At 36.6% G+C, this 288,358-nt stretch overlaps 1 protein-coding gene across 1 annotated transcript; it reads left to right on the forward strand.

Moving 5' to 3' along the window:
* The first annotated feature begins 4,900 nt into the window (after positions 1-4,900).
* On the forward strand, positions 4,901-195,292 carry LOC149529426 (actin-related protein 2/3 complex subunit 1A-like). The gene is made up of 16 exons (XM_089811309.1): positions 4,901-5,027; positions 5,173-5,244; positions 11,793-11,887; positions 12,045-12,121; positions 12,324-12,418; positions 38,303-38,372; positions 45,525-45,594; positions 63,986-64,059; positions 64,255-64,297; positions 130,487-130,568; positions 193,371-193,459; positions 193,698-193,783; positions 193,910-193,973; positions 194,462-194,568; positions 194,695-194,753; positions 194,880-195,292. Exons 2-16 carry the CDS (start codon positions 5,175-5,177, stop codon positions 194,948-194,950), a joined length of 1,152 nt encoding a protein of 383 aa, XP_089667435.1. The 5' UTR covers positions 4,901-5,027; positions 5,173-5,174; the 3' UTR covers positions 194,951-195,292.
* The last annotated feature ends 93,066 nt before the right edge of the window (positions 195,293-288,358 follow it).

Here is a 288,358-nt window from a genome sequence, read left to right on the forward strand (position 1 = left end):
GTAATCAATCATTATTAAATGCTTAAGTAATTAGAATGGATTGTTCATGTTGGATTATTTGGTTGTTTGTTGCGGACATTTACCTTGTTATATTTTGATCAAAGAGATATCTATTCTTATGTGATGTTTTATATCTGAGAGGACCTGAGGGTCAAATGTTACACCTTGATTCCAATATCATAGATTTTAGACTACTATGCTGTTCAGTTAATCATATTGCATGACGATGCCATTTTGAGATGACAGTGTGTTTTATGATGATATCTGGTTATTTGATTTTTGGACATACCTCTGATTATGTTATGTGATGGATTTAATGCTATGGTTATTTACTTCATTCTTGCGTTGCTATGCTTTATGCGAACGTCAGTGATGTAAATAGATTATTTTAATATAATTAAATAAATGGTTAAATTAGGTGATTTAATGCATTTAGTGCTTCGACTATGTTATTATATGCAATTGCACTTGATCGTGTTGTTTAGTGTGCAAGATTTATATCCCTAGCAGTGGCACATGCAGTTAGTGATCCAGCTATTCATATTTTACCAATGTTGTCCTTATATGGTCGACATATCCTTAATTAAATGTTTAATTAAACTTTTTGGTGATTATTAAATCCGAACTCATTTGCATTATGTGATTAGACCAGTAAGCGTGTCTGTGCATTTAGAGGTTCGCATTGTCGCGAAAGTTATTAAGGAGATTTATTTGTTTTTGGGTTTTCGGGCTTTTTAATTGATTTATTTTAATTTCTGGCAGCTTTGCCATAGATGAATTCCTATTTATAGGAATAGCCTATTTTCATTTGGGTCGATTTGAAGTTTAACTAGGTTGGCTGGTTAAATGCCCTAATCGATTATTCACCCGAAAAGTGAATAAGTATCCAAAAAGGAATTTAATTCCTCACTTCTCACTTTCAAATTGGAAAGTTGGAGAGTAAAACCCAAAATCTTTTACTATTTTGTTCGTTGAGGGAGCTACAGGCGTGGGATCGTCGCGAGGTTGAGCTCGTTGGATCCAATTCGAGGAAACCTTGGATTGCCGCAATTTTCAGCCATTTCTGTGGGCGTTTTATTTTCTGGTTCAATTTTCCGTTTTGCCCTTTTGGCTGTGAGGTAGGCTTTCCCATTTGATTTTTTCGGCTCCATTTCTGCTTCTACTTTTGGTAGCCGTTTGTTTGGACGCTGAGAACTAGTGTTCCTCTCAGTTTCTATATGTTAGTTCTACCCAATTGGGCGGGTATGAACATTTTCATGTTTTTTGGGATGAGGGTTTGGAGTTTTGCACCGTTATGCTAGCCGTTTTTGCATACGGTGTTCGATTCCTTTTATTTTTGGATTTTTGGGGGTTTTTGAACCCAAAGGCCAAATGGGTTTTAATTTTGAAGTTTTTCAAAAAATGGGATTTTTACCTCGTTTTGCATGCCAGCCCACTTTCTCGGGTTTTCTTGGCACAATGTGGATCATGGACTTGGATGATCTGTTTGGATATCAGTCAGACCACTATTGCACTTTTTGTTGCATTGGGATGCGTGTCACACCCGTACTTCTGACTTTGTGTTCGGTTGAGTGATTTGTTACCTGTTGTTATGGTTTCTGTTGGACCTTTGCTTTGTTTCATGGACGCTAGGATTTGTGTAGAATCCATCCTCTCGGATTGAGGCCGGTTGAGTGAGTTCATGATGTTTGGTCTTGTTACATCATTAGGATTCGTGTAGAATCCATACTCGCGGATTGAGTTCGGTTGAGTGATTTCATGATGTATGATTTTATTGGCTTTGAGATTCGTATAGAATCCATCCTTCCTGTGTTGCTTTCAGTTGGGTGTTTTATTTGCATTGTGTTCTCATTCTTGTCCTTGTGTTTTGATCTTCGTGATGGTGGTGCGCCACACATGAGTATGTGCGTGTACATTTGTCGGGTGACTTGTGAGGCCCGATCTTCAGTGGTACTTTGAAAAGTGATGATCATTGGGGTTGGGATGGGAGTATGCATGCCCACGGGCACTTGTCGTAGGATGAGCATGGGTAGGGTAAGGTAGCATATGGAGGGGCTTCTATCCTGCAACTTGGTGACTATTCCATGGTTGTCAGAAGAAGTTTTATATAAGTGATCATTAAATTAAAACTTTGGGTGGTAATCAATACAAGATAATAAAATGTGTGGGTTGTGCGCCTTCTGTTGAGAAGAGTAGCTATTAGGATAAACCATGGACAGAAATAAAAACTACATGCAAATATAACCAATAACAGAAAATAATAGAACACACAGAAATGAACACAAGGCACCAAGATTTAACGTGGTTCACCCAATCCCTGGGCTACGTCCACCAAACAACAAGTCCGATCTTATTACAATCCAGTGATTACAACCTGATTACAATCCGTAATCCCTTACAGCTCAATACCGCTGCAAGAACCAATTTCGTATCACCACACATGAAAAATACCCAACCCTAAGCCCTTTTTATACAAGTATTAAACCGCTTTAGGGTTATAACATGTCGGCCATAATATGTCGGCTACCATGTCGGCTACTTCCCAAAAAAAAAATTTATGAAGTATGTACAATACTTTCCTGATCAGTCACCACAATCTAACAATCTCCCACTTGGGACTGATCAGGCTCCACACTAAACAACAGTAGCTGCCCTGGGTTGTGCGCCTTCCGTCGTGAAGAGTTGCTGCCCTAGGTTGTGCACCTTCTATCGAGAAGAGTAACTGCCTATACTAGCTTGGGCTTTTGGATGCCAAGCGACTCTCCATGATGTCAACCCCTACTTAGTAGCCTATTGAGTGTCTGACCAAGACCTTTACTCCTTGCATTGTCTTAGGTTCTTGGTTGCAGCCATCATACTATCTAGCGTGAGTGTTAGCCATGGATGTTGTTTTGTGTGTTTGTGGTTGGATCTTTATCTCCATCAGCACGATGGGTGTGGACCTACGGGTTCCACGTGGTTGGGAGGCGTAGCTACCTTCACCACTGCTAGGGATCGGTTACAGAGACGATCTTGTCCTAGTGCGACTGTTGCTGGATGTTTTCACTTGGTACTTCGGGTTTCGGAGTATGCTTCCTTGTGATTTATGCTTTCATTGGAATGCTTGGATATCATGTTTAGATGATGTTAGTTTATTTGATGCATTCCCTTATCATGATGTTTAGCATATGGTTAGATGATGTGATTTGCTTTAGTAGTATATTTGTTGCTTACTGTTGTTTAGCACGTGATAGGTGATGTTATCTACTGTAGGATTATCTTATGCGTTATCACTAGCATGTTAGATTTTCTTATGCTGATATTGTGCATGTTTTAGTAGTGACGTCCCTATTACGACAGTACCGACGATCTGGTCAGTGGCTTGGGATGTTACGTGCGGAGGATGGCTAGGACCCACGATGGTCTTATGATGCTATCGACAAATGGGAGGATCCACGTACTTAGTTTGGTTGTTTTGTTCCTAAGATGTATTTTTGTACTTTGCGATGTTGCTCTTGTTCTCTTCGATGTTTATTTCAGTATGTTCTTTGCTGTTATGGTTTAGATGGATAGATGTTCCTCTTTCCTTGCTGTTAGTGCTTTCGAGTGTTCATTCCTCAATTTAAGTGGATCCGATACTCCCTGGTGTGGAGGTTCTTTGCTCTATTTTTGGTCTTTTGTGTTTCTGGGAGTGTTTTCGTGTTCTTTAGGCGACATTTGTTTAGCATGGTGTGACATTAAAAATGTATCGCACGCCCATGCAAACTGTGTCGTACGATACTGTAAAGTGTCACATGCCTTCTTGAGAAATATCGTAGGACATTGTAAAGTGTCGCATGCCTTCTTGAGAAGTGTTGTACGACACTGGAAGAGTGTCACACACCTTCTTGAGAAGTGTTGTACGACATTGGAAGAGTGTCGCACACCTTAAGGAGAAGTGTCGCCCTCCCTTAGTAAAAAGTGTCGCACAGTTTTTGTAAAAAACTTGTGCGTGCCGTCAGCGGGCTCTTTTCTTCATGATCCGAACTTCTTGAGAGTTGTTTTGGATACCGTTTTGGGTGTTCTTCAACGCTATGTTGTTACATTTTGAATTCTGTCAGTTTTTCTTGTTTTCCAGTTTTTGTGTTTCTGTTTTAGTCTCTTGGGGTTTAAAATCTTCAACCCTATGTTGTTGCATTTTGAATTCTGTCAGTTTTTTTTGTTTTTCAGTTTTCGTGTTTCTGTTTTAGTCTCTTGGGGTTTAAAATATATTTTTTAAGTATAAATTTCTTATACTTAAGATATATTTTAATATATGCGACGAATCTTTTGAGATAGGTTTCAGACCTCTCGAAGATAGTTATTTTCAGGGCTTCAGGATTTCAGGCTTAGCCAAATTTTAGGATTCCGCATTTTACCCCAGCTTGGTGTTTTGTTGATGAGTGGTCGTTTCTTGAGCCCTCATCTTGTTTGTGGTGGTTGTTGGCTTTTATTCGTGTGTGTCAGTTGGTTGTGGCGTTCGGAGATCTGTTAGTTGCCGAGATTGTGGTGAAGTCTTTCGTTGCGATCGTTGTGATCCCTGTATGATGTTGTCATGTGCATTCATACTTGTAAAAATAAAATTCTTGGCTTAATTTGAATCCTTGTTTCCAAGAATCTCCGAGCAGAGCATTACATAAGTACTAGTAATAAAGATAAGAATGGAATTTCACCTTAAATAGAAAACACTAGGATAAACGTTATTAAACTACCTAAGGTAGACGTTTTTCTTAATTTGAACTCCACCTTGAGTAAAAAATTGATTTCTACCAAGCTCATTACTACTTAAATCGCACTCCATAGATATATAGGGGTGGGTAAAGAAATGATTAGCCCGGACAAAAACGCACAAAAGGGACAATGTTTTTTGTTTTTATCCTTACGATCTGAATTTTTTATTTTCATCCTTAAATTCGGAGAGCCATTTAAATCTCTGAATTTGCTTGTTCCAGAGGAGGAGGGGAAGGAAAACATTTTGCTCTGGTGTTTTTCTTTTAATTTCCACGGTTAAGGGTGGATCGTATAGTCAGGTGTGTTAAAAGTTGAGTTCAATAACATTCCTTTATTGCCGAAATCAAGTATAAGGCAATATGGTACTGAAATTGAATCCGGGTTCATCTTTTTTTTCCCTTGGCAATTTATTGAAATTGTAACGGAGTTTGAATGTGCGTGCAGAAATGGCAGCCGTGGCAGCTCACCAGCTGAGTCAGTGCATCACTTGCCATGCCTGGAATGCGGAACTTTCCAGTAAGCAGCTGTCACAGATTGCTCACTTTTTGTTGTAGTTTTTCTTTTTCTATTTTTCGTTTCATTAAAAGAAAGCGTAGTATTATATTTGTCGAAGTAAAGGTACTGAAGCTCAAGGGTCCAGATCCTTCCCCCTAATTCGAATCGAGCAAAACAATGTCCACCTTCCTTAGCTAACTATGAAATAGACGTTGACTTTACGATCCAAATTGGCAGACTTCAGAGTCCAGACTTTACAAAGCACCTAAAATTGTAAATCTAAGGTCTCCACTGTCCCTAATAAATATAGTATAGATTGTGGTCAGTGATACAATTTGATTACATTCACGTTTTGAGTCAAGCTACCTGATATTATCATCATTATGAGATGCGTGTGGATAAGAGATTAGAGCTTCTTATATTGATTGCTAATGCTATACAAGATGCTATGCAGTTAGAAGTTGAACCGTTTCATTCTTCCAGCTGTCCTTATTGTTGATTCATGTCGGTTGCATAATATGGTCATGTATTATTATCATGCAGATTAGTTATATATTCTTAACTTTTGCTAAGTCAAGCACGCAAAGTCTGAGTTTTCACAGAGATATTTCATATTTCACACAATCTTTTGTTAACTTATTGAAAATACATTTAAAAGTTCTTTGTTCTGTCTGATACATTGTTTGCTCAGTTCTGTTTCATTTTGGTTTCAGCACTTGATCTATCTCAATAAACCTTTGGTATATTTCATTTTTTTCTCTATAACATATTAATTCCAAAATTTGTACATTTTCTTCTTAGATGTCTTGTGAACCAGATTAGTGTTTTTAAATTATTTTGGATGATTACAAGATTATAGGTCGAGAAACATTGAGTTCCTATGAAAACCCTCTGTTTGCCATCGTACCTGTTCGCACAATCTAAAATTGTTTCACCAAAATGGAAAAATGAGATACGTTTGTCCTTTTTCTTGAGATGATTGAAGATGCACTGCAAGGACAGAAAGAAGACATCTACGGTCATTTTAGAGAGTTTTTCAAATTAAGTTGCTGCTTTCTAGATTCAACTCAGGCAAGCTTCTGTTTAGTGGTCTGAGGCCTTTTAAACATCCATGCTAACATTGTCATTCTCTAGTTTGAAGGAATATAGATGGCCCTAAATTGTGATTCGGGTAGGGGTCCAGGTATAAGTACAAGAACCCGGTACAGCGGTACAACATTTTTTTTTCATTGGGAATAGGTATGGCTATATATTTACATACACACATATATTATATATGTATGTATAGATACACATATGTATACACACATAAACACAAGAAATTTGCGATACCAAGACCAACAACTTAGCCCTTCTACTGATGTGACTTGATTAGAGCCCAGCAGACTCTGGAGGAAAGAGCTACACCGGCTAGAGCTACTGATGTGATGATTTATTTCTTACTAGCGATGATGATTTGATTGTTAAGTGCAAGAAGGAGCTTACTTCAGAATATGAAATGAAAGATCTTGGACTATTGCTTTATTTCCTTGGGCTGAGGTATGGCAAAGTTCAAGTGGTACTAATTTAAGTCAAGGTAGATATGCTATACATTTATTGAAAAGATTTGGTATGCTGGATTGTAAATCCATGACCACTCCTATGGAAACAAATCTGAAAAAAATTACATGAGGATGCAACTATTTCAGATTTGATTGACCCTACCATGTATAGACAACTAATTGGCTCCTTAACGTCTTACACAAGACTTGATATTTGTTATGCAGTAAATACATTGAGTCAATTTATGTGTAATCCAAGACAGATTCATCTGTTGCAGCCAAACATATTCTAAGATATATTTGTGTCACAGCTGGATATGGATTAAGATTTTCATCTGATGTTGAGCTAACTTTAAAAGGATTTTCTGGTTCGGATTGGGCATGTTGTGTGCCTGAAGGAGTACTTCAGGTTGTTGTTTCCGGATGGGTTCAACTATGATTTCTTGGTATACCAGGAAACAAACTTGTGTGGCCCAAAGCATTGCTGAAGCAAAGTATGTTGCAGCATGTATGGCTGCAAAAGAAGTTGTGCGGCTTCATAAATTAGTGGCTGGGTTATTTGGTCAACTGACTGAACCTATTATGATTATGTATGATAATCAACGTTGCATAAAGCTTTCAGCTAATCCAGTTTTTCACGACATGTCTAAGTATGTGGAAATATAATATCACTATCTCAGGGATATGGTTCACAGGAAGGCTATTGAGCTTAAATATATCTCTACTGAAGAACAAATTGCAAACATTCTTACCAAGCCTCTTCCTAGAGTGAAGCTTTGCAACTTCTGGGATAAGCTTGGCATTATGGAGAATGATGCTCTAGATGAAAGAAAATCTCAACTCTTGCGATTCATTTCATGATGAGTTCTTCTCTACGAGAGAAGTTCAAGGTGAGTTCTATTGTTTCATCCTCTGCAAGTAGGCATGATGGAAGAGCATTCTTCTCTAGGAGAAGTTTGAGGTTTAAGCCCTCATTTGATCTATTGTGAGTAGGCATAGTGGAATTGCAATCTTTTGTGGGAAAAGATTGAGGTGCAAGCCCACATTTTTTCGCTCTTTGTGTGTAGGGATGGTGAATCCACCCTCTATGAGAAGGCATGGTGGAGGTTATGTGTGACACATCTTTTATCTTTTTCTTCACCCTCTAGGAGTAGCTATGGTGAATACTTCTAGAATATAGATGAGATGACTACTTGCTTATTGATATGTCGAGATAACAATTTGATTGCTGTTATGATGAGATGCCTATTTGCTTATTGTTATGTTGAGATAACAATTTGATTGTTGTCACGATGAGATAACTACTTACTTATTGTTATGATGATATAACAATTTGATTGCTGTTATGGTGAGATATCAATTTTATGAAATCTATGATAACATTTGTTCCGACTTTATCATTGGTTGCAGTCATATGCACTTGTATTGAGAAGGAACTCTGAAGATCTCTCTCTTGCTAAGAGGGAGCGTTGAGAATATAGCTGTGAAAGAGATTTTATACTTGCTGTGGTTTCAAATCTCTGCGCTCTTAAGATACTTTTCTATTCCAAACAGTCTTTGGTGGTTCCTTCTATGATGGTTTTGCAGCTCAGTTTCAGTTGAACCTGCGCTCTATTTTTTGGTGACGAAAATTCTATGTTCGTGATTTATGGTTGCTCATTTTGCCGGCTTTGATAATCTCCTTTTGGCGCATATTTTATTTTCTCATCTCTGTCGGCATATTGTGCCCTCTCAGCATATGACATGGGTGTCTTGCTGGCAATTCTCTTCTTGTCTTCAGCTTTTATATTCTATCATGTTGGGTGTATTGTTCTCTTACGACACTTATTCTAAGTGTTGATTATTATGTGTTTGGTTGTTAGTTTAGTCGACTTGTCTTGTAATGTGCAAGGAATGTTTTGTCTTCCTTGTTTCTGGGTGGAGGTAGAATGTTATCCATTGGTGTGTTACAATAACAAAGGATGACTAAAAAGCATATGTGTATGATAACAGTAAGTAACCTGATATACAAACCAATCTCTGAAGCAGGCACATGTGTTATCGTTTCTTCTGTCACTATGCTTTCACAACATCTGTAGTTGATATTGTGTTCTCCTACATTATTTGCATTTTATATGTATGCTTTGTGGCATCTGCATTGGATATTACATCCTTAACAAAATCTGCATTTCAATTTTGGTATTTTCCATGAAAGCTGTTATACAATAATTTGTATGTAATAGCAGTTAATAGCTATTTGATTCATTGTAATAGTGCATTGGAAGCATAAGAGATTTAAAACTCAAAGATTTTGATTTCGCCGTGACATTGTACCTGATTCTTTTGAGAACATCAATAAAGGTATTAACATTTTGGTGGGTTGGGTTGTTTCCCTCATTGTGGAGGGCTTTTCCTAGGATATCTGTTTGTGTTGTTTGACTCTTCTTGTATTGATGTGTTCTATCTTACTTTTGTTTAAAAAGTTAACAACCGGTACGACTATTTTTCAAAATAGGGGACGGGGATACTTGGGTCCCATCAGTTTTTTTAATATAATGTAATATTTATAGAAAATTTGAAAATATGAGTCATAACAATGGTTTTCACTTAGTTACCGATTCGGCCTCCTGGAGGCTGGATATGGAAGCGGATGCGGCCAGGTGTTGGATGCAGATGGGTGCACTGTGGTTGCTACCAGATGCCACTCATAGGCACTCGGATGCGGACAAATGCCTGTGTTAGGCATCCAGACGCATCCAGGTGCCTGTGAGTGGCATCTAGATGACACCCACAGGGCACTCGGGAGTATCCACAAGCTTCCTCGCCCAGAAAAGAAAGACACATTTTAAAATATTTTTTTAACATGTGGTGTGGTTCTATTATGCTTAAATCACGAGTAAAATAATTAAACAATTGTAATGAAAGATGAGAGCGATACGATAGATTTTAACATCGATGAGATATTGATGCCTCAAAGAAACTCTTTGTGGGTGAAAACTTCAACCAAATAATACTATATGTTAAGTGCCCAAAAATGGCTTACAAAACTGATACCACAGCTCCTTTTGAATTGCCATAGGTTTCTTTGCAAGGGTTTCTTTTGGGCTGCTGTCTAGTTGAGCTTATATGGAAATGCATTTTGCAAATCTTTTCAAGTTTGAGAGCATTTTAAGTTGCCATTTTTGTGACAAATAGTGAGAGGAAATTCTCTCTTCAAATTATAGGGCAGGATTTAAAAAATAAATTAATCTATGCCTAAAATCTGAAACAAGTAAACAGATTGCAGATTATGTACCTTCTACAAATAACTTTCTAGGGGTTTTGCATCTAAACAAAATGCTTGAGAGAAACAATGTAGATCATCTTTTGATCATGAAGGTAAGAATACAAGACTGAAATTACTTATCTGATTTCTTTGCATACACGTAGTATGTATATATATCACATACTTTTATACACACACACATACACACACACACGCATCCGCATCCTCACCCCCGCCCAAAAAAAAAAAAAAAATTCCCGCATTCCGTATCAGCTTCCCGCATCCGCATCTGAATCAGTAACTTAGGTATTCAAAATCAAAAACAGTGATAAAGTTTGCAGATGTTATGTATTGTTTTTAGTTTCAGATTTGCAATATGTTTGTAATAATAATATATGCTAAATATCTAGATGCAAAACAGAGAAGACAAACTTTAAACATGAACAAGAAAATCATAAATTATATAACATTGACATATTGCAAATGATAAACTTCTGACTTTATTAGTGATAAAGTTTACTTTTAGTTAGTATTGTATTAAAGTTTCAAACTGATTACATATTGAATTAAGCTTGATAAACATAAAGCTGATAGGCAACCAAAAAACTGAAACAAAAATAAAAAATTGTAATCAAGATCCCTAGCTATGATGCTCTCCACTGAGTACCCTGTTCTTGGATACATTTATATGGTACTTGGGTATGTTGATATGTGTCCTAGGGGTGTGGGTGTGCGTACCCATGCAACCTAGGATATTTGTCTTTTAATAAGTGTAAACAAACAAAAAATATATAAAATGACTTAAATGAACTAAAAGAAGTTAACTTTTGAAAATGTGAACTTTAAAATATATCTGCTAAAAATATAAATGTGAGCTCATACAAAGTATTGAACCCTTGATAACTTTTCTACAATGGAAAGGTAGCAAGTGCAAAGGTGAATGAGTCAATTTCAGTGTGAAATGAATTCAATTAATAGTGCAATTCTTAGCTGGCATCTGAAGAAAGTTGAAACGTTTGATCATCACCAATTAGATGAGAGAATGCGTTTACTTTCTACTCCATTTTAATGGCTATGTTTTATTCAGTGTTCCTGGTCAGCATCTCCCTGCTGTTTACATTCTTGCTTTTGTAAAGTAAAATGGGCACCTAGGAGTTGATGTTTATCTATTTGTTTATGAACGCATTTTGGTTCAACTGTATTTTTGTAAAGAATCACATAGTTTTCTAGCTTCATGGAGCAAATCTTCCTTTTTCCTGTGTGAATACACAGAGATAACCTGGTAAATTTCAATAGGTGACTGCAATTAATCTAACTTTGCTAAATTTGGAAGGTTCCCTAGATTCTTTGATCTCCTTTGTACTTTTAATGAGAAAGGATTGAACTCCATCACAACAAGCTCTTGGGAATCATTCCACTTTTCTTTAGTTGGAATTCTTTTAATTGTTGTTCAAAAGTTGCAGGCATTAGGAGATGCCATGATGACACAAGGACACCAAAAACATCCCTAGTTTTAGCAATAAAATTTGGGGACAACCCTCCTTTATTGTAAATGTCCCAGTTTGTAAGAAAAAAAGGGGGAGAAGGGGTTTCTTTGATCCATTTCCCTGTCCAAAAGTTCAGGATTGGAATCTAGGTCATTAGAAAAATGAAAGGTTTTGATGGTATTAAAAGTTAACATCTGTTGTAATTCCTGTTGACCAAGGTTTCTCATCTTCTTCTTATTCCTTACTTGTCTGTTGTTCCTTGGTACAAGTGAGTTGATGAACTTTTTGGATTTGCAGTGGTTGCTGTTTGCCCTAACAACAGTGAAGTGCATATTTACAAAGCATCACCAGATGGCAGTTCTATATGGAATAGAATACACATTCTTCAGAAGGTACATCTTGCATTTTTTTTCTTTTGCCTTTATTACATTGTTGCCATTTCTAGTACTCAATTTGTATTAAATTTAGTTTGTAGCTTTGAATGAGGTTCTATATGTATGTGGGTGTATGAGGCAAATATAGACTGACATATGCTTATGTTATTTGCAGCACGATCAACTTGTATCAGGGATAGACTGGGGTACGAGATTAAATAAGATTGTTACTGTGTCACATGATAGAAATTCGTAAGATATTATCCACTAATCATTGGTTTTCCTTGTTTTAATTGTTTTCTTCATAAGGCATGCTTGTAGATGCATCTCATTTACTTAATAGTTGTTGAATTTAAAAGTGAAGTTACAACTACCTTGGAATATGTAGCATAGCTTTGAATTTGATGTTTTTTAGATGGTACTCTCCTACCAATTTGTGGCTTTCAAACTGTAGGTATGTTTGGAGTTTAGAGGGTGTTGAGTGGTTGCCAACACTAGTGATTCTCAGACTCAATCGTGCTGCTATTTGTGTTAAGTGGAGTCCAAGAGGTAACATTCACATACCTAGTTGTTGTTAAATATATTTGATGTTGTTCAATGTTATTAGAAATTTGTGATTGTATTGTTAGTTTGTAACAACTAGTTTATTTAGTAACTGGTTTGTAGTTTGTACCTATTATCATATACACTTGGACTAGTTGAAGATAAGATGACTAAAAAAATGATGCATTTGCAGAATAAGGAGTCTCTTCCTGAATAATTCGTGTTTTTATATTAATCAGATACAATAATTTCTTGTAGATCAATATTCAGGGTTCTACTATGTGGCTCCAGCCCAAAATTCATAACATAGACAAATACTCAACCACCTACACAAGTAAATCCTTAAAGGAATGGATTAGGCAAAAAACAGGAAGGAAAGCTAAGCACTACACCATATAACATAAGTTAACGCAAAACACCAGCGACCGACCAAACTTTTGGTAGGTGGGAGATCCCCCAACATGCCACCCTAGAACCTCTAGGTGTTCTCTGTAATAGCAATTGTATATTCAATAATGAAATTGGAGTTTACAAAACATAGGCAATTACATTACAATGTTTCTGGAAGAAACAAATGTAAACAGACGTAAACAAAAGTCAGAAATAGAAGCTACCTTTGCTAACTGAGATGACCATTGAAAAAACATTACATTATTTAAGCACTCTCCATTAATGGCCATCATTCTAAATACCCTACAGAAGACAATCTGCAAGTCTTTTGGTCACAAATGCATATAAAGCTGCCCCCTTTTGGTCACAGATGCATAGAACACTCTAGCAAATGAGCCTGCTGCTGACACCCTTCCTGAATCTATAGAACCTCCAGAACTCCCAACATGATGCTGGGTAATGAAACTGACCTTGTAACCAGAAGTATTGAGAACAACTTCTCAAACTGAAACTAAGAATTTTATGGAAAAAAACCGCCATATCCTTAATGTGATGCTGATATCACCCACAAAAAAGTACCTGATTTTTTAGGAGAAAAATTAGAAACCCCAACAATAATATTTTGAGGAAAAAATTATTAAACCTAACAGTAATTTTTTGAGTTAAAATTAAAAAACTCAGGAACCATTTTTAAGGAAAATTTTAAAAAACCTAGAAACAATTTTTAAGGAAAAAAGAAAAAAGAAAACACAACTTTTGAGAAAAAAGAATCAATCAAAACCTAGGAACAATTTTTAAGGAGAAAATAAAATACCCAGAAATTGAAACATCTGTCATGAGTTACCCTCTTGTAGAGAAAGATCCTACGATCTAAATGAGAAAATCAGGAAAAACTGAGAGATAATTTTTGAGGAAAAAATTATAAGAACCCACACAACATTAAACATTTTTTAATGTGGAAAAAATCCTAGAAACCTCGAGTAGAGAAATGATGCACAATTTTTGTTGGAAAAAATCAAGCAAAAAATGAGAATCCACAATTGTGAAAAGCTGGATGCAACCCACCATGATTTTTTTGTGGAAAAATTAAAGAAAACCCTCAATGTGTTTATGCTCAGAATACACAACTTTGTTTTGGAGGAAAAACAATAAAACACAAAATAAAACTAGCTTGTATCGTGCTAAGTAATTGGGGAAAAATGATTTTATTAAAATGATTAAAGAGATCATTTTAAAGAATTTTACAGATGTACAAAATAGAAAGCTTCTAATAAGAAACTAAAGAATATCGTAGAAACGATCTTATCTACCTAAATTACATTATATATAGAAGATGACGATTAAAGTAATATAATAATAATATTCTTTGCATGGCTCCCTCTCTGAGTGTTTGGTCATCTAGTGTGCCCTTTGTCCGCCTTGTCACTGTCTGCAGCGTGTTTCTTTTGGCCCTCATCGTGTTTGCACTCCATCCTGATTATTTCCTCCTCACGAACTTCGACATTTCCCGTGTTTAGACTCATTTCTTCCGAGAGCTTGACACTGTTTCCACCCAGTCTCTTGTGTGCCTCTCATCAATGCTTGAACTGCAGGGAGTTGTCAGGCTTCTCAGTGGGTTTTCTCTCTCCCATTCCGATTCATTTCGGGCGTCGTTGTGATTTTTTTGTCCCCCATTGCCTCACATCGGATTTGCTTTACTGTTTATGTTCACTGGTTTGATCTGGTATAATACCTAGCTTGGATTTTGCTGATTTTATTGGTGACTCTTTCTACGCCCAACTTAGGGTTTTTATGGCTCCAAACTTTGGTTTTTACTGGTGGTTACAATGACTACAGGAGATAACTCTTCCCAAAATCAAACCCTCACATATCAGCGGTTATGGGATAGAGTTTTAAGATGGAGACTGATAACACCTTGCTGAGAGAACGGGTTGCTGAATTGACAGCGGAATTTGCAAACCTTAAAAAGTCCACAGAATTGAACACCTTGAATATCCAACGTTTTTTGGATACTTTCATCTCTGAAACAGCAGGGTTAAAATCCAACTTAGAGGCTATTATTGAACAACTGGATGGGCTGGAGAAAATCAAAGAACAACAGATCAAAATGGCAACAATACGCTCTTCTTTGATTGTGGAAACTGAATAGAAGGTGAAATCATGGGCTTCTCTTTGTACTAATACAGATACTACTACCCCTGAGCTGAGTATAGACAAGATTATCTAAGGTAAGATTGACAATGAATGGGTGTAGTGTGCATATGAGCTCAACTTGCGTATTCGTGTTCTTACACCCACTTCCAACCCTGCTGCTACTGGACATTCCTCTCTTTGATCAACTTGGTATCTCCGATATTACTTTGGAGAGATGTTGGTTTGGTACGGGAGACACCCTTTTCATCAGTTTTTCTCTTGTTCAAATAGGCTTCATGCCCTTAGAGCGAAGAGAAAGCTGTTTTCTCTCCCTTCTAAAATTTATCTTGATCAAGATCTTACTAAGGCACAGGTTACAGAGCTGAAACATGCTAGGGGAATTGTGGCAGATGCTAGACGAGCTGGAAAATGGGCAGTCATTAGGAATCTTAGAGCTATGGTTCGTGACTCTCCTACTAGATGTGTTGAGAGGTCAACCTCCAAACCCACAAGACAGTTTCGATAGCAGTCTGACAAGAGGAAGTCCTTTTCTCTTCTTGTCAACTATTGGAACGGCAATGGCTCTTTATGGTCATTACCTGGTCTCTTTCATGATGTGGTGGGGTCCGTAGATATTTTGGTTGTCATGGAGACTCACGAGAGTCCCATGCACCCTCTTCCAGGTTATCTTGGTTACCAGTGGGTGTCAGTTTGCAAAGATGAGGTTTTTACTTTTGGTGGGGTCTGTGGGTCCGGGGGTGTTGTTTGCTTGATTAGAGATGATATTTTCAGGTTCACATCAGTTGTACACTCTGATGCCTTGGCTAGATTCCTGTGGGTCCGTATTGGTCGTCGGAATCACTGACAAAGGGACATCTTTCTTGTGGTTTGTTATTTTCCACTGACCTCTTCCCCTTATGCCATTCATGATGTTGAGGATGGGAATCCTTTTTATGACCTTCAAGAGACCACCTCACAGTTTGCTGCTTTGGGTGATATCATTATTCTTGGAGACTTCAATGCACGGACCAGGAACCTTCAGACTCCTCTACATGATCATGGTTCTGATTCGATCTACACTTTTGAGATAGATCCGATTAGTATGGGGCCTTCAACGCACTTTGGGTGATGTTTTTGGACCGCTCTCCTCTTATGGCCGCCACCTCCTCTAGCTTTGTGAGTCTTCTAGTTTGTTGATTCTGAATGGCTTATCCTTCTTCCTAGGTTTTGATCTCTTTACTTGCTGGCCTCACTATGGGGGTGCGAGTGTTGTGGACTATGTCATCACCTTTTCTTCCTTCATTCCCTCTATTCGCAGCTTCACCATTTCTCGTCTCCCCTTTGCCAACCATGCTCTTCTTAGCTTTACCACCTACGCTTAACCCTGCTTGTCACCTTCTCTCCTGTCATCCCACTTTCCGACTGCCACAGCCTGTACCCCTATTTGTTTCCACTACCCTGAGGGTGATGGTGAGCTTTTTTCTTACCATCTTAGGAGATGTTTGACACCAGCTAGTTTCAGTGAGTCGCATGCGACCTCTGATATGTTTAATTTACTTGCCTCTGCCATTGGACGTTTGCTCTTCTTTCTATCCCTCACCATTCCCCTCTCTCATTTAGAGCTAAATGTCAGAATACTTGTCCTATGAATAAATGGTTTGATGATGATTGTAAAGCTTTTCATCGCTTTATTTGTTTTGCTTTTGAGACTCCCTCTCCTACTTTCGCCCACCTGTGCCTTTCTTCCCTTCATTTTCTTTGCCACAAGAAACACTCTTTTGCCTCTTCTCAGTGTAGATCCCTTTGCTCCACCCTTATTCAGAATCCCTAGATCTTCTGGTGTACCCTTTTCCCTTGGTGTTTGCCTTGTCCTCCATCCTTGACTTCCACTCTTTGACCTCCCACACCATTTCGCTTTATGATATTCTTGGGCAGCCACCTCTTCATTCCACTCCACCTCCCCACTGCCATTTGTTCACCTACTCCAGTATTATTGAGGCCATTAGATCTATGGGGTGCAGTAGAGCAGCAGATGAAGATGGTTTCTAGGCTGAACTTTTCAAGCTTGGGGCTCCAGTTCTTGGATCTTACCTTCCTACACTCTTTAATAGAGTGGTTTTTACTGGATTTCCTGAGTCTTGGTCGCGACATGTGATTTACCCTATTCATAAGTCTGGGTCTACTTCTGACTCGGGCAACTATAGGTTTATCATGATTGGGCATACATTTGCTAAACTTTATGCCACTGCTCTGAATACCATGTTCTCCAGTGAGCTTGACAGGAGTGGCTGTAGAGCCAAAGGGCAGGCAAGTTTTCGGGCAAACTATTAGACTATGGATCATATCTTCTCTGTGCGGGCTATTATTGAGGAGGCTAGGAATCACTCTTAGAAGGTTTATTGTTGTTTTGTGGATTTTCGTAAGGCTTTCGATTCTATTCCCAAGATGGCCTTATTTTAGACACTTCGTGAGATTGGGATCTCAGACATGTTGCAAACTGCTATTATGAGACTTTATGAGAAGGTAACTGGTAGACTTAGGACTCTAGAGGGTTTTTCTCTTCCGATTTAGAGTACCATTGGGGTGAAGCAAGGTTGCCCTCTGTCTCCTACACTGTTTGGTTTGTACATTGATGAGCTTGAGGATTTTCTTATGAACTCCTCGCAACTTGGTGACGGGTGCTATTTACATTAGGTTTTGATTCCATTCTCCTTTTTGCTAATGATGTGGTTCTCTTGGCCTCTTCTCCAGACAGTTCATTGAGACTACTTGATGGTATGGCTTCTTTTTGTGATCAATGATAGCTCATTGTCAATCTGTCTAAGACTCGGTTATGATTTTTAACTGTCTTAAGACCTCTCATCTTCATTTCTTCTTTCAGGGCTAGGAGATTGAGCTGACTTCATCCTACATGTATCTCAGTGTGAAGTTTTCGGGACCCCGCTTTAGCTTGAGGCCAACTATTTAGTCCAGAGTCAGTAAGGGTATGGGTTCCTTGGCCTTGTTGGAGAGACAGTGCTTCAGACATCATTTTTATGATATTTTGTCCAAGCTGTCCTACTTGGACTCCTTGGTTTGACCGACTGTTCTCTATGGCTCAGTTGTTTGGGGACCTTTTGTACTTGCTTTAGATTGGGCCTCTATTGAACGTGTTCAGACGTTGCCTTTACAATGTATCAATAGATGCCAACTCACCCCTCACAACATTATCTTGGCTGAGTTTGGAGCTCATCCTTTCAAACTTGCAGCCATTTTTGACTTGATGGTTCCTTCATCGGCTTTGAGGTTCTATGGAGTTGGAGACCAATTGCCATAGATGCTCTTATCTGGTATACTGCTCTTCTCTCAAGATTATGAGATCTGACACTTGTACTAGATCTCATTGTTGGTATGCCCAAGCCACCTCTTTGTTGGGTTCGATTGGGATTGACATTGACCATCTTCCTCCATACCAGTTTTCGCTTGATGCTCTAGCTCATCTCCTCCCCTTAGGTTAGGAGTTGAATGAGTCTGTTAGACAGGATATCTATAGATAGTACATTATTACTACTTGGCGTAATCCCCTGGGGGGGTTGCTTCCTAGGATGGCCTTCTATGCAGAGCATTTTCTCAAGGTTCAGAATGGTATTGTCATTCATCTTGCTTATCTTTATTGGTGCTAGAGTCATGCTCTACAATTCTCTTTGGGCTCTTTCAGAGTTGGCTCTCACTGGCTTCAGGTTCGAACCAATCACCATATGGATAGGGATGATTGGATTTGTTGATTGTGTACTTTGGTAGAAGTTGAGACTGAGACCCACTTTCTATTTCGATGCCCTATCTACTACGAGATCAGAGGGAGATTTTATTGCCTTTTCAGAGATTGTTTTTCTCTTTCAGAGTTCTTCAGCTGTATTGACCAGCGGTGTCTTGCACTTTATCTTCAGGAGGCCACCCAGCTTCGGGTGAATACCCTGCAGTCATTCATACCTCAAGATCATATTTTAAAGCAGCACATCACCACCTTTTTTTCTTCCTTGCCTCCTCCTCGGGGATTGAAAAGGCCACCCAATACTTCTCATTCTAGGACGGTCAGACACTATACTAGTCTTTCTAGGCAACGACATTTAGATCGTGGTTCTCGGCGGCGTTCTGAGGCTCTTGATCGTTCACGGCCTTATCTCTCTATTACTGATTTCTTTGTGGCAAAAAAGGATCCTTAGTCCTTACCTTGTTTTTCTCTGTGCCTGTGTTTTGTTTATTTCTTCTCTGTCACCATTTTGGTGCTGCTGATTGGGCTGGCTCCTTTGTTTGTATGCTCAGTCCCATAAACCCTCATGGTTTTTCATTGGACATTAATATTATCATCTTATCTTATCTAACAACCTCCCTCAATGGTCAATCTATCAACAAGACCGAGCTGTCCCCTAAACTTAGGAAACCTTTTTTGGACCAAGAGGTCTGGTGAGAATATCTAGAGTACGATCCGCCTTTAAAACATACTACAACTGAACTATCTTGTCTTCAGCCAACTACTGAATGTAATGACAATAAGCATTGGCATGTTTGGTTCTTTCATGGAAGACCAAATCCTTGGCAGTTTGGAACTCCCTGATTATCAAAAGCAAGGAACTCGTGCCTACTTGAGATAAATGCATAATCACAACCAAAGTGTCACAAGTTGCCTTAATAGCTCTGCGATACTCTGCTTCTGTGGAGGACAGTGAGATTGGAGGTTGCTCTAACTAGTCTAGGTGACTGCACTAGATCCCAAACTCAACTTGCGTCCAAAAGTTGATGTCTTGTCATCAACCGATCCTACCTAATCTGAATCAATAAACCTATTGAATCTGTAATCATGACGCTTAGTGTAAAGAAGTCCATAATTAGAGGCACCCTTCACATAACGTAGCACATGCTTCACTGCTACCCAATGATCAACCTTGAGGGCTGTCATGAAGCGTGAAATACAATACACTGCAAAACTAAGATCAGGTCTAGTGGTAGTGAGATAGATGAGATTGCCCATTAGTTGCCTGTAAGTGGTTTCATCAACAAGAGGAGAATAAAACTTGGCTAACAACTTTAGTCCTTTTTACATAGGTTTGGAAGTAGGTTTACAACTCTTCACTCGAAACCTATCAAGCAAGTTCTTGACATACTTAGACTGAGAAATAAAGATGCTACCATCAGTTTGCCAAACCTCAACACCTAAACAATAATAGAGAAGCCCCAAATTTGTCATATTGAGATCCTTGTAGAGGGTCTTATTTGATTTTTGCAATCAAATGTGCTGAATTGCTAGTAATGATCAAGTCATCCACTTAGACAACAAGAAAGTGAACATTGTCACTAGAGTGTTTGATATACAAATTACTATCAAAAGAGCAACAATGAAAACCATGAGCAACCAAGTACCAATCAATCTTGATGTGCAATGCTCGAGGGGCCTATTTGAGTTCATAGAGTGCTTTCTTGAGTCGGTATAACTGTTGGTCTTTGCCAACAACTTTGAAACCAAGGGGTTGTATCATGTGGATTTCTTCCTACAACTCATTGTTGAGGAACATACTCTTAACATCCATATGGTGGACTTTCCATCTAAACTGAGCTGCAATGGTGAGAAGAAGACGAATTGTACTCAGCTTCATAGTAGCAGCAAAAGTCTCCTCATAATTAGTGCCCTTCTGTTGTGTGAATCCTCAAGCAACTAATCTGGCCTTGTATTTATCTAAGGTACCTTTTGCATGATATTGACTTCATATACCCATTTGGAGCTAATTGGATTCTTCCCTAGAGGAAGCCCAGAGAGAACCCAAGAGTTGTTCTTCATAAGACTCTAATATTCTACATCCATAGCTTATTCCCAATTTAGGATCGCTTTTGCCTCTTTAAATTTTTGAGGCTCATAAATTCTATGAAGGATGACCATGAGAGAAAAATTAACAGTATCTTGTTGCTTGCCCTTATTTGTAGAAGATCTACCCTCAGTGAGCTCATTAGGACAAATATTACTAACAGTCTTGGTGGTAGCATGAATGCTCATGATATTCCTATGGGGGAGTATGCTAGTAGTGTTGGAGACATGATTCAATGGTTGGGTTTGGTATTCATGACAGAGTTTGTCATTGATGTTAACATACTAGTTATTCTGTGTAGACTGTTAGAGCAATGGACAAATATTGGCTTCACATGGTTCGAGGATTGAAGATTAGCTTATGCGCTCTTGGGATTATGTTCGAGACTGTGTCTAGATGCTATAGTTAAGAACATATACATAAATATGAAGATTGGATAGAGTTATGAAGAATTTGGTGAAGACAACTTTCAAACAAAGTTTTTGGAAAGCGGGTATTGGTGTTTGGATTTTATCTCCTAACAGAGATGGAACCTAGTTGAGTGAGTTGAGATAGAGGTTGAAGACAAGAGGAAGATGCTTTGGTTAAACACGCATAATCAAATGATCAACGAGTGTAAAGTTGTGGAGATTGTGAGCCGACATATTGCTTGTAATTGTGAAAAGATGTAATATTGTAATGTAATATCTTAAGTTGGTCCTATATTATTATTGTTAATTGGGAAAGCCTCAAGGCCAACTCAATAATTTGTTTTAGGACTTGGTATAAAGGAAAGGTCATTTCGTTGCTGTAAGTGTGGAAATAAAAAGCGTGATATGCGATCATATCTTTGATGTATTGTGGGAGCTTACATGCGAACATCCTTTGGATCAGAGTAGAGATTGGTGTAATTGAGGCACAGTGAGCTTACAAGGAATTGTATCTGGCAAGAGAAGTTGTTGTTAGACAATTTTTGATGTACCCTTCTATTATTCAGTGAGGATAGTACAAAATCTATTTGGACAATGGGTCCATTTGTCTTCCTTTCAACTCCTAACAGGGTTAGGACAACTGCTAACATGGTTGGAATCTCCTAACAGGGATTCAAAGTCTCCCAACAGGGACTCATATGTACCGATTGTATTTCATTGACTCCTAATAGGGTTCATCCTTTCACAAGGAACATTTATATTAGTTCATCATCTTGTGGGCATCATTCTCACCAAGGTTTTCCTTTTGATTAAGGGTTTCTCTTGTTAACAAATCTGGTGTTATTGTGTATGATTATCTTTCTATAGTTGTTGCATCTACTATTTACATGTGACAAAATTAAAGAAGATATTGAGAGTTGTTTTAATTGAGATAACTGATTCACCACCCCTTCTTTGTTATCTTGGTGGACTTTACTTTCTAACACTTAGACTGCTATTTAGGCCAGAGAGTAGATGTGCTAACATTAGGAGAAGTGATCATTGGAGCTCGAGGTGGAAGAGGATCAACAATAGGTGGAAGATCAACACCATCAAGGAAATTCAGGTAGTGCGTCATCAAATGTAGAATTTGCATTATCCATACTATCAGGTGAACCCAATGGAAGATGAACACCCAAATCAAAAGCGTTCAAAGGCTGATCCTCTGAATTCTACTCAGACAAGAAAAGTTAATATGCTCCTCGTTCTTCATCAAAGACAACATTACAACTGTAGATAAGATGATCAGTGACTACATCAATTGGTCGATAAGCTTTATGGTTGTCACTATATCTTGTGAACATAAGGCTTTGACTCTTGGAATCCAATTTGGAGCGCTGAGCATCTGAACTACATACATATGTTAAAGAGCCAAAAACTTTTAGATGGTTGATCCTAGATTTGCAACCAATCCAAGCTTCCTCAGGTTTCTTCCCCTTAATTGCATGTGTGGGAATCCGATTAAGGAGATGGATTACAATAAGCACTTCTTCTGCCTAATATTTCTTAGGAACATTTCTATGTTCCATCATAGACCTATCCATTTCTATAATGGTGCAATTGCAATGCTCTACAACATCATTTTGTTTAGGGGTATATGGTGTGGTCATTTGATTTTTATGCCATGCGTATCACAGAAAGTGGAGAAGGCAGTAGAATAAAGCTCTCTTCCATTATTAGACCTAAGAGATATAATAAAACATCCAAACTCTTTTTCTACTAAAGCCTTAAATTTCTGAATATAGTTAACATATCCAATTTTTGTCTAAGAAAATATATCTACACTTTTGTCTTGAAATCATTCACAAAGAGTAAGAAACACATGCACCTAGGAACAAAAGTAGTATTCATTGGACCACATACATTTGCTCAGACTAATTGTAGTACCTTAGAGATGCAGATATATTGTTGTAGCAACTGAGTACCTTACTAAGTGGATAGAAGCACGAGCCCTACCAGACAACTTTGCACCGAGCACGACAAGATTCATCTACGAGCAGATCATTATGAAGTACAGAATCTTGATACAGTTGACAAGCGACCGTGGGGGAGATTTGGTCAACCATGTCATCTGACTACTCACCACGGAATTCAAAACCTACCATTCCCTGTTGAGCCCATACTACCTGAGAGCAAACAGACAGGTAGAGTCTATAAATAAAATCTTGGTTGCAGTGATTTACAAGTCTTGTGCAGTCAAAGGGGAAGATTGGGAGGAAAAGTTGCCATTCGCATTATGGGTATACCGTACCTCTTACAAAGTTACCATGGCACACACATTGTTCCAGTTAATGTACGGTCAGGAGGCTGTGGTACTGATAGAGTTCATGGTATCGAGTTTACGAATAGCGATTGAAAATAAATTAGGAGACATGGAAAGTCTCAGGGAAAGGCTTTATAACCTAAATAACCTTGACGAATGACGATTACAAGCACAATGGGCCATCGAAGTTTCACAATGCAGATGCAAGGTGTGGTACGACAAGCACTTGAAACTGAACAGGTTCCAACTAGGCCAATTAGTATTAAAATATAACAGGCGTAATGAAATCAAGTTCGAAAAATTTAAGGTGAAGTGGGTTGGACCATACAGGATTCGTGAAGTGGGCGATAACGGAGCAATAAAACTATGGACGCTGGACGAGAAGTGACCGATCCCATAAATGATTCGAAGTTGAAAATCTAGCATGAGAGGAATGAAGGCCAGGGAAATGATGATACCTAAATGAATGATCAAATCTGAATAGTTAATAATAATAGCGAGTAAATAATAATAATATATATTTATGTAATAAATAGAGAGTATAGGTATAAGAAAAAGATAGGTTGACTAGTAAAGACACCCAGCTATATATTAGACAATATATTAGGCAAAAGTAGAGTAGCGGGACTCAAACATTGCGTACTGCCAGCTATAAAAGAATGCTGCAAACACCAAAAGCACCTGATAGACACAAATAGAGAGGGAAGTAACACCGTACGGATTGGACAAAAGGAGAGGAGACACCATACGACACCGTATGACCAAAGCAGAGGACCATCAAGGAACACCCTACGGCCATAATAGAGACAACAAAGGAAATCATACGGCCAGTGCAACAGACTGCTAGGAGACACTGTACGACACCGTACGACTAGAAGGAAACACCACAAAGGCACCGTGTGGCCTAAAAATAGAGATATAATAACATCACTGTACAGGCCAGCAAGGAACATCACTTTACATTTGCCAGCAAGAAACATCGCTACCATACGGATGACATCGAGTAGAAAGGAAGGATTGTGCATCGTACTACCATACGACCACAACGAGAACATGTGGCAAGACAAGTTTTACCATATGACCAACCAAAACCATACAGGGAGTTAAAAAGAGAAGCACTGTACGGCTAGGAGTTAAGACTGTATGACCACGAGTAAGGAAGGGTAGAGCAGGAGTCAAGACCGTATGACCATGAGGAAGGAAGTATAGAGCCTCTTTTAAAAATGTCGTACGACTTACGCAAAAGCTCTACAAACGAAGGATGATTAGTAAGCACAACTGTGCTAGCGTGGAAAACTTCAACCTTGTACTGGTGAATCGCTGGAGATTGGACACAGGGTGACAGGAGCACAAAGATTACCATACGTAGAAGGAGACCAGAGCAGCACACTGTATAGTATGTTTGGTGTGATACTAGGAGAAGAGTGTTGTACGACCTTGGACAGGGATTGTAGCTACGCAAGTTAGGGAGTTGCACCATGAGCTAACAAGGGCTTTCCAAATAGGTGTATAGAGAAGTTGTGACAAGTGAAAAGAAAACCTAACCATTTCTTGCACACGAAAAGACAAAAGGCAGGATTGTTATGCAGTTAGTCGGAAGAGAGCTTGGAAGAAGAAGTTAGACGAAGATTCAGATACCAGCATGAAGATGAATCAAAATGTGAAGACCTTGCCCTCAGGTGTTCATGTTGCAGGAGGCACAAGTACAGGCACAGACAAAAAGAAGGGCAAACAGACAGCACAGCCTACGGCTACACCAACTCATCTCACACCACAGAATATTTCTTTCGAAGGCCTGAATAGAACCGAATGCAGGAAGTGGTGGTAGGATACACCCGAGGACCATTTAGTGAAGAATAACATATTAAAGGTGCAGGTAGAATGAGCGATACAAATGCCAGTATTTTGCATGTGGGATTACGGAGGCTTTTTGCGGATGATGATCGAGACCTACGATCGGTTCTTGAGAGCCAGTTCATTTGCCTATCTTAGGCATGACTTGGTAATCTTATTCAGGGCACTGGATTTCGTGTAGGTATTTGGAATACTTGGCCATGCACAGGGGGGGAAGAAAATTGATAAAAAACCAAAGAAGTTAAAGCGAGAGGTGAAGGCGCAATTGATACAACTTGTATGTGTTGACCTGTCGCAAGTAGAAAAAGAAGCTGTGTTGGACACTTCGAAGGGTAGAGGACTAAAGAAGTCCAACATTCAGGAAGGGCATTGGTGTTGCCTCATAGACTTGGTGAAGAGTCGGCTTATAGGATCAAGCTGTGTGTCTGATATCTCATTTTTATAGGTAGCGATGATGAACAGGATCTTGAACGAGAGAGTGTACAATTGGGCCGCACCACTATCAGAAAGAATGTATGAGTTCATGACGCTTCAGCACAAGACATTCTACATGCCTTACTATGCGATTGGGTTATTCCTGGATGCGACAGCGTGGATGATACCGATTGATAGGCTAGAGGTCAAGCCTGGCTCGCTCATGCCAGGTGAACCTCCTATTATGTAGTGGGGACACTTAGACACACTTGGCAGCCAGAAGGCCATAGTCATGCAGATAGGATGCAGGAGATACGAATAGTGGTCGACAGGAGACATCGTCTGATGATAGTGGGATTGATGGAGAGGAGGAAGAGGATGACAAAGAGGTGGAAGTTATTACGGCAACACCATTGCTATTCTTGCGACCTACACTTTTGATGACAACACATTTGATTCCTATGGGTACGCACAGTGCACACATTCCAGGATTTGGACAACTCAGACAGCTAGTAATGATGACCTCTATCACAGTAGCGACTCAACTAGTTGCAACGACCTCAACCATTTTGGAGGCCATGACTATAGTTGAGATAGAGTCCTACTCACCATCGACGACAACCTTGATAGAGGAGGTGATGGAGTTATCAACATAGGAGGTTCCTGAGAGTTCGGGGAACCACAGGTCAGACTAGAGGTAGTGGGATTTGATTCGGTGGTCATGATAGATCATGCATTATTGGCCACTAGTGAGGGTACTGTAGCACAAAACTTGAGTGTGCAAAACTTAAGTGAGTTGGACTTGAGTAGGAGATTCAACATTAGACCGTTAACAACGACATCTACCGCTATCTCACCTATGAGAGAAGTACCTTAGGCAATGGATTCCCCAACCCCACCAGAGGAGTCATCCTACCGTCGTAGTTGAGCCACCACCTCCCCCACCTTTGAGAGGGAGTACTGTGGAGAGGATGTTAGAAGTAGTAGAGTCAGTGATGGCCATGGATCACCACACATCACCAAACCCCTCGACAGCTATAGGGGAGGATGTTGAGACGTACTTAGCAGACGTGGTGACTCGAGGTTGCCAAGTAGTAGTTTCAACACAATGATGTGCTCTGGAGGTAGTGGTGCGGGAGTTAGAGCAAGTTTTCTCATTCATGCAGGTTGGTTGTCCAACGGCCTTCTCAGTATGTTTTGAGGTGAGAGGATGGCTGAACATAGAGACCTAAGAGATGCAGCAGGAGTGGACTATGAAGGAGCTTGTAGTGGAGAGCAAAGTTGAGCACCTGACGCGAGAGATAGTACAAGTGTATTGGGAGGCATACTATACTCTACGCAAGAGTGAGGCGGATCTAGTAGCAGTAGCGAGGGCTCGGGAGGAGACAACTACCAGATTAGCCACAGTAGAAGCCAGTTTGGTTGCATAGCAGGCAGCTTGGGAGGAGTGGGCAACACTCATTGTTGAGAGGGAATTCGAGAAGGCAACATTTGTATCTCAGTTGGGGGACACGAAGAGGGAGTTAGAGGAAAAAGAGGTAGAGCTCCAGAACATTGCTGAGATGATGAAGAGAGCACTAGAGCTTCAGATGCAGGCCGAGGTGGATTTGGACGCTCGGACGCAATAGGTACACGAGTTGCGGGCACAGTTGAATGAGTTACGGGTACAGAGGACATCTACTACACTAACCCTACTAGGGGCACACCCCTCTTCTTCTTAGTTTTGTTCTGAGTCTAGATGTACTTAGTAGTTTAGTTGTCTCTATTTGTCGTCCGGAGACGACTTTTCTTTTGGGGGGATGAGGTTGTCTATAAAAACTATATTGTAGCCGATGGGATTAGTTAGTGTCCGAAAGGGTGTGTGATGGTTGAGTCACCCCTTCAGGAGATATATGTACATTGTCTGAATAGATTTATGAAGCATCATTGTACTCTTGATTGCATATCTGCTTATATGAATAAAGTATCTTGTTTTGTGTTACATTCTAGTCTCTTAATGCAATAAATATCCGTTTACCTTGTACAGTAAACAAGCACGAGTCAACATTCTTGAATGACATCTTGTGCTGCTTTCCAGCCTGACAAGCTCCACAACTCGAAGATTTTGAGTTTGAACTTCAGGTAGGCCAAATACTAAATCATCCCGAATAGGCAGAGCAAGATAGTGAATGTTCAGGTGACCATATTGCTGATGCTAGAGATTTTTGATAGAAGATAATTTTGCTGCGAAAGAATACTCAAGAGAATCACCTAGTATCCACAAGTCTAAAGAGACCATGATGCTCAATGTGAACAACTAGAGTAGTACATGTTGCATGATCAATAATCGAGCACTTGTGTACTGAATACCACATCAAGCTAAGGATAATACCTGATGATTTGACTAACTGAGACTAGGTTAAAGTTCCATTCTAGGAACGTAGTATACATTGAGTAAAATGAGATTAGTCCACCATACTATATCTGAATGTTGCCCTTGCCGACACCTATATACTCTTTATCTCGTTCAATAATGATTGAATCAGTGAAGGGAGAAAAATTTGTAAACCAATCACACCCGAGTGAAATGACAAGAAGCACCAGAATTGATATACTGGGCAGAAGATTTCACATGGTTTGCAAGTCTTTTAGCCATGAAGGAATAAACAGAAAACTCTTTTTGCTTTGTATGTTCAACAACATTGGCTTCAAGCTTAGTTAGACCCTCCCTGCTTTCGTTGTTCAGAAGCCAATAAATTGCAATAATCCTTGAGAAAATGGTCATATTTGTGACAGTAGTTACACTGCACCTTCTTCTTTGATCCATTTTGAGATTGCTCGGAGCCCTTTTGTTGAGATGATTGAGAGTGCTGAGATTTTCCTTTATCCTTGTGAAAGCATTTGGCTAAAAGGCTTGCTTTGAGGAGGGTGAGGTGGCACTCCTACCAAACTGTTGTCCAACTTGCTGCTGAAGTTTGGTGTACAATTCTAGAAATTTTAGATCAACATTAGTAGAAGTAATGTTGAGAGTCTCTATAAAGTGATCATAAGATTTAGGTAGACTCTTCAAGGAGATGACTACCATATCTTCTTCCTCCATTTTTCGACCAATAGCTTTGAGTTGATCTCAAATGTCCTCAATCTTCATGTATGCTTTTGTAAGAACATGCATTCATCCATCATGATGGAGAACGACTCTTTCTTGAGAAAGAACGCTTGACTCTTATCAGATGTATCATGCAACTCCTTTTGATGCCTCTAGATCTTTGAAGCTGATTTGCCAAAAGGAATCTGAGGCAACTGATCATCTATAACAGCGAGCTTGAGAAGCATAATAACTTCTCCATTCTAGTCATCAAACTTGTCTTGGTCTACTTGGACTGTGGTAGGATGAGATTTTGTGCCCAAAACAAGCTCATCTAGCCACTGATATTTGAAGATCCTCAACATGTGCTGTATTCAGGTGTTATAATTTTTTCCGTTGAATCTTTGATTGCTCTCTAACATTACATTGGTCAATGATGCCATCTTGCACATTTCCCAATGCACAAAAATGAGAAATAAAGAAGAGATGATAGTACAAACTCTGAAATACAAATCCCGATGTAGAAAAAAGAGGCAAATGCATGTATAAACTTCAAAAAAAAAATGAAATATGACTGATATTGATTTTGAGAAATTTCCCAATTGACCTAGAAAGATCTGACATTACCTAGAAGAGATCTCAAAATACACATAAAGAATATGAAATCAAAAAAAACAAATTGATTGGTACAAAATTCGAGGCACCCAAAAAATCTTGAAACCTATCTAGATGAGATCTCAAAAAACCCACCAAGAATTGACAATTAGTTTTTCAAACTGGCGAAAAGTCTGAGAGTTCTGAAAGAAAACCCTAGTTGTCTGAAAAAACTCCAAAAAATTGCACATTGATGTTAACAATGGTGGATGATCAATCCAGGGGAGATTTTGAAAAACCCACAAAGAATGTGGAATTCGTTTTTGAAGCTGGCAATAAATCTGAGCTTTTTGAAGCGAACCCTAGCTGTTTGAAAAAATCCAAAAAATTGCAGATCGATGTTAAACAATGGTGGATGATGAAAGTGGGTTGTATAAAATGACCATAAAGAAGATTGAAATGCATAAAAGCCCATAAAAAGTAACACCTAATACCAGCAAATGGTGTCATTTTTTGACTTGGCTTTGAAGAAATAAGTTCAAAAATGGGCGCTGGAGTTGTAAAACTAAAACACTAGGAACATCGGTCACAATAAAAAGATGGACGTTGACGCTGGAAATAGGCCAGTAAAGGTCGTCGTTTGCAAAAGAACCCTCTACAAATGATGACAGGATTTGCAAACACGTTTTGCAAAACGATGCCCAACAAAAGAATAAGCAAACAAAGATTTCTTGCAAAAAAATGGCTTGATAACCCAACTCGTGTTGGAAGAAAAGAGCAAGATCTTCACAAAATATTTCGAAATTATTTTAATGCCGACATGTATCAAGATGTACCCAGAAGGTTCTATTATTGTAGTTGACATGTTGTATGTGGCCGACAGATACCTTCGAGAAGGATCCTCGGATAGTATTTATATCTTCCTTCGGGATCATTGTAATCATCATATCAGAACCTAATGTAATATCTTGGCATATGCGAATAATAAGAAGAGTTCTGCTGTTTGAGTTCGTGTTCATTATCTGTGTGCAATTCTTAATTAACCTATGTGGTAAACATTTGGCGCCGTTGCCCGATGGACCTGGAAAGGCAGGAGAATGAAGAGTAATGCCGAATTAGCTGAACAAGAATAAGAACAAACTAAAGGACAAGGACAAAATACGCATAGCACATGGCGATTTGATTTTGGCGTAGTAAGCCGAATGCAGAAAGAGATTCCAGAAGATTTTTGCCGATGGATGCAAAAGCGCGGAAGCATTGTTGGAGGAGACGCGACAGCGGGTGGAATTGGTGGAAGAGGCAAGGGAGGAGTTTTTGAATTGGTGTTCGTCGAGGGAAGATAATCCAGACGGAAGAGAATCGACTCGCACGGCTCGGAGTGCCAAAGGAGCAAGAGCGTGGAGTGAACTCTTCGTCCAGGATCCACTTCCAGAAGGAACAGATTCACTTAACGGAGACCCTTCTTCACCAAACACAGCTGTCGGGATACCGAGTGTGAGCGTCGGGATACCAAGTGTGAGCATTGTGATACCAAGCGTGAGCGTCGGGATGGCGGGACCAAAGGAGAAGTTACCTAAATTTGATGGTGATGGAGTAGCTGATCCCATCAGACATTGTAAAACCCGTGAAACGATTTGGAGAGCTAATGGCATAATGGATACAAATGAATGGATGAGGCAATTTCCGGCAACCCTACGGGGTGTTGCAATTGATTGGTTTACTGATACCAATCCACAAAAGTTAAACAGTTGCGATAATACTAAAAAGGAGTTCATCGCCGAATTTCAACTCCTGCGCGATGATAATGAAATTGTAGCGGAGATATTCAATACTAAGCAGGGGAAGAATGAAACAGTCCGAGTCTTCGCAAGGAAATTGAAGGACTTGATCAATAAAATGGAGAATAAGCCAGCTGACGGGTTATAGAAATGATGGTTCATTGAGGGCCTTCACCCAAAGTTGCGAAAGAAGATAAAGATCGTGCCACCATCGACATACATTGAAGCGTATAACCGAGCAATGAACTTGGAAAGTGAGCAGAAGACCAAGAAGAAGAAGAAGAATAGTTCATCCAATTCAGATGACGACGCCTCTTCAGGAGAAGATAGCAGTGATGATGAGGGTAGCAGCAAGAAGGTTCGTGCTCTTCAGAAAGACATGATTCAGATGATGAAGGAATTCAAGAACATGAACAAAGAGACTAAAGGCAATGAACTATGGTGCACGGAGTGCAAGAAGGAAGGCCATACAAAGGGATCTTGCCCGAAAGAGCAATTTTGTGAGATCTGCCAGATTATGGGACACTCAGTAAAAGAATGTCCTTTCAATCTGAAAACAAGAACACTGCAGCAAGTGTTCCTAACACAGGAAGCGTCTGTAGGAAGCGGGAACAACAGTACAGAGGGTGCCACATCGGGCGGATACAGAAACAACCGGCATGGTCAAAACAACAACAATAGCAGCAACAACAATAATGGCGGAAGGAGTCAAATTCAATATGATGCGAATGGTCGTCCGATAGTTCAATGCTGCGCATGCAATCTGTGGGGTCACTTCGCCCGAGAGTGTACAACGGCCAACACACCAAAGTTGTTATGCAGATGGTGTGGACTTGGTGATCATGAAGATGCTAGGTGTCCGAAGTCGGAAGTAAACTTGATCATCGTCGGGACGGACAAAGAAGAGATTCTGACCATCACGCGGTAGCAAGCGAAAGTATACCCCAACTTGGCGAAAGAAAAGAAGAGATTGGAGGAAGCACGGGCAGAGATCCAGAGAGTAGCGCAGGTAGGAACGACACACCTGAAGGACACGCCGAGTACCTTCGTACGGAACTGCGAAGAATAGAACATTGTATGGCAAATATTGCAAGCCAAGATACCCGTCAGGATAAATGATTTGTTGCTCACTATGCCTCAGCTCCAATCGGCACTCGCAAACATCGTTCTTGCTACTAAACTCCCAGGAGAACATGGAAGGGAGCAGGAAAGTGGAGCAAGTACAGCAAACAAAAAGGAGAAGGAAAGTGGTGCAAGTGTAGAAGATCCGATGCTTTCAGCCCTCTCATCCGGACGCCATCCGGCAGTTGTTGAAATGGGAATTCTCGGGACTGTATTGACAGAAACGATTGTGGACGGAGGGTCCGGTGTCAATGTGTTGCCTGAAGACACCTGGAAAAGATTGGGACAACTGACATTATGGCCGCCTACATTCCAACTGTTAACAGCCGATCAACATGGAATCAAGCCATTGGGAGGCCTGACAGCACAACCAGTGACGATTGGAACACAGCCATTCTTGTCGGATTTCGTCGCGATCCCACTGAAGCGAAGAGGATATGATGCCATTCTGGGCTGGGGGTGGCTGATACAAGCCAAGGCAAAACACGATTGGAAGAAAAATACTTTATCACTTGAAAGCAAAGGCCGGAAGTATGTCATCGATCTACACACTTAGATGGTTGGAGAAGAAGCTCTATCGTTGGATTCCGAAGGAGAAGAGGATGAGAGGAGGTAGAGTATGGAACCCGATCAGGAGGGAGTCCTACGATTGGAAGGAGATGACGATCTGGATTCAGTAAATGGTCTTTACCACTGGCAGATAGAGGATTACGAGCTCTTTCCAAGTTGTAATATGCTAAGGATCGATGAAGGTAAGAAAGAAGAAGGAAATGAATGTCCGAAGGAACACAGAGAAGCCGAAGGAGGAAATGAAAGTCTGAAGGAACAGAGAAGCCGACGGAGGAAAGGAATGTTCGAAGGAACATGGAGAAGCCGAAGGAGGAAATGAATGTTCGAAACAACACAGAGAAGCCGAAGAAGGAAACGCGGGTATGACTGAAGCTGAAGGAAAGAACATACAATACGAACCTGAAAGGAGGAAAGATTCCACTGTACGACCGCGCAAGAAGACAGTATTACGTCAAACCACAGATATAGTAGAATGATGCCAGCAGCAAGGAAGACACATCATACTGTCCGCACAGGAAACAAAGCGGAAGGGTTTAATAAAAGTTGCAGCAGTACGGAGTGGATGTGTTATTGATAGACAGAAGGAGCAGTTGACGGAGTCCATGGTAGTGAGCTTCGAGAATAAACTGGGTGATATGGAGATGACACAGTATAGGCGTAGCAAGTATCAACTCGGACAGTGGGTGTTGAAGTACGACGATTGGAATGAGATCAAACTAGGCAAGTTCAAAATTAAATGGGTCGGGCCGTACTGGATTCGGGAAGTGGGTGATAACGGAGCAATAAAACCATGGATACTAGATGGAAAGGAGGTGGCCAACGCAGTGAATAGATGGAAGTTGAATGTTTACCATGAAAGAAGTAACGCACTTCCGTGGATGAACAACTGAGACAAGAATGACTGTAAGTACTGTATATATGTAAATATTGTACAGAGTTATCTGCTAAAAAAAAAAAAAAAAAGAAAAGAAAAAAGAGAAAAGAGCACCGTATGGTCAAGTGACCATACGGCATTGTGAAGAACAGTAGACATCGTACGGTGGAAAGGTTGCATCACCATATTATATCATCTTATATCACCATTCGGCTTGGAATGAGAACATAAATGTAGGTTGGAAGCATTCATCACCGTATAGACTGAGTAAGAGTCCAAATGGCCACCGTACGGCGTTTCTAGTCACTCATCGTACAATTTCTAAATTCATATCACCGTACGGCCTGGAATTGAAAAATAATCCCGTACGGTTTCCAGTCTAACCAACAAGTCATTTCTTCCTGAAGCACTGAAGGCATTCGTCACCGTACGGACACAGCTGGAGTACAAGTTGAACACCGTACAGCTTCGAGAGGTGTCCACATTGAGCCGTACAGCTTCTTTCTGGACAACAGCATTCAGCATTGAAAGTGGTAATCCCGTACGGCGTATTCAAGTTGTATCATTGTACAGTAGCACATGTTGGAAAATTGAAGAAAGAATCGAGGCACATCAGCCATACGGCGATGCAAAAGGACCGAAGCACAGTAGCTGTATATTGGCAGTGCAGAAGAATGATGACAAGAGGTTTTCAAAAAAAAAAAAAAAAGACGACAGATTCAAGTTGTTTGGAATGAGTAGCAGATGATGCCAAAGAGAAGGGGACGCATCAGTGGTTGCTAGAAAGAGTGTAGAATCGGCAAAAAATGACAGAAATGGTGTGTTTCGTGCAGTTTAGTGTGGGTTTCGGAGTGCTAATTTGCTCTTGGCGGCGAGGGGCGCTGCCCCAGGACCCCGGAGGGGCGCTGCCCCCTGGACCCCCAATCGTTGCGGATATCAGTCGTGAAGTGTGACCAGTTGAGAAGACTTGAAGCTGCTGCAGGCATGGATTGTCTGTGTACTAGAGGCACTAGGAGTAGGTGTTGGCCGAAAGGTTGTCTTGGTGGATGCGTAGAGAGCTCGGGAGGAGTCGATCATCCAGTTGAAGGCACTTCAGCGACACTTGGCTCAGTGGACCCAGAGTTGGAAGCAGACTAAGCAACACGGGTGGTTATCAAGGTCAGCTAAGGAGACAGTTTTTGTTGTCTAGTCGTCGGGAGACGACTTTTCTTTTTGGGGGGGATGATGTTGTTAGGAAACAGTGTATCGGGAGGTTCTCGACGGTGTATCAGGAGCTTCCTGACGGGGTATCGGGAGGTTCTCGACGGTGTATCAGGATGTTCCTGACAGGGTATCGGGAGGTTCCCAATGGTGTATCGGGAGGTTCTCGACAGTGTATCAGGATGTTCCCGACGGGGTATCGGGAGGTTACCGACGGTGTATCAGGATGTTCCTGACGGAGTATCGGGAGGTTCTCGACAATGTATCAGGATGTTCCCGACGGAGTATCGAGAGGTTCCTGATGGTGTATCGGGAGATTTCTGTCAATGTATCGGGATGTATGCCGTCAGGCCAACATGTATCCAGAAGGTTCTATTATTGTAGTTGACATGTTGTATGTGGCCGACGGATACCTTCAAGAAGGTTCCTCGGATAGTATTTATATCTCCCTTCGGGATCATTGTAATCATCATATCAGAACCTAATGTAATATCTTGGCATATGCGAATAATAAGAAGAGTTCTGCTGTTTGAGTTCGTGTTCATTATCTGTGTGCAATTCTTAATTAATTATGCGGTAAACAATTGTAGGATTGCTCTTATCTATCTAAATTACATTCGATACAAAAGATGATCATTAAAGTAATATGATAATAATATTTTGGTAGCTTGGCCTTTAGAAAACCACTACCCATTCAACTTCTTTTGCAAGAAAAAGATGACACAACAATGAAGTTGAGGAAAATTCAGGAAAAACCTTCATTGATTTTTATTGAAAAAAATCATATAGAACCCTTTCATGATTTTTTGTGGAGAAAAATTAAGAAGACCGAGATGTTTAGGACAAAGCCATGCAAAACTGTCTTATTGTCAAATATAGGTCGCAGCTGTGACAAACAAATTGACCAATCGCAAAAACCTTTATGCGGCAAAACAATTAACTTCACATGGTAAAATGCCCTAGGAATCGACCAAACTTCATCATAGGGTAAAACAAGAAAGCAAGCAACATGCAACTCACAAAAAGCATGTGCAAACAACATGCCAGAACATGCAAGTACATGCAACCCACGTAACTCTGGGCCTCTTGGGAGGGAGTTAGACCCAAGTAATGATAATTGTATCCAATAATGAACATTGAAAACAAAGTTTACAAAATATAAGCTATTACATTACAATGTTTCTAAAAGAAATGGATGTAAACAAATCTTAGGAATTAAAACTACTTGAACTAACTAAGGTGACCATTAAAGAAACGTTACATTATTTTAACATTTCTCTCGAATAGTCCTAGGTCCTTTTCAAAACTCATTGGCCTAAACCACCATTGGATTAGTCGTAGTTCTCTCTTTCCCAGCCCTTCAAGTTCAACACCTCTATAATCTCAACTCAGTTTGTAGAGTGCATTAAATCTCCAACCACAAGGCATGGCAGCATGTTGTCACTTGTGAATTAACGAAGACCCTTATGACGATAGACTATTAAATGTTTCATTGCCAATTGTAAATCTTGATAAATGGTTTGGAGATTACTAACATCCATTATGACATCCTTAGGATTTGCTTGCATACACAACAAATCCTGCCCATTAACATTCTCCTCAATATCTAGTGTCACATCTTAGAGGGAAGGTAGTCACCAACAAATCCACGTTCTATGCACCAGGAGACTTTCTAGGCAAAACATTACTTCCAATGATTGCGCTATCTATGAGAGCTTACCCTCCAATTTACCCAAGATCATTGCAAAAGAGTGCTGCTTGCCATTTTCCGCCAATCTTTCACAACCTATAACATGTTTGACTGAATTGGACAAAGCACTGTTGCTGCAATTGAATATTTTTTGCCATCTATGATTGGCGACATGTCCTCTGTAGCATGGTTTCTTGGGGAGCTGACACTCTTGCCTGTCATAATAAATCTGCCCATAACAAATCAAAATACACCTAGGAAGGCAGAAGAAACCCATAAAATGTGGAGGACCAAATCCTACAAAATTAGTGTGCCAACTGACAAAGGACACAACTTACACATTTGCCATGCGACATAGACAGCTACACATGCATGAGGAGAATATAAATCAATCACCAAAAAAGCCTACCAGGATACCTTACAAGCAAACAAAATAAACATCATGATAAGAGGAGCCGCCAACCATGTTTCCTAAGTTTAACCCAATTAGCTATGTTATAACTTTCTAGAGTGGAGAAAGGGAAAAAGGTTCACAACCCCTTTAGCCAAGAGATCAGCTACTTATGTTTTACTCCTTGGAACAGTGAGAGATGTTAAAGTATCAAAGTGCCCACAAATTTCTGAAGCCTCCTCCAAAAGGGAACTAAGCTTCCAGTTTAGGAAGCTCACTTTCCTCAAAGCATTAATCACATTCGTTCAATTGTTCTAATGAAAATTTTCAACATCCTTGCAATGAAGTTAGCGTCAGCCCTGTGATTACTTCTTTCCAGTCTGCCTCTTTGTTCATTTCCTTTCCTACCTAAATTTGATCTCCCTTTGATGAGAGCTTTTGAAGAATCATGAAATTATACCTAGCCCTAGCAAGCCCAAGATATCAGTATGACTCACCATCAATGTTTAATTTCTAAAACCCCTCCATTGGAGGCTTCTATTTCTTATTTCTATTGTCTTTCCTTTTGACTGATAGCCCATTAGAGATATAAAGAATATTGTACCTTTAACAGTTATTCTTCCAAAGCAGTTATCAGAACTTAGAGTGGGAAATGTCAAAGCGTAAATACCACTTAGAGCTTTGTTTATGTTATCTGGATTGACCTTGTATGGGTGTTGCAAATTCATACAATGATCTGATGAATTGATCCTCATTTTATTTTGCTTCAGTAAGTGTTAACTGTTGTCTATTTTCAATGAGATGCAAATGTTCTGACATTTATAATACACATATCTTTTAAAAGTAAGGGAAATCTTGAATTTCTTTGTGAACAGTATTGTGAATTATTAATAGAATCATTGTCAATCTATAGTCTAACTCTAAATATTAAATCCCTGATCTGGGACTTAATTATATCCGCATCATTGGACCCTAAAGCAAATACTAGACCTCTAATTTTTTGAAGGCTCTCTTTCTTTTTGAGGAGCTCCATAAAAGAAAAAGATAAAAACATGTGCATATGTTTACTGCAAACTGGGTTTCTATAATTGCTCATATGAAATAACTGATCTGTCATATTGAATGCAAACTGGGTTTCTATAATTGTATAGGAATAGTAAACTTTGTAGACTTGCTGAAGATTTATAATGTAAGAATGGTAAAGGTTGGTTTTACTTGTACTGTTAAACTTTCATGTGGTTGACCATCTTTTTACTTCTTGTCTCAGAAAACAAGTTTGCTGTTGGAAGTGGAGCAAAAAGTGTTTGTATTTGCTATTATGAGCAAGATAATAACTGGTAGTTGATTTCTCTCTGCCCTTTACTGTAACATGCATGTGACAATTTGATATTGGAATTTCGATGAATATTATAGTTAATGCTGATAACCGCACATATAATAATGGTAGTAGAACAATGTAGACTTCAGATCCTGTACAACATGAGGTTTTTGTGGGTCAAAATGTCTTAATATCCAATATATCCAGAAATTGAATAATCTCTTGAGGTAAGGAACACCATACAGCACTCCATAATGAAGATTACTCTGCTACATCTGCTAGAAATCCTAAATACAATACCATACCCTTCACATGTCCTTACCATGCATTTCACTTTTTTATATAGACTCTCTCTTAATAACATAATGGAGGCGCAAACCATTAAACCGAATGCAGGTCTAGGCATTGTTCAATATAATTGATTAGAAAAACCTACTCAAACCAATACAACTAAAGGGATTTGTACCATATGTTGGCATCTATATCTGCCTATATACATTATTATAATAGTCCTAGGCTCCTAGCTACATAACATACCCTCCCTCCTTGACATGTTGAAGCTGCCAAGTAGTAAGACTGCGACATTACAAATATGTTTGATAGTACCTGCATCCCATCCTCTATCAACATTTTGTTTCAACCATTTGATTCCATTCCTCATCATTGCACATCTTTTCCTACCATGAATAGTCATTACTTCTTGGATGATATTGACTGTTGTAAGTGCTCCTTTGATTCCAGGTATATCCATTGTGATTTGCCTGCTGATTCCATACAGTTTCATGCCTCCATGGTGATTGCCTCTCACAGTAATTTGGGTGCCTATACATTGCACTCTCTACCATCTTTGGAACCTTTAATTCTTCACCATTTGTTGCCACTTGTTTTCTTGGCTCATGAGAAAGTCCTTTCCTCTTTTTTCTCTACACTTTGTTCATGATGTTTTCCTTCTAATTCTTGGGTGCGATCTTTAGTAGATTCTTAAACTTTTTCACCCTGACTTTCCTTTAGTGTTATTGCGTGTAATATTCTGCAATTAATTTCTTCCTTTCAAGACCAAAGATTCATGAACTTCCTTTGCACATTAATATTTATCTTCTCAATTTTTTTTAACTAAGGATAGCCAAGAACTGTATCCAATCCTTAATATCCAAAGCATAAGGGTTTGAATGTTGAGAGCTTAAAATATTCAAAAAGTTGGATATGCTTGCCCTCTACTCAACGATCATTAGTTGCTTTGCTTATACCTATACTTTTGCAGCTAGTTCCATGTTGATGATGTCATGCTTGCTACTAGGTTCCATTAAAAGTAGTTTGCCTTTTGAATAATTCAAGAAATTGAAGAAATGAAGTTTTCTTCTTGGAGCTAAAATGCATGATATTTAATTCTTTTCTTCATCATTCCATTTTCCTACTTCTCTTCTACCTCGTCCTCTTTCTCCTCCTATTATTTCATTTGGTGCCTAAGTATCTAAGAAAGATTTTTAGAATTCATCCAAACAAGAAATATCTTCATACAAGGATGTCGACCTTTGGTCAAGTTTAACTTTCAATGTAAACAAATAATGGTTTTTTATAGTTATGTTTTAACTAATAGCCATTTTATATTGAAACCGTCTTTTCAATTCATTAACACTTCCATCAAACTTAGACAATCGCATTGAACCAGGGTTTTTAAAAAGATGCAAAAAGTCTTTCAATAGATCTCTTTTATAAACATATCACCAACTCAATTTAGGTCCCACTATTTCATAATGTTTTCGGCTCCAAGAAGCAGATGACTAACCCCTAATCAATTTTGGCAAGCTTTCTAGAAAAGCTAGGACTCAGTTTAAAACATAATGTAGTCAATTAAGATAGGACCCGCATGATAATAAAATAGGGAGCACTAGCATGAGAATTAAATTAAAATGAAATATCCCAGAACTTATAAAAGCAACTAATAGGCAAGCAGTTCCAGTATCCAAATCTGATTGCTAATGCAATATGAATTTGAGTACAATGCCAGGAGTTCAAGATATTTTGCACCTTATTCTTCTAGCGATGATTCCACATTATGAGTCGCAGGATAAATTACTCCATGCAATTTGGACTGAAGGAGTCTCCAAATGAATATCACTGTTTTCTAGCAGCACTGATAGGATGTACAACTCAAATGTATGCCAACGAAATGCATATGTTGATTCTTGATCACGTGGCAGCCCAAGATGGATCAGCAATAATTTCACTGCTATGATTGCATTGACACCTCACAATATGTGTTGCAGATTACAAAGCCACAGCAAGATGAATTCTGCCATGGTGAAAGCTGTATGAGACTGCTGCTACAGCAATATACGACTATGGTGATTGCAATAATAATGAGATTGCTGCAACAGAGATATATCCTTTGCCAATGATCACAGCAAGTCCACATAGATATCTGATTGCCAACGGATGCATACTTCACAGCCCACACTCAAATGCAGATCTGATAATAATTTGGATATATCGCAGGAAGGTAGATAAGCCGCCACACATAAAATACAATGATTACTGGAAACTCAGATTGTAGCCCCAGATGCTATGAAATGCTGATGAGCTATGCAGATTTCATCGCTCATTGAAGCCGGTCTCTTTGGACCTCGCTCCTTCAGTCCCCCAAAGCCTTCTAGCCTACTAGTGCACCCTCCTTTTGCCTCTTTTTGATCCCAAGAACTACAAGACCATCATGGTTTGGCACACTTTTTCTGAACTGTAAGCAATGGTTTTGCATGTTATTCTCTCCCCGAGAATTGGATTGGAGACACATTCAGGCTAGAGGGCAGGCTGTTTCCAGCTAGATTTTCAGACCACGGACCATCTCTTGATTCTCAGGGCTATTATTGAGGAGGCATGACATCACTCCTTGAATGTGTACTATTGCATTGTGGATTTCCCCAAGGTGATTGATTTTGTTCCCAAGACAACCCTCTTCCAAAGATTGCACGATATTAGTATCTCAGAGACTCCCTTGATTGCCATCATGAGGTTCTATGAGACCATGACTTGTTGTATCTGGACCTCTTAGGGGGTTTTAGACTTTTAGACTTTGTTTGCTCTTTATGTTGACAAGCTTGAGGCGTTTCTTCAAGCGCACTCCCTCCCAAGAGATGGTCGCTCCTTACATTGGGCCCTAATTTCTATCTGCTCTTTGCAAATGATGTGGTCCTACTGGCCTCTCCTCCGAATGGTTTGCAGAGACTACTTGACAATCTCGTTTCTTTCAGTGTCTTATGACAATTGACGCTAAACCTAGGAAGACCAAGGTGATGATTTTCAATTGTCTCAAGACCTCTCACCTTCATTTCATTTTCTAGGGCGTAGAGGTGGAGATATGTTCTTTATACACTTATCTGGAGTTCATGTTCTTTGGGCTTCCCTTCAACATGAAACTCACACTTCAAAATCGTATCAACAAAGGGCATGGTTCTTTGGCCCTTGTTGAGAGGTAGTGTATTAGGCATCACGTCTAGGACACTACATCCAAGATGACTCTTCTGGACACTTTGATTAGATCAACAGTGCTGTATTGGTCAGTTGTTTGGGGGCCATCTTTATTGGAGTCGGATTAGGCTTTCTTGTAGACTTTGTTTCTCTAACATATCAAGTGTAGATAGTCTACTTTGCATAGTATTGTCCTTGCTGAGTTTAGGGTGCATCCTTTTACACTTGCCACTATCTTTGACTTGCAATGGTTCTTACATCATCTATGGTGCTTCCTAGATTCCTTTGAGGAGCGTTACAAATACTCCTACTTGGTCTATTGCTTCTCGAAGGCTATTGCATGCTCGTGTCCCACTCGGGGGGCTCAGTATTGGTTTTCTTAGGTGTCACCTCTCATGGGTTCTGTCGAGATCAGTATTGACTATCTTCCTCCTTTGCAATAAAACTTTTGGGTCCTCCCTTTATCTTTTGCCACTCCAACAAGAGTTGAATTTACACACTAGGTTGAACATTTACAAACAATATATTCTCACTACTTGACTTTACTTGAGGATGGCATTTTATTGATATACATGATGGGATCATTGTTCGCCCCTCGTACTTGTCTCACAGTTGGTCGCATGTGCTATGTAATGCTCTTTGTTCCTTCAAAGTGGGATCTCATATGCTTCGTATCTAGGCTAACCATAAGTTGGCTAGGGAGGACACGATCTTCCATCTTTGCAACATGGGGGTGGTAGAACTAGAGACAGAGGTTTATTTCATCTTCCACTACCCTATCTACTATGAGATTAGAGGGAGATTTTATTGGTTGCTAGAGAGACATCGTCTCTCTCCTCATTTTTCAGGTATACAGATTAGTGGTGTCTGGCACTTTATCTTCAGGAGACCCAGAGGCTCTGAGACCATACTTTTCAATAGTTGTTTCCTATGAGACCATAGTTAGATCAGCTCTTGACCCTATTCTTTATGGTGACCTCTCCCATGGCGGGTACCAAGCAGCAACTTGACCCCCCTTTTGAGCCTCTTAAGGACATGAGACTTACCAAATCCTCCACTCAACGACGGTTTTCTTCTTCTACTGATTCTTCAGGGGCCCATAGTAGCATCTTGGGGCTCCTTCTTGCCATATGGTCTTTCCTTCTGTTCTGGACTTGTTCTTGGCTGCTTGGAGGAACAAGATTGGTGGTTGGTTTGGTGGTTTCTTCCTGCTCTTGTTGTATTTTCTTTCCTGAGGCACCGTTTGGTGTCCTGCTGTGGGCTATCCCCTATGTATGTTTCGACAGTCCCATGGGCTGTTGTTGGTTTTTTGTAGAACATTAATAAATTTATCTTATCTTATTGATCCAATTTAGTCTCTAACAAGAGACATCACCACATTGGGATTGATAGCAGACTAGGGAGGATATTTCACCTCCGAAACGGCAACTCCAAATGGAATACCAAACTTGAAATTACAATTAACAAACAAGATGAATGCTGATTGATGATGATAAAGTTCTCCAAATGGCTGATATAAGTATGAGTTAGATTCTACCAAGACTTGAATTAAAATATCTGCCCGCTTTGAGAGTGGCACCAAATGACATGCAGCAAAAAGGCCCCCTTGTGAAATACCTCTAATAGCTTACATGGACAAGGATGAGCTATGAGGTGGAAATAAGGATAGGTCTGGATTAGAGAGGAGGAGGCATGACATAAAGTTATAAAGCGGCAGCATTTGAATGGGAAGGGTTGTGACACCTTTAAATATGAAAAGTTTTTACTCCTCCAATAATAAGATATACAAAGGAGATCATTTGCTTGAGAAGATGATATTATTTGATCAATCAATTTTGGAATAAATATTATTACTGTTTTCCAGTGAACCACAGCCAAAGAGGATGGTAACCCTCCAATGTATAGTTTTAAGAAGAAACTCCTTAATCACTTAGCATGTTAAGGTCGAAATCCCCTTATTTAGTCAGTTTGGAAAGAACTTTCAAAATTGATATACAAGAGCATCACAGTTTGAAGGAAAATTATAACAGAAAAGATGATTTACATTCAGAGTTATGTCATAGGGATGAAATGATCTGAATTAGGGACAAAGACCCATCCCCTAAATTAGTTATATTGGCTCACGTGGATGGCTTGCGTAATTAATTAAATTAAGTAATGAGTAGGCTCCTATTGGTTGTAGTGGCTCTCCCTTCCATTATGTCATTGGGAAGAGGTTTATGTAAAGAAAGGCCATATCATTGTAAGGAAACATGAAGACTCTAATATTTTTCTTTTGAGGACCTCCATACCTTGTTTTCCTCCTCTGTTTTTGTTTGCCTTTGTGGGTTGGTTAAGGTTTAAAATAATTTTTTACATTGTGATGATGACTATCAAATATCAACATCATTAATCTATGCTTTCATTCAGATCTATTCAATACTTTCAAATGCTAACTATTTTAATAAGTTTTTATATGTGCATATGTGTTGTATGATTATTTGTTCTATATTTGAATTATATGTGATTATATTTTATTTTGCTGTCGCCAATGTTTGTTCTAAAATATTGTAGTGCTACCTAACCCCATCTCCCATACTTGTGAAAATTAATTTGCACAAAATGTACAAAATTAAATTACAGTTTGGGAATACATCTGATAACTGATATTTAAAAGTCAATTCATAAACGTTAATGATAGCATTACTGGTAAATCAATCAGACATATAAATGTAGTTCAATTAAATTGGACTTAATCTCGGCAAAAATTTAGGGAAAATTATAAAACATATGTTGCTTTCCATCTGGTATAGCACAAAATGAACTTCATGTTTTTTTAAGTTAAATCCAGACAAGGGTTTTGGGGGCATGCCATTTTCTCTTCTTGCTTGTGAAAATAAATTGCAACAATGGAAATAACAAATGATGAAAACATCAAATGGTTGGGTTTTTGTTTAAGTGCTTTTTTGGTCTGATTTTGACAGGGACAGGGGACTTCTTGACATCTCTGGGATGTCACAGGGGCATCATGGATGATAGGTTGTTGAAGAGGGAGAATTTGGGAAATATTCCTCATATTAGAGAGAGATGTCAGGATTTCTCCCCCCTTTTCTTTTTGAAAAATCAGGGATGTGAAGGGGATATTCCATTCTTATCGACCTCTCCTTAAACATATTTAGACAGGGGAAAGGGAGTGAATATAATTAATTTTTACTCATGTAAACAAATTTTGATGGCACCCCTTTCCCATACTTTGAACTGAATTGCCACATCTTAGGGTATCATGGAAATGAATAACTGAGAGAAATTACCTTGTGGGGTTTCAATTGGAAATTGGCTCTGGGTTAGCTGTGCCCTAAACAGAAATTTTTACCACTACCTTTTTTAATTGATGGTTGGAAACATAATTCTCTTATGGCTTATAATTTATGATTTCAGGATTATTGCTCAAATAATGTATTATAGAAAGGAAAGAATGTTATGAAACAAGTTGACAAACCACTAAGATTGCGGATCCAGATTAGGAATCTGCAAGAATACAGAGAAACAGTCTCTTATCAAACTGTAACTTGAGTGGATCTGCGAAAAACTTTGCCTTATGCTAAAAAGAATTAGTCACAATTCCAATTCTCTTTTGTTTTTCTTTAATGTATTTCAAGGATATTATTTTCTGATACCATAGATGGATGAAGACTTATTTTGGCTGATAGTAGATTCTTCTACACAGGTGGGTCAGCAAGCTTATCAGGAAAAAACACAATTCATCTGTGACGAGTGTTGCATGGCACCCTAATAATGTAAGCAGATTCCAAGATTATTCAGTTCTTTTCATTTTAGAGTAAAAATATTCTTTCCCTCTTCTATTTAAAATTATAAATTTTAGTTGAGACATCTAATAAAAGTGCAGATCAACTGCACTAAAGAAAGTGTATGAGTCTATTTTGATATGTATTGGACAAGAAATAAAAGTAGGTTTTCCTTTTGGATTCACTTAGTGAAAAAGATTAAAGTTCGACATTTTCAACTCGAGGCAATTGATTTTTGTGCTGTTTCACTAAAAATAAATCCTACGACTACATAATTGTGTTTTGTAGTTAAAAGTAGAGGTCACTGTTAAATAATGTAGGTGCACATGAAAGATTGGATAAGTTAAACACATGCACTAAACACTATGATTTAAACACAATAGAAAGCTACAAGAGATCGACCTAACACCTATTGCAATACATAACCTTAGTAATTGTTAAGTTTTGTTGCTTAAAAGCACATTAACACATGGTGGAACACTATTCAATATTTATTTAGAAGCAAAGTAGGTGTACTAAATTCTGTTGAATGAACAATTAGTTTTGGAATAACAAGCGTGAATATTTGGTGAATGGAAATTTAAAAATGTATATGTAATTATGAGCATTAGAAATATAAGCACAGATAACATTTATTTTAATACTATTTTCTGAGTGTTGCATTGAAATAAATGAAGAAAATTAAGTTAAGTTCTACTCTAGGAATAGCTTGATTGCATCAATGCAAGCATTTTAACAAATTTTACTATACACTAATAATGAAACTAAAGTATGCAGCTACTAGTTAGACTGACAATATAAATTATTACAACCCATCATTTTATGTTCATATCTCTTTCATATGATGGTTAGAAAAGATAAATCCCAAGATATGTTTTTGTCTCTGAAAATTGTGACAACGAAAAAGAACAGAAACTATTTTTGGTGCATGCTAGAAATAGAAGTAATGTTATGTATATTTTTGGAATGAACAAAAAATTATCATCCATTAGTTAATTAATGGACGATTCCTGTCATTGTTTTTGACTTCAAATAGGAAAGGGCGGTTTACTATAATGTCCCCTCTTTGCACTTAATTAGCTGGTTAATCCATTAGGCTATTTCTGAGTCTTGGTAGGCGATTTTGTCTGGGTTAAGGGGCTCTATGTCTTGGTTGAGTTTGTGCAAGAGTTTCCCAAGCACACCTGAAGGACACTACCGGTACCTCAGCAAGGAACTGTGCGGAATAGAACATCGTACAATAAATATTACAAATTGAAGTACTAGTCAAAATAAATGATCTGTTGCTCACGATGCCTCAACTTCGATTAGCACTCACAAACATTGCTCCAACTGCCAAACTACCAGAAGAACACAGAAGGGAGCAGGAAAGTGGAGCAAGTACAGCGGACAAAAGGGAGAAGGAAAGTGGCGCAAGTGCAGAAGATCCAATGGTGCTAGCCTTCTCATCCAGAGGGCCTACGGTAGTCGTCGAGATGGGAATTCTGGGAACTATTTCGACAGACACAATTGTGGACGGAGGGTTCGGTGTGAATGTGTTATCGGAGGATACCTGAAAGAGGTTGGGATAGCCGATGTTGTGGCCACCTACATTCCAATTATTAACGACGGACTAGCACAGGATCAAACCATTGGGAGTCCTGATGGCACAACTGGTGACTATCGGAACATAGTCGTTCCTGCTCGACTTCGTCGTCATCCTACTGAAGAGGAGAGGATATGACGCCATTTTGGGCTGAGGATGGCTCATACAAGCAAAGGTTAAGTATGACTGGAAGAAGAATACCTTATCAATGGAGCGCGGAGGCAGAAAATTCATAATTGACCTGCACACACAAATGGTAGGTGAGGAGGCAGCGTCGTCGAATTTCGAAGGCGAAGGTGAAGAAGATGATGAGGGGAAGAAGAGAATGGAAGTTGATGAAGGAGTATTGAGACTGGAAGGAGGGTCGAGTGACGACGACCTAGACTCGGTGAATGGCCTTTTCCATTGGTAGATAGAAGACTATGAACTCTTTTCAAGTTGTAATATGTTAAAGGTCGACAAAGGTGAGAAAGAAGAGAGAAATGAATGTCCGAAGGAATACAGAGAAGCGGAAGAAGGAAAGGCAGTTGGGATTGAAGCTGAAGGGAAGAACATATAGTACAAACCTAGAAAAAGGAAAGATTTCACTGTATGATCGTGTAGAAAGAAAATGTTATGTCGAACCTGGGATATAGTAGAAAGGTGCCGGTAGCAAGGAAAACACATCATACGGTCTGCACAGGAAACAAAGAGGAAGGGTTTAATAAAAGCTATAGTAGTACGGAGTGAAGGTTCTAAAATCAAGAATTTAGTTGACGGAAAGGAGTGCTAGCCGATGGGATTCATGGTACCGAGGGTCGAGAACAAACTGGGCAATATGGAAAACATGAGGGAGAGATCGTGCAACTTAAATAAACTTCGACGATTGCAGGCACAAAAGGCCATGGAGGTAATGCAGACAAGGTGCAAAGCATGGCATGATACGCACCTCAAACTGAACAAGTTTCAACCAGAACAGTGGGTGTTAAAGTATGATGGATGGAACGAGATCAAACCTGACAAGTTTAAAATCAGATGGGTCGGGGCATACCAAATTCGGGAAGTAGGTGACAACAAAGCGATAAAATTGTGGACTTTGGATGGACAAGAAGTACCTCAGGTAGTGAACGGGTCGAAGCTGAAAATGTACCCTGCTAGGAAGACTCCTTCGTCGGCATAGAAGGAAGTCCGAACGACTCCCTCGTGTTCGTAGAACGGCGAAGTCCCGAAGGTAAATTGAATTTGTTGTATGTGAAAAAAATAAAATTTGAAAAATAAATTAAAAATTAAAAAAAAAGGAAAGTTGCCGTACGGTCAGTTAAGGTGTCCTGAAAGACATTGTATGGTGGACCCATGAAGCCGTACGGTCTTACTAGCCTCAAACCCGTACGGATTTAGAAGTTTGAGTTCCAATTTGCCGTACGGATTTGAAGAATAAGCTACTTGATCACCACTGTACGGATTAAAAATTAAGTTCTCTGAAGTGTATGGATTTTGGTAACTGACTTATATGTTTGGGGGGCCATATGGTTTTTTGAGATCTACTTCCTTGTTTGGTTTTCTACCGTACGAATTCGAAGGTTATGTTTTCTGTCTATTGCTGTATGCATTTATAGGTTAAGTGTACCATCGTACGGAATTTCAAGCAAGGTTAAGATATTTAAATTATCATCATTGTTGCATCCGTACGGCGTCTTACTTAAGGAATGTACGACTTCTTCTGGTAGCATAATATCTGTATGGGCAATTACAATTTATCTCCAAGGGCAGACATAGGAAGGAGGCAAGATAGAAATCCGTACAAAAAAATAGCCATTCGCAAAGTATTCAGGGAGAGGCCGTATGGCTTGCCAGATGAAATAGCTGAACAAAATTGGAGTATGAAATCTATTCGCTTGTGCAAGGGAGGGAGTGTTAGCTTTCATTCAAAGAGAGGCCGATTTTGGCTGGAGGTTTTGCAGAAGTCTCCGTAGGCAGAAGAAAGCGGTCAGAAGTGAAGGAGTAAAAAAAAAAAAAAAAAAAAAAAAGCGTTGACAAATAAAAAATGTTCCGAATACATAACGGACGATGCCAAAGGGAAGGGAAAACATTAGCGGTTGCCAGAAAGAGTGTGGGATCAAAAGAAGATCACAAAAATGGTGTGTTCCATGCAGTTTTGTGTGGGTTTTGGAGTGCTAATTTGGTCTTGGTGGCAGGGGGTGCTGCCCCTCGACCCCGTGAGGGGTGATGCCCCCTAGACCCCCAGTCGATGTGGTTATCAGTCGTGGGAAGTCTGACTAGTTGATGAGACCTGGAGCTGCTGCAAGCATGGAGTGTTTATGTACTAGAGGCATGGGAGTAGGTGTTGGACATGAGGCTGCCTTGGCGGATGCATAGAGAGCTCGGGAGGAGCTGATCACCAGTTGAAGGCAGTACAATGACACTTGGCTCAGGTTACCAGGAGGTGGAAGCAGAGAAAGAAGCACAGGTGGCTATCAAGGACAGCTTGATTAAGGAAACAGTATAATGTTAGTAGAGGCTACAAACGCAATGTGGTTTGGAGACGAGTTTGGTACAGGCATGGGACGAATGTGAAAGTGATGTGGCAGAAGCAGATTTATCTTATTGTAGTTAGTCAATTAATGTATTTTGTTTATTAATTTGTTTCGGATATTTTGTAATTGTCGTTCGGAGATGACTTTTTCTTTTGGGGGGGATGATGTTGTCGGTAAAATATTGTGTAGCCGACGGGTCCCTTCGGGAAGATTATTATTATGTAACCGACATGTCATATGTAGCCGACGAACACTTTCGGGAAGGTTCTTCGGAAAGTATTTATACACCCTTTTGGGTCATTGTAAATCATCTGTATGTAACGTCTTTGGCATATGCAAATAATAGAAGAAGTTCTGCTGTTCTTATCTATTATCTGTATGCATTGATTCTTTTACCCCAATACGGTAAACACCAATCTATCTTCTACTTTGATCCCATTCACCATCTTAGTCTTAATTGACTCTGAATATGATAAGAGAAAATCTTATTTCAATTTATTTCCAATGATTTTCCTCTAGTTTAGCTCTGATACCATGTTAAAGGAAATTTGGATCTTTATAGAGAAAATCAACTCTCTTATATATCAGATTTAGATAACTGTTATATTTATGTATATTACAGTTATATTGTAATGTTCAATAATATGTTTGATGTATTTAATATATATTAGAAGTGACTGAATTTATTCAGTAGTTAAATCAGAATGTTATGCAATGCTGATAACTTGTATTGGGTGACTGCTTGTTAATTGCTATGCCCTTGATATTGATATTGATTATCTCAGCAGTCACTGATATCATCAAGCATTTATATAATATGGAGAATTAATGTCCACGGAGAGACATGACTCTCTTGTGGCATATGCCACGGAGAGTCATAGCCCTCTGTGGGCTTGACTTTGGTCATTAACATAATTACCGATTGACAACTATCGCTTAGACCTTAATCAGTCTAAGTTAAATATCGACGCTTTCAATAAAGATTCAATTCCATTAGCATTTTATCAATATTTAATATATTTAATTTAATCCATATATATATATATATAGATAAAGATAAATAAATAGTTTTCATAGTAATAGTCTGAAAGCTTTAATCCGAATGAAGCTATAATCTTAACAACAAGAAGATCATAAATCATATAACAATGACATATTGCAAATGATAAACTTCTGACTTGAACAGTGATAATGGTACTATTAGTCAGTATTGTCTCAAAGTTCCAAACTGATTACATATTGAATCAAGCTTGATAAACAAGTTGATACACAAAGAAAAATCAGAAATCATAATCAAGTTCCTTAGCTATGATTATCTCCACTGAGTACCTGGTACTTTGGGTACGTGTATGGGATACTTGGGTACGTCAAAACATGTCCTAGGGGTGTGGGTACGAGTACCCATGCAACCTATTTATATATCAAGTTCCTTAGCTATGGTTTTCTCCACTGAGTACCCGGTACTTTGGGTACATGTACCTGATACTTGGGTATGTCAAAACATGTCCCAGGGGTGTGGGTACGAGTACCCATGCAACCTATATATAAACCAATAATTAAGACTTATTAATATATTATATATTTAATGAATACACATGTCCCATGAAGGGACATGTCTTTTCTCGGATTATTCTCAATATATAAATATAAGGGGTTGCTGCTGTTGGAGAACACATACCGAATAGGCAGTGTTGATACATTAGCAGCAATCTGAAAAATCAACATGGTACCGGAGTAGGTTGTTTGCTGGGATAGAGGTTAAGGGATGTTTGGAAAACACTCATGTCCATCCTTCATGCAATCGAACGTTTTTGTTGATATACAAAATGAGATCCTTATTCAACAAAAGCCGCAGGTTCTAATTGAAAGGGTAATACGGTATTGTAAAATGGTATCGCCAGCAAGTGGAGGCCCTAAACTGTGAGACGCTTGTTCATGACAATTAATGTTTGACTATTTCGGTCCATTGAACTCCTAACAATATTTCTGTACTAATTTGATTAGAAAGACACTGATTGTAATCGTTGGGCAAGTATGAGAAGGATATATCACACAAATACTATTTCGATTAAAGAATCTCATATGACACTGATATTAAAGGACTTGGCGATTATTGTAAGACCGAAAGTATAAATTAGTAGTCACTTTTATATTGGAAGAAAACAAATATCTACAATTACAGTGTTACAGGTGACACAAACTCCAATAAAATTTTGCGACAAACCTCTAGATGCAATTGTTTCGTAATTAAAGTGTTAATTTCAGTGTTGGAAAATTCTATTCCTAACTACTCGCAGAAACATCTTCCTGGATTCGTTGATCAGTGGTGCAGGGCACCTCCCTAAACATGAGTTTTTGGCGTGATTAGGGGTTGTTAGGTGTGAGTATGTGTTCAATAACTTCTACATCTCCTAGGAAGACAACTACTCCAATGGTAAGAGCTCAAACGCTCACTAGGCCTTAATTGCTAAAATAATTCTCATTGAGCCAAAATTGCTTAGTAGGGCAAATATGGGAAGGGATGAGTAAGTAGGGTCTTTGATTTGCCAAATAGGTCCATGGTATTCTATCTAAGGTCCTAGGATGACCCTAGGTGGACCCATTTGGCCACAAAGTCTTGTGAGCAAAGATTGCTCCAAAATTTTTCGCAAGAAAATGCATTTATCAGTTTTGGTGGTTCTAACTACCCATGCTTGGGTATATGAACAGGGTAGATGATAGTTTGAGGGGTTGGAATAATCACTATTAAGTTTTGACACGTGAGACAATTCTATACGGACTTCTCTGCAGGTTTCTTTGTGTTCTCAAGTAGTTGTATGACCTTGTACGGATTGGCACAGAAAATCCATTGAATGTTCTTGATAGCTTAAATTTTTCTGGTTTTGTTTCATATTCATTTAGGTTTTGGATTGTTAAGGTTTGAAAGCGTCAAGTTTTTGTTTGTTGACTAGTTTAGGCACCAGTTTACAGTGTTGTTTGCACAAAATGCCCCTAACCTGATCACCCCATTGTGGAAAATGCATGAAACCAATGAGGGTGAGAGGTTAGAAGATGCACATTTTGTTTCCTTTTTGTTTTGCATTTGTTTGAATGAATTCCAAGCCTAATGGTAAAGCCCTAGGCTGACTATTGGGAATCAGTTAGCCTGGACAGTTTGACAAATGACAATGTAGGGCAACACCGATGATTGTGCTAAGGCAAACCAGTGCCTTCGTAGAAGCCCTTGGATGTCAGAATGAATATGCAAGAGGAATGGAGGCTTGTTGATGAGTTTAAGTATTGGGGAGATTTTAGTTTATTGACTGGACCAGAGGCCTAATGTTAAGTCTGAAGACTAGGGCTTGATACTAATTAGGGTTGTATGTGTCATAAAACCTTGCAAGTTTGGATTCTTGGTGTGCTAGGAGATAGCTACCAGATTCCTAAGTTGGTTTTGGGGAGTGTTTGGAGAAAATAGAAGAATAGAGGCAAAATAGGGTCACTAGACCTAAAAGACAATAGGCCTATCTAGCCTAAGTGGAGTGTTACGACATTCTCAGTGTTTTGTTGGGACCATAAGTGACAAGTGAAATCAGGAAGGCTAAGGGGAGTATCTACATGGTCAGTAGACTCCAAGGAAGGTTAAGATCCTAAGCAGGGGTTAGGGTTGTATGAGTAGAACTAGTTGGACTAGTGCCTAAGGAGGGAGTTGAGTCCTCATCAAATCAACTATACCTAGGAGGCAAGTTGATGGAGAAGCCTTGGAGGCTTGTATTGATGAAAGGACAAGTATAAGAATCTTGGAGGATTCAAGATTGAACCTTAATCGAGGTTTGTTTGATTGGAACCGTAAGCCTTTCTGCATCAGAGTGGTATAAGAGCCAACTTTCAAGTTGGTACATGTCTAATGTGGAAGGAAGTCAAGGAAGTCAAGAAGCTGACAGTATGCCACCCAAGGCAATGAGCAAGGGTGCCATAATGGACTTGGTCAAGGACCTACTGGCCAAGGCCAATTAGGCAGAATCCAAAAGCAAGAAAAAGGTCATAGAATGGGGAGATGAAAGTGATGAGGAAGATGAAAGCTTTACAGGAAAGACAACAAACAATAAAGAGGAGGTGGATCAGGACAAGGTGTTTTTGGAAGCCTTCAATTTCTCTTAACAAGGACAGTATGGAGCATATTCCTTACTACAGTGGTAGTTTGAATGGGGATGAATTGCTAGATTGGTTAGAAGCCATTGATAACCAATTTAACTACAAAGAGGTACAAGAGGAGAAGAGGGTCAGCTATGCCAAAGCTAGACTCAAGGGATCAACATTGGTTTGGTGGAACATGATGCAAGATGATAGGATAGCAACAGGGAAGAAGAAGATAGTGTCATGGGAGAGAATGAAGATCAAAATCAAAGCTCAATTCTTGCCCACTGACTTTGAGATCCAAATGTATCAAAAGTTGCAGAATCTGAGACAGAGGGATATGACAGTAATTGCTTACATTGAAGAGTTTCATAGGTTGAGCCTTAGGGCTAGAAGACAAGAGGAAAAGGTGGAAAGGGTAGCAAGATATCTTAATAGCTTGAGGCAAGGGATCCAAGATGAGATCACCATGATGGCTCTAGATAGTATGCATAAATGTTTCCAAATGGCCTTGAGAGCAAAGGAAAAGGCTAAAAGGAGGAGTGAATCATACCAAAGAGGAAGAGGCAATAACAAAGGGTTCAGAGGTAGAGGTAACTTTGGGAGAGGACAAAGTCCTAATAGGATTGATGAAACACCATTTATTGACAATAGTGGGAACAACCAATAAGAGGGTCATCTCAAAGGGGTGGATTCAGAGGAAGGGGACCACCAAGAGGCAGATTTCAGTCACATGGCTCACCCACACTGCTTTTACTAGCAGATGTTACAATTGTAATCAAGTGGGACATACAATGGGCAGGTGTCCAAAGAATGCCTCTTCTTCATCCATGGGAGAAAGGAGGAATTAGTTAGTGCAAGAAGAGCACACTCAAAGTGTCACATCACCTATCTCTAAGGCAGAGCCAGTGGTAGATGGTGAAAATCTGATGTTGAGGAGGACCTTGCTGAAGGTACCTAGTGTGATTGAGCCACCACAAAGGAAAAGCTTGTTTAGGACAATTTGTAGCTCACATGGCAAGATTTGCAAGGTAATAGTAGATTTAGGCTCCACTGAAACATAGTATCTACTGAAATGGTAGACAAGTTGAAACTTAGAAGAGTGTCATGGTGGATGAGCAGGCCTTAGTGGAGTTTGAGATTGCGAAATATAAGGACAAGGTCCTATGTGACATTATGCCTATGGATGCATGCCATCTCTTGTTGGGGCGTCCATGGCAGTATGATGTAAAGGCCATCCATGATGGTGAGAGGAATAATTATGTTATAACCAAACAGGGTAGGAAGTATCAAATGGAACCTTTGGTAGAACCTAGTGAAGAGAAGCAGGTTGGGAGTAGTGTTATGTTATTGAGTGGCAAAGAGTTTTTAAAGGTCATGAAGAAGGAGAAAGGGGTGTTGTGCAGTGATTGTGAAGCCAAAGGAAGAGACCAATGCAAAGGTTAGTATGTCTCAAGAAGTGTAATTTTGTTGGAGAGATATCATGAGATAGTGGATAGTGGGATGCCTAGTGCACTGCCTCGAATGAGGGAAGTGAGTCACCAAATAGACCTGATACCAGGGGCCAACCTACCTAACAAGGCTGCCTACAAAATGACACCAAGCCAAAATGCAGAAATAGCAAAACAAAATCAGGATTTGTTGGAGAAAGGGCTCATAAGGAAAAGTTTGAGTTCTTGTGCAGTCCCTACAGTCCTTGCACCTAAGAAAGATGGCAATTGGAGGATGTGTACAGACTCTAGAGCAATAAATAAAATCACTATCAAATATAGGATTCCTATGCCTAGGGTTGAGGACCTATTGGACAATCTAGGAGGCTCATGCTACTTCTCCAAGGTGGATTTAAAGTCAGGATATCATCAAATCAGAATGAGACCTGGTGATGAGTGGAAGACAGCCTCCAAGACAAATGAAGGGCTGTATGAGTGGCTAGTAATGCCATTTGGCCTATCCAATGCTCCAAGTACTTTCATGAGACTCATGAATGAGGTGTTAGCTGAATTTATTGGTAAGTTTGTAATTGTATATTTAGATGACATTCTAATCTTTAGCAGGTCCAAGGAGGAGCATATGAAGCACTTGGAGATGGTACTGAGGAGGCTACACCAAGAGAAGTCGCTTATCAATCAAGACAATTGTGAGGTCCTAAAGACTGAACTAGTGTACCTTGGTTTTGTTGTTGTTAATGGATGTATCAAGATGGATCCTAACAAGGTCAACTCCATCCTAGAATGGCCAACTCCCAAGTGTATAGGGGATGTTAGAAGTTTCCATGGGTTAGCATCCTACTATAGGAAGTGTGTCAGAGGTTTTAGCCATATATGTGCACCTATACTGAACACCATTAAGGGGGGCATGAAGTGCCAATTCAAATGGATAGAGGCAGTAGATAAGGGGTTTGAAATGTCGAAGAAGAGGATAGTAGAATTTCCTACTCTAAGGTTTCTTGATTTCAATCAGTTGTTTGTGATGGAATGTGATGCTAGTAAGTTAGCAATTGGGGCAGTTCTAAGCCAAGAAGAGCATCCTGTGGCTTTCTTCTTGGAGAAGCTAAATGAAGCCAAATAGAGGTACTCCACCTAGGATTTGGAGTTATATGCAATGGTGCAGGCCTTGAAGAAGTGGAGGCATTACCTCTTCCCAAAGGAGTTCGTGGTCTGTATAGAGAACCATGCCCTTAGTTTCCTGAATGGGCAAGAGAAATTGAATCGAAGACATCTCAAATGGGTGGAATACTTGCAAGCATTCACTTTTATAATCAAACATAAGAAAGGTGTGAGAAACAAGGTTCTTGATGCTCTTAGCAGAAGAGTTCTAGCCATCCAAGAGATTCAATTGCAAAGTGTGGGGATGAAGGACCTCAGTGACCTCTACAAGGAGGACAAAGATTTCAAAGAAGCATATGAGGTATGTGTGACATTTCAACAAGGTTTTAAAACTGATTTTACTGAGTGTATGCTGCAGGAAGGATTATTGTTTAAGGGACATCTATTGTGTATTCCTCAATGTTCTATGAGGGACCATATCCTCAAAGAAAAGCATCAAGGTAGCTTGGGAGGCCATTTTGGAATAGACAAAACATTGGAGCAGATTTCTAGGTATTATCATTGGCCTAGATTCCAAACTGATGCGAGGAAGTTTGTGGAGCAATGCCATGTGTGTCAGAGAGCTAAAGGACATAGTAGTAATGCAGGGTTATATCAACCACTCACCATACCACAGAGACCATGGGAGTGCTTGAGTATGGACTTTGTTTTAGGGCTTCCTAGAACACCTAGAGGACATGACAGTGTATTTGTGGTTGTAGACCATTTCAGCAAGATGGCACACTTCATCCCATGCAAACAAACAAATGATGCTTCACATATTGTAGGACTGTTCTTCAAGAAAATAGTGAAGATTCATGGTTTGCCTCTCAACATTGTGAGTGATAAAGATACTAAGTTCATAGGGCACTTTTGGAGGACCCTTTGGAAGATGTTGGGGACTAATTTGTCATTCTCTTCAGCCTACCACCTTCAATCTGATGGGCAAATAGAGGTGGTGAATAGATCTTTGGCAATCTATTGAGGTGTTTAACCAAACAGCATAGTCAATCTTGGGATCATGTTATAGGGTAGGCCAAATTTTCTTATAATGACTCCATCAATAGGAGCACTAGAAAGAGCCCATCTGAAGTAGTATATGGAGCTACCCTAGGGGGATCTTGGAGTAAAGGGATCTCAGTCTACAAGACAAAAGGAGTGCCCAACGGGAGTCATTTGCTGAACAGATGAAGGAGCTACATGACCAAGTGAGGAAGACATTACAAAGCCAAGTGGACAAGTATAAATCAACGACAAATAAAACAAGAAGGGATTTGCAATTCAAAGTGGGGGATTTAGTGCTTGCCTACCTCAAAAAGGAGAGACTACCCAAAGGACATCCAACTAAAATGCTGATGAAAAAGATAGGGTCTTTAAGGATCCTCCACAAATATGGCACTGATGCCTATGAAGTAGAACTTCCTCCAAACATTGGCATGCAGCTGTGGATCAACATACTCTTACAGATGTGGAAGGGGCTGACTGGGTACAAGATTTACCCACTCCCCAACCTTTACAATTGGAATGCATTGTGGACTCCAAGGTGATCAAGAAGACTAGGAAGGGTACCTACAAGAACTACTTGATAAAATGGAAGGGACTACCAGAGGCTGAGGCCACTTGGATGACTAAAGTAGATATTCTGAAACATGGGGTCACCATTGAAGACCTCCTAACTCAAGGGACTTGAGTTCTTCGTCCCAAGGGAGTATGGTGCAGGGCACCTCCCTAAACATGAGTTTTTGGTGTGATTAGGGAATTTTAGGTGTGAGTGTGTGTTAAATAACTTCCACATGTCCTAGGAAGACAACTACTCCAATGGTAAGAGCTCAAATGTTCACTGGGCCTTAATTGCTCAAATATTGCTCATTGAGCCAAAATTGCTCAGTAGGCAAATATGGGAAGGGATGAGTAAGTAGGGTCTTTGATTAGCCAAATAGGTCGTAGGTATTCTATCTAAGGTCCTAGGATGACCCTAGGTGAACCCGTTTGGCCACAAAGTCTTGTGAGCAAAAGTTGCTCCAAAGTTGCAAAAAGTTGCTTGAGCAACTTTTGCAATTTTTGCAAGAAAATGCATTTATCAGTTTTGGTGGTTGTAACTACCCATGCTCGGGTATATGAGCAGGGTAGATGATATTTTGAGGGGTTGGAAGAATTACCATTAAGTTTTGGCACGTGAGACAATTCTATACAGACTCATTTGTAGGTTTCTTTGTGTTCTCAGGTAGTTGTACGACCTTGTACGGATTGGCACAATAGATCCATTGAATGTTCTTGATAGCTTAGATTTTATTGGTTTTGTTTTGTATTCATTTAGGTGTTGGAGTGTTAAGGTTTGAAAGCTTCAAGTTTTTGTTTGTTGACTAGTTTAGGCACCAGTTTACAATGTTATTTACACAAAATGCCCTTAACCTGATCACCCCATGGTGGAAAATGCATGAAACCAATGGGGGTGAGAGGTTAGAAGATGTACATTTTGCATCCTTTTTGTTTTGAATTTGTGTGAAGGAATTCCAAGCCAAATGGTAAAGCCCTAGGCTAACTGTTAGGGATCAATGAGCCTGGATAGTTTGACAAATGGCAATGCAGGGCAACACCCATGATCGTGCTGAGGCAAACTAGTGCCTTCCTAGAAGCCCTAGGATGTCAGAGTGAATATGCAAGAGGAATGGAGGCTTGTTGATGAGTTTGAAGTGTTTGGGAGCTTTTAGTTTACTAACTGGACCAAAGCCCTAATGTTAAGGCTGAAAACTAGGGCTTGATACTAATTAGGGTTGTGGGTGTCATAGAACCTTGCAAGTTTGGATTCTTGGTGTGCTAGGAGATAGCTACCAGATTCCTAAGTTGGTTTTGGGGAGTGTTTGGAGAAAATAGAATGGAGGCAAAACAGGGTCACTAGACCTAAAAGACAATAGGCCTATCTAGCCTAAGTGGAGTGTTAGGACATTCTTAGTGTTTTGTTGGGACCAAAAGTGGCAAGTGAGATCAGGAACGCTAAGGGGAGTATCTACATGGTCAGTAGACTCCAAGGAAGGTTAAGATCCTAAGCAAGGTTTAGGGTTGTATGAGTAGGACTAGTTGGAGTAGTGCCCAAGGAGGGAGTTGAGTCCTCATCAAATCAACTATACCTAGGAGGCAGGTTGGTGGAGAAGCCTTGGAGGCTTGTATTGGTGAAAGGACAAGTGTAAGAATCTTGGAGGATTCAAGATTGAACCTTAATTGAGGTTTGTTTGATTGAAACCTTAAGCCTCTCTGCATCAAGAAGGCATATGAACTACATGCTAAAGGAATCAATTTGATTGCTCATGTCTTGGTCAATGGTGCTTGTAATTTCTTTCTATGAGGTGTCATCGATTTAAGTGATAAACTTGTTGGTCTCAAGGTATGGTCTCACATGTATTCCTTGCTTGTAGAGGAATAAACAATGTTAGTCAAAGAAAAAATCTAAATAGGAGAGACCAAAAGAGTGAGGTTACGTGACACTTTGGGAGTATAAAGGAATGAATGCAAAACCAATTTATTTGTATTTGAAGGAAGAGAATATTCTATAGAGCACCATAAATAAGTCTTTGAACTTAATGTGAGGAAGGACCGCTCAAGCATTGTGGAGTAAGCATACATTGCTCCCATCATTCCTATTGACTACCCTTCATGACATCACGATTGAATGTGAAGTCAAGTTCACATCGATTACCTTGTTTAGTGACATCCATCAATAGTAATGAGTAGTAATGGTATGCTTGAGACAAGAGTAACATGACTCCCATAATTGATAAGAAAAATGGAATACGTAAAAGTAGAAGGAGCATCTAATAAAAGACAAAGCATATTAAATATCTTTAAAGTTGTCAACTCAAATAATATCGTAAGGGAGGAGATAGAAAAAATAGTAAAACAGGGAAGAAGATAACAAGATCCTTTCAGAGTTTTCATGTATAGTCAATGTACAAGCTATTATTCCATTGGGCACCATCCAGTATGACCAATGACTTGTGAGTAAGGGTGGATTCCGTTCAATGGAGAATGGTTTTTACATGGACTTGTAAATATAGACTTACCAAAGAGTTCATTGTTAACTATACATGTGAAGAGAAGGATATGTTTTAGAATCTAAATTGTTCACTACTAAGATAGATTATATTTGCAGGATGCTAGTTCTAGTAGCATTTTGCCTTGAATAATTTGGAAGAGTTAGGGTATAATTATAGAATTTATGAAGAGACATCACTATTTGGATTGTTGGGTTCACATCTGGTTCAACTATTTGATTTGCTTGGAGACATGTCCTATGATGGTTGATCATAGTGTCATACGTAGATCATTCCATAAATAGAATGACATAGAAAGTTAATCCCAAGGTGTTCAAAATATTTTGCTCAAGGGATATGGATGACACAAAGAAGAACAGGGAAGAGTCGTGTGTAAGTTAATAAATGTGTGAAGGAGGAAATGATAAATTAATTAGTGGTTTAATATTATTTGGAAGAAAATAAAAACAAAAAGCTAAGGGATATGGGAGATAAATTAATCACATTGCTTTCCTTTCTATGATTTTACAAGAAGTCATCTAGAGGGCCTTATCATTTGACTACATGAGATAAGTATTGTTTTTTGAGCACAATTCTAGTATCATATTTTTTAATGAAGTACATCTCTCTCATTTGTTATTTTAATACGTTCTATAAGAGCTATTTGCCTTGATTTTTTCCTTTTTGTGTATTCTTGCAGGAAAAGGGAGGTAGATATCTAGATTCAGAGGGAGTCTAACACTTCTTCAAGGCAATTTTGAATGAGGAGTTCAAATTTAATATCAGATTTAGAGGGAGTTTTGACACTTTAGTAGAAGTAACCTTGACAAAGAGGTCAAAAGGTTTGTGTTTCTTCGTGAAGAAGAAGTTCCCAACGTAATCTCTCGTAATACATTCTTCTCTATGAGAGATTAGTTTTAGGTAAAAACTTTATTCTCTAATATAGTTCATGGTGGATGTCATGACAACACCACATGATAGTATTTGTGGTGACTTCATATAAACTTTTGATTTCATGTGTATTGGCTTACCCCTTGTGTACATCACAAGGAAGTGACGACTTCCAAATGATTATCACTCATATTTGCAGAAGTTATTGGAAGGCGACAAAAGTTAGATGTCATTCACTTGACAATCTATGAGTTGCTTGTATAGATATATTTTGAATACTTAGTGAACATCTTGTGTTGATATTTTGAAATGCCAATGCTCAGAGTATTTGTTGAATATCATGTGTTGATATTTTGAAAGGCTAATACTCATGATATTTAATGTGATATCAAAATGGTGGAGATCTTCTCATCAAAGATATCCTTAAAATTTGCCATTCCTAATATTACCAATTGTGTAATATCTATCCTGTGTTTATCCTCCCAAGCTAAGAGGGAGTGTTAATGTTTGGTAGCTTCAGTTGAATAAACCTTGAGACGATACTATTGTAGATATATATACATATATATTTTTATATATTTATTATATGTGAGATATAATTTATATGTACATATATTTATATGAGATATAAATATATATATCTAAGTATTATTATGTGACAGAATTTAATATAATAATAAATCATGGAAATTATACACACACATACACACATATATCTACACAAAACAATAATTAAAAGTTATTATTAAATATTTAACGAATAAACATGTCCCATAAAGGGACATGCATCTTCTTGGATTATTCCCAATATATAAATATAAAGGGTTGCTGCCTTTGGAAAACACATACCAAATTGACAGCAATCAGGAAAATCAACACTAGGAGGCGTTTGACTTCAATTTCAGTGTGCTGGAGTTTATGAACAGATTTTTGTTAGTGAATATTCAAGGCACATTTTTTTTTATCATAACTCTTAGAGGTTTAAATCTGCTTCTGGCTATTTTGTAGAGGGATTCCTTGCTGATAGGCAATGAGGATTGCTAAACGCATGAGGGTTTTGCAAAGCATTGAATCTTCTAGCTCTAAATCAGCCCTAGGAGGTAGCACCCATCTTGGTAGTGCTATATCTGCATTTTTGAGCTTGGGAAAGGGGTTGACAGTGGATTTTGATATTGCTTATTGCAAACAGAGATTTCTGGAGTATATTTGGAGCTGTTTGGTGACATTAAAATCATCCAATGTTTTCTTACTATCCGTTATAACTGTATTTTCCATCGCTTCAAATACCAAACCTCACATCATTTACCCGCTGTTGCTGACAACAACTTTATCCCTGGCGAGATTAGCCCTGTGTCTCATGACTATCAGCAAGACTTCGGGCTCTAGCCGCGAAACCTTTGCATTTTCAGTTGTGTTTGCTGCGTGTGTTAATGTTGCCCTTTTTCCATCGGGATGGGTACTGTTAATTGGTTGATGGGGCCAAGATTTATTCTCTTCGCCCGTGGCGGAAGATGGCTGGAATTGGAATGGGAGTTAACAAGTTATATTCCCTTTTCACTATCATAATGAATCTAAATTAGAGACCACTCAACATTATTATAAGAAAACCTTGAATACTTCGAGTCTACTAAGTAAATCAGCTATAAATAAGTAAATGTACCTCCTATCTGACTGTAGCACAGATCCCAGGATGGCAGTGCAGTACCTATAGGACAAATGTGCAAACAAAATTTCAATGGTAGAGCAGCATTCTGCTTCTAGGTCAGTAAGTTGCATTAGTTACCTCAAATTGTCCTAAATCCATAGGAATGCACAAAAACAATCAATGGGGACCATTAAATGACTGACAAAGTAAAAGTGATATTTTTAGCGACCTAAGAAATAGGAGAGATTTCTAAATTCACCAAACATGGCTGTTAGGCATTGGAGAGTGAATACTATGTTGCAAATAAATCAATTACAACTTAAAGGGGGGTTTGAATAGGAGATATACACCTTAAAATACTAATGTCAGCATGAAAGAATCTAGTGACTGAACTACAAAGGTAGATTTCAATCTCATAAAATCAATCGGATATCCAGGATGAGACTCAAGGTCAATAGTCCTTAGAAATTGGTAAAAAATCTACATAAGATAAGGGCCTTAGCAAGGAAGGGGAAGAAATGGCTAGAGGTGTAAGCAAGCAATGGCAGCATTTTAATAAGGTGGCTTAAAGATGAAGATGTCAATTACTTAGCATCAGCGAGCATCGTGATTGAATACAATCATATATGCTACTCACCAGTATTACATTGCAAGATCACTGTGTATACAATATTTCAATGATAATCTATATTCCTTTTGCACAACCCTTCACAACAAAAACTGTTTCAGATTTCACATTTATATCTGTCACACATTTAAGATTATATAAGTTTTTGACCTTCCTTGATCAATTGCTGTTCTGTTAGCTATTTATGCATTTTCCTTGTTTACTTATTTGCACTTGCACTTGCAGGGTTGTTTTCTTTGTGTAGTTTTATAGCTGTTAATGGATTTTAAAGTAGGCGGATCGTAATTTGAATCAGATGATGATACCAATTATACATATGCATTTTTTCATGCTTGTAAATTTGTAATATCTACAATTTAAATTTTCTTCATTTTTGACATTTGGTTTCCAGGTTCTTCTTGCGACAAGTTCTGCAGATGGAAAGTGTCGTGTATTCTCTACATTCATCAAAGGAGTCGATACAAGGTTGGTGCAAATGAGATGTGCTGCCGAGTTGCCATATGATATATATAGCAAAACCTATTTGTACCTTTTCTTAATAATGTCTATCTGAATTATATAACTTGAAAATTGTAGTGGTAAAAGGTTTTCTTTGGTCAAGTGGTGACTTCAAAATCTATGCATGACACATCCTAATGTAATCTTTTACTGTCTCTCCAGGGATTCAACAGTCAGCCCTTTTTGTGACATGAAGTTTGGCGAGGTCCACTTTCAACTTCAGATAATTGTTCATGATCAATATTTGGTTTTGCTTCATTTGGTCTGGTGTCTATAGTGGAGAATCCAGATAATTTTTGGAAGTTTGTCTTTTAATATTGTGAATTGCAAAGTCAACTTCCAAATATACTTTTACCATATGGATACCATAATTTTCCTTGATGGTTTATGCACATGCTTTAAGTGTATACAAGATGACAATACATATTTTGGTCTCCTTAGGTGTATGATTACCAGCCTACCTTTTTAGCAAATACCTATGCATTTGCATGATCTCTGTATAATAATTCAGTGGATATACCATACCCCATGTTATCAGTGTCGCTGCTGTGTGATTGCATGTGCATGGGTCTCCTTACAATCACTGTTGCTGGAATAACATTTGAAGAATGACATAGCAATGGTTCGAATAAGAACAACATAAGGAGAATGGTTCATGAAAGGAATATTATGGTGTGAATCAATGTGTGTTTGATTAGGTGTCAGGACTATAATGTAAGAAAATGAATAAGAACTAATATATCTAAATTGTATGTTGAATGGAGTAATCAGAAGAGGGCTTGGAAGTCGCACATGGAGGGTGATCCTTAGCATTACAGGACACTAATGACTTTGAATCTGGGGCAACCACAAGTTCAAGCTAACAAGATTGAATGACAGAAAAAAAATCTAATCTGTGTCTGTTAATATTCTGATGGTTTACTTGTATCTCTGCTCTTTTTAATGATAATGAATTTGGATTATGTGAGGTCATAAATTAAAACTAATGAGTTTACCATTTGATTGACGAAAATAATATTTTGATTTTTATTATAGGATACAATTTTTTTGGTCATGTATACTAAAATGGAAATAATAGAACAAAACCTTGAAGTTTATGCATGCATTTCAATGAATTATGTTGTAAAATTGGCTTGGAGGTATTCACTAGTCTAGCCTCCAATTTAGCAGTATGTTTAATTTGAAGTTGTAAGCCAACAATTAGTTTTGTAATGTCTGAATGTAATGTCCCTGTTTTTAGCAAGTTCTTGCAGTTGGTCAGGTCAGTTCACCATTGTGACCCTCGTGAGCTGATAGTAGGATTCGAGGGTCATAGTTGTTTGGTTATAGGCTTTCTAGCAGCCTATGGTGTGTTTTGGCTTTTTTTGAGGGACTTACTATTTATGGTAAGTCAATCTGTTGGTTCCAATGAGCTCAGTTGAGTCAGAGGAGTTGGAGGATGCTCTTAGTTTTTATTTCGGACTTCCGGTTTGGGCTCCAAGAATCTTGGAGGGAGTGTCTATTTATAGTAAGTCACCCCGTCAGGTTCATTCATCATCTTTCATCATCAGGATCACTTTGGTATTGTCAGATTTTGATTCTAATGGTTCTTTAGTTGTTTTCGCAAGACAGGTGAATTATTATGATTATTCATCTAAATGCGTTGATGTTGCTATTTTTGTTACTGTTGTTGGTTGGTCACCTCAGTATCATAGCTCGTTGGAACCAGGACGAATTTTTTTAAATCATGGGAACAAGAAATAGTGGCCTTACATGTTAGAATTTGAAGCTATGGTTGAAAGAGGTCATTTTCGGAGCCAAAAGCAATCAATAAATTAGTTTATAATGACACTTTATTATGTTTTAATGTTGTGTGTGGGAAGTTTCTTAAGTGAAGTTCATTTGGGAAACTTTGTGCCATTTGGAGAATATAAATATGAGCTCATTTGATGAGTAAAGCATCGGATTGAATATTATTTTCTCTTTTGTTGCCTTTTTGGCTTTTCTGAGGTTTTCAAAGCCCTTGCTGAAGTATAAGGGTTGAGACTGAGTTCCGGTGAAGTGTTGTTGCAAAATTGTTGCTGTTGTAAAACAATTTTCCCTCCTCTCCTACTGTTATTATTGTGGCTAAGGAGAGATTAGAGGTTGACTGATTTGTGAAGAAGTTGTGAGTTTCCAGCATATCGACGTTTCATAACAGGAGCACATGTGGGTTTGTTTCAAGCAGCCATTAATCCTATAGCAGCGTTGGGCATTATTTGAGAATTACCATAGCTAACTTCTAGCCCACGTGGCCATCTAGAGGCATAGAGATTATTTATTTAACACTTGCAATATATTCCTAGCATTGGCGTTTGGACTAGGGAGCTGAACTTGGGATCAGCACTGCATTATCCTTTGTCATTTCCGCCCAGCACTACCTGGCATTAGTTAATAGAGCTGACAATTAGTTATACAGACCTGCGATTTGTGTTTCAAGGCTGCAGTCAGGTTTCTAAGGCCACAATTTCATGCACATTGCAGTTCATTCATTGCTGCCAACGAGTAAGGAATTCACTAGGTTCATTTCATTTGTGAAAGTTTGTAATTATGGAACACAATATCCCTTAAATAAATTGCTGAATGTATTGAGTTTGGTTGGACTCATAATATTTATTTCTGTGAGGGGAGATTCGTTAAATCTTTTGCTAAGTCTGAATTGAAGTGGAATTATGTTCATTATTTTAATAACTAGACTAATCATAGGTATTTAAGAGGTGACTCTTAATCTCGAGATAAGTTGTAACCCCATTTGCAGAATTAACCTTTGAAGTTCAGAGTTTGCTTATAAATTGTTTGACAATATGTCATGCACTCGAATAGCAAATTGAATGGTAGAAGAATTTGGCATTTGTTTAAGCTATAATTAGTCAAGGTTATTACAGTGGTATCAGAGTGGTTTCTTGCTAGCCTATGGGAATTGGGCTTAGTCTTTATCTTGTTCGGTGTTGACTTTGAATATTTTCAGATCTAATTTTTAGAGTGACCAACACTTTATTTTCTGCAACTATGGACAGACATAGGACTGGCAGTTCTAGAAGTCAAAGGAGCAGTGAGAAAGTTAGCGTAAAAATGAATGTCTTGCAGGAGAGTTTGGAGAAACTAAAGCTTCATCAGCAGAGGTTGGCGGAGAGCTTTTCGGATCCTGCGACAGTTGAGATGGCAGCAAGGTATATGGTTTCCGCCTTTAGAAGGCCGACATCGAGGTTGCAAGGAAGGAAGCTTGAGTTTTCCTCGACAGGTGTCCATGATGTTGATTTACCTATATTTAGTGCAACACCTGCTAGCCCCATCCATAGTGTTGATGATGGAATCATTTTACAGAGATTAGTGGATGTGTCAGTACCCTTGGTGGATAGCGACATTGAGCTTTAGCAGGTTGAGGCTCCCAGAGTTGTTGCAGCTAGTGTAGAGACAGTTGATGCAGTTGTTACTACTGACACTTTTGGTTCTCTCGAGGAGGGGATTATTATTAGAGATTTGTATGTGAGTTATCATAGTGTTGCTGTAGTACAAGGGGTAGTTGCTTCCTCAGGTGGGACCAATGCATGTATGGAGTCACCTAGTTGTGATGTTGGTGATTTTATGTTATAGTGGAGTTAGTAGATGTGGATGCAGATAGTATGGACACATTTGATGATGCTATGAGTTGCACCGGGTACGATATCCCTTGCCAGGTATCAGTTGATCACTTTGAGGAGGTTTTGAATGGGTCCTAGGATTGATATTTGCAAGATCTTACTATTGAGGTGGAAGCTACGACATGTGAGGAGATTGATATTGCAAGGGCTTCCATTTCTTCAGACGAGGAGTTGGTTGAGGTACATTGTAGTTGTATCTCGGATGCAGAATTGTGCGAGGATGATAGTACACGTATGAGCGATTTTGTGGTGAATAGATCTGATTTTGTTTCCTATCACAGTTCAGTTAGTGAGACAGAGAGCTTGCATAGGAGGTAGGGGTTACAGAGGCATCATGTGACCAGTCAATTGAAGGTGAGTGAAAGTGACATCTCTTTAGCTTTTAAGCATTATGATGCGATCTGTTTGATGCTGGTACATCTGGTTGGGGTGCTTCTATGTTTGATGAGCACAATGATAGTACTCTTCTCTAGCAGAGGTTTATGCACTTCGAGAGGCTGTTAAAATCTTGAAGCATAACTATTCACAGTTAGTTGTTGACAAGGATTACCTTCTGGAGTGGGGTAGCACCTGTTATGAGACACTATTAGAGAAAGAGGAGAAGGTGGTTGAGCTTACCCAGGAGCTTGAGGTGACTGTGGACTCTCTTTAGTATATTCAATTGGCTCTTCAAGAGTCACAGTCACAGTTGGATGAGGTTACCATGGAGTTAGAGAGGGTACAGTTGACATCAGCCCTAGACCTTATTCAGTTACATATTGTGGTTGGGGGTGAGTTTGCTTCCACGGTTGGGGATGAGGAACGTGATGATGTGGTTGACACATCTGTCTAGCATATGGGTGCAGTAGGTACAGAGGAGGTGAGAGCATTAGGGGAGACAAGCTCTCATGGTGATTTTCTTCCTTCTATTGGGAGAGGATCTATTTCTTCATTTCATACAACTGGTACCATTAGACAGATGGTAGTGCTACATTTTCAGAGGGATCAGCTGTGGGTTGCAGGGGAGTAGGTTGATGCTTCAACATATGATTTCTACTGCACAGAGTCCTTCATGGAGTATCTATTGTAGAGTTCAGATGTGAGGGAGGATTCATACAGAGTATTTGTGGGTACTCTCATCTGAGGCTCTCGTACTATTTAGAGGTTGGTGGGAAAGATTGTAGAGACTCTGTCTACTATGCTTCCCCATAGGGATTTTGAGGTCAGATTCACTAAGAGGGTTGCCCAGGATCTTGGCCAACCAATAGTTCGGAGTCAAAGATGGGAGCCATCTTTTGATTCTCAGTTTGATGATGATGAGCCCTTGACAGAGATTGGGAGTTTTTATCGGCATTACATTGTGAGGAGTGCTCATCATATTTCTTTTGACCCATAGGTAGAGGATTTGGTTTCACGTCGGTGTGGGTTTGCTATAGTTTCATACCATCCATGATGGGATGGGTTAGCACCATCTTTTGCAGATGGGATTGACAGCTGCTTGCAGTGTCTTCACACCCATGACAATTTTGCAGAGGATGTAGTTGGTGCTAGTGTTTCAGGTACCTATGATTGTTACATCTCCACAGTGTAGTTGGGTGTGAGTATTAGTTTGATGGGGACTAAGTTGTGGATAGAGTTGGTATTTCAGTTGGGTTGAGTTCTGATGTGTTGTTGCCTTCATCAGCACCTCGAGTCAGTTTTCAGATGATTCTTATGTTGATGTCCGTTATTTGGGTGTTGGTGCTACGGGAGTTGTTTGAACTTTGTACACAATAGGGATAGTATGCAGTTCTACTTGTGGGATCCAAGTGGACCGTGTTGTCCATTTTACTCTAGAATTGCTTAGGGACAAGCAATCTTAGGGAGGGAGGACTGTAATGTCCTCTTTTTTAGTAGTTTCCTGTAGTTGGCCAGGTCAGTTCACCATCGTGACCCTTGTGAGCTGACAGTAGGATTTGAGGTTCTTAATTGTTTGGTTATAGGCTTTCTAGCTGTCATGTGCCCTCTTTAGCTTTGTCTAGTAGTGACATGAGAGTTAGCCTATTATGGAGTCTCGTAGGCTGGCAGTGGTGATCAGGGACTTAGTTAGGGTTTTTAGTGTCCGGATTTGGTATTACAGGCAATAGTAGATCAATTGAGAGTAGTTCCTTGATTTTAGGAGGCAGTTCCTTGATTGTAGGAGGGGATTCCTACCTTTTAGGAGGTGGTGACGTTTCTAGAGTTGAGGTTTTATGAGATCACCCCCTGGTCTCAATTTCAGGAGATTTGGGTGTTCCCTATTTTTTAGGAGCATCCCTAGATTTGAGGGTGTGACTGCCAGTTGGCCCAGGTTGTCCAACATCAGTCACAGGCAGGTGACAAACTCAATTTCATGTTTTAGAGGTGTTTGGGTTATTCCTTGGCCACTTGGGAAATATTTTAATATATTTAAATATTCTCCTAAGTTAGCATTTCAATAATTTAAATAAGGCTAAGTGTTTAGCCATTTTGGAGTAATAAGGAGTTTCTTGGCTCCATTTGGATCAATTTGCCTATGTGTGATAGCTCGTTGGAAAGCGCTCAGTCTTTAGTATTTGATTATCACTTGCTGAGACTTATTTGATGCTTGGAGCTATTTGTCATTAATAAAGTAATGATTTCCTTCTATTTGGATGCATTTATTAGGAAAATAATGTTATATTATAAAACTCAAATGAAATACACTTTAGCGTTCTTTTAGGGTTCGAATTACCTTGGAGAGGGGATATAAGGAGAAGGCAACCTAAAGATGAGTATCTTTATCATTTTTGTCAACTTATTTTGGACGCCATTGCTCTGGAAGAGCATTCCTCACTTAGGACGCAAACCCTAGTGTTGAGAGCGGATTTGTTGGGATGTAGCCCTCAATAAGATCAGATTTGAAGCTTCTTATGTATACAGTTTGATTATGGCAGAGGATCAATTTCTAGTATTGCAGTCACATTTTGCAGGTAGTGGATTTACAGGGAAGGTGACCACTTTCGTTCGGCTTGGCTTTTCCTTATAGTAGCTCGCAAGAGGAATTCTAGAGTGTTTATTTGCAGCAGACTGGAGTTGTTTTATTGCAGCAGCTTGGGCTCTATCATTTGAACATGTTTGGCTTTAGTTGGTTCCCATCTTTAGCTGGCGTCAACCTTGTTTGAAGTACATCTGTATTGGTACTATTCTGAAATGAATCAGACTCTGCTGGTACAGTTTTAGAATCATTTGCAGAATAATATGTAGTGCTGCATATGATTTCTATCACTTCTATTTTATTAGTTACTGTTATTTATTCATTGTAATACCTATATTTTGAAAAATACAAAAAGAGACAACCTTCTGCAACTTCTATCTAGCTCTATAAGATCAAAGAAAAATCTACAGGAAAATATAATTTATATAATTAAACAAATAGCAGCAACAGAGCAAATATCCATTTGGGATATTTCACCAGCAACCTATGGTGTGTTTTGGCTCTGTTTGAGGGACTTACTATTTATAGTAAGTTAATCTGTTGGTTATGATGAGCTCAGTTGTATCAGAGGAGTTGGAGGATGCTCTCAATTTTTATTTCGGGCTTTCGGTTTGGGGCTCCAAGAATCTTGGAGGGAGCATCTATTTATAGTAAGTCACCCTGTCAGGTTCATTCATCATCTTTCATCATTAGGATCACTTTGGTATTGTCAGATTTTGATTCTAATGCTTCCTCAGTTGTTTTTGCAAGATTGGTGAATTATTATTATTATTCATCTAAGTGTGCTAAGGTTGTTATTTTTGTTATTGTTGTTGGTTGGTCACCTCAGTATCATAGCTCGTTGGAACCGCAATGAAAAGTTTTAAATCATGGGAACAAGAAACAATGACCTTGCATGTTAGAATTTGAAGTTATGGTGGAAAAGGTCATTTTCGAAGCCAAAAGTAATTAATAAATTATTTTATAATGGCATTTTATTATGTTTTAATGTTGTGTGTGGGAAGCTTTGTCATTGGTAAATATTGTGTAGCTGATGGGTTGATGTCGTCGGTAATTGTTATATAGCCGATGGGCCCCTTCGAGAAGGTAATTGTTATATAGTTGACGCGCCCCTTCGGGAAGGTTCTTGTTATGTAGCCGACGGGCCCCTTCTGGAAGGTTCTTCAGAAAGTATATATACACCCTCCGAGATCATTGTAAGCATCATCATAAGCATTGTGTATTGTAAGCATCATCATAAGCATTGTGTAATATCTTTAGCATATGCGAATAATAAAAGGAGTACTATTGTTCTTATCTATTGTCTGTGTGCATTAATCTATTGTCTGTGTGCTTCTTAAGTGAAGTTCATTTGGGAAATTTTGTGCCATTTGGAGAATATAAATATGAGCCCATTTGATGAGTAAAGCATCAGATTGAATATTATTTTCTCTTTTGTCGCCTTTGTGGCTTTTCTGAGGTTCTTAATTTTCAAAGCCATTGCTGAAGTATAAGGGTTGAGACTGAGTTCTAGTGAAGTGTTATTGCAAAACTGTTGCTGTTGTAAAACAATTTGCCCTTCTCTCCTACTGTTATTATTGTGGCTAAGGAGAGATTAGAGGTTGACTGATTTGTGAAGGAGTTGTGAGTTTCCAGCATACCGGTGTTTCATAAAAGGAGCACATGTGGGTTTGTTTCAAGCAGCGATTAATCCTATAGCAGCCTTGGGCATTATTTGAGAATTACCATAGCTAACTTCCAGCCCACGTGGCCATCTAGAGGCATAGAGATTATTTATTTACCACCTGCAATATATTCCGAGCTTTGGTGTTTGGACTAGGGAGCTGAACTTGGGATCGACACTGCATTATCCTTTGTCATTTCCACCCAGCACTACCTGGTGTTAATTAATAGATTCACCAATCAGTTATACAGGCCTGTGATTTGTGTTTCAAGGCTGCAGTCAGGTTTCCGAGGCCACAATTTCATGCACATCGCAGTTCATTCATTGCTGTCAACGAGTAAGGAATCCACCAGGTTCATTTCATTTGTGAAAGTTTGTAATTATGTAGCACAATATCCCTTAAATAAATTGCTCAATGTATTGAGTCTGATTGGACTCATAATATTTATTTCTGTGAGGAGAGATTCATTAAATCTTTTGCTAAGTCTGAATTGAAGTGGAACTATCTTAATTATTTTAATAACTAGACTGATCATGGGTATTTAAGAGTTGACTCTTAATCTTGAGATAAGTTGTAACTCCATTTGCAGAATCAACCGTTGAAGTTCAGAGTTTGCTTACAACTTGTTTGACAAGATGTCATGCACTAGAATAGCGAATTGAATGGAAGAATTTGGCATTTGTTTAAGCTATAATCAGTCAAGGTTATTACACTGAATGGAAAAGGAACAATCCAAGTATCCTCAAAGTTGTTAGAGATGATGCGATTGATGAACGAACTTTTATAAGATCCAGATTAGTCAAGAGTTATCTTCTATACGGTGCATGGGCATTTGAGTCCACGGGTGGTCGTCTCACCAAAAACATGTAATTCCATTTTGGTTTATCACTCTACTTTTGGTGTGTGGATTTAAGGTTGCTCCTTGTTAGTGCATCGTTTCAAATTATTCTTGTAAGCATTTTTCTCTATGTTAGTAGCATCAAACTGAAATAATCCAGCTAGGGTATCTTATTGAAAATACTGTCAACTTTAAACATTCTTAAAAAATAAATCCAAACAAGTCTGGAACAAATATCCTTTTCAGAAATAAATCAGAACCTTATATATTGAATCGGATATGCATAAACTAACAATTACAGGAGTAAGGTATTGAAAATATTATTATTTGATTCTTATTGGATAGTTGAGGAATACCAAAATCTGGTGTTAAATCCTTCATTGTTCGTAGCAGTTATGTCTTAGCAAATACCTTTGAAACCCTTACAAATACTTCTGAAATCCTCGACAATGGCAGACTATGATTCTGAAACTGAAATCCACTTCAGCATCTGCACCTGCACTACTGTAGCGTGCTTGCAGCATCTGAAACTGTTTGCTTTGGGTAGTGTCGAAGGCTTGATGCTCAGGGTTTGTGTTCTTAGCATAGAGTTATGGCAACAAACCAAAGACAATATAAAATCATAATAAAAAACCCCTAATTGTTTCCTTCTATTGTAGTTGAATAGCTCTCAACCCTTCAATCCTAACAAGTTCACTTGGGAATTAAAGGAAAGTCTACAGAAGAAGAGTGTTAACTGATCTCACTTAGTTAATAAAGAAAAAGTTGGATGAAATCAGCGTTAACCGAGCTCACTTGGTTACTAAAGGAACTTTGCAAATATGCAGTGTTAACTGAGTTCACTTGGTTAACATAGGAAAATCATTTCTACGTTAGTGTCTACTGAGCAGGGTTGACTAATGAAGGATTTTCTTGTTTTAGCATATTAAGCTTAAGTGATTCATCAATTGGTTCTAGCCGACTAATAAGATGAATATTAGTCATTGTAAGTTGTATTTTAGCCAACTTGAAAAAATGAAAGACCTAAGTATAAGGTCAAATTGAGAATTCAAAAGTGTGGGTAAGAGTGTGAAATGCATGGAAGATTTTGAAGATCTAATGATGTAGTAAGGAAGTGAATTAGAAGGATAAGAAGAATATCCTTGTGGAGCTGAGAAGATATATTCAATCAGGAAGGATCAAGTACAATTTGGAACAAAGATTTGTAATCAACAATTTAGTTGCATTAGAAATGAGGTCATTTCATTGTTACTCTCCAACCATTGTAGCAGTGATCTAAATCTCTTAACAAAGTTGTCTTAATAGCTACATGTAAATCCTCTAATAAGGTGGCAGTTCTATTGAATTGTCTAAGACTCTAAAGACCTCTAACAAGGTCACTCCTAACAGGGTGATCAAATCCTTTAACAGGATCACACTTAATAGTGTACTTTGTAACCTTTAATAGGGTTGGCTCCTAATAGGGCTCACTTCAAAAGAGTGAAAACTATAACTAGTTGCAATTGGTAGTTTTTCCCAAATTGGGTTTCCACGTTAAATCTTGGTGTCAAATGTGTTCATGCTATTTTATTTTATGTGTTTGCAACTAAGTTAAAGTAATGGTAATCATAGATAGCATCTTAAGTTTTGCAAGCTAAGTAATTACTGAGCAAATATGGTGGTTACCGAGTTACAACATTTCTTTGTTTGCTGAGCATCAGCAGTATTTAGTTCTTAGAGTTTATTTTGTACTGACATTTAAGGGATCCAAAATTTATTTTTGTTGTAATTGATTCACCCCTCCCCTCTCAGTTACTCCTCTTATATTTCTAAAATTGGTATTAGAGCTTGTGGTGCTTGCAGAGAAGGTTTTAAGGACCTAGGCTAAATATCAGGATGTCTTACAAAAGAGAGATTCCCAAGTTGAACAAAGACCATTTTGCAGCATGGCATGGACTTATGAGGTTACATTTGGCTATCATCAGTGATTTATGTTGTAAATGTCTTGATGCTAAATACAAGAATCCCACTGGAACATTATTAGTTTAAGATATTGTTTAAAAGAAGAATCATAATATTATGATGATTCATATTGCATCTGCTCTCAGTTATGCTGAATTTGATGAAGTAAAAGACTATAAAATAGCACATGAAATGTGATATAAACTGAAAGACATTTATGGAGTAGATGACAATGTAAGAAGAGCCAAATCCAAAATTCTTAGAGGTCATTTTAATAAGGTGAAAATGAGAGAAGATAAGAACATTGCAAAATATTTGGAAATAATCAAAGCAAGTGTGAGTGCAATCAAAGCATCTAGAGAAGACATTGATGACAAAACTGTTGTAAGCAAGGTACTCAAAACTCTTCTTCCTATTTATGCAATTAGAGTGTCTGGCATTCAAGAGATGAGATGTGATCCAAATAATAAAATATCTTTGGATGCTCTAGTTGGAAGATTGATAGCTTTTGAGTTAGATAACTTTGATAACTGTGTTCCTAGCTCAAAAGGTATTAATTCTACATTTGAAGCTAAACTCTCTCTTAAGAAAAAGAGTAAGAAATAAAAGTTCAATCAATTAGGAAGTGAAGAAGAAGAAACAAAAGAGAGTTTAGAGAGTGATCTTGAAGTTGTTGAAGCCCTACTTGCAAGGAAGTATTCCAAAGGCAGAGGAAAGTACAAAGGTAAAGTTCCTTTGATCTACTTTTCTTGTGAAGAAGTTGGTCACATTGCTGCAAGGTCTCTAAATAGAGAAAAAATGATGGAAAAAAAAGAAATAACCACAAATCCAAGAAGGATTTCAAGAACTACAAGAACCACAAGGACAAAGATAAGAAATCTTTATTTATGGCTAAAGATTTTGATAATAGTGAAGATGAAATGGTATATATTGTTGTAAAAGATGAATCCAATGATAAAGGACATAAGATGGAACTTATCTCTCATGTTAGCAAAAATGATAAATGGATTATTGATAGTGGTTATTCACATCATATGACTAGAGAAAAAACAAAATTTGAGCACATGGAACATTATGATGGAGGTAGTGTAAGATTTGGAAACAATGAACCTTATAACATAAAAGGAAAAGGATGTATTTCTTTGACAAAATAACTTGTATGGGAAAATTCTTATTGAGTTGAAGGATTAGAGCATAATCTACTGAGTGTGTTACAATTGAATAGCATTTGATTCAAAGTAGAATCCATGAATGGAAAGGCGAAACTACTGGATGGTAAAGGAAATCTGGTTGGATCTAGCAAGCAAACAAAAAGTAATCTATTTTATCTTGGTCTCAGTGAAAGTCCATGTTTTATTGCTCAAGTAGAAGAAATTTGGTTATGGTACAAAAGACTATGTCATGTAAAATTTGATAATCTAGTTAAGATAAGCAAACATAGAAGAGTAAGAGGCATTCCTAGTTTGAAGAAACCTGATATGGGTTTATGCAAGAATTGCCAAATTGGTAAGATGAGGACGACTAGTTTCAAAAGCAAGAACTATCAGTTAGAAGAAGTTTTAGAACTTGTGCATACAAACTTATGTGGACCAATTGGAATAGAGAGTTATAGTGGAGAAAAGTTTTTCATTCTTTTTGTTGATAATTATTCTAGAATGATGACTGTAATGTATCTAAAAGAAAAACTAGAAGCTTTTCAAAAGTTTAAGTGGTATCTAGTAAGAGTAGAAAAAGAAACTAGAAAGAGATTGAAATGTTTAAGATTAGACAAAGGTAGTGAATTCATCTCCAATGGATTCAATAATTTTTGCATTGAAAGAGGGATCAAAAGACAAGTATCAGCCCCTGGTACACCTCAAAAAATAACGGTATAGTTGAAAGAAGGAATAGGATCCATGATGGATTGTGCAAGAACATTGATGATAGAAAAGAATGTTGCAATCAAATACTAGAAGGAAGCTATCGGCATTGCAATTCATACCTTGAACAAAGTACAATTGAAGAAAGATTCAAACCAAACTCCTTATCAACTATGGTATGGTTACAAACCTAATGTAAGTTACTAGAAAGTATTTGGTAGCAAATGTTATATCTTGAAAGAATATAGAAAAGGAAAATTTGATGTCAAAGGTGATGAAGACATATTTCTAGGATACTCCTACAAAAATAAAGCATACAAATGTTTGTATTTGTCTACTGATAAAATCATAGAAAATGCATATGTGAGAATCAATGAGTTTGCAGAAAAGAGCGAAAAAGAAAGCAATAAAGAGCCAGAGGATTGCAGAAGATTTGTTTACTATGAACCTGATACTTTGCCAAATCTATCTAAAAGAAAGGAGGCTTCACCCCCTAAGTCCCAAAAATTTTCAACAATTACTGAGTTGCACACAGTGAAACTCGAGTCACAGTCAAAGGCTATCGAGCTAGTTCAAATTGAGTTTGAAGGACCTATGTCAAAGGCATTGGGACCCGAGATTGATACAGAAGTTCATGATGAAATCAGTGAAACTCATTCCAAATCCAAAGAACCTATGTTAGAAAAATATGTCAGAAGGCATCATACACCCGATCAGATCATTGGAGACAAATTTGATGGAACAATGACAAGAAACAAATTGAAAGGTACATGTTTACTTGCTGAATTTGAACCTAGAAACACTAAATAATCATTGAATAATGAAAGTTGGGTTGAAGCAATGAATGAAGAAATACAACAAATAGAGAAGAACAAAACTTGGACTCTTGTTCCTAAACCCAAGGATAAAAATGCAATTGGCACAAAGTGGGCGTTCAGAAACAAGCTGAATGCAGGTTGGAAAAGTTTTTAGAAACAAAGAAAGATTGGTGTGTAAAGGCTATTCTCAAGAAGAAGGTATTGACTATGGTGAAACTTTTGCTCATCTTTCAAGATTAGAAGGTGTTACAACTTTACTTGCATATGTAGCACACAAAGGATTTAAAGTATATCAAATAGATGTTAAATTAGCATTCTTGAATGAAATTTTTAATGAGGAAGTCTACATTGAACAATCAGAAGGTTTTGTATATCCTACCAAAAGAGACATGGTTTGCAAATTACACATGTCATCATATGGTCTCAAGCAAGCTCCCAAAGCTTGGTATGAAAGACTTCATAATTACTTGATATAGATTGGCTTTCAAAGAACAAACGATAATAGTAGTCTATATATCAAAGAAGGACCAGACAAGAAAATTTTGTTAGCATAAATATTTGTTGATGATACCTTATTTACAAGAAATGATGACTTGTGCAAGGCATTTTTAGAAAAAAATGAGTAAATAATTTGAGATGTCTATGTTTGGTGAGATAAAATTCCTTGTTGGAGTACAAAATCAACAGAAGAAAAATGGTATCTACATTACTCAATCTAAGTATATCAAGAAGATACTAAAGAAATTTGGAATGGAAGATTCAATACCAGTTGGAACCCCTATGTCTACTCGATATAAGCTTTCTAAAAATGATGATTCCAAAGAGGTAGATCAGACTACATATAGATCAATGATTGGAAAACTATAGTATGTAGTGCATATAAGGCTTGATATTGCATTAGTAGTTGGTATGGTGGCAAGATTCTCAGTAAATCCTAGAGAAAATCACATGATGGCAATCAAGAGAATCGTGAGATATCTAAAAGGTATTGAAGAATATGGCTTATATTACAAACTTGGAGGCAATTTGGACTTGAAGGTATTCACTGATGCTAATTGGGCAGGAAGTCTTGATGATAGAAAAAACACTAGTAGTGGAGCATTCTTTCCTGGTAAAAGACTAGTTTCTTGGACAAACAAGAAACAAAATTGCATCTCTCAATCCACAGTAGAGGCAGAATATGTGGCAGCAACAATTAATTGTTTTAACATTCTTTGGTTCAAACAACTATTGGAAGGAATAAAGATAGAGATCAAAGATCCAGCAGTCATATATTGTGATAACACCAATGCAACCGATATATCAAAGAATCTAGTGATGCATACCAAAACAAAGCACATTGCTATAAAATATCACTTCTTAAGAGAATTGGTGCAAGATAAAGAAGTCAGATTGGAATATGTGAATACAAAAGAGAAAATTGTAGACATTAACCAAGCCATTACCTAAGGATTCATTTATGTATCTAAGAGGTAAGCTAGGGGTCATTCCCTTATCTGAAGCCCACTAAATGAAGTTTAGTGATGCATCAACTAGAGCAAGTTGAAGATCAATTAGTCAGTGTAGTATTGACAAGGGCATATTACAAATGCATCAATACTTAAGGTACATTGATATTAATAGAGTTATTGTCTTTGGCATGTGTTGTCAGAGAGGGAGAAGTTTACTCTCATATCTCATAGAAATTTTAATTATAATAAAAAGGAAGTTTGTTGTAAGAGGGAGAAGTTTTCTATCAGAAGAAGTTGCAGACAAAAGTTTTCTAATAGAGGGAGAAACTAAAGGCAGAAAGAGTTCACACTGATAAAGGAAGTTCTCATGAATGTATATTAGAATGAAACTAAGGATATGTTCCTTACTTTATTCTTGTTCCAAAAAATTTCATTGTGTTATGACATGTTGTGTTGCCATCAATGTCAAAGAGGGAGATTGTTGGATACAATTGATTAATTGTGTATTGTCTTTGATGTTACACAAATGTTATATCATTATCAGTCAATGTATGCCGAGCTCACTCAAGTAGTGAAGACAATTTTTTGTATCTATCGGGTATTCTAGAGTTTTCCTAGTTTAGATGGCAGTGTCTATCAAGTTCACTCAGGTGTTAAAGGAAAGTCTACAGAAGATGAGTGTTAACCGATCTCACTCTTTTAATGAAGGAAAAGTTGGATGGAACCAATGTTAACCAAGATCACTCAGTTACCAAAGGAACTTTGCAAATATGCAATGTTAACCGAGTTCACTTGGTTAACATAGGAAAATCATTTCTATGTTAGTGTCTACCGAGCAAGGTTGGCTAACGAAGGATTTTTTTGTTTTGGCATATTAAGCTTAATTGATTCATCTATTGGTTCTAGCCAACTGAGAAGATGAATATTAGTCACTGTAAGTTTTATTTTAGCCAACTTGACAAAATCAAAGATATAATTATAAGGTCAAGTTGAGAATTCAAAAGTGCATATAAGAGTGTGAAATGCACGAAAGATTTTGATGATCTAATGATGCAGTAAGGAAGCAAATCAGAAGGATAAATAGAATATCCTTATGGAGCTGAAAAGATATATTCAATTAGGAAGGATCAAGTACAAGCCAGAACAAAGATCCATAATCAGCAATTTAGCTGCATCATAAATTAGGTCATCTCATTGTTACTTTCTAACCATTGTAGCAGTGATCTAAATCTCTTAACAGAGTTGGCTTAACAGCTATTTGTAAATCCTCTAACAAGGTGACAGTTCTATTGAATTGTCTAAAGACCTCTAACAAGGACACTCCTGATAGGATCATTAAATCCTTTAAGAGGGATACACCTAACAGTGTGTTTTTAACCTTTAACAAGGTTGGCTCCTAATAGGGCTCACTTTAGAAGAGTGAAAACTGTAACTAGTTACAATTGGTGGTTTTTCCCAAATTGGGTTTCCACTTTAAATCTTGGTGTCAAATGTGTTCATGCTATTTTATTTTATGTGTTTGCAACTAAGTTAAAGTAATGGTAATGATAGATATCATCTTAATTTTTTCAAGCTAAGTAATTACTGAGCAAATATAGTTGTTATCGAGTTACAACATTTCTTTGTATTTCGAGCATCAATAGTATTCAGTTCTCAAAATTTACTTTGTACTAACATCTAAGAGATCGAGGATTTATTTTTGTAGTAATTAATTCACCCCTCACCTTTTAGTTACTCCTCTTATATTTCCAATAAAGTTGACACCCTAGGAATTGAGGTAGAAATAGGAATACATTTCTCAATCCCAGTGGTAGGTAAAATGAAAACTATCTCTGGAGAATAATCTCCAATAGGCTTCACAATGTTATAAATGAGATGAGATATACTACATAATATGTTAACACCACAAGTTCATAATAATGAATTAACTTCCCTAAGCCTTCTACAATACAAATGACTTTGGGGTTAGAGGTTTCTTCTCCTAGCTATTGTTTGAATTTCTCAAGGTTTTTGGAATTTGTTTTCCTTTCCTTGGAGGGAAACTTAAAACCTTGTCTTCACCATGAGAAGAATCAAAAGATTTTTTCTCCATGATAGGATTAATGTAACTAGTTTGCATGGTGGTCTAATCAAGGTTTGTTGGAAAAATATAAGGTTTGTTATCAAAGGAACCCATAAGTCTATGATTTCTCCTAATTGGAATACTATAATTAGGAATAAAAGTAATAACACTAATTCATAAGGGAATGAAAGAAAAGATGAATTTAATGCAATTAAAATATCTAAAAAAGATATGCAATGAGTATGAAAAATATTTATCCTTCACTAAGTAGTAGATCTAGTAGAAATATCACTAAAATGTTGTTGAAAAAAATAGATAATAGGATAAAAGTGACAAAAATGAGAACCCCAAAATGAAACAAACTTGTGATAGAAATTTCTAAAGCAAGTGGTCGAGACATGTCAAGTTTAGTGATGTGTACTTAGGACATGTCAATTTTAGCGATATGTCCTCAATGCTTTCGGTTGAACCTTTTATAGAACTTGTGATTGCTCTTGTTCTTCCCATATTTGAATTTGTGGCTCTATAACTCATTCTTGCACATAAAAAAATGAGAAAAAATTGTGGAAAGGAGCTTTTTTTGACCAAACCCTAGTCTAGGAATTAACCTTCAAATGTGAAGAAAACTATATAAATAAATGCATGTAAGAAGTCAAATTGTTGATTTACCTTGCACAAAATCTTCATGCATGAATGTAGACATCACTCAAATCTATAAAGATGTTTGAAATTTCTTACAATCTAAAGAGTTCAGCTTGTAAGGTAATGTGTGTGCGTGTGTATGTGTATGTATATGTGTATGTGTGTGTGTGCATATAATATAATGTATGTATATGTGTGTGTATGTGTGTATATATGTATATGTATGTATATGTGTATATATGTATATGTATATGTATATGTATGTATATGTATATATATTTATAAACATACATTTGTGTATATATATGTGTGTATATATATATATATGTATGTATATATGTATGTATGTATGTGTGTGTATATATATTGTTGAAGAAGATTATTGAAGTATACAAATGATGAAGATTGATGAACCGTATCATGGAACAATCATTATTTTATCACTAATGTCAAACCTGCTACTTGTTGGTGAGATAATTGCTAATTTGGTCTGAATGCTATCATTTGATTGATTGATGAAGAGGATTTTAAAAGAAAGGATAAAAAGAGTACCTAGAGAAAGGTTGAGTTTATGGTGTATAAAAGGAGCACTAAGGCCAAGTAAGACTTTGATGATATAGTGTATTGTTTATCTACTTAAGGTTATAATGAAAGGATACTTGAGCAAAGACTAGAAGAAGACTAAGTAAATAAATTTGTCTAACAAGCCTGACAGAGTAAACAGTTGAAGCCAAGCAAGGCAGTGCAGGCTAGGGAGAAATTTTAGTGTTTGGCTCTCCAAAACCTAACTTGGCAATAATAATAGGGAAAATAATATCCCTCAGTGCTAATCCACAAGGAAGGAAAAATCTGAAATATCTAATTCGACTTGGCCCCAAGCCTTGACTGAAAATTAGGAAGCCACTTAAGTGAATTCAGTCCCACCACTTATTGAAACAAAAGATATTTCAAACTCAGAAAAACTTATTGAAACAAAAGTTTTTTCAAACTCAGAGAAATGGCTAAGTATGTAGAAGTAACATACTACATCCTTCTTAGGAGAATTAAGAGTTGTGGTTAGAGAAGGGACATGACAGTCTCCCTTCTTCAGATTGTTGCTGCAATTGCAAGTTTAGATGTTGTAAAATATCCTCTCCCTCTCGGGAAGTATCTTCTAAAGATTAAATTCTTCCATTTTATAGATATTTCCAGATCACTTTGCTTCTTAGTTTTCTCTCTCGCCAATCAGCAATGCCTTCTGGCACAAGCACCAACTTCCCAGACTCATCCAATGGTGGTAATGTAGGAGATGCAACTGTCTGTTTTCCCAAAGCCTTCTACAAACACCATAGATGAAAAATATTATTATTCTTACCACCTAAGGGAAGCTCGAGTTCATTAGCAACCTCTCAAATCCTCCTAATCACCTTAAAGGGGCCATAATGTCGTGGTTTCAATTTTTCTGCTTCACTGCTCTTTAGGGAAGATTTCTTGTAAGGTTGGAAGCAAAGGAATACTAAATTACCAACCTGAAATTCTCATTTCCACCCTATGCCTGTCTGCATACATTTTTTGTTGGTTTTGTGCATGGAGAATATTATCCTTCAATGCTTTGAGTATATCCTAGTACTCCTGTAAAGTCTCCCTTGCCTGAGGCACCTTGCCATCACCAAAAGCCAAGTCCACAAATGACAAAGCTTCTTATCCATACAAAGTTTTAAACGGGGACATCCCAGTAATCATATGATATGTTTTTATTCTAGCAGTACTCACCCAAATATAGCCATCTGATCCATGTATGTTGCTGTCTTGAAACATAGTTCTGGAGATAGCCTTCAACCCATTTGTTTACTATTCTCATCTGCCCATCCTTCTATGGCTGATAACTGGTGCTTGGCGTCAACTCTGTCCCTACCAACTGAAACAACTCTTGCCAAAACAAGCTGATAAACTTGCTCCCAGTCTTCAAAAGACCATGCAATTTGAATACCTCTCTGAAATACATTTCAGCAACCTGTGATGTTGATTAATCAGCAACAATTGAAAAGAAATTAGAATATTTGGCCAATCTCTGCACCACAACGAATATGCAAGCCTTTCCTTGTACCATTGGGAGACCCGTGATGAAGTCCATTGAAATACCTCCCACTTTTGTAAGAATGGGCAGGGGTTGTAGAAGACCTACTGGAAAGGTATGTTCTGCCTTATTCTGTTGACAAATTAAGCACTCACGAACATATTGCAGCACCTCATCCTTTAGACCTTTCCATGAACTTCAATTAAATGAAGCCTGTCCTTACCAAGGGTTTCAAAATCTAGTATCTCCAGCAGCAGTATCCTTAAGACTCATCCTCATCTATAAATGAACTTCAATTAAATGAAGCTTGTCCTTACCAAGGCAGTGATGTCTTGGTTCCCAAGGCTATTTACAGGAGAAACATAACTTCTTTCTCCTATGCTTGTTTCTAGATTTTTATTTAACCTTTGATGGAACACTTTTTGGCTGTTTAAAACTTGTATTCCATAGCTGATTCAGACCCTTTTTTGAGAAGCTGATAGGGTGCTGAAACTTCTAAATTGATTGCTAGTCCAATGGCATCATGAAGGGAGTTTGGTTTGTGGGCTTTCACCAAACCTTACAATCTATCATTAAGACCGTCAAGAAAGAGCATGGTGATCCTTCTATGATGCATATTAGGCACCATTATTGCAATCTTCTGGAATTCATTGATGTATTATTCTTGCTGTTCGGTTGGCTTCAACTAAGCCAACTCTCTATAATAAACTTCCATATTGTTCTTGTCAAAGCGGGTGATCAACCTATTAACAAATTCTTCATAGGATTGCATCATGGTATGATCTTGAGAAATCAAGCCATGATGCCACCAATCATAAGCTGCCCCTTCTAAATGCTTGGTGGCAAACTGTATTGTGTCAGCCGACTGGATTGTCGTCGGTGTTTCTGTAGCCGACGGAGTGATTGTTGTCAGTGTTTCTGTAGCCGACAGAGTGATTGTCTACGGTGTTTCTGTAGCCGACGGGTAAATAGTTTGTAGCGGACATAATGTTTGTGGTTGACGGACTCCTTCGGGAAGGTTTGGCAGATAGTATTTATATCCCCTCTGGGATCATTGTAAATCATCATTAATCATTGATCTTATGAAGCAAAATGGAATGTTTTGGCATATGCAAATAATCTAAAGAGTTTTGCTGTTCGTATGTTCCATTGTCTGTATGCGTTCATTTATTTTACCCCTACAGTAAACATTTGGCGCCGTTGTCTTATGAACTTGGAAGGTGGGAGGCATGAAGATTAATGCCAAATCAGCTTAACAAGGATCGGAATAAGGTCAAGGGAAAAGATGGAATCCGTACTGCGCAAGAGAATTTAATTCTAGCATAGCAAGCCGAACGCCGACAGAGATTTCAGAAGAGTGCCGACGGAAACCGGAGCACGGAAAGATTGTTGGAGGAAATTCGGCAGTGGGTAGAATTGGTAGAAGAAGCATGGGAGGAGTTTTTGAATTTGTGTTCGCCGAGGGAAGAGAATCCAGACAGAAGAGCATTGACTTGCACGACTCGAAGTGCTGACGGAGCAAGAGCGTGGAGTGAACTCTTCGTCCGGGATATACTTCCGCAGGGGACAACTTCAGAACACCCTTCTTCACCAAGGTTTGTAGCTGTTGAGTTCGCCAGTGTGGGAGTGCAGTCCGCCGATGTGGGAGAACAATCCGCCGGTGTGGGAGTGCAGTCCACTGGTGTGGGAGAACAGTCCGCCGGTGTGGGAGTGCAGTCCGCCGTTGTGGAAGACAAATCCGCCGGTGAGGGAGACCAGTCCACCGGTGTGGGAGTGCAGACCGCTGGTGTGGGATTAAACAGCGCCAGTATTGCAGGACCGAGAAACGCTTGTTTATAGAAACCAATCGTGATGGCGGGACCAAAAGAGAAACTGCCGAAGTTCAATGGTGATGGTACGGCCGATCCCATTCGACATTGCAAAACATGTGAAACGATTTGGAAGGCAAATGGGATAACTGATGAAGACGATTGGATGAGGCAATTTTCGGCCACCCTACGAGGCGTAGCAATTGATTGGTTCACTGATATAGATCCACAAAAGCTAAACAGTTGGGATAACATTAAAAAGGAGTTTCTGGTAGAATTTAAACTGTTGCAGGATGATAATGAAATTGTAGCAGAGATCTTCAATACTAAGCAGGGGAAGAACGAAACCGTCCGCGTTTATGCCAGGAAATTAAAAGACTTGATAAACAAAATGGAAAGTAAGCTGGCGGATGAACTTTCAGAAAAGATGGTTCGTGGAAGGCCTACGCTCGAAGTTGCGGAGGAAAATGAAAATTGTGCCACCATCGTCATATATGGAAGCTTATAACAGAGCATTGGACCTCGAAAGTGAGCTGAAGACAAAGAAGAAGACGAAGACTAGCTCATCTGATTCGGATGACGATGAGCCTGTCGGAGGTGATAGCAGCAACGATGAAGGCAACAGTAAGAAGGTTCATGCCCGACAGAAGGACATGATCCGCATGATGAAGGAGTTTAAAAACATGCAGAAGGAGCCAAAAGGCTGTGTGCTGTGGTGCACGGAGTGTAAGACCAACGCTCATACTAAAGGATCGTGTCCAAAGAACCAATTTTGTGACATTTGTCAGATCATGGGCCATTCGAAAAATAAGTGCCCCTTTAACATGAAGACACGAGGATCTCTGTAGGTGCTTCGGAGGCAAGCAAAACTGCGGGTGGAGGAAAAAGAAAATTGGGGGAAGTGCAGGCGAAAATTGGAAAGGCATCGTCGGCAGGGACATCTCAGTTGAAGGACATCACCGGCACCTTGGCAAGGAACTTCGCAGAACAAAACATTGTACAGCAGATCTTACAAACGGAGATACTAGTCAAGATAAGTGACTTTCTCACAATGCCCCAGTTACGGACGACCATTCTGAATCATACACCATTTCCGAAAGCAACGGAGGACACAGGAAGGGACAGTAGTCCAACGACAGCAACATACCCAATACTGCTGGCACTCACATCCGAACGGCATTTGGTAGTCGTCGAGATGGGGATTTTGGGAAATGTTCTGACAGACAATTGTCGATGGAGGGTCCGGCGTGAATGTGTTGCCGGGGGATACTTGGAAGAAGTTGGGAAAGCCGACGCTGTGGCCACCTACATTCCAGTTGCTCATGGTAGACCAGCACGGGATCAAATCATTGGGAACCTTAAGGGCGCTACCGGTAACTATTGGAACACATCCATTTTATTGGACTTCGTGGTCATTCCATTGAAAAGAAAAGGATATGATGCTATTCTGGGATGGACTTGGTTGGTGCAAGCAAAAGCAAAACATGATTGGAAACGAAATACTCTATCAATGGAGCATGGAGGCAAAAGATTCATAATTGACCTACACACACAAATGGTAGGTGAGGAGGTAGCATCGTCAGATTCAGAAGGTGAAAGCCAAAGTGACGACGAAAGAAAGCAGAGAATGGAACCGAATGAAGAAGGAATATTGAGACTAGAAGGGGGATCAAATGATGACGACCTAGACTCGGTGAATGGCCTTTACCACTGGCAAATAGAAGACTACGAACTCTTTCTGAGTTGTAATTTGCTAAGGGTCGATGAAGGTGAGAAAAAGGAGGAAATTGAGTGTCCGAAGGAATACAGAGAAGCAGATGATGCAAAGGAGGTTACGGCTGAAGAAGGGAAGGACATACAATACAAACCTAGAAAAAAGAAAAATTCCATCGTCCAGTACACGGTGAACGGACTGCATAGGAAGAAAAGAACGCATCGCACCATAAAATTACTTGACGAGTACCGACAGCAAGGAAATAAGCTAGATGCGCGACGATCGCAGGCACAGTGGGCGACAGAGGTGACACAGAACAAACATAAAGCGTGGCATGACAAACTCAATAGGTTTCAGTCAGGGCAGTTGGTGAAAGCCAAAGTGACGACGAAAGAAAGCAGAGAATGGAACCGGATGAAGAAGGAATATTGAGACTAGAAGGGGGATCAAATGATGACGACCTAGAGTCGGTGAATGGCCTTTACCACTGGCAAATAGAAGACTACGAACTCTTTCCGAGTTGTAATTTGCTAAGGGTCGATGAAGGTGAGAAAAAGGAGGAAATTGAGTGTCCGAAGGAATACAGAGAAGCAGATGATGCAAAGGAGGTTACGGCTGAAGAAGGGAAGGACATAAAATACAAACCTAGAAAAAAGAAAAATTCCATCGTCCAGTACACGGTGAACGGACTGCATAGGAAGAAAAGAACACATCGCACCATAAAATTACTTGACGAGTACCGACAGCAAGGAAATAAGCTAGATGCGCGACGATCGCAGGCACAGTGGGCGACAGAGGTGACACAGAACAAACATAAAGCGTGGCATGACAAACTCAATAGGTTTCAGTCAGGGCAGTTGGTACTCAAGTATGACGGGCGAAATGAAATCAAGCCGGGGAAGTTCAAAGTCAGATGGGTTGGACCATACCAGATCCGAGAAGTCGGCGACAATGGAGCAATTAAATTGTCAACCTTGGACGGGGAAGAGATCCCTCAGGCAGTGAATGGGTCCAAATTGAAAACATACCGCGCCCGGAAGATTTCATCACCGTCACTGTCGCTGTCGAAGAAGTCGTTGCAGAATGATTCGACGCTGTCGCCGTCACTGAAGAAGTCGTCGCCGAATGATCTAAGGGCTCTTTCGTCGTCATTGTTGCAAAATGACGACGCTTGGAGGCAAAATTGAGGTGCTGTTCATTTTTTTTTTGTTTTTTTTTAATTAAAAAAAAAAAGTGAAATAAAATAAAATAAAATATAAAATATAAAATATAAATTCTTTTAAAAAAAAAAAAAAAAAGTTCGTGGGCACCTGTCCGCAAGAGGTGCTCCGCAATAGGTTGTCCGCGGGCACACCTCGCAGAATGTTGCTCCGTGGATAGGCTGTTTCACGAGCACATTTTCGCAGGTGCCTCGTGGACCCCTCTTCCCCGCGGACATGGTCCCGCAGGCAAATTTCCGTGGACTCCTTTTCCCACGGGCATGGTTCCGCGAGCGTCTTCTTTTTCCTCTGGCGTCTTCTCTTTTCCGTGGATGGCTTCTGTTGTTTCCTTCGGCTTCTTTTTTCTGCGGACTTGTTTTGTTCTCTCGCGTGTGAAGTTTTCCCACGGACTTTCTGTTTCGATTGCAATATGGGGGACCCTTAAAGACCTCTCCTTGCAACCTCATCGGGCACAAATTCGGGAGGTGTTTGATAGCGGTTGTCGTTCCAATGTGTCTCTGCGATGATTTGGAAAGCGATGATAAGGGCGAGCTTGTGTCTAGCACTCGGATTGTGTGTCACACGTGAAGGCAGTTCCTGTAACCAAAAGACGGATGGTGGTATTTTCCCGTGGACGTTCTTCGCCTTCCTATGGATATTTTGTGCTTACCGCGGACTGATTGCTGTGGTCATTTTCCCAGATTAAGCGCCTTGCGAAGATCTCTTTCCAATTTGCGGATGGGTGAATGTTCACGGTTTCAGTTGTTGTAAGCTTCCGTGGGAGAAAAAGAAATATTAAGCCAGAGGTATTGTCGGGGTTCCGCACAAAACATGGTCGCAGAAAACAAAAGCGATGGAAGGAGGAACTTGTAGAGAGTCGGAACAGCAACAGACAAACAGAAGCAGGAGGGTTTGCTAAAAAAAAAAAAAAAAACGACGACAAATTGAAACAGTTCAGAATGAGTAGCAGATGATGCCCAAGGGAAGGGGAAGCATCAGTGGTTGGTAGAAAGAGTATGGAATCGGCAGAAAATGGCAGAAACAGTGTATTCCATGTAGTTTTGTGTGGGTTTCAGAGTGTTAATTTGGTCTTGGCGGCAAGGGGCACTGCCCCTCGACCCCAGTTGCCCCCTGGACCCCTAGTCGTTGCGGATATCAGTCGTGGGAGTCTGACCAGTTGAGAAGACTTGAAGCTGTTGCAGGCATGGAGTGTTTGTGTACTAGAGGCATTGGGAGTAGGTGTTGGCCGAAAGGCTGTCTTGGTGGATGCATAGAGAGCTCGAGAGGAGTGGGTCATCCAGAAGGCAGTACAGCGACACTTAGCTCAGTGGGCCTAGTGTTGGAAGCAAAGAAAGCAGCACGGGTGGCTATCAAGGTCAGCTTGAGGAGACACTATTGTGTTAGCAGAGGCTGCAGATGTAACGAGATGAATGTGGAAGTGATGTGATAGAAGCAGATTTTTCTTGTTGTAGTCACTTTGTTAATGTATTTTGTTTGTTAATTTGTCTCATATATTTTGTTAGTCGTTAGGAGACGACTTTTCTTTTTGGAGGGGATGGTGTCAGCCGACTGGATTGTCGTCGGTGTTTCTATAGCCGACGAAGTGATTGTCGTCGATGTTTCTGTAGTCGACGCGGTGATTATTGTCGGTATTTCTGTAGCCTATGGGTAAATAGTTTGTGGCGGACATAATGTTTGTGGCCGACGGACTCCTTCGGGAAGGTTCGGCGGATAGTATTTATATCCCGTCTGGGATCATTGTAAATCATCATTAATCATTGATCTTATGAAGCATAATGGAATGTTCTAGCATATGCGAATAATCTAAAGAGTTCTGCTGTTTGTATGTTCCATTGTCTGTATGCGTTCATTTATTTTACCCCTACGGTAAACATATTGCTTTCTCGTCTTCCATAGGCTTGGGCACCGGGAATGTATCCAACTTATGTAACCATGATCTACTTGTTAAATCTGCCATTCCATCAAAAGTTGGGATATTTATTTTGTTCACGACATCCTTGTATTCCAGAGGTTGAATAGCTTACCTTAGTGGACCCCTAGGCCTTGTGTCTTGTCTCTCCAAACAATTTCTTACCTTGTCCTTATGATGGTTCATGAATTGATTCAAGTTCATTTGCTTCCTTACATCAGCCGGCAACTGCATATACTCATCACGTGCAGTCATAACATTGACTGTGATGTGGGTTTCTTCTTCCTCTACTTCTGGAGGGGTTTCTCTATCATTTTGTTGTGGTATAAATTGAGGACATAATGATCGATCAGATCTTGTATCCACTGTTCTAACCACATTAGAGGCAGCTCTGTCTCGATTTCCGTGTCCTACTTCTCCCCTACTGTGATGGCTACTTGAACTCCTTGATTGTGCATGATCATCTCTTAACTGCTCCATGGTTGCTACCACCTGTGCTTGAAATTGTTGCATTGCCTGTTTTTGTTGTTGAGGAAATGATTTCGAAAAAAATCATTTAGCTGATTGTTCATTTCGCGAGTAGGGCTTCCGTCCCTTCTCTCTGCCATTCCCGCTTTAGATGAAGTGATTTCTGCTTCTTTGTTGCTCAGATGCGCTCGTTGTATTATATCTATGAGATTCAGCCCCTCTGGACTGCATAGAACTCTGTCACACACACATGCAACGAAAAAGCAGAAGAAATTCCACAGGCTGGCAGGGTTTTTGAGCTGTGCTGCCACTGAAATAAGCCAACTAGGGTATTATATTGAAAATACTATCAACTTGAAACATCCTAATAAGAAATAGATCAAACAAGCCTGTAATGAAATTCCTTTTCAAAAATAAACCAGAACCTTACAAATTAAATCAGATATGCATAAACTGTCAATTATGGGAGTTAGGTATTGAAAACATTATTATTTGATTCATATTGGGCAGTTAAGGAATACCAAAATCTGGTGTCAAACCCTTCGCTGTTCATAATAGATATGCCTGAACGAATACCTCTGAAAACCTTACAGATACTTCAGAAATCCTCAACAATGGCAAACAATGATTCTGAAACTGAAATCCACTTCTGTATCTGCACCTACACTGATGTGGCGTGCATGCACCAACTGAAATTGTTTTCTTGGGGTAGCATCCAAGGTTTGATGTTCAAGGTTTGCTTCATTAGCATAGTGTTCTGGTGGAGGACCAAAGACAATATAAAATCATAATAAAATACCCCTAATCATTTCCCTCCATTGTAGTAATATAGTTCGCAACCCTTCAAACCTAACATTGGGACACCAAAACCTAACTTGGCAATAATAATAGGGAAAAGAATATCCCTCAGTGCTAATCCACAAAGTAAGGAAAAATCTGAAAATAGCTAATTCGACTTGGCCCAAGCCATGACTGAAAATCAGGGAGCTACTTATGTGAATTTGGTCCCACCACTTATCGAAACTAAGGACTTTTCAAACTCTGAAAAATGGCTAAGTATGGAGAAGAAATATACTGCAGCCTTACTAGGAGAATTAGGAATTGCAGTTAGAGAAGGGACATGACAGAAATAGTGGTGCAACCATTATTGCTACACAATTTGCCGTGTTAGTCACTTGGTCACCATCCTGCTTAGCATCTCTAGTTCTTGATTTATTTGGTTCTGATGATTCTTTGGAGGGGCCCACATGCTTGCTGTATGCTGTGAATTGGGAGCCATTGATCCATATGGCATGTTGTTTTGCAGAATAGCCCATTTTGTAGGGTTCACATTATTATGTGTGATTGAGATGGCTATTTCTTTATTTTCAAAAATTCCTAGGGAGCTTCAATTTCTTAAGGCTATTACTTTTTGGGGCCACAATCTCTTGATTTAGTCCATTTAAATGATAAATTATCTTATTTGGGGTACCCAGGTAGTGCTTGGACATGGAAAGAGGGTGGGGTACATTATTGCTCGTTTAACTCCTTTGGGTGCTAAAACCTTGATATAAACTGTTATTCTTCACACCAGTTAATTGGTTACTCTTATTTTTGCTTGGACCAGTGACTATTGCTGTGCTTGTCTTGTCTACCTTCTATGGCTTTGGTTTCCTTTGTGGAGGATGAAATATGAAACTTTTCAAATAAAATACATAGTTCTATTTAGTTGTGTTACCATGATGGTTAATACAAGTAGATATAAGAAAAATCCTTGGCATATTTGATGCAAATACTTTTAGAGAGGCTTTTAAAAAAGTTACAACTAGTAGAGCTCACATTGGTTGTGAATGTTTACTTGTAGTTTCTAAGCAACCATTGCTTTTGGCTATCATGTTCCCTTTTCAAAACTAAAAGAACTGATATTTTAAGTGAGGCCGATCACTTCTTTTTAAAAGAAGCCACTTGAATAGTATTTAAATTCAATGTATTGTTTAAAAAACTATTTTTGGATGCAATTAAAAGCATTTTTCAAGAATTGGGGTGGGTGAGACTAATTCAAAATCAAAATAAAATCACATCTAAGGTCCAAAAAAGGCAACTATAAAAAAGAGGTTAAAGCACAAAGCAGATTGTCCTATTTCTGTCATTTCAAATGTTTCCTTCTAGCTTGGAGTTTGGAGTTTGAAGTATTGAAGGATAAAATTCCTTCGTGTTGGAGATCCAAAGGATGGAAACTTTATGTTTTCCCTATTTAGATTTAAGGATGAAAATCCTCGTACCCTTTGAGGCGGTCGTATACAAGGATTGCATTTGGGTTTAGTGATAGTGTTTGATTGATATTTGCTAGCAAATCATTGAAGATCTTGAAGGCATTTTGTAGAATTTTTATATTTGATTTATTTTACAAAATATCGAAAAATTAGTGATATTGATATAATCACTGTGAGCAGAAATCACTATTCATATTTCAGAATGAATAAATAATATGTGCTACTCAGTGCCAGTGTTCTAGCTTAACAAAGGGCGATTCTATTATTTCAACCTTCCCCAAGGTTCCCATACCTATCTAAAGTTGAACACAGCTTGTTGAAGACAAACTTAAAGCAATTGCAACCTTTTTTTTGTTAACTGTACTCATGGATAAAGGAGTTTCAATAAGATGAAGACCTCTGCAGCATATTGGATCAAGGGGTTTATGGTGGGCCACCATACGAAGAAGACAAGTGATAATATAGATTCCAGCAATAATCATAATGTGTGAGGCCTTCCATACAGCCAGTTTGGGGTATGGGTCTAACACTAGTGCTGTTGTAGATTTTAGAAAAAATCTTTTAATTCAGAGGGATTATTATTACTGAACATGCTTGGGAAAATTTCTGGTTCACTGATTATATTTGACGATTAACTTTGACTAGCAATAATGATGATTAAAATCGCAAATACATATTTATTGGTTGCATAAATCTAGGTGAAGGCTTACCAATATTCAGATAATCAGTTGTAGTGACCAGATAGGAACATGATATTTATTCTAGGGTTTATACCATAGTTCCAATGCTTGGACTTGGCTTGGACTCAGGACTTGGCAAAAAACTCAAGCTTAGATTTGAAAAGTAAAAAATCCAAGAAATTTAGATATTTTTAAGAACATAAAACTTGTTTCATGCACCTTTTATTAAATATACCTTAAGGATTGTAATAACCCTCATGCATCAACAAACATCAACTTCCTTGACTAATCAGAGATTTGGCATTTAACCAAACACTTGGCAAACAAATTCAATTTGTAATAACCCCTCAGCCTGGTTATGGCTGTGATGAACACTAATTTTCTTAATAATTTAGTTGTTTAGACAATTTGTCAAACACTTGGCTAGCAAACTTATAGCCACTGAAAAAAAACCAGAACATAGATTGCTACTATATATATTCTCTTCCTTGTTTAATACCTTTTGGATGCAGATAAATAAAATGTGCAATGCTAAGGTTTATTCAAGAAATGATAATCTTTATTTGCTCAAAGCCAACTCTGATTCATTTATACTAGGATCAACATTAATCAGCAAATACATTAATTAATGATAAACAACACGTGGGACCTGGCTGTGCGTGAACAGTCTTCCAATACCCAAGGGCAATTTGGAAATGAATGCAAGGTTCTGTAATGATTTGCAGAGTTCAAATAATGCAACACCTGTCTCCCACATTAGTTGCAGCTCCAACACTTAAATACTGGTCGCAAAAATCAGTAGCAGACCTGCGATAATGAAGTTCAGCCCCAATACACATATGCAGATGACAATCAAAAAATTGCACAGATTCACCTCTTTGAATTGTAATGCAGGTTCCAGAATTTGAATAATACTTGTCCTTTGAAAATTAGGTAATGATCTCCAGCAACAACTCTCCAGACTTGAATGCTGCTGTTCAATTTGTATGTGAATTCCCCTAAAACCAGTCAATAAGTACAACCCTAATTTCCTCCTTAGTCACATTAGAAAACAGTAGGAGAAATGGAAAAGTCACAGTCCAAGAAGCAATTACAATTTACTTTACTTCAGTAGCAAATTGCAAGACAAACTCAGATAAGATAAGATAAGATAATAATATTAATGTCCATGCAAAACCAACATAGTTTATGGGACTAAGCATACAAACAGAAGAGCCGACCAAAGTAGAAGCACCAAATGGTGACTGAGAAGAAACAAAAGCAAGAAACAAAACAAGAAAGAAGATAAGGTAAGGATTAAGGGTCCTTCCTTGCCACAAAGAATTCAGTAATAGAGGGGTAAACCTATGAATGATCCATAGTCTTTGAATGTCGTGTAGAACCACTATAGGACTGTTGCTGCCTGGAGAGACTGGTGCAGTGTTTGACCAATCTAGAATGAGAAGTACTGGAAGGCCTTTTCAAACCCCGTGGAGTAGACAAGGGAGAGAAAAAGGCAGTAATGAGCTGGTTTGAAGTACACCCCTGAGGTATAAAAGATTGTAGGGTAATCTCTTGAAGATGGATGGCCTCCCGAAGATAAAGTGCAAGACACCGCTGATCAATATAGCTGAAGAACATCGAAAGAGAAGAACAGTCTCTGAAAATGCAGTAAAATCTCCCTCTGATCTCATAGTAAAGAGGACATCGAAATATGAAGTGGATCTCAATCTCAACCTCTGCCAAAGTACACAACTGACATATCCGATTAGTCCGATACATATAGTGCTTGGTTCGAGCTCTGAGGCGGTGAGAACCAACTTTGAATGAGCCTAAAGAAAACCATAAGGCATGATTCCAGCGCTGGTAGAGATAAGCAGGGCGAACAATAATACCATCCTGGATCTCAAGAAAATGCTCAGCATAGAAGGCCATCCTAGGTTGCAGACCTCCTGGGGAATTACTCCAGGTAGTGGTAATGTACTGTCTGTAAATATCCTGTCTGACATGCTCATTCAACTCCTGACGTGAGGAGAGAAGATGAGTAGGAGCATCAAGTTAAAACTGGTAAGGAGGAAGATGATCTATCTCAATACCAATCAAACCCAACAAAGAGATGGCATGGGCATACCAACAATGAGATCTAGTAGAGGTGTCAGCGCTCAAAATCTCAATAGAAGAACAGTTTGCTAGATGAGAGTATCTGTGCTGGTCAACACTGGACTCCATAAAACCACGAAGCCGATGAAGAAACTAGATTAAGTCAAAAATGGTGGCAAGTTTGAGAGGATGAGCTCCAAACTCAGCTAAGACAATGTTGTGAGGGGTGAATCTATGACATCTTATGATACGCCGTAACATCAACGTCTAAACCCTCTCTATAGAAGCCCAATTAGAAGCAATAAGAGAAGGCCCCCAAATCACTGAGCCATAGAGAATTGTTAGGTGAACCAAGGAGTCCAAAAGGGACAACTTGGACAAAGTATTCTGGAAATGATTTCTGAAGCACTGTCTTTCAAGCAAAGCCAGGGAACCCATGCCCTTACTAACTCTGGATTGAATAGCTGGCCTCAAGCTAAAGCGCGGCCTCGAGAACTTCACACCGAGGTACATATAAAAGGAAGTAATCTCAACCTCCTGACCTTGAAAGAAGAAATGAAGATGAGAGTTTTTTAAATAGTTAAAAACCATAACCCGAGTCTTAGACAAATTGACCACAAGTTGTCGCAAGGAAACCCTTATACCTTAGCAAGGGCACAAAATACCAGAACTCAGTAAAAGCCACAAAGGCAACAAAAGAAAATAAATTTTCAAGCGTGTTTTTCCAAATGAAATGGGCTCATATTTATAATGCCCTTGTTGACGAAAGTTTCCAAAAGAACTCAACTTCTAAAATTGTGAAAGTTTCCCAAAAGAACTCAACTCTTGAAACTTTCCAACTTAACTCTTTTGGCAACATTTAATACTTGGCTTAGGCATTATATTAATGAAATAAATGGCCCCTTCCGATGATGACTCAGCCCTCAACTTAAGTGATATTATAAAGTTAAATTATAACTTTATAATAAGTCATTTAATCATTTAATAATAATTTGGCCACTAAAAATATTATAACTCCCAAAATATTGATTATTTAAATATGCTATTTGAAATAGGAGTCACACCTATTATTTCTCCATGTGACCAAATGTACTTTCCAAAAATAGAAAGGGTCCATCTCAATCAACACCCAACTTACTTAGTAAGTACACAAAACTAAGCCTAAATGAAGTTCGATTTGAGTTAAACAAAGATCAAGTTGTAACTTACTGAATTGTGGAGAAGATAAGACGTTCCCAAACCAAGCCACTACCTCAGAAGACCCTCTGTCCACAATAATTAGCATACGTGGATCACAATAATAGGCCAATCTCTCAAACTCTGATACTGGCAAAAATGGGGACATTACAAGGATGCAATGACATGATCAAATAGAAATTAATTTGATCACATACACAAGTATACATTGATCACATAAGTACACTTGCAAATTGTAGCCAAAGAAAATAACACACTTATAGATATAAATATTGTCAAATGTGTACAAACTCATAGAATATGAAATCCATGACAACAAATGTTCCAAACAAATATCAAAACAAGTCTATGTCTTAGAGGAGTCTGCATCCCTCCTACAAAGGTGTCTTAGGTAGGTCTTAGATGATGTAGCAGCTATACTCTTTGCTAGTGATTCCATGCCATCCTCAACAAACATCAGTTGTGCCTGTGTTTTCTTGTGCTCTATTCTCTTCCTCTACTATGGCTATAGCCTTAACCTCTCTATTTGCCTGGTCAAACTAGTCAAGGTTCTTGTCACTAAAGATAGGATCCGTCGCCTAAGTGATCCACTGAAACTCTTGGTTGACCATCTCTAGCATGATAGTGGTTGACTCGTGGTCTAAAACCTGTCTATATCAAAGGTGGAGGTTGTAATGAACATATACAAGATCATCCAACCTTTCCCACAGATCTATTGCACCTCTTGGAGTTTATGTGCTCAAACATACTTCAATTGTACTCAGAACCCAAAGCACTACATGGTTGGCTAATGCTTTGTATTGGTTGGCTGTACCTTTTTTTTTTTTCTGGCCATACTTACCTTTTTCTAGGCATGAGACTTCTAGGAATGGGAACTTGGGGTTTTGGCGTGGATATTTGATATTTTATGGCAATGTGAACATTGTTTGATCATGTCATGTTTAAAGAAGACAGTTGATATAGTGATAAAGAAAAACATAGAAGAAGGAAGGTATGTGGTATGTCCAAATCAAAGTAGTTGATCTATTAGGGTAATCCGATTTTTGTTTTGATGGGAAAAGAGTAAAACAGAAAAAAGGATAACTTGGAAGAAGAATTGAAGAGTGTTACAGGATGCAATTTGAAATTGTTAATGGATTTAAAAGAGTTTGGACAAAAAAATATGAAGGAATGAAGAATTAGAAGAAAATGTTAATGTTTTTTGATGATGCCAAAAAGAGAGGGAATAAAAAACACATAGATAGGTTTGTTGAATGGCTGAGAGAAAGACAAAGATTGTAGAAGAACATGATAAAAGTCTGCAAAAATTAAGCCAGAAGGGTTGGAGAATATAAGAAGAAAAATAGAAGGGTAACACATAGATAATTTGTTGAATAGCTGAGAGAAAGACAAAGATTGTAGAAGAACATGATAAAAGTCTGCAAAAATTAAGCTAGAAGAGTTGGAGAGCATAAAAAGAAAAATAGAAGGGTTTCATTGTCTTGCTGAAGGCTTCTGAGAAAGTGTTGACTTAGGAGATTGAGTTTTTGGGTGAACCAGTTGTGTTCTTGCCCAACTAAGATAGAGGGTGAACTAGTCAACTTCTATCCTGCAAAACAAAAGCTAGTGGATTTGGGTGAACTAGTCATGTCCAACCTTGTAGAAATAGAGGGTGAATTAGTTAAGTTCTACCCTGCAGAGAGGAAAGCTAGTGGATTTTGGTGAGCCAGTCGTGTTCTACCCTGGAGAGACAAAAGGAGAACCAGCCCTGTTCTACCTTGCAGAGACAAGAGGTGAACCAATCATGTTCCACCTTGTAGAGACAAAGGAAGGTGAAGCAATTGTGTTCAAGCTTGCAGATAAAGTGGCTACAACAACAAAACAGTGAGCCAGTCTTGTTTACCTAGAAGAGACAAATGCTCCAAGAAGTCTTGCATTGCAGATGCCAAAGTTTGAAAAGGAAGAAAAAGATTTGTAAATGAGGGAGTATTTATGGAGTCAAAATTAAGGGAGAGTGTTAGAAGTAATTATGACTCCAGCTCTAAATGTCGGGACCAGGTCAGGTTGGTTAACAAGTCAGGTTAACTACATGTTAGAATCTTGTAGATGGTAGTTGAATAATTTATTATGAAGTTTGAAATGCACGAAGTTTCCAGATGTTGGCGCCCAGTTTTGTATTTCAAATTAGTGTTTTGGTGCTCTGTCTTCAGTGCTATATTTTATATATATTGCATGACTGTATTTTGTTACTCTGTCTTTCCCAGCAGAGTCTAGCTTGGTAGAGTTGTTAATTATAGGTTTGAATGTGCAAAGTATTGTGCGAGCAGCAGCTCAATCTAATTTAATTTATCATTCCGGGTAATATAAACTATTATGTTTGTCTTTTTCTGATGCTTCACTTCTCTGAGATGGGCACCTAGGGTTTTTGAATACCATTTTTGCTGTTTATTACTGCTGTAGCTTGTTACTCGACATTATTAGAAAATGCCAAATAAATGTTTGTAATAATATTTAATCATCTGGGTATCTTCAGTTTTACTTCTATTGTACTTTTGGAATATAGCTTGTTATGAACATGTAATTGCAGGCTATTTCATTTCTGTTTGCTGTTATAAGTTGGTATATCTTGCAGTATATATTTCTGCTCTTTCTTTCTTCTTCAAACTCAAGCAAACAAACAAACACAAAATAGGAAAAAACAAGGGTGCATTTTACAATCACAGTAACTCTGAGGCAAATGCTGCTGAAGATAGTTTTGCCGAACAATATTTGTATTAACAAGCCATATGAAATTCTCAACATGAAACACTAGTTTGGGCTGGGATAAGTTAGAGGGGAGGACCAAGTGAGCTTCATGTACAGTTGGTAAATATCCTCTTTGATAGACCAATCAAGCATCTCTTTCCTTGGAAGGAAATGACAAGGAGCACACAGATTGTAAATGTCCTCTTTGATAGACCAATCAAGCATCTCTTTCTTGGAGAACCAACATCACTGATTCATGGGAAAGGGGAAATCTCCTCCAAGGAACAAAGTGTCAAGAAAGGATATCTTCCATGAGACAAACTGGAACTATCCATGGTGTCAGCCAGCATATGAACCCAGTGAGGCTAAAGATAGTTTTGACATGAAGGGGTTGGGAAGCGAATTTGGCTTGGACAAAACACTGAGCTTTGGCTGTGCAAAGCTACTTAATTTAGATCTTGATCATCTGGAGAAGAATTACTTCTAAATTGTCAATCTTAGTTGCGTGAAGAAGCATTTTTCCCAAAAATTCAATGTCCAGAAGTTAAGCCTTGGTCAACAAATTGTACAAGGAAAATCATTCAGCATGCCTCAAGTTTTCTTTATTTCCCAATTATTTGTATTCACTGTTGAGAAATTGTGTCATACACACATATCAATGTTTGGGCTAGCATGATTGGTGGTACTTGGTATTTTAGAGGGCTTTGGAATAGATGTATTAAAGGGTTATGCTATATTCTTTAAGAAAGTTTGACGTACAACTTTGTCTATCTATTGTATGACTATATCAGTTACAATGTAAAATTAGCATAATTAACATTGTTGTACAGTCTTGCAGAAGACAACTCTATCTATTCTTGGTGCTTTTGTGCTGCTGTGCTTCCTTCTTGGCTGTCATGAATTTTCAGTTGCTGAATAGTTTTTTCATACAGTAACTTTGCAGTTGTGATTCTGGGCTAAGATTGTGTGCAAATTTTAACATCTGTGTGATTACAGATGATGGATGGAGGATTCTGATCCCAAACGTTGATGTTAAAAATTTGCACACAATCTTAGCCCAGAATCACAACTGCATATTTCATGGGTTGTGGAAATCACCTATTTTTAATACAATAATTTTCCCAAAAGGCTTTACCAACTTAAATGACTGGAAATTCTTTGCTAAATGAGAAAACCCCTGTTACCCCATTTGAAACGACAAGCAAATCTCTGCCAAATGACAAGCTAAATATGCAAATTGAAGCCATTTTTTCCCTCCATCCTTGTCCTTTTTGTTTTCTATTTGTAGTTCCATTAGTCTCGTTGATAATAAAATTTTTGATTGCAATTTGCTTGTTGGACTGTTTATATACTATTCACTCAATAGTTTTCTTATTTGCACCTCCCTTGGTAGCCCCCATCTTTGAAATTCCCTTGGCAGTCCATGGCTTGCATTGTTGGTCCTTGTCTTTGCAAATTAGTCATTTGTCTTCTTCACTATTAAGCTTGCATTTTATTTTCCTTGGTACAGGCTATGTAAGCATTGAGTTTTATAAGCTGAAAATATGTTTTCTTGTTGCTTTCTTTTTGTTATAAGCTTTTCACAGTGCTTATCATCTAAAGTATCATATCTTTGAACATAATCTAACTTCACTTCGGCTCCTACTCTAAGAGACAATGTCAGGGTATTTTATTCATATTTCTTCACAATAGCATCCTTATATCGGTGTGCCCTTTATAATTGATTTTCTATCTTAAAGTTATATTTTCAAGTTACATGGCTTTTACCTTGCAACCTATAGTAGCCATACAACGTTTTTTGTATCATGTTCTGTTTCAAGCTAAAATCTTGTCATTTGTCTAAATATGAGTCATATTTATGCTCTTATTGTTTTCTCCTTATTTCTTTATCATCTCTAGTAAGCACATTGGAGATTTTTGGAACTCTTTCATATAAATATATCTGCACAATATTTAGAAAAGTCCTTGTGGCCTGTAAGACGTTCATTGTTATTATTTGTATAGATGAGCAGCAGTATTTTCCTTTGGTTAGGCTACTGGAAAACTTAGTATATATGTGCAATGATAATCAATATGTAATACCTCCTGCTGGTTATAGCTCAAACAAATTTCAATTCAAACCTAAACTAGGTTTGACATTTTGTCAAACATTTGGAAAACAATCTCTAATGATAAGTTTTTCCTGTAATTGAATTTATTGCTTTGTATTTTAAACCCATAGACTAAATTTCAGAATATTGGAATTAATTCAAAAGTGTTAACTTTTGCAAAATAACACAACTCTTAGTATTTCCAGAATTTTGTTTGCCAATATAAAATAACAGAATTTGATAATGTTTGCACAAAACTAAATTCAATTCCCAATAACAAAGGAACTTGATTTTTTTTTTTTTGTCACACACAATGTTGCTATTCTAGCTGATCCTGCCATATGCCGGCCTTGAGAAAAATCAAATCAACACAAATGCCAACCGCAAGTGATCACAATTACAACTTCCATCCCTGTTTGTTTGAAAGCTGACTCCAAACAATGAATATGCAGCCTCTAATATGGTGATCGCAGGGTATATAGACCAATCGCTGGCCAAGAAAGAAAAACGGGAGAGCAACAAATGATATCATAGGCCACCAAAATGATGGTAATTTTGATCTGCAAATCCACAGGCACAAATATATTGGCATCCATACTTCTCACTAAAACTCACAACTTCTAGACTCCACATGGCTTCCAATGTGCTCACTGAATTCTTAATTCCACAAATCACATCTCAGCATAATTTGCATACACCAAACTCACAATTCTCAGAATTATAACTCAAATCTCCTAGAGACAGATAATCGCATTAAGTAGATTTAACCAATGAAACTACTATACCTTAGCAATGACTTCAATCAATCTTCAGAAACTCACAAACCCTTATACTTTGGCAAGGGCACACAATTCAGAATTGTTACAAAGACAACAAAGCAAAGAGATAAGCAAATAATTGGATGCCTTTCCCATCAAACGACCTCGTATTTATAATCTCCAAATGGCACAAGTTTCCCAAATGAACTTCATGTAAGAAGCATCCTCCACACAACATATAAATATAATAAAGTGTCATTATAATATAATTTATTAATTGCTTCTGGCTCCATAAATGACCTTTTCCACCATAACATAATATTCTGACACACAAGGCCACTATTTTTTGTGCCCATGATTTAAAACTTGTCATTTCGGTTCCAACGAGTATGATACTAAGGTGACCAACATACAACATCAAAAAAAATAACCTCACCATATTTAGATGAATAATAATAATGATAATTCACCTGTCTTGTGAAAACAACTCAAGAAGCATTAGAATCGAAATTTGACAACACCAGAGTGATTCTGATGAATAAAGACAACAAATGAACCTAATGGGGTGACTTACTATAAATAGATGCTTCCTCCAAGATTCTTGGAGCCCAAACCGGAAGCCCAAAATAAAAATTGAGAGTATCACTCAACTCCTCTAACTCAATTGAGCTTATTGAAACCAATAGTGTGACTTACTATAAATAGAAAGTCCCTCAAACGGAGCCAAAAAACACTATAGGTTGCTAGAAAGCTTATTGCCCCACAAATGAGACCCTCAAATCCCATTGTTAGTTGATGAGGGTCGCAATGTGGAACTGACCGAGCTAACTGTGTGAACCTGCTAAAAATGGGGACATAACACAATATGGCATTAATGCCTCTGTCAATTCCTTCACGATTTAAGGTAATGGAATTGTAAGCACTAATTTTATCAATTAAATAAACTGATTGGGTAGCATCTCCATCTTTTATTCTCCTCTTATTTTCAATTTGTAGAGGGGTATGATATACCCTTTTTTTGTTGGATTCAACATGCTTTTCTTGTGTTTCCCTTTTGTCTAGACATTGATTTGTTATTGGCAGGACATCATTGCCTTTGCAACAAATTTCTTATCTTGTGATATTTCGTTTTGTGACATGCATTCTTGTGCACTCCATCAACTGAAGCAGTTGAACTTGACTTTCATGTGCTTCTGGAATCATTTGTTAGCAAGAATTACTCTAAGTTATAATAATGTTCTTCTCCTTCATTTTGTTGCATTAGCCATGATATCATCTTCTGATGCATTACCGTGTGAATCTTGAGGTTGAATTTGAACTTTATCAACTGCACTAGCTTGTCCTCCTATCTGTTGATAGATGTAAAGATTGGTTGGTAGTAGGATCTTTTTATCAAACTAGTTTGAATTTGTTAAAGAGATGAAGGGGAATTATGTTTCTGACGTAATCAACATGCCTTTTCTAGTTCTCAATGGAGAGGGCACACATGACATTTGAATAGAAGTTTCTTACAATCCATTGATTGTTACCAATTTATTCCTCTAGTTTTAAGAACAATTAATTTGAAGATGTTCCAGTTCAAGATTCACACAACCTTGGGTGTACTTGATAATCTTAGGTCTAAGAGTGAACTTAGAAGCTGTAACTTTTATACGTAATATAAGGGTATAGTAAAGGCATTTGCTTACGATAATGATGCAATGACACCAGTTTAGCTATATAAAACAAAGGTTCCTTCGCAATGTAATTTCAACCACTAGTGTGCTGTCCCCTTACGTCAATAAAATTATAAATGCAATGTACACAAATTTGAGTGTGTACCACATAGTTCTCACAATCTCCATGCTTTCATTCTTTTAACATTTGTGTATCAAATTAGTAATTTTCTTAGTTGTGGATTTGTGAAATGAATCTGATTCGGGTACGTGAATCGGATCCGTGGATTTGGGGTTTTTTTTTCCCAATAATGATTTGTGGAGGATGTGTATATATATATATATGTAAGTTTTATTACCAGATTTGATTGATTGCAGAATTTTGTTGCAAGTACAAACAATAACACCAATGTTTTTGAATCGCTTCTAGAATCTGCAAATGTTAGTGCAGTAATAATAGAAATGAAGTATATCAAACTTAGAATTATCTTAGATCCTTTTGGAGCGCCTGCATTAATAGATTACGATGCCAAGATTACATCAGGCAGATTGGATAAATACCAACGGAAGGGGTGTGGGGTTGAATGGCCATGTCTCCCACGAGAGACATGGACATTCATTCTCACACCCGTTCATGGTTAGCGAATGCACATAATTAGTTACTATCTTTACACAGTGATTTAAATGTATAACCAATCATTACATTTGCGGCTCAATATAAAGAATAGATTGGCCATGATCTAAACATCAATGGAACCGAAAGACAATCTTGATCGTGCCTTAATGATCTCGGAACATATATGTCTCATCGGTTGCAGACTGTGTAAAATACAACAACACGTACGTATGCATATATGCATAATAGTGTGTGTATCAAGCTGTTGTGCATATATACATACATATGCGCTTATCACAGTAATGTTAGACCGAAGCTACATGCATTAATGCTCCCTCTTAGCTAGGGAAGACAAATTGCATATATATAAGTTCTTAATATGAAAAGTAATATCCTCAAGATATATATGAGAAAATCAAGTCTCATGACATTCTTTCTAGTTATGGTGTGTATACAGATATCAAGTCACATGATATTCACTTTAAAAGATCATGGTATATCCATAGATATTAAGTCACATAATATCCACCATGAATTTGAACATATTGATCTTTAACAAATATCAAGTCACATGATATCCATAAATATGCTTTTTTAACTATCATGATTTTTCTTGAATATCAAGTCACATGATATTCATCATGATAGTAATCTAATAATAATAAAGTCGTCACCTTATATTATTAGAATCAGTGTTTCAATATAAAAGATTATCACCTTAAATAATGTACATAGAGTAGGTCCATGAGTCACAGAGTCACACATATGACAAAAGAGTTTACATTTTAAACATCTTTATTTAAATAATACAAATTTACAAAGTTAAGACTCAATCTCATAAACTTACATTTCAATCAAGCCAAGTTTCTTTCGGAGGTGATAAACTTTCACTTTAGGGAGAGCCTTGGTGAGAATGTCAGCTGTTTGATCACTTGTATTAATATATTCTAATTGAATAACTCTTCTTTCCACCATGTCTCTTATGTAGTGGGAAGGAATTTCTATATGCTTGGATCTATCATGATATACCGGATTCATAGATAACTTGATACAACTTTGGTTGTCATAGTGAATAGTGGTAGGTTTCATAGGTTCACCAAACAAGTTAGAAAACAACTTCCAAAGCCACACTGCTTCTCTAGGTCCCATAGTTGCTGCAATATACTTTGCCTCAATAGAACTTTGAGCAATAGAAGCTTGCTTTCTGCAGATCCAAAAAATCATGGTTGATCCTAAACTGAAGTAGCATCCTGATGTTCTTTTCTGGTCTTCTACACTTCCGAACCAATCGGAATCAGTATATTCATGTAACTCCAAGCTGGTATTCTCATATTTAAGTTCATATCCAATAGTACCTTGAAGATACCTCAATATATGCTTCAAAGCAACAAGATGAATCTTATGAGGTTCACACATGAACTGACTTAATGCATTCACTGCATAGCAGATATTAGGTCGAGTTTTTACAAGATACATCAAGAACCCAATTATCTGTCTGTATAAGGTGGGATCAACTAGTTTGGATTCAACACTTGCTTCCTTTAGCTTGTGAAGGTTGCTTTCCATAGGTGTAGATATAGGTCAATAGTTCCATATTCCAAATCTTTTCAAAATATCAATAGTATATTTCTTTTGATGTAGAAAGATATTACTAGACTTTTGACGTACTTCCAAATCAAGAAAGTAATGAAGAATTCCTAAATTCTTCATTTTGAATTCAGAAGCCAAATCTTTCTTACGCTGATTAATGAGATTTTCTTCCCCTATAATTAGAAGATCATCAACATAAAGAATTAGAATTAGCATATCACCTTTAGTTACGGTGAAGTATAGATTTGGATCAACCACATTTTTGGTGAATCCAAGACTTAAAAGGTATTTGTCAATCCTTTCATACTAGGCCCGGGGAGCCTATTTAAGTCCATATAGAGCCTTCTTCAATTTACAAACATGAGAAGCAACATCACGAGTTACAAATCCTTCTGGCTGTTCCAGGTATACTTCTTCCTTTATTTTTCCATTAAGAAAAACAGTTTTTACATCCATTTGGTGGATTTTCCAACCTTTGGTTGCTGTGATGGCTATTACAGCTCTAACAGAAGTGTACCTGGCAACTGGTGCAAAGGTTTCTTCAAAGCCAATTCCTTTTGTGAAAAACCTCTAGCCACAAAACAAGCTTTATGTTTTTCAATGCTGCCATCTGCAACATACTTAACTTTGAAGAGCCATTTAGAAGACACAACGGATTTTTTCTTAGATCTCGGAACTGTCCCAAACATCATTTTTTAGTATAGATTGGTATTCTTCCACCATGGCGTCTTTCCAAGCTTGATGTTTAAGTGCTTTAAAAGTACTAGAAGGTTCAGGATTCAAGCTCTCACACACGAAAGCATTATATGTCAATTTTCTAGGTCTCTTGCTTTCTCGGAAGGTTCCTGAAAGGGTTACGAATCCATCTCCTTCCTGTATTATTTTTCTTGCCCCAAGTGGCCTTTTAGAGCAGTCAAGATTCTTTTCTTGAGTCTTTGGAAGAATTTCAATTTCAGTTGAAGTCTCTTCAAGAAACTCCCTCTGAATCTGAGGAGCAGGAATCTCTTCTGGAGATATATCAAATGTATCTAGTTCATTGGAGGTTTTGGCTCTTCTGAGATTAATGTCTTCCTCAAAGATGGCATCTTTGGTTAGTTCTATTTGTTTCTATCCAGGTGTGTAGACTCTGTATCCTTTTGCTGTTTCACTAAAATTAATGAGAATACCCTTTCTTCCAGAAGGTTCTAACTTAGTCCTCTTTTCCTTAGGTACATGAACATACACAGGACATCCAAATATCCTTAGGTGACTGATGTTAAGTTTCTTTCCAGAAAATGCTTCTTCAGGACTCTTATTGTCCAAATGTGAATGAGGACATCTATTCTGAATATAGACTGCTGTGTTGGATGCTTCAGCCTAGAAGGACATACTCAAATTTTGATAAAAAATCATAGCTCGAGCAACTTCTGCAATAGTTCTGTTTTTCCTTTCAACAACCCCATTTTGTTGAGGATTGTAAGAGATTGTGAACTCCCTCTTAATCCTAGTGAGTTTGCAGAACTCTTTAAATATTTCAGAAGTATACTCCTTCGCATTATTTGTTCTCAAAATTTTAATGTTTTTACTAGAGGAGTTCTCAATGATAGTTTTGAATTCTTTAAACTTAGAGAGAATCTCTTCAAATTCTTTGCATTTAAGGAAGTATGTCCATGACTTCCTTGAAAAATCATCAACAAATATCAAATAGTACAAGAATCCTCCTATAGAAGGTATAGACATGGGCCAACATAGATCAGAATGTACTAGTGCCAACACTTCTTTAAGTTCTGCTCAAACTATGAGGAAATGGCTTTTTAGTGTTTTTCCCTAAGGCACAACCTTTACATGATTCATTGTGAATATGTTTTAACTTAGGCATTCCAGTTACTACCTTCTCTATTGATGTTAGGGCACAAAAGTTGATATGACCTAGTCTTCAATGCCATATTTCATTTGAATCTGAGGTCTCATGTACAAGTGCAAAGTTTGTCTTAACACAGCTCATATAAAAGTCCTTGTCTTACTCCTATTGTTAAAGGCTTTTTAATTTTTGAATTTTTAGGCCATGCTAGTACTTTCCCTCCCATGAATGCAATTCTAAAACCATCATCTTCAAGTGCGGATATAGATATTAAATTCCTGTTAATGCCTGGTACATAAAGAACTCAATAAAGTTGAATAGAGTTTCCATATTTCAATTTTATGTGCAGGTCCCAATTCCTTTTACAGAGTGTGCAGAATCATCATCAATTGTAACTTCATTTGTTTCTATTTGCATGCTTTCTAGGTTATCCTAATATCCAGTGATGTGTCTAGAAGACTCGCAATCAACTATCCATGTATTCCTTTTAGTTGATATCTGGCTGGATAATGCTGAATAGAGGCATATTTCTCATATTCATTGCCTTCATTTGACTTCTTAGATTTTGTAAAAGATGCTTGAGGTTTAGATCTATCGAGACAATTTATTGCATAATGTCTATATAGATCACATCTAAAGCATTGGATTTTGAACAAGTCTTTTTTCTATTTGGATTGTCCTTTTCCATGAAATTTTTTTTTCCTTTTGTTGTTTTTCTTCGTTCCCTTCTTATGAGCATTTGTATTAAGAATTTGAACATCTTCATCTAGGGTTTTGTGTTTTCCCTTAATCATTAATCTCGATTCTTTTTGAAGACAATCTAATCTTAAACGATCTAGTTTAGGGATTTTAGACCTAGCACTTATACCTTGTACAAAGGATTCCTAGGAGTTTGGAAGTGCTCCTGATGCTATTAAGGATAATTCTTGATTTTCAATCTCATAACCAAGTGCAGATAATTGATCTCTCAAATTTGTGATTCTCATAAAGAAAGCATTTATAGTTTCTCCTTTATTCATGCTTACACTATTCATCCGCCTTTTAAGAGCAAGTTTTCTACTTGTATTATTGATTATAAATGCATTCTCAAGAGCTCAAAACATACGATATGCTATGGTATGTTTTGCCACAATAGGTACTATGTGGTCTCGAGCAATATCTACAATTATCTTCATGGCCTTTTCATTTTTCTCGATCCATTCTAATTTCTCAGGATCATCTTTAGGTTTCTCTTTGTCCTCTCTTACAAATGATTCTAATTTGTTTTCTTTTAACAACATGATTAATCAAAGTTTCCAGGATTCGAAGTTATTAGCACTTCCGAGGTGATGTTTGAATCTTATTGTGTTTGTCATCTTTGTAGAGAGAGGGAGGATTGTTATTTGAAGTAAAATCTGATCCTTATAAACTTAGTGTGATCTTTCCTTAGCCAAGCTCTGATATCATGTATAGTTTATTACTAGATTTGATTGATTGCAAAATTTTGTTGTAGGTACAAACAATAACATCAATGTTTTTGAATCACTTCCAGAACCTGCAAATGTTAGTGGAGTAATAATAGAAATGAAGTATATCAAACTCGGAATTATCTTCGATCCTTTTGGAGCGCTTGCATTAATAGATTACATGTCAAGATTACATCGAGCAGATTGGATAAATACCAATGGAAGGGGTGTGGGGATGAATGACCATGTCTTGATAGTTTGTAGTGACTGATCAGGGAAGTACTGTATATACTTCATAAATTCTTTGGGGTTCTATTTGCCAATGACACAAAATTTTGGGCTACTATTTGCCAATTGGCTATTGTTTATATTCACCAATTTATCATCGACATGTTGTAACTAGTTTTAACCCTAAAGCGACAAACCTACTTGTGTAAAAGGGCTTAGGGTTAGGGATTGTTTTTATAAGCTGTGATGCGAAGATTGGTTCTTGTGGCGGTAATGAGCTATAAGGGAGTACGAATTGTAATCAGGTTGTAATCACTGGATCATAATAATATTGGACTTGTTGTTTGGTGGACGTAGCCTAGGGATTGGGTAAACCACATTAAATATTGGTGTCTTGTGTTCTTTTTTGTTTGTGATCTATTGTTTCTGATATTGTTTATATTTGCATGTAATTGTTATTTCTGTCTGAGCTTCAATTCCGACAAGTGGTATCAGAGCGAGGTTATTTTTCAGTTATCCTCTGTAGGAAAGTCTCACGGATGAGCAGGAGTTATATGGTTGAGTGAGAGAGATGGAAGACGAGGGTAAACTGAGGGTTGAAAAGTTTAATGGGCAGAACTTTAAGTTATGGAAGATACAAATGGAAGACTATCTTTATCAGAAGGATTTATGGAAGCCGTTGGAAGGAAAAACCAAGAATTAGGGATATAAGTTCAAATGATGAATGAGATCTTTTAGATAGAAAGGCACTTGGAAGCATTCAATTATGCTTGGCACCACCGGTGGCCTTTAATATTAGAAAAGCAAAGACGACATAAGAGTTGATGGAAAATCTAGTGAAATTGTATGAAAAGCCGTCCGCTTCTAATATGGTATTTCTAATGAAGCATTTATTTAATATGAAAATGGTAGGTGGATGTGTTGCATATCATTTAAATGAGTTTAATATTGTTACTAGTCAATTATCTTTTATGGGTATTAATTTTGATGAAGAAATTAAGACTTGATTTTGTGTTCTTTGCTTGAAAGCTGGAATGACTTGGTAATGGCTGTGAGTAATTTTGTTTTTGGATCTAATACTCTAAAATATGCTGATGTGATCGGTGTCATTTTGAGCGAGGAAACTCGTAGGAAATCCTCTGGTGGATTTACATCAAGAAGTGCTTTGAACGCACAAAGCAGAGGCCAAACGACTGAAAGAGGAAATAATTTTGGAAATAATGAGAAATCAAGAGGAAAGTCAAAAGGGAGGAGGTCTCAATGGAGAGGACCAAACGACTGTTGGTACCGTGAGAAACCAGGGCAAAAAAAGAAAGATTGTTGGACTCGAAAAAAAAATGAAGGGGAAAAGCAAGATGGAGACAAGAGGCAAATGTGGTAAGTAACAAATCCGAAGACAATGCTTTGCTTCTGCCTTTAAAAAGTGTTGATGATTCATGAGTTTTAGATTCTGGTGCTTCATTTCATGCTACACCTCATAGAGGTTATTTCATTGATTATGTCCAAGGGGATTTTGGACTTGTTTATTCGGGGGATAATGAACCTTGTTAAATTGTTGGAAAGGGAAAATTTACAATTAAGTTGCAGAATAAGAATCATTGGCTACTACATGAGGTAAGACATGTTCCAAGATTGAGTAGGAATTTAATTTCAGCAAGGCAACTCGGTGATGAGGTTTGTGTAGTTACTTTTAATAATAAAAATTGGAAGGTTTCAAAATGTTCCCTTGTAGTTGTAAAAGGTGTGAAAGTAGGCACCTTATATATTTGTATAGGTCATATATGTTCCTTCTACTTTGATTGTTTCAGAGAAAATGTAATGTTTAAGAATAGTTGCTGCAGTTGAGTAGGAAGAACAAATAGTTGCTGTAGATTCTAATATAGTGCTGTGGCACAACAAACTTCGGCACATGAGTGAGAAAAGGTATGAAAGTACTTCATTCAAAGAAAGTTTTACCAGGTCTGAAATTTGTTAATATGAATTTCTGTAAAAGTTGTGTATAGAAAACAAAAGAGAGTGAGTTTTGTGAAGACTGGGAAGGAAAATAAGAGAGAGAAATTAGAGCTTGTGCATACATATGTATGGGGATTGGCTCAGTTATCTTCTCTTACTGGCTTTCATTATTATGTTACATTTATTGATGATGCAACTAGAAAAGTATGAATTTATTTCCTTAGACAGAAATTTGATGTATTTCAAACTTTTAAGAAATGGAAATGTTTGGTTGAAAATGAGACTGTTAAGAAATTAAAATGTCTCAGATCTTATAATGGTGGTCAAAATAGCAGTCATGAATTTGAAGATTATTGTCCCAGTAATGAAATTCGTATACAAAAAACTGTTCCAAGGACTCCATGGGAAAATGGAGTAGCTGAATGCATGAACAAGACTATAATGGAGCATGAGGTTGCATGCTGGGTTGCTGTTACACATGTGGGTGGAGGTTGTCAATATTGCTGTATATTTGATTAATAGAGGTCCCTTTGCTCTTTTGGGCTGTGGTATTCTAGAGGAAACATGGACTGGTAAAAAGGTGAGTTATTCTTTTCTCAAAACCTTCGGTTGTGAAGCATTTGCTCATATTGATTCTAAAAATAGAACTAAGCTAGAAGCTAAGTTAAAGAAATGTGTATTTGTTGGATATGGCATTAATGAATTTGGTTATAGGCTTTGGGATTTTGAAAATCGTAAAATTGTAAGAAAAAGAGATGTCATATTTAATGAAAAAGTGTCGTACAAAGATCTATTGCAGCAACATGAGAAGAAATAGGATGATTATGTAGTGTTGGATGATACTCCAAAAGATGATGTTCCAGCAATTCTTCATGATGTGGAACAACCGCAACAACAAATACCACACACCCCAGTGCATGTTAAATGGTCAATAAGGCTAATTAAACTTCCAAAAAGATTTTCTCCCTCTTTGTATTCTATTTTACTAATAGATGCTGGTGAACTTGAATGTTATGATAAAGTTGTGTAGGTGGATATTAATATTCAGTGGGAGTCTGCAATGAAAGACAAAATGGACTTTTTCCTGAAAAATAAGACTTGGGATTTATGCAAGTTGCCTACAAGTAAAAGGGCTTTACAAAATAAGTGGGATTACAAGTTGAAAGAAGAGGATGGAGGTAAAAAAAGATTTAAAGCGAGGTTAGTTGTAAAAGGATTTGCATAGAAATTGGGCATTGATTTTGATGAGATATTCTCTCCTGTTGTTAAAATGACTTCTATTCACATTGTTTTGAGTATTGTGGCTATTGAAGATTTGCATTTGGAACAGCTTGATGTTAAAATAGCCTTCTTTTATGGTGATTTGGATGAAGAGAGATATATGGCTCAGCTACAAAGATTTGAGGTCAAAGGTAAGGAGAACTTAGTGTGCAGATTGAAGAAAAATTTATATGGCTTGAAGTAAGCACCTTAGCAATGGTATCTGGAATTTGACAGTTTTATGCATGAGCATGGATATAGTAGGTGTCATTCAAATCTTTGTGTTTATTTTAAGAGGTTGGATGATGATAGCTACATTATTTTATGTTTATATGTTGATGATATGCTTGTAGCTAGGTCTAACGTGGATCATATTAAGGGGCTAAAATGCTAGTTAGCATATGCATTTGCTATGAAGGATTTGGGGGCAGCAAAACAAATCCTTGATATGAAGATTTGCAGAGATAGGAAGAATAGGAAATTGACGCTATCTCAGGCTGATTATGTTGAGAAGGTGTTGCAACATTTCTCTGTGGAGAATGCTAAAGCTGTCAGTACAACTTTACCTAGTCATTTGAAATTGATTAAGGAGATGTGTCCAAAGACACAAGAAGAGGAGGATAAAATGTCCAAAGTACCCTATGCTTCAGCTATAGGAAGCTTGATGTATGCTATGGTATGTATAAGGCCAAATATTGCACATGCAGTGGGAGTCATTAGCAGGTATGAGTCATCCAGGAATTGAGCATTGGAATGCAGTCAAATGGATTCTCAGATATTTTAGAGGAACATTAAGTAAGTGTTTACACTTTGGGGGCTCTACTACTGACTTACAGGGCTAAGTTGACTCAGATTTGGAACGAGTATTGATACCAGGTGGAGTACTATAGGGTATGTATTTACTGTTGGTGGGGCAACCGTGAGTTGGGTTTCTAGGTTACAGAAGGTTAATGTTTTATCCACTATAGAGGCAGAGTATGTTGCTGCTATAGAGGCAGCCAAGGAGATAATATGGCTTCAGTTCTTCTTAGAAGAATTGGGACACCCTTAAAGGGATAATTATTTGTTTACAAATAGCCAGAGTGCCATTCATCTTGCAAAAAATTTTGCTTTGCATTGAAAGACAAAACACATACAGTTGCAGTACCATTTCATTTAGTCAGTTTTGGACGATGGACAGTTAAAGTTTTACAAGATACATACAGATGATAATCCAACCGATATGTTTACAAAGGTAGTCACAAGGGAGAAGCTCAATTCCTCTTCAGCTTTGGTTGGTCTTCTAGACTGAATAAGAATAAAGAACAGCAGAGTCTAGGGTGGTTTGATTCAGTGGGAGCCCCATGTGGTAGCGGTATTACCACAGGATCAGTCTCCAAGTGGGAGATTGTTGTCTAGTGTAGAGTTTGATCAGTCCTCAAGTGGGAGATTGTTAGTTTGTGGTGATTGATGAGGGAAGTATTGTACAAAATTTTGGGCTACTATTTACCATTCGCCAATGGTACAAAATTTTGGGCTACTATTCGCTAATTGGCTATTGTTTATATTCGCCAATTTATGGCCGACATGTTGTAACTAGATTTAACCCTAAAGCGGAAAAACTACTTGTATAAAAGGGCTTAGGGTTAGGGATTGTTTTCATAAGCTGTGATGCGAAAATTGGTTCTTGCAGTGGTATTGAGCTGTAGGGGATTATGGATTGTAATCAGGTTGTAATCACTGGGTCCTAATAATATTGGACTTGCTAGTTGGTGGACATAGCCCAGGGATTGGGTGAGCCACGTTAAATCTTGGTGTTTTGTGTTCTTTTTGGTGTGTGATCTATTGTTTATATTTGCATGTAATTGTTATTTCTGTCCGAGGTTTAATCCTAACATTTCTTCCACAGGAGACATGGACATTCATTCTCACACACGTTCATGATTAACTAATGCACATAATTAGTTACTATCTTAATATAGTGATTTAAATGTGTAACCAATCATTACATCTGTGACCCAATATAAAGGATAGATCGACCATGATCTAAACATCAAAGGAACCAAAATTAATCTCAATCATGCCTTAATGATCTCGGAACATATATATGTCGCATCGGTTGCAAACTGTGTAAAGTACAATAGAATGTACATATGCATATATGCATAACGACATGTGCATCATATTGTTGTGTGTATATACATACATATGTGCTTATCACAATAATGTTAGACTAAAGCTGCATGCATTAACAATATATATATATATATATATATATATATATATGTGCATTATATATACTAAAAAAAAAGAGAAATATACATAATTCTAAAACTAAATCATTCCATGGTATGAATCTATGATTTTAGTATGCATCTATGAATCTAGTATACTTGATAATTGATCTTTTTTCATGATTATAAAGAAAATCAACACATTAACATTGAATTACTGAAGGTGAAAGTTTGTAACATTCAAAATATAGATCATTAAACTTAAAGTTTGTATCATGATTCACTCATAAAAGAGTTGAGAGTCAAGACTAAAGTTTTTGATTTAATCATCAAATGGATTTTCAAGAAAATTCGCATTAGGGAAGTACTGATGAGCTGCAAGTGCCATATCTGTATTAGTAGAGGAACCCAAACCAGTTCCACTAGTAGTAGAGGGGATTGTGAACTCATGATCCTCCTCATCATCCACATCAAGCAAGGTGGATCTAGCAAGATCCTAGATAGTCATATCTAAATCAAGAGTCTCAGTTGCTACATCCCAAAGCTTTTTGGGCCCCTTCTAGTACTTAGGATCCTTTTGTGACAACTAGCGCAAATTGTTGTGAATGAACACAAGGTCTTCTGTTTTTTTGGTGGCCAACTGATTGCTTTTGACTGAGTGGATAAAGGAGTGAGAACTTCAATTCCGCTCAGTTGCAGAAGAGTAGGCAACCGAAAGAGAAATTAAAAGAATGTCACTATAACAATCGAGATAAATTCAAGGAATTGAGAGTGTTAACTTTAAGCTTAAGAAATCAACTTTAGGTTTTCAATTTTACAAACTTACTTGGGATAGGATCTTTATGACAAGAGGTTGGAGGTACGTGAAGTCTTGCCCATGAAGTTGCTGCCATTTAATGGCATCTATCCTACTTTGGTTTGCTATAGCAATAGGGTGGAAATCAACACTTGAGATGAAGGCAGAAAATTCATTCCTCACAATTGCCCCATTTTCTAGATCTTGGAATAGTTTAGTTAGTTCCCTCTTATACCCATTTGCAACCTCTGCATCTCTAAATGGTGGCACTCTACCTGGAAGGCGAAGTATATCTACGCTATAGTACCTGGGGACAACGTAATACAATTGAACATTATCAAATATCAATAGTACAAACATTGGATAACATAAGCATAAGTATTTGATAAGCACTACAATACCTTGCGGATAGAGCATATGTGAGGAGGTGCAAAGGTGTGGTCATGTTGGTCCATTGATGATGAACAGTTGCTTCTACTTTTTTGTAAAAGTTGTCTTGAGGATCGTTCTCCCTCCTTTGTATGACCTAGGATATGAGATATGAGTAATAATTATAATTAGTGATTATGCCAATTTAAACTTTAGTATTTAGATATCTCTCAACTAAACAATTGTAAAAGAGCATAGAACTTACCATTTTAATCTTTTCCAACATAGTGTCCATGGAATCATAAATATCCCAAAGGCATGCTCATCACTGTCTACAAAGTGAAGCATTGCCATGACTAGACCGGGGAATTCAACCACAGAAGTCAACAGACCCCATCAATCCTCATCTTGTATCATTCTTCTCACATTTAAGGCCCTTGTTGTATTGGAATTCTTGCAAAAGTCCCATTGGAATTTCAATGCTTCCTTTACCTTCACAGGCCGCCTCAAGACGATTGTGTGAGAGGCAAAATAGGTTTCAGCAACTTAAGAAAATGTTAAACTCAAGTAAGTAATACATTTAAAAATTAAAACATGTTGATGTAAACAACAACAAAAATAAATTATGAAATCCAATAATATATAATTGAATATTAAATTTACAAATTTACAATATTACATGTGATTTATCACAAACATTTGAATCTCTTCAGCATCATATATATTTTTCACCCAATCTATTTCAATGCCAATTGATTTCATTACCAAATTGAGAAAGTGGATGATGCATGGTGTTTAAAAGATATGATCATATCTAGACTATACAATTATCCCTACAACCCTGCAAACTTTTGCATTGTCCGTGACCACTTGGAAAACATTATCAAGACCCATCGACTCTATGGCATCAATGAGAATATGTGAAACAAATTTTGAATCTCTCACTTGCCCTTCACAATCAACTGCCTTCAAGAACATTGCCTCCTTAGGGCATACAACAATAACATTAATCAATGAATGGTTTCTACAATCTTTCTACCCATCTGACATAATAGACACACCTAATGGAACCCAAGAATCTCTTATTGGTTGAAGTTCAGCCTCTACAATTTTCCTCTTATCATATAATACAGTAGTGCACAACTTCTCATGATCAGGTGGTTTATAACCAAGGGCTGCTTCATTTATTGCTTGTACCGTCTCCCTAAAATAAGGTGATCTCACAAAATTAAATGAAACACCATTTGCAATTAAATGATGTCAAATTTTGTAATCAACAATGTCTCTCAATTTATTTTGGAATGCCCTATCTAGTGGGCCTCTCTTGCAAGTGAGTGGAGATGGGTCTACATCTTCATCATTTGTAATTAGCATAGGCAAAAAAGGTTGTGTTCTTGTGCTCGTTTGATTAGATGGTGGTGTTGGTGTTTTTGTTCTTTTGGGAGCTCTACATTTTCCTTTTGCAACCGCTCTATTAGTATCTTATTGCTCTTTTGTTAACACTGCCATTTGTGCAGCTGGTAATCCGTTCTTATCTGGCCCACTGCCCTCACACAAGTTAATTCCTTTACCCATCGGGCCCAAAAAATGTAGTTTCACTTGGAAATAGGAGCTTGTATATTGTGCATTGCAATAATTACATTTCCATATGTATGACCCACCTCGGGACATTGTGTGATTCTTGTTGTGTCTCCATAATGGAGACCCCTTATCAATTTTAATCTTGGTGATCCAGCCCCACCCATTGAGCCTTGACTACTCATTGTTCTATTCTTGCATTCTAGATAAAAAATGAAAGAAAACCATGCATCAACACTTACACAAAAACTTGAAAATTTGGTAAACTAGATATGATAATAAGATAAGATAATGATATTAATGTCCAATAGAAGACCATCAAAGGTCTATGGAACTGGAGGATTACAATGTAATATCCCTTCCAGATATTATACAAAAAAAAATTGTGATATAAAGTGCAGGTTTAAACCCGAACAGAAAACCAGTATTAAATATAAATTCCAGAACTTTAATCAATTTCAATCCATCAGATTTACATACAAGGAAACTCAGAAAACTTTGTTTTATTTCTCCAATATTTAGAAAGTACATATATAAACCAGGAATTAACACAAATCACCACTGAATGCATTACTATATTATACAACAGCAATAGAATAACAATGCAACTATCCAAATGATCCAATCTTATAAACAGTAAAAATAGTTAGATTGGCAATATAGATAAAATCTGTAAGAAGGCTAGGTTTGCGTCCAATCTCTAAAAGCTTCTTCAAGGGTTTGCATTCTCGAAGAGATAACCAGTAACTGTTTTCAGCTCCCAAGCTAATATTTGTTTTAAAGATTATAATCTTCATATATATCCTCTCATGTGGAGCTTGTTGTACTTTTATCACTTTTCCTAATGTGATGCACGCTCATTCAAGCAATGTGGGATAAAGCACCTTTTTTGTCCTTTAGTCACTTAAGTGAACATAGTACCTTTTTTAAATAAAGTGACAAGTTAAATGAGCTTTAATAGTCACTTAGTTAATAAACCATATAGTCATCAGGCATTAAAATAACTGACCAAATGAACTCTAATGAGCATGTGCAATAGCTCATTGGAAAGCTTTCGGCGAGACGCTTCCAACTCAGTATTGAGGTATCGAAAATATTGAGCTCTGATTACTTACTAAAAATAGTAGGCATCTAGACAACCTGCCAAAACTGCTCTGATGGGTCTGGAACTGGAAATGCCTAGGCCAAATCTTGAACTGAACCCGTAAAGAACCTTTTTGCCCCCGAATCTTAGGCAAAGTGAGTTGGCAACACAGAATTATAATGTCTCAGAAAAAGGGGACATTACAAAGCCTCCCTTCTCAAAGATTGCTTGCCCTCAAGCAATCCGCTCATACTTGCAGAAACCAAATGCCAGAATCGCATACTCGCATCGAGAATGAGGTTCTACTCCTCAGTCGATGTACCCCAGCATGCCTCTTCCCAAACTCAAAATGGTGAAATAGTACAATAGGAATCAATGTGCCAAATAACTAAATACTAGGATCCCAAGTCTCACAATAAAGGGACACCAACTGCCATGTGTTGCTGCCTTGTGTGCCACTAACCTTAGTGAGAATGAATGCCTCACTCCATGAGTGACCCTGCAAGTCTCTACTGTCAAGTGATGATGGGAGCTCGACAATATACCAATATCCACTCCAAGATGATAATGACCAAACTCTCCTCCTAGCTCCCCGATAAAAGGCAATGCGTAGGGATGCTCCCCTTGGATCCCAAGTGAGAACTCGTGCGCTGACTGAGATACCACGGACCAACTCCTGTGATATCTGTACCACTGTACCACTGGACTACTCCTGCAACAACTGTATCGATGACAATGATAGATCCATCCAATCAGACTCCACCTCCATATCACTCTGGTGAAAAGGGAGTAATCCTAATCTTTGGAACTATGACATGTTAGAACGCTGAAACACATAGATCATAATCCTGTGACTGTGTAACAACATAGCATAATCTACCAGTTGTAAGATACTATTAACACCTGGATCCCCGATTACCCAATCAGCATAATCCTGGGTAAAGGAAAGAGTGGTTGGTGAATCACCAACATCATGAATGCTAACACTGTCACTAGTATACTGCTGAATAAGAAATGTAGACACCTCATGAGGAACGTAGGATAATGTCTGTTCTCCCCACTCTCCTACAAATAACTCATTGACCCTTAAAGGCCAATTAGAATCAGCAAATATATTACCAACATACATAGGCAAATCATTGATAGCTGAAATATACCAACAAGAAAAATCACCAAACAACAAGTAGGCCATGGCCATCTCATAAGAGCTGGGTGATAAAACTCTGGGTAAGCTGAAAAATCCCTTAGAGCATGCTAAGGTTAAATTTGAACTTCCTACTCCACCATAAGTACTCTCGCCCATGTCAAGGTTTTAAAAAAGGAAGGTTCACCACTACTTGAAATTTCTGAATTATCTTCACTTGTGGTATCACTAACCATGTGCTCATATGAAAATGTACAGCTGCTGTCATACAATTCAGAATTTTCAAACTCATCAACTTGCTGGTCCGTAAAATTTTTCTCATCAAGGAAAGTCTCAAACGGAAAACAGGTGATTGAATTATATTGTTTGCCTACCCATCTACCTGCTTTATGAATTTCTTCAATGATTTGCGTGATTTCTTCCCTTGAACCACTGTTATCTTCTTCATAAGTGGCTGCCCCACTCATTGATTTTCAACTTTGTGGATGGAATAATGTGTTAAGCTCAATTGAAGGCATAGCTCATCTACCTCACTCTGCTTGTCCCTTCCAAATTTTATTGCTAGATCTCTATCCATTAATAGTTGCAAGTACTCATACTTTATCATTTTCAAGGTTTCAAAAATAGTATGTAAAAGAGGACTCGTGAAACCACATACTTTCCCTTGCCTCTCCTCTATCACAATCTTTCGCATGAGATCCTCAATCAAATTGGAAGAATCATCCACCCTTGTTAACACTTGGACAATCTTTTCCTCTTTGACCAAAAGCATATCCAATAAGTCAAGAAGTGATAATGGTTTTTGACTATCTCTCTCAAACACAAGTGGGTTGTTCTCCATAGAACTTTTTGATTTTTCATCACTTAGGAGAACAACATTTTCAGATATATCCTCTAACTCAACGTGTGCTAGATCATCTGTCCTGCGAACATTGCGGTCCATTTGCTCCTCCTCAAATCTTGACATAATTTTCAGCCCAGTGTCATCATAAAATTCATCCAAGTTAATTTCCATGTCCCCAAATAAGATGCTGTTGTTTTCTTTGTCTAAATAAGATGGGGAGTTGCCAACGTTGGCAGCTTGGTCAACTCTTCTACCTGGGCCATCAATATGCTCATCAAAAGGACTATGTAAACAACTCTGTAAGATATTTTTGTCTCCCAATTACTTGTTAGTATACTTGTGCCGTTACTAGTACTACTATCAATTTGATTGATATCATCTCTATGCAAATTTCTGTAATTGTCCTCTGCAAGGAGATTTCGAGCCAATTCATAGTATTTGTTTCTTATCATATCCGTCTTGTTTTGCAGCTCTAGCTAAAGGTCCACATAATCAATGAAAGAAAATTCTTTTTGAAGTTTTGACAGAAATTTCTTATAATCACCATACAATCTCCTTACTTCAGTTTTACATTCACAAGTATCTTTGACTTGCCCATCACGAGTGTACCTAGAACTCTTATTTTTTTGAAGGTCTGCTGTTGCCATGATTTGTGTCTTCAAAAAAATTCCCATCTTTCAATACTTGTACTGAAAGATTGATCAATATTATGACTCCGGCTTGATGCCAATCACAGTAATCAACTTCCCAATTTCTGACTAGATTGGGGTAGCTGCTAACCAATTTAATAAGATAGCATAGGAGCTGGAAAGTCAAATGTCTTCTAAGAATGTTCACTGATTTGGCACAAATTACTGAATATCCATGCCACAATACATAACTAAAAGGTACTCTAGAAACCAAAGATCCTAGTAGGTAGGATATTCTAAAATTTTGAAAACCTCATCATATGCACTAACACTGCCACTTTTTTGGAATCAGTATACAATGAAGCCCACATAATCAGTAACGAAATAACAACATGAAAGTTTGAAACAATAAAAATAATCAATAGTGCAACTATATTAGCTCTCAGATCCTTAGAATCATTGTCCGGTGAGATGCGACTTTGTTTCTTAGAAACTCAAAGACACTGCCAAGTTCATAAACCGACATCTAGCGTGGAAACCTCCTCCATACTCCATCTGGTGTACCAGTTTAATAGATAATGTGAGTAATATATTTGTTGAATGCTGTAGATGAATCTTTGCTCCTTTGTCCCCTTTAAGTTATCAAGAGTTCCAAACACCGACGAAAACTGTTGTGTCTCATCTCCAGTAGTTGATGCAAGAGTATAGCCATTTGGAGACTGAAACAGAATGTAGGAATATGTTTCACATTTTCATATTGGTTGTGATAAATGGTATTTGTTTTGCCTCTTATTCACTGTGTAAACTCACTTTACCTCACTCTCAAGTTTGTATTGGTTGTAAAATAGACAATCTCCCAACTCAATGAAGAAGATCACTCTCAATCTTGTGATGGCTGAAAATGATCTTTACACACTCTGTCCAGGTTCAAGATGCTTCCCTTATGCCTAAGATTGTATAATCATACAAGCACCCACAGATGCTTTTTGATTGTTTTAGTGTCTTCGCGTAATGAAACTGAAGCAGAAATCTATTGTTTCACGGGTTTTGCTATCATAACCTAGTGGCCGACCATCAATCTAAGCTACAGCCTGTATGTGTGTGGACGTGCAGACTATATTGGCGAAGTGCCCTTTTTATGGAGTTTCGACCGTCATACAATGGTTTCTTCTCGAGCGTCAATCCTGCTGGACGTATGAAGTTGATACTGCAAAGGGCTCCCAGCCCACTCACAAGACCAATGGTAGCCCTGTGAGTCAAGCACCCGACCAGTAGCTGGAACGACCACAAATCCCTGTCTGATTGACGATTTTCTCAAACACGGTAGTGTATTTCTGCTGCTAGGCGTGTTACTGATTACACCCGCATGGATTGATATTCGAAGCTCCTTCTAGTTGCTATGTGGTTCGACTTTATACAGTCTATACTGCCGACATGAGGTCTGAGTTACTTCACCGTCGCTTGTAGTGGGGTTCCCGCAAATGACTGTTCCGTCTGTTGATGGTCGTGTCCAACTGGTGTCTTCTCTCCTACAATCATGTCCACCACTCACGTTGGGTTGTCCACCACTCACGTTGGGTTCCGTGAGACTGAACTAAGACCCGACTCCCCTCACGCTATCTATAATGTGGAACAAAACCCAACTGATACCTCTTGAATGCCGAGAAATCTTTAATGTGACACTTCAATCCATTCTTTTAGAATATAATGACACCAAGTTATCTTGAAATAGAGTCCCTTTGCCGCAAAAATCCAACTCCGTGAGCTGGTAAGGGTGTCGGCTAGAAACTAGCATATGCTGAGATTCGGGTGCCTCTCTTTCTGCACCCAGTCAATTGGAAAACTCTTCTTTCCGTGCCCTGGGAGAAGACAAAACCACGTATCTAACTCTAATGTGTAGATATGAATCTAAGATGATGACTCAGGGCCAATATTCAAGGTGTGTATAGTCGGATTGTGCGGAGTTCACTATTACTCACCAATTAATTGTTTTGATAAACTGATCTGAAAATATACCTTCACTAAACTTTGATATGCAAATACTATATGGAGCCATCCTGATCTATATGCCGCTAAGGATAGCTTGAGCTGAATACTAGTTCCTTCCAACAGTATCAACTATTCTTCCTCCCCTTTGCTGTAAATTTAGTTCACCAAGGTAACCACTTCTAGTTCTCTAAAGAACTTGTGTTATTAAACCACTTGTAGTAAGCACTGTATTACTGATTCTCATACTATGTGCAGAGCTGGGGCTACGTCAAGACTTCTTGCACATAACCCAAGGGTATGTTGTCCTTGAGCTAGCCCAGTCACAATAAGCAACTAGAGATTTCTAAATATTGAATTCATAAAATTTCCATGTGTTGTGTGATTCCACAGGATGGTAGGATTATTGGCTCTGATACTACTGTAATATCCCTTTCGGATATTATACCAAAAAAATCGTGATATAAAGTGGAGGTTTAAACCCGAACAAAAAACCAATATTGAATATAAATTCCAGAACTTTAATCGATTTGAATCCAACAGATTTACATACAAGGAAACTCAAAAAACTTTGTTTTATTTCTCCAATATTCATAAAGTACATATATAAACTTGGAATTAACACAAAGAACCACCAAATGCGTTATTGTATTATACAATAGCAATACAATAACAGTGTAGCTATCCAAATGATCCAATCTTATAAACAATAAAAACAGTTAGATTGGCAATATAGATAAAACCTGTAAGAAGGATAGGTTTGCGTCCAACATCCAAAAGCTTCTTCAAGGGTTTGTGTCCTCAAAGAGATAACCAGTAATTGTTTCCAACTCCTAGACTAATATTTGTTTTAAATATTATAATCTTCATATATATCCTCTCATGTGGAGCTTGTTGTACGTTTATCACTTTTCCCAATGTGATGCACACTCATTCAAGCAATGTGGGATAAAGCACATTTTTTGTTCTTTAGTCACTTAAGTGAACATAGTACCCTTTTTAAATAAAGTGACAAGTTAAATGAACTTTAATAGTCACTTAGTCAATAAACCATATAGTCATCAAGCATTAAAATAACTGACCAAATGAACTCTGATAAGCATGTGCAATAGCTCGTTGGAAAGCTCTCGGCGAGACGCTTACAACCCAGGACTGAGGTACCGAAATACTGAGCTCTTATTACTTACTAAAAATAGTAAGCATCTAGACAGCTTGCCAAAACTGCTCTGATGGGTCTAGAATTGGAAATGTCTAGGCCAAATCTCGAATTGAACCCTATAAAGAACCTTTTCGCCCCCTAATCTTAGGCGAAGTGAGCTGGCAACACAGAATTATAATGTCCTAGTAAAAGAGGACATTACATACAACAATAATACTGGTTACATACAACAATAATACTGGTAATAGCAGGAGCACCAAACGGTGTTCGGAAACTAAAGCATGAACAACAAAACAAAAAGCAAGAAGGAAAGCAGAGAAACAAAGAGAAGGCCAAGAAAAGGACTAGGAGTCCTTTCTAGGTAGGAAGAAATCAGTCACAGAAGGGTACGCCTTCTGATGGGTAGAAGGTCTGCTCTGTCTTTGGGAATTCGTAGAGGAGTGTCGCTGTTGCAAATAGCCAGAATGAGATCTGACAACTCTGGAATGATCGGAAGAGCTGGTAGAGCTGGATGACCTTTTCACACCATGCAAAGGAGATAAGGGTTGAAATAAATCAATAAACTATGAGAGAGCTAATGAAAATGGTTAAAATGCATACCTTAAACACTTCTTGCAATGTATTTGCAGCTCCACAACCGATCTCCTTTGAATCTCCACAACCGATCTCCTTTGAATCCAAGCAATTTACTTCAAACTAGCAACTATGCGAGAGAAAAATGAGAGAGCAAATGAACTTGCTTAATGAATTAAAGGGCAGTTTTTGGGTTTAGACAAAAGAAAAACATTAAAAAATTAAGTTGGCCCCACCTTTTATGTTTTTTCTGCTTCCTTGGCCGCGAATTCATACGGATCTGCACTGGATTCTTGAGGATCTAGATCCTCACGGATCCACTTGCAGATTCGGATCCTTATCGGACTTGAATTCGGATCCGGCCTTTGATGCACGAATCCGGCTACTATGGTAATTTTAAGGTGATGGGTATCAAAAAATTGATTTTACAAATCAATTTGAAAGGAGGAGAAATTGCTTCAAGGGAGCTCACTGTCTTGGTCTTATTGTTTTTTCTTATTATTTTTGGAATAGTTATAGGCTGATTGTAAAAGGGCAAAGGTTGGTTAAAATGGCTGAGACTGTCAAAAGGCTAACTGTAGAAGGCCAATTGTTTGCTATTCCATCCAAGGCTGTCATAAGGGTGACTGTAGGATGAAAAAGGTTTGTTAAAACAGGTAATATTGCCTCGTGGCTGATTTTAGAGTGAAAGTACCATATGACCAATTATATAATGATTGGAAGTCATAAGAAAGCTTAAATACTGCAAAAACAAAGAAGTGATTGCTATGTTAACCACATGGCCAACTAACAAAAAGAGTGGACAGGTAGCACAGGGTAGCAACAAGGGCTTTGAGAGATGGAAATTTGGTGTCTCAGATCCCTCCTTGCAGGAGATCACTAGGAAATTGTTTTTTATTTATTTTACATAGTGTTCAAAAAACAACCATACCTCCCTATTGATTTGAACCATATCTCCTATATGGTGTACATGTCTTCACTAGTGGGTCCTCTTAGAATGTACAAAAGCTAATAGAGGCTGAAATGTGAGCTTGTACCCGGCTATGATTAAAAGGTTCTATGCCCATGGGACTTGAACCTGGATCAAATTGTGGAGCTCATAGTGTATAAGGACTTGACCTTATAAATAAATGTTTTCTATCAATTTTCTTGAAATGTTATTGGAAATGATTTTAAGATCCATGCACTACTCTTTTTTAATGTTGTAGAGAACCTGCCTACTAGGTATGGTAACCAAGCTATCACTAGACCGTGACTTGGTAAACTGCACAAATTCCTTGATAGCAAAAAAACCTGCATTCTTATAATTTCCTAAGAAGAAATGATTCTAAAATTGTAATTATTTCCTAAACCATTGTATAACCAGTCTGATGGGGATTCTTGCTATCTTCTTTAGGCAATCTAATTTTTGCAAAGTGTCTATAGTGTAAGATAGCTTTAGAAACACCGTATAGTAGATCCAAATTGGAAATGATCACTATCCTGTGAAATTATTCATTGACACAGATGTCTGTAAAGTTATCCTTCCTTTGAATATGGTCTCATCCTCTCGTTGAGTTGTCGTTTTGCACAATGCTTAACGACAGGAATCCTTTCAAACTCCTCTCTTGAAAAGCTAATCTGGGATCAACTCCAAGGTTCCGGGTAGTGTGAACTATTGGAATTTGCTCAGTAGAAAATAAATGTGAGTGTTCACAAGGAGGGCTTTGCTGGTTCGAACCAATTTCGGATAAGATGATAAACCTACTTGCTATTTCAAAATTAACCACACAAAAAGATATATTTTTCGGTATTTTCTGTTTTTAAATGAATGCAGTTTAACAATGCAACTATATGAATTTCTAATTTAACCAAGGGTTAGTAAAGCAAATAACGAAGATAGGGCAACAAGAATTTTAAGCAAATAACATGAAAGGTAAATTCCTAACAGACATAAGTTACGGAAACAACACGTTTGCGAATTAAACCTTTGAAAAGATCGGTAGGTAACCAATGAAAATAGGAGCATCGCTTCCTTAATTCCATTGATGCAATCGTCGATGGGAATTTAGTAACCGTAAGATGTTTCACTTTTCATCAGATCGCAAGGCCATGGAAAGTGCGCTCATGCGAGACAAAAAGCTATGCAAGAACAGAAAGGATGATCTCTTCTTGAACTAAGTACGTTAGCAAAATTTGTTAACTTGTAGCAAACACTAGAATTAAAAGGTTGCTCAATCAAAATAATGCAATAAACTATCGGCTCCATTACTCTCCATGAACATACATTCACAAAATATCACACTTAGGAAAGAATAACTACACTCCGAATGAGAGCACCAATAGCATATCTTATTGCATCAAAATAACAGCAGCCTTGAATACATCTTTAATTCCTCAATTTATAGGCAACTGTCTCCTCAGTTTGTGTTGAGAGTGAGAGATTCCTTCATGCAACTATATGCTTAAAACTGATGAAAAAAATCTAATTATATACAAACTAACTCTCTAACTGGTGCTTAGTAGGACTCCATCCATATTTATATTATTAAATGGATGCATAAGCCTTTACATGTCTTAAAACAAGGAAAGCATGAGAAAATAAGAAGAAGAAAGCCCTTAGATGATGCAGAAGTGTCTGGAAGTGCCAAAAATAGAAGCTCCATCTTTACTAGGTGTTTGTAGGAGTTAAACTGCCGTCAAAATGTGTTTTCGGTGCATGGAAAGCGCTAAATTTGGAACTGGCAGTTAAATGTCGGCCCACCTTTGAAGAATCGCACCTTAAGAGAAGCACACCAGTGTACCTGCGCACCTTGGGAGAAATTTGTGTAAGGTGCTTTATTCACCAAAAAATCGTAGGTCTCGGTTTTGAAAACGATTTCTGGGTTTTGCTCAAATGGGGTTTTAGATCACTTTTGTGTATTTACTTTGATTCTTTTGATGATTTATACCCTCTTTATAGCCAAAAACTTTCATAGACTTGAACTCTTTTTGCTTCTAAAGTCCCAAGGCACTTGTGTTGAATTTTGTCATTTATAGTTGTATAAGATGAGGAAACTATTCTGGTTCATGTATCCAAGCTCTGTATCTTTGATCTTCAGTATAAATTGCTTGATTTTTGTTGGTGTAAATAAGTATTTACTATTTACACTTAAGTTTACTTAGGTTAATGCATTATTTTATTATTTTATTTTGTGAGACACTTAGTAGTTTGCGCACCTTTTTGAGTTGTCATGTTGACAACACAGAAGTACGCAACTCTATTTCAGCACATGTTGTCTACAACACTAATTTGCGTGTTATACCCTTGTAGGCTTATTCTCTCATCATGGCACTTACTTCCGTGCTTAATGGAGGATAACCCATATCTGGTGGACATGTGCCTGACTGTATGACTTATCATGTAGCTAATTCTGAGGCATTTCAGATGCATCTTAAAGGCCTTTATATACAGGCACTCCTAGTGTCCTCTTAATGCATATTGAATGAATATATCGTCATTTTGATTATACTCTTTCTTTCTGGTCTATAGTTGTGCTTGTGTTTGAGTTCTTAGTTCCTGGGTGAATTTTGCCCTAAGGCAAATTCTTACAATTCTTTCTTCTCTCCAACTGCCCGATCCTTCTTGGTCAGAGACCAAGTGATACAGATTATGCAAAACGATCAAATATTTGAAACTTTTTCATACCTTTTTACAAGTTTTTCTAGGTCCTTTTAACTGGCTTTTTCGGAGGTCTTCTGCTCAAAATTTCAAGTTGAAACTTTTGTCGGTCCCTGCAACTAGGTAGCTGAAGGCTCACTATTTTAGGGCTTGAAATTAAATTTTTAGTTCTTCTTTCCAATGGTGTAAATGGTTTTGAATTCTTAGCTCTAGGTCAAAAGTTATGACTCCAACAAGTTAAGGACGCCTTTTTATCTACACAAAGAAGCAAACATTAATTAGCTCATGTTAGAAGACCCAAACAAAGACTCCCCAGGACTTAGACTGACAAAATTGGGTCAACACTAGTGAAAATAGATAATTTCCCCCAATAAGCTAGTTTTTTGCACACTAAAAATCACCCTTTAGCACTCAAATTCTCTAGTTCTGACCTCTAGGTTTCTCAGTTAGAGGACTAGGGCTACCTAGACTCTAGGTGGAGTTCCCAAAATGACCCAGGCTCCGGAGTAGGGGTTTGGAAAACAAAAAGTTTACTAGGGGGTCCCCATTTCAAAGAGAAATGGGGCATGTGTTGTGAAACCATGACACCTCTTACAAGACATAATTTCAAATAACATTACTTGTGATACATGCCTGTAAATAGTGAAAAGATTAGTTTTTGAATCTAAATTAAATTTTAATAATTGTTGTGAATCCCTGCTATCATCTTTAATATCTGTAATTCCAACATGCAGCATTAATGTTGAATTCACAAGTTGCGTATGTGTGTTAAGTATTTTAATAGTTTGAACTAAAGCTTTATAAATGAATTCTGGCTTTCTTATGATTCCAATGTTTTCTTTTCATTAGTTTGTTTCTCCTATCTAAGGAATGAAGGTAGACCCAGTTACATTAGCCATGAAGAGCCCAAGTTAGTACTTTTGACAAAATGGTTTCCAACTATGTTGCAGCAAGTGGTGCAGCTGGATCTTGCTTACAGTTGGGCTTTCGGGGCAAAGTGGTCTCCAAGTGGCAATAGCTTAGCTTATGTAGGTGAGTAGCTTCTCTTCTGTCTTGTTATATTCTCTTGTATAAGAATAACAGAACTTTCAGAATTGGCAATAAAAGGCAATGGGAGAGAAAAGGATAGTTAAAAATGGGAGAGAATCCTTGTGTACTAGCCATAAGATAATCCTTGTGTACTGGGAATTGGCAATAAAAGGCACTGGGAGAGAAAAACACAGTTAACAAGAGACTTATAATGGTACATGAGAAAAGGGATGGGTATCAGTAAAACAAATTAAAAAATGGAGATAGGTATCAGCAAAATAAAATAAAAAGTGAATATTTGACATGAATAAAACATAATTATTGAATGTGTCATGTTCAAGAAAGGAAAGATTCGTTCTATTGAATTGCATGGACATCTGACAATCAACATCATGAGATAAAAAACTGAAATTTATAACATTCTAATTTGAACTCTATTAATCATTTAAAAAAAATGATAATTCTGTATTTAATTCCTAAATCCCAAAGCAGTCTATTTCTTTGTCTATTTTAAGCTTGTCTTTAATTAGAGATAGAAAATTGGTTAAAGTAGAAATTTACAATTTTATCCAATTTGCAGAGAACACACAGGCTTTCGTAGGAAAACCAAAACATGAAGGCTTGAAAACAATACAAATAAATAAATCAACTGCTTTTGAGTTAATGTTTTTTTTGGTTTTGGAAATTATGACTGGATGAAGAGAACAATGTAAACGTTATGGAGGAATGTCTGTGTAATGGTTGTGGGGGCTGCAAGTGAGGGCTGCGCAGTTGAAGAAATGAAATATTGCCATTCTTTTTATTCATTTTCTTCTCTGTTTTTGTTTTGTCAGTTTTGTAGGAAATGGTTACAAAGATTTAAAAAATTACAAACATTTATGAAATTAAGTTTAGAGAGCAACTAACTGCATTTAGAAAAATAAGTGCTTTTCAATGTGTTTTGGCTTTGGGGGAGACAGAAGGAGACTTAGGCAGGAAGTCTTCTGTCATAGGAGATGTTGGCATACCTGCCTTTAACACTGGAAACGGATTTAAGAAGAGAGTAGTGATCAATATCAATAAAAGGAGTTAGAATATCAGCTACACATAACTATATACCTATCTTCCAAAGGTGTGTATCTGTCATGGTTCCAAGATTCAGACTAGGTAGGGGTGACCATACTCAAGACTTGAGACTTGGCAAAAAAAAGTTGATGTAGACTAAGCAAATGAAAAGCCCAAGAAATTTAGAGATTTTTAAGGATTTAAAACTTGTTTCATGCTCCCTTTATTAAATAAATCTCGAAGGCAATAACATCTTCTGACATCAAATAGAAGAGAATTTGATCGCATACACAAGTATGCATTGATCACATATGTATAAGCTCAAATTGTAGCTGAAGGAAATAGCACACTTTATATAGGAATATTGTCAAATGTATACAAAACGTATGCAATATGAAATCCTCGACACCAAGTGTTCCAAACAAATATCAAAAGAAAATAACTACAAGTCTATGGCTTAGAGGAGCCTACATCTCTACTACAAAGGTGTCTAAGACAGGTCCTAGGTGATGCACCCACCATAATCTCTGCCTGTGACTCCATATCACCCTCATCAACATCAGTTGTGCCTATGTCTTCTTGTGCTCTATCCTCCTCCTTTGCCATGGTAACATTAACTTCTCTGTCTGTCTGGTCAACCCATTCAAGGTCCTTGTCACTAAAGATAGGACCCATAGCCTCAATGCTTACTCAAGTTCTGGATCGACCTACTCTAGCGTAATTGGGGTGGAGTCATGGTTGATATTGTCAAGCGACATTTACTCTATCATTGAGTAGAGCTTATTAAGAACCTCCTTATCTACCTTGAAATAAGGACGGTATTGGAAATGCCAGATTGAGGAAATATGCAGCTGCGTGGAGGGGCTTGTGAAGCTGGAGTCATCGTCTCTGAAATGGGATGATACTTGCCCTCAACTCGCTCATGGATTGGTCTAATGGTCTGTTTGGTCGTACCCATGCTCTGATATATGTAGCCCATTGTGGGCTTCTCCCATCAACTCATAGGAGAACTACCAAGGGCTTGATGAACTACAAATATTGTCAAACATTACCTTAACATAACTATGAACAAAAACTAGCAAGTTAAAAAAACATGAATAAAAATTGAACTATAATGTAGAACTAGAATTAAATTTTACCTTCACAATCTATGTACAAAGTTTCCAAAAGCCCGACTCATCTAAAATGCAATTTTTCACATTAATGCTTTTAGTCATGATAGCATAAGATGAGGAAACCCAGTCCTCACCAACAAACATACATCTCAAAGTTTTCTTTGACCAATTTGACGATTGTAATGTGGTGAAAGTAGTAAAAATTTAGTTATTCTAGGACAATCTAGCTCTGTTGACCCTGCGTATTGCCTTATTAGGCTAAGGACCCTTTTTTGATTGTATACAAATTTGTAAATAATTTAGGCCATATCCACATGTGTTTTGATACATGAAAGTTTTCCAAGATCCTCCAATATGAGGTCAAGGTAATGGGCAACACATGGAATCCAAAATACTATTGGGTGCCATTTCATCAGTAGTTGAACATCAGCAATATAATTTGCTACATTATTGGTCACCACTTCAACCACATTCTCCTCAGCCACCTCATGCATGATCTTCTTTAAGCCTCAAAAAGATATGTGGTGTTTTTCACATGTCCTAGAACATCAATTGACTTCATGAATACAATGTCACCTAAAAAGGAAGCAAAGTCAATGATTTAAAGCATAAATAAAAAATATTTATCACTAAATCAAACTCAGTGCAGTGAGGAAGTACAATCACTTGCAGAAGAAACAAGAAATTTGAGCAGCATCCTACTTATATCAATCCAACCATCAGGCTTGATGGTGCAACCCTTCTTGCTCCATCTCGAGCGCTGCTCTTATATTGTGGCTTTTACATCAGCCACCATTTGACTCAAAATTGGGCGAAGGACTTTGAACCCTGCCCGACAAATAGTTATGGCATCAACCATATTTTGCCATAAAGAGACATAACACGTCACACATAAATTAAATTAGACATGTATTGTAAAATGAAGAGTTTAACTTTAAATTTGAAGTCAACATAAATCTATGTAAACAAATTCACAAGACAAAGAATCAAACAATAAATTTTAAAACAATTAAACAGCTAAGAACTACTTAGCTGCATGGAATGGAATAGTGCAATAGACCGCAATTCTCAAATTTCAAGCTTAGCTGCATCGTGCCTCCTTGTTCCAACCCATGCTCTTAAGAAACAATTGTGAAGCAGGAGTAGTGTGTTGCAAAACAAAAAATGCCATCTTAGATTTATGAATTGTAAGTTCAAAGCTAACATGCCCACCAGCACCAGCACCAACACCAACACCAACACCAGTGGAGGCATGGAAGAAGCCAATGCAATACCACTAGTGCAGACCAGGTCCTCCCTTTGCCTTTGTTTCAATAGTTTTTGCACCTCATGAACAACCTCAGGAGTTGTGCAATCACATCTCACAACATCATGGATAGGTATGCATGCAAGATGATACTTCAATCTATTGCCTTCATGAAAAGTTGGTTCAATATGCCATTTTGCCTCTCCCTTTTTTGGCCCAAGTTCATTAACATGTCTCCAACAAGGATCTTTGTAACTGAGAATTTAGATGCAGACATTGTGGAAAAAAATGATTTGAACTATCCAAGGGTGCTGCAATAACAGATAACTGAAAAGAAAAATATTTGTGAATAGCAATTTATAATTATTAAACTAATTGATACAAAACAATGTACGTTTTTTCTCTAAAAAATAATGTAGGGTTTGTTCCAACTCAGAATGGAGGGTTTGTTACTTTGTTTCAAATTAAAATGCTGGGTTTGCTCTTTCTTTGATCTAGTAAAATAAAATAGGGAAAAGGATTGAAAAATAAAAACAATTCGATTTTTGGTCAACACAAAACATCAGCTTACCTCTTCAATCAAACTTGAAATCAAATGTAAACTCCTTTCAATCTAACATAGACACCCCCTGATGCCCAACTGTAAGTATGAAGCTGCACAAATGCGATTTGATGATGGACTTTTCTCTCTCTCCTTCTTGTTTACCCTACAGTGCACTCTTATTTTTCTTCAGTTCTCTTTTCTCCTATCTTGCCAACAAAGAGAAATTGATAGCTTCTAGGGTTTTACAAGGAATATAAGTGAAAAAGGCAGTTTTAAGTGGGTCTTTAATGTTTTTAAATTTTTTTTTTATGTCTAGTGCAGGACTTGCTCAGACATAGCAAGTTCGGGGTCCCGCAGACTCACTAAGGGTCTCTTGGCTCACAACTCACTAAATCTTGGCGAGTTTCAGAACTCTAGTTTCTATTGCCCCTAATTCCTCATGTCAGAGGATGAGTCCCTGATAGGTGTCATAGGTGTTACATATTGAATGCAACTTCAAGATTCCTTCTTAAAAGTAAGTGTAAACAAAAGTGGCTGTTTGACTTACTCTTTCTTTTTCTTTAAAATTTTAATTTTCAGTTTAAAATTACATAAATTCTGAGATGATGTACATTTGGCCTTTTTTATCTTTACAAAAATGATCAACATGACAGACCATAATTGTGTATTTTTCCTTGCTTCATCATTATTGTGTTTTGTTGACCCTTATTAACCTCTGAAAGACATGTTTTGGACAGGAAATTGTGCTTTTTAGCGGTTTAGTGTTTTAGTATTTAGTATTTACCATACCATTTCAAAAATGACACTTTAACCAAGCAAGGATGGCTTTGAGAACTTTCACACATTTTGCCCATAAGAAAAACTTGCCTCCACAATCTTTTGCATATATTTGGTAAACTTTCAAAATCTTAGTGAAAATGACACTAGGGGCTCAAAATCATGATTTACATTGGGTTTCTTGTGAGACTTGACTTTTGATGAGTAATTTTGATGAAGAGCTGTGTTTTTTGTCATGATTATTTTTTTTTCTTTCGTAGCCTTGTGGACATATATGATAGAAGCTTGAAAATATCTGTTGGTTTAGGATCGTTGCAAATGTAAGAGCACTGCCTATAAAGTATGTGTTTTCCAAAGGCGGTGATGTCTTGTATTTATATATTAAAAATGAGCCAAGAAGTGACATGTCCCTTCATGGGACATGTCTATTCATTATTATGTAATTAATATAATAACAGTTATAATTTTATAGTATATATATATATATATGTGATTACCTTCCATGAATCATTATTATATAAATTCCTCTCAATATATATATTTATTTATTATATTTGTCATGATATTAATTAAATAAATACATGTCTTCAATAATTTAGACTCATAGGTTTATCCAATTGAAGCTACCAAAAACAATAACACTCCCTCTTAGCTAGGGAGGATAAGCACATAAATTTGATATTAACTCGGTGTAATATTAAGGATGACATGTTTAAGAATATCTTTGATCAGAAGATACTCACCATAAGATATCATCTCATGATATTAGGAGTAGTGGCCTCAAAATATAAAGTCACACGATATTCACCAAGTACTCTGAGTAGTGGCCTCAGAATATCAAGTCGCATAATATTCACCAAATATTTGAGTAATGGCCTCCTGAATGTTGAGTTGCAAGATATTCACCAAGTACTCTGAGTAATGGCCTCTTGAACATCAAGTCGCATGATATTCACCAAGTAGTCTTGAGTAATGGCCTCCCTAACGTCAAGTTGCATGACATTCACCAAGTACTCAAAACATGTTCGTAAGATATGTGCACATGTATCCTCAATGATACTTACCATAGGAACATTCATGGTTTGTTTAAGGAACTTAATCCACCATGCAAGATATAATCTATCATGGTCCGCCTAGACATCATAAGATATCTATCATAATAGAAGATTAAGTTATTGTTAGATCGTCACCTTTCAATAATTTCTATAGATGCAAGGGATAATCATTTCGAAGTCGTCACTTTCTCATGATTTACACAGGGGGTAGGCCCATTAAAATCATGCAGTCACACATGGATTTTTAGACTCCTCTAAATATCAATCTTCTGAGCTCTTCATCCAATGTTGCCTTTAATGAAGTTCAGACTCCCCTTGAATCTGTTATCAATCTTCCTTCTCCTGCAAGAACATCCCCGAAGAGAAAGGAAAAGATCAAAGCAAATTGCTCTTATAGTACATATAGAAATACAAATAAGAGAGACTACAGTGAGTAGATAAATGAAATACTTAAGGATAATAAATACTTATCTGTGCAAGTTGCTTTAATGAACATCCATATATATAAGAAAATGCCTTAATATAAGTGTTTATATGCTCTTCTAGGGCTAATTATTCATGTCTTCTACTTGAACCACTCATACGTCTTTATATATATATATATATATCTTACACACTCACCATAAGTCTTATAACATATTAATAATGGTGTACATAAGGTGTCCATAAATATTCTTATAAATCTAAATTACAACATTCTCATGAAGTGGCAGAGCCCCATATTACCTCTGGAATCTAACTTCATATTATATTTATTAAATCTGCCCATATATTTGTTCTCTTGAAATTGTTGTATATTATTATAATTTTTACCTGCTATTACTTCCAAACCCTCTCCTAAATTCTCAACTTTTATATCTGTTTTTGTCATCTTAGAATCATTTCCTCTTTTGACAAGCCATGTCTTCTTTATGATAATAATTGTATTTTTACTAACAAAATGGAACATAACAAGGGATTGCTTCTTTTAAATCTCTTAAATATTATCTTTAATGTTATCGGTTCTTACTTTATATGGCTCATGGATTAGGAAGTTTGCTCCTTTTTTTTATTGTTCTTGTCCTTTGAGTCTCAAGAGTAAAGAACTGACATTTACATCTGGTCTCCAACCTAGGTTGAAAGATCAGATTGAATGTTAATGCTCCTTGAACATTGCCTCAATATTAAGAACACTAGATATAGTTGTAATAAACATCCACTTCAACCTAAACGTGGTTAGTAAACCCATGAGAAAATCCCATGCTTTCCAACTCCCACGACAACAGACAAATTGCGACTTCCTCGTGGCCCATAAGCCAAAGAGGAAGAATACACTGGTTTGTCCTGATTCCTGTAATTCGTATTTATTCTAAGCATCAAAGATTTCAAAGCACTAGGCACTCGTGGAACAGAGGAAAAAAATCAATCTATAGCCACCATTTAAATTTGCAAGAAACTGTTGGTTCACACAGTATTTTCATATGTCAGCTACGTGTTCTTCTAAATTTAATCATCCAATACTAATGCTATAAAAAATATCCATTTGAGGTGTCCATGCACACATCTCTACGAACAATCTCCAATAATTTCTCATGCTTGTTTCCAAAAAAATTAAGGAATCATTTCTTCCTCAAATTCGTGTCAAAGTCTATTATAAACTCTAGGCCGTAAACAATACTCTATTGTTTCCATTACCTCACAGTGAGCTGCCTAAAAAGTCAAACTCCAACTCCACTGCATTATTATTGTAAAATAATGAATGTGTTATTAAACGGAGATCGTAAATGATCTATATACACAAGAATGTTTTTATAACGAACAAAGGGAGAGAAATAAAAACATTCTGAAGAGAGAAAGTTTCCATATTGAATAGAAAGAGAATATGGAAACATAGTAGAAGAGTGACCATTAGAAATAGAAGTAAATCTATGAAATAGAGAAACAAAATTAGAGAGATTTTACTCTAATATGCATCATATAATACTTAATACAAGAATTTAATATTTGTTTCATTAAAATCACAATGTTGAAACAAGGAGATAAGATAGATAAGAGAAGATAAATTTATTAATCTCCAACAAGAGACCACAAAAAGGTCCAAGGGAATGAAAGCTACAAACACGGAGACATCTAGCAACAGGAACACCAAATGGTGACCGGGAAAAAAGAAAAAACAAGAAGTAACATTCACAATAATAAAGCCAGTTCATAAAACATTTCATAGCAACTTTTGATGCCCTTGGCTTATTTTTCAACAAATATTCTTCAGTCTTTTCTATCATTCCTTACATTTGCAGCCTGGCTCTAATACCGTGTTGAGTTTAGGATTGCTGCAAATGTAATAGCACTGCCTATAAAGTATGTGTTTTCCAAAGGCAACAATCTCTTGTATTTATATATTGGGAATGAGCCAAGAAGTGACATGTCCCTTCATGGGATATGTCTATTCATTATTATGTAATTAATATAATGACAATTATAGTTTTATACTTATATATATGTAACAAGTTTCCATGAATCATTATTATATTAGTTCTTCTCAATATATATATAATATCTTCAATAGTTTAGACTCAATAGGTTTATTTGATTGAAGCTACCAAAAACAATAACAATATCATTACTTAAAGGAATGGTTGTGTTTGGCATGGGGAAGACCTAATATGAATAGGATCAATGTTTGGAGTAGAAACATAGTTTTACCTGATTTCAACAAACTCCAAACAACAATGTTAGAGATTGAAACCCTAGACTTCACCAAAACATGAGAATGTAGGGGAACATGTGAACAAACAAATTGAGTGGCAGAGACAGTGAAAGGAAATCATGAGAAGATAGGATTATGCACTGATTAGATCAGAAGGAAATTTGTTACGGGGTACAACCGTCTCTTGCTGTTTCTCTGACTTAATTGTGAAAACGTAATGACATGCCAACATGACAAACTTCTTTACTTTGATCGTAATAATATGTGTGATGGTCCTTACTCTAAGGGTTATCCAAATTGATTATTGGACAATTCGTAAAACACTTAGCATGCAACCAGAAATGTGGGAAATATATTGTTTGAAACAATCCGCTAAATAAAGGAATTAAACTAGTGCAGTAAATACTAACAATATTTATGAGAAATTGATTATTATCAGCATTCAAAGATTGACTTGTACAACGCTAATGGAAATAGCAGTTTTTTGCAATATTCAAACAACAAACAGTGTAATAGTTTCTTCAACTTTCAAACTATAGTCTTTTTCTTTCCCTCTTTAATTTTTTGAAGGAGACGTAATGGAACCTGGATAATCATGAGACGCCAAACTTGTTGGAGTTGACAGTAGATATCAGATCACGCATCGCCCAGTTTCAGTCACGGAAATTAACAGACGCATTTCATAATGCGTAAGCTCGTCGTTTGGAATGTCCCGACTCGCAAGAAACGCCCTTGATCACCCGTCGATAATGACCGAGACTGTGATCAGAATGAGCGTTTGATGTGGTTGCCGTCTTGAGCAATGTAATCGTTGGAGTCTTTATTCAAATTGCGCAGCAGATTATTCCCCCGTCCTAGCCTGAATCTCGCCTTTAATCCTCCGCAATACAGATCCCAGCAAATCTTCAACCTTGCGATATTTACTGGGCTTCCAACAATAATGACAATACCATGAGGAAGGACGCGTGGCTCGGGAGACTCAAAATTTTGCTTGCTTGGAAATAATCGTTGCTTACTTCAAAATTAAACCCCTCTGACCTGTGACCTGAATCGAGTTTTGATCAGATACCAATTAATTTCTCTCCCTGGCTTCCCTCCAATTATTCTTATAATTATGCAATAATTTGATGGATAACGACTTATTCTCCTCAATCAATTGATAATGTAAGAATCTCCAATTTGGCCCTAGGCCACAGATTTCTGCTCTGTTGAAGTGACTGCAATATCACTTCTTGATTGCAATAATTCGGATGATATGCCACATCCTCAAAATTGCTTACCCATGGAAGTTTTCGTTTCCAAGGATAATTTGAGAATTTGCAGACCAAATGACTACAAATTGCTCCAACTGAAATAGAAGTTGAATCCACAAAACCGCTTGCTTCCAATGGGTGCCCCCTGCCCTCTATTTATTTACTTTTTGGGAAGTTGCTGGAAGCTTCTAGAACATCTTGTTATAATAACTTATTATAATGCACTTTATTATTAATTAACTTTATAAAATTAAATAAATAACTTTATAAAGTTAAAAGTACAATTTCAATTCGACATTAGAACAAGTAGGCCCCACTTACTGGGTTATAACTCTCCGAGAGCAAGAATGTAATCATCCGGCAACAGAATGACTCTCTCTCCAAAATCATTTGCGTACGAGAGTCAATGATAGGCAAATCTCCGGTAGAAGTTAGGTCGCTAGAAAGGGGGCATGACAGTCCGCCCTTCCTGAAATTGCTTGTCCTCAAGCAATCTCAAATCTGGATGCTGCAAAATTGTTTCATTTTCCCAAGTGGCATCTTCAACTGGTAGATCTCTCCATTTAACCAAATATTCTCTGATTACCCTTCTGCGGAGCTGTTTCTCCCTGCTTTCCAAAATGAATTCCGGCACTAAGATCAATTTCCCTTCATCATCCAAGGGAGGTAATACTGCAGAAGGTACCACATTCTGTCCCAACGTTTTTTGAGGCGCAACACATGGAACACATTGTACACTTTGCTATATGCTGGAAGCTCAAGCTCATAAGCCAATTCCCCTATTCGTCTGGTGATCCTGAAAGGCCCATAATATCTAGGCTTAAGCTTTTCTGACCCACCTCTTTTGAGAGTAGATTGCCGAAATGGCTGAAGCATGAGGTAGACCATGTCACCAACTTCAAAGCTTCTCTCTGTTCTCTTTTGATCTGCATACTGCTTATACTGATTTTGTGCCCTAGCTATGTTATCTCGGAGAGCATTAATAATGTCCTTACTCTCTTGAATCAAATCCTCGACGCGTGGAACCCGAACATCACCCATCAACAAGTCAATAAAACTCGGTGCATCATACCCATATAACGCTCGGAAAGGTGTCATCTGAATAGACATGTGGGAAGTGGTGTTATAGCAATATTCACACAAATAAATCCATCTCATCCATGCCTTCTGCTGATCAGCCACGTAATTTCTCAAGTAGCCTTCTACCCACTTGTTCACTATTTCCGTCTGTCCATCAGTCTGCGGGTGATAACTAGTACTGGGTGTGAGCTCAGTGCCACATTATCGGAACACCTCCTGCCAAAAATGACTCAAGAATCTACTATCCTTGTCGCTTACAACACTTTGGGGTATCCCATGTAACCTGAAAATCTCTCTGAAGAATACCTCAGCTACTTGTACTGCTGTGTAAGTAGTGGTGATAGGAAAGAAGTGAGCATATTTCGTTAGTCTATCCACCACCACATAAATGCAATCGCGCCCCTGAGCCTTGGGCAACCCTATAATGAAATCCATGGATATGCATTCCGACTTTTGATCTGGAATGGAAAGTGGCTGTAGGAGTCCTGCTGGGAAAGTGTGTCCTTGTTTATTTTGTTGACAAATAGGACACTCACGAACATACTGCAACACATCCGTCTTGAGTCCTTTCCATGTAAACTGTTCTCGCACTTGTCTATAAGTTTTAAAGTACCCGGGATGAACAACTATTGGTGAATCATGAAGAGTCCTCATAATAGTCCGCTTCATCTTGGATCCTGGGACTAAAAATATCCTTTTCTTGTAAATAATCAATTCATCCACAAGTGTATACCTGGCATCAACAATGGTCCTGTCAACTATCCCTGATGCCCAAGAGTCTCTAGCATACTCTGCAACAATCAAATGCTTCCAATCCTCAGAGATCTCAATCATCGGACTAAGATGCGGCCTGTGTGACAAGGCGTCTGCTACCACATTCTGAGTTCCCCTAACGTATGATATATCAAAGTCGTAGGCCTGCAGCTTACTCACCCATTTCTGCTGTCTATCATTGAGATCTCTTTGTCCAAGGAAATGTCTCAAACTGTTGTGGTCAGTTTTTATACAAAACTTACCACCTACTAAATACTGCCTGAACTTAGCTAATGCGTGCATGATAGCTAACATCTCCTTGTCATAAATGCTGAATGATCTCTTTGGTCCACGGAGTTTCCTGCTCTCATATGCAATAGGGTGTTTGTCCTGCATCAAAACAGCCCCAATACCATCTCCTGAGGCGTCACACTGGAGTTCAAATGGCTTTGAGAAATCGGGCAATGCTAATACTGGACATGAAGTCATGATCTCCTTAAATCTGTCAAAACAAGCCTGTGCCTTTGATGTCCAAACAAAGGCTCCCTTTTTTAATAAATCTGTCATAGGAGCCGCGTGTCGTGAATATCCGCAAAAAAATCTGCGACAGAAGCCACATAAACCAAGGAATCCTCTCAGCTGGGTCAGGTTCTCAGGAATAGGCCACTCCACTATAGCACGGATTTTATCAGGATCCATCCGTACTCCTTCTCTACTGATAATATGACCTAAGTATAATAACTCGGTCATACCCAAATCACATTTAGACTCCTTGGCATACAAGGACTCTGCCTGCAAAGTATTCAATACTGTCTCCAAGTGCTCCATATGCTCATGCCATGTTCAACTGTATACCAAGATATCATCAAAGAAAACCAACACAAATTTCCTCAGCTGATGATGGAAGACCTTATTCATGGTGGACTGAAAAGTAGCTGGTGCATTGGTCAACCCGAATGGCATCACTACAAACTCAAAATGTCCACAATGACATCTGAAGGCAGTCTTCTCTATGTCTTGTTCTCTGACTCTAATCTGGTGGTACCCGGATCTCAAGTCTATCTTACTAAAGTAGCATGCCCCATGTAGTTCATCTATCAGCTCATCAATCCGTGGAATAGTATATCTATTCTTAATGGTTTTCTTATTCAACACTCTATAATCAATGCACATCCGAAGAGAACCATCTTTCTTTTTTACCAAAACAACTGAAGAAGCAAAAGGAGACTTACTGGGTCTGATATGTCCCATAGCAAGAAGTTCCTTAATGGTCTTTTCTATTTCATCTTTAAGCCTTTTTGGATGCCTGTATGGAGTAATCATCACTGGTTTAGCACCTTCTTCTAATTCGATGATATGCTCAATCCCTCTATCAGGTGGTGTACCAGGTGGAATATCGCTGAATACCTTACTATACTTTTCCCTCAATATCTGGATGTCTGGATGATATTCTGTCCTTTGCTCTTCCTCCTTTGTAGGCATGAGAGTACACATGGCTGCCCATTCTATATCGTTATGCCTCACCAATCTTTCCAATCGTCTGAGAGAAATAGTTCGGATATCACTATTCCTGATAGCTCTCAACACATGCTGCTTCCCATCTACCTCAAACTTGATCTCCATGTCCTTGAGACGGAAAGTGACTTCACCCAATAAACGTAACCATGCCATACCCAAAACGATATCCAAGTCGCCCATATTGACCACATGGTAATCTGCTTTAAACTCATAATTATTTAGACGTAAAGGCATGTCTCTAACCATTCTATTACACTTAAGAGTGTATCCATTGGCAACCTGTACTCGGAGACCCTCAAACTCCTCTGTCTTAATTCCACGGCGCTCAACCAGACGTGCATCAATGAAGTTGTGTGTAGCACCTGTATCAACCAATGTGATCACCTTCTGTCCTGCTAGAACACCATGTAACCTAAAAGATCCCTCCTGTTGAATACTAGACAAACGCCCCTGCTGTAAATGTAACTCAATTTCTTCCTTTTTCTCTGAATTTCCTGTTTCTTCTTTAGGTTCTGAACTACTGTGGTCATCCTCATTTGCCGTACTGTCAGAATCTGATCCTTCATAATATGCCCACATAACTCTATTGGCCTTTCCCTTAGGTCTCAAAGCACAATCATGGTCCTTGGCAATTAAAACATAGTTTCTTCCTGCGCAAGTCGTTTAATGTTTCTGCATCTAGGGGTGTAGTAGATTTTCCCTTGGTTTCCATACTCTTCCCTTTATTCTTATCAAACTTCTTATTGTCTCTAAAAGAAGTAGTACTCTTGGAAGTGAACCTGCTAGGTGCTGTAAGCTCCATACTCCGTACTTTTCTCATAGCCTCTTGAAGTGTTGGTGGGTCAAATGCCTTAATCCAACCCTTGAGGGGTTCTGACAATCCTTCTGTGAACAAGATAACCAACTGTCTCTCAGACACATCCTGCACCATTATTGACAATCTTTGGAATTCACTAATATAATCCTCCAAACTGCCTGACTGTCTCAACTATGCAAGGTCACGAAAATAGATCTCTGGATCCTTCCTATCAAAACGCTCAACCAATCTATCCACAAAGTCTTGGTAAGATGTCACTTGATTGTGCTGCAACGTAACCATCCCGTGTGACCACCAATCATGAGCTGCTCCCTCCAAATGTAAGGTGGCGTATCTGATAGCATCTATCTCTGACATAGGCCTTAATGCCAGGAATGTATCCAACTTATGAACCCATACCTGTGCTGTCATTTGACCACTACTATCGAAAGATGGTAAAGTGAGTTTACTAGCAGCTCGCTGCAACTCATTTTCGTGATTTCCTCTAGGCCTCCTGTTCTGACGATTACTCCTCATATGCTCTCTCCTTTGGTTCAGGTAGCGATCAAAGTTCAATAGCTCTCGAACATGTGGTGGTAATGCCCTCCATTCTGCAATAGCGGCTCTGAGATCATCTTGAAAATCCTCTGGCAAGTCATCTTCCTCTATCTCCTGGGCCTCCTCCCTAAGGAAAGTGGGTCGAGTAGGCCTATTTGCTGTCCATGATCTGCGTCTAGGAGCACCCTGTGAGCCTGCCACACTTCTATTATCATGATCAGGTGTACCTCTACCATGTTCCTGAATCCTGGGCTGAACAACTCTCTCCATTATGGTAGTCAATGCTTGTAGTGACGGGGCTATTTCTTGTTGTCTGGTAGTCATGATTCTATAAAACTCTCTGGTCTCATCGTCATCAACTCTGGGAAATCTAGGTGGACTCTGTGATTGTCTCTCACCCATATCACTGAATTTCTGTTCGCCCTTAAGTGTTGCTCTTCTGCGAATATAATATCTGGGATATGGTTGCATAAGATGTTCTACCCAACAGATGGTAGGAACACTGCTCTGATACCACTGTGATGGTCCTTACTCTAAGGGTTATCCAAATTGATTATTGGACAATTCGTAAAACACTTAGCATGCAACCAGAAATGTGGGAAATATATTGTTTGAAACAATCCGCTAAATAAAGGAATTCAACTAGTGCAGTAAATACTAACAATATTTATGAGAAATTGATTATTATCAGCATTCAAAGATTGACTTGTACAACGCTAATGGAAATAGCAGTTTTTTGCAATGTTCAAACAACAAACAGTGTAATAGTTTCTTCAACTTTCAAACTATAGTCTTTTTCTTTCCCTCTTTAATTTTTTGAAGGAGACGTAATGGAACCTGGATAATCATGAGACGCCAAACTTACTGGAGTTGACAGTAGATATCAGATCACGCATCGCCCAGTTTCAGTCGCAGAATTTAACAGACGCATTTCATAATGCGTAAGCTCGTCGTTTGGAATGTCCCGACTCGCAAGAAACGCCCTTGATCACCCGTCGATAATGACCCGGACTGTGATCAGAACGAGCGTTTGGTGTGGTTGTCGTCTTGAGCAATGTAATCGCTGGAGTCTTTATTCAAATCGCGCGGCAGATTATTCCCCCGTCCTAGCCTGAATCTCGCCTTTAATCCTCCGCAATACAGATCCCAACAAATCTTCAACCTTGCGATATATACTGGGCTTCCAACAATAATGACAATACCATGAGGAAGGACGTTTGGCTCGGGAGACTCGAAATTTTGCTTGCTTGGAAATAATTGTTGCTTACTTCAAAATTAAACCGCTCTGACCTGTGACCTGAATCGAGTTTTCATTAGATACCAATTAATTTCTCTCCTTGGCTTCCCTCCAATTATTCTTATAATTCTGCAATAATTTGATGGACAACAACTTATTCTCCTCAATCAATTGATAATGTAAGAATCTCCAATTTGGCCCTAGGCCACAGATTTCTGCTGTGTTGAAGTGACTGCAATATCACTTCCTGATTGCAATAATTCGGATGATATTCCACATCCTCAAAATTGCTTACCCATGAAAGTTTTCGTTTCCAAGGATAATTTGAGAATTTGCAGACCAAATGACTACAAATTGTTCCAACTGAAATAGAAGTTGAATCCACAAAACCGCTTGCTTCCAATGGGTGCCCCCTGCCCTCTATTTATTTACTTTTTGGGAAGTTGTTGGAAGCTTCTAGAACATCTTGTTATAATAACTTATTATAATGCACTTTATTATTAATTAACTTTATAAAATTAAATAAATAACTTTATAAAGTTAAAAGTACAATCTCAATTCGACATTAGAACAAGTAGGCCCAACGTACTGGGTTATAACTCTCCGAGAGCAAGAATGTAATCATTCGGCAAGAGAATGACTCTCTCTCCAAAATCATTTGCCTACGAGAGTCAATGATAGGCAAATCTCCAGTAGAAGTTATGTCGCTAGAAAGGAGGCATGACAATATGCACTATAGGGCCTAGGATGGGGCACAAAAGACAACAAAACAATATGGCTTGTAAATTAAAGTAACATGGAATAGAATATGTGTGATGTCCCCTTTTTAGCATTCATAGCATGATGTTGCCGTTAGCCTATTTTCTCACGGTCCCATAGGCTAACCAGGACATTAAAGGGGCTTAGAGGGCATTTGGCCTAGATAGTTTCAATTGCACGTCTTTTTGAGGGGTTTCGAGGCAACTTTGGGCGTACTTACTATTTATAGTAAGTCATCTTGGACATGGGCAGACATCCAATGGCAATGGTATGTCGATGGTAATTGTTTAAAATCGACAAGAAGACTTGTTTACCATTGATAAGATTTTTTGTGCATTGATAAAGCTATTTTATAAAGTTAAATTTAAATATTTAACTTTATTAATGCATAGACTATAGTTTGTGGGAAATATTTAAATTAAAAGAGTCCCCTTTATTTTATAACACATTGGAGACATAAGTTACATAAAAGGAGTTATGTTTTATCCCACATTGAGAAAACGAAGGATGGAGCTCTCGTGAGAACACTATAAAAGAAATGGAAGAGCTTCTTTTATGCATGCTTGGGAAAATCAAAGAAATTGGAAAATTTTCTGGAGATCATGTCTCAATAGTTTGAAGGACGAAATCCCTTCAAGCTGAAAATCTTGACGCCATTGAAAGATATGGTCTTAAGATTCAACAGGGTAGCAGTCTGAAGAAAGCAGATACGAAAAAGTAGCCTGAAAAAGCGGAATCGAAAAAGCAGGCCGAAAAAGTAGCCAGAAAAAAGCGAAACCGAAAAAGTAGGCGAAAAAAGCAATCCATAAAAGTAGTTTCAAAAAGCGAATCCGAAAAAGCAGTTGAAAAAGCAAATCGGAAAAAGCAAAGCAGAAGGGGCTGCATTGTAGAAAATTATTACAGCCATCTACAATCAAGTTCTTCACTTCTCATTTGGCATATTTTCTGAGAAATGAGGTTTTCAGCTGAGTACAAAATATAGCATCAGCACTTCACTATTTTCATATTGTACTTGTCTTTGTTTGCCATTTGGCATTATTGGTATCAAAGGAAGGCAAGGATTTTGCAATTGAAAGAGCATTGTAATTTTTAGACTATCTATATTGCAAACCGAGAATTTGATGATCAACTTATTAGTTTGCATGCCAATTGTTTGACAAAATGTCAATTGGCTGTAAGTTCTCTTTTTGGCATAAACAATGTCATAATTTTTGCATACTAAGTGTTTATATTAATGCCACTTGGTTGTAAGTGCATAATGCCATCTTAGTTTGCATCCAAAGTATTTGTCATAATCACTAGTTGCTGTAGCTGCATATTGTAAGTAGTTTAAGTCATATATTTGTATTGAATATTGCCAAAATTAGTTGCACATTCATGTTAGGTCATTGTTTAGACGAATTTGGAATCTTTGTAAGCATTCTCTTTGATGCAAATCGAAACAAGAGTTATTGCAGCAACCTGAAAAGTTATATCAGTCATATGACCCCTTGTATGCAAAGTGTTTGACGAAATTCCTTGAGCTTTCATCAGCATTTTTGAGGGCAGATTTGAGGAGGGTCATTATAGTGGTATCAGAGCTTGCTTGCAAAGTTTTTGAGGAAATGTCAAACAACTGAAGTATAAAGATTTTTGGTGTTTGAAGAAGTTATAACCTATTGGGGTTATTACAGTGGTATCAGAGCGGTTTCCTGCCATCCTGTGGAGGTCTTATTGGGAATTTGGATTAGCCAGATAGAGAGAAAAATGTTTGACAAAATGAATGCCGGTCGAGATCAGGGAAAGGAAAGATTTTTACAATTATTAGACACCTTAGCACAGGGACAGCGATCAGCAGAGCAAAGAGCACAGGAACAAAGTCAGAGATTTGAGCTTATGATGCAGATGATGGCTCGTCAAATGGGGTTGAATGCTAATGTGGTTGGAGGAAATAATCAGAATGGTAATAATCAGGATGGGGCACATAATGGAGGTGAACAAGTTGAGAACAATTTTGGTCATGCACCCCAGCAAACTAGGACAGTGAGTTCAAGGCCCATGGTTCCAACATTTCCTCCTAGAGCTCCAGAGCAGCCCGTACCAGTGCCCCAGATCACTGATATACAGGACCAGTTGAGGAGAGATTGGGAAGCCGGAGGTCCAGATTTTATAGCTGCAATTACCTTTAGGGAGTATATAGATGTGCGGATGAAGCATATGCCACATGGACATGACAAGAACCAGAGCTATGAGCTATGGAAGAAAGTAGGGAAACTTCAGTTACCATATTATGATGGCTCGGGGAAGTTTACAGCAAGAGCTTGGGTTCAAAAGCTTGACACATATTTTCAAATGAACCCTATGCCTGAGGAAGAAGCTATTAAGTATGCAGCAATTCACCTGGATGGGTTAGCACACAAGTGGTGGCATCATGGTATGGTCACTATGGCTCATGCACACATTACCTCATATGTGAAGTTTACGGAGAGATTGATTGAACGTTTTGATAGGCCTAAGGATCGTACCTTCCCTATGAAAGGCAGAAACTTGTATGAGGAGTTTAACAGTCATGCTGATTCAATACAGGGAGACATTAGCACATCTTCAGGTAATGGTTTATCTGCATCATCTTCATAGGCAGAAGGGGTTTCAGATGTTGTGCAGGTTGAGCCAGTTGCTTCAGAAGGTGATATCATAGGCACACCGGATTGCGTGATTGACACAAATAGTGATTCCAGTATAGTTGGGCTGGATGAAGTTACAGCAGTTGAGGATACTGTCATGTTTGAGGATAGTACAGTTGATAAGAAAGTGAGCATTCAGGACTTTGCAGAAAATGAGTATCAAGCACAGTTGGATGCTTCTTGGATGCTTCTTCACATGAGATAGAGGCTAGTAGCTCTTCACTTGGTTTGGCAAGCCAGCTAAAGATAGGGGACAAGGATATTGTCACGGCTTTATCTCATCATGACAGGATGCATGGATTGATTGGGAATCACATTTGGATGATTCAACTGCAGGAGAGACAGAAAGGAGTCACAACAGGTTCTTGTGACGACTTACAGCAGATTAAGGAAGGCATGGAGGCAATGAAGGTAAGTTACATACACCTACTTTCAGATCGCGATCATCTCCTTAATCTTGCAGGGATCTATTTAGATGCATTGAAGAAGGAGGGGGAGGTTGACTGGTTTTCTCATGAGCTCGAGGATACTCAGAATTCCTTGGTGTGTATTCAGTTGGCTCTCTAGGATTCTGAGAGACATGTGGACAAGCTTTGTCTTGAGGTGAGCTCAGTTCGGGAGTTAGCGCATATAGCAGGGACTCAGTTTTCTTTTACAGTCAGGTCACATGTTGATGATTTCTCAAAGATGACAGAGTTTACAAGAGAGTCCCAGGATCTAATTATTACAGATGACACCCAGGGGGATGTTGTGGACAGTTTTGAGGACTTAGTTTCCTCAGTAGTTTCTTATGGTACGGAGGGGTTGGACAGCGATGCTACAGTTTTTGATACTAATGTTGATATGAGCTTTGGAGTTGATTCGCAGGATATGGATGGTAATACTCTAGAGACTAGTAACTTTGAGGATACTCCTTTGGACAGTACGTCAAAGGAGGTTTGTAGGAGACAGTCTAGCCAATGCCATCATGTGTCTAGTCAGTTGAGAGTTAGTGAACGAGACATTTCTATCGCTTGCCAGCATTTTGACGCTGCTCGTCAGTTGTTAGTAGTTTATGGATGGGGTTCTCCTACTAGTGATGAGCAGGGAGGTAGTTATCTTTCCTTGACAGAGATCCACTCTTTATGGGAGGCTATTCAGATTCAGAGACAGGATTATATGCAGTTGGTAGCCGACAGAGATTATCTTATGGAGTGGGGGAGTATAGCATACGATGCATTATTGGCCAAGGAAGATGAGGTGAGTGAGCTTACTCAGCAGCTCGAGGTGACTTCTGAGATTCTTGAGAGTACACAGTTAACTTTCGAGGAGTCACAGTTTCATTTGGCTAAGGTGACGATGGAGTTAGAGCGACTGCAGTCTTTACCAGATTCTATACAGTCACAAGCTATGGTGTCTGGTGATCCGAGGATGTCCATGGTCGAGATTGTCAGAGATAGTGGAGATGGGGATGCATCCATCCTTGATACTAACATTGGCATATCGGTTCCGTTCCCACTAGAGTCAGGTTCAGTTGAGTTGGGTGCTATAGCAGATTGTTGTGGTATGCCTGACATGGTGGTGGCCTCTAGTACTGATGGCACGAAGACTAGAGATGTTGTATCAAAGATCATGTGTGATGTTGGTGATCCGGCAGTTGGCATGGTTCTTGCTAGTGATACTACTCCCTTGGTGATGTCTTCGGAGGTAGTAGTCAGTTCCAGCTTGGTTAGTGATCGATTGCAGTTAGTTTCATCTGGGTTGCAGTCTGAGCCACTGACTGAGATTGGCGCATTCTATCGGCATTACACTGTGAGGTATGCTCATCAATTTACCTTTGATGACCATGTTGATGAGATGATGATACAGAGATATACTTTGATTCCTAGTGCTTGTCATCAGTTATGGGACGGTTTGACGCCACAGGATGAGAGCTGTGATGGGCATGACATGGCAATAGGTTCTATGGTTGATAGCTTGATAATACATGACTTAGAGCAGGAGTTTGGGAGTGATGCTTCAGTGGTTGTTATTGATTCTACTCCTTTGGCTATGATATCTCTTGACTTAGCTGGCGATCAGTCACAGTGGGTTGTATTACTTGTTCATGGTGAGTTGTTGACTGAGATTGGTTCTTTTTACCGGCAATATACTAAAGGATATGTTCATTGGTTTGCTTTTGATCTATGTGTTGAGGAGTTGATGGCAGACAGGTTTGGATTGGGCTCTCATTTTTGCTATCTACCGTGTAATGACTATTCACCATTAGCAGTGCATGGGAGTTATGGTTATCAGATAATGGCCGGTAATCTGTAGAGTTGTGTTAACTGCAATAGATGTACAGTGTGTGGATTCTCTGTATTTGGTGCAGTTTCATGTGGGAGTGGTCACCATTGTAGCAGAGTTGGAGTGTGCATTCCGCATAACACGATGGGTTGTGTGGATGGTGTTTATTATGTTGACAGTTTGGGTGATCTACTCTACTTGGGGTCTAATATTTTGAGGGTTTGTGCCTCGTGGGTTGCTGACTGTGGCAGTAGTGGATTTGGAGTTCAGTTGCACCGTGATTCACGATTCATTTATGGATTCCTCTTGGTTAATTTTCAGAGGTTGTTGCAGGAGCCTATGTTGACTGACAGCAGTATAGTTCATGACTACATTTGGGATCCAGGTGGATTGATTGGGTTGTTGTTCGGCCATTGCTTGGGGACAAGCAATTTTGGGAAGGGCGGACTATAATGTCCCCTTTTTAGCATTCATAGCATGATGTTGTCGTTAGCCTATTTCCCCACGGTCCCATAGGCTAACCAGGACATTAAAGGGGCTTAGAGACCATTTGGCCTAGATAGTTTCAATTGCACATCTTTTTGAGGGGTTTTGAGGCAACTTTGGGCATACTTACTATTTATAGTAAGTCATCTTGGACATGGGCGGACATCCAGTGGCAACGGTATGTCGATGGTAATTGTTTAAAATCGACAAGAAGACTTGTTTATCATTAATAAGATTTGTTATGCATTGATAAAGCTATTTTATAAAGTTAAATTTAAATATTTAACTTTATTAATGCATAGACTGTAGTTTGTGGAAAATATTTAAATTAAAAGAGTCCCCTTTATTTTATAACACATTGGAGACATAAGTTACATAAAGGGAGTTATGTTTTATCCCACATTGAGAAAACGAAGGATGGAGCTCTCGTGAGAACACTATAAAAGAAATGGAAGAGCTTCTTTTATGCATGCTTGGGAAAATCAAAGAAATTGGAAAATTTTCTGGAGATCATGTCTCAATAGTTTGAAGGACGAAATCCCTTCAAGCTGAAAATCTTGACGCCATTGAAAGATATGGTCTTGAGATTCAACAGGGTAGCAGTCTGAAGAAAGCAGATACGAAAAAGCAGCCCGAAAAAGCGGAATCGAAAAAGCAGGCCGAAAAAGTAGCCAGAAAAAAGCGGAACCGAAAAAGTAGGCGAAAAAAGCAATCCGTAAAAACAGTTTCAAAAAGCGAATCTGAAAAAGCAGTTGAAAAAGCAAATCGGAAAAAGCAAAGCAGAAGGGGCTGCATTGTAGAAAATTATTACAGCCATCTACAATCAAGTTCTTCACTTCTCATTCTGTATATTTTCTGAGAAATGTAGGTTTTCAGCTGAGTACAAAATATAACATCAGCACTTCACTATTTTCATATTGTACTTGTCTTTGTTTGCCATTTGGCATTATTGGTATCAAAGGAAGGCAAGGATTTTGCAATTGAAAGAGCATTGTAATTTTTAGACTATCTATATTGCAAACCGAGAGTTTGATGATCAACTTATTAGTTTGCATGCCAATTGTTTGACAAAATGTCAATTGGCTATAAGTTCTCTTTTTGGCATAAACAATGTCATAATTTTGCATACTAAGTGTTTATATTAATGCCACTTGGTTGTAAGTGCATAATGCCATCTTAGTTTGCATCCAAAGTATTTGTCATAATCACTAGTTGCTGTAGCTGCATATTGTAAGTAGTTTAAGTCACATATTTGTATTGAATATTGCCAAAATTAGTTGCACATTCATGTTAGGTCATTGTTTAGACAAATCCGGAATCTTTGTAAGCATTCTCTTTGATGCAAATCGAAACAAGAGTTATTGCAGCAACCTGAAAAGTTATATCAGTCATATGACCCCTTGTATGCAAAGTGTTTGACGAAATTCCTTGAGCTTTCATCAGCATTTTTGAGGGCAGATTTGAGGAGGGTCATTACAATGGTATCAGAGCTTTCTTGCAAAGTGTTTGACGAAATGTCAAACAACTGAAGTATAAAGATTTTTGGTGTTTGAAGAAGTTATAACCTATTGGGGTTATTACAATATGATGCACAAAACATTAGATACTCGTGACGAAAATGATATTCCAGAATAATTCTCCTCTATTCAACATGAACGGGGATAATACATATGCATACAAAGATCCAGAAGGTGAGGAAAGTGAATTCTTACAATCAGAAGCAGGGGAGAACATGCCCTAACTATATTTTTCGAGCTGGAAAGATTTGCATGCAATGGTTCAAGCCCTCTCAGTCATTCTTATTTAGTAAGAGGCTGGTTACCATGTATAACTAGGACTGCAGTCAAAGAAACAATGGTTACCATCTAAAACGATGTTACTAGTTGTCAATCTATTGTCATTGCTGATGTTTTGTGATCATCTCCTAGGCAGATGGCATGTAGATAAAATGTTCACACTGCATGAACTCTAAAGACATAATATGACACAGCATAACATAGCTGCCATGTATAACTGAATTATGCATCTGCATTAACTTATATACTTATCCATTCCTCTTTTCTATGGGACTATTGTTAAGCTGAATCCAGTATAACACTTAGACGATCATGCTTTTGAAGCTGTTTAAGTTGCTTATCTCATATTCTGCAGCTTTAGTTGTCATATTGAACTCCGATTTAATGTAAGACAGAATACATTGTTTGAGCTTTCTGCCTTTTAGGGATGCATTTATCTTTTAAAAACTTATAATATGGAATCAATTCAATAGATGGATTTCATTCTTATTTATTTGCTAGGGGCTCTCGTATTTGAGTGTCATTATTTACTCCTAGGACCCAAAAGAATAGACCGCTCTTCCAATTTCACCTGGAAAAGATGGGTATCACTGGGGGCTGTAAATTGGACTGCCAAATATGCTTCTTCAGTAATGTGCATTTGCAAATGATACAAAACTAGTGACTAATGAATTTCAAGGGATTATGCATGTGAGGATTGCAATAAGTCATGAATCATATTGTTTAAGTTTATTCAATTGCAAGGGAGGCTTTAATGATGATATGCCTAACTTGTTAAATGTAAATGCCATCGGAAGGAAAATAACTGAAGAATAATATGTGCAAGGTTAAGTTCAATGTTGTATATTCAAGACATTAACATGTTAACTACTTGGTGACTTGTGAGAAATTCGTAAACTTTTACTTAGAAAATAAAGATGTTTGAAAAAATCTTGGCGAGAAGCATCATTTTAAGAATACGGTATTTATAAATTCCGTATACAATAAAAGGTATAAAGCTATTACGAGGAGCTAAGCAACAACCTATGACACAATGGTAAGTTGTGAGCCTCTCATTTGCAAGGTGTTGGGTTGAGTCCACTTGAGCTGAACGACTAATAATAATTAATTTTAACAGATAATATTAATTAATCTCAACAAATAATAATAATAACAATTAATCTCGACTTCGGCCCATTACCGATTAAAAAAAAAGCTATTATGAGGAGCTATAATATTTTTTTCTCCTCAAGTATGTGTAGTATTGCAAACAGATATACATATAAAATATATGCCACAATTATCATATTTAACTTTTAAGAATAGATAAAATATAGAATAGAATGCTAGTTACGAGATTTGAGCAGTATGATAGGTTTAGGCATAGTTTGTAGACTCGGTTCAGGAAGTACTCTGCAAGCCCAAAATTTTCTTGGCAAAAACATCTATAATTTAGGAAGTACTAAAAATTAAAATTTCTCTAAAAACCTTTTATTTTGACAAAAAATTCAGTTACAAAATGTATTGAACTAAAATAGAAATGTTAAAAGAGAAAATGCATGATCTTATGCCCAAGAAAAAAAATTCTTGAAAACGCATTTTACCCACATTAGCATTTTTACCCATGTTTATCTTGTGTTTGTAAAAGCTTGCGAGTTAAACTTGTAAAAACTTGTGCAGTGAAAATATCAGAGTACTTGGCAACTCCGAGAGCACTCGTATAGTTTGCGATCTATGGGTTTGGGCTCTCTATGTGAGTTAAGGTGTATGCACAATAGAATGTGTCCCTATGAAGTGAGAGGTTGTGTCCCCTCATAGAAATTAGTTAGGTATATGGAACATTTCCTCCCTCGTTAAAAAGACTTTGGTCTTGAAGCACACAAATAGTACAAATGAAATATTGTTTTGATAAGCTTCAAAAGAGTATTACAAAAACAAGATCAATTAATTCCAGATCAACTTTGATTTTTTGGATTGAATACAACTAGCTAGGAATGGAATTATATCTTGGAATTTGTGATTATAATCCTTGGAACTTAGAAATGAATACTTACAAGGTAGGTAGAGGGTCAGCATGCTTCAATTTTGGATCTAATTCAATTTATTATTTGTTTACCGTATGGGGTAAATAGTTTCATGCATACAGACAATAAACAAGAACATGTAACACAACAGTACTCCTTTTATTATTCGCATATATGCCGGAGAGATTACATAGTGCTTCCAATGATGATTACAACCATATTGATCCAAAGTCCATTTCGGACGGTTTACATATACCATTCTGAAGGGGTGGCTGAACCGTCACTCATCCTTTTGGATGCTAATCTACCTGTCGGCTATTTTATAACTTTATCGACAACATCATCCCTCCCAAAAAGAAAAGTCATCTCCAGAAGAAAGTTACAAAATATCCGAGACAGATCAACAAAACAGGATACATTAACTAACTAACTATAACAAGATAGATATGTTTCTGTCACACCACTTTCACATTCGTCCCATGCCTGCACCAAACTGATCTCCAAAACACACAGTCTCCTTAGTCAAGTTGACTTTGATAGCCATTCGTGCCGCTTTTTTTACTTCCAACCCTTGGGTACACTGAGCCAAGTGTTGCTGTATTGCCTTCAACTGGATGATCAGCTCCTCTTGAGCTCTCTATGCATCCACCAAGATAGCTTCACATCCAACACCTACTCCAAGTGCCTCAAAACGTATCACCCCTCTTGAAAGGCTTGCTCTGTTGTTCTCTCCACCTCTGGTACACAGACACTCCATGCCTGCAGTAGCTCCAAGTCTCATCAACTGGTCATACTTTCGACGACTGATAACTGAAATGACTGGGGGTCTAGGGGGCAACGTCCCACACAAAAGTTTATGGAACACACCATTTTTGTGATTTTTTTCCAATCCCACACTCTTTCTGGCAACAACTTATGTTTTACTATCTGTTTATGTCTTTCCCTTCCCTTGGGCATCATCCGTTATTCATTTTGAACATTTTTGATTTGTTATCATTTTTTTTTTTTGCTCCTTCCTCTATTTCTTACTACTATACAACTACATTTTCTCCTTTTCTCTTTGATCACTCAGAAAATGTTTGCAAAACCCAACGCAAAATCGACCTTTACCTCATGCTCGTACGGCGCAATGTAGATGCGGTATGGAAAAATAAATCATAATATTCCCCTTTCTTTTGTACCGTACAGTGTTTGAAGCAGTACTAAATTGTATAAACTCCTCTTTATTCTGCACCGTACCATGGTAATGTCCTTCATCTCCTATTTTGCGTGACCATACGGCGGCAAAGCATTGTATTTCTTGAATTTGGCAGATCGTATGGTGAAGAAGGCGTGTGGTAGGAAGTGTATGATTGAGCCCCCGTTGATTTGCCTACTGTCCATACGGTGCCAAGCTTCTAGTGCCTGTGTTAAATGTATTTAATTACTAGGCCCTCTGTTTCTTGTATGTCGTACGATATTTTTTAACATGCCTGTCTGCTTTCTATCCTTCCGTATGGTCTCTTGTCTGGAAGTTGCTCATGTGGCGTATGGTCTTATATGCTACTGTACAGTCTTATGATGTAGTTTGAATGTCCGTATGGTTTTCCCTTTCTCTGTCTCTAGCATTGCGTACGGTAAAACAAATCATAAATTTCCCTGTAGTTTTGCATTGTACGGTGAGGTGAAAGTCCGTACAGTTAGCCAAGTGCCCATACGGTTTGCTAGATGCTTGTACGGATTTTGTAGAGTGCTAGCCTGAAAGGTCCGTACGGTGGTCACAGAATGGTGTCTGAGTCGTACAACCTTGTGTCTGAGGCTTTCCGTACAGTGTATGGCTCTGTCAAAATGCCGTACAGTGTTTTTATAACACCTTTTTTTTCCCCTTTTTTTTTAATCATTCAATTTTTTTTTGGAACACTTCCTGCCCCCTTCTATTAGTCACCTTTACCTGGCCATTTTGTCTTTTGCAACCCTTCGACTGATCATATGGCAATGCCTCCTTCATTCTCCCATCGATCCTACAAGGGTCGTACAACCACTTCTTCTTTCAACTCCTGGGCGTACGATCCAAACTTCTTTTTCTTGGCCATACAACTTTTGCACTTTTCACTTTCATGTATGTTGACAATGTACGGTGCTTGATGTTTTCTTTCCTTGAGCCATACAGTCATACAAAATATCTTCATATGGCCGATTCCATGCCTTTCTGTTGTTTTAATTGCTCCTCCGTATGACCTATGGTACTTTCTTCCTCCCAATAATGCTTTTATATGTCTGTATGGCCCTATGTTTATCTTCTTCCATACAGAACGCCGTATGGTGCTTTCTCCTTCACAAATAGTGCATGTGTGTCTGTACGGTAGCCAAATGTTTACCGTATGGGGTAAATAGTTTCATGCATACAGACAATAGACAAGAACATGTAACACAGTAGTACTCCTTTTATTATTCGCATTATTTTCTTCTCCAAGATCTGTTTGAATTTCCATTAATTCCATTAATCAAGATTTCTCAGTTTGAAATTCTTTTCCAAGCAAAAGTACAAGATTTGTTTGGATATATTTATTGCTCAAAGAAATGCTTTAGATAATTAGTTTCTTTATGGATATTTCTTTTCTGACTTGAGATGCTAAACCCGATTTAAAAGTAATTGATAATAATTTGTGAGATGACATTCACTTTATGTTGCCCCAAGTTTCCAGGATGTGGACAGCAGGGGATGGGTGGATGTGTTTTGGAGTCCTCAACTTCTTGGGCCATTTTTGGCAACGGCTAGGGGAAGACAAAAGGGATATCTATAAAAATAGGGAAAATTTAAAATATACGAGGAAATTGTAATATTCTTATTATACCATTGCTAAAGCATTCATATACATATTATAGAACCTTAATTCATAACATCTGTGTTAAATTGAGAGTTAACATGAGAGTCAAAGTCAAAAATATTAGCAAAACTTAATTCATCTTGCATTTGTAATTAATTGCCAATATGCGTTTGATATTAAAAAATAGCATACAAGCTGCAAATTTACAACAAAATTTCCAATGCCTGCTAGTTTCACTTTCAATAACCATATGAAAAGTCCAATACAAAATAGAATGTAAAATGCTGTCTGTAATCTGCATCTCGCAGTACTGCATTAAAATCAGAGTTGTCCTCTATGTCACTACCACTGTGAGGGTCTGCCTTATTCAATGGAACCCAACCAATCTCTCCGGTGCCTCATTAACCTAGGTGATGTCTTCAGGATCAACATCCCACCTTAAAGATGGATTCTGAAGTCAAAGAGTAATAGGTATGACCACTAGCTTCTCTGCACATCTAGAAGTAGGTCTATAACCTTGATGGAGTGGGTATATGTGGGTCAATTCCTCTTAGAAACAAAAGAAGTGTCAACTTATAGAGGCAAATGGCAACCATCTTCAATTGTGGTGCATCTTTCTTGTGTTATGTCCACTATCAAGTAGGGTCAGTTCAAGCTAATGTAGTTTTATCCATCCTTGCCTTTGGTCTACTAATTGTTGGATCATAAAGACTTGTGAAGGGAAGCCATTATGTGCAAAGTATTGGAGACTTCTTATATGAATACATCTTTTGAAAGTCCCTTATCATCACATAGAAGCAACGTTCTAGCCCTTGGTGCATACCATTTGGGATTTAGAGAAAAGGCTACCATATGTAGTGGGGTTTTCATGACGGTACACCTCCACAACACGTTGGGCTTAATATGTTGCTCATGTAATCCCAATGTAGGGTCCTCAGCAAACATTATTTGCTTTATCTTTACAAGGACCCTCATTTAGGGCGAGCTGGGGTATCCGGGCCCACAATGATAATATAATTTTTTTTTGTTTGAGTGTTCTTTTTATATGGACACAAACACTTTATCCTAGCTGTCCCCAAGATGGTTGGGTGTCATAGACAAATCCCGTCTCAAGGACAGCCAACCATCCCTAATGTAAAGTCCCTACGCTTGGGGACATTTACTTGTTTTGGTGACAATTTGGGGACATCCTCGAGAGATCCAGAAAATGGGGACACCTTAAGAAACTCCTGGGATGGCCTTAAATTTCTTTGCACTCTCTTCATCTTTCATGTATGATGTTTTATTGATATGTTGCTAGCTGCTAGCTTGAGATATCTTTCGATTATAGCATGCTAAGTTGTGAATTTCAGTATAAAATTTGTTGGCCACTTGCATAAGAAAAATTTAATCTGAATTATAATGAAAATTATTCATATTCTTAGAGTTTTAGATGACTCTACAACACCCCCAAGTTCAAATGAAAGACCAAGATAACTTCCACAAGTGAATGACAAGAGAATTGCATTAAGATGGATATCGCATGTAACGACTCACTAGAATCACTAACAAGAGATGAATGTGTGATATCAATTGGAGAATCATGTAGCTTTGAAGCATCTACAATATCCTCCAAAGGATTACAATCATGGGTTATCTACTCTAAAGATTGAAGAGTCACATTGGGAAGGGGAGCATCAAGAGATAGTGAAGGATCATGATCTTCAAACACTTCATAAATATAATTCCAACAAGAAAGAGGATCCTCAAATTGACAAATTGACTCATAAAAGTCATCATCAACATTCTCAAACATGACATAAAAAACTATAGCTCTAAACATTCTCCAACTATAATAATCCTATACACAAGGAACTTTGTTATACAAATAGGGCAATAGATTATAAGTATTTCCCAATAGATGATATTCACTAAGATGAGAGAGAATGAGTTCACTCCATTCCTTATAGTTCTCTTTCTCCAAAGTACTTCAAATAACCGTGTTTACATCAATGAAATCAACAAATGATTACTGTGCAACCCAAAATTAATTTTCAATTACAAAAAAATCAGCACCAAACAACAAAATTACTAAAAGATACCTGCACCATTGCAAAATTGATGAAAAGACCTTTCTGTCAATATCTCGTTTGTTGAATTTGGCCTTCGTTTGCCCAAGTTGGGAGGAAATGAAAAAAACCACCCGTTGAGGCATATAGGGGCTAAACTGGCAAGTTTGTGGTCACCTATGTGATTGTTCAATGTGTAGAGGAGAAAATTGTGCTTTATTTGGTAGGCACCATAAGTGCAAGTCCCACCATATAGCATCAAAACTTTATATACCTATCACCTCTTCCATGCAAAATATAGGTCACACAACAATCATAAGGGCCCCATTGATCAATTAGTAGCTGTTTACATGGATCACGATTGCCTATGAAAATTGTCATCAACAAGTACACAAAAAAACATTGCCTCATAACGTACAATATACGTCAGCCACTATGAGTGTTGATATGGAAACAAAATATGAAATTGTAACATTCAAAACTCCTGCCAATGCTTATGCAAGGAAGACGACTATTAAATTTTGGAGCCAACTAACACCTTCAAATACGTATCTGCTGTGATTGAAGGTTGTGTGTGGGGTTATTGAGCTTGTGGATAGGAGATTGGGTGTTGTGTGCCTCTTTTTTTGTATATGCTTGCCCACACAACAACTAAAACCACTACTAATGCCTGCGGACTGTGAATTCAACGTGCTTCATGATTTGAGGGATGTCAAGTTCTTTGTGTGAGTTTGGAAGTTTAAGATCACACAAGTTGCCTAGTAGAGAACATGTTTTGTTGAGTTGGCTGCATTGACTTTTAGGCAATCTATAGGCATTGGTTGGGACTATGTATAGATCGTGTGGGTAGGTTTGAATAAGGACTAGTTGTTGTTTGCAGCTGTTACAATGTTGTGTGCGATATCTTGGATTGCTTTCTCTTGGCATCGATTGATGTGGCAAAGGGGCAGTTTGGATAGTTGTTGCAAATAGGGGTCCACAAAGAGTGTTACAACGTGGCCTTCGTTTGACTACCATGATTGGATCCTTGTGCCTCGTTCAATGTCATTCAACAACAATGGAGGGGTCCACCAGCTTTGATTTTTGCGCACACTCTGTGTCGATCAGGGCCTTTCATTTGAGGCTGTTGGTAATATGCAAGTCACCGATCAAGACAATCGATTAAAACAATATTGAACCTTTCAAATATGTCACTGACCAAATAAAATACTAGTCGATGCGGATTAAAATGGGTTGAGAGTAAATGCTTAGATCTAGTGACAAGAACATAGGCCAACAAAGAATTGATCACCTTGCAAAAATGATGTCTACCCCAAAATTATATTTTCTCTTTAGATAAAAAAGTGAAGACCACACTGTGAATCTTATTCAAAACCAAATCAATATGCATAGAAATGAAATTTTGCCCAACAAACAATTTTTCCAATTTTGAAAAAATAAATATGATGTTGATATTAATAGATGGATTTGCAAAGTATGATTTGTGGAATACAACTGTCTCTGTCCCTTAAAGGCCAGATTTAACCACAAAACAGATAAATTATGCAAAAAATAAACTAATGACAACTTTTTAATTTTGCGATTTGTAAACTGAGGGGCCAAATGGTCCTGTGTCTAAATTTTTTTTGCCACAAAACAATTTTGCCCGAATATAGGCATATTTGTAGACAATGTGCCAGAATAATGTCTCGGTTTTGGTGATGATGTTGAAACAGTCAAATTTTAGACCCACAATCAAACCAAGCCAAGATATTGCTTTTTGAGAAGAAGACAATAACAAATTAGTTGCAAAAGTGAAACAAGGTGGTTATACAAGGAAACAAAAAACAATAACACCAACCACTCAACCAATGTTTAGACATCTCTTCTTGCCTATGCCTCCTAGGGAGGATGAAGATGTGGAAGAGCCACAAATCACCACTTGCTAGAGAGGTCCATTAGATAAGGCATTTCAAAATGAGTTAAGTGATATTTCTGATGAAAAAAATGGATGTTGCCTCTATGCAAATTGTCATCCATTCAACTTAGTGAGATCACCTTATCGGAGGGAGATGGTACAAGCAATAATAATGCAACTTTTGGTTACCAAGGCCTTGGATATGCAAAGGTGCGCACCACCTTATTGCATAATGAGAGAAAAATTGTAGAGGCCCAACAAAAAAAAAGAGCGATTCTTGGGTTCAAACGTGTGTGTCTATCATTTATGATGGATTAAAATATTGCAAAAGTTGTTTATTAATCAATGCAATTGGTGTATCCATCAAGGGGTCAATGCTTTTGAAGGCGATTGATTATGAAGGGAAGGTAAAAGATGCAAAGTTCATTTCCATGATTCTCATTGATTCCATAGTCGGTGGGTCATGACAATGTTGTCCAAGTAATTTATAAACAATGCAAAGGTTTGGAGGGTTGCAGGTGCTTTGGTAGAGGCTAGATATGATCACAACTTTTGGGCACTGTGCACTATCCACTCCCTTAATTTGGTGGCTAGCAATTGGCACCCAAATAGAAAGGTTGAAGAAAATATATGAAAAAACCCTTGAAAAAACTGATTTCATGCACCCTTTATTGAATATAACTTAAACATACTATAACATAACATGCTATAACATCATCGAATATTGAAAAATTTATTTCATGCACCCTTTATTGAATATAACTTAAACACACTCTGACAACATCGAATAGAAGCTAAAGCCTAACATACATAAACAAGGAACATAAACAATAAATTCATCACATACGTAAAAAAAAGTGGTGATTTTTTACCAACTTGACTATTTTTGGGGCCTATTTTGCCGGTTTTTGGGAATTTTTGACAAAAATCGCTGAGTTAGGCGATTCAGGCAATTTTTGCCTCAAAAATAGCCCATGCTTCCTTGGGTCGCTAAATCGCCAAAATTGCCTGAATTGTGGCAATACTCGTTACTATGATATGGACACATCATGACATCGGACAGGTTGTCACCGACGAAGCTTGATGAGTTGGTAGAAACATAGTCAAAGAAATAATCAAATGCAAATTGTCAACATACAATAAGAAGAGCTCGATAATATTAAAGAATTAAAAACTAAGCTGGTTATATATTATGAAAAGCATGGATATGAAGCGAACTACATACAGGAGTCAGCTCACAGCTTTCAGCGATGAACAAATACACAACCATGGTAAAGAAAGGAATGGTGGTACAAGTCAAATTTGCAATATCAACACAGGTTGAAAACAACCTATGGTCAGGATTCTTAACTGCACATCATATAACAACAGTGATATGGAAGACAAAACGATTTGCCAAGAATTGAAGGTATTGGGCAGCAATGATATACAAGGTGCCCCAAAAGACGACGACTTGTCTGAAATCAACCATATTGCGTAGCAATGGAATTATATGGAGTATGCATTGAAAATTAAAAGGAATGTTATTAATAATTTCAAATGTTCTCCTAAACATAACTATGTGTAAAGAAAACAGTGATAGAGAAGAAGCATAGAAGGATTAGCAAGTTTCGGGTGATTGGTGTAAAATAAAATATTTAAAGACAAGTGCAATTAATATAAAATAATAGCTATTAGTTAAAAGGAAAAGCGAATGAAAGGCTGTGAGATCTATTAAGAACTGCATATGAAAAGACATGTCTAATTAGAAGGGATGTTTGACATATAAATAGATATTTGAAATGAAGAATAAAGATGCATGAAAAAGTGCGGGAACTAATAAAGATTATATTGTATAAATGTAAAGAACTATAATATGAGAATGACAGTAGTCAAAGAGACGTGAAAAGGAAGATAAACAGAAGTCAGCGGTGAATGAAAAATAGAAGATATTAAAAGATGTAAGATAAATAATAAAATTAAGAAGTATAAGAAGGTAGAGTGGAAGTGAAGAAGTCGGCGTTTGGAGAAATGAAGTAAGCAAGTGCATAAAAGACTTTACATTTAGATTTTTATCTGATTTATGAATGTATATTTAAGTAGCAGAACAAAAGGAGAGATTGAAGAAAAAGTATAATCTGATATATACCTGTTATGGAACAGAGGGAAGGTTGAATTATATAATCAAATTTTCATCTGATATATAAATATGTATGTATATTTTGTAAATATACAAAGAAGAGTGATTGGCTGACTTCAAGAAGAGAGAAGAATATAAATTCATACAAAGATAAGAAGGGAAAAGTTGTGCTAAGAAAGCATCCATCATCAGTTGAGTAGAGCAACATTGTCTAGGTGGAAAAACATTTGTGCCTGGAAGGTTGGAGCCTGCAAAGTGTGCAATAGGAGCTTCTAGTAGGTTGGAGCCTATGAAGTGTGGGAGTAGCAGCTTCCAGTGAGTTGGTGCTCATAAACTTAAGAGGTTGTAGCCTCTAGTAAGTCGTAGCCTACAAAACATTGTAAAAGAACAATTTATATAAAAAAACATTTATTTTTGTCGAGGTTTTCGCTCGCATTGGATTTCCATGTAAATCTTGTGTCTTCGTGTTCATTTGCATAATTATTGATTTCAACATTTAAAGTTAATCGTTTGGATAAAAGTTTTAAGTTGACAAATTTGTTACTATACTAATTCGCCTCCACTCTTAGTATAATCATGTGCTCTTTACAACACCCCTAGGATCAAATGGAAGACCAAGTTAACTTCCACAAGAGACTCGCAATGCAATTGCATTAAGAAACATGAATGATATTATTTGTTATGAACATAATTAAAATGTAAATAATAAGTCTGTTTAATAGGCAAAGCAATAAGAGACTATGATAAGGAGAAGATAAGCTATCACTTATACAAGGTGGAATCACATGTCCACCAAATATGGATCATCCTCCTATATGCAGTGAAGTGTGCCATATGATGAGGGTGATAATGCGATATGTCATGTGTACTAAAGGTGGATCTCACACATAAAGTGAAATTGACTAACAAATATTACCACCTAAAGAGGAATTCTCCTATACCATGTGCTTAATATAACTACAAACTCCTAAATGTTTCATGTAAACAACTATGTAATGCATTATCCTAAGTAAGCTTAAGTAAATTTTAATTAGTGAATATTTAATCATGTCAACATAGATATTTTACTGCATAGTTTTTTATTTGTTAATTTAAAAGGCCGACAATTAAACTCAAGCTTGAGAAATATGTTGAGTCCTCATATTTAATGTCCCCGCCTAATCCAAAGGTCAGCTCCTAGAGGTGATTTAAAGTTGGGAAGTCTCTAGTGGAGAAGAATTTTGAAGTAAGGGTTGAAATAGTAGTGATACACCATAAATGGATCAAAGGGTTGAAATTGTGGTGATACACCATAAACAAATTGGTGACATACATCTAACGAAGAATGCAAGCTCATTATCAAGACAATCACGTCGATAGCAATATAGAACTAGAGGATTTGTCACTATTAATGATATAAAGAGATTGACTATGAAAAAGTAGCAGCATTGAAATTGATGCAGGAGCATCTTGGGTTTAAATCTTGCATCACCTAAAAACCATATTTTTTTTGGTTTTGTTCTTATTTCCCAGTTGCAATCTTTCAGGTAGCATACCTTAGATTTGAATCTACCAATGTTGTGATCTTAAGGGTATTATTTGGATGTCATGTTCTATCTATCTCTTGGTTTGCATTGCATTTGGATACGTTGCACTCGAGTTATGTTGGATTCTTCTTGGGTTAGTAATGTTTTTGCCAGTTTCTTGATCAGTTCATGTTTTCCGTTCTTGCAAAGTTATTGCCCGATTGATAAAACGTTTTGGCGCATATCTCTATGTTCTTGGATCATGTGTGGACTTATATGCTAGATCACAATGGATTTTATGACTTAGGTGGTGCAATCTTATGCAATTTAGACCCTGTCCTATATTGTAATACATTTTCCTGATTCCTGGAGAATAGAATCTTTTCTAGGCCGACTTGCACATCACGCAGTCTTTATAAGCCTTTTAATTGATCTCCCTAGGCATATAGAAAGTAGGTCCTAGAACAAAGATTAGTAGTAAGAATTATGTTTGTAATCAGACCTGTATGCCTGGAATGTATGTCTACATGTTACAAATCCATTTTAATTGAATTTCTGATAATAAAAGGCTGATCCTGCATATCTCTTGATTATTCCTTATTGGTTTTGTTGTGTGACTCTTACTGTACAATTGGATAGATCTCTTTGAGGTCTCTCTAACTGTGACTGCACCAAGTGGTATTAGAGCTGAGTTATGCTCTTTGGGGAGACTAAATTGTTGTTTCAAAGTTGCGAAGCCCTAGTTGATTTATTTTGGGTGGTAAAGTTGAGATCTGACCCACAATTGCAAAGGACTTGCGCAAAGGTGGTTGGTGGAAGGAGAGATGCAGATCCAGCCATGATGCACATGTTAAGACATTGCAGCCAGACTTGAAGTTGTGGAAACTGCTTAGAGGAGAGATAGACATATTGAAGATGTGAGTGAACATGAAGAAGTTCAAGGAGAAGCAACACTAGAGCTTGGACAAAGAGACGAAAGATTTCTCTGAGACCTGACTAGAGTGAATGCCAAGCCTCATTTCAATCAACTTGATTATGATGGAAAGTTAGATTCATATATATTGGTTGATTGGATTGTTGAGATGGAGAAGTATGAAAGTATGAAAATGCTAAAGCAGATAGGAAGTTTATGTTATGCCTCTTTATGGTGGGAACATTTGTAGGTGGATAGAAAAAGTGAGGAAAGGAGAAGATTAAGTTATGGTATCAAATGGTAAGAAAATTTAAGGCTAAGTTTTATAGGAGATTACCAAGTGAAGTTGATGAGGAAATTGCAAAACCTAAGGTAGAAGGAATCAAGTGTGAAGGAGTATACTAAGGAATTATATAAGTTAGACATCAAATTAAGTCAAGGCGATGATGAAGTTGAAAGAATTGCAAGGTACTTGAATGATTTGAGGATCTCAATTCAAGATGAGATTAGTTTGGTTAAAATGTAGAATATTAAGGAAGCCTTTTAGTATGCCCTAAAGGAAGAGGAAAATTTGAACAAAAGACAAAAACACAAACATGGAGGAAGAGCTAGAAGATTTTAGAGAGAAAGGTTATTTGCTGGAGGAGGAAGATCTTACCCAAATCCAAACAAGGGAAGGCTTACTGAAGAAAATTCATAACGAAAGAATGAAACAAGTTACCCTAGAGGTAATATAACATCCACTTTTCCCAGGTCTTAATTAACAACTAACATATTTAAAAGGATACAGTTATTACTTCATTTTCATAGGAAGACAGTTATGTCAATTTCGTTCATATGAATGAGATTTATAGTTAAAATTAGTTAAACAAAATTTCTTAACTAAGAATTGAAAACACTATCAATGAATTTACTGTGGAAATTAAAATCTACATGCCATGGAATTTGAGACCAAAATTAATCTAGGGATGCTTCTGTAACCACCCAAGTTAGTCCACAAATACCACTATAATATTATCAAATGACAACTACCATCCAATACCGCTTTATCAAAATCAAATAATGATTGCCATTAAATACCACTATATCAATTAGGGCATCACATACCACTGTATCACTTAGGGCATCAATTACCATTGGATCATTTAGGACATCAGATACCACTGTATCACTTGGGGCTTCAGATACCACTGCATCAATTAGGGCATTGATTACCATTGGATGATTTAGGGCATCAGATACCATTGTATCACTTAGGGCTTCAGATACCAATGTATCAAGGACATCAATTACTTTTGAATCATTTAGGGTTTCAGATACCACCGTATCATTCCTTTCCTTCTGATTTGCTAGATTGCGGCATTAACATAAGATTAGAAGATATGCTAATAATCATTATTCATATATATTGAAAAATTGAATAACAATCCTATAGATATATTCCATATTCAATTAGAAGATCAACCGATCTAATTGGTTGCCAATTATATTGATGATAAGAATTGCTTTCATTTGAAGAAATAACTGTAATGATGATACAACTCAAATTATCTTACCTTGTACTTGAATATACATCATGAAGTACAAATACCTGTTTCCGACATACGTTTGAATGTATAGCTTATCTTTGTCTGTTGCACGTTCGACAACTTGTAGAGAGATGAAACATTGTTAGGGGCTTAACCACCTAACCTCGGACCACAACTTATCCCCACGCAATCTCTAACGAGAAAGACCCTCCCTACCTGAAATAGACATGGAACATCTTGTCATCGATTGAGCATCCTGATATCTACTCACAACACTTGTCTTGACAGTAGGAGAATACAATAAACATGATCATGCATGAGCTATTAAACATTTCCTTTAAAAAATGATAAACATTGTATGTCATAACTAATTTTGTTTCTTGATATGCAAATTCCTTTCTCTCACCTCTTCACCCTTTTCCTTGGCTATATAGCCAAATGAGTCCTAGGTGTTCCAGATTCTTAGAGCAATCGACTCTATTAATTTATGACAAATGGTTGCTTCCAGCAATTCACATTTCTGCGATTAATGACTTACAAAAGCTCTATGCATTTTAACTTTCATTGGCTAAATATTTTATGATTCCATGACTTGGTACTTTACTATGGATCATAACAATGTTTTCCTATGATTATTCAAGATCGAATATAACTTGCAATCAATTGTCATGGAATTTGAAAGCTTTACTGATTATGATGGAAATATATTCAGCAACATGGAAAGACTGATCATTCATATGACCTGGTATATTATCTGAATTTGCCTGAGCTTTGCTGGACACTAGATATTTGTCCTTCTTCAATCGAACTCTCAGATTATAATGGCAGCTTCGACTTCAAAGAAATTATATACGACAACATGCACAAAATGTCAATCTGCAGAGGTTCTGAGTTTGTCAAAGGTTCGATGGTGATGGAAACTTGAGCTAAGAGTATGAAACTTATATGAGGAATGAGGAAGTGTCGGGTTATGGCAGTCGGGTTATAATAAAGGTTATTATGAAAAAGTACCTAATGCAGCAAGGTAGAAAGAAGTTCGGGCATCAAGGAAAAGATGGTCCCATCTCTCCCTAATGACTTCCATATATGGAGAGCGATCGAGACTCCTTGGCTTCCGTCGGTTTCAAAATATTATAGCCAATTCAAATTTCAAATGTTTTAATTTGATTAAAACACAAAGAAGATGAAAAGAAAAATAAAATGATTGGAAGATAAAGTTGGAAAGATTATAATTTCAACTATTATTATGATACATACTTATATACGTTCATGTAAGTATATCAATGGGGTGACATTATTAAATTATGTTATTATAATTTATTGGTGCCATTTCATTTTTATATTTATATGTATGTACATAAATATTTATTATAATAAGGTGAAAGATCATATTAAATCCTTTGAGGTACGTTTTATAACTCAATTAAATTATTTTACATTTTAAATTATTTATTTAATAGCTCATGCAGTTTCATCAATTGTATCCTGATGTTCAAATTGCTAGGTCCTCAACCCATTTGGCTAATGATGGTGATGCTCCTGTGCCTAATTCTTTTCTGACAATGCTTCCACCCCTTCGACGTGTTTCCTACAAGGAAATTCTCGACAGTTAAATCATATTATCATAACAAGTTATTTAATTATAAATAATCATTACGGCTAACCGCTTATTCAATTCCATGAATTCGTGATAAATAATTATAATGATTAACCATCTTACTATTTCGCATGATTATAACAATTTTAACTGTCAACTGACTTCATGTGAACCGCAACGGCTATATTTGAAACTAGGTCAAAAATTGGGATGTAACATACCATTCCCCTTGTGTTTCATCGTCCTTGATGAAATTGAAATTGTAACGAACATTATAAAAGAGCATTTAAAATTTGGAATGTAACGTAACATTCCCCTTTGTGTTTCATCGTCCTCGATGATCTTTGCAAATTAGAGACTGAAAGAATATTCCATGTACAAGATGTATATATAGCATCATGATATCATTTCTTCTCAAATTTGAGTCAAATGTAAGTCATGACCGAAAATCAAGGTCTATTCTTACTTCAATATTTCCAAAAAGATGCGTGCATGATATTATAAAATTAAACACGCTCACCTGAGTTTAATTTACTGTACTTGTAGTCACCTCAGCATTACTTGAGTTGATCATGTTATAGGATATTCTATTTCATATTCCTATCATACTCATGTAGACACTCACCATATCATTAGTTCAATTCCCATATTGATATTTTTATATAAGAGAATTTCGAGGGTTCAATAACTGAGAGTAAGATAAGTATTCAAAATTGGAATTTTTCAACTAGCAAGTTCTAGATCATAACTTGATCACATAATTTAAGTCACTTATACATACCACTTGACACTCATTAATGAGTAGACCATCCTTGCAAACTTGCAGATCACCTAAAAAAAGTTATTAGATCCATGTTTTCCATTTATGTAACCTCGGCCTTCATGCCCATCTTATCACAATAACATTTCATTAGAATAATCATCTCGTGATAGAATATACACTTCATTTCCAAAACAATATACAACATCTCAGTATGTAAAGTCAACATCGCATGTGTATTATACATGTATAGCAGTGTGTAAAAGGGTAAAAACACAATATACTATGCAAGGTCATCACACATCTAATCAAGGTCATAAGCATCTGAAATAAATTGTCATGAGTAGCTCATCATTCCTCTATAAATATTTGGAAGTTTATTTTTTCCATTTGTGTGACCTAGGCTTTCATGCTCATCTCGTCAATGTAGTTGTTTCAAGGAAAAATTTACATCTAAGCATTGATAGTTTCAATTATGTAAGTGTGTTTACTCCATACTGGAGCACAAAATGATCTTGTCGTTTAATCAACATCAGAAAGGATCATGGTTCATAGTTTTGTTTTCCCTCAGTTCAAGTTCAAAAATAGATAACAAAATATTACTACCATTTCATATAAACAGGAATATAATCGCTTAAAGTAAATGTTGAGAATATTCAACTGAAAATAAATATTTAGCCAACATTAGGGTTTTAGATAACATCTCATCAAGGTTATAGGAGCTGGTTCGGATTGCGCAAGCCTTGGCATTTGGACCCAGTTAAATCTTCTCATTCTCTACTGAGAATGGCCCTCCCTCCTGGGATAAGGCACATACACCATTTTGGTCATACCACCCAAGCATCCTGTTGTTAGAGTGTCCACTCAGCAACAAACATGGTTGAGGATACACTTCTACTAACCCTTGTCTCTGTCAGTTGGCACTACCGACCTCTTAGTGATCCATTTTAGGCAAGCATGCCTTTAATCTACCTTGGCCAAGGATTTAAATGGGCAACAACCTGATCACCACCGCTCGACTTTCCAATCATATCATTTCTTAGTTCTATTTCATCTTTGTGATATTTCAGTTTATCCATTTGTCCATTTCATCTCAGCCCTTCCTCAGCTATTCAGGATGATTTCCCGGTGTGATTTTTCCAGTTTTGATCGTAATATCCAGTTATGTAAAATAAATCTTTTTCAACATTACATTTTCAGTTTCTCATAAATAGTGTTGGGCCCAAGGTTTTAGCGTTGAACCCAACACTCTGATACCATATGTAACATCCACTTTTCTTGGGCTTTAATTAACAACTAACATATTTAAAGGGATACAATTATTACTTCATTTTTATAGGAAGATAGGTATGTCAGTTTCGTTCTTATGAATGAGATTTATGGTTAAAATCAGTTAAACTAAAATTCTTAACTAAGAATTGAAAGCACTATCAATGAATTTATTGTGGAAATTAAAATCTACATACCATGGAATTTGAGACCGAAATTAATTTAGAGATGCTTCTACAACCACCCATGTTAGTCCACTGATAACACTATAACATTATCAAATGATGACTACAATCCAATACCGCTTTATCAAAATCAAATGATGATTACTATTAAATACCACTATATCAATTAGGGCATCACATACCACTATATCACTTAGTACATTGATTACCATTGGATCATTTAGGAGATCAGATACCACTGTATCACTTGGGGCTTTAGATACCACTATATCAATTAGGGCATTGATTACCATTGGATCATTTAGGGCATCAGATACCACTATATCACTTAGGGCTTCAGATACTATTGTATGAAAGGCGTAAATTAGTTTTAACTCATTAGGGCTTCAGATACCACTGTATCATTCCTTTCCTTCCGATTTGCTAGACTGCAGCATTAACATCAGATTAGAAGATATGCTCATAATCATTATTCATATATTGAAAAACTGAATAACAATCCTATAGATATATTCCATATTCAATTAGAAGATCAACCAATCTAATTGGTTGCTAATTATATTGACGATAAGAATTGTTTTCATTTTAAGAAATAATTGTAACGATGATACAACTCAAATTATCTTACCTTATATTTGAATATACATCATAAAGTACAAATACCTGTTTCTGACATACGTTTGAATGTATAGCTTATCTTTGTCTGTTGCACGTCCAACAACTTGTAGAGAGTTGAAACATTGTCAGGGGCTTAACCACCCAACCTCGGACCACAACTTATCCCCACACAATCTCTAACGAGAAAGGGCCTCCCTACCCAAAATAGACATGGAATATCTTGTCATCCACTGGGCATCTTGGTTTCTAATCACACCACTCATCTTGACAACAAGAGAATACAATAAACATGATCATGCATGAGCTATTAAATGTTTCTTTTTAAAAATGACAAACATTGTATGTCATAATGAATTTTGTTTCCTGATATTGCAGATTCCTCTCTCACCTCTTCACCCTTTTCCTTGGCTATACAACCGGATGAGTCCTAGGTGTTTCGGATTCTTAGAGCAATCGACTCTATTAATTTATGGCAAATGATTGCTTCCAGCAATTCACATTTCCATGATTAAAGACTTACAAAAACTCTCTGTATTTTAACTTCCATTGGCTAAATATTTTATGATTCCATGACTTGGTACTTTACTATGGATCATAACCACATTTTGCTATGATTATTCAATATCGAATATAACTTGCAATCTATTGTTATGGAATTTGAAAGCTTTACTGATTATGAAGGAAATATAATTAGCAACATGGAAAGACTGATCATTCATATGACCTGGTATATTATCTGAAATTGTCTGAGCTTTGCTGGACACTAGATATTTGTCCTTCTTCAATCGAACTCTCAGATTATAATGGCAGCTTTGACTTCAAAGAAATTATGTATGGCAGCATGCACAAAATGTCAATACTTAATCTGCAGAGGTTTCGAGTTTGTCAAAGTTTCGATGGTAATGGAAACCTGAGCTAAGAGTATGGAACTTATATGAGGAATCAGGAAGAGTCGGGTTATGGCAGTTGGTTTATAATAGAGGTTATTATGGCAAAGTACCTAACGCAACAAGGCAGAAAGAAGTTCGGGCATCAAGGAAAAGATGGTCCTGTCTCTCCCTCACGACTTCCATATATGGAGAGTGATCGGGACTCCTTGGCTTCCGTCGGTTTCAAAAGATTATAGCTGATTCAAATTCCAAATGTTTTAATTCAATTAAAACAAAGAAGAGGAAAGGAAAAATGAAATGGTTGGAAGATGAAGTTGGAATGATTATAATTTCAATTGTTATTATGATATATACTTATATACGTTCATGTAAGTATATCAATGGGATGACATCATTAAATTATGTTATTATAATTTATTGGTTCCATTTCATTTTTATATTTATATTTGTACGTAAATAAATAAATATATATTATAATAATAAGGTGAAAGATCATATTAAATCCTTTGAGGTATGTTTTATAATTCAATTAAATTATTTTACATTTTAAATTATTTATTTAATAACTCATACGGTTTCATCAATTGTATCCTGATGTTCAAGTCGCTAAGTCCTCAGCCCATTTGCCTAGTGATGGTGATGCTCCTGTGCCTAATTCTTTTCTGACAATGCTTTCACCCCTTCGACGTGCTTCCTACAAAAAAATTCTTTGCAGTTAAATCATATTATCATAACAAGTTATTTAATCATAAATAATCATAACGGCTAACCTGTAACGAACGAATTTTCATATCTAAATCAAGTCAGTATAAAACTAAAAACTCCTAGCATTTATAAATTGATAACTAATTCCTTTTCACATGACATTAGCTGTTTTAACAATTAATGGAAAATAACTATACTCATATTCAATTGAAATTACTAGATCAACGATTATCTATTCATAACTGTAATTCAAGATCAGCTGAAAAAAATAGATTAATGACTAACTATTGTAATTGTATTCATGATCAACTGATTAACAAATTGTAATCATATTCAATTGAAATAACTAGTTCAACGATTAACTATTCATAATTGTAATCATGCTCGGCTGAAATAACTAGAGCAATGACTATCTATCATAATTGTATTCATGATCAACTGATTAACTAGTAAAGTAAATGCTTAACAACAAAAGAAAAGAACATACAAGCATCATCGGAGGGTTTTTCGCTAGCTGTGCAAGCCTTGGCTTTGGTGAGAGGAGAAGCATTGACATAGGCTTAACCTCCCAACCTCGAAGCATACTTATCCCCACACATTCTATTAAATTAGTATGGTCCTCCCTACCTCTGGATTGGGCTTAAAATGTTCTTCAGTCCAGCCACCTGAGCATCCTGGTGTTTTGAATGTCCGCTTAGTTATGAAATGGACATACTTACGTAACTGGCGCTACTGACATCAAGTGATCATTAGATGGCAAACATTCCTATAAACTACCTTTGCCAAGGATTTCTGATGGGTTCAACAACCTGATCACCACCGCTTGACTTGACAACAAGATCCATTTATAGAGATGAGCATGAGCTATTAGTTATATTTCATTTGAGATATTCTTGTCTAATTTCTCTTTTGTTTTCTTGTAGATTTATTCCACCTCTTCACCATAGTCGATTACACAGCTAGTGATTCCCAGGTCTATTAAAATTATGAGCACTCAACCCTTTTACACTTCTTCACCATATCATGTCTATACTGCCAGTGAATCCCAGGTGTTTTGCAAAGGTTATGAGCAATCTGCTCTTAATTATCTTTTATGATGATTTGAGACAGCATAAAGTTTGTTATTGTTATCAATAACTTCATGAAGGTGTTTACAACTTTACACGTTTTGAGAGTCCTTATTAAGAGATACTACTTGAAAAGACGGCTCTAGATACAATGAAAATAAAAAGGAAAGCTCATTATAATTCTCAGGGTGTAGTCAAAATATTGCATAATATAATCACAGTCTTAAAGAAACTAAGCTTAGCCGGCTGTAGGAGAATATGCATTCAAAAATATAGAAGGGTAACTCCTGACCTGATATGTATCCTTTGGGGAACTTACAATTTGATCGGCTCCCTCTTGATTTCTTTAGCACTTGACCTCAGTATCCTAGCCGGAATTACTTGAAGTTGAAGTCACACAATCTGAACAAGGTTTTTAACAATGGTAAATAATAGATGTATCAATGGTAGATGGTAATATGTATCAATAGCAATTGTAGAGGTTTCAATGGCAGACTGTAAGACGTTTCAATGGCAGATTGTAAGATGTTTCAATGGTAGATGCAGTTGTAACAATGCAGGGACGAGTTGGTAAATGAAACAAGGGAAATTTGGAATGTAGCAAGGTAGGAAGAAATTCGGGCACCAAGGAAAAAGGTGATCCCGTCTCTCCCTCATGGCTTCCTTAAATGGAGAGTGAGCATGACTCCTTGGCTCCCACGGGTTACAAATGATTATAGTCGATTCAAATTTCCAAATAATAAATCGATTATGAAAAGAGGGAAAGAAAAAAATAAAATAAAAAGTTGAAAAGAGGAGTTGGAAAGATTATAATTTTCATTTATTATTACAATATATACTTATACATTCATGTAAGTATATCAATGGGGTGACATCATTAAATTACATTATTATAATTTATTGGTGCCATTTCATTTTTATATTTATATGTACATAAGTATTTATTATAATAATATGATGAAGATCAATTAAAAATCTCTTGAGGTATGTTTTATATTTTAAATTAGATTATTTTATGTTTTCTTAGATTATTTTTCTTAATAACTCATGCGGTCCCAAAAATGTATCTTGTGATCAAGTCGTGTCCTTTCCAAAGAAGTTTAAGGTCATACCTACCGGTCCTGATGATTAAATTAAGTAAACATCCCATTCCGATAATCCCGTTTAGCAATGCTTCCCCCCTCTACATCTTCTCCTGCAATCACCCATGGAAACACTTTCGCCATAATAATAATTCCATAATAATTTCATATAAATATAATAATTGTTATTTTAAATCAAGCAACTACTAATCATCTAATAACATTTAATGATTTTGATTAAGTAAAAGCAGGTTTTAAAGGACATGAAACCTTTATACATAAAGCCAGAAGTCTAGATATAATCGAGAGATATAGTCAGCAAAGAAAAGCGGCACAGGACAACGTGAGACAGACCTCCAAAAAGAACAGCCATGAGGTCACCCAAGACAAAGCTGGAAAAGACAACAAAAGAACAACAAAAAAATAACAACTGACCAGCTAAGAAGTTTTTATCAGGTCAATAGCCTGATCCACCAGAATATGCATATTTTTAGCAATGGTCTTCACCTCATCCATTTTGCTCACTTCCTCATTCTTCTTAGAATGAGCACGGGTACGTTTGTTGGGGCCCTGAATCTTTGCCACCGGAGGGGAGTCTTGCCCTTTGTCATGCTCAAGCTACTTTAGAAGGTTACCTACATTATCAGCCCTCTGTTTGAAAAACTTTTCCAAATTACCCAGCTTAGCTTCCATTTTAGACACCTTCCCCTAAATACCAGAAATCGTTTTATCCAGCACTTTGTGCTTAGCCTCGAGCTATGGTATCTTATGCATAAGGTTTTTAACTCCTACATTCCCAATAACCTCCGAAAGCCTATTTATGTGTTGGCCAAGTGTACGCTCACCTCTGGCAGTTTTACTGACTTGCTCCACTTCCTTACCAAGCATCTGCATTTGTTGCTTCAGGAAGCCAATCTCCTTCATGATTGTACCACCAAAAAGACCTTTGGACGACCCGAGCCCACCATCAGTATTATCATCCAAATCTTGAAGATGCCCCTGTTCCCCATCATTCTCATTTTCCGAATCCCCATTCTTCATAGTCTGAAACCTCTCCTCCTGTCGCCTCTAAGATTTTCTTTTCCTTTCCAAACGGTGAGCCAGAGGCTCATCATTAGAAGGGGGAGAGGCCCAGTCATCTTGAAAACCCTTGATACCCTTGCCTTTACCTCCACTCCTCTTTTTATAGTGATCTCTCACTAATTCCTCCATGAAATCACTTTCCTGGTCAGAATCATAGTCAACAACCATCTTTCTCTTCTTTTTAGAACTGCAACTAGAGCCCTTTTTCAAACTCCCCAAACCCCCCTCAGCTTCATCTTGGGTATTCGAAATATAACCCTTTTTTGGGAGACTCCCTTCCGTATCATAGTTTGCCCTTTTCAAACTGCCCCTGGGTTTCACAATCTTCTTGGATTTTAACACATTCATGATAAGGACCATAAGACCCTCGTGGCAAACATGCTCACCATTCAAGTCTTTCTGATTAGCCTGAATGGAGATGCTAAGAGACTGCATTAAGTAAAATGGGAAGTTGATCTTAACATCATGCTTAAAGTGATTGGCCAACATGAAATGGTACCCATACAACTTAGTAAATCTCCCATCTAAAGTGAGGTATTCCATTATCACAAAAAGCACAAATCGCCATGGTTGAGAAACAGAGGCCGGGTTGAAATAATAATTACCTATTTTCACCTTTTTCCCGCTTTGTCTCCACAAATTCATCTATGGCCCTATTCGAGAGCTTCGTCTCCTGATAAATGTTAATCCCATCCATGTCCAGCCCTGTGGCCTCCGCAATCACTTCTTCAATAACTTCCATCCGCTGGTTACCAACCATAACAGAGCCATCCTTCCAAGATTGAATAAACTGATGCATTATGATAGGATTGTTACCCTAAAGCCTCTCCATGTACCTTGTGAAATTTCTGTGCCTTAAAATATCCCAGACCTCCGTCTTGTTCATCCACTCCGAGCAGCTAGCTGGCTCCACCCTTTTCCTTTTTCCTCCCATATTCCCTTCACCAATTTCATTGGTTTTCTTTCTCTAAAACCCCCAATTTACTCTGTAATAAAAGGCAACACCACATTCGAAGAGAGAAATGGCAAAAACTGCCCAAAATCCATGCGAATAAGTGCTTGGCTTTCTAAAAATCATTACCCACCACACTCCAAAAGAGTTCTCATAATTACAAATTACTGACACCATTGTATTTAAAACATTTTTGCATAGATCTCCATTTATCATAATCAATAAAATGGTGGCCATCTGGAGGTAAGGACTCATAATAATCCCAAATGATTTTATGATTAGTAAAGTAGGCCACATTCGTAGCCCAATCAGCAGTACGGTTGGCTTCTCTGAAATTATGAGTTATAATGCATGTTTCTAAAGTATATATAATGTGAATAGCCTTGAAGATAATATTGCTAATTGTCCACGATGGTTTAGTAATTTTATTTAGACAATTAACAATGTTGAGGGAGTCACCTTCCACCCATATATTCCTCAAATTCGTACTCTTAGCATAGAGAAAACCATGAAGAGCAGCATAGGGTTCTGCCACATGATTGGTTTGATCCCCAATTGGAATAGCCATGCCTCCCACATAGTCCCCATTAGAGTTTCTAATAACAACTCCACATCTTGCTTTACTTGGGTTCCCTTTCGAGGCCCCGTCAAAGTTTATCTTGAACCAATTCGCCAGAGGACAGTCCCATCTAGCATTATCCCTAGGATTAGGTTCCTGAATATCCATTCCCAAACTCCTTAGGTTCCAACTATTAAACACCCAGTCCTCCCACTCATTACAAGGTTGCTGTCCAGAACTAGTTATTTTAATATTCTCAATCATAAGGACCTTAATTTTATAGAAAACCTAATCAGGATTGGATTCCACTCCTCTAAAAATCCTATCATTACGCTCCTTTCATATGCCCCAACATAGATAAGGAGGAATGAAGTCCCACAGTGTAACAATCAAAGCATTCTTGGAAGGGGCCCTCCAACTAGTGAAGACCAATTGAATAGTAGCAAGGAACACCCAATCCACTTTCAATAAGCTACAAACTTTATCCCAAAGCTTCTTAGTAAAGGGGCAATGCAACATGATATGATCAACCAATTCCGCAGAGAGCACATCAATTTATAATGATGAAACCTCTCTTCTTAAGATTATCAAGAGTCAGAATTTTATTCTGCAGAAGAATTCAAAAGAAGATATTAACTTTTGATGTCATGCCTTTCACCCAAGCCTTGGCCCAACAGGGTACATCATGATCATTGAAGGAATTAGCATAGGTAGAGGCAATAGAGTACATTCCACTGGGGTCATTTTTCCATATTAGATCATCCTCTTTATGATTTAAAAAGAATGCATTAAGGCACTTACCAAGTTCAACCAAGTTGTGATCCACACTATTAAGATCCACCCACATATCATCCTTCCAATAATCAGCCACAAAAGTACCAATTTGACTCTTACATTGCTCCATATACCTATTCCACCTTGGATCATCACAAAGTGGGTGGTCCAAGATCCAAATGTCATCCCAAAAAAGAACTCTTCTACCATTACCCACCTTCCGTTTAACCCCTTTCCTTAAAATATTCTTGAATTTCTGAGCATTCTTTCAGATCATAGATCGCCCTTGATCCAAGTCCCTATTAAGGAAATGATTAAAATCATAGTGATCCCTATTATATTTATCAACCCAAATATTCTTCCATTCCCCCTCCTTATGCCATCTCCAAAATAATTTTGCCAATAAAAATTCATTCATTGTAGTAACCCTTCACAAGCCAAGCCCACCCTTCTCCTAGGGCATACAAACATTTTCCCAAGCAATCAGAGGGAGTCTTTTTTGTTCTCCGTTCCAATCCACAAGAAAGTCTTCTGAATTTTCTCAATAGCAAGAGCAAACTTTCTCGGAATTTTGTAAACACTCAAAGCATAAAGTGGAACACTTTGCAGGATAGACTTCAAAACAATAACCTTACCAACCTGATTGAGGAGAGAACCTTTCCAACCAACAAGTTTCGAGTAGATTTTATCAATCAACGAGTTCCAAAAGCTATTGGGAGGGGCTAAACCCAAAGGTAAACCTAGATAGGATCCAGGCAGAGAGCCAATCTCATAGCCAATTATCTTTTTGATCTTAATTTTCCTTGCCTCACTAACATTAATAAAGTAGATCAGACTTTTGCTCCATTTTATGATTTGACCAGTGGCCATCCCATAGTCAACCAAAGCCTTCTTAATGTTCCTAGCATTTCTCACCAAGGCCTCCCCCATAACTGTAGAATCATCAAAAAATTGTTGGTGAGAGCAAACTAAAGCAAAAGATGAGGGATTAAGGCCCACGAAGTCCCCTTTCAACACTATATTATCCACAAATCTCCCCAAACATTCAGCCAGAATAATAAAAAGAATAGGAGAGATTGGGTCTCCATGTCTAAGACCCCTAGAAGCCTTAAAGAAGGAAGTAGGGGAACCATTAACAAGCACCGAGATGGAGGCTGACAAAACTAACATGAAGATAAGATCCTGAAATCTCTTATTAAACTCAAACGCTTCCAGACCACGGAGAAGAAAGTTCTAGTCCACTCTGCCGTAAGCTTTAGAGAGATCAAGCTTAAGAAGAAACCCTTCCTTCTTGGATACCGAAAGAGAATGAATATTTTCATGAAGTGTAATAATTGAATCAAAAATCTGTCTTCTAGGAACAAACCCATTTTGCTGTCTTGAGATGATAACTGGAAGAAGGGACAATTCCGAGGGTAAGAACCTTAGAGATAATCTTATAAAAAGAATTACATAAGCTAATAGGCCTAAACTGATCCAATCTATCCGCGCCTGGCTTCTTTGGAATGAGAGCAATAAAGGTGCCATTTAACTCTTTAAGGATATTCCTTGTACCAAAAAATTCCTTCACACCATTACAAATATCAACATCAATGGTATTCCAATACCTATGAAAGAACAAAAAAGGAAACCCATCAGGACCAAGGGCTTTGTTACCCTCAAAAGAGAAAACAGCCTTAGAAATCTCATCCGAGGAAGGAATAGAAGTGAGGGACAAATTCTGATCATCAGAGATACAAGTTGGAATGCACTCAAGAAACAAATTCTGCTTATCCAAATCCAAAGTGGGGTCACCTTGAAGCAGTTTGCTAAAAAACGCCACAGCCTCCCTTTTGATAATCTCTTCATTGTCAGTCAAACCCTCATCCGTATTGAGTATAGATATTCTATAAGCCATCCTATGCTTTAAAGTAGTCAAATGAAAGAACTTAGTATTTCGGTCACCTTCCTTCAAAAAGACCTTTCTAGAACGCTGTCTCTGAAACATCTCCTCCTTGGTAATAAGGTCATGAAGTTCAACCAATTTACTACTTTCCTCCTCCCTTGAGACCACCTCATAATCATCAGTCTGAATCCTATTTTGTATATCTTTAAGTTCCTCCAAAATCATTTTTTTTGTTCTCAAAGATGTTGCCAAAGGTATGTTTATTCCATTGCTTGATATTCTTCTTGACATTTTTCAATTTAGCTGCCACTCTAAACATTGCTGTACCTTCCACTTTAATACCCCACCACTCCTTAATGAGAGTCTACAAATCCAGATGAAGAGTCCACATTTTCTCAAATCTGAAAGGGAATTTTTTATGAAAGTTAAGCTTATCAGCAACTAATAACAATTACGGTTAACGACCATCTTCATTAGCGGTTAATACAATGTATATAAATAACTACCTATTTCACATGATCATGATAGAATAATTTGTTAATCCAATGGTTATGAACATGTTTAAAATTAGGTCAAAAATTTGGGATGTAACATAATTGCCTATTCAATTCCATGAATTCGTGATAAATAACTATAACAACTAACCATCTTACCATTACGCAGGATTATAACAATTTTAATTGTCAACTGACTTCATGTGAACCACAATGACTATATTTTAAATTAGGTCAAAAATTGGGATGTAATAGGTAATGTATCAAGTGGCCATAGAAGGGATGATAGGAGTTTGTTTAAAGGAACGTGTTTCGAGTGTGGAATAAGGACATCTAGCTTTTAGATGTAATTGAGGAAAAAAGATTGGTAGTAGCAAAAAAATGCCTATGTGGAAGAAGAGTCAACTAGAGGTTGGAGAAACCCTAATGGTAAGGAGAGCCCTTTGTCATGAAGAGCTAGACTAGGAGCTAGTGATGAGGGAGAGTCTGTTCAAAACAAGATGCAAAGTTGAAGGTAAATATTGCAAAGTAATCATTGACAATGGAAGTTCAAACAATCTAACCTTTGAGGAGTTAGTGAGCAAGTTGTAGTTATCAAGGTTGAAACACCCAAAACCATACCAAATTGCATGAATTAAGGATTATCATAAGGTTCTGGTAAGTGAACAGTGTATTGTGAAATTAAGGATTGGATCTTACCCTGAAGTTCTTTGTGATAATATGCCAATGGATGTATTTCATATCCTGTTGGGTAGAACATGGTAGTATGATAGGTAAGTATTGCATGATGGTAGAAGGAATAGGTACACTTTGAGAAGATCCTTAATGACGACTTATATTACTAAGTAATATTGGCATGAAATAAAGATTAACAGCTGGATGATTAATCAGCAATATGGTTCGCAGTAGTAAACTGAGATTGACAGTATGGAGCAGACAAGTGAAGATGGATCAATTAAGGTAGGGATTGACACGACTTGATCAAGATATAGTTATTGCTCAACATCAATAGATAGCAGCGACCAATATTAACGGTTAGCACTAATAGTAAACATTAACCACTAACAAAGATTATGATTGGCATCAGTTATATTGTCAAAGATGATTCAGTTGTGAAAGGCATGATGAAGGTTGATCATGATGGCAAATAAGATATGGACAGCTATTAAGGAGAGGTGTGGTTTTCTAAAGGATTACTATAAGTATATAAAGACACATCTCTAGAAATGCAACCATTCCATCACATATATGGGAATTCAAGTTTATTGACTAAATCATATTGGAACATTTTATCTCTTTTATATCCAGTTTGTATCTGCTCATTTGAGCAATTTCCCTCTTTGGCATATTCAATTGCATAAGCATACAAAGAGATAAGAGACATCATCATTGTTGCAAGCATACAAGTATAGATTAGAAACAACAACTAATCTTAATGCGATTTCTCTACATTGTGAACTTTTTATCTACTTTATATCTAGATTGGATCTACTCATTTGAGCAGTTACCCTCTTTGGCATATTCAGTTGCATAAGCATACAGAGAGATCAGAGACAACATCATTGTTGCAAGAATACAAGTATAGATTAAACAACTAATCTAACACAGTGCAAGGCCGAGTGAAGGTGATCAAGCCCCCAACAAACACCCACATAGCGGAAACACAACACATGACACAAGATCTGATAGGAATTCAACTCTTTATTCATCAACAACTGATTACATGCAATGTGTTGGGTTGTAAAGCCTTCTCGATTATGGCCAAACACAAAAGCAATTATAGTAATAGTTCTGCCAGATCTCACAAGATCCAAACAAACCCTAGCTAGCCCAAATCTATAACACCGCACCAATCTAGTAGAAACCCCAAGAAAGATTGAAACTTGTGCTTGCAAGCCACCAAGCAACCTTCTTGTTTCCTAAGCCCACATTCATCTACTAGCTGTGCTAAATTCGCTTCTCTCAGCTACACATCTCAAGTTGACTTCTCCTCTGACTCTCTGCTTCCTTACTGCCTACAACACTACCCAACCCCTCCTTTTCTACTTGCACAACCACAAGTTGGCATGTTATAAATAGAATCATCTAGAAGCCAAAACATATCATGCCTTAGGTGACAAAAATCTTTAAATGCACATAGGAGAAGGAACCAAGACTCAAATAGGTCCTCTCACATCCCATGATTGATCCATGTCACGTTCACGTGCAACACATATTTAATGCACCATGTCGACTGATCAAATCTCCCAAGAACATCCACTTGGCAATCCAAACCACTGAGAATAAGCAACCACTGAGCACTCCAAGTATACGCCGAGCACATCTAGCAAGCACGTCCACCAAGCTGCCACATGATCATTGAGCACTAGTTCCACTGAGAAGATAATCAACCAAGCACCATGTGATATCCCCACTTTGCAAATATATTTTTAATAATGAATAAATAATCAAATAGTTAAATAATATTAAAATACAAATTAAATAAATAATAAATAATAAAATATAAATATGATTTATATAATGATCGAACTAAATATGAATTAACATATACTAAAGGATCTTTGTCTATGAATATAGCAATATTATAGGCAACAATCAATTATTAGATATAGCTTAAATAATTACTTTTTATATATATGTAATATTTCAAATATATTTAGGAAGCATGCCTTCCTAATTACCCTTGACATTATATGACTTATGTAGTCGGAGGTCAATGGAGGATCGATAAAGAAAGAACTTAGTTTTTATACGGCATTAACAGGAAGAAGAGCAGCTGCCACCAACATCTGTAGAGTCAGGCCAAGCAGAATTCATGAAGGAAGAGGAGAGAAGATATTTGGATTCTAATAATACACCCAACTGGCACACCCAACACTTCATATCCACACAGATGGAATGAGAAACAAATAAAGAGACCAAAAGTCACAGACATGTATTAGAGTGTGAGTTGCAAAACAGGAAAACCAGTGTGGAGTCTATTGTATGATACAGAGATAATCATTTTTGGAATTAGAATTGCCCAATACGATGACCGTAGCAAAGAGGAGTCAAACATATCAATCTAAAGAAGAAAACCCAGGATTACATATTGAAATATATTAAAAAAATATAATAATATAAATATGCAAGGCAACAGAGTTGGGAGTTATCAAGAATTAAATATCAATAATGTGCAGCCAGCGATGAAATCAACAAAGCCCTCCATGGTGGAATTAAGTTCCAGTGATATATATATTTGAAGACACATGCAGTCAAAGAATGGATAAAAATGGGGGATCAATGATAATAGTATTGACCAGATCATGAACAAAAAGCAGTGAATAATTAAATTAGAAAATTGGAGTCACGATGGAGTCAAAAATGAAAACATTTGAGTGGAGGCACATTATTAATAACAATGCTTTGTTTATTGGAGACAGACAAGGTTATTCCGATGCAGCCCGATAGTTTGTGAGATAAGAAAACCATATATAGGGAGCAAATAAAGAAGTGGTAAAATGTATACAATGACGTTGATGGACTTTAAGACGGTGGCTTCCATAGTTGAGGCATAGCGTACACTAAGACAAAAACATTTTCAAAGTGCACAGTTAGCAATGAAGGTGGTGCAAAACAGATGTTTGCATTCTATGAACCAAAGATGGATGGACATCATTTGTGATTCTATGCACAGTACCATTCGATATCAATTATTCAGAGGTTGGAAGATAGCGAATGAGGAGGATAAAACGAAAAGCTTAGTTTGGCATATAAGTCATTAAGAGGAGTAAAAGAATAAGCAATTTATTTTTGAACGGCATGACTTTTGAAATTGAAAAGTCACATTCCTTTGCTATGAAAATATAAATAAGAGATGTATCATTGAGGGATTGGAATAGACAGGGGGAACAAAGAAAATGAGAAATATATATATATATATAAGAGTGAAGAAATACAGAGAAAGGGTGAATGAACATATATACGGATTTATTATCTGATATATATCAGTTTTAGGACGTGTGTAGGGATAGAATAATAATAAGGTGAGAAACATCAAATGAATATCAAAATAGCATGAAGGTCATAATATTGTAAGGAGGTCTACAATACAAGTCTACCAAAGTTATTGATAACATAGATTTACCAACAAATTTAAGTGTTATAATACTTTAGATAAAACACATGTATGATAATTGTCCCTATTCTTTTGAGGTAATAAGCTAGGGACATTACACACCACAAGCATTACCAAGTTCCTCGAGTGAGACTACAACCAAGAACTCTCCAATAGTGACCGAGCATCACCTTCTTTCAACTGAGTCCATGAACTCCAAGGTCAAAAGCCACTCCAACATACATGATTGCCAACTACTTCCAGGATGCTCCTACATCAGATGCTCCAGGTGCAAAAAGATGATGTTCTTAGTAGCTAGAAGAACATCTTCTAGGATTCAGCACATAAACTCCGAACTGGTTCTTCACATACATGGCTTCTAAGTTATCAACTTGTACACTCTTGCCTTTGTTCCACTTTTGCAAATCCTTTCCTGCAACAAACAATTGCCTATTCTACCTCTTCACACACTTCCTCAATGTACCACAAGTATGTTTTCCACGCTGATCTCTAACCCCTCGAGAATCCTTAAACTTAGCGCGCCTAGCAAAACTCAAGTTCCTCTTATCAAGTTTTGCATTCGGGAAAGGAATCAATGAAAACTTCTTGCCACACTTTGCAACAGTAAATACATTCTTGACACAATCATGAATTGCCCAGCAATCATATTGCCAAGGTCTACCAAGTTATTTGTGACAACTACTCATGTCCACAATATCACAAAACACTTGTTCATTATACTGCCCAATCTGAAAATTAACAAGACACTGCTCCCTCACTTCCAAAGCACGTTTGTCTTGCAACCAGTGCAACCAGTTGATCCTATAAGGACAAGGATGTCTTACTTTCTTCAAACCAAGTTTTTGAACCATCTCCTCAGCAAAGTTAGGTTATTAGTACTACGACTGTCCACAATCACATTCCAGCATTTACCTCCAGACTAGCATCGAGTCTTGAACAAATTCCTCCTTTGACAAGGTTCCAAAACCTTCTTACCCAACAATACTTGACGAAGCAGCAAGTTATCTTCCACGTCGGGCTCATTCACCGAGTCCTCATTCTCATTCACCACAACAACTCTTCTATCACCAACCTTTCTATCAGCATTGGGACACTCAAAAGATCTACCCCCCTGACCACATCTGTAGCAAGTTCCTTTAAATCCACCTTTACATGTTCTTTTCCTTGTGTCAATAGATTTCGATTAATCCTTAACAATTTGTTTATCCTTCACCATGTGATCCGACTTCTCCTTCCCTCAAGTACTACCTTGATGTCTTCTCTTCAACTTATCTTCTGCCTTTAGAGCATACTGATAGGCATCCTCAACAGAGTCAATCTTCAGCATACCAATCTCATCCTGAATATTGAATCTTAAACCATTAATACATCTAGCTACCTTTTCCTTAGAAAGTTCTCTATGTCCAAACTGAATTATTAACTTGTAAAACTCCTCAGTATAATCTTTTACAAACACATCCTTCTATTTCAAATTGTGCAATCTTTTAAACATCTCAAGTGAACTTGGCCTTCAATTTTGTCACCATCAATCTCCACCTAGTGATCTTCATTTCACCTTCCTCTTCTCTATCTCTCTGCAATTCTTTCTACCATAAAGTAGCATGTCCTTTCAATTTAGTCTGTGCCAACCTCACTCTGAGCGGATTGCCAATATCCTCCAACTCAAAGTAGTCTTCCAACTCACCAATCCAATCGATCAGGTCTTCAGGATTCAAAGGACCTGAGAAATTAGAAACCTCCATCTTAATCTTCAATTTCAACCGAGCTTCAGATCTATCCAACTGACCAGTTTTGTTTTCCATAGGTCTCGTGATCGAATGGAGAGATCTGTGGAAGCAGCTTCCTCATAACCATCTTCCTTACCCACATTGCTCGGTACACCAGCTATAGCTCTCATGATCTCAAGGACCATATCATTCTTAATCAATTCTATCTCAGATCTGAAATTTGATCTAACCTTCTTTGAAATTTGTCTCCACGGCATCACAGAGATCTGCAATCGCCCTAGGGTCGAATCTTCTCAAAGGCATCCTCCAAGATCTTTGAAAAACCCTCTGCAACAAATCCTACCCAAGCACCTTGTGACAAACCTGGGTTGCTTGCAAGTTAGATCTCAACTTGCCACCTCACATGAACAACAAGAAAAGTTTCACCAGTCCATGAACACGGATTTGCAATAAAAATCGCACGGATTTTTTACAAACCACGCTCTGATACCACCTGATGTAGTGCAAGGCCAAGTGAACCCTCAATGGAGATGACTAAGCCCCCAACAAACACCCACACAACAGAAGATATGATAAGAATTCAACTCTTTATTCATCAACAACTGATTATATACAATGTATCAGGTTGTAAGGCCTTCCTAGTAATGGCCAAATACAAAAGCAATTACAGTAACAGTTTTGCAAGATCTCACAAGATCCAAACAAACCCTAGGTAGCCCAAATCTATAACACCACAACAATCTAGTAGAAACTCCAAGAAAGATCTAAACTTGTGCTTGCAAGCCACCAAGCAACCTTCTTGTTTCCTTAGCCCACATTCAGCTACTAGCTTTGCTGAATTCGCTCCTCTTAGCTACACATCTCAAGTTGACTTCTCCTTTGACTCTACTTCCTTACTGCCTACAACACTACCCAACCCCTCCTTTTCTACTTGCATGGCCACAAGTCGACCTGCTACAAATAGAATCATCTAGAAGCCAAAACAAACTTAACATGCCTCAGTTGGTTTACAACAATCTTTAAAAGTACATAGGAGAAAGAACCAAGACCCAAATAGGTCCTCTCACACCCCACAATCAATCCACGTCATGACATGCGCAACATATATTAAATGCATCAAGTTGTTTGATCAAATATCCCAAGAACATCCTGTCGGTTAACCAAACCACCGAGTATCAGCAACCACTGAGCACGCCAAGTATACGCCGAGCACACCTAGCAAGCATGTCCACCAAGCTCCCACATGATCACCAAGCACTAGTTTTACCCAAAAGATAATCAATCGAGCACCACAAACATTACCTAGTTCCTTTGGTCACCGAGTTTCTCGGGTGAAACTACAACCAAGAACTCCCTTGTAGTGACCGAGCATCACCTTCTTTCAACCGAGTCCATCAACTTCAAGGTCAAAAGCCACTCCAACATATAGGATTGCCAACTACCCTCAGGATGCTCATGCATCATAATCTCAGGGTGATTTCTCTACATTGCATACACATTATTATATCAGACAGCAATATATCTTGCCGCAAGCAATATCCTATCAATTGTATAGACATTGCTATAACAGATATTGCAACACGTACATTCGTGCATATATATATATATATATCCAGTTTGGATCTGCTCATTTGAACAATCGCCCTCTTTGGCAGAATTGGTTGCACAAGCATAGAGAGAGATCAGAGACAACATCATTGTTGCAAGCATACAAGTATAGATGAGAAACAACAACTAATCTTAAGGTCTACATTGCATGCACATATTGTTATATCAGATAGCCATATATCTTGCTGCAAGCAATATCCTATCAAATATATAGATATCAGTATAACAGATGTTGCAACATATCATTGTACACACACACACATATCAGAGGCAACAAATCCTCTATCACTATAAGTGGTAGGAAGTCAGTAGCTGTAATGTCCCCTTTTTGGGACATTAGAAACTTTAAAAGCTAACTTTATAAAATATGAAAGTGACTTTATTGGAGCTAAAGCAAAATGTTGATTGTCTTTTTTAATATTTAAAAGCGGATTAAAACATGACAAGAAGATGAAAGACAGAAAGGGTAATGTGAAGTCACTAGGTTGTGCTTAAAAGTAGGAAGGGAGCTCATTAGGATCATGCTTGGTTTTGCAATTTGATTTCTGGTTTCTCTAAGAGAAATTTGGGAAGCTTTTAGCTTTCTATTCGAAGACGTGAGGATGGAAACCTTCAGGCTTTCTCAGTGGATTGGCTCAAAACCCAGTCCATCTCTTTAGGTGGATTTTGAATGGAGTTCACATAAGTGTTTCAGGTTCATTTTCATATTATCCGATTTGGCTGTAGTTTCTGTATTTACAGTTGGATATTGTTATTGTACTGCTGAATATTGAAAGCAATAATCTTAGTGAGGCTGTTTTAACCTAACTGGTATTTTGCTGGATAATTGGAATTTTGTTACATGCAATAACTTCTTAAAAATTGTAATATATGGTTGGGGATATTAAACTAGCATTTTCCATATTGATATAATGGAAACTGCTACTACGAGGATATAGCATATTTCTTGGACATCAGAAGAAGTTACTATAATTTAGCGAAGTCACACACACACATAGATTGATTGATTCAGAAATAGCAAGGTGGCATTGTTAATATTCTGATTCTCCATAACATAGTGCAATTGCAAGAATTAGATAGAGTCTGTTCAAGAAATTAAAGTAATTATCCCAATATTCCAACATATCCAATATTACATAGTTCATATTCTCCATCAAAGTAATATCAAATATTTTAGTCACCATGGTTAGAAGACAGCATAATCTAGAATGTAGAATATAGTATAAGAAATATGAATAGGGTGACAAGTTATAGCCCATTGGTTGTATATAATTGTCAAAGGGCACATATGATAGAATGTCTCCCTGCGAGGTGAGCAGTCACTCCTCTTCATGGCAGCTCTTGGGAACTATTATGCTTCATGAGATGTGTAAGGGTTCTCTCATTTAGCATTGCTCCCAAACAAAATAAGTAGTGAATAAGTATTGTAATAGACTCATAGTAGATAGAATATGTGAAGTGTCTAAATCCATTCCCATCTGGATGGCATAAAAAACGTGAAGCATTATTAAATACTTAAAGACTGAATAATATGCTGTAAATGGATTACTAAAGATTATAGACATTGAATCAAATTGAAAATGTTTTAAAATATTTATCACATGTTCGTAGTAGATGTCTGCAATCAAGAACTGGTTAAAATTGTAGAAAATGGCTTTGAGCCAAATATTTTTCAAAGGGAAATAAATATCCTCTGAAAAGACTGAAAGTGGGATCATCAAGGATGGATGGCTTTGAAGGGGAAGGGCTCAGAAGACCTTCAATGTAAAGAGAGCTTGAGACTGAAGAAATGCAATGGAACTTAAACCAGGATCAAGGAGAGTGATGGCAATAATTTTTTTAATCTTGACTAGAGACATGGATGGCTTCTTTGTTTTTTGTGTCATCTATCAAGGCCCTGCTAATTATCTCTCTACAATTGACTGGTTACATATGTGCAATGTCAGACCTAATAAATGGCATTATCTCATAAATATATCAACTTAATATATTAATCCCAAAGGATTACAATTTAGTTCATGGACCTATTACAGCGAAGGCCAGTTCCAAGACCCAAGTTTTGATTGATTTTGGAAAGTTAGAACTATATAAAATATATGGTTTTATCTTATGGATGAAGGAGCAATTTGCATACCAGATAATGATGCACAAGTCAATAAAACAAAATGCACTGGAATACAGATGGGGTATCTCAATATAAATCAAAAACTTTGAAGTCAATTAATTTGTCTGCCCCTTGTTCTCTCAAAATCCTCTACATGGTAAGAATTGACTTGCCTCTTGATCAATCAGATGAGGAGGAGAAGTAGGTAGCAGACGGTGTACAGGCATCTTTTTCATTCAACTATTTGCAAGATCTGTATTTTCTCCCTTTCTTAAAGGAAATGCTATGTAGACTTCACTTCCAGATGTATTAAAAAGGAAGTAAAGACACGCTTTTGGTGGATGCACAGTTATTTTACAGTACGTAGTGTGAGCCCACGACTGATAGGGAGTAAGGTGAGGCTGCTTAGTTGCTGATCAAAGATTAGTTACATTTAAAGAGATTATTTATCTAGTAAGTATTTTAATTTTTGAGTGTCACATACAATACAATCAATAAAAATCTTTAATTCACATTATTTTTTATATGTTACCCAACTTTAAAATCAATCCTGTTTACGTTTGAGCCGCTTTGACTTCAAAATGTGAAAACTATGCAATCTGAGCTTTAGGATATACATATTTATTATTTTTCTTCAGTAATGGACAAACTATATCAATTTCCATCCCATCTATAGATCTCTTCTAAGATTCTAAATGATGAGCTGTAAAATGAGGCTTTATCTGCATCCTCTCACATCAATACCATCATCTCAGTGTCTTCACATTCTATTACAGAAAAATAATATCTTACTTTTCTGATTTTTCATTATTTTAGTTGCCTAGTCCTATCATGAGGAGTTAGCAGAAATAATGTGTTTCGTATTGTTTTATTGAAGGTCATAGTTCGACAATATATTTCATTGATGATGTGGGGCCATCGGCAGTAGCCCAGGAAGTTGCGTTTCGGGACTTGCCACTTCGTGATGTGGGTCAGCGTTCTCTCTTTTTTCACTTAATGCATTTTCTTTTGCAATAACTTGGCCATAGGTTGAGCTACACAAATGCTGTGATTTGATAACAATATAGCCTTTTTGTTTTTGTATACAATTCCAAGTTTTTCCCAAAGAGTTGATAGTTAAGTACAGGCTGTCATTTTGTTTTGTGGATTCATGGATAAAAGTAGGATAATCATATAAAATAAGTTCAACTTGTTATTTCTACAGATATTGTTTCTCTCAGAAAGGATGGTGGTGGGTGTAGGGTTTGATTGCAACCCTATGCTTTTCGCGGCAGACAGCAACGGAACCTGGTGGGTCATAAGTTTAGTTAGACCAAGATGTCATAACTTTCGGTTTATGTACTCAAGTATAGAGCGATGGATTATAGAGGACACTTTATTGTAACTTTCCCCTGATATAATGTGCCATGACGCCAGGAGCTTTGTAAAATTTCTCGATGAAAAAAAATCTGTTGCGACTACTTCAAAATATGGCTCGCAGGTATGAGTGTGTTTTTCTTATTACTCATGTAGATTGTTGATGTAAAATCGCACTGATGGTATCACCTTTAGATTTTCTGGAAATTAATTATCTGAATTCTATTATGGCATCGTTGCAATTTTCCCTTCACTCTCTTGAGAGAAGCATGCTGACTTATTAAGTCATCCATATGCTTCTTCCATCACTTCCTTTCAGCACATGATAACTCCATCAATACTACATACGCCTCCCTTGATCTCCTACGTAAAATCCAATCTTGCCAGTTATTTGTAATACTCCCATGAAGTTGATTCTTGTAAATTTTAATACTTACTATGCAAATACGGATGCTGGAGACCCCCAGTTGTAGGTATATCTCTCATTATTTTTCCATAAGCATTTTAATTTTTGCCACAGATTCTTTCTAGCAAGGTATTTAAGAAAAACTAAATTCTACTTGAACAGATGTTTTTAGGAGGTTCTATCTTCGTTATTTTTTCTGCTTGCAGTTTTCAGAAGCTTTTGGAAAGTTCTATGGTCAGGCAAAACATGGATCAAATGTTGATTCCGTTGAACCATCCAGGGCTCCTGGAGGATCGCACGAGAATTGCATAACGTATTTGACTCATCGTAATCTGAAAGCTTAAATATATTTGCTGAATTGTATAACTTTACAGAAATAAGCACTTGGAAATTTCCCGATTGCTTATATCTTTTTCATATGGTGCGGTTTGTATTTCAGCTGCATTGTTCCACTGCCACATCCAGGTGAAACAACTCTAAGGCATTTCAGCACCTCAGGTATCTCCTCCACACATAGAGACATGTATGAACTCGTATAAACATCAAGATGGGCACTCTGATATGTATTTTATAGGCATGATTTTTCTAGCAGTTTATTTTTGGTATTCTTTGTTTCTTTTACAGGCATGGATGGTAAAGTGGTCATCTGGGAATTGAATGATTTGAATAGCCATTTTTCACAACTTGCACTGTAAGAGCCGAGGTGTGCATGGCACTTGGAGATACTTGTTCTCACTTGATTAAATTATCTGCTTAATTTGATACGGCTTTAGCTGTTGTATGTCAAAAGCAAGTGAATACCTATTAATTCTCCTCCCTAATATTTCGTATATCCTCTTTTTTTATTTCAAATTTAGAGAATGTATTTGAGTCATGTATTGAATATCCTACAGTTGGGATATTTAGTTTTGGAAACATTAAAGCTGTACCACTTGCATGAAGTACATTATTGCTTTCCATTGTCTTTATACCCTTTACGTTTGTACTCTTATAAATTAGATCAATCAATTATTACGAGCATGAAATTCAAGATTGAACTTGGTGGATAGAATCATCTCTTCGAGAAGCATGTCTGACAAGTCAATGCCAGCTAGTAAGCTATACATCTTTTCATATGATAATTGTTTTTATTTATTACTAAAGGAGTCCTGAAGGAAGAAGCATTCACCTATTTAATGTGAGTAGAAAATACATTTGGCCTGAAACTTGAGAGTTTCATCGAATGGAAGAGTCGCCGTTAAATTTGGATGTCATAGTTAAAACACATGGCTTGCCAGCTAAAGTTAGCTCTTTGGAAAGACTTGTTGTAAGCAACATTTAATAAATGGGCAGCTTATATTTGTTGTAAGCTAAGTTTACATTTATAATGAAGTCACCTTATTTACCAAAGAGAGGAGGATACTTATGCAGTCATTCAATTCATTCTTTTCAATTAAACTAACTAATCATATTAAATAATTAAAAACACTTCTAATGTTTACAGTCATTTTAATTTTACATGAATATATAAATCACATTTTTCTTGATTTCTATTGGATTATACTAATTTTACTAGGGATAAATTTAATTTTTGTTAAACAAAAATATAGATTTTTCACAACACAAAAATTATAAATTTATCACAATCTTTTAACAAATATTTTCTCAATTGATATCAATCAAATCAAATTTATGAAAAATTAATGAACCTTGTCTCTTTGTACTTAAAAAGGTCTTTCTAGAAATAAATTGGGTGCTTTGTAAATGTACCACCATACTTTGTGTTGCAAGCTTCCTCCAAAACTTCGCGAGTACACTCTTCTTTCAAAATCAAACCGTACTATCTTAACTATTTAACCTCTTCTAATCATTATTAAAATATTCTAGATGTTTCGTTTTAATTTGGTTTTAAATTCACAATCTAACATGTATGTTAAAAGAATGGTAAATGAATATTAAATATCAATAATAATTGGTGTATAGATCAATAATGCTCAAAGATTCTCCATAGAAAGGTGGGTGGGTGCAGTCAAACGTCATCATCTAAGAGATGATTTACATGCATCAAATCAAAAATCATATGGCAAGTCATTTTCACAATATAATTATTAAGTTATTTTATTTTAAGAATTAAAAAAGAATTAATTTTTAAATTTTTTTAATGTTTTTTAATTTACATTCTAAAGTAAACTTAAATAAAAATACAAATGGGCTCTTGTATCTTGAATCTCTTCAAGGTTCCTCTTTGCCTCCTTCCCAAATCTATCTGTGTTGGGATAAGTTTTGCCTTCGCAAGGCAACATTTTTCTCTTAGATTGTCCTTCATCAAAGGGCCCTCATAACTAAAAGGCTTAAGAAGTTTGGGATTTAGGGGCCTAGTAGATGCCCATTATGTGAATTTGATGAGGAATCTCACCTCTTTCTTAATTGCCCTTAAGCTCATGTTGGCATTGGCTATGTTCGCAATTGGAAATTTTGTTGGCTTTTCCAAGTTCAATCACGAGTATGTTGACTTCTTGGCTTCTGATGAGAACATATAGTATATATCATAACCCTTGGATTATGTCTCCTTCCATAATTCTATGGAACTATAGAAAGAGAGGATTCGTAGAATCTTCCACGATAAGTAGATGTTTGTTGATCAACTAAAGCAAAAGATTGAAGTCTCCTATTAGAATATATAGTCCACCAATCCAACAATTATCAACCTTATTAAATCTTAACCATATGAGCAATATAATTAGAAACCACAACAACATGCTCATGCACAATAACACCAGATATGTTAACTAGGGAAACCCTTGATCAGAGGGAAAAACTTGATGGGGATGATACCTACAAGATGATGTACTAATATAAATATTCCTTCTTAGAGGATGGACCTTGTTAAGAGTCTATAAAAAACATTCAATACATATCAGTCCATGTTAATAGACTTTGAATCCTTGTTAGGAGATTCCAACCCTATTAGGAATTGTAGAAGGTAGATGGACCCACTGTCCAAATAGCTTCAGGGGCAAAACCAATGAATCCATTGCCCAAATGATCTCTGTATTTTTCCTTGTAGAATAATTGAATTGAACTGTATTGCTCCTTCCTCTTTCTCTATTCTATTAATTAGACCTCCGCTCCTTTTGATCTTAGTAGCAGATCACAAACTTTCGTATCCAATAATCCTTTGGATCACTTACTCACATTCACCAAACACTCCTTTTCACACTTCCTTAATTGCTTTGCATTTAATTCAATGATCACTAATTTACAAACAAGGAAAACATCTTTTCTTTATATTGTATCTTCAAAATAATTCCTTGAGTTGGCCTTGAGGCTTTTCCAATTAATTATAATAATATAATTAATTGTTTCGTAATAACAATAGCATTGTCGGCTGACACTCTATACAACTTCTCACACATGCGACAATAGGGCTTGTACACTCGTTGACGTTGTCATTTGTTTGTCTTCTGTCATTGACTAACTACACATCTCCAGATCATCTCTCTATTAGAAGATATAACGCAATCACTAGAAACTGCTTTTCAGTTACTTTGTCTCTATATTGCTCATTGTAAATTAGGCATATCTTCCATATGTCTTTGGCTTTATGCACATTGAACCTTATCATCCGGACAAAGTGTGGAACATGTCCTTACCTGCGCAACATTGGTACTCTTGTCTCCCCCTTTGGCATTAATAAATCTTCATGTTGCATATCTTCCCCATAGAGATATTCCTTCTCTTTTATATGAATCTTTCTAAATCTCCCTAATAACTATCTCTCCCCCATACATACTTAGGAGATATTTTTCATGCATTCTCTCCCCCATTGACATCAATGACAAAGGCTTCATTATGTTAATTTACTACTTCAAGTCTTCAACTAGCTCAAATGTTCAAAGACATTGTTCAATACCAAATACCAAGGGTCCTTAATGACTATTCATCACAGATACTCCCTCATATAGGAAGCATCAACATTCAATCTAGTCAAACAATAGTGCTCTGTACCATTGGATTGATGCAATCTCTGCATCATCTACTCATAGGTAGGTAGTGGTATAACCCCAAGCATACCTCTCAAGTACTCAAATGTATCTTTAGGTAAGGGCTTTGTAAAGATATCTACAATTTGATCTTTAGTACTCATATTCCAATCTTTTCTTTTTGTTCCCTTCTCTCTCAAGATGTGATACGTAATAGATATACGCTTAGTCTTAAAATGCAATACAAGATTCTTAGACATACTGTACTTGTATTAAGACAATATATGATAACAAGTTCTAAAAATTCTGTCCTAATATCCTTTAGCGTGTGCTTCATCCACATCACTTGATTATAATTATTTGTTGTTGCTATATACTCTGCCATAACTATACTCTACGAGATACAATCTTGTTTCTTGCTTAACAAAGAAAACCAATCTTCCTCTAAGCAAGAATGATTCACCACTTGTGCTCTTTCTTTCATCCATACTGCTTGCCCAAATCGCATTGGTATAAGCACATATAGTGAAATCATTTGATCTATCATACCATATTCTATAATCAGATGTTCCCTTCAAATATATGAATATCTTTTTTACTATTGCATAATGATACTCCTTGGGATCAGCTTGAAATCTAGCTACAATCCCCATTGCATTTGCTATATCTGGTCTAGTGTGAGTCAGATATTGCAAACCTCCAATCATGGATCTGTACTTCTGCTCAATTATAGGTGTCTCATCTTTGCTAGATAACTTGTGACCAGTTATCATTGGTGTACCAATAGGCTTACAACTTTCCAAGTCAAATCTCTTCAACAGTCCTTCAAATACTTCGCTTGTGAAATAAAAACACCATCTTTTTTCTGTTCAATTTGCAAACCTAGGAAAAACTTCATTTCTCCTATCACACTCATTTCAAACTCAAATCTTCATTTCTTCAACAAACTTATCACTTGCTTCGTCATTACCTCCAAATATTATGTCATCAACAAATATTACTATTATCAACAAACCATTCTCTATCTCTTTTAAATACAAGTTACTACCTATTGTACCTTTAGCAAATCCAAGCTTTGCCAAATATTTGGCCAACCTTGCATACCAAGTTCTAGTTGCTTGCTTTAGACCATACATAACTTTCTTCAATCTGCATACCATATCTTTCTCTTCTGTTAGAGGAAAACCTTCAGGCTACTCAATGTATACTTCTTTAAGTTCTCCATTCAAGAAGGCTGATTTGACATCCATTTGATACACTTTGAATTTCTTATTTGTTGCATAAGCCTGGAACATTCTTACTGTTTCCATTTTGGGTACAGGAGCATATGTCTCCTCATAATCTATCCCTTCTTGCTATGAATATCCTTGCACACAAATCTAGCTTTGTTTCTTTGAACTTCACCTCGTTCATCAATCTTATTTCTGAATACCCATTTGGTTCCAATAACATTCTTGTCTTTAGGTCTTTGAACTAATTCTCATGTTTCATTCTTCACAGTTTGATCTAATTCTAACTTCATTGCTTGAATCCAATGATCATCTTTACATGCTTCATCTATACTCTTTGGTTCCACTTGAGTAATCAAACATATCTCTTCATTAACTATGTTCCTTGTCATCACTCATTTTTTTTTGCTTCCAATTATCTACTCTAGAGGGTGATTCTTTGTTAGATTCCTGTTAGAGGTAGGATTTGCTAACTCAACTCTTACTTCTTCTCTTGGTTCATATCTTTCTTCTCTTTGCTCAACAATTTGCACATCATTATGTAGATCATTGTTACTCTCAAAGAAAACTTCAAGTTTTGTCTAACAACTCCAGTATTATCTTCTTCTTCATCAAAATTGTAATCCATCATATTTTCCTTAATTCCAAACTTTTCATCAACTTTTATATTTGCACATTCAACTATTATATTAGTTCTATGATTAAAACATTTGAAACCTTTACTTTTCAATGAATAACCAAGAAACATACCTTCATCACTTCTTGGCTCAAAGTTACTAATATCACCATCTTTCTTTATATAACATTTTCTTCCAAAGATTTTGAAATACTTTACTGAGGGTGAATGACACAACCATAATTCATAAGGGGTTTTATCCATACCCTTTCTGATCTGTACCCTATTCATAGTGTACACTGTTGTATTGACTGCTTCCCTTCAAATTGTCTTGGATACATCATTCTCAAACATCATTTCTCTTGTTGCCTCTGTTACTAATTTTTTTATTCTTTTTGCAATCTCATTCTGCTTAGGGGTCTTGGGTGAAGACAACTGTCTCTTGATTCCATTCTCTTCATAAAGCATTTTAAACTCTTTAGAGGTAAAGTCTCCTCCTTTGTCTGATCTCAAACATTTTATCTTAACACCAGATTCATTCTCAACTCTATTCTTAAATATCTTAAACTTCTCAAATGCTTCACACTTTTTTGTTAGAAATACTACCCACATCATTCTAGTGAAATCATCAACAAAACTTATGAAATACCTTTTTCCATAGAATCCTCTTGTCCTTGAAGGACCACTCAAATCTCTGTGAACAATCTCCAGCTTCTCTGTAGTAGTGAATTTCTTGTTGGGAAATGATACCTTCTTCTTAGCCAAGATACATTGTTTGCAAATAATATTAGTAGGCTTTATTATCTTAGGCAGATCTCTAATTGCAAATGTGTTGCTAACCTTCACAATATTATCAAAGTTTATATGACAAAATTTTCTATGCCATAACCAATTGTTATCTACTTTTGCAACCAAATTTGTTATCTTAATGAGATTCAACTGAAATACATTACCTCTAGACCTTGTTCTTGTTCCAATCAGCTTATCATCTTTATCTTTGATAATGCAAGTCTTTTATGTGAATTGCAACTGTTAACCTTTATTTGCCAACTATCCAACACTCAACAAGTTATGCTTTAATCCATTAACAAAGTAAACATCATCAATGCTAGTCTTTCCATCAAGAGTAATAGATTATATCCTTGTAATGTTACAGGTTGCATTGTTACCAACTCTTACAGTACCTCCATCATGATTCCTAAATTTAACAAACTTGTTCATATCACCAGTCATGTGATGTGAACATCCATTGTCTATTATCCAATCTGATTTCTTTTCAACGTGGGAAACCAGAGCTTTTTCTTTTGTAATTTCTTTGTCAAGATCATCTTCTTTAATGATTACGAATCCTAGCTCATCATCACTTTCACTCTAAACTTTTTCATCAAATTCCTCATCTTCATTTGCGTATAGACAATTTCTAAGTCTTCTAGGCTTAAACCTTCCCTTATACTTTTTCTCTCTTTTAGGACATTAAGATGCCTAATGACCAAATTCATTACAAGTCCAACATTTAAAAATATTCTTACTATTTGGTTCTCTTCCTACAAGAAGGTCTATACCTTCTTCAATCTTCCTATCTTCATCAAATCTGGTTCTAGTGTTAGCAAAATCCCCATGTGTCTTGCAGTTCTAGACAAACTTGGTCGAACACTTAAGGAACTGAAAGTTGTTTCAACTCTTGTCAATTCTCTAGACTGCCTTCGACCTACTTTTGTTGCTTCCAATCTTCCAAGCAAAGTTTCCCTTGTAAACTTCTCAGTACAGGGTATTAGTAGGTCAATCATCGGTGCTGTTTGCTTGAATGGTGGTGTTAGAGTTTTTATAATCTTCCATACAACTTCATCTTCTTCCTTGGTTCCACCATATGATTTGATTCATGCAACAATCTTAGATATCTGACCAACATAGCTTCTTACATATTCATCTTCCATCATTTTAGCATCTTGAAATGAACATATCCAATTCTGCAATCTTATCATCTTTTTATGTGTATCACCTTCAAAAATAGATTCTAATGTTTTCCAAATCTCATGAGATGTTTGTAGTGACTTTACCTAATTGTATTCATTCTTTATAAGAGCTGATAATAAGGCTTCTTTGGCTCTCGTATTACACATAAATAGATCTCTTTCTGCTTCACTGCATTCTTCAAGCTTTTCTTCCTCCACAATCATTTTGCTCTTTTTTGTCAAAATCCAATATTCTCGACCCATACATAGAAGACGAGTCTTCATCTTCTCTTTCTAGCTGCCATAGTTGACTCCATCAAATTTAGGACTATCCTTTTTGAAATGACTCGCCATTGATCTCCCAAAGCTGTTAAGATTTCTCTTCAAGGACCTGAAGCTTTGATACCAATTGTTAGTAGAATATATAGTCCACCAATATAACTGAGAAGGGGGGGGGGGGGGGGGGGGTTGAATCAATTATCCAACCATTATTACAATTAACAACTTTATTAAATCTTAACCATATGAGTAAAATAATTAGAAACCACAATAAGATGTTCATGCACAATAACATTAGATATGTTAACTAGGGAAACCCTTGATTAGAGGGAAAACCCTGGTGGGGATGATACCCACAAGATGATGTACTAATATAAATATTCCTTGTTAGAGGATGGAACTTGCTAGGAGTCTATGAAAAACATTTAGTACATATCAGTCCCTATTAGGATACTTTTAATCCTGTTAGGAGATTCCAACCCTGTTAGGAGTTATAGAGGGCAGATGGACCCACTGTCCAAACAACTTCAGGGGCAAGATCAATGAATCCACTATCCAAATGATCTATGTATTATTCCTTGCAGAATAATAGAATAGAATTGTACTGCTCCTTCCTCTTTCTCCGTCCCGTCAAATAGACCTCGGCTCCTTCTGATCTTAATACCAAATCACAAACTTCACATTCAATAATCCCTTGGATCACTTACTTACATTTACCAAATACTCTGCTCCTTTTCACACTTCCTTGATTACTTCACATTCAATTCAATAATCACTAATTTACAAGGAAAACATCTTTCCTTTATACCATATCTTCAAAATAATTCCTTGAGTCGACCTTGAGGCTTTCCAAATTAATTATAATAAGATAATTAATTATTTCATAATAATAATATCATTTTCAGCCCATGGTCCATGTCTATGTTCCAATCAACAATCGAGATAAATCTAGGCTATGGAGATAACTAGAGAGAATAAATTGTAATGTTCCCACTAGCAAGGACAATACAATTTGCAAAACCAATGTTAGAATTCATACAATAATAAAATATATTTCACTATTCTACCCTCTATCTTAACCTAACCTTAAAGACATGTCCTCATCAGGATCAATAAACCTCTTGAGGATCCTTAGACCCTAGTTACTTCTCTGTCTTCTATAAAGTGCTCCTTTTAAGGTCCTTCCTAGAATAGACTTTCTCTATCTAGGGTCCTTAACACATGCATATATTAACATCTATGAAATATTCTAGCCTTATAACTGAATTAAGATCACTCTCTTCCCTCAAAAGGGACTCTCTTGATCTTAAATCATTAACTATTAAGTCATGTATGTTATCCATTTCAAATTCCACCTTTATATATGTGTGTGTGTGTGATTAATTAATATAAATAAGTTCATAACTATAATTAAAAAAATATAATCCATAAACATACCTCTCTTACATTCCTCTTTGTGTGGTCCATTTGGATCCTTATTTGGCTCTTTTTATTCTTCTTTCTCAAGATTCCCAACCTTTCATAATAGAAATATTTTGAAATGTCACAAAACTTCATAGTTATAATCCTTTCGAAAAGTCACAACACTTCATAATCAAGATTCTTTAGAAAAGTCCAAATAGTTTATAATTAAAATATTTTTGAATAGTCACAACTATTCATAATTATGACCCTTTCAAAGGTTCACATCCTTTCAATATCATTGATACCTTTTCAAAAAGTCATTTTCTTGTTTTCTTCATATTATATTTCTCTTTCATTTTTCCTTTTTGAACTCCTATCTTCTCCTCTTCCTTTTTTTTCCCTCTCTAAAATAAACTCTCTTCGCTTTTATACCTTAATTTTAAGGAGTCATGTCTATTTGGTAAACATCTCTTGACTTTTCATGAGATTTAGTTAATTTATAATATCTATGTTATATTATTTATTATCTTACTTATATGTGTTTATTATTAATATATTATTTATTTTTATTTATAAAGTTAACATACTTTCTACAATATTGTCTCTTGTATTTAATTTAATTTCTTTATTTATTCAATTTGATCTTATATTTTTAATTATTTAAAATATCATACTAAATATGATTTCATTCATAACATAGATTAAATAATAATTATCTCCTATTTTTATATTTTAGTATTAGTTTTAATATAACTTTATTATCATTATTTATTTACTAAAATTGTATAATCTAATTATTATTAAAATTATATCTCAAAATAGGGATATGGCATAAATTTAGAAAGGGAAGGAAGGTTTATCCATTCTAGGAGGGGATTTCAATGCTATCCTTCATCCCTATGAAAAATGTGGGGGTGAAAATTCTCTCACTCTGGCATCCAAGGAGTTTTTTGATTGGGTCAATAGGCTAGGTTTTATGGAATTGGAATGTTCAAATTACACTTTTACTTGGAATAATAGAAGGAAATGTTTTAGAAATATTGTAGAAAGATTAGATAGATTCCCTATTTATGGGTATCTACCAATTTTTTCTATTTCATTTCATTTTGAAGTGAAACCAATACTAGGATCAACTTGCTTTCCTATCAAGCTCAAAATCTTGGAGGACAAACACTATTGCAATTGTCCTTTCAAGTTTGAGAAAATGTGGCTCAAAGATGAAAATAGTCTTAAATTAATCCAACAATGGTGGGAGGAAACATAAGTCCCAGGTTCAAAAATATTCCGAGTTATAAATAAGTTGAAATTTATTGAACATAAATTTAAGGAGTGGAATTCAGATTTCTTTGGTAATATCTTTAAGGATAACCTTACTTTGGAGGAAAATTTGGAATCCCTCAATAATGAAGTTTTGGAGTATGGGATGGGAGAGTCTTAGTTTGTGGAAGAGAAAAATATTATGCATCAATATGAAGACATAATCAAAGGAGATTTGGTTGGAGGCAGGTGATAAAAATACCAAGTTCTTTCATAACAGATTAAAATAGAGAAGGATGATGAATTGAATCATAACTATCAAAAGAGTAAATGGGAGTAGAAAGAACTCTCCTATTGAAATTATCTTGGAGTTAATCTCTTAGTTCAAGGGAATTTACAATAGTGAGACTAGTTCTAACCTATCATCCCAGTAGGGTATTCTTTCAAACATCCCTAAACTTGTCTCCAAGGAACAAAATAAGCTACTACTATAGAAAATATCTAAAATAGAGGTCAAATTATCTCTTAAACAAATGCATCTAGATAAATCTCTGGGGCCAAATGGATTTCCTACCTTCTTCTAGAAGTGTTGAGACTTTATTGGAGACGATATAACAAAGGCCTTTTGGAAGGTGTTAGGACCTCTAGAAAATTCTTGGATGAAGTTAATAATACTTTTTTTTCTCTTATCCCAAAGAAGGAAAGTGTAGAAACTTTGAATGAATTTACACCTATTTCTCTCTACAATACTCTTTATAATCTCTTTACCAAGATCTTGACTTCTAGACTCCAAAGGATTTTATCTCATCTCATTAATAAGGAACAAATGGGTTTTGTTCTAGGTAGATCTATATATGATGGCATAATCATAGCATAGGAAGCTATTCATTCAATCTAGAGAAAAAAACCTTAGTAAACTTATCAAGTTAGATATTAAGAAGGCATATGATAGTGTATATTGGTGATCTTTATGAAAATGCCTAAAAGCTTATGGTTTCTCCAAACAATGGATAGCATTAATCTTTGAATACATCTCAACTCTGAAAATGTCTATTCTAGTCAATAGCACTTGGGTAGGATTTTTCAGTATCTCTCAAGGACTAAGGTAGGGGATTCTATTTCCCCCTTCCTCTTTATTATAATGGTAGATGGATTAGGAAGATCAATATCTTAGACTAGGTCCCTAGGGGAGATCAAGGGTATCGCCATTACTAATGGCTAGGAACCCACTACTCATCAACATTTTGTTGATGATACCATGTTATTAGGGGAAAGCTCAATAGAGGAGGTTGTTGTCACAAAATTTTGCACCCTTGCCTAAATTTTTACCTAAAAGAAACCTTGAAAAACATGGAAACAACCTCCAAGCTGTGGGACTTGAACTATGAGGTTGAGTCTCTGGATAAGGACGACTTCCTTATTATCAGGATGCATCCAAATACAGTTGGAGAGGAAAAAGGTGAAGGAATGCATGAAAGAAAACTACCTAATCTAATCTAAGGGGGGTGATGCACCAATTAGTGTGTTCAATCTTAGCTCTACCTAGGAATGCACAATTCATTAACATAATCTCAAAGTATACAGATCTTATCTTTGTTTAACTCAAACACCACATGTAGATCAGAAAAATAGAGAATGTTACAAGGAAGAGGTTTTACACTATAATATTCAAAAGCCAAGTAGATATAATCATGTAGATGAAGAGTAAGAGACAATACATTAACAAGAGGCAAGGAAATATTTCACAGTATATTAATGGTAGGAAGAGATACAACATAAAATTACACCAATCCAGAGGCAAGGAAAATCAAAGTAGTAGAGTAAAATGCAATACTAGAGGATCAGAGAAAAGATCAACCCTAAGAAGGGTTATAAAACATGCTTTTATAGTGAAAGTATAATTTGGATGACTTCAACTGAAAGTTACAATTTCAACTGCTCTCATTAAGATCTTAGAGGAGTAATCACTACAAATCTGGAGGGAAATCTAATCATGGAACAATCCCAAATGCAACATTCAATTACAAGTGCCTTTAGGAGACATAAACAATGGCCATCAATGCATAACCAGGTAAAATAGGTAACCTAGAAGGCCATTAGGAAGCTTTTGTATTTACTGTGCATAGGGGAAGTCGTAGAGTGCTTGTCATTGATCCAAAGATCAGATTTTGCCATTACTTTGCCCTTTTCAAACCCTTTTGACATGCCAAAACCCTTAAAATCAATGATTTGATGAGGAAGTTCATAGAATCAACCACATAGCCCAATAGTTATTATATATCTTTCCACCTTGTACCCTTTTAAAAGTTGTTGACCGTTGACCGAGAAACCTTAACTATCATTACTGACATATGTTTCTAACTGTTTGCAACTAAAACTTTGTAAATTGTGGGCCCCTAGACACATGTTAGACTAGTGCATCCCTGAATTGCCTAAAGATTAAGCAGGTTCCCAAAGTGGGGATGTGACCATCATAGATTCCTGAGACCTGATGACCTCGATGAAAAGGACCCACCATACCTTGCAAGCCACATGGAACATCTCTGAGACTTCACAAGTGTCAGTCGAGCCTGGCCCACTAGGGACACGCATCACATTGTCACATCCCTAGTTTGGGTAAAGGTTGTACAAGTTTGCAAATGAGGAATGCAACAACCGTGGATCAAAAAAGATCCAACAGTGAGATTAGAATAGAGGAAAATCAAAGAGAAATGGGCTAATTCATTGTGCAACTTTTAGATGCAGGAAAGCACTAGCCATAGATCAAAAATTAATCAATGGTAGAGATGAAAACCTTGGAAATATATGCAATATGAACCTGTGGCCAATGGGAATGTGCCATGTGGAAACCTCTAAAATCTCTAGAAAGAGTCGCTGTAGGCACTAAAAAAAATGGTCCCACAATTGCTAGATGTCAAAAGGTCACTTTCCCACATTGGCTAAAAGGTCAACCATTTCCACAAAGTGGAAAAGTGACAACTATGGATTTTTGCAAGATTTGACGGTAGAGAGATTTGTGGGGATCGAGAAATAAACTTAGGAATATACAAGGTATATTAAAGCTTTATTAAGGGTTTATTTCATATTTCCATTTGGCATTTAATATTTAAATATTTGAAAGTGACCATTGGGCGAGCTGTTATCATTTGAATTTAAATATTTGGCAGGAAGGCATTTTGGTTAATAGAGGCCTTAGCCTTGAAATACATTCTGAAAAATATACTGTAGCATCAAGGCAGGAAATTCATTTAGACAAATCTGGCATTTTCTTCTTTAATATTGAACCTTGTATGGTGGAGCAAATTTGTGCTATTTTGGATTTTAATGAGGGCATGTTACACTGTAAATATTTTGGTATTCCCCTAAAATCTAGTCAAAATTTATCTACGTCTTGGGATCCTCTATAGAGAAATTAAAACTGAGAATGGCAAGTTGATAGGGCAAGTGCTTTTCTTTTGTAGGGAGGAAGACCATGGTTTCTTCTATCTTGTTAGCTCAACCAATATATCAACTTTCATGTATGGATCATCCAAGTGGTAGGATAACTAACATTAATGGCTATCTTAAGCTTTTTCTTCTAGCATGGAAGTGCATAAAAAAAATTCTTCCCTACTCTCTTGGGATTAGGTCTATAGATCAAAGGAATTAGGGGGAGAAGGCATTAAGAATATCAAAATTCAAGGGAAGGCTTTAAGAGCTAGGTTAATTTGGAGGATGATCATATTCCTTAACCTAAAATGGGTCAAGCCCCTAATTCATAAATGCCTTACATCCTTGGATCTGGTCAATTTTTTTAGGGAGGCTAATTCTCCTAAAGGCTCAAGATTTTAAAATTTCCTACCTAAATGCAAACCTATTTTTCAGAATAAACTAACTTGGAATCTTGGGGATGGTAGGGATGCTCTATTCTAGCATGACTCTTGGGGACAATATTGTTGACATATTAGTCAAATTTTTTATTAGTGACATACACTTAATCAGACTATAAGTATCTACCAAGCTTATTGTATAGTTAATAGTGTTTACCGAGTAGTTATAGTTACAGTGAAATTCAGTAGTGTAAACCGTGCATCTTAGTGTATGCCAAGTTTACTAGTGTAAATTGCACTATGCAGTGCTTACTAAGTTCATAGTTTATGTGATGCAAGTCCAGTGTTAACCAAACTACTCAATGTTAACCAAGTGACTAAGTTTATACTGAGCTCAATGTGATAGTGTTTACTGAGCTATGCAGAGGTAAACAAGTGATTTAGTTTATATGACGAGTTTCACAGTATCTACTAACTGATTAGTGTAGATCGAGTTCAAGACTACTTGAAATTGATCAATATGTATTGAGCTTCTACATCTATTGAGTGCATGATGATGCCGAGCATTGACAGTGGATGTCAAGTATTAGAACTTCACTGAGTCAGTCTTCAGAGCCCGAGTGTCTACACTTGAGAAAACTTTATAATATTTGTGTAAACTTGTATAGTGGCTCACTTTGTAATTGTATAATTGGATTGGTATTTATATAATAAATTGTATCATATCCAAGTGTGTGAATGTGAATGTAATATAATCAAATATAATCAGAGAAGAGCATAATGTGCAAATTAAAAAAGGCTATAGTAGTATAAGGAGTAGCAAAGATTCATCTATCACAACAAGGTGATTTGTATACTTGAAGGAATCTCATTCAACAAACTAAGTTGCATATCAGAGATCAGCTACTGTTTCATCCTAATAGGTGGATCAGTCAAATCATTTAACAAGGTAGACCTAACGGTCTTTTGCAAAATCTCTTTACTAAGTGCATACTTCATGGTATGTTTCTAAATCCTTTAATAAGGTTGATCTAATAGTCCTTATTGCTCCTAATAGGGAAAATCATTAGAAGTGATGAATGTAAGCCTTAACAAGCCAACTTTATACTATAGTACTAAAGCTTATGGGTATCATCCCCACCCCAATTTTACTTTCTATTTGGAAGGTTTCTGGGTCACCAAATCTATGTGTCAAAGTGTTATGAATGCTTTCATCTTTTCAATTTCTTATGAATGGAATTAGATCAGATTATATGAGAAGGATTAAATGCTAATTGGATAATTGAAGTTAAAAGTTTTGTAGGGTTACTGATTCACCCCTCCCGTCTCAATAACCTAGTCTTTCTAAATATTTCCAACAATTGGTATTAGAGTTTTGTGGTTCTCAGGAGAAAGTTTAACAGTTTGAGCAAAGATCAAGGCCATCAAGATATTCAGACTTGACAAAGCTATTGACAATGAAAAGTTAGATTTGGAAATAACTATTGCCCAATTCAAGAAAGTAAAGGAGCAACTCTCTCAATCCTTGAAAAGAAGGAAAAAACTTGCAATTCAAATGAATGATCATCTTTACATTGAAGAAAAGGTTGAAGATCTTCATCCAAGTAATCAAGGTGAAGCCAATGAAGCAATCAAAGAACTCCTAAAAAAGAATGGTTCCTTGCAAGAAGAAGTAAGAAAACTAATAAAAGAACAAGAAATTCAATCCATAAGGCTATGTGAAGTCATGGAGTAGAAGAATAAGATAAAAGAAGAGATAGAAGAAAAGAACAATGAAATCCAACACCAATCCCTTTAGAAAGTTGACCTTATTGATCAACTCTCTAATGCAAATGAAGAAATCATGAGCCTAAGATCTAAAAAATGAAAGATTGTGAAATGGTCTAAAATCTAAGAGGCAAATAAATGAAAGAATGATGAAATCCCAAGCATCAATGAATCAATTGAATGAGAAAAATCTCTATACACAAAAAAGAAAAGCAGGAACTGGATATATAAAAGAAGGAGAATCATCCAAGCAAGGAGCTCAAAAGAATCAAAGACCTACTTAAAATCAGTATGGTAAGATAGGTCATACTTTAAACAAATGTTGGAGCAATGGAAAATCAAAATTCAATGGAAAGTGCTACAATTGCAATCAACATGGTCATAAGGCCAGTGAATGCAAAGAAAAACCAAGATTTGAAGGCAAATGTCATAAATGTAAGAAACATGGACACAAATCATCAGAATGCAAAACCAAGATATTAAATCTAGTAGAACAAATTGTGGAAGCAATATTTGGTTAGGACTACAACAACACCTAGTGCAGATGTCATTATTGTGGAGAATTTGGACACATTGGAATGAATTGTGTAAAGCATAATTTGAGGAAAAATGATACTACCAAAAGATGTTTCATTTATATAGAACTTGGTCATCTTGCCAAGAACTGCATGAATACTAGTAGAATTGAAGATGAGAAGAAGGCAAAAGCTAACAACATCTGAAAATAGATAAGACAAAAAAGGGTTTCAAAGTCTATCGAGAATACAAGTCCAAGCAATGGTGATCAAGTCACTTAAGAATTGAGTGACTCCATCATTTCTACTTAAAATTGGGACTATGCTACTAAAGAAAATATTCAAAATAGTTCTAGATTGGAAGAACAAAATCATCCAAATCTATATTCAGGATACAAAGGGATCACCAAGTAAAAGGGTACTAGTGTCTACCGAATTACCTTCTCTACCAAGTGAGGTTGGGTCACAAACTTTACCGAGTGAGGTTAGGAGTAATGAAGATGCATATGGTTATCGAGTCACAAAGACTTCACTAAGTGTTCAATGCAAAGAAGTGGATGGTAGACTATCAACATGATGTCAATCAATCTGCCTTTCATACTGAAGCATTTATGGAAATTTTTTGATAAAAGGTATGGAATTGAAGTCATTCTTATCATGAACTTCTTGAGAGATATTACAAAGTGCGATCTTTAGAGCATCCAAGCAATTTGAGTGAATTTTCAACAAAAGATTTTGAATTCTCTCAACCCCTATCAAGTGAAGATGGCATCCAAAAATAGCAAGGAAAAGCAAGGATCAAATATGTTAGTTTGTGGAGTGGAATGGAAGGCATCAAACTTCAAGCTTACTCCTATAATCATCGAAACCCTAGATCTAAGTGGAGCATAATCTCAAATATCTCCAAAGGTACTATTGATCAATGATATTCACATTCACTTTAAATGTGTTATTCAAGAGATTGGCATTTTGGAAATGGATGATGCCCTAGATAAACTATGTGTAAATGGAGTTTTGAAACTCGAGTACCAAAACTTGGAATCTAAAGGGTTAACTCACATCCCTTACATCCCCCATGAATTCCAAGTAGAATGGATTAGGTTTATCCTTAGTTAGGTGAATAATGGGTAGTTGTGGTTGGAGCAACCAGTATTGATCACCAAGAAGATGATTCATCAAATCATTGGTCTTCCAATGTTAGCCAAAGCTAAAATGACCAAAACCCTAGGTTGGGCTGAACTAGAAAAGAAAACCCTAGCAAAATGGGATGACAAAGGAATGAAGATTAGTAGTGTCATAGACATGGAGTTGAAATTTAGAATCCATATTATTTTACACAAGATTTACAACTTGAGCAAGTTAAACAGTGTATCATGTGAAGTAGTTGGCCTTGCATATAAGGTAGTGAAGAACAATCTATCTTTCAACCTTGCTGAGCTATTGTTAAAATAGTTCAACAAGAATATGGAGAGCATCATGACATCAAAGAATAATTTATGTAAGTTTGGCTCCCTATTAACATGTCTATTCTTTTATGTTCAAAATTCTTCCCTTCAAAAGTCACTGTTGTTTGGAGAAAAGATGTGCTTGTGTTTTATCAAATCAATGTGTATATTGCTAAGATGGGTGAGAACTATAATAGTATTATGGACAACTATTTTGATGCTTTCAAGGAGAAAATAAAAAATAGTTACTAAATCCACAAGAAAATTGTTGAAGATTATAAGGATGATGTGTGCTTTATGGTAGATAGTGATAAAGTATACATTCAGGCAGTTAGACCTAAGATTGCATGGATAAAACCTCTTGGATATGGGGTTAATATTGATGAAACAAAAGATATCATTGAGGTACTTGTTAATGAACCAGTTGATTCTAAGGCTACATATGTTGGTACACATGATGAAGCGAAAGCCAGGATAGAACTAGAAATAAAGCTCCCTTAGGTGGTTAACAAAGGAAAGAGAAGAATTGCTACATTGAAAACAAGTTCTACCCTTTTGTCGACTGAAGGAAAAGGTGAGGATGAGGAAGCAGAGGATGAGGAAGTAGAGAATGAGGAAGAATCTGAGGAAGAAGAGCCATTAAAGAAGAAAGGCAAGATAATTATCACCAAGCCACCAAAGCCATCCACTATAGTATTTACAAGAAGATCCTCCATTAAGAAAGCTAACAAGGAAGGAGGAGGCATCATATTTAGAAAACCTCCACCCACCTTCCAAGCTAGATTAAAAGATCTAGAAGCTAGAGCTAGTATAACAAAATTTAAGGCATTAAAGTATGAAATCAGGATAGCTAAAGAGCAGAAGAAAATAGAAGATATGGTGATGGAGAAAATGGGTAAATGGAAATACTCACCAAAATAGCTTGCTTCTCAGATTCCTAATGTTTTGATGGAGAAAATTAAGCCAAGATCGGAAATTTCCATGCAAATTGTCAAAGACATCTATGGGAAAACTTTGAGGTAGCTTATACCGAGCATATCGGATGCAAAGGTAAAAGAGTCACTAAAGAAAAATGAAGAAAAATTGACTTTGAAATTCAACACTTGTTTGATTCTAATGAAAGATATTGAAAATGTTGTAAGAAACGCAACTAACACTTGGAAAAATGTTTATCATCTTCATAAACTGGGTGATTTCCCTATGAATTTAAATGATGATGATGATGAAGAGGATAAGGAAAAGGATGAAGAAGGAAATGATGAAGAGCTAACACATTTTGATAATGCAGAAGATGAAAAGGAACAAGAGCAAGAGGCTACTGAGGAAGCAACACTAGATGATGATGAAATTGATCCAGTTAAGATAGTTGCAATAGTCATTGCCTCACTTCCTCACTCTCCAAACAAACTAGTGACAACATCAAGTGTAGAGACAACCCCAACAAGATTGATTGTGACCACTAGTGACAACCAAAATCTCCAATCACTCTATGCTTTGATTCAATTTAGCACATCATTGATTGAAGTGACTTCCACTTCATCTATCAAGCTGCAGACTCTTCCCTCTTCTATTGAGTTGGCTACATCAATTTTGAATACATTAGTTGTGAATACATCAATTTTGGAATCTTAGGTACTCCCACTAGTATTCCTTAAATAAGTACAATATCAATTTTTATAGCTAGTCCTAGTATGTTTGTAATTGTTTCTATTCTGGGTACACAAGCAATAAGTGCAATGACAGTTGAGACCAAGCCTCAATCAAGCACAAAATTTTTGGGAAAAGAAAAAGAGACGGAGGCATAAATAGAACTAGATGAGGAAATTGTAATCCCTAATTGGAACATCTCCAAGCTCAACCTTGACCAAATGCAGACATTTGGTGAACTCCTCTAGAAGAAAGCCAAACAAAAAAGATTAAGAGAGGAAAGGGATAAAGAATTCAAAATTATTGAGGATGCAAAGAACATTTTGGTAGAGGCCATAGGCATCGAGGTTGATTCTTCACAACCAATTTTGTATCGGCTAGCAGAGGCAGTTCAAAAGTTCAATGAAGATACTGATGGGTAGGATAAGCTAGTGCAGAAGGCAGAAAAGAAGTTTGAGAATAAAGTGTTGGAGCACATTTCTCAACAAATTGCAATTTATCAAGAAAAACTCTCTACAATTTTGGGCTCTCTGGAAACATTTTGTACAAATGTATCATCACTTTTTGGTAAGTTATGTGATGTTTCTAATTTTACCAAGGAAATAAAGGACAAATTGTTCAAAATAGATGAAGATCTTAAGTCAAGCACTCAACAGTTGCAACTTGACCCTAGTTCAAGTTCTGTACACTTTAAGAAGATAAGGCTTTTGATAGATATGAAAGAAAAACTGTTTAGAGAAGAAGCAAGGATTAGATTTACATTGGTAGATATACAACATACAATTCTTCCCAACATGGATGCACTACAGAAACACATTGCACATTCTAAAATTCTCATCCATGACAACAAATTTTCCATAACAGACCACATGATAGAATTGTCAGTAGAAGTACATAATGTAGTTCACACATGTAAGGTCCTGCAAGACAATTGGGATAAAACTTTGGCTATTATACTTAAGGTAAATTCAAAATTTTTATGTTATTTTGGCATTACTAGGTAAATAAATAGAATAAATCTTTGGAATTAATGTCAAAAAGGGGGAGACAGATATATGTATAAGGGGAGTGTATACTATGAATAAGAAGATATGAGAAAGATGTATAAGAGGAGGTAGATTGAAAAAGATGTAAAGAGTTATGGGGGAGAAAATGTAATAGGTTGTAGAAATAATGGGGGAGAAAGATTTGTATAGTTAGTATATGTTGTATATAGTAAGAAGATGTATAGTATACTATATGAAAGAACCTTTCCATGCACAAATATATATCTTACAAAATTAATTTTGAAAAATCTCAAAAATAGTATACTCTACCAAACTAGTATCACAAGGTGATGGATAAGCATTCAGGAAACTCTTTTTTGAATTTAGTTTTGGTGATAAGTTTTTTTGTCACTAATGCTAGAGGGGGAGATTTTTGACATATCAGTCAAGTTTTTTATTACTGACATACACTTAATCAGACTTTAAGTATCCACCAAGCTTATTGTATAGTTAATAGTGTTCATTGAGCAGTTACAGTTACAGTGAAAATCAGTAGTGTAAATCATGCATCTCAGTCTATGCTGAGTTTACCAGTGCAAATTGAGCTGTGCAATGCTTACCAAGTTCATAGTTTATGTGATGAAAGTCTAGTGTTAACGAAGCTACTCAGTGTTAACCAAGTGACTTAGTTTATACCAAGCTCGAGGTGATAGTGTTTACTGAGCTAAACAGAGGTAAACAAGTGATTTACTTTATATGACGAGTTTCATAGTATCTACCGAGTCATCAGTGTAGACCGAGTTCAAGACTAATTGAAAGTGATCAATATGGACCAAGCTTCTACATCTACCAAGTGCATGATGATGCCAAGCATTGACAATGGATGCTAAGTATCAAAACTTCATTGAGTCAGTCTTCAAAGCCCAAGTGTCTACACTTGAGTTGAATTTATAATATTTGTGTAAACTTATACAGTGTTCAACTTTGTAATTGTATAATTGGATTGGTATATATGTAATAAATTGTATCATATCCAAGTGTGTGAATGTGAATGCAATGCAATTGACTATAATCAAAGAAGAGCAGAAAGTGTGAACCACAAAGGGTACAATAGTATAAGGAGCAACAAGGATTCATCTATCATAGCAAGGTGATTTGTATACTTAAAGGAATCTCATTTAGCAAACCAAATGGCAGATCAAAGATCAGCTATTGTTTCATTCTAACAGGTGGATCAGTCAAATCCTTTAAAAAGGTAGACCTAACAGTCTTTTGCAAAATCTCTTTACAAGTGCATACTTCATGGTATGTTTGTAAATCCTTTAACAAGGTAGACCTAACAATCCTTATTTCTCATAACATGGTAGATCATCAGAATTGATCAATGTAAGCCTTAACAGGCCAACTTTATACTATAGTACTAAAGCTTGTGGGTATCATCCCCACCCCAGTCTTACTTTCTATTTGGAAGGTTTTTGGGTCACCAAATCTATGTGCCAAAGTGTTATGAATGCTTCCATATTTTTAGTTTCTTATGCATGCAATTAGATCAAATTATATGAGAAGGATTAAATGCTAATTGGATAATTAAAGTTAAAAGTTTTGTAGGGTTACTGATTCACCCCTCCCCTCTCAGTAACCTAGCATTTCTAAATATTTCCAACACAATATAAGGCCCTAGACCTTTATCCCTTCCTTCATCTCACTAAGATCTTCTTGAAATCCAAATGGGGCCCTAAGGTAAGAGATTATGTGGTATTTGAGGGAGATGGGCTAAATTGGAAATGGAAAGATTTTGATTCTGAGGATATTCTCTTGGAAGATAAAAGTCTCCTTCAATCAATTCTTTGCTCAAGAAATATTAACTTCAAGGAAGGCAAGGATTCCCTTATGTGGGATGGCAGTAATAATGGAAAGTAAAGCTCAAAAATAGATTATAGGCTTTCAGAATCTCAACAAGGCTTTTGGAAAAGTGTTCTTCCTCTTAAATTGTGCTAGTACAAGTTTTTCCTTCCTAAAGTTGGGTTCTTTTCATAGATAGTTCTTCATCAAAGGGCCCTTATAGTGAAAAAACTTAGAAATTTTGTCTTTTAGGGTTCTAGTAGGTGCCCTTTGTATGAATCTAAGGAAGAAATTAATGATCTTCTCTTCCTCCATTTCCCTTACTCTTCCTCATGTTGGAAATGGCTATTCTTTCAACTAGGATTATTTATGGCCTTCCCTAATTCTATCACTAGTATGATGTCATGTTGATCTCTTTTAAGACTAGACAATATCATTCATAGCCTTTCAATCTACTCCCCTTATATAGTTATTTTGGGACTATGGAAGGAGAGGAATACAAGAAATTTTCAAGATAAAAGGATGGATGTAAAAAAAGTTTAATAAGATAGAAATTTCAAACATTGAATTAACAGATAATAGGTTTTTTTGACAATTTGCTTCTGGATTTGATTGTGTTTGCTATTTTTTGGCATCAACGTTTCGGATCACACTCTGTGGTCCATCATCAGGATGAGAGAATGCAAGAATGAAAAAATGTGTGAGCTGATCCAGCTAGTGCAGGGGTTAATAAAGGGAGAAGGTAGGTAAAAAGTGAGGTGGACAAAAAACTTGAGGGTAGGACCCACGGGAGAGAGAAAGAAGAAGAAGCACGGAAAACGAGGAGTATAAAAAAGGCCAAAACTCCAAAGGAAAAAAGAGATAAAATTAAAAGAACTAAATTGAGAGTAAGTGAAGGAGTCTCCCCAGTAATGAATTAGAGAAAATAAATAGTAAAACACAAAGCAATCTAGAGGCAAAAGAAAGTAAAAAAGAGCGTTAAAAGGATAGGAGATATAATAAATATATGTATGCGTATATGAAAATATAAATATAAACACTATTCACGGAAATTAATACCAAATACTGGTACAGATATGACCTAATAATAACGATATAAAAAAGAATAAATAAGACAACTATTGAGGTAAAAAATGAATAAATAAATAAATAAATTTAAAGAAATAAAAATCAAAGAGGAGGAAAAGGCGAGAAAAAGTGAACAAAGGAGGACGAAAAGGGGAACCAAGACTAGAAAGTACAAGAAGGGGGAGGCTGAGGCGGAGAACAAAAAGGGGGGGGGGGGGGGGTTTAGAGCCACGACATAAAGGAAAGCATACACAAGAGGCAAAGGAGCGAGCACGACCAGGGAAGAAGAGAGGAGGAAGGACAAGGCGGGGGGATGCTCAAGGGCAGTGAAGACTATCCAGCGAACTTAATAATGGTTGCCAAGACTGGCTCAAGGACCATCCATCCTCTCGATTGAGATTGAGGGGATGGTGGTGAATTTCAATGGCTTCCATTAACTTCCTCTTGAAGTAGTTATCTTCCTTGACAAGGATTTGGGTGCTCTCGAGACAATAGGTTGCTTAACTCAAACATCAAATCATCTAGGATGACTTATTGGGATGAGAACTTACGTGGTCGATGGAATGGTTTAAAGATCTCTCCCTATTTGGGTAAGGGGGAAATTCTGTGGACATCTAAATGGGATAAATATGTATGGAAGGTTCCAAAGAAAGGTTGGTTCAAGCTCAATTTTGCTAGTGCTTTCAGGTGGAACCTAGGTAAAGTTAGCATAAGATGTTGCATTCATAGTGATAAGGGGGAAGAAAAAGAAAATATATCAAAATATATGTGAGAGACTACAAAAAACTAGGCAAAAATTTCAGCTTTACTAGAGGGTCTCTCTCTATGGTAAGTGTTGGGACTAAAGTTGTAAATAGGAGACTCTTCTATTATTATAAATTATTTAAGAAGGGTCTCTCTTTTCAACTAGAGGTTAGATGCAAAACTTTTAGTAGCATTATAACTATCTAAATCATTCAGTATATTATTTTTGAACCATATTTATCAAGAGAACAATAGGATGGCTGATGAGTTATTGAATTTGGGGATTGATTAATCCCTTGCTATTGATTAAAGAGTATTAGTAATCCAAACTGTAGTCTCTATTAAATAAAATTATCACTAGGAGTTAAAAAAGTTAGCATGAGGTAGCCTAGATTTCTATATCATTGTTTAAATAAATGCATTTCTCTTTTATCTATGTAAGATCACCTTCACACATACTAAAATCTTCTTGTTGTAAGGAAAGTATTATCCATATGAGTGGCCTATGTTTCATCCCTAATCTTATAGATAGCAATTGGACTGAAGGTGTTAACAAGAAAGTTTTATTTGTGATATTATTAGTTCTTTTATGTAAACTTACCAGATGGGATTACGAATTAAGAAGTTTATTTGATTTTAGGGAAAGCATGATTTAATGAAGAACTAAATTATATTATTAACATGTTTTCAAAGAAGCATATAAGGGAACTAACTCCTTGCCTCATTGTTTCCCCTTGTCATTATGTTTTCTTGAGTAGCAAACATCATTAGAGTGTTATCCCATGTATTTTCAGCTTCCTCTCTTGAGTAGACTGAAAGATACATGGTATTCAAACTCTTAGAAGGTATTTGAAATATTTTCTTATGTCTTTAAATGGAGTAGCCTAGTAGAAGTATCCAATAGGACTTTCAAGATGAATATCTTCATTAAATTAATAGGCCCCCCTCTCAGATTGCCTTTGACAAACCCATAACAAGTATTTATCTCAGAGAATTCCTCTTAAACATGTACTTTCTAGAGGTCTAGGCCATCTTTAAGATTTTGGGCAAATAATTTATTATAAAAACAAATTTTTATAGGTTTCATAGTGATATTACAACGATGTTTCTAGCTATGACCGGTTTGAGTAAGAAATTGGCTGGAAAAATATGTGGTAGATGAGCAGATTGGAGCACAGGAAAACAAAACTAAGGTGAACTTGGAATGTTTAGAATTTCAACTACCAAAGGAAGAGGAGGTCTCAAAAGTGGAGGATTCACCCCCTCATCTCACTTGCTTATAGACTAATATTCCCTCCCTTTGTTCATATAATTTTTTTTCAATCTATGTATTATATTAATACTTGGGCCTATTAAATGGGTGGAATGGGAGTGTTCGAGCTCAATATTTTTGTTTATTGTAATTAAACATTATGTTTTTATAATGTTGCTCCAAATTATTTCTTCATCAATAGCATGTGTGTTTTTTGGTTTTATTAACCAGTATCTATTTTTAAAAATTTCTTTCTTATCCTATCTCCTTGAGTTTATGACTTCTTTTTCTAACATGGTATATATTTTGTTAAGTATCTAGATGGAATATAATAATTATTTCAAGACTCTCTAATGTCCTAACATGTAGTATAGAGTTATGGTTGATGGTTGGATTTGTTTTTCTTCAAGTAGCACTAAAAGAAGGGCACATCGTTCATAAGAGGATTTATAGGGATCATCCCCAGAGTTCTTATGCTTATATTTATTGTAATCAATTGGATATTTGGATCTCTATAGGGCTATACTGAAGGACTAACCCCAAATTTTGTCCTCTTAGTGCCCTCAAGTTGGATTGTACTAGTTTTATTCAACTTAATCAATGGCTTTGACCTCTTTCTTATAAAAATAAAAATAAAAATTACATACCATTAATTAAATTAATGTAAGATACCATAATATTTTTTATTTGAAAGAGATATAAGAAGCATGGTTCATTTTGCATCCCAAGTCGAAATATTGAAATATATTTTAATATTCGTAGGGACTTTTCTTTATTATTAATTATATTATTTGATGATATTTAATCATTTGATTATTATATTTTGGTGACTATAATTGAAGATCTTAATGGAACAAATGTTATACATTTTAATATATTTGAATATAACTTAATTATATGTTTACTACTTAATAGAAACATTGTTATCTCTATCTTTATAGTTATTACTCTCTGTCCCCACATTCTTTATTTCAATTTCCATCCACATATATCTACATTCCTTCATTGTTTGGTAGGAACTTTGACACATTGCATTTCTTCTCATTCAATATCTTTTATTTACTGCATTGCATTTGTTTAACATTTTTCTACATATTGCTATTCAATTTCCGAATAATATTTCAAAGCTTTTTAAGTCTAGTGTTTATTACAAATGTACAAATTATGTAGCTCTACTATCTCAATCTTTCAATGATGAAGTCATGATCATACTATAATAGAATAATTCATTGCATTTCTCCTATAATTACTTTTTTAATGGTGAAGAACTTGAAAACTAGATGTTTAGTTTGTATGGCTTACCCAAATATGTTTTGGACACTGCACCAAGGGAAGGGAATGTATAGTTCAAACTTTCTATATATTCTTAATATATAGAATTAGGTTACAGTAGTGGATACTAGAAACATGGTCCAAATTTCATTTATGGATTAAGAAGAAATATCCTAGCAAAGGAGGTAGAATACACATGAAACTTGTTAATGTAAAAGTGAAAGTAGATCTAATCTATTAAGAAATTTTTGCATGTAATACAATTAATTATTTGTGCATATAAGCATTGTCTTTATATTGCTTTTGCAACATGGATAATTTTAATTAGGCATAGTCATGTGTAAGCTTGTGACTAAATTGTATCCTTTCTAGCACATTTGATGCAAGTTAGTTGTGACAAAACAATTTTTTGCGATCAAACAAAACTTATGAAGGCATTAAAAAAGATCAATAATTTTATATTAAATTAAAGTTAATTATCTAAAATATTTTTGAAGCATGTGAGCTAGCTTTAATATTGAAAACTCCATCCACCATAGTGTTGAGCGGTCATTTGGTATGATGCTAACAACATAAATTCTCATGAACCTTTCCCTTGAAAAGTTGATCAATGACCAACTTCAAGGTTTTGGATGACTATTTTTCAACTTGCTAGGTAGCTCAATCAAAGATAAATGTGAATGTTCACATGGAAGCCTTGTCTAGTATCAACTAATTCTACACAACTTTGATGAAACGTAACAAAAGAACCCATATATTTTGTATTTTCTATTTTATGATGAATATAATTTTTAATCAATGCAACTATATGAATTCCTAATTTAACTACATATTTGAAAAGAAAAAATATGAAGATGGTGTAATGAGAAATTTAAAGCAAATTACTGAAAGGGAAATTCCTAACAGACATAAGCCAAAGAAACAACACATCTGCATATTAAATTATCAAAAGGACCTATTAGGAAACCAATAAAATTAAGAACAACACTTCCTCAACTCCACTAATGCAATCATCAATGGGAAATTTAATGAAAATTGAAAGATGTTTCATGATTCATCAAATTGTGGAGCCTTGGAAAGTGTGCGCACATGAGACAAAGTTCCATGTAAGAACAATAGTGATCCTTTCTCCAATTTGTCACAATAGTAGAATTTGTTAACATAAGAAAAACACTAGAACTAAAAGATCACACAGTTATCAGAACATAATAAAACTATTAGCTCCATTACTATTCATGAACATGAATTCATAAAAGTAACACTCTCAGGCAATGATTCACTACACTCAGAATGAGAGTACCAATAGCATTTATTATTGCATCAAACTATCAGCCTTGAGTACATATTACCTCCATGTATTTATAAGAAACCCTCTCCTTGTTTTATGTTAGGAGTGATAGCTCTTCTAATGAAAATAATATGTTAAAAAATAATAAAATAAAGATAATTAAATACAAATTGATTCTCTAAATGGTGCTAAGTAGGTCTCCACCCTTGTTTATATCAAATAATGGGTGCATGAGCCTTTACATAAATTAAAATAATAAAAGAAGAAGAAGATAAGAAGAGAGAAGTTATGAGATGATCTTGGAGTTATGGGGATTTCTAAAAATGCTAGCTTAGCCTTCTCTAGGTGTTTCTTGGAGTTGATTTGTCATCAAAATGTGTTTTCGGTGCATGGAATACTCAAAAATAACAACTAACAATTAACTATCAATGTACTACTTCATCTTCAAAATTGTTGGCCTACTTCTTGATTTGGCACACCTTTTGAAAAGAAAAACTCTATGAAAAGCACACCTTCTAGCAATGAAAAAAATGACATAATTTTCCTAAGTGTCAAAACTCAATTTCCAACATTTGAATTTTCTTCCCTTTGGACCAAAATGATGTTTGGATGTTCTTCTCTAAAATTTTGGATGATGGTGGCGATCTCTTGAGTTCCCAAAAAATCTAAGGGATCATACTTATTGTGTACCACTTGGTAGTAATTACCAGTCTCTAGCCTAGTATTCACAAATTCCTCCAACCTAGAATTTAAGTCTAGTAGCACTTCTTTAATTTTGAAGATTTGTCTAATATCATCTACAGAGGAAGTTGCATCAAACAACACTTTGAACTATTTTACTACTATTTCTACTAAAGAAAGTTGAGTTCTTGATTCATCCCCAAAAATATCTAGGCTAACGACACTATAGTACTTATCCACCTACAAAAAATGTTTTTGAGCTTTGCTCTTCATGTCTTGAATATCCTCATATAGTCCTATCATTACTCTACTATTGGTCAATACCTTCTCAATCTAATTATCTATTTTATCCAATTCTTGTTTTCTATATGCATCCATAAGCATCTAATACCTTCGACCTTTGATAGTCTTAAATGCTTCAAAATCATTTGTCTAGTTATGCATTTCATCGATTAGCCCAAAATCATGGTTTATTACCATGACTAATTTGTTAGAATTATTTTAGATGGTGTATAGAAGGCTCAAATTATCTTCAATGATCTGTACCCCTCTATCTTCAAAACTGTGATGCAACATTTTACAAGCATCCAAAAATGAATTATTCTCTTCCACAATCTTTCCTTGCTCTTTCTTCTCAAAAGAAGCTGCTAGAGAAACCTCTAGATGGTTGGGGTCAATTAGGCGCACTATTTCATTAATATATCCTCTTAGCAACTCATTCTTATTTCTTAATACCAAATCTCTGACTCACCCTGATCTAAGTGTGTAAATACTTGCTTGAGGCACATGGTGATTAGAACCTTTTCTACATCAACGGTGGGCATTCCTAGCAATATCTCCTTGATCTAATATTCTTTTGGAGAAATATCTTTAGTATCTGTATGGGGAGGGGGTATGTTAATGTATGCCAGTAGAATTTCATTCTGGTTCTTCATGATAAAGGTCGATCTCTTAGCATCACCTTTAATAGGTTCCAAAACTTTAATTTCCTTTATGAACTTTGTTATACCCTCCTCCTTCATGTACTCCACATATCTCCTTTGATGAGTTAAAAATTCCTTTTTCAACCATATTAGAGTAGTTCCGATGGAAGACATGTACTAAGTTGATGGTGTTGGTTCCAAAGATGGCCCTTTCCCCTTATCACCCCATTCTAGAGTCTTCTCTTGTTTTGAGAACACTACTTCTTGAGCCTCTATTTTTGACTATGGCAAGGATCTAGTCACTTCTTTGGGAGGAATCTATTCTCCTTCCTCAATAATCTATCCTTTTTCTGATACTCCATTTGTATGTAATTGGACATATTCATCTCCCTCCATGGTTTGGCTCTTCATCTCTATTACTAGAGGAGGTATTATAACTACTTCATGTTCTTCGTAAGGAGGAGGCACAAATGGAAGGTTCACTGATGGTGGAGGACTAGCTATACCAAATGGACCTTTGAGTAAGGAGGAAACTAATACAAATCCTCTCCTAGTGATTCATTCTGAGGGGTATCCCTTATCATTTCCCCTACCATCTGCGTGCCTAATGGAATGAAGTCAAAGTCCAAAATATCTAAGAAATATGTCCCATCTCTTCAATCAATCCTTTCCTTTCTTTATCAGAGGCTTCAATTTGAATTGTTTGATTTGGGATGGAAGATGGTGTGTGTGTTCAACTCTTCCTTCTTTCCTCTTTAGTGGCTCTTCCCAACCAATTTCTCTTTTTGAGTGGGATATACTCAATTTCCTCCCCTTGTTCCTCATTTTGAGCCTTAGATATGGTCTCTAGAACCTGAGGAGATGAAGTAATTTTCTTCTTCAACTTTCTCCTTTTCTCTCCCACCTCCTTCATCTTAGTTTGATCTTTGTTAGGTACTAATGGGGTGGCCTCCACTTGGGATATTGGGGGTTCCTCTACTATAGACTTTTCTTTCCTAGTTTGAGCTTGTTTTGGATGAGCATGTTCTTCTTGGGGCTTTTCTTGTTGGGTCCTTTCTTGAGTATCCCTTTTCCTCTTCTTACTCTTTTTCCAATTCTCAATCTAGAAGTACTTCAATTTTCATTTGTGCTTAAGTACTATCGTAGGCCTTACTAGTGACTTTGTTGGGTATGTAAGAACTACTACTTTTGTTCCTTTACCATTTTTTGGTCAGGTAGTTTCTTGTAGAATTGGAGCATGGGGACCTACATCCAAACAGAATGGTTTCCTAACCTATTCCTTCATTAATTGTATAATATTTTGGGCCCTCTAATGGATATCATTATTCTCCTCTTGACCAATCTCTACATTCATAATATGTCACTCATAAATCTTGTCCTTATTGTATAGTGGATCAACCATATTAGGAGAATCTTTATTCCATGCCTTTAGGGGTACATCCAAATTAAGTGTCATTTCTACCAATTGTAGACTCATCCTACAATAATCACTAATTTTTACATCATAGTCATCTACACAGTTCATCTAGTGATCTTTAATCACCACATCTAGTATGAACATTTTCCCTTTAAGATGTTGTACCATCTCAATATTGTCAAAGTAGGGGTGAGGTACTAGATAATCCTCCAAGGGGTATGGATCCCACTTAGAATCAAATCTTTCTATGTCTAATATTTTCTTGACCTAGAAGGCTCCAATGAAAATCAAATAGACCCATGTCTTCTTGTGTTGTTTTTGCATTCTATCATAAGTTGAGGCTAATTGCCTTGCTATCTCCAATAGTAACAATCTATCTAAAGGATAATGAGGGATATTTTTTTGGGCACAAGAGGACATGAAATACTTAGATATAGGTGAACAAGTTGAGTTATATGAAATAATCTCCCACTTGTGGCATTTGGGTTGTTGCTTGTACTAATATTCTTTTATCATAGTCCCCTTTGATAAATTGAATGATAGAAACAATGAATCCATCATTCACCAACCTATATTCGGGGCTCTTAAAAATAAGCTTATGGTAGATGATGTGTGGCCACACATTTTCATCTTTCATGCTCCCTCTCTTGACTAAACTAGGATAGTCGATTGGCCTTGTGGCTAAGAGGCACACAACATAGGGGGTCATGTAGAATCATAGATCATTCTTTACTAAAATGAGTTTCTCAACTAAGTTTTCACTAAGAATCATAGCCCAATCAATTGGTATTCTTCTTATTCTAATGGTTTCTATGAAATTCACCATCCAAGTCTCTAGGTGACTTGCTACTAAGAGGCCCATGACTCTATTCAAAAGGACTATAGAGTAGCCAATATTATCAATCATATATCCTTAGGTCATGTCAACCTTTCCACCTCTTTGGTTCTGTTGGTCTGACTTTTTCTGCAGTAAAATTTTTTTCAAGTTAAACCATAGAAAAGTCAGATGTTCTATGTCTAAGTGAAGCATAGGGTTTTGGATAAACCATCTATAAGAAGTAATCGCCATATAAGCCCTATATTCATCCCTATTCATAAATGGTCGGGGGCAAAATTTTCAAATTTCAAAAGAGGCGAATATGCTTTCATATTCCTTTTCCTTTCTCCCGGGTTACCTTTCTTCCTATTTGTTCCAACCGTCGGATCCGATTAGATCTACCGCTGGTGTTACCTCGCTATTGAGAGTTGCATGCTCATTAAGTATAGCGAGATAGCGAGTGTTGAGTTTTTTAAGCGGTGGGACCATGAAGTCAAGGTGCGGCAATCGAAGATTTGCTTATTAAATGTTTTATTGTGCAGGTACACTTTGCAATTCGCCATAAAAAAGGGAAGGAGAGGGACCCACTAGAATATCTGACATCAGAGCCGGAATGTTGTTTTTTCCAGAAGTTCCGCCACCTCGCTATCGGAAAATTCAGGCACTTCACCGTTAGCGAAGTAGCGAGGCCACGTGAAAATCTAAAAATGATGACATTGCATCTTGCTTGTATCATTATTACACCAGGTGGCATGACCAGTCATAAATACCGTTGTCAGAATCAGTTTTAATTAATAGAAGTAATTACTGGGTAACCCTTGCATTTTCTGGCACAGAATCCTTTTAAGTGCCGAAGCTCGCTACCTCGCTATCAGAAAATTGAGGTGCTTCACCGTTAGCGAGTTAGCGAGGCCCCGTAAAATGACAAAAGATCAGCAAGATCTTTGATGACGTGTAGTGACAGATGACTATGATAAATTTTGACATGTGCCAGCTATGGAGAGATCCGATTTTCATTAATACCTACCTAACTAAATGTACAAGAGATCTTGAATGTCAGTTTGAAGTGGATCAACGGAGCTCTCTACCTCGCTATGAAAAGTTGCAAGGAAGATAATTACAGCGACATAGCGAGTTGGGCCCGTCGCCTTCTTTCTTAAGAAGTCCTGTAGCATATCTTTCGATCATTTCTTGATCCGATCAACGGGTTGTCGCCGCCTCGTCATGGCAAGGTGCTTGTTCTTTATGCATAACGAAGTAGCGACATGCTGACATGTGTCCTCCGTCGTCAGTGGGTCTAAATGTAAGCACCATCAAAAGAAAGAATTCTGTACGTGACAAGCTCTCATTGGGTAAAACAACTGACATGGCAAATATAACTCCTAGATGTTCTCTTTGTACCGCATGATCGTAGGATCTTTGAAGATCAACGGCGCAGTTTTAAATAAAAAATGTAGTGCCACTCTCTGTATTAATTAGACAAGAAAGCTTCGTCCGTGAGGAAAAATAGAGTATAATACAGAGAGATTGCATCAGTTTCATTTCACGCGAGAAAAGATTTGAAGCCATTCTTGTGCAGAAGCCATTACTGAAAGAAAAGTGTGCCAAGGTTTGATAAAAAATTGTCAAGTTATCTGTTTGCAGAAATTTTGCAAGAATACAAAGGAGAATTGAGACAGATTTCAAGTAAGTAAAACTGCCATCATCTTTGTGAGCTTTTAAGTTTTAAAAAGGATAGCCCAAGATGCCTCCTAAGAAGGGATTTACAGGTGCAGTAAACTACCTGGATAGAAATGTGCATGATGATTTGCTTGAGTTACTTCCTGAATCTACTGTAGAAACGGTGCAAGTTAAGAGGTTAACCTCACTCAACCCTAGGCTTAGGGTAGCTGATGGATTGTATGATAAGGGTAATTGGGTCCGGGATGCTCAAACTGCTCAAACTGGTTTGAGTTTATTCAAAAAATGGTTTGCAGAGAGAAAGTTATATGCCCCTCATGCCAATATTTGGAATTTTGATCTTGGGAAGCTTGTTGTCCCCAGCGTGTTTATGGATTTTGACTTGCTTGAAGCTATAGCAAAAAACTATGACCAAGCCACTAAGGTAGTGAGAAGAATAGATGGTGAGGCTTTAGTTACCATCAGTCCCGAGGAGATTAGGAAGATTTTTAGTCTGGGACCCCTCACCATGTATCATGTGCCCATTAATTTGATAGATTTAGAAAAAGAATATATATCCAAGAGGGATGTAGTTAGACAGGGTGCACTGAAAGCCCACATAGGCCGGATTGGAGGCCTTCCAACCATACCATCATCTTCTAAAGAACCCTTCAAGAAATCATGTTTTAATGCCAGGGCAGTGGAGATATATAGGACCCTGTGCAGAGTCTTCGGAGAGGGCGAAGAAGACTTTATTCCGGTGAGCTTCATGTACATGATCACCCAAATCTCTTCTTTTGGTGTGGAAATAATTTTTGATTTTGCATCTTACTTGGCAAATGAGATTCATCATGGATTGGTGGGGATTGCACAGGGCAAGGTGGAAAAGGTTTGGGGTCAGTATTCCTTACTGATGCATATGTTTCTTTTTAAAGGGGCCACTTATTTTGGTAAAGAAATGGTTTTAAATAGAGAACAAGAAGGGGAAGCACTGCCAGTCCAATTATGGAGTGCAGACATGACCTGGGAAGCAGAAAATGCTAGCTTCGTTAGATTTGATAGGCACTTTGCCTCCAAACTAAGGTGCCTCATATTGAGTGACAATCCCAGAATCCCTAAGGCATTAATGCACCTTGTCAGGCCTATGGACAAAACCCATAATCTAAAAGTTTCACATAATTGGGGAGATATTATCCCATATTCAGTCTCAACGGTCATCAGGGTCTATGGATTCAAAGGAACACCCCATGTGTTACCCTATCAGGTACCTTTAAAGGTAGGGATAGCTAAATTTTTGTGGCAGTTGGGAGGAGTGGAGGAGGCCTTTTTGCACAAAAGGGGGACAGGATCAATTTTTCCTACTTGTACTATAGCCCACCAGTTTGTGATAACTAAAGAAGGGTGGGTCTTTCTCCATAAAATTTTGGATCAATATAAAATGGCAGTGTCTCACTCTCGTTTTTGTGATACAGAAGGTTTCTTCAACTCTGCCCTTAGATTGAGAATCAAGCTTCGTCCAGTTCAGCATGAATTCTATTTTCCTGAAGATATAATAAGAAATGAATACTCTCTCCATGAGCAAGAAATAAAGAAAGAAAAATGGAGAGTCTATTCAAAAGTTTTGGAATTCATTAATTGTTTTGACAAAGATTTCAGTCCTCTTAGTAATGCTGCAAACAATGCAGATAAAATACATAAGCTCATGAGTAATTTCTCTGAGATAATGGAAGTAATGAATGAGAAGAAACAACATTTTATTAATTCTTTTCCAGATAAAGCCAGAGAAATTATGAGAAAATTGGGTTTCACTCCCAACATTGGAATAGGTCCACTGGTGGTACGGAAGAAAACAGGATATACTATTGTCCGACAGCAGGTGCCTGTTGTGCATAAAGAAAAACAGATAGTTGAATCCACCAGCACTGTCCTAGAAGAAAGACCCCCTGAACCTTCCCCCAAAAGAAGGAGAATAATAAGGGAGTAAGAATCCCCTGATGAAAGTGGCTCACCTTCTCAAACCCCAATAAGAATTGAGGAAGAACAACTCACCAATGAGCAATTCGAACAAATGGGGTCACAAGGAGAAATTTTTGTTACACAAGCAGAGATTGATGAAGGGAACCCTCAGGAACCCCCTGTACCAAGTTTTGAATTAACTACAGCAGATTTCAGAGGAAGGGAATTGGACCCTGTTTTGGAACAAGCCAGTCAGCATTTTTTGTCTGATAACAATTTTGTAAGATCTAGGGCTTTCCATCAGTTTGCGTGGAGAGTAACCATGCACATTTTTGAGCAAAGGTGCAATAATATGAGTGCAGAACATCCAAAAATGGATGAGACCTCCATTCAAAATCTAATAAAGGAACAAATGGTTCAAGAGTTCCAAAATATAACCCCTGATGAGGGAAGACAGATGGTAAAAAATGCTAATGTTTTATTATTGCCCAATTGGGACATTGCTGACGCATTAATTTTTAATTCTGTTTCAAATAATTTAGGACTCCAGGATCCAAATAAAGAGGAATTCTTGGGTACAACATTCAGCAATGATCAAGCTGCCCTTGTTATGTGGTCCCTGAGAAGAGGATCCAGAATTACTTCATCACAGCCTGATGATTCAGGATTACCAGGGAGTATCATTGTAAGAAGAGTTGCTGACACTTCAAATGTACAGGCAGCCCACATGAATGTGGATTATTCTAAATTTTCCCTGGCTACTACAGAAAGAGAAGAGAGGGAAATGATTGATATGCATAATAAATATGAAGTAGTGGTGGAAGCCTATAATCAAGAGGTAAAAAGGAGAATTGAGTTAGAAAACAGGGTATCTCAATTAGAAAAGGTACTTGGAAAGAGAAAAGTGGGAGAATCCAGTACACTAAGAATTGCATATCCCCCACAGTCATCTGTGGGATTAACCCCTATTATTGAGATACCTGACACCCCTGAAAGACCCCAATTCTATACTGCAGAGGAATTTGAAGCAGAAAAAACCAAATTACATGAGTGGCAGATAGAATTTAGAAATCAGCAGGAAGAGAAATGGAGGCAGGGTGTGACATATTTGAGGGATAAAATACAATGGTCAAATTTTTATGATCAGTTGACAAGGATTGTAACCCTCATAGATGAGTTAAATAAAGAAAAGAATGGACTAGATTCTCTTGCACAGAAGTGGAGACAGAGAAATAATGATGTTACAATTATTTGTATATCTACAGTTCAAATGCCTTATCATCAGGTTGAGAGGATTTTTGATTTATTGAATCAATTAGATAATTTTGAAAATAAAAGAGATTCTTTACAGAGGAAATTGATACTCTGTTTTTCAAGATATCTTGCTAAAAAATTCACCCTATTTCCTTGTGCCTTAGAATCTGTTGATACAGTAAAGGAAAAGGACAAATGGAAAAAGGAAATGGATGAATTATTCGATAACAGAATAACAAGCATCATCAGTGAGACTGGCTATTGGTTTTGGGCAAAGACAAATGAAGAGCTGGTAAAAATACAATTGTATTATGCTGATATAAGAAAAGAATTCGATGATTTAGAAGAAAATGCCAATTCTTTAATAAAGATACAAAGAGAAACCCTAAGTTTTGATTGGTCAGATGATGATACTTTTAACAGATGGAAAGATCAGTTTAGTGAACAGATGTCAGGAGACGATGACGAGGAAGATGTAAGAGTAATAGTTACTTTTGTAGTCAGCAATGATGACATAGAAAACCCCCAGGTTAAAGTGAGTTTGCATGTAACAAAAGATGATACATCACTTACAGACCTTATGGGTATGTACTCTGAAGATGAGGAATGATTGTGATAGCAGATCATAACAACCAAGAAGCATAACAGAAAGGGACCCGCCAAGAAGTGCTGTTGTAATCAACCTTTCTGTTATTCTTGTTTTTTGTTTTTCAAAAGGACACCTGTCACCTACTGTAGCCTGAAGCTTGTTGCATCTCACATTATTTAAGTGAGATCCCAAGGCTAAAGATAGGTCCGAATTTGGTTTTCACTAAGTATTATGCTTAGTTCTATTTTTGGTCCAAACATTTTGGGAAAGAAATTTATAGTATACTTTTTCTGTCAAAATTTCTAAGATATGGATGAATGTAGAAAGAACTGTGCTTCTTCTCTGAAGGTTTTTCTGGGTCTATTGTAAAGGATATACCATTTTCAAAGGAAATGAATACAAATTATGAACTGTCCCCATATTTGTTCTTCTCTGAATTTTGTCTCCTTTTTAATACTTAGCTACCTTGATGTTGTGTGAGTAAAAGCTTATGCAATTGATTGCAATTTAGCAAGACTGTACATCCATTTGTTATTGCTGTTAATTCAATGGATTAAATAAAGGCTCTGATGAATGTGATGAGGTTGCTTGGGTGTTAATAAGGATTTTTGAATGATAAATTCTGGTAAGAATTGCTGATGAAAATTCGTTGCAAGGCAACAAATTAGATCTAAGAATTTACTTGACTCTGAATTCCCAATGGATTAGGCACTGATCGAAAGTATTTCAGCCAAAAGAGAAGTATATTATAACTAGCTTTTTCAAAATACATCATAAAATCAATTTTCAATTATCTTTCCTGTAAGATTTTCAAAGTTGGCCAACACTTGCCTGCATGGATTGTTTTAGCTTCATTTAGCCGTTGCTGTTGGAAACATCTGCAGAGCTATAGAAGATTTCTTGGCCATATCTGTTCAAGGGATGTGTTTCTCAGTTATTTACATATATTTTTGAGGATTTAGAGATGAGAATCAAAATGAAACTAAGAATAATTCTCATAAAATTATTCCATCTTTGAACCATCCCCGGGTGCACCCGCCCTGGTTTTTACAGAGCCAAAAGAGTAGAAAACCATCTAAGGTTTTGTTGAAGTTGGGCCCTAGTACTTTGCATATGCAAGTGATAATGAGAATTGGCTATTCTTTAGGTTGTGTATGTACTGATATCTAGGTACTAAGCCTTTTGTCGCCTAGTAGTTTTAGCACTGTTAACATCAAAGTAAAACACCAACAGGTTCAATGGTGACCTAGTGATGAGGTACCTCCCTTGTACTAGCTCCATTCCCTTTGACTTATTCTTTATAATGTTCCCAATCAAAACATTAGATTATAAAACTTGACTCTACATATAATTTTTCTATATTTTCCTCTCATGATCCCTTACCCAAGTTTTTATTCCATATATATGTATTTTCAATTGTAAGAGTCACATCTTTTCACAATAAAGTAATTATATTAATTATATATATATATATAATATTATATTATATAAGTTTAATTATACATACCATATATTATATCTATAGTGATATCATTATATAAATATTATTTATCCATTTCATCAATTTAATATATCATAGTATATATATATATATATATATATATATATATATATATATAAATATATAAATATATAAATATATATATATAAAATTTATATTTATTAGTTATAGTGTTAAATATCTATACATATGTGTGTATGTATACATGTATAGTTATATGATAATATTTATGATATATGATAATTTGTATTTCAATTTATATACATTATTAATCATTTTAATACTATAAACTTTATATAGAATACTTATTTATTATTAAATATTATGTCAGAATGGGGATATCACAGCCCCCCCTCTCAAATTTGTTTGTCCTCAAACAAAAACATTCATACACTAGCTCTTGTTGGAATTCTTTAGAATAACTGAGGTGGGGGGAGGGGTGAATCAATTATCCAAGGTCTAGATGTACAATTAAAACTTTTCATAGCCTAGTGAACCCATAAAACATTTATCATCATGCTAAAATGTAAACATGAAATATAACAGATTCAATAACACACTTGACACAATGATTTACGTGGAAACCCAATTTGGGAAAAACCACCAGTAACATGCTACTCTTTCTCACTCTTCTGAAGTGATTCCCTATGAAAGGCCAACCTTGTTAAAGCTTACAATGCACACTGTTAAATGTGACCTAGGTAAAGAATTTCAATCACCCCATTAGGAGTGAGCCTTGTTAGAGGACTTTAGACCATTCACTTGGAATGTCAACCGGTTAAAGGATTTACAAATGACTATTAGGTCAACCATAATCCAAAGGATTTACCCTAAAATGATAAAATTATTAAACAGTAACAATAAGGCTTGATCTAATAACAACTTACAACTCCATTTGTAGATTATAGATCTCTATTTCAGTCCTCCTTTCTACTTGGCTTTCACACACTTCAGCTCTGATAGTGTGTTCACCCTTCAAGCATCCATACCCTTAAGACCTCTTGCTCAATTTTCTAATGTAAACTCTTCACTTAGGTCACTGAATGAAGCAATACCCTAGACACCTTATCTTCCTTAGGTTCTCACACATGAAAACCTTTGCTTCTAACTAGCCATCCCTACCAATAGAGAATTAGGATATTTTGTAGTTCATTCTCCATCCTCAAATTTATGGTTAGGATAGATTAGGTAGGATTTAATGAATGTACCCTTATTTCATTTCATCCTTTTCTAGAAACTTCTCCTTCAATCCTCTTTAAATTTGCCTCAAAAAAGTTTGCCATGGATTCTGTGCCACCAGTTCATCAATCTTATCTTCCACATAGTTCACATAATACAAGAAAACAAACTTGTTAGCTTAGATCTATCGAATTTATGATCTTTCAAATAATGTTGACACTCAACATTAACTAGCTTCTGATGCTTGACACATACTATGTTGCCTGGCATCCTCTATAAAATCACTCAACATGGACTAAAGTTTATTGGTGCTCGACATCAACTAAACTTTACTCGACATCAACTCTTTTACTTGACATCTACTAAAATATACTTTTACTCAGCTCTAACTGATTTTTTTCTTGACTTGTACTAACTTTGCTTGACACCTACTACCCACTCAGTCAAGCTTGGCAAGAAAAATTTGTTTAACTTGTTCTTCTGAACTTGCTTAGTGCAACCAAACTTTGCAACCTTAAGTAGATTATTGATGCACTATGATATCACCATCTTAGTTGATTCTTGTACTCTTTTTCATATCATAACTCAACCTTTCCTCTAGATTCTATTGTTACATCTTTTGATCAAATCCTCTTCATCAATCAAATAAGTGATAGTACTTAAATCATATAAGTAGTTGTCTTACTAGAAAATAGTAAGTTTGACATCAGTGATAAAACAATGATTGAAACACATTTATCATACTTGTATCCATCCATTTTTAATAATCTCCCTCTTTGGCATTGATGGAAAACAAAATTGATCAATCAAACTAACTCAGTTTAAATAGTAAGACCAACAAAATATCAAAAAGAAAATAATTCCTTGTATTGAAATCTCTCCCTTTATTAGCAGCTTTCATCTTCTGAATAGGTTACAAATTTTTTTCAATTTTGTTTAACAGACAATCAACTCATCCTTATGACTCCCTCTAAATTATTTCTTATATCTCCCACTACATTATCTTCCTCTTACTAGGTAGATGATTCTCAATAGTCAGAATTCCTCCCTCTTTGTTCAGTTCGTTTGTCTATCTTCAATATCTCTTTTAGTTACTATCTCCCTCTTTCAGGTATTATCTCCTTCTTTTTAGATCATTTACTATCTCTCTCTTTGACAATAATGCCAAAAACTTGTCATCTTAATATGTTGATATGAACTTCTTTAGTTTCTCCCTTTGTCACCTTGCTTGTGACTACTTTGTAATTTTAGCTTTTTGAATACTTTATGCAACTCTTAAAGTAAGATCCACTGCATTAATTTGTAACATATGTCAATCAACTTGCTTGATGTAGGGCACTCCTCTTATTTCTTAGATGGCCTTTGATAGGGGTATCACCCCTAGTTTACTTCTTTGATACTCATGAGCATCCTTTGGTAATGTGTTTGTAAAGATATCAACAATTTTCTCTTTTGTGTTAACATATTCCATCTTCACCTCTTTATCTTGAACTAATTCTCTCAATTAATGATACTTGATTGCAATGTGCTTAGTCTTTGTGTACATCACACGATTCTTTGATATATTTATATCACTTGTATTATTACAATAAAGTATCAGTGGTTCATCAATTTCTTCCTTCACACCTTTGAGTAGCTATTCGATCCATACAATGGTTTTACAATTTACAATAGCAACAACATATTCAACTTCATTAGTATATTGAGAAGTACAATTTTGTTTCTTGCTAGTCCATGTAACTAGCCTCTTGCCTAAGAAAAATTCTACTCCACTAGTGCCCTTTTCTTCATCAATATTTCTAGCCCAATTAGCATCACTATAGGCTCTTAATTTAAATTTCTCATTTTTCTTGTAGTATAGAACATATTCCTCTATTCCTTTTAGATATCTCATAATTCTCTTTGCAACCATCAAATTATTCTCCCTAGGATTAGTAGAAAATCTTGCAGCTATCCTTATAGATAAAGTAATATTAGGTCTACTGTGTACTACATAATGTAATTTTCTAATCATAGATCTATATAATGTTTGATTCATCTTAGCTAAATCATCATTCTTTGACAATTTATGTCCTGTTACCATAGGTGTACTTAATAGCTTGAAAGCTCCCAATCCAAAAGTTTTTAGTATCTCCTTGACATACTTTGATTGAGTGATGTATATACCATATTTCATCTGGTGTACTTGCAAACTCACAAAGAACTTGATCTCTCCAAACATAGACATCTCAAATTCTTGCTTCATTTCATTTGCAAAAGTCATACATAAAGTATGTTGACCTCCAAATATGATATCATCAACAAAAAATTAAGATAAAAAAAAAACCTTTTCCTTTCTCTATCTTTAAGTACAAATTTTTGTTATCATCAATCCTTTAAAATCCAATCTTCACAAGATAATTATGAAGTCTCTCATACCATGCTCTTAATGCTTGTTTCAAACCATATAAAGCTTTGTGTAATCTACATACCCTATTTCTTTTGTTAACATCAAAAAATCCTTTTGGATGTTCTATATAAAATTCTTCCTCTAATATACCATTTAGAAATGTAGATTTAACATGCATTTGATAAACTTTGAAACCTTTGTATGCAAAATAAGAAAGCAAAATTCTTACTCCTTCCAATCTAGGAATAGGGAAAATGTTTCTCCATAGTCAATTCCTTCTTCTTGTGCATATCCTTTGTAGACTAATCTTGCCTTGTTCCTTGTGACTACACCATTTTCATCTAACTTGTTTCTGTATATCCACTTGATGCCAATTACATTTTTATGTTTTGGTCTAAGAACTAGAGCCCATGTCTTGTTTTTCTCAATTTGTTCAATCTCTTCTTCCATGGGTTTACTCTAGTCCACATCTTCTTAGGCATCTTTCACTATTTTGGGTTCTTCAATACTCAAGAAGCATGTATAATTCCTTAACTTTTTTCTTGTCATTGCTCTAGCATCTTTATCTCCAATAATTTGTGCAATAGGATGATGTCTCTTGACATATTTAGACAATCTTGGTTCAGCTCTAGTTTTTTCATTTGGTCTTTCAACTTCTGAATCACTATGTACATCTCTATCATGCATTTTAGCATCTCCTTCATGTACACTAATCTCAAAATCAAAATGTGCCTCAACTTCATTTTGTAACTCAACACTTGAATGTAGCTCAATTCCTTAATGTAACCCAACATTCATAGTATGTGACTTGATAGTTACTAAAACTTGCTATTGGTTTGTAGCTTGATTTGTAGCATCTTCTTCAGCAAGCATACCTTCATAAAAGTATACACATGAGCTATATTCTTTTGGTTCCTTCATAGATTCAGCCTCATATACTTATGTATATTCATCAAATTTTGCATTTGCATGTTTCACAACTTTTTTAGTGTTAGTATTTAAACACTTATAATCTTTACTTCTTGTGGAGTAACCTAGGAATATACCCAAGTAGGTGGCATATTCTAGAGAATGGGATCCCTCACCCTAAAATAAAAGAGGGGTCCCCATTTTGTAATTAAAATGAGGTATGTATTGTGAAGCCACAAACAATAGTCCTAACAAATGGAAGAAATGATAAAGGCATTTCTTTATCACCAAGCACTATGAAAACTTGTGTCAAGTTTGTAGCATTATTCCAAATGTCACAAGTAGCTTCTAGGTACTTGAAACTAGGAATTTGGAATCTTTAACTTTCATCCTCAGTGTGTGTTTAGTGTCTTAATCTTTTTGACACTCTTGAGTGCCAACCATCATGAGTGTCCAACAACATAGAAACAATATTTTGCTAACTAGAAGGGGTGTCAAAAATTTCCATAAACTTACTATCAATCACTGTATGACTAGATGTGAGAATTTTTTTAGAGGGCTTTTAGTGAGTCAACAATTGCATGTCTTTAAGTACTTCGTAATCTATTATCTTTCTTCATGGAGTTCACTTGTTTCCAATTGATTCTTTATCTAAGTCTTTTTTTTGTGTGAATTGGGCTAGCAATAATGTTGTACTAGCTCCATTTGATTACCCTTTTCACTTATACCAAGCCTTGGAATCTTTTTGTGCGACACCATTATTATCTATTTTTCTCTTTCCCTTTACCAAAATTAAACTATGTGGCTAAGGTGTTGGTGGTCCTTTTTTTCACCTATTCCATTCTAAAAAATCTTGCATTCCTCTTTTGATGAACTATGGAAACTCGCATGCCAAATAGTAATCTTGACAAGTCTTTGGGAAATCTTTCATTTGAACCGATAAGTTTTGAACTATCCTTTGCTACTGTCTACTTGGATCAAAGGCAATCTAGATGGTCAGTTCTTTAAATTTGTAGACTGTTGAGAGTGATCAATCTAGAATATGATTTTAAGACTGAAAGGCCTCTTTTTCTTGTGAATAATGTATGTATTTAGTTTGTACAAGAAATAAAGTTTTATCCAATTGCTTTGATGAAGAAATGCCTCTTCCAAAAATTGAGACTAGTTGGGATGGTTCACTTACCAAGAGAAATCCTAATTACATACTAACCTCTGACTCAAAATAAAACAACACACAACATAAAGAAAATGATTGATTTTTTAATTTTTGATTTGTAATAACATTTTATCTTTTAAGCTTCAAAATAATATTTCATAAACTAGTCATTGACTAGTCATGGAACCATTTCTCCTTGTAAAGTACTTATCTTGAAAGTATTTTCTCCCAAAATCTCTACATTCTGATAAGGACCAATCCAAAAGTGTTGAAACTCAGTGTATTTCTTTTGTCTTGTCCTATACGAGAATAAGGTTTGAGATTTTGAAAGATTTTATTGTGGCTCTCTTGTCAAACCAACATTGATTACAACTTGATGCTTTGACACATGTTTTAATGATGTTGTCCTCTTCTCATCCAATTCCAAAAGGTTCATTAATCTAATTTGGACCCAATATGTATCTTCAACATATTCTCTCATAAATTTTATCAATGGAATCTTGAGTTTGAGAGTAAATACGAGTTCCTAGTCATAGACAAGAAAATATGGGGATGTTCCCAAAAAATTCTTTATTCTGCCCCTATCTGTCCACAATGCATATTTCAATTATGTGTACCAATCCCTTGGATTCTATTTGAGTGAGTATTTTATGACCATTATTAGGTTCTTGTTGGTATACTTAGTTACCACACTCCCTTGCAGATAATAGTTGGATGAGAATTTGATTATGACATGATTCTCTAGCCCATTGGGTAAGGAAATTGATGCAAAAGATGATCCATTATCACAAACCAAAAAGAATGATAACTCAAACCTAGTCACAATATGTTCTTCTAGGAAATTAGTGATCACTTTTGTAGTACAATTGCTAAAAGTTTTAGCTTCAGTTCATCGTGTGCAATAATTTGTAGTAGTTAGAATAAACATATCTCCTATAGATGATGGTATGTTTACACACTTGATGAAATCTATCTCCCACTTGGTGAAAGGGTGAACCTAGCATAGTTAGGTTCCTTTTCCTATTGGCACTTGTTTGGAAAAAGTGACAAGAATGCATGTGTTTTTATGTGTCCTTGAAAATAACAAGCTAGAAGTATCCTTATATTAGAATCTAATGGGTTGTGGCCTCTGTTGCTCCATTTCTAGTATTGTACTTCTTATGATGTTGTTCTATTACTTTTCTTGCTTCTTCATGACCCAAACATTTCAAGTGAATCCCCTCATAATTTTTCTTATATAGATTTCTATCTTAAAGCATATATGATTCATCACATTTCATCTTTAGACCTCTACATTGGGAATTTTTCATGCATTGAGGGTATTTATTTTACAAGAGCTAAAATACAATGTCTTGATACCATACATCTATTACTATCCCTTCATTAGTGTCCACCTAAGACACTATGCTTTTTTCTTCATTGTTCACTATCATCTTAGTTAACCCTTATCCTCTTACTAGCTTCATTGGTTGAATTCCTAAATCAATTTCTTGTAATGTGGTCATTCATTTTCCTCTTCTTTCTCCTAGCTCATTCTGCATTAGCAATGATTTGACTGCAAGGTCAAGTACAATGGCATATACCTTACTCTAGAGTATGTAATGGAAAAACTTATTGATTTCTTTTACTAGGGAAAATGATTGTTTATCTAGATTGGGATAATTTAATTCATCATTCTTCAAGGGGAAACTCATAATTTGATGTGTATTTTTTTACTTTGTCTTTCTTTTTTATTAGGATGTATGTACATGAGTGTTCCAAAGAAAAATAATAAACTTTGAATGGTAATTGATAATCAAGACTCACAAGTACTGGGGCAGTAGACATAGCCACTTTGATTTCTTCAAAATATTTCTTGACTTTAGGAACCTAGCCAATCTTTGCTTCTTTCTTTAGTAAATCATTGAGGGGTAAACTATTGTAATGAACCCACATATGAAATTTTATACAAAGTTATTCTTCCTGAAGAAAGGCTTAAGCTCTTTGCAACTATGAGGAAGAAGTAATTTTAGAACTACTTCCATCCTTTTAGGATCAATTTAAATACCAACTTCAAAGATGATGTGGCCCATGAGTTTCCCTTTTGTAACTTCAAATGAACATTTCTTCAAGATAAAAGATATGCCATATTTTTTACATTGGTTGAAAACTTGCTTCAGTTCGACGATATGGACACTTCTCTCTTTTGAAAAGACTATGAGGTCATCCATGCAAATGATTACGTATTTTTTTACCAACCCCTTAAATACTTCACCCATTTCTCTTTGAAATGTAGCTCCTACATTAATTAAGTCAAAGGGAATCCTTCTATATGTAAATGTTATCCATTTGGTGGTGAATGATATCTTTAATTCATCCTCTTCGCCTACTATTACTTGGTTGAATCCTTCACCTACTATTACTTGGTTGAATCCTAAGTATCCATCTAGAAAAGACATCATCTTAGATCCTTTTACAATCTATAATACTTCATCAAGTGAAGGAAATGGCTAATTATCTTTTTGAGATGCTTGGTTTAAATTTTGGAATTCCACACAAAGACAAATATCTTTAGTCTTTTTTCGTAAAGGTACTAAATTGGTGACCTAGATAGAGTGTCAAATCAGAAAAATGATCTTGGCATCCAACAACTTATGGAATTTTCTCTTTATTAAAATAATAAGGTTTATTGGCCTCTGTCTCTTGTAAAAAGGCTTAGTGTCAGGCTTCAGGGGAATATTATGAGTAATAATTTTGGGATCATATGTCTTGAGCTCCTCATAACTCTAGGTGATGACATATATGTATTATGTGATTAGTTTTATCATATCTTCTCTTTCCTGGGAGTTTCAAGATTTTTGATTTTTTACCATTTTAGGGTTGTCTTCAGTGGTTAGGTTGTAAGAGTTGCATTCACCAATTGCCTTCTCTTCAGAGTTTCTCCTATGGCATGTTGATTCATTTTGATCAAATATGTGTTCCAACTCCACCATCCCCTTAGGAATAGTAATAGTTTTTATCTTTATGATCCCATCTTAATCTTCCAACTCATCCCCTTTGAGTATATCATCAGGTGTATCATTGTATTCAAATTATTGTCCCTTGAGAAACACATTGCACATGATAAATTCTGAAATGTGTTGGTAATCTCAAAGAAATTGGTATTTAGTAATATTATTTGGAACAAATGGAGTAGCCATGAGTTCTACTGCAAACCTGTCAATTTTTTTTTCTTTCCATGGGCCATAGTGCACTAGCAGAGATTGTGAGTGCATCAACTACTACATTCCTTCTTTTTGGGATAGATTTGACATTTTGTGCTTCAAAATATTCCATCGAGTCCCAAACTCTTTTATGATAAGTCATCAACCTTTTTTCGCTGGAGGAATAAATTGATTTGACTTGTTGAATCACCAGGTGGGACTCTCCTTCAACTATGAGAGCTTTGACATTATTTCTAGTGCAAAGAGAATTCTACATATCAAGGCCTCATATTCTATGACATTTTTAGTTCACATGAAATGTAAATGATATACAACGTAGAAAGACTTACCTTTGGGATTAACCACCTCAATTCCTTCTCTGGCTCCTAGTTTGAATTTGGAACCATCAAACCTAAGTATCTAGATTGGTTCTTCTTTTGGTTTCATGGACTTGTGTTTATTTGTCCAAACCTTTTCCTTTATTTGGTCTTTTAAAGATCCTTTCTTGGGGATCCATTATATATTCCCTCACATTGGGCTTGATGAGCCACTAATAGTTTCTTGTGACATGGGGATTTATTGTTCCTTTGTTTATCCTTGATCTCTTCAATCAACTCCATGATTTTGGAGGTTTGAGTTTTAAGATGGATGGCAACTGAGGTCCAATTTTGACCTTTCACAAAGTATCTCCTTCCAAGAACTTTGATCATTCCTTTAGGAGGAGAGGATAAAGCCTCCCCATCTAAAGATGTATCATCGTATAAAACATTTACATCTTCTTCAATTTCCTCTCTAAAGACATCATTCATGACTTTAGACATACCTAGGTAAACTAAAATATCCTTGGATATGTCACTTGTGACTTTATTGGTTACAGAGTGTGTTATCTAAGTAAAAAATTGGGCAATCGCATCTTGACAATTTAAGCATTCAAATTCTGAGTGACTTATATGGTGTAACCTACAAAATCCTAGGAGTAATATAGTTGGATCTATGTCATCTCCTAAAAATTACAAGTTTGAAACCATACTATCTATGAATTGAGTAATGATTTCTTCCTATGGGGAGGGCTCTTGTGATCTTGTAGTATCTTTGTCATTGGATTTTTTGATCTAAGATATATTAAAGGCCATGACTGTATAGGAGCTTAGGTTCAATTGAAGAAATGACTTTTCATTAGGAGCATTGTATTCTATGATCATTGTCTTTAATTTTGGCTCAACATTAATTTTTTTCTAGTTATTCAACCCCTTCCAAGGTAGTCATAATTGAGTAAAATCCATTGAGAACCATCGACCTCTCATACACTGGGTCCATTCTTTGCTTAGTAGTAGGCTATGTATTTTTGGGATTTCTACTACATGTATGTCAATGATATCCTAGATCTTGGGATTTGTAGTCAGCTATATGTGAACATCTTTCAACACTTGTATGACTTTTACTTTTATTTTGTCAAATTGGATTACAATTTAATTTGTTGGTTATAGAGCGACCCCTAACCTTTGAGATATCAAAAGTGGCATGAGATTATAGAAAGCATATGAATCGATAAGGCATTTTTGAATTTTTTCCCATAAATTCTAAGACTTAGCAAAAAAGGGGGTACCTCATCTTTGTCTTTATACATGGTGGGCATAGCCTCATCAGTGTTATTCTGTGGCGTAACCATCTTCTAAGTGCTAGTATCAGTCATTTTTTTGGTATGATCAAGGGGTTTAAAAAATTCTTCTCTTTTGCAAGGAAAACTCTATAGCATATCGTAGATCGATATGTTGGCCTCAGTTCTTTTCAATTATTCAGTTACACTTTACTTCTCTGTTGACTAAGTAGGATTCTTCAGTATAGTGGGTATGTTTCCTTTTGCCTAAGTTTTTTTTTGTCTTGAGAAGGGTTCTCTTTTAGGTGTTAGATTATTACTTTCCCTTGGATTAAGTAGTGTTGGATGCAATCCTAGAGGAACTCCATTAGTCATGTGTTCCCTGCGGTTATGCAGGTTGTAAGTGTCCTGATTATCATTGTGGAAAGAAAACATCTCAGTTGGATCAAGATCTAATTCTTGATTGAATGGTAACATGAATTATTCATTGAATAGGTCTCCAATTTAAATATTTTTTGAGAAATATAAGATTCCAATATTATGGCATTGAACTGAATAGGGAACTTGTTGTTGGCATTGTGTGAATTCTGGTTCATCTCTTTATTTTTGCCAAAGAACATGACATTGAAATTTGGTACATTTTGGTTTGTGTTGAGTTGATTTATATTAAGAAACAAAAAATTATTATTAGTGTGTGCAAGGATACTTCCATTTTTTGAATGAGTATTCCATTGTCAATTATGCCTTTGAAACCATTGTTTTAGTGTGGCATATTGCAATTGTTTCTTGCAACATTATTTTCACTAAAATTATTGTTGTAATTTTGACCATAACCATTTTTCTTTGGGGAAACATTACCTATTTGGAAATTGTTATTCTTCCCTTGTAACAACTAAAGATGGGTTAGCTCATTGGTAATTTGAGACTTGGTCTTTTTCATTTAGTCAAGCTTGGTCATAATGTTTCTCTCTGCCTTGGTAGATGGTGTAACCCTTTGCTCAAAAAAATAAGCTTTTGGATGTTCATATCCTGGGTAGGTTATAGATGGAGATGAGGTAGTAGGTGGTTGCTGTATTGGGACCAGATTTATTAAAATTAATTGATTTGTTGTCACTTGTTCTCTTGTGGGGTATGGTGGTACCATCATATTGGTGTTAGCTAGTATCATCATGCCTTCTCCATTGGCATTATCCTATTTGGTGAAGGTCACTGCTTCCTTGAAAACCTTTTCAAGAATATCAATGTCTATAACTAGAAGTCATCTTAGGAAGATACTAGTGAGGTGATCCATAGAGCTCTTGAATAGATCTGAATTGTAGGCCTCAACTGGTATAGTATAATGGGTTTCTAACTTGTGGTATTCCATGTGAAAATCATGATTGAAGAGTGAGATAGTCTCTTCTAGATTCCTCTTGATAGATATGAACTGGTGATGTAGCACAATCAGATTGATGAATGTTTTGAATTTATCCAAAATTCTTGAAAGCTTCTTAGTTTGGAATAGATCATTGCAACAAGTTTACATACTAGTTAAATGTAACCTCTCCCAAGGCGTATGGATTAGATGAAGGACCATATTTTCTTCTTGAATTTTTTTTCAATTTCATATTTCTTTAAAAAAACCTTGATGTGATATTATGTTTTCTATGCCTCTCCATAAATGAGCCTTGGGAAAAAAATTTCAAGGATCTTGGGAAGATCATTGAGTGGGTATTATATGTTGATTGGTGAATCTAATATTTTTTAAAATAAATTCATATGTGTAGGATTTAGTGGGATGATAGGTGGGGGTAAAGTTGAATGTGAAATAAATGAAGGTGATGGAATTTATAATGTGAGTGGTTTGATCCTAGTATCCCTTTGTCACTATAAAGCTTGTGAAAGTGGTTGAGTTCTAAGAACTCTTGCCTACTATTGGGACTCAAAATCGCATCCCCAATTTGAGTATTGTTCTAAGATTTTGAGTCATTTTGAGCCCCTATAAGCACATGTAGTGCATGTATACTTGTCTGTCCTTTTGATGAATTTGAAGTGTTTAATGTTTCTAACAATTTTCATTCAGTATATCCATGCATATTATAATGATAAATTTCCATTTTGAGTCATTTTGTGAAGTTCTGTTTTGAGTAATGCTCAAATCTAGATTTTTCCCGTGTTAAGCAATGTTAGGAAACCTAGTTTTTAATTGAATATCTTTCATCCAGTTATGTGTCATGACTCTCCACTTTGAGAGTGTTTAATGGGAATAGTAAAGAAACTACATTTCCATTTTTGAGTCATTTCAATATGTTTTGACTAGGTTTTTAATCCCTCAAAGTCAATTTTTTACTGTTGTCATGTTGATGTAAATTGTTCAAAATTTTAGGAGGCCCTGTTTGACTAGTTGTAACTTTGACCGAGTTGACCCTAATGAGAAAATTATTTTTGCATTACATTCTAGGGGTCAGATACTTTCTATGTTTTAGATTTGTTCCTATGAAAAATTCATTTGATCAATTTTCAAACATGATTCCAAATGCAATTTGTAAAGTTTTACTTGTGTCATAAAATGCAAATTGACCATTACTCCTATTTGGGATGTCATAACTCTGAATCTGTGATTTTTTGAACCAAATGGATTATACCACTGCATTTTACTCTAAAAATTCTTCAAGTGTGCTAGTTTTCAAATCATGATAAATTTGTTTGCATACTTCCCTAGGTCCATTCCGTTTGTGAAAATCATAGTTCTACCATTTTTTCCAATCCTACAAATCCAATTACCCCACTTTCTACATTCACCAAATGTTCCCGGTTATTTTTCATGAGCCCTAATCACAAATTTATACTCTTCTTGTGACAATAAACCAATGGCCTAGTTTTTGTGTCCCCAAGTGTTAGTTTGACTTGTTTCTAAACCCAAAACCAAATGTACTTTATGATTTTCTAACATGTTTTTTTGTAGGTAGTTTCATGAAGGAAACTTTGACGGTTAATATCTTTTGACCCAAGTGTTTTCATGACACAAGATTGGATAGGGTAAGAGAATGTGGAACAAAGAATCAATATGTCTATTTTAGAGCCTAGTCAGGTGTTTCAATCAGTTATTAAGGCCAGTCAGAGGACCCCTTGACATGAAATTGACAAGTTACAGAAAGAGGTAGAATGTGTGTTAAATGATCAATCAATGATTGACTTAGATTTTTATCAGTATAGCAGGCTCAATGGATCAATTGAAGGGTCAGGCATTTTAGTTTGATTTTTTTTAGTCAAACCCACTTTGGGGCCTGACCAGCTGAATTAGAGTGATAAGAAATGAGGAGACCCATGGATTAAGTTTTAAAAGGCATCATATGTCTTTTGAAAAGAACTTCAATCATAAGGGAGTCTTCACTATTAATTTATTTTCCAGAATTGTGTATAAGAAATGCAATGATACTTTTGGAATTAAGCACATGAGAAGTCTCATGATTTCACTTATAATTTTACCTCAAGTGACTTATTGATCATGTAGATTTTATCTACTATATTTTTTGAGGTGCTTACCATGCCTATATCACATATTGAAAAATTTGAAGGCTTCAAGGTCTGAGTTGTAATTTAGAAATGGCTCAATTTGGAGGTTGTATATTAAAATGAACATTAAAGGAAGATGAGTGCTTGTGTTTGGGATGCTCCAACTTTCCTTACAGATCATATTGTTTTCATAATCACCTTGCAAAGATCAAGCTCCATATAAATTCTTACATGATTGAAATATGCCTTGTATTTGATCAAGAGTCATCTTTTGAGGTTCAGGTCTCATTGAAAATATCAAATACACATCCATGGTTTAGAGTGATGAGTAGACTGAAAACTAGACCATAGGCTAGAATTTAAGAATGAAAGAGTGAGAAGGCTTCGGGCGGGAGGCGATATGCATGTAGCAGAGGCCACAACCAATTGACATAAAACCCAAGCCACTAAAGAATGACCAATAAAATTAAAGAAAAAGGCATGAATATATTAAACAAGATTTAGAGGCTCAAATTATTTGCTTTGTAGTATATGTGCCTCTGAGGGTGTTAGAGTAGCTATGTACCTTGTTGTTTTAAGGATTTGATTAAAGTGCATCTAAAAGGAAACAAGTGCTTCTGAGATAAGGATTGGATTGAGGCTATGAAGTTTTGCTTCACATGCATAAACTTGGCTCTCTCTCGCCACAACTAATATGATGAAGAGCATAGGATTGGCCTTTGCAAGGAGTTGTTGGTGGTAGTCCATGGCCAAAACATTTTTATCATATTTTAAAGAAGGAGCATCCCATCATGTTCATGTTCCCAGACAAGTAAGGAGGGGTTGTAGAGATTTGTTGGTGTGACTGCCAGATAGCCATGAAGCTTGTTGAGTAGGGAGATTTCATCTTTTTCATGTGTATGGATGTACCTTACAAGTATGAAGGAGCTTATATGATAGAGAAGGGTGAAGAAATGTGTGCCCTTGCATCATTTCCATCTTCCTTAGGTGTTAATGTGTCAAGATGGGGAAGATCATGATTGCATGACTACTCTCCACTGCCTCTAGCAAGACAAATACAACTTGATTTTTCCAAGCAAAAAAATCTAGATATTGCAGGGATTAATACCATTGGAAATCATTTTCCTTCATTGTGTTTAGTCCCACATTGCTTAGCTGGGTGAAATTTTCTTGCTTATAACCCCCAGTGCACAAATACTAAGTATCTGAAAAGACATGGTGCTTTTCAAGCCCAAGGCTTGTGCATGGGGCCCACCATGGATGAATGATAGTCATTGATGATGTAGCTATGATGTAATGATGAAGTCAACCATATTTTACTAAAACCATAGGTAGGAAGATGACATTATCCAAAGGACATATGGTGCTAGATCACACATTTGCTACAATAACCACACAATTAGGTGTAACCATTGTGATAGAGTGATGTGGTTAGCTGTTAGAAATAACAGTCCACCAAGATAACTTGCGGGGGGGCGGGGGGGGGGGGGGGGGGGGGGGGTGAATCAATTGTCCAATAATTAAAACATTTATCAACCTTAAAAAATCTTATCCATTCATCCAAATTAAATAGTAACCATAACAAAATGCACATAGACAATTACATTGGATAAATTAACTAGGGAAACCCTTGATCAGTGGGAAAACCCTGGTGGGGATGATGCCCACAAGATGATGCACTAATATAAATACTCCTTGTTAGAGGATGGAACTTGTTAGGAGTCTATTACAACATTTAGTACATAAGAGTCCCTGTTACAAGACTTTGAATCACTATTAGGAGATTCCAACCCTATTAGGAGGTGTAGTACAATGTGTGCAAGAAGATCCCACTGCCCAAACATGCAATTTCAATTACAAGAAGAGCTCACTACCCAAAAAAGTAATTTACTATTAGGTTCCTCTTTCCTCTATTCTATCAACCAAATCAATCACTATGAGACCTTGTAGACCAGGTCAAGAACCTTGGATCCAAGTATCCAAGTTTGGATCACACAATAAAAACCTCGGCAATGAAGTTTCCTTCACTTTCGTTCTACTCTGCTCAACTTTTCATTTCACTCTTTGTGCTGCTTACAATCACTTCTCTTCAATACACATGATAAAGTAAAATTTCCTTCCTTTATATCAAATCCATAAAACAATTCCCTGAGTTGGCTATTACACCTTCTCAATTAATTATTATTGGACCACATTAAGAACATGTTACACTTAGCGATAACATTAACTTTTCACCTTACAACTTGAATAACTTTTCATACACATAACATTGTAATGAACAAGCTTAGCCACACCATCATCAACATGTCTTCTTTACATCTTTAACTTTGGCTTCTCTGAATAACAACTCTACTAAGAGATATAACAAGTTTACCAGAACATGCCTTTGTAAACTCTATCTTAGAACTATCTTCACCAAAAATTCCATAACTTTTTCTAGACTTAATATCTTATGATTCCAAGTTTACGTACATATACTAAATACATATTATAATCTCCCTTTAACCTTGCTACTAAAAGTACTCAACAATTTGTCTGTATCAACTTGATCTTTCCACTATTCTTTTATCAGATACAATAGAAAACTACCATGTTGACATCAATGACAAACACAGTCATGAATGTAACATATCATCATGATAATTATCTAATAATATTTCTACAATAATTCCCCATAGAAGTATCATCAAAATTCATGATTCCAAATATCTCCCCCTTTGGCATTGATGGCAACATAGATGAAAAATATCCAGTTCCAAGAATACCAACTGCAAAAGACTATTAATCTTTCTTTTCAAATCCTCTTCATCAATCATTCTCCCCAACTATTTTCTTCCAAACTGGTAAACTTCTCCCAAACATGTTGTACTTATTTTTGCTATTTGTTTTTAATGCTATACTTCTCCCCCATTGACATTAATGTCAAAGGTTTTAGCAACCATCAAACTCTGCAACAACTAATTCTTACTTAGCTCAAGTGTCCAAAGACACTCTTCAAAAAAAAACATACAACAAGAGTCCCAGATGGATCTATCTATCACAAATATTCCCCTATATAGGAAGCATCTACATTTAGTCTAGACAAACAATAGTGCTCTATTACACTATACTGATGAATTCTTGCATCTTCTACTTTGATGTAGGAAGGGGCATAACCCCTAGCATACCTTGCAAATACTCAAAAAGTCTCTGTGGGAAGAGGCTTAGTGAAAATATCTACAATCTTCCCTTTGGTGCTTACATACTCCAATTTAATTTTCTTTTCTACAACTTTCTCTCTCAACATGTCATACTTGATAGAGATGTGCTTTGTCTTAGAATGCAACATGAGATTCTTAGATATATTTACTATGCTTGTATTGTCACAATGTATGACAATAGGTTCATTTATTTCTATCCTTATATCCTTCAACATCTACTTCATCCAAACAACTTGATTACAATTGTTTGCTGCTGCAACATATTCTGCTTTTGCTGTAGTTTGTGAGGTACAATCCTACTTCTTTCTTAGCTAAGAAACTAATCTTCCTCCAAGAAAGAAGGCTTCACCATTGGTGCTCTTTCTATCATCCATACTGCCTACCCAATCAAAATTAGTATAAGCACATAGAGTAAAATCATTAGACTTATTATACCAAAATCCAAACTTTGGTGTTCCTTTTAGATATCTAAATATCCATTTGACTACTAAATAATGTGCTTCTCTAGGATTAGCTTGGAATCTTGCAACAATTCAAACTACATTTTCCATATCTGACCTTATGCAAGTCAGATATTGCAAACTTCTGATCATAGATCTGTGCTTCTTTTTCTCAAAAATAGGTGTCTCATCATTTGTAGATAACTTATGTCTAGTTACCATAGGTGTTCCAACAGGCTTACATGTTTCTAAACCAAACCTTTTTAGCAAATCCTTCAAATACTTAGTCTGAGAAATAAAGATTCCTTCTTTATCCTAAATAATCTATAATCTTAGAAAATATTTCATTCTCCTATCATACCCATTTCAAATTCCTTCATCATTTCTTTTGCAAACTCTTCACTTTCATCGTCATTTCATCCAAATGTGATGTCATCAATAAATATTACCAAAAATATTAACCCATCATCAATTTATTTCTAATAGAGATTACTATCTACCATACCTTATCTATATGCTAAGAATAATCTTGTTGCTTCTATTCTTGCCATAGGAGCATAGATTTCATCATAGTCTATTCCTTCTTGCTATGAGTAATGTTTACATACCAATCTTTCCTTGTTCCTTACAACTTCACCTTGTTCATTCATCTTGTTCCTAAATACCCATTTTGCTCCTACAACATTCTTGTCTACTGGTCTAGGGACCAATTCCCATGTCTCATTGTTTACTATATGATCCAATTCATCTTTCATAGCTTTCTTCTAATAGTCATCTTTACATGCTTCATCTTCATTCTTAGGTTCAACTTGAGATATCAAACATAGTTCTTCATTGACTCTTCTTCTTGTCATCACACCTTTATCTCTACTTTTGATGATTTTCTTTGCTAGATGATTCTTTATCATATTCTTTCCTGAAGTAGTAGTTTTTATCTCAACTCTTGGCTCCGCTAAAGGTTCTGAGATTTGTTCTTGCTTTGGCCCTCCTTCATTCTGAAAATCATTGTTAGACTCAAGGACTACTTCATCATTCCTTGGTTTAGTAACAACATCATCATCTAAATTGTAATCAACTATTCTTTCTTGTATCTTGAATTTCTCATCAACTCTTACATTTGCACTTTCCATAATAGTCTTAGTTCTTAGATTATAACATCTATAAGACTTTCTTTTCAATGAATAACCAAGAAATATACCTTCATCACTTCTAGCATCAAACTTACTAATATCATCATCTCTTTTGATATAACACTTACTGCCAAAAATTATGAAATACTTAATTGTAGTTGAGTGACCAAACCACAGTTCATAAGGGGTCTTGTTTGTGTCTTTCCTAACCTATACTCTATTCAGAGTGTAGAATCTTGTATTCATAGCTTCTCTCCAAAAAAACATCTTGGATACATCATTCTTAGCTAACATAGCTCTTACAACTTCTATTACTGATATGTTTCTTCTCTTTGCTCTACCATTATGCTTAGGGGTTCTTGGAGCTGATAACTATCTTTTGATTCTATTTTCTTCACAAAAGATGTTAAACTCATTTGAAGTAAACTCTCCTCCTTTATTTGATCTCAAACATTTAATCATTATGCCTAATTCATCCTCAACTCTATTCTCCTCAACTCTATTCTTGAATATCTTGAACTTATCTAATGCCTCAAATTTTTCTTTAAGAAATGCAACCCACATCATTCTAGAAAAGTCATCAACTTAAATCATAAAATATCTTTTACCATAGAATTCGTCAGTCTTCATAGGACCACTGAGATCTGTGCGTACATTCTCCAATTTTTTTGTAGTAGTAAACTTCTTGCAAGGAAAAGAAGTTATGTTATGCCTTGCCAAAACACAATCCTTGCAAATTGTATTAGAAGGTTTTACAATCTTAGGAAAATCTCTAATTGTAAACATACTAGTAGTCTTCACAATTTTTTCAAAGTTTACATGAAAAAATCTCTTATGGCATAACCAACTGTCATCTACCTTTGCAACCAAACATGTCATTTCAGTAGGATTCTATTGAAATACATTACCTACAAATCTAATTCCTATTCCAATACCTTCCCATCTTTGTCTCTGATCATACATGTCTTTTCTATGAACTACAATTGATAACCTTATCTACTATTTGTCCAACACTCAAGATTTTGCTTCAAACTATCAACAAAATATACATCCTCAGTGTTAGTTTTACCATCAAGAGTTATGGATCCAATACCTTTAACACGACATGCTACATTGTTTCCAAATCTGATAATACCTCCATCTTGAATTTTGAAGTCAATAAATTTGTTCATATCACTAGTCATATGATGTAAATAACCACTATCAATTATCCAATTAGATTTCTTTTCAAACTATGATACCAAAGCTACTTTCTCTAGACTTTCTTCTTTAATTGCTACAAATCCTATTTCATCATCACTAGCACTTACTGCTTGTTCATCAAATTCATCTTCTTTATTTTCATACATACACTCTCTATCTCTTCTAGGTTTGAAATTTCCTTTATACATTTTCTCTCTTTTAGGACACTTAGATGCATAATGACTGAATTCATTGCAAATCCAACATTTAAAGATTTTCTTACCATCTTTTTCTCTCCTTACTAGAAGGGCAACTCCTTCATTCTTTATGTCCACATCAGATTTGCTACTACTAGAAAAGTCTCCTCTAGCACTTTTCCTCCTTGATAATCTAGGTTGAATATTCAAGGCACTAAAAGCTATTTCTATTTTGGTCAATTCTTTGGACTCTCTAAGCTCATTCTCAACTACTTCAAGTCTTCCAATTAATGTCTCCTTTGTGAAATCTTTGGTACAAGATAACAACAACAATATCATTCGAACTACTAACTTAAATGGTGGTGTTAAGGTCTTCAGTATCATCCATATAACCTCATCATCTTCTTTGGTTCCTCCTTAAGATTTAATACCTGCAGTGATTTCTGATATTTTGCCTACATATGAGCTTATAGATTCATCTTCCATCATTTTAGCATCTTGAAATAGACAAATCCAATTTTGTAACCTCAATTTCTTAGAATGTTCATCACCTTCAAAAATAGTTTCCAAAGCCTTCCAAATCAAATGTGAAATAAATAGTGACTTTACTTGATTGTATTCAATTTTAGGAAGTGCAATCAATAGTGCTTCTCTAGCTCTAATGTTGCACATAAAAATATCTCTTTCTTCCTCGATACAAGTATCCAAATCTTTTTTACCAATGATTGTCTTTGATATTTTTGTCAAGGTCCAATATCCCAGACCAATACACAATAGATGTGTCTTCATATTTTACTTCCAACTATCTAATTTGTTCCATCAAACTTTGAACTATCTTTCCTAAACATGCTTTCCATGGATATCCCAAAGTTGTTAATCTTTATCTTCAAGGACTTGATGCTCTAACACCAATTCTTAGAAACAATATTCCACCAAGATAACTTGGCAGGGGGGGGGGGGTGTGGGTGAATAAGTTATCTAATAATTAAAACATTTATCAATCTTAAATAATCTTATCCATTCATCCAAAGTAAATAGTAACCCTAACAAAATGCACATAGATAATTATACCAAATATGTTAGCTAGGGAAACCCTTGATCTAATGGAAAACCCTGGTGGGAATGATGCTCTCAAGATGATGCCCTAATATAAATATTCCTTGTTAGAGGATGGAACCTATTAGGAGTCTATTACAAAATTTAGTACATAAGAGTCCATGTTATGAGACTTTGAATCCCTATTAGGAGATTCCAACCCTGTTAGGGGTTGTACCATAATATATGCAAGAAGAGCCCATTGCCCAAACATGCAATTTCAATTATAAGAAGAGCTCATTTACCAAACAAGTAATTTACTATTGAGTTCCTCTTTCCTCTATTCTATCAACTAAACCAATCACTATTAAACCTTGTAGACTAGGTCACAAACCTCAAATCCAAGTATCCAACTTCGGATCACACGATAAAACCTCGATAATGAAGTTTCCTTCACTTCCACTCTATTATGTCCAACTTCACATTTCACTCTTTGTGCTGCTTACAACCACTTCTATTCAATACACATGATAAAGGAAAATGTCCTTTCATTATATTGAATCCATAAAAAAATTCCCTGAGAAAGTTGTTACACCTTCTCAATCAATTATTATAAGACCACATTAAGAATACATTACACTTAACGATAGCATTAATCATTCACCATATAACTTGAATAACATTCTTTACATGTAACATATTGATGATCAAGCTTAGCTATGTCATCACAAACATGTCTTCTTTACATCTTCAACTTCAACTTCTCAGAATAACCAAACATGCCTCTACAAACTCTATCTCAGAACTATTTTCACCGAAACTTGCATAAATTCTTCTAGACTTAAAATCTTATGATTCTAAGGTTACTTATGTATACTAGAAACATAGTATAATCTCCCTTTAACCTCACTACTAAAATTACTCAATGATCTATTCATACCAACTTGACCTTTTCATTGTTCTTCTATCAAATACCACAAAAAATTGCTATTTTGACATCAATGACAAACACAGTCATGAATGTAACATATCATCATGATAATGATCTAATCCTATTTCTACAATACTCCCCATTGAAGTATCATCAACATCCATGCTTCCAACATTAGCTAATTGCTAGGTGCAATCTCGCAACAGTTAATGCCAAATTAGTTGAAACTACTTGGACACTGTGAAAAGCTCTATTTTGTAGTTTTGAATGGTTTAACCAAGGTTAAGGAAAGAGAGCTCCAAAGGTACAAAATGAGTAAGTCAATGAGTCACGGGGGTTAAGGAAAAGTTAAGAGTTAACACTCAGATGATGCAAAAGTGTGACATGTGGCGATGATAGAGCAAGCCAACCAATCAAAAATTGACACATGGTAAGGTGTCAAACTGGGAAATGGTGAGATGGTGAAGAAAAAGTGAATCTAGCTAACCAAAGATTGACATGTGGTGCCTATGTGGTGGTCACCCACGAGGGTTGGCTCAAATTGAATAGGGGGCAAAAGGATAAAATAATAAAAAAATTATTTTTTTATTATCTCCTTTCAAAAAATTGATTTCAATTGATGTTCATTCAAAAATTTGAATGTGCAAGCTGTGAATAAATTTTTTTGAGTATTTTAAATATTTTTCTATAGTTTAGACTATAAACTATTTTAAATTTTTCATTTTAAAGCTCTGTTCATGAATTGGGGCATAGAATTTCAAACACATGCTAGAGGGGAAATTTTTATAAAAAATATATAGTGCAACATACCATTGGAATTAGAAGAAAATGAGCTATCTATATTTGTAGTCAGAAAATGCATAGGTATTCAGTGGTTAGAGCTATAAAAAAAATTGTAAAATGGGAGGCATTCTTAAAGGAGCAATTTTCATGATTGAGCATCATTTTTAGTTAGATGTTAGTCATTGAATTTTGTTGACTCTAGATTTGAAGGAAAGTATTCCATAACTTTATATTTTTCCTCTAAGGGTCATTTGGTAGGTATTTTCCCCCTTGCCTTAAAATAAGATCTTGCAAAACAAATTAAATATTTCTATCATTCTTAAGATATTTTTAAGGCATTCTTCAAAAACAAGAAAAGGATCCAATTTTTAGTTATAGAGAGAGAGTAGAGAGAAGTTGTGCATGAATAGATGAGGTTTTCCAAGTGGACAAATGGCAACATTTGATCTAATCTAGGAATTCTTCTTATTTTCTTATTCTCTTCTCTTCTCTTTCTCTAGATTTGTTGATGGTTGGTTTTTTCTAGACTACTAAATAGAGCTCTAGTTGTGATCCCACCATTCATGCCCATCATTTCTCTTGTAATGAACAACAAGTTAATAAATTATAGATAGTTCTAGTTTATTCAACAGTTTCAAAATCTTTTTCATGCATCTTGTTGTATTTGTTTCAAGTAAATGAATAAAAATGCAGCAACAAGCTAATCTTCAATCTAAATCTTATCTCTTATTCATATTGTTTGTGATCTTCTATGATATATGTACAAGGTGCATATTGTCCTGTTGCAATCTGTTTTATATTGTATGTGTTGATATGTTTTGGTTATAATTCAAGGAGTCATGCAAATACTTAATTTACCATCATGGGTAAGTGCACAAAGTTGTGGTGCCAAAAGGGGGGTATAAGTGGACACCTTTTTCTTGAAATCTACAAATTTTGAACTTCAACAAGAATTTGAAGATAGTTATGTTCAAAATTTTAAGATATGAAAAAAACAAAAGTCATAGTCCTTTGAATCTAGTTTCTAAACTACTAATTTTTTTTCAAAATGGTTTAGTTTTAGGTCCTCAAAAAAGAGGGCCACAAAAAGTGGTACTGTTTATTCCAAAAAAACATAACACAGTACAAAGTGTGCCCCCCCTAAAATTTTAACTTTTTTTTTGAAATTCTTTAATCGCTCTAGTCAAAAGTTACTTAACACTATGTTGTTTATACCAAATTTTTGAGTAATTTTATAATGTGTATTTTTTGTTTAAATGAATTTTTTAACTATACACATCCCAAAATCATGAAATACCTGTGTGCTCCCCCTAGAAATAATTGAAAACTAATCTAAAATAAAAACTTTTTTTTTTAAAAGTGTGTAGAATGGAGTCTAGTTTCTAAAAAATTAAGTTGTTGCAAAATTCAATGAACGAACTAAAATCTATAGCCCAATTAGTACATGGTAGTTTTTGACAAAAAATGATTTGACAAAAAATGAACATACATTCAAAGGAAATTATAGATGAAAGGTTTGAAATAGTTCAAATTAAAAATAAATTATATGGTTAGATAGCTAACATAGAGACCTATAATGCTATCTAACCTAATCTTATCGATACCCAACCATGAGGAATCTTGAAGGGGAGCACACAAGAAAAAATAATCATTTTTGGTATGTTTGCTGGAAAACACATCTCAGACCTATTCATAAACTCCAAACCTTTGGGTTGGATCTCCAAGGCAAAACCAAGAATTAGGCTTGGGTTTAAATAAGCTTTCTATAGTGCCTGCGCCCTATAGTGCGCATGTGCTATCTAAAACATGATTTCTCAGTAGCAGGTGCATGCTATAGTGTGCACACACTATAAACACCTAAATTGCATAAGAGAACTAGGTGGGGTCGGGGGGGTAAGGGAATGGCTATGTGTGTGTGTGAGAGAGAGAGATAGAGAGAAAGTAGGGGATGGTAGAGGGGAGAGAGAAAGTGAAAAAGAGTAGGGGTGGCAAAGAGAGTATAGGATGGGAGAGAGTAGAGGTGGCAGAGAGAGTACAGGATGCAAGAGAGAGGAAGTGTGAGAGAGAGTAGGGGTGGAAAAGAGAGAGTACGGGATGGGGGAAAGAGATTGAAAGTAGGGGATGGGAGAGAGAGTACAGGTTAGGAGAGAGAGACTAAGAGTAGGGCATTGAGGAGAGAGAGAGAGTAGGTGATGGGAGACAGAGTGGGAGAGGAAGAGTGAGAGAGGAGGATGGGAGTGCATGTGTGTGAAAGAGAGAGAGTATGGAATGGGAGAGAGGGAAGACAAAGTAGCTCGAGAGAGAGAGTAGTTGACGGAAGAGAGAGTAGGCAATGGGAGAGGGAGTGGGAGAGGGAGAGAAAGGGGGGATAGAAATGTGTGTAAGAGAGAAAGAGAGAGAGAGTAGGGGATAGGAGAGAGTGTGAAAATGTAAGAGAGAGTAGAGAGGGGCAGAGAGAGAGAGAGAGAGAGAGAGAGAGAGAGAGAGAGAGTAGGCAGTGTTAAAGGGAGTGGGAGTGGGAGAGGGAGAGCGAGTGAGAGAAAAAGTAGGGGATGGAAGAAGAGAGAGGGGGGATGGGTGTGTGTCTGTGAAAGAGAGAGACTTGGGAATGAGAGAAGGGAGAGAGAGATAGAGAGAGTAGGCAATGGCAGAGGGATGAGAGAGAGAGAGAGATAGTAGGCAATGGGAGAGGGAGTGGGAGGGAGAGAGAGGTGGAATGGAAGCATGTAAGAGAGATAGAGTAGGGGACTAGAGAGAGTAGGTAGTGGGATAGGGACTGCAAGAGAGAGAGGGGGGGAATGGGAATGTGTATTTATTTATAAGAGAGATAGAGTAAGGGATGAGAGAGAGTGTGAGAGTTTGAGAGAAAGTAGGAGGTGGCAGAGAGAGCTCATACAGGATGGGGGCAAGAGAGAGAGGGAGAGTAGGGGATGGAAGAGAGAGAGTGAGAGTAGGGGATGGGAGAGAGAAAGTAGAGAGGGAGAGAGAGTACTTGAGAGAGAGAGATAGTAGGCGATGCAAGAGGGAGTGGGAGAGGGAGAGAAAGGGGGGATGGGAGTGTGTGACAAATCTAGAGAGTAGGGAATGGGAGAGGAGAAAGAGGGAGGGAGGATGTGAGTGTGTGTAAGAGAGAAAAAGTAGGGGATGGGAGAGAGTGTGAGAGTGAGAGAGAGAGTAGGTGGTGATAAAGATAGCTCTATAGGATGGGAGAGAGAGTGAGATTATAGGATGGGAGAGCGTGAGAGAGAGTAGGGGATGGGAGAGAGAGAGAGAGTGATAGTAAGGGATGGGAGAGAGAGAGAGAGTAGAGAGGAAGAAAGAGAACTTGAGAGAGAGAGATAGTAGGTGGTAGGAGAGGGAGTGGGAGGGGGAGAGGGAGAGAGATAGGGGGGATGGGAGTGTGTGTGACCAATGTAGAGAGTAGGGGATGGGAGAGAAGAAGAGTGGAGGGATAAGAGCATGTGTATCTCTAAAAGAGAGAGAGTAGGGAATGGAAGAGAGTGTTAGAGTGTGAGAGTAGGGGGTGGCAGAGAGAGTATGATGATGGAGGAGAGAAAGTAGGCTGTGGGAGAGGGAAAGAAAGAGGGGGGATGGGAGTGTGTGTGTGTGTGTGTAAGAGAGACAAATTAGGGGATGGGAGAGAGTGTGAGAGTGTGAGAGAGTAGAGGATGGGAGAGGAGAGAGAGAGTAGGGGATGGGGGAGAGAAAGTAGGCAGTGGGAGAGGGAGTGGGAGAGGGAGAGAGAGAGAGAGAGAGAGGGAGAATGGGAGTGTGTGTGATAGATGTAGAGAGTAGGGGATGGGAGAGAAGAAGAGTGGGAGGATAAGAGTGTGTGTATCTGTGAAAGAGAGAGAGTAGGGGATGGGAGATAATGTGAGAGTGTGAGAGTAGGGGGTGGTAGAGAGAGAGAGTATGGCGATGGGGGAGAGAAAGTAGGTAGTGGGAGAGGGAAAGAGAGAGGGGGGATGGGAGTGTGTGTCTAAGAGAGATAGAGTAGGGGATGGGAGAGAGAGAGAGAGAGTAGAGAGGAAGAAAGAGAACTTGAGAGAGAGAGAGAGATAGTAGGTGGTAGGAGAGGGAGTGGGAGAAGGAGAGGGAGAGAGTGGGGGGATAAGAGTGTGTGTATCTATGAAAGATAGAGAGTAGGGGATGGGAGAGAGTGTGAGAGTGTGAGAGTAGGGGGTGGCAAAGAGAAAGTACGATGATGGGGGAGAGAAAGTAAGAGGTGGGAGAGGGAAAGAGAGAGGGGGGATGGGAGTGTGTGTGAGAGAGACAGAGTAGGGGATGGGAGAGAGTGTGAGTGTGAGAGAGTAGGGGATGGGAGAGGAGATAGAGAGCAGGGGATGGGGGAGAGAAAGTAAGAAGTGGGAGAGGGAGAAAGAGGGGGGATGGGAGTGTGTGTGAGAGAGAGACAGAGTAGGGGATGGAAGAGAGTGTGAGTGTGAGAGAGTAGGAGATGGGAGAGGAGATAGAGTGAGAGTGAGTAGGTGGTGGTAGAGAGAGCTCGTACAAGATGGGAGAGAGAGAGAGAGTAGAGAGGGAGAGAGATAACTTGAGAGAGAGAGATAGTAGGCAACAGGAGAGGGAGTGAGAGAGGGAGAAGGAGAGCAAGAGGGAGAGAGATAGGGGGAATGAGAATGTGTGTAAGAGAGACAAAGTATGGGATGGGAGAGGAGAGAGAGAGTAGGGGATGGGGAGAGAAAGTAGGTAGTAGGAGAGGGAGAGGGAGAGATAGGGGGGATAAGAGTGTGTGTGAGAGATCTAAAGGGTTAGCGATGGGAGAGGAGAGAGGGTGAGAGAGGTAGAGAGAGTAGGTGGTGGGAGATGGAGAGTGAGAGAGAGTAAAGGATGGGAGAGGGGAGAGAGAGTAGGAAGAGAGAGAGGGAGGGGATGGGAGAGAGAGTAGGAAGGATAGAGAGCAGGGAGGATGGAGAGTAGGGAGGATGGGGAGTAGGGAGGATGGGGAGTGATGTGATTTCACATAGTGCGTACGTGCTATAGTGTGTATGCACTATCTCAAATCACCTAAAAATGGTAAAAACACAACCTTGGGGCCCATTTCATCCTTTTTTTTCTTTTGGTCTATTATGAACTCTGTTATTCCGACAAAAATCATAGGTTTCAACATAGAAAACACTATTTCAACACTTTTGGAAGTTAGCAAACACCAAATTCAATCATTGGATACATGATTTGAAGACTTTTTGAATATTCCTTTTATAGAAAAGGTTAGTGCAATCCATTTTAATATTTTTTTTCAATATATAGATACAAATTTGATTATAATTTGACATGTTATTTAATATATAGTGAATTCATTGAAAATTGTATGTTTGAATGAAATGTTATTTTGGAATGGTTAGAAATTTGACAAGTCGTTTGATATATATTGTGTATTCATTCAAATAATTATAATTTTTATATGTAATTGAATAATTTGTAATTTACACATTTTAAGTAATTCGTATGTTTGAATAATTTGACATGTAGAAATCATCATCGTACCAAGGAAGAAACCAAAGATTCAAAAAAATGAAGATAGGGAGAGAGATTTGGAAATTAAAAGAGATAAAATGAAATTACTACATGAATAAAGAAAATTACAAAGCAATAATGAAGAATTGACTTTCGAAGAGGATCAAGAACCACTAGTACAAAGAAACAAAGAGGAAGAATTAGAAAGACAAAGAGAATGAATGAGATTGTTACACTCAAGAAGACAATTGAATTGTGAAGCTACACCATCCTCCAATGTTGGAGTCATATCGTCCGCTACACCATCTTCCAATGTTGGAGTACCATCTTCCAATGTTGAAGGCATATCATCCTCTCATGTAGAAGAGACACTAATTTGTAGATTTGACGATATACACAATCCATCATGTCATGTTGAAAGCACAACATCAAAACATCAAGTAGGTGATATTCCATCTTTTACATCTTATTGCCAAGGCACATCATCTTTGGTTCAAGGTACACAATACACTCAACCTTATATTGATGTTCAAAATGTTGAGAGAATTGAAGAGATTAGAAAACCTTCTAGAATTAATTTTAGAAGACCAAAATATTTGATTGATATTGATACTAATAATTTGAAATCAATGCCTGACAAGATTAGCAACCGTACTTGTCAAAGAAAAGTTAATAGTATGTGGAGATTATTTTTTGAAGAATTAAATATTACAGGTCAATGCTAATTATTTTTTGAAATGATGAAAAATTTGAAATTTAGGCCTATGATGAAGATTCTTGGGCTAAGAACAATGGACGATTCAAATGAAAGAAATATTGTAAAGAATCTAATGAGTGCTTATGACAAAGTGGGTTCTAAATCACGCACCAAAGATAGTAATATCACAAGACAAGTACTCACATCGACAATAGTAAGTAGCCAAATGAAGAAAGCTCGACTCATGAGAAAGACAAGCGAAAAATTAAAAATTGGTAGAGGTACCAAAAGGAGAGCCATGCTAAGGTATGAGAGATTAGAAGATCCAACAAAAAATGAGTTATGGACATTTAGCGGTAGACAACAGTGAAAGGATAAAGAAATTAGTGAAGCCTTGAAATCATTGATCGAAGATTTTTGAAAAAATAATACACATGTTTCTCCTAATCAAAGAGATGTTGTAAGAAGGAGGATTGGTAGCTGAAATTGCGAGCCACATGTGAAACATTTTTTGGACTCAACTCAGACACAATTTTTTGTAAAATTTATTGGTATGTATTGTTGGGTAAAACTGAGGTTCAATTGGATGGCCTTTATATGGATATAGTTGAATTAAAAATTACCCCTAAAATGTCAATCCAGGAATTGTGGACTTGCGAGAGATATCACAACTGTTTGCTCAAGGGGTGAAGCTAATAAATCAAGAGGTTTATGAATGCAATTACTACTTGTCGATAAATTGAACTGTCTAAACTACCACACACCTAAAACTGCTTTTGCAAATGGATTCTAATCTAAAGTTCACACCTAGAAACAAAACAAAATGTCTTTATGAATGCTATGAATATTATCAACACACTTTAAACAATTAATCAAAAATAATTTTAACTCTCTAATTAATTAATCCCAAATACTATTAACAATCAATTACAATCTTTTAAACAATTAATCTCAATGAATGCTTGTTGCAGAGTTTTTGTTTAATGTAATCTGCTTAGACTGCGACAAGAAGTTGTTTCCAATGGGCTAGTTTCAAATACAAGATGCGGCAGGAAGTTGATATAGGGCGATAAGAGATATTGTAAATAGCGATAGGAATTTGTAAGTATTATGGTTTAACGACTAAAAGGATACAATAAAGTGAATTCAGAAGATGATATTATGAGTGCCAAGGCTGAATGGGAATGGTAGGAAGAACAGAACAAATAGACAAAAACATCAAATGATTTCTTTATAAGACTATCACAATCAATAATTCCATCAAACAATTAAATTCACGATCAATCAACAAGCTCTGTGTGAATTTGATTAGCAAACATATATGGCAACCTTATTATAAATGCACACAATCAAAACTAAGAGAAACACATGCAATCAATAAGAAATGCTTAGAAAGTAATATACTAGAATCCCACCAAGTTTCCCAAGAGGGGGCCCTCCTCTAGTTCATGAGGTGAGAGATAAAACACCAACTGCTACTTGAAAACCGTGCTTAAAAACTTTAGAGATAATCTGGAATAGAGTATTTTTTATGGATTATTGATTTATATGTCTTTTAATTTACATTCACTTATATAGCCTAAAATATTTAACCATATTAAAAAATACCTAGAATGGCTGTTGGCCTGTTTCCTAAACATGGATAATAGTTTGTTTTGGCCGCTGGCCATACATAACAATTTATAAAATAGTCTGGCTAAACTAACATATGGCCAAAACAGAGCCATTCGAAACTATAACAAAATGACAACTTCAAAAATTGTTCTTCCAGCTAAATGGCCGACTCCATATTCTTGCATCTTTAGTTCCTGTAGTAGAATAGATCACAATATATCAATATGTATATGAACATCCACTCTTTTCAAGAAATATTTTCAAACCTTAAGACTTTATTAAGTGCATTATATTCCTCAATAATTAATGGCATAACAGGGGTTTAAATAGGCTTGAGACAAGGCAAAAGTTATAAAGAATATACAAAAAAAAGCAGTTTGCACACCCATCATTCCCCCCAGCTTAGAGGTTTTGCATGTCCTCATGAGATTGAGGTGTTTGGCTAGATCCAATAGGCTTCACATTAAGTATCTATGTATTTGCTTCAACTCTGGTTGCACCAATGGTTCCCTTTTCCTGAGAGACAAGTGCTTGTAACTGTAACTGCAACTGTTGATTAGATTGTTGGAGTTGAGTGACCATTTGCCATAATTGTGCATTAGAAGAGAGTGACATACCTTGTTCAGTGTCAGGAACTTCATAAATTCCACTTGTTCCTATTGCAATTGGATTAGGGTCATTATGAATTGTAAGAGCAACAAGGAGTTTATCTTTACTGATATCAACCATCGCAAGGGCAGTTTCGGGAAGAGGATGCTCAACATTTATACCCTGATAAAGGACCATATTAGTATGGGTATTCAAGTGTTCTTGGATTATGGTCTCTTCTTGTTGAGCATGTTCTTCATGGACATCTTTTTGTAATTTTATGGTTTTAAGATCCTCTTGCTGATCTTCCATAATGCCCTCTTCTTTATTAATCTCAACATTAGTGTCCTCCCCAACTTCTTCACCAAATACTTCGCTGAATTTAGTATCATGGTGTGCAATTTCTTCTTCATTTTGTTGTTCAAGTGGCTCTTCTTCTTTGGAAATTGGTTTCTTATGGGTAGAATCTTCTTTTTGCTATTTTTGTTTTTTATTTCTATGCTGCTGGTTCCTTAGCCTTCTTAAAAGATGGGTGTTCTTTATCTGGGGTTCTTTTGTTCTCAAAATTTCCATATCACTTACAGATTATATTGTTTCAACTAATCCTTGCAACTTATCAGGGGTATGTTATTTTTGTCACGTAATCATGGGATGAGGGCTGAGTTTTGGGATTTCCTTTTCTACTTTTCCTTTAAGCTTTAAGGTTTTTTCTTTCAGTAGGCTTGAGGGATTTAAACACCTCTTTTTGGAAGAACTGGCTTCAGGGGTATCATCAGTGACATGATGTTGAGGATTTTCTATAGGGGTCTGATTCACAAATGCATCCCATTCAAGAGCTGGTTGAGCTAGGCAAAGGTTATGGTTGACAATAAGCTTAATTAATCCATGGTGGGCCAAGGAATCAGCATGCCCCTGATTGTATTGGTCATAGGACCGTTTTAAGCAACAAAATAGGTAATAGGGAAAATTAACAACAACACCATATCACAAATGTAACATTAAGTGGAAATGGTGGGAAGATACATACTTGAAGCGTCCTTCGCAGGTGATGTAATGAATTAAGAATTTTACAACAAAATCCCATGGCTCTGGAAGTGATTTCCTTGGTACCCCTTGCCCCTAGACGTTTTCAACCGATTCTCCTTGCTGTAAAAATTGCTTTTTGTGAGGCTTCAAATCTGTAACCCTAGATGATGGAGTAGGAAAGAAAAGGTCACCAATTTGGAGTAAACCAGTGACTTTTGCAACTGTCCCTACATTCACAGGAAACTATAATCCCTGAACACTAGCATGAGTTCCCTGAAATCCTGAGGCAAATTCTTTGGCTATGGTCACATCAAACCCACACAAGCATTTGAAGAAGGTTGTCCATCCAGCATTAGTAAAAATTTTCAGTGCTTCCTCATCAGCATACAACTTATCCAAAGATTCTGGCTCAAAGCAAAGATGTTTCCCCCCCATGAAAAGTGACAGAATTTAAAAAGTTTATCATAGTGGAGAATAAGCGAAAAAAAATGGAAAAAATGAAAATGACAGGAAATATGAAACGGATTTAGCAATAGGGAAATGAGGATAATATCATAAAAAGTAGTAATAATGGCATGATAAATATAATTGGTTGGTAAGGACAAAAGGCTCATGTATAAGTGATGTGGTGCAGAATCAGGAATAATAGAGAGGAGTGTGTAATAAATGGTGTGGAAATGATGACTCAATAGGGGCATATGATAACATGGCACATAATCCCCCCCAACTTAAGTGGCTAATCCATCCCAGGCATGCCAAATAATCATTAAGAAAATAAAATACATAAAATAAAGCAGAAGGTGAGAAAATACTTCCTGACGTGGGGACAACGAGGAAGGCGAGGTGAAGGCATCAACAAATCCAAGGAGATCATCACAGAAGAAAAGGACAGAGCTGCCAACCACGAGGAAAATGATAGCAGACATGTGAGGAGGAAGAAATAATCCATCGTAAAAAGATTTGCAAGGAAGCAACCACCATAGCAGAAAGACACATGGCAGTGTAGGCCACTAAAAAATGCGAAGCGACAGGAGGTCCATTTTGGAGGAACACCAAGAGAATGGCGACAGGATATAAAAACCTGTTGTCGCAACCAACAAGGAAGAAAAAAGTGTGACAGGAACAAGGAAACCTCCTGTCGCAACTAGCATCAATTTTTTTTTTCTTTTTTTTGAATTTATTTATGACACAAGACCATCGAAAAATTGATTTTCAATCAAGTTCAACCTAGAAGCACTGGCGAACTAGTTTTCATGTCCAAGAGGTCGAATAACTACAAGTCACTGGATTACCCAATTTTCAACAAGTAGTTGGCCAATAATGCTAGAGACCTGGTTTTCATTGTTGGATCTTGCTTCTTCTTCTTGTTGTTCTTCTTTTTTTCTTTTTCTTTTGATAATAATATGATATATAGATTATTAATACTAAAGGAGATCGAAGGGAACCATGATGAGTTCCTTGGCAATCTCTAGAAAGAAAGTGTCCTTTGAGAGAGGCCTCTTATATAGCTTCAATCGATGACCATTAACAAGAAGCTTGCGATATTCAAATCCATAGTGCAGAGTTCACCCACACCATTATCATAGACATGTTCAATTTCATAAGGTCCAAGCCACCTTGTATGAAATTTACCTTTGAAATCCTAGAATCGGGAGTCATATAAAAGCACCCAATCACTAGGTTGAAAAGAACATTGACGAATGTGTTTGTCATGCCACAATGTTCATTGATTTTGAACAAGTTTGGTATGTAGAAGTGCTTCTTGACGTAACTCATCAAGGGAGTGGAGTTGGGTTAGTCGTTCCTTTTGAGCATTAGAGAGACTCAATTCGAGTTCAAGTGCAATTTGAAGAGTCTTAATCTCAAATTCAATAGGAAGTACAACCTTCTTACCATAAACCAATTCATAAGGGGTTAGACTAGTGGTGGTCTTCCACATAGTATGATAGGCCCACACAACTTTAGGAAGTCATGTGGCCCAATCATGCTTATGAAGTGCAACAGTTGTGGTAAGGATATTCTCTAGTTCCTGATTAGTCACCTCAACTTGTCCATTCACTTGAGGATGATAAGGTGATGATTTCTTGTGGCGAATCTCATATTCCTTGATTAATGCAGAAATGAGGTTTGAAGTGAGCTGAGGTCCTTCATCAGTAGTGATTTTGTGTGGAACACCAAAGTGAGTGAAGATTTTAGCATATAAGAATTTAGCAACTTTGGTATCCCTGGCGTGCTTTAGTGCAACTACTTCAACCCACTTTGTGACATAATCTGTGCAAACAAGAATATATTCCTTGTTTCTGGAAGGTGGGTTAATAGGTCCAACAAAATCAAGGCCCCATTTTTCAAAAGGCTCAATAGAAAGTTGAGGGTGAAGTGGCATCTCATCTGATCATGTAGGATGACCCATGCATTGGCACTGGTCACAATGTTGAACATAACATCTACAATCCTTATGAAGCGTAGGCTAGTAATAACCTGTAGTCAGAATCTTGTGAGCAGTTCGTTGAGTAGAAAAGTGTCCTCCGCAAGGTTCAATATGAAAAGCACGAAGAATGTCAAAGACATCTTCCTTAGGAATGCAGTGGCACATGATATTGTCAATGCTGGTTTAGAATAGAAGACCATTAATCCAAGTATACTGTCCACTAAGGTCCACCAACTTACGACGTTCATGAGGGGAGAAGTGCGGTGGAAATTTGCATGTAACTAAATAGTTAGCAATGTCTACATACCACAGACTTTTGGTAGAGATTGCAAAGAGGTGTTCGTCAAGGAATGAGTCATCAACAGGAACAACTTCATTATCTGACTGAGGTATCCAGGACAAGAAATCTGCAACCACATTTTCTCGACTAGGCTTACCAAGTATAGTGACATCAAATTCTTGTAATAAAGGCAACCATCTAATAATCCTACTGGTTACCATAGGTTTATTCATTAAAAATTGAATTGCTGAATGATCAGTATGAACAAACACCTTATAACTAGTAATGTAGTGCCAAAATTTATTAATAGCATAAACAATAGCTAAAAATTCTTTTTTAGTTACCGTATAGTTTACCTCAATACTAGTGAAATTCTTGCTGATGTAGTAGATTGAATAGAAGAGATTGTCCTCCTTTTGTCCAAGTACTACTCCCATTGAGAAATTAGAAGCATCAGTGTCAATATGGAATGGTAATCCCCAATTAGGACCTTTAAGAATAGGAGTAGTTACTAACTTGTTCTTAATGGTTTCAAAGGCCTCTTGACATTTGGGGGTCCAGGTGAAAACAACATCTTTAGCTAATAAGGCAAACAAAGGAGAGGAAAGTTTACTAAAGTTTTCAATGAATCTCCTCTAGTATTTGGCATGACCAAGGAAACTCCAAACATCTTTTTGTGTCAAAGGTGTGGGGAGATCTTGAATTATTTAGATCTTTTTGGGATCAACCTCTATACCTTTTGATGAGATTAAATGACCTAAGAAAATTCCTTCTGTCATCAACATATGACATTTCTCATGGCTTAAAGACAAATTAGTATCAATACATCGCTTAAGTACTTTCTCTAAGTTATCTTTGGCTTCTTCAAAGGTATTTCCATGAATAGTAAAGTCATCCATATAGACTTCTACACAATCATTAACTAGATCAGCAAAGATGCTTAATACTACACGTTGAAATGTCACAAGAGAATTACATAACCCAAAAGGAAGAACATTGTATGCAAAGGTTCCCCATGGATAAGTAAAAGTACTTTTGTCCTGATCTTCTGCGGCAATGTGGATCTGGTTGTAACCACTAAATCCATCCAAAAAGGAAAAGAATCACTTCCCTGCAAGAGTATCCAAGACTTGATCAATAAAAGGTAATGGAAAATGATTTCTCTTAGTAGCCTTATTTAAAGCTCGATAATCAACACAATTATGCCATTTACCATTTTTCTTTGGAACGAAAACCAAGGGAGATACCCACCTTCTATCCAAAATTGGATAAATAAATCCAACATTCAATTTTTTTTGGAGTTCCTCTTTGACAATATCATGCAAAGTAGGATTGAGTTAGCACTACAGTTGTTGGACTAGGCGACTTCCCTCCTCAATATAAATGTGATGGGTACAAGTGTCAGGATGAATATTGCGCATGCCTTGATATTCCCATGCAAAAGCATCTTTATGCTCTTTAAGCATACTTATGAGATCCTCAACCTGAGCTGGTGTTAATTATGGATTAATATTAAGGGTACGCCTAGGTAAGATTTCCATAGGTTCAGATGAGGTAGGTCTTGATGATGTTTTTGGTTTTTCTAAGGATAATAATGGACTATATAAACATGAATGTGGAAAAAGCTAATGTAACATGAGGAAGTGTTAAATGGATCTAGGATTGCCAACTGAAGGAAAATTCCCAAAAGGACAGTCAACAGTCACGTGAGAAGGAAAAACCATAGTTTCTAGGAAATCATTAGACTCATACCTATTCTAAAGAAAATTTACCAAAATGGCCTCATCAGTTGGATCTTCAAAATACTGTACTTGCCCAATGGTGAGGACTGGAACATAGTCATCTGAATCACTGCTGACCTAGGTTGGATCCTTGGTATCTAATAATGGTTGAGCAGGAGGATATAAGGTTAATTCTTTTATTTGCTCACCATTAGAAATAACCATGTTACCTGACCGACAATTAATGTGGGCATAGGCTGCTGCTAACCAGGGTCTTCCAAGGATGAGAGGATTACCCCCCAACTTAACTTTGGGCTTTAGGATCATGAAATCAATTGGATAATCCCAACTATTAATGGAAAGAATGACATTACAACCCCTTCTGGTCTGACTAAGGAGCGATCAACCATTTGAAGCACTATAGGAGTTGGTCTAAGTCCCTCTAAGGATAATTTCATTTTTGTTTCATTTGTCATTACATTTATGGCAGCACCTAAATCCATAAGTATATTAGGAATAACAGTTGTACCAATACTTACCAGGATGACAGGACTACCAGGATCTGCATATTTTGGAATATTGATATTCCCCAACATTAATTTTACAAGTTGTCCAATAACTTGAACAGTTTTTGGATCCTTCTTTTTTGGTCATTTGATACATAGTTCCCGTATCATCTAATTGTATACTGGTACATCCTTAAGAGCCTATAAAAGACAAATTTTGATGTTAACATTGCGTAATTTATTTAGAAAATCAAACTCATGAAGTGTTGGCTCTTTAGGCTCTGGCTTATGAATGAATTGATCAGGAAAGGGTGGTTCTTTTTCTAGCTCCTCTTCAAGTTCATCTAGGACCTCTGTGATAGTAGTTCCTTTAAAAGCTTTCCCAGATCTAAGGTGTACACCATCCAACTCAACCGAGTTAACAAGATAGGCAGGAAAATTAGTCACTTCACTGTGATAGATTGTTTGAGGAGGTTTATTATTGGGATTTGGATTTGGTTGAGTTGGCATACATGTGGGTTTAGGTAGTTGTGGTGGATTTGAAGGTGGGTTCAAAGAAGATGGAGGTATGGGAGGAAGAAATTGTTGAGGTTGTTGATAGGGGCTTATTAATGGTGATGGAGGAAAGGACTATTGTGGAAAATAGGATTGTGTATAAGGTTGATATGATGATGGAGGAGTTGGATATGAAGGTTGTGGCCTCCATGTTTGATGCCATGGTTGTGTACTATGCTGAAAGCTTTGGGGCCATTGCTGATAAGGTTGAGGTTGTTGATAACCTCCATACCATGGGCCTTGGTTAGAGAATTGCTAAGGTGGTCTGAAAAAATATTCATTGGAGAACCCTCTAGGTAAAAACTGGTGTCGTAGAGCCATATAATAAACTGGTTCTTCGATATATTCCATAGGAATCATCCCTTTAGGAAGAGGTCATAGCATTGAAGTATTACTAGCTTCCTCAAGTGATGCTACATGAGTCTAATTATAAGGGCAATCCTCTGATCCATGCTTCTTACGACAAGTTGGACAATATACTGCCAAGGCGTTTTCAGCTTCCTCGTGTTTCCTGTGAGAATACAACGTGTCAATTTGTTTGCACATATGGTTTAATAAGTCAGTTTTAAGATCTTCCAATAAATTACCAATTTCACGCTTGGAAATACCTGATGTATTACCCATAGTAGAAAACTTACTTGAATTCCCGTGAATAGATCGATGAGACTGTGAATAATTCCTGCATATATCGCAAATATCTTCAAAGGACATTTTAGAAATATCACCTTTTCCAATCAAATTTAAGGTGTCCATGGTTTCATCATGAATTCCTCTTAGGAAAAGCATCTTGATGGTTTCTGAATTTAAATCAGGACGTCGTGGGCATTTTAAGCTAAAGGCAAAATGTTCCAAGAAATCTTCAATTGACTCTTCTTCTTATTGAGTCATGCAAAAGATTTCATCCCATACTTCCTTGGTCTTACAGTACTCCCAATACTTTGATAGAAAAACATATTTCATTTGGTTCCATGTCCTAATGTCCCAAGACTCATGAACCATCGTAATGCAACATCTTTCAAAGTAGCTGGAAAGAGCTTTAATTTTTGTGCATCACTTTGATAATCATAGCTATTACAAAGGACATCAAATTCGAATAGGAACATATCAAGATCCTCCAAGCTTGACCCTCGAAATATGGGAAGTGCTGAGTGAGGGATATTTTTCATAGGGGCATCATCAATCGGAGGCTGAATAGGAAATTCAAAGGTTGTATTATGTTGAACAATTTCATTCTTATTGTTTTCATCATTATTTCCCCCTACATTTTTGCTTTTGACATTTTCAGCCATGACTTCTTCCAAAACTTTGGTTGCCCAAGGTGTAAAGTATGTCTTAAAGGGTTGTTCCTGAGGCTCTGGAGGCTTACTACACCTAATTTTGTATGATTTTGCAAATTGTTCAGCAGTTTTAGAGGGTGTAGTAGGAGAGGTAAATTGAGAGAATGGGTGGATTTTAACTTCACTTCTTGGTTTGGTTTCAATTGTTGATGTATTTTTCTCTTTTTGTGATTTTTGATTTTTTGAGCTACCTACAGATTCCTTCTTAAAAAATCTACCTTGACTATCTCTAGGCCTATTCATGCACCTAAATGATTTACTGCAATGGAAACCAAAGGTACTATCCTAAGCAAGGTTGACAATTGCTCAAGATTTCTCAAGGGCTCACTATTCCTATCTTGACTTATTATAGTTTCACATCTTTAATATCTCTCCCCGACAATGGTGCCAAAAATGTTGGGTAAAATTGAGGCTCAATTGGATGGCCTTTATATGGATATAGTTGAATTAAAAATTACCCCTAAAATGTCAATTCGGAAATCATGGACTTGCCAGAGATATCATAGTTGTTTGGTCAAGGGGTGAAGATAATAAATCAAGAGGTTTATGAATGCAATTACTACTTGTTGATAAATTGAATTGTCTAAATTACCACACATCTAAAACTGCTTTTGCAAATGGATTCTAATCTAAAGTTCACACCTAGAAACAAAACACAATGTCTTTATGAATGCTATGAATATTATCAACACACTTTAAACAATTAATCACAAATACTTTTAACACTCCTTTAATTAATTAATCCCAAATACTATTAAAAATAAATTACAATCTTTTAAACAATTAATCTCAATGAATGCTTGTTGCAGAGTTTTTGTTTAATGTAATCTACTTAGACTACAACAGAAAGCTATTTCCAATGGGCTGGTTTCAAATACAAGATGTGGCAGGAAGTTGATAAAGGGCGATGAGGGATATTGTAAATAGCGACATGAAGTTGTAAGTATTACGGTTTAACGACTGAAAGGATACAGTAAAGGGAATTTAGAAGATGATATTATGAGTGCCAAGGCTGAATGGGAGCGGTAGGAAGAACAAAACAAATAGACAGAAACATCAAACGATTTCTTTATAAGACTGTCACAGTCAATAATTCCATCAAACAATTGAATTCATGATTAATCAACAAGCTCTGCATGGATTTGACTAGCAAACATATATGGAAACCTTATTATAAATGCACACAATCAAAACTAAGAGAAACACATGCAATCAATAAGAAATGCTTACAAAGTAATATATTGGAATCTCACCAAGTTTCCCAAGAGGGGGCCCTCCTCTGGTTCGTGAGGTGAGAGATAAAACACTGATTGCTACTTGAAAATCGTTCTTAAAAACTTCAGAGATAATCTGGAACAGAGTATTTTTTATGGATTATCAATTGATATGTCTTTTAATTTACATTCACTTATATAGCCTAAAATCTTTAACCATATTTAAAACTACCTAGAATGGCCACTGGCCTGTTTCCTAAACATGGATAATAGTTTGTTTTGGCCATTGGCCATACATAAAAAATTATAAAATAGTTTGGCTAAACTAACATATGGCCAAAATAGAGCCATTCAAAACTATAACAAAATGACAACTTCAAAATCTATTCTTCTAGCTGAATGGCCGACTCCATATTCTCACATCTTTAGTTCCTATAGCAGAATAGATCACACTATATCAATATGTATATGATATTCCACTCTTTTCAAGAAATATTTTCAAACCTTAAGACTTTATTAAATGCATTATATTCCTTAATAATTAATGGCATAACAGGGGTTTAGACAGGCTTGAGACAAGGCAAAAGTTATAAAGAATATAGAAAAACAAAAGTAGTTTGCACACTCATCATGCATCCTCAAATTCGAATAAGTCAAAGATTTTTTGAGATGGGTAAAAATTTTTATGTGAAGATAAATCACACATGCACAACTTGTTGTTGTAGAACACATATTGAATTTTCTAACCATTTTGATTTTTTTAGGCATATATGCATAGTTTTGCATTCTCAGTTTATTTTGCAGGATTGTGACATAAAAGAGCCACCAATATCTTCAAGGGAATTCATATCCAACATTTTATATGAAATAGGGGATGGCCAACAATTTTATAAGACATCATACTTGGATGGTACACACTTATTTTGTGGTTCTTTGCAACTTTTATCAACTTGTCAACATATGGATAGTATGCATGCAATTGGAAATGAAATAGTAGATTATGGAAAGTTCAAGACAATGAAATATGCTCTAAAAGATGGGAAACATGGTAAAAGATGTGATCTAGTCATTAAAAAGATTCTAGTATATGAGTTCATGAAGATTTTTTGTGAAAAGATTATTTACGAGTATGCAAGGCATACCCATAGAGCTCGATGGTTGGATTTGCAATTCAAGTTATGCAAGGATACGTTTCCATTAGATACCATTGTTTTGGTTGTAGATTTTGCAGAGAACTACACACTACAACCACAAAATGAGGTGCAAGCAAAGTATTATACATCTCAATAGGTTTCCATATTTGTTCACATAACCTTCATGCATTCACCTATAAGTACAGAGGATGATAGGAAGATTTTGAGGGAGTACCATTTTTACATCAGCGATTATCGATCACATTCTACGGAGTTTGTACATGGTTGTTTTCAACTATTTTATGGAGGTTTGGATAATAGGGGCATATCATATCGTCAGCATATTATTTGGTTAGACAATTGTGCATCTCAATTCAAGAATGCATGGATGTTCTATTGGTTGAGCAGGATGCACAGGTTGTGTAGAATTCAATATATGTGGAATTTGATAAAGGCTGGTCATGGTAAGGGAGAGCACGATGGTGTAGGTGCATGCATTAAAAGAGCCTTAGCTCATGAAGAACTAAAGTACAAATATGGAGCAATATTGATAGATGCAAAATCCATCATCCAATGGTGTAACACTACAATGGGTCCAGGTAAGGAAGGTAAGTCTACAGTTCATAGATTTTTTTGGTTGATAGATAATACTAACATTGCACCATATTAGGATTGTTGCACACTAACAGGATCTAGTGAGTTACACTCTTTTAGAAGCTCTGATGCAAGTTCATGGAGTATCCACACATGAAAAATGGCATGCTATTGTCCATCATATGTAGAGGAAAATTGGGATGATTATGAGTCAACTGAATGGGTGGACAAATGGGATATATAGGTTTTGGACCCAATTGACACCTATTGTCCCCCACAAGCAAGAAATGGTAGAGATGGATTCTTCTATTGAATTTGACAGCTTGTCAGATCTAGTGCAACCTAGTTATATATATATATATATATATATATATATATATATATATATATATATATATATATATATATATATATATATATATATATATATATATATATATATATATATATATATATATATATATATATATATATATATGTAACTTTATAACTTTTACCCAAGTATTTTTTAAATCAATGACCACATTTTGTACATTTGTCATTGTAGTCCATGTTTTTGCTGTTATTGCACTTGAAGACAATGAAGAAGGGACAGATTATTATTTGTGTCATTGTGTTGAAGCCAAACAAAAATTGGATCCTCAATTATAGATGGTGAAGGTGTAGAGTACCATATCGGTGCAGTGGTTGTAACAGGCACATGCCTTAGACAATATCCTATGAAGAATCCTAACTTGTGGTTATTCAAGGATTGGCAAATAGAGAGGAAGATTGTTCATTATTCAAACCTTGTTGTCACATCAGATGTCCACTTGATAAAATATGGTAGAAAACCACATAATAAGATTCTTTGGAAAGTTCACAAGTTAGACCATGAGGCAATACTTGAGACATTAAAATGTCGAGCAGATCTAGTTGGCTCATTAGATTGAATAGGAAGAGAGGGAGAGAGAGAAAAAGTGATCAATTGGATCTAAATACAATGTTACAACCTCTTCCCCAAGACTATCACATGACTAAGGTGGACCATATTGTTATGATGTGTAAGTGATGAGATTTAGTTTTTATTTGTTTAGAATCTAGATACATTATTTGAATTTATATTATATTCTTTAATAGGACCCATTTTTTTAATCTTATCTTAGATTTTTTACTATGCTAATTCTTCATTTGTAGGTCACCAAAGAAGAGGGCTAATAAAGTTGATGCACAAGTGATAAAGGGTGAGATGCCAAAATCATCTACAAAATGGTATTATCAATTCACATCCTCAATATTTATTAGTGTTCTTTGTTCAAGTACCATTGTATGCTAATCATCTTATGCCTGGAATCACAAAGGATCACAATCATCAAAAAGTAAGAAGGAAAATACATTTTGATCCGATGATAATGGGGCAGTGACAGATATAGTTCTCTCTAAGGATTCCAATTTGTTGGACTTTGACTCATTATTATCATAAAGTTGGAATGTTGGAAAGGGTTAATAATTGATTATGAATATTCATCCCATGTGTGTTAATCTTAGTGGATTAATCTTATCTTAGATTTTTTATTGTGCTAATTCTTCATTTGTAGGTCACCAAAGAAGAGGGCCAATAAAGTTGATGCACAAGTGATAAAGGCTAGACTTCCTAGAATAATTTTTTTACTATGCTTTGAATGACAAATAGAAATTTCAATCTACATATAATATGATCCTCTAGTTTTGTTATAGCATGTGCATACATTATCTCTCAATATCAAAAATGGAAGGCTATTATCTACTATATTTAGAATTTCTCTGACAGTTCATACACATGTTAATAATAACTTATTTCCAAACCCAATTGAATTCAACCCGTAATATGGTTAAATTATGTCAATACTAAGGGTTGTAGCATTAATTGGTCACATTCCTAATATTGACACAAAATTGAACTCAGACCAACTATTCCTCACAAGTTTACACCAGAAAACATATTTTAATGGAGATGTATATTAGAAGATTCAACACAATGGTGATGCATTTGGGTCATAGCTTTCATGAAGAGTTTGAAATAGTTTAAAATAGTTATAAGTACATACTTCTGGGAAGTCACATTCTAATGACTTGAAACAGATTTACAATGCTCAGAACTTTCATTTGTTTAAAGTAGAGCACAATCATATAGAACTAGATTCCAATCAATTCCTAGAGATGTCATTCAATTCAAGATAGTCACCTCATAGTAATCTATCTTTTAAGAAAATCATCACTACTTACATGTGATGCTCTATATGGCCTATTGTGTGGTGACCATTCCAAATATAAATTGTTCACCATTTCATATGAAACTAAACTATCATTGGAACCTAGATGAATTCTTGTCATTCACAACTTATCTTGACTCTTATATTGTGCTCTAAAAATTAATAGCTTTGGTTTCACTTTATTTTTTTTCCCCTTATAAAAATCAACATTTATCCTTTAGTCTCTAAAATTAGTTAAACATAAGGATCTGAACCTCTATGTGCTCTAACTTCTTGACCCTCTTCTTAATCTTCCTTTCACCTTGATCATTTAATTGAAACTTAATTGATGTGTTCCCTACCCTTCCTGTAAACATCCATGTTCCTCTACCTAAATAGAATCTTCGTCCAACTCTATAGCCTCCTCTTTGATAAGAAAAAAAGGTTCATTACAATATAACATCTTCTCAATATAACAATCTACAACACAAGTAACTAATTTTGCACCCCTCAATAGATCTACTAGATTTGATATCAATGATTTGAGGAGTCAAACTAGATCCCCAAGAATTAATAAACATTCAGAAAATGACTTGTTTCAAGAATAGATTCAAACTAGTAAACTAAATACTTACCTTTCTCCATAAGGGTCCCTCCAAATGTTCAAATTGGGTTACTAAATTTATTGGCTTGTCCCAACTCTTTCTAAGGTATTCAAATATCTCAATCAGGTTGTTTTGATAGTCTAAATGCATATCTTTAATAGGTCTATTCAAAACCCCTCACTTGGACATTATCTAGGCTTGATCTTAGTATCACTATGAATCAAGTAATTCCTTATTTTCACCAATTTCTCCCAAACCCCATACAAGTAAATTATAGTTACAAATACTACTATTGGAGTATGACAACATATAGCAATCTCATTTTTAGTTCCCTTGGACCAACGATTTGATCCAACACTATGGATTCAACAAAATAGGCCTAATTACCCTTCACTTACAAAGAAACTCTCAATATTTCTAACCCAAGGCCCTATATAGGCTATGGTAATATTATATCATGATCTAAAACAACATATTTTCACACCCATCTACCTAGCCATGGGCATTCGATAGGCTAACTACCAAACCCTTAGTCCTATGCCCTCAAAACTAGGGCTTTCTCAAAGTGCCTTCTCCAACCACTTCCAAATTCAAAAAAAGGTTACTTCACCTTTCCTTGAACATATATGACATATTATAAAGGAAAATATCACGTACAAACCAACAATTTCCATTTTGAAGAAAGAAAGCATTTCCCCTTTATCTCTAGTCATCTTAGTTTCTTGCACCAAGATCACATCCTATTTATGCTACCAAACCACATTTTTCAAAATATCCTTCTTATGAGGAGCATTCAATCCTCTAATATTCTATGATATGATATTCCTTTATAAAATTTGTTACAACTCTCCTAGATGGTGAATTGTCTCCCATTTACTATATCAACTTTACTTGCCAATTCTCTTATTTCTTTATTATTCTTCTTACCCAAAAAATAATTCTTACCTTCCACATTAGGTTTGTACTTTCTCTTAGTAACCATGTTAAAAAAGGGGCTAGTAGTTGAGAACTTCTTCTTCCTACTATTGACTTCTACCCATTGGCTTCGAGCTTTGTTGGTGCAGGAGCACCTAGGAAATATGCCAAGTTTCCTAAATCATTTTTGGTTTGTAGTGGTCTTGGCCAGACCACATGAATAAGGGCTATGTGATAAAGACACAAGTGTGTGAGTTGTGTTTGTAAATAGGTTTTTTTTGTGTTTGAGTTCCCAAGTTGCTTCTATGTTGGCAAAATTGCTTAAATTGCTTGTTAGAGCCTAGAATGGTCAAACATTGACCAAGACCACAGGAGGATGGGAAAGATGGAAAATATTTTAAAAGTTGTAATTAAATGGAAATAGGTTCATTTAACCATGTTTGAGGTCATGGAGCCATTAAATGCACAATAGTGCAAAAGTTGCACTTGGCATCTTTGCAATTTTGCAAAGTTGCTTGACAACATTAACAAAAAGTGCTAAAACTTTATAAGGGCTTCAAGAATCAGTTGGAAACCTATGAGATCTATTGATTCACGTGGGTAAGAGGTATTTAAGACCAATCCAAGTCAGTTTGAGGGTTGGCACATGCTTTTGTATGAATTTTGGCATTGGAATGAAGAGCAAACTAAGCATTTTGATGATAGTTTTCTGATTTCACCCTTCATCCACACCTTTAATGGATTGATAGGGTTTATTTTTTCATGTGGTTTGATAGTGTATGGAATGTAGATGATTTGGTAAAGATTAGGAGTTCTTTTGATCAGTTTCTTTACTAGTTTGAAAAATCTTTTTAAAGTTGCCAGTTTGTTGGTCTGTACAAAGCAATTAGCAAAGAAACCTCTATAACTTGAATTCCAATGGTGGAACCATTATGGCCTTCCGGAATCAAGTAATAGACTATATAAAAAATGTAAAAATGTATTTTGGTCTAGTTTTGCAGAGGTTTTTTTTTTCTTTTTCCAAGAGGCCCTATGCGAGTTTGCATACCCGGCTAGGCAATGAAATCAACAAATAAGTGTTTGAAAGGAGCATAGAATGGGGTGTTGGTGGTGCAGGGGCACCTTGAAACATAGGTCCTTCACCTTTTTCTTTTTGTTATGTTGTGCTCCAAGAGAGCTCTTGTAAATAATAATAAGGGTCATTGGACCTAAGTGTGGTAGTTGGGGTGTAGGAAGTCAAAATGTCCTAGGTAGAGTGCAAAATGGCCTAAAAGGCAAGGTATACCTTACCATGGGGTAATGGGTAGCTTAAGTGATGAGCACCTAACTTAGGAAAGGGTATCTAGCATGAAATTTCTAAGGGGTGACCTATTTGACAAGTCAGAAGTGTAAAAAGGCACAAGCAAGAAAAATTGCAAAAGTTGCTCTATTGCAATTTTACAATTTTTGAAAAAAATGCTGTCCTTTGCTAGAAATTGGAGTTTTTTTCTTTAAAAAATAAAGAGGCTAATGAAAAAAAATTAGGAGGGGAGTAAAATAACAAGGAGGAAGTATAAATGACTTACCAAACCCTAAAGTGAGGAAGAAGTTGACATTTTGAAAAAAAACAAGTGTTGTAGCATGCATTTTGAGAGCAAAAAGACTGGTTTTTTTCAGTTTTGAAGTTTTCTTTAATTTTTTTTGCATGCTATACCTGATATAATGTTAGATGGAATGATTTAGAAAAAATTTTATTTAGAAAGTTTGGCTTGAAAGTATTTCGTTTGGTAGTTGTAAAAATCTTTTGTTTTTAGGTAGTTTGCTGTCCAATTTACAACACTTTGTAAAGAAAATGAGATAACTCACTATCCCACTGTAGGAATTGTACAGAATTTTGGGGATAGTGAGTAAACTCAATGTAATATATGTAGGAAAAATTAGGGCCCTTCAAAATTCTGGCAAGCATTTTTAATCTCTTGCCCTAGGCGAGCCAAAGCAAGCTCGATTAGGGAAGAGTTGCATAAATAAGCATTTTACATTGCAAGATTGTGGATTTTGTTACAAGTTTCTGAAGGAGGTTGAAATAGGAGTGAAAGGATATTATTTGGGTGAAAGAACAGTGCTCCACCAATCCATTTGGCCAACAAACAAGATAGGACAATGGGTTGTCCTTTGATTCCTTGTAGCTCTATTTTGGAGCAATTCGGTGAAATCAGTAAGGAAGAAGGCTTCAGCAACCTATTTTGACATAATAAAGGAGTACATTGCAAGTGTGTGAGACTCCTTTCATGATACTACAAGTGGTTGGTAATATTGGTCAAGAAGACCTAGTTTGATTGAAGGTTTTGAATGATCTTCATTGAGAATAATAGCTTGACACGTAGCAAGAAGTGAAAACTTATCAAGATAGTGGAGAATGGTTTAGGATTGGGGGATATTTACTTGAAAAAGATCCTATAAATCCATGTGGTGATCTTGGAGGACACCCTAAGTCTCAGAGGTATACTAGAAACATGAATCAGTGATTGATTGATCCCTTCTCTCCCTATTAGTTGGGTGCAATACAAATTCATGGAAGGCAAGAGTGGTGAGTGAAGGAAATTAATTCTATAAGATTAGTCATTTAGAGTCAATTTGAGTGGTTGAAGGAAAAACCCTCTATATTCCTATTCATACAAACAAGAAACCCTTGTAAATAGGCATATTTTTGGGAATCCCTTCTACGGATGACCTGGATGTTGCAGACCTGAAAAATCTTCAAGGGGAGCCAAAAGGGTACCCAAATCATAAATTTTTTTGATTTCTTCTTAAGGTTTTGAGGAGATATAAGCCAAAAATTAGTTTTGGAGGCCTAATTTGTTATTACTCCTAGTGGCCCTCTTAACTATGCAATCTGCAAATTGATTGGAAAACCAATACTTCAATCCACTTAGTGATCCTAAAAACTATTGAATGAGACCTAATACAAGCCTTGGAATTCAATATAGCCAAGAATGCACTCTTGGAAGCCAGTTGTGAAGAACAATGCAATGAGAGCACTAGGGAGACCCCATGGTGAAATAGAGTTTTGAGTTGATTGGTGAGGATTAGTGTAATAAGGGAATAGAGAGAAGATTCCCTTGGAATAGGGTATAGGAGAAATACCCTAAGAGGGTAGGAGAAAGCCTGAAGTGAGTTCTAGTAGTTGAGGCTAGAACCTTGTTCAAGATCCTCCCCATCATTTGTCCTCCAACTCCAAACTATTTCCAATACCAAACTGAAAGTGATTTTCTAGAATAATCAAAACTGACAACACTAGAAGTCTAGATTACCATGCACCATGCACCTAGTACATACCAACTATTATAAAGACTCAAAACTGGCTATTTCAATCTGCCAACTAGGCCTAGTTTAAGGCCATTTACAAAGCAACTTAAAATCCCTTGACTTTTGGAACTCTGATGACCTAAAACAATCTTAAGAGATGACTCAAATGCAAAGATTCTTTTATTTTTTTGGTCTCATGATCAACATTACAATGGTTTTTAAAAAACCCTCCTTTCTAGCCCCTTTACCCTAGGGCTTTCTAGAAATCTTACTTTGCAACATCTCTAGAATCTCAAAATGGTTCAAACACCTTCACTTTGGTTATATTAGATGACTTCCAATGTAAAATGAAACTCTTGTTTAGAGAAAACACTAAATCCACCTTTGGAACAATCAATTTTGACTACCCAAACTTGTTTCCCACATGTGGGAATGAGGTTTTAAACTCATTTAGACTCTTAAAACCAAATGAAACCTCCCTTTGGACCCTTTACATGACTTGATTAAGCCCATTTTGGGGCAATTTACAAAATATTGCACTTTTAGTGCCTTTTACATCTTTTAGAGGCTTCGATAGCCTTATTACATTTTTTAATACCTTTATATGTCTTTTCTATCCACCCCTAACCTAGGATCAATCCTGATGCAGAGGATAGGGTCATGGACCCAAGTAACAACCCAAAATGAGCAAATTTGTAACAATGTGCCAAGTGACCCTTCTAGGTCCTGATGGGGAAATCCTACAAACAGTCGACTCTAAGATGTTTTTAGGCTTTAATAGGTTTATTCTACCCTATCTAGCATGTTCCCATAAACACCTTTTAGTTTCCATACCCTCCAAGCCAAAATGCATAATTCACCCAAATGTTGTCAATGCAAAAATTGCAAAGTTGGATTAGCAACTTTTGCAACAATTTAGCAAATTTTAGAAAATAACCATAAAAATATCTATATTCCTATATTCCTTTGAGGTTTTACTATTTCCAAACCTTTTCTAAGTCATAGAATTGGAATCAAGTGAAAAATGTAAAAATTGCACTTTTTGTGCAAAGTTGCATTATTGAAAGTTGTAAAAGTTGCTCAAATTTGCAACATAGTGGAAAAAAGGTCGTGCGATTGAACTGTCTACTCTGTTAGCTTTGGGTGGCTAGGTAAACCCTATCCTCAACCTCATCCTATCTACTTCAATGCTCAAACATTCTCGGGTATGCCAAATCGTAATGTCCCTAAGGGTCACTAAATGCCATAGGGATGCGATCTTTGACAGGGCATATCTCAGAGCTCGTGCAAGGTATGGATGCGATTCTAGTTCCTACAAGACTGTGTTGTAAAGAAATACAATAAGCTCTCTCTCTTTTTGGATATCACATTCCATTTTCATTTTACAATGCCATCTTGGGTGATGCTGAAACTTGCAGTGTTGGCTAGTACAAAGTTGCCAACTGCCGAATCTCTCTCACCTTTCGTTGTGGGATCGAGCTGTCTTCTTCATTAGCTTTGGGTGTCCGGATAAACCCTATCCTCAACCTCATCCTATCCACTTTAGTGCTCAAACATTCTCAGGCACGCCGAACTGGCATGTCCCTAAGGGTCACTAAATGCCACAGGGCTGCGATCTTTGACAGGGCATATCTTGGAGCTCGTGTGAGGTATGGATGTGATTCTAGTTCCTATAGGACCATGTTACAGAGACCTACAATAACCTCTCTCACTTTTTGGAGATCACATTTTATTTTCATTTTACAATGCCATCTCAGATGATGTTGAAAGTTGCAGTGTTGGCTAGTACAAAGTTGCCAACTACCAAATCTCTCTCACCTTTTGTCGTGGGATCAAACTATTTGCTCCGTTAGCTCTAAGTGGTTGGGTAAACCCTATCCTCAACCTCATCCTATCCCCTTCAGTGCTTGAATGTTCTCGGGCATGCCGCACCAGAATGTCCCCAAGGGTCACTAAATCCCATAGGGCTACGATATTTGATGGGACATATCTCAGAGCTTGTGCTAGGTATGGATGTAATTCCAGTTCCTACAGGACTATTTTGCTTAGAACTACAATAAAATCTCTCACTTTTTGAAGATCACATTCCATTTTCATTTTACAACGCCATCTTGGGTGATGCTGAAACTTACAGTGTTGGCTAGTACAAAGTTGCCAACTGCCAAATCTCTCTCACCTTTCATCGTGGGATTGAATTGTCTACTCTGTTAGCTTTGGGTGGTTGGGTAAACCCTATCCTCAACCTCGTCCTATCCACTTTAACACTCAAACATTCTTGGGCATGCTGAACCGAAATGTCCCTAAGGGTCACTAAATGCCATAGGGTTGCGATCTTTGACGGGGCATATCTCAAAGCTCGTGTGAGGTATGTATGTGATTCTAGTTCCTACAAGACCATGTTGTAGAGACCTACAATAACCTCTCTTACTTTTTGGAGATCACATTTCATTTTCATTTTACAACGCCATCTTGGGTGATGCTGAAACTTGCAGTGTTGGCTAGTACAAAGGTGCCAACTTCCAAATCTCTCTCACCTTTCATCGATGGATCAAACTATCTACTCTATTAGCTTTGGGTGGCCGGGAAAACCCTATCCTCAATCTCATCCTATCCCCTTAAGTGCTCAAACATTCTCGGGCATGCCACACTGGAATGTCCCCAAGGGTTACTAAATCCCATAGGGCTACGATCTTTGACGGGGCATATCTCAGAGCTCATGCAAGGTATGGATGCAATTCTAGTTCTTACAGGACTATCTTATAGAGACCTACAATAACCTCTCTTTCTTTTTGGAGATCACATTCTATTTTCATTTTACAATGCCATCTCGAGTGATGCTGAAACTTGCAGTGTTGGCTAGTACAAAGTTGCCAACTGACAAATCTCTCTCACCTTTCGTTGTGGGATCAAACTGTCTGCTCCATTAGCTATAGGTGGCCGGGTAAACCCTATCCTCAACCTCATCCTTTCCCTTTTAGTGCTCAAACATTCTCAGGCATGCCAAACTGGAATGTCCCCAAGGGTCACTAAATCCCATAGGGCTATGATCTTTGATGAGGCATATCTTAGAGCTTGTGCGAGGTATGGATGCAATTCTAGTTCCTACAAGACCATGTTTTAGAGACCTACAATAACCTCTCTCACTTTTTGGAGATCACATTCTATTTTAATTTTACAATGCCATCTCTGGTGATGCTGAAAGTTACAGTGTTGGCTAGTACAAAGTTGCCAACTACCAAATCTCTCTCACCTTTCGTCGTGGGATCGAATTGTCTACTCCGTTAGCTTTGAGTGGTCACGTAAACCCTATCCCCAACCTCTTCCTATTCCTATGTGACAATGGATAATCAATATTGACTAACTTTAAAGATGTTAAGAAAAGGGGAAATTTAGTTAACAACATTGGAAATTTAGTTTAAAACATTGATAAATTATTAATGAAGATAAAATATTGAATGGAATTATATCAAAGGTAGTGATGTAAAAATAGAAGATATGAGTCAAAGGGGGATAAATGAACTATTGGAAAATGCTACTCAGGGAGAGAAGTGTTATAGTTAAGATATGAGTCAAGTAAAGACATGAAGTAGAGAAGTGTTGCAAGGAGGAGATGAATGGTTTATTAGTTCTATGAGTATTTTCATAAGGGGGAATATATAATAGAAAAAAGTGGAAACATTATTGTGTTTCATCATAATTTGAAGATGATAAATATTGGTGAATAGAGGAGGTCTGAGGCCATGCACCAATTCATGCACCAATTATCTAGTAATTAATTTGAAAACCAAACCTAGTGTGACCTTATTAGGTCTATGTACTTTACATGGGTTAGGTGCTATAGGAATGGAATTGGGAATCTAGGCTTTGGAGTCTTAAATAAATTTCAAAAGGGTGTCTGAATCTACCCATAGAATAGTTAGATTTCAACCTAAGAGGAATTTAAGTCCAAAAAATTAGATTAGGAGACCTAAAAGGAATTCTATGATAGTCAACATTTTGTACTGTATGACAATTGGAGGGTTAAACCAAGAGTTGATTCTCAATCAATTCAACATAAGGAAGGTGTCCCAATAGAAACTTGGGGTTGGTGAAACCATTGGTGAAGAGTTACAGTTATTGGCTTGGAATAGGGCTAGTGTCCCTAAAACAAAAAGGTGCAAGATCTTGATTAGAGAAATACTCACCTTGGAGGAGTTCAAAAATGACCCTATCACTTTAGATAGGCCAAAAAAATGATATCCTAAAGCAGTAAGCTATTAGGAAGGCCACAAGTTTAGTTTGGTAGATTAGGAAGAAGAAAGTGCTTAAACCTCAATACTTGCTCAACATCTCTGCATTAGTGAGGGGGAGATGAAGAGGATAGATGGCTACATAGATATGGAAAAAATAGAAATATGAGGGGGGGGAATAAGAGAGAGTGAGATACAAGATAGAGTGAGATACAAGGATAACATGAGCCAAAACTACCAAATTGCAGTACTTGAATCCTTCATTAGAAAATTGACACCCAAATTTGAATACGAGTCTACAAAACAACATGTTCCTTCCACTTGTCATACTCTTTTATTTCCTTTTAAAGATGCTCTATGATTTTCCATAGCATGCATTGCAAATTTGTTAACAAGTATCTTATGTGTCATCTTAGATTCGTCCCCCTCTCATGTGAGATATCCCTCTTTCTTATACATCATAACTATTTATTAAACTTTGATTTTTACCTTAATCTATTTACTATAGAATAATAACAACACATTCCAATCAACTAGTGATTATGTTACAATCATTAATGTATGAAAACACATAAATCTATCAGTGATTATGTTACATTTATGATTTTTAAAATGACTTTTTTTTGCAAATAATCCATCTTTCCTCTACTATCTCTGACATTTTTCAATTGATGATAAAGAATGGTGGTTATGTATTGAAGCTCAACAAGCTAATTGTGTTTTTTCTTCTTGTCTATATTATTTTTGTAACAATGATTTTTTCTTCTACACAAACTTTGTGACCACTTGTGATCAATTTTTTTTCTTATTTTTAACATAAATGTTTAGAGAACTTTTGATCTAATTTTGTTGGATAGAGTAATTTCAAACTACTGTTTTCTTTAATGTAGTTCCTAATAAATCTCAAGGTTCTCATTTAGGTGACCAATTGCGAGGAGGTCCATGAATATTTCCTGATAAAGTCTATTACCAATCAATATTGTATCAAAAATTCAAACTAATTAAGTATTGAATTAAACTTAATAAACAAATGATAGAGAAGGAAAACTTTAAACATGAACAAGATCATAAATCATATGACAATGACATATTGCAAATGATTAACTTATTCTTAAACAATGATAAAGTTTATTGTTAATCAATATTCTATCAAATTTTTGAATATATTAGGTATTGAATTTCATTTTATACATGCACATATCTAATTTAATGTCATACACGAACATATCTAATTTAATGTCATACATGAACAAACATATCATATCATATGTCGTATATGAACAAACATATCATATATTAACCAATAATGTCATAAGTCGAATAATGTCATACATCAAATAAATGTCATACATCAAATATAGAATGTCATATACATCAAATGTGTATCAAATATGTCCACCGATGCCTATATATATACATGTCTAGATCAACTACATCTTTTCCTTCCCCTCGAAACAAGTCTCTCGATGTCCTTTGCCATCGTGTGGAGGGAGACAACGGAGATGACAGGGCCCTCCTGACACACTCACTCAACCTCTTGTTGAGGCTCTTCTCCAGCTCCAAGTAATACAAAGAAAGTAGATATGAATCAATATTTATTATATGTTGAAATTAAATATATGTATACACAAAATCAATTATTTTCTTACCACAAACATATAGTCACTCTGTAAGTTCACCTCAAAGGCTTGTGGATGATCAAGTGTGACGAGACCCTACAACAATTCAATAAATATAATCACTTATAAATAACAT

This window comes from Cupressus sempervirens, chromosome 11 (assembly GCF_028749045.1).
Source record: "Cupressus sempervirens isolate cs-2001-9-10 chromosome 11, ASM2874904v1, whole genome shotgun sequence".
In the NCBI taxonomy this organism is placed as follows: Eukaryota; Viridiplantae; Streptophyta; class Pinopsida; order Cupressales; family Cupressaceae; genus Cupressus; species Cupressus sempervirens.

What these genes read in the sequence shown, in the direction of transcription:
- LOC149529426 (XM_089811309.1), top strand. Translation starts at nt 5,175, where the DNA reads ATGGCAGCCGTGGCAGCTCACCAGCTGAGTCAGTGCATCACTTGCCAT. An exon ending in CTGGAATGCGGAACTTTCCA is followed by an intron (nt 5,245 to 11,792) that starts GTAAGCAGCTGT and finishes TTGGATTTGCAG; the next exon opens with TGGTTGCTGTTTGCCCTAAC. An exon ending in AAGGCATTTCAGCACCTCAG is followed by an intron (nt 194,754 to 194,879) that starts GTATCTCCTCCA and finishes TTTCTTTTACAG; the next exon opens with GCATGGATGGTAAAGTGGTC.